This window comes from Hemitrygon akajei, chromosome 12, assembly GCF_048418815.1.
Source record: "Hemitrygon akajei chromosome 12, sHemAka1.3, whole genome shotgun sequence".
Taxonomy (NCBI): domain Eukaryota; kingdom Metazoa; phylum Chordata; class Chondrichthyes; order Myliobatiformes; family Dasyatidae; genus Hemitrygon; species Hemitrygon akajei.
The window spans coordinates 2839054-3082846 of record NC_133135.1 but is presented as its reverse complement, the minus strand read 5'-3'; the positions used below and the strand labels follow the sequence as shown (position 1 = coordinate 3082846).

General features: G+C 48.2%; 4 protein-coding genes across 7 annotated transcripts; all 4 read right to left on the bottom strand.

Moving 5' to 3' along the window:
- Nucleotides 1-467: 467 nt before the first annotated feature.
- LOC140737421 (uncharacterized) lies at nucleotides 468-47747 on the bottom strand. The gene is made up of 4 exons (XM_073063908.1): nucleotides 47615-47747; nucleotides 37768-37917; nucleotides 26381-35138; nucleotides 468-976 (listed from the first exon to the last, which is right to left on the bottom strand). The coding sequence occupies exons 1-4, from the start codon at nucleotides 47745-47747 to the stop codon at nucleotides 955-957; spliced, it is 9063 nt and encodes a 3020-aa protein (XP_072920009.1). The 3' UTR covers nucleotides 468-954.
- Nucleotides 47748-52356: 4609 nt separating this feature from the next.
- erich3 (glutamate-rich 3) lies at nucleotides 52357-121162 on the bottom strand. Of its 3 annotated transcripts, none has more exons than XM_073062475.1 (12): nucleotides 121090-121162; nucleotides 100845-100938; nucleotides 100229-100354; nucleotides 81832-81903; nucleotides 78545-78673; nucleotides 75514-75696; nucleotides 72795-72995; nucleotides 70315-70498; nucleotides 69610-69796; nucleotides 65853-66079; nucleotides 62612-62803; nucleotides 52357-54399 (listed from the first exon to the last, which is right to left on the bottom strand). In XM_073062475.1, the coding sequence occupies exons 1-12, from the start codon at nucleotides 121107-121109 to the stop codon at nucleotides 53984-53986; spliced, it is 2031 nt and encodes a 676-aa protein (XP_072918576.1). In that variant the 5' UTR covers nucleotides 121110-121162; the 3' UTR covers nucleotides 52357-53983. The 3 variants fall into 3 exon arrangements, with proteins under 3 accessions (XP_072918576.1, XP_072918577.1, XP_072918578.1); XM_073062476.1 differs by having other exon boundaries at nucleotides 72795-72992; XM_073062477.1 differs by lacking the exon at nucleotides 81832-81903.
- Nucleotides 121163-123966: 2804 nt separating this feature from the next.
- LOC140736663 (pancreatic alpha-amylase-like) lies at nucleotides 123967-148492 on the bottom strand. Its single transcript, XM_073062474.1, is given in 11 exon segments — nucleotides 123967-124189; nucleotides 125977-126102; nucleotides 128758-128879; nucleotides 129396-129419; nucleotides 129421-129496; nucleotides 131050-131172; nucleotides 132562-132695; nucleotides 135142-135372; nucleotides 140110-140307; nucleotides 142206-142352; nucleotides 148300-148492. Coding segments are annotated over 11 exon segments (1539 nt in total). The 5' UTR covers nucleotides 148468-148492; the 3' UTR covers nucleotides 123967-123999.
- A 10322-nt stretch (nucleotides 148493-158814) lies between these two features.
- Nucleotides 158815-232210, bottom strand: rnpc3 (RNA-binding region (RNP1, RRM) containing 3). 2 transcript variants are annotated; one of them, XM_073062473.1, is made up of 15 exons: nucleotides 232114-232210; nucleotides 231512-231688; nucleotides 225195-225242; nucleotides 223445-223563; nucleotides 207152-207241; nucleotides 200480-200591; nucleotides 199508-199576; nucleotides 193839-193975; nucleotides 181070-181195; nucleotides 179574-179701; nucleotides 171390-171548; nucleotides 169206-169300; nucleotides 168832-168890; nucleotides 161017-161149; nucleotides 158815-159925 (listed from the first exon to the last, which is right to left on the bottom strand). In XM_073062473.1, the coding sequence occupies exons 2-15, from the start codon at nucleotides 231674-231676 to the stop codon at nucleotides 159860-159862; spliced, it is 1506 nt and encodes a 501-aa protein (XP_072918574.1). In that variant the 5' UTR covers nucleotides 231677-231688; nucleotides 232114-232210; the 3' UTR covers nucleotides 158815-159859. The 2 variants fall into 2 exon arrangements, with proteins under 2 accessions (XP_072918574.1, XP_072918573.1); XM_073062472.1 differs by having other exon boundaries at nucleotides 232058-232121.
- Between the last annotated feature and the right edge of the window lie 11583 nt (nucleotides 232211-243793).

Genomic DNA, 243793 nt, shown 5'->3' with positions numbered 1-243793 from the left:
ATATCCTTCCTCCAGTATGGACACCAGAACTGTCCACAGTACTCCAGGTGTGGCCTCACCAGTACCCTGTATAGTTGCAGCATGACCTCCCTGCTCTTGAATTGAATCCCTCTAGCAATGAATCCCACAGATTCACCACTCTCTGGCTAAAGAAATTCCTCATCTCCTTTTCTAAATGGACGTCCCAGGCTGTGTTCTCTGGTCTTAGACTGCACCACCACAGGAAACATCCTCTCCACGTTCACTCTATCAAGGTCTTTCACCATTCGATGGGTTTCAGGGAGATCACCGTTTATTCTTCTGAATTCCAGCGAGTATGGCCCAGAGCCATCAGACGCTCTCCATACGACAAGCCTTTCAATCGGGAATAACTTCCGTGACCTGGAAATCGATTCCGAGATTGATTGTTTTTTGTGACTGTGGCCCTCTTAGCAAGTCATGTAGTCAAGTTCTGGCGGACAAACTCACCACATAAATAAATTTTATTTACATACTATGAAAATAACAGAGAATAAAAACAGTTTCAAAGTCCAGCGTGGTAGACCATAAGCAGCAGAGAGACACCTGGGCACAGAGGTTAGCGCAACGCTATTACAGCTCGGGACTCGATTCCCGTGTCCACTGTAAAAAATTGTACGTTCCTTCCAATGCGTGCGTGGATTTCCTCCGGGTGCTCTGGTTTACTCCCACAGTCCAAAGACGTACCGGTCAGTAGGCTATTTGGTTATTGTAAATTGTCCCGTGATTAGGCTAGGATTAAATCAGTGGGTCGAAGGGCCGGAAGCACCTGTTCCACGCCGTATCTCTAAATAAATAAACAAATAAATGAAATCACCAACAGGTCAATGGTTCAGCTGCTTGCGGGGAGAACTCGGTGGGAATTTCAGCGAAGAGGCTCTACAGCAAACGGGCGGGGACCACGGTCTGCCGGTGATCGGTTGGACAATTCTGGCATCACTCCATCGGTTCCACCGTGCTGGAAGACAAAGAAGAGTGCCGTTCAGAAGCGGGGAGAAGCCGGTGGAGAGAGCGGATCTGCTGCGGCTGCGACGGTCTTACGGAGAGAACAGGTTGTCTCGGCGCAAGCGGGGGGAGAGCAAGAGGGGGCGGAGAGATCGGAAGGACCGGAGTGTGTAGAGAGGAGATCGTTCCCGCGGCTAATTGGGATGAACGGGACGTGTGAAAGTATTCAACACGAACCGGGGAGAGAGAATTGGGTAGAACAGCCACAGAGACCCGGATTCGATCCCGACGTCCGGAGTTTGCACATGGGCTTCCCCTGGGTACTCCGGTTAGAACACAGAACAGCGCAGCCCACGGACAGGCTCTTCGGCCCCTCAATGTTGTACCGAACCGACTAAATCAGTAATCAAATGGCCGTAAACTAATCTCATCTGCCTACATAATGTCCATATCCTTCCGTGTTCCTCACATTCATGTGCCTAGCTGAACATCTCGTACAAACTTTAAATGTTTCTGCCTCCACCGCGCTCCCGGGCGACGCATACCAGGCACACATCCCAACTCCTTCCCAACCTCGTGCGGGTCTGTGGGTTAACCGGCCGCTGTAAATTGTCCCCAGACTGTGAGTGAGGGGTGGAATCTGGGGGGGGGGGGGAGTTGATGGGAATGTGGGGTGAATGAAATGGGATCCGCGTACGATTGGTGTCAGTGGGCGGGAGAGTTACACATTGCGGGAGGGGTGGTAGGATGTAGGTGGGCTTGGCCGAGGTGACCATTCACTGGTCTAGGCGGCGGACAGTCGAGGGCTGTGCTTGGAGAGGGAGAATGCGGTCACAATGGGGGACTTCCGGGAGCGGTACCCCTCCACCGCGGAATTGACTGTTCTATAGACAGTAGTAATTTATTCACTCTCTTGTAAATACTATGTGTTTGTACTTTGTGCATTTTCTGAGTAAATAGACTTCTATAGTTTTGTAAAAAGAAAGGTCGGTTCTGAGGGCGGATCCCACTCTGGGACGCACGGTGGCGTGTGAGTTTCCGAAAAAAGCTGATTAATTTCGGGAATAAACGCTGAAGAAGGGTGAGAAGGGCGGAGGAAGGTGTAGGACGGAGGTGGCAATGGACTGCGGCAGCTTTCTTCCCGGAGGAATGCTGCTTCGCCGAGTTTTGTTGAGTCTGTGCTGGCTGGCGGCTCTGCAACTTTCACCGGGAGCTGGGACGGATGTCTCCGACAGGGGTAAACCCGGTGCTCCCGCCCGGGACGACCGCGTGAAGAATGTTACAGAGAATCCTTGACTTCCGCTCGGACGGAGGGTCGTTGTCATTGGAGCCGCCCCGGCGCGCCAGGAGGGTCAGCCTGGAGTTTCATCGCTCAAACTTCCCCGCCTGTCTGGAGAAGACTCCGATCCTTTCTCTCTTCAGGGAAATATTCTTCAAAAGGCTGATAAGTGTTGTGACTGAGTTAATTCAGCGGCGTTTTGACTTCTGACTGTGAAGGGCTTTAAATGGCGGGGAGATGGCGAGGCCGAGTTCCTACGCTGGAGCTGTAGAACTGAACAGACCGATAACGCTGAGAGACACGGGCAATGCGACACGGTATCCCTATTGCGTGCGAGGGAGAAATTAGCTCCCATGGCTATGGCTGTGGTTGGGATGAGGGCAGGGGATCGGTAAGATGCATCAATTTACTATCTCCGGTCCGCTAGAGAGGTGTCTCTGGCCCTGAGCAGGGGGTAAAAGTGAAAGGGGTCTTCGTGCCGGTGTATAGAACGTTCTATAACGTGCACCTTCACCTCCAGGAAGTGGACCTCCTCTCTCATCCGCGTTCCTAGGGTGAGGTCCCCGTCACCCGTCACCCGGCTATCGCTCAAGCCAGCCGGAGGTTGTTCTCGGCACATGTTCGTGGAGCGGGAATGGCCGGGGGATATTGAGTGATGCTTTCCAGTGTAGCACGGATCAGGGCTGCGGGACGCCCGCGGTGCCACGCCTCCAAGGGGTTTGGGCAGATTCGTAAACACCAGGCCGCTAACTCCCCGGTGGCGGCAAAACAGAGATCGCAGGGCTCCCCGCCTTTGCCCTTTCGTCCGCTCTCCCCCTGACCCTGTAGAGGGTGGCAATGCGAGCGGAGGGGTGGGATGAGGGCTGCAGGAGAAGCCAGATGTTCCCGTTGGGTACGGATATCTCCTTGTCTCAGCGCGACCCCGGGAAGCTGTCAGCGAGGATGTGATGCTGAGGTCCTCCGAAATCAGAAAAAAGACAGGAGCAGGCGCGCATCCCCTGAAAGGAAACCTGCCGAGTGGAAAGATTTATCCCCGCGAAAGGCTGCATACTCGGGAAACGCCTCCCCGAAGCAGGAGGAAGGTCCCATCACTCACGGAAAGACACCACTCTCTGCGGGGATTCGTCCTCTGATGTGGTGGGTACCCAGTGGATGATTTGTCCTCGGGCGGAGTGGTGCGTGTTCACCGGGGTGGGGTGGGGGGAATTGACGCTGGTGAACGGGGATTACTTCTGACGGGAGGGACGGTGGCTGTGGGAGTGGTCTCTCGGATTGCAGTCTGCGTAGAAGGGCAGGGGTGCGAAACGGAGCGATTCTGTTTCAGGGAGTTGCTGAAAGCCCTGTTAGGGGTAAGGAGGTCTGCTCCCGCTAGCCAGGCGTTGGCAAGAAGATGTAGCACAATCATGGAAGCCGCAGTATATCAATGGTGACAGGCTCCATCATCTCGGTCCTCAGCGATCAGAGATGTGTGCTGAGCCTCCAGTAGGCGAACCCATCTGGCTCCGGTTCGAGCAGCTTGGTGATATTGTTGGCCCCAAACTGCCAGCCGGAGATATTGAATGTAAACGAGTTCGAGCCGGGCCTCCTTCTGCGTCTCACCGTGCGCTGGAATGGTGAACTGTTACGCTTGGTTACCGTGTGCGCCTCTGAGCGCGCTTGTTCCGTGAGATAACTGTGTTGACAGGTGAGTGTGTTGTCCTCGGGGGTGATTTCAACTATACCCTCGAGGAGGGAGATCGCTCTGGTCCTGAGAGCAGACGAGCGTCGATATAGCTGTGGATCTAGTGATTTGGTCGACGCGGGCGGAATCTCCATCCTTCTCCAGGATGGTGGGAAGAGGAGAAGGTTCGCGACTCAACCGGCTGAGTTTTTCCCAGGACCCAGATCGAGCGGATTGAGACGGAGCCGCTTGACGCCGAGTTTCAGCTGCCTCCGAGCGCTGAGGGACCCGCGGTGAAGCATTGAACAAGATCTGGACCAATTCTCATCCTCAGGAGAAACGGAGAACTTTTGGTAAAGGATGGCTGCTGCGGGAAGACCTGCGAAAGGTCAGCTCTGAAGCTGGCCAGAGCTGGACTCTCCCATATCGCCGGAGGAGCTGGTCAGCAACGGGGAGACAAGGCCCTGAGGCTGGATTGGTTGACTGTGGAATTCCTCAGGCCCTTCTGAGACATACCGAGTGCTCTCCGAATCATGACTGAAAGAAGATTATAGTTGGGAGCTTAACGTCCAAGGACACACATTGTATCAAAAGGACAAGCGGGGAGTCGGGGGGGGGGGTCTTGCTTCTTTTGATAGAAATGAAATCAAATCATTAGGAAAGAGATGACATAGATGAATGTGTTGAATCATTGTGGATAGAACTAAGGGACGGCAAGGGTAAAAAGATCCTGATGGAGTTGTATACAGACCCCAAACGGTAGTAAAGATGTGGTCTACAAGTTACAATGAGAGATAGAGATGCCAAAAGAGCAATGTTACCATAGTCATGGAGGATTTCAATAGGCAGGCTTGCACGCTGGTGCCGGATTCCAGGATGGGGAATTTGCCTACAAGATGGCCTTTTAGAGCAGAGGGGTTAAGGTAGGGGTTAACGGGGATAACGGTCGTCACTGTGGAAGACATTAGCAGCATGGTGCAAGTTCTGGATGTCGGGTCATGATGTGTGTGGCATTGCCCGAACTAGAGAGAAGGTTGTTGGGAAACTGAAAGGTCTGAAGGTAGAGAAGTCACCTGGACCAGATGGTGTTTAACCCCGGGGTTATGAAGGAGGTGTCTGAAGAAATTGGGGAGGCAGTAGTAATGACCTTTCAAGAATCAATTGAATCTGGCACGGTCCTGGAGGACTGGAAAATTGCAAAAGTCACTCCACTTTCCAAAAAGGAGAGGCAGAAGAAAAGAAGCTATAGGCCAGTTAGTCTGACCTCAGTGGTTGAGGAGATGTTGGAGTCGGTAGTTAAGGATGCGGTTTGGGGGTATTTGGAGCACATGGCAAAATAAGCCGTGGTCAGCATGAAAATCCTGCCTGACAAATCTGTTGGAGTTCTTTTGAGGAAATAACAAGTAGGATAGACAATGGAGAATTGGTGGATGTTGTGAACTTAGATTTTCAGAACATCTTTAACAGGTCATCGCACACGAGGCTTCTTAGCATGATAAAAGCCAATGGTATGACCGGGAAGATTCTAGCATGGATAAAGCTGTGGCTGATTGGCAGGAGGCAAAGAGTGGGAATAAAGGGGGCCTTTTCTGGTTGGTTGCCGGTAACTAGTGGTGGTCCAGAGTGGTCGGTGTCGGGACCGATTCTTTTCACGTTGCGTGTTGATGTTTGGATGAAGGAATCGATGGTTTTGTGACCAAGTCTGGGGACGATCCGATGATCGGTGGAGGGGCTGGTAGTGCTGAGGAAGCAAGGATCAAATGACGGAGCAAACTGGATGGGCTGAATGGCCGGACTCTTCTCCTATGATTTCTGGTCTCACATAGACATGGTACCTGACTCCTCCCGTCCACGGGAAGGACAGGTGGACGGAGTATCAGAGAACCTGCACAGAGATCTATCCCACGGTACTGCCCTGGTCCACCCCAGGTCTCAATGCACAGGGGAAATACCCCCGCATAGAGAAACCTACTGGGGGCCTCTCACACCGCTGAGGGTAAGACAGACCACACGACGGGGAGGGCAATAGGGTGGAACGTGTACAGTACAGGAACCGTCTCCGCGCATCGCAGAACGGTACGGTAGGGATCGCCCGGGGAGGCAGGTGCTGTTTGGAACCAGCTCCCGAAGAACATCTGGGGGTTTGGCACCCCCGGGCAAGCAGGGGACGGTGCAGTCGGAGCCCACAGTGACGGGATGGGAAAGGGTATCTCCAGCGGCTGAAACGCCGCTCCCTGAGCACTCCGACCGGAGGAGACCCTACGCCAGATCCGCAACTGTTCGGTGTAAAGCTAGAGCCAGTGTCTCTCTCATGCGCCGACTGTAAGGTCTTTGCTCGGGCGACTGGGTTCCATGCTGTCCGAATGATCCGCTCAGACCAGTCCTACGTGGTCCAGGACATCGTCCACCTTGTCCGGGATCTGACCGGCGAGTCCGGCCCGTCAGTCGTCATTCTCTCTCTCTCTCTCGATCAGGAGAAGACGTTGAACACGGTGGATCATGACTTCCTCTTCTCGGCACTCTGACCGCATGTTGTTGCCTGTGTCTGTGGAGTGCCTGATAAAGGTCAATGGATCCTTGACGACGCCCTTTCGTTTGGGGGTGGTGCGTTGGGGCATCTGTACTCTGTGTAGAGCCTTTTCTCTGCCTTCTTCAGAAGTGGTGACATATCTGGTTCTGCGCAAGCTGGAGAAGACGGTAATCCTTTAGGGTTCTGCCGATGATCACCGACCCTGTTGGAAAACCTACAGAGAGCAACTAAAAGAATCATTAGGAAGGAAAAAATGAAATATGAAAGCAAGCTAGCAAATAATATCAAAGTGAATAGTAAAAGTTCTTTCAAATATACAAAAATAAAAGAGAGATGAGAGTGGATATAGGATCACTGGAAAATGAGGCTGGAGAAATAATAACGGGGGACAAGGAGATGGCTGATGAACTAAATGAGTATTTAGCATCAATCTTCACTGTGGAAGGCACTGGCAGTGTGCCTGATGTTGTGGTGTGTGAGGGAAGTGAAGTGGGCGCAGTTACTGTCAGAACATAGAAAACCTAAGGACAATACAGGCCCCTCGGCCCACATTGTTGTGCCGAACATTTCTTTACTTTGGAAATTACCTAGGGTCGCCCATAGCCTTCTATTGTTTTAAGCTCCATGTACCCATCCAGGAGGCTCTTAAAAGACCAGATTATATCCGCCACCGGCAGCCCAATCCACGCACTCACCACTCTCTGTGTAAAAAACGTACCCCTGACATCTCCTCTGTACCTACACCCCAGCACCTTAAACCTGTGCCTTCTCGTGTTAGCCATGTCAGCCCTGGGGAAAAGCCTCTGACTACATATCCACACTTGTCACTGATACACCTGTCACTGGCTGTGTCCCTGTTCCGATACACCTGTCACTGGCTGTGTCCCTGTTCTGATACACCTGTCACTGGCTGTGTCCCTGTTCCGATACACCTGTCACTGGCCATATCCCTGTTCCGATACACCTGTCACTGGCCATATCCCTGTTCCGATACACCTGTCACTGGCCATATCCCTGTTCCGATACACCTGTCACTGGCTGTGTCCCTGTTCCGATACACCTGTCACTGGCCAGATAGGTACCTTATGGATAGGGGAATCAAGGGATATGGGGACAAGGCAGGAACCGGGTATTGATAGTAGTTGATCAGCCATGATCTCAAAATGGTGGTGCAGGCTAGAAGGGCCAAATGGTCTACTTCTGCACCTATTGTCTATTGTCACTGGCCGTGTCCCTGTTCCGATACACCTGTCACTGGCCGTGACCCTGTACCGATACACCTGTCACTGGCCGTGACCCTGTTCCGATACACCTGTCACTGCCTGTGACCCTGTACCGATACACCTGTCACTGGCCGTGACTCTGTACCGATACACCTGTCACTGGCCGTGACTCTGTACCGATACACCTGTCACTGGCCGTGACCCTGTACCGATACACCTGTCACTGGCTGTGACCCTGTTCTGATACACCTGTCACTGGCCGTGACACTGTTCCGATACACCTGTCACTGGCCGTGACTCTGTACCGACACACCTGTCACTGGCCGTGACTCTGTACCGACACACCCGTCACTGGTCGTGACCCTGTACCGATACACCCGTCACTGGCCGTGACCCTGTACCGATACACCTGTCACTGGTCGTGACCCTGTACCGATACACCTGTCACTGGCCGTGTCTCTGTACCGACACACCTGTCACTGGCCGTGACTCTGTACCGATACACCTGTCACTGGCCGTGACTCTGTACCGACACACCTGTCACTGGCCGTGACTCTGTACCGATACACCTGTCACTGGCCGTGTCTCTGTACCGACACACCTGTCACTGGCCGTGACTCTGTACAGATACACCTGTCACTGGCCGTGACTCTGTACCGATACACCTGTCACTGGCCGTGACTCTGTACCGATACACCTGTCACTGGTCGTGACCCTGTACCGATACACCTGTCACTGGCCGTGACTCTGTACCGATACACCTGTCACTGGTCGTGACCCTGTACCGATACACCTGTCACTGGCCGTGTCTCTGTACCGACACACCCGTCACTGGTCGTGACCCTGTACCGATACACCCGTCACTGGTCGTGACCCTGTACCGATACACCCGTCACTGGCCGTGACCCTGTACCGATACACCCGTCACTGGCCGTGACCCTGTACCGATACACCCGTCACTGGCCGTGACACTGTTCCGATACACCCGTCACTGGCCGTGACACTGTTCCGATACACCTGTCACTGGCCGTGACACTGTACCGATACACCTGTCACTGGCCGTGACACTGTACCGACACACCTGTCGCTGGCCGTGACACTGTTCCAATACTCCTGTCGCTGGCCGTGACACTGTTCCAATACTCCTGTCGCTGGCCGTGACTCTGTACCGATACACCTGTCACTGGCCGTGACTCTGTACAGATACACCTGTCACTGGCCGTGACTCTGTACCGATACACCTGTCACTGGCTGTGACTCTGTACCGACACACCTGTCACTGGCCGTGACTCTGTACCGATACACCTGTCACTGGCCGTGACCCTGTACCGATACACCCGTCACTGGCCGTGACCCTGTACCGATACACCCGTCACTGGCCGTGACACTGTTCCGATACACCCGTCACTGGCTGTGACACTGTTCCGATACACCTGTCACTGGCCGTGACACTGTACCGATACACCTGTCACTGGCCGTGACACTGTACCGACACACCTGTCGCTGGCCGTGACACTGTTCCAATACTCCTGTCGCTGGCCGTGACACTGTTCCAATACTCCTGTCGCTGGCCGTGACTCTGTACCGATACACCTGTCACTGGCCGTGACTCTGTACAGATACACCTGTCACTGGCCGTGACTCTGTACCGATACACCTGTCACTGGCCGTGACTCTGTACCGACACACCTGTCACTGGCCGTGACTCTGTACCGATACACCGGTCACTGGCCGTGACCCTGTACCGATACACCTGTCACTGGCTGTGACACTGTACCGATACACCTGTCACTGGCCGTGACTCTGTACCGATACACCTGTCACTGGCCGTGACCCTGTACCGATACACTTGTCACTGGCCGTGACCCTGTACCGATACACCCGTCACTGGCCGTGACACTGTACCGATACACCTGTCATTGGTCGTGACCCTGTACCGATACACCCGTCACTGGTCGTGACCCTGTACCGATACACCCGTCACTGGCCGTGACCCTGTACCGATACACCCGTCACTGGCCGTGACCCTGTACCGATACACCCGTCACTGGCCGTGACACTGTTCCGATACACCCGTCACTGGCCGTGACACTGTTCCGATACACCCGTCACTGGCCGTGACACTGTACCGATACACCTGTCACTGGCCGTGACACTGTACCGATACACCTGTCACTGGCCGTGACACTGTACCGACACACCTGTCGCTGGCCGTGACACTGTTCCAATACTCCTGTCGCTGGCCGTGACACTGTTCCAATACTCCTGTCGCTGGCCGTGACTCTGTACCGATACACCTGTCACTGGCCGTGACTCTGTACAGATACACCTGTCACTGGCCGTGACTCTGTACAGATACACCTGTCACTGGCCGTGACTCTGTACCGACACACCTGTCACTGGCCGTGACTCTGTACCGATACACCCGTCACTGGCCGTGACCCTGTACCGACACACCCGTCACTGGCCGTGACCCTGTACCGATACACCCGTCACTGGCCGTGACCCTGTACCGATACACCCGTCACTGGCCGTGACACTGTTCCGATACACCCGTCACTGGCCGTGACACTGTTCCGATACACCTGTCACTGGCCGTGACACTGTACCGATACACCTGTCACTGGCCGTGACACTGTACCGACACACCTGTCGCTGGCCGTGACACTGTTCCAATACTCCTGTCGCTGGCAGTGACACTGTTACAATACTCCTGTCGCTGGCCGTGACTCTGTACCGATACACCTGTCACTGGCCGTGACTCTGTACAGATACACCTGTCACTGGCCGTGACTCTGTACCGATACACCTGTCACTGGCCGTGACTCTGTACCGACACACCTGTCACTGGCCGTGACTCTGTACCGATACACCTGTCACTGGCCGTGACCCTGTACCGATACACCTGTCACTGGCTGTGACACTGTACCGATACACCTGTCACTGGCCGTGACTCTGTACCGATACACCTGTCACTGGCCGTGACCCTGTACCGATACACTTGTCACTGGCCGTGACACTGTACCGATACACCCGTCACTGGCCGTGACACTGTTCCGATACACCTGTCACTGGCTGTGACTCTGTACCGATACACCCGTCACTGGCCGTGACTCTGTACCGACACACCTGTCACTGGCCGTGACACTGTTCCGATACACCCGTCACTGGCCGTGACACTGTACCGATACACCTGTCACTGGCCGTGACACTGTTCCCATACACCCGTCACTGGCCGTGACACTGTTCCGACACACCTGTCACTGGCCGTGACTCTGTACCGATACACCCGTCACTGGTCGTGACCCTGTTCCGACACACCTGTCACTGGCCGTGACCCTGTACCGATACACCCGTCACTGGTCGTGACCCTGTTCCGATACACCCGTCACTGGCCGTGACCCTGTACCGACACACCTGTCACTGGTCGTGACCCTGTACCGATACACCTGTCACTGGCCGTGACCCTGTACCGATACACCTGTCACTGGCCGTGACCCTGTTCCGATACACCTGTCACTGGCCGTGACTCTGTACCGATACACCTGTCACTGCCTGTGACTCTGTACCGATACACCTGTCACTGGCCGTGACACTGTTCCGATACACCTGTCACTGGTCGTGACTCTGTACCGATACACCTGTCACTGGCCGTGACTCTGTACCGATACACCCGTCACTGGTCGTGTCCCTGTACCGATACACCTGTCACTGGCCGTGACCCTGTACCGATACACCCGTCACTGGCCGTGACCCTGTACCGATACACCTGTCACTGGCCGTGACTCTGTACCGATACACCCGTCACTGGCCGTGACCCTGTACCGATACACCCGTCACTGGCCGTGACTCTGTACCGATACACCCGTCACTGGCCGTGACCCTGTACCGATACACCCGTCACTGGCCGTGACCCTGTACCGATACACCCGTCACTGGCCGTGACCCTGTACCGATACACCCGTCACTGGCCGTGACTCTGTACCGATACACCCGTCACTGGCCGTGACCCTGTACCGATACACCCGTCACTGGCCGTGACTCTGTACCGATACACCCGTCACTGGCCGTGACCCTGTACCGATACACCCGTCACTGGCCGTGACCCTGTACCGATACACCTGTCACTGGCCGTGACTCTGTACCGATACACCTGTCACTGGCCGTGACCCTGTACCGATACACCTGTCACTGGCCGTGACCCTGTACCGATACACCTGTCACTGGCCGTGACTCTGTACCGATACACCTGTCACTGGCCGTGACTCTGTACCGATACACCTGTCACTGGCCGTGACCCTGTACCGATACACCTGTCACTGGCCGTGACTCTGTTCCGATACACCCAAGGAGGCCTGGGAAGGAGGGAAGATATAAAAAGGAGAGAAGGAGTGAGGCAGTTCTCTTTTGGAAGAGGACAGCGAGGCTTTGAGAAGAAGTGCGGCGGCGGCCATTTTCAAATTGCTTCTCAGATCGGAGTTCTGAGAGGCGGGACTGCGCAGGCGCGTGAAGGAGGCCTGGGAAGGAGGGAAGATATAAAAAGAACGCAGCCTTAAGCAGCGGGCAGCTTCGTTTGCGGGCAGCGGAGTGAGCCGGGAGCAGAGTGTAGGGCTTAGGCGGAAGAGGGCACAGTAGGCTTATCTTTTAGTTCTCCTTGTTATTTTCAGTTATTCGGGAAGTATGAGTGTGAGGGCAGCTTGTTGTTCTCGGTGTCGGATGTGGGAGATTCTGGAGTCTCCGAGCCTCCCGGACGTCCACATCTGCGCCAGGTGCATTGAGCTGCAGCTCCTGAGGGACCCAGTTAGGGAACTGGAGCTGCAGCTCGATGACCTTCGCCTGGTCAGGGAGAGTGAGGAGGTGATAGAGAGGAGTTACAGGCAGGTGGTCACTCCGGGGCCACGGGAGGCAGATAGGTGGGTCACGGTCAGGAAGGGGAAGGGGCAGGTACTAGAGAGTATCCCAGTGGCTGTACCCCTTGACAATAGGTACTCATGTTTGAGTACTGTTGGGGGGGACAGCCTACCTGGAGGAAGTGACAGTGGCCGGGCCTCCGGCACAGAGGACGGCCCTGTAGCTCAGAAGGGTAGGGATAGAAGAAAGAGGACCATAGTAATAGGGGACTCGATAGTCAGGGGTTCAGACAGGCGGTTCTGCGGAGGTGATCGGGAGTCCCGGATGGTAGTTTGCCTCCCTGGTGCCAGGGTCCGGGACGTTTCTGATCGCGTCCAAGATATCCTGAAGTGGGAGGGTGAGGAGCCAGAGGTCGTGGTACATGTAGGTACCAATGACATAGGTAGGAAAGGGGAAGAGGTCCTGAAACGAGAGTATAGGGAGTTAGGAAGGCAGTTAAGAAGAAGGACCGCAAAGGTAGTAATCTCGGGATTACTGCCTGTGCCACGCGACAGTGAGAGTAGGAATGGAATTAGGTGGAGGATGAATGCGTGGTTGAGGGATTGGAGCAGGGGGCAGGGATTCAAGTTTCTGGATCATTGGGACCTCTTCTGGGGCAGGCGTGACCTGTTCAAGAAGGACGGGTTACACTTGAATCCTGGGGGGACCAATATCCTAGCGGGGAGGTTTGCTAGGGCTACGGGGCAGACTTTAAACTAGTAAGATGGGGGGGGGGGCGGAAATCAATTTGAGGAAACTATGGGAGAGGAGGTTAGTTCACCAGTAGAGCAAGTAAGTAGACCGTGTGTGAGGGAGGACAGGCAGATGATGGAGGAGGGATGCGCTCAGCCCGAAGTTGTAGGGGAGAAGAAAGAAAAGGATAATAAATTTGAATGCATTGCTAGGGATGAAAAGAGAGGAGGAGGTGGAGAGTATCTTAAATGTATCTATTTTAATGCTAGGAGCATTGTAAGAAAGGTGGATGAGCTTAAAGTGTGGATTGATACCTGGAATTATGATGTTGTAGCTATTAGTGAAACATGGTTGCAGGAAGGGTGTGATTGGCAACTAAATATTCCTGGATTTAGTTGCTTCAGGTGTGATTGAGTAAGAGGGGTCAGAGGAGGAGGTGTTGCATTGCTTGTCCGAGAAAATCTTATGGCGGTGCTTTGGAAGGATAGATTACAGAGCTCCTCTAGGGAGGCTATTTGGATGGAAGTGAGGAATGGGAAAGGTGTAGTAACACTGATAGGAGTGTATTATAGGCCACCTAATGGGGAGCGTGAGTTGGAAGAGCAAATGTGTAAGGAGATAGCAGATATTTGTAGTAAACACAAGGTGGTGATTGTGGGAGATTTTAATTTTCCACACAGATTGGGAAGCTCATTCTGTAAAAGGGCTGGATGGTTTAGAGTTTGTGAAATGTGTGCAGGATAGCTTTTTGCAACAATACATAGAAGTACCGACTAGAGATGGGGCAGTGTTGGATCTCCTGTTAGGGAATGCGATAGGTCAGCTGACAGATGTATGTGTTGAGGAGCACTTCGGGTCCAGTGATCACAATAGCATTAGCTTCAATATAATTATGGAGAAGGACAGGACTGGACCTAGAGTTGAGATTTTTGATTGGAGAAAGGCTAACTTTGAGGAGATGCGCAGGGATTTAGAGAGAGTGGAATGGGTCAAGTTGTTTTATGGGAAGGATGTAATAGAGAAATGGAGGTCATTTAAGGGTGAAATTATGAGGGTACAGAATCTTTATGTTCCTGTTCGGTTGAAAGGAAAGGTTAAAGGTTTGAAAGCGCCATGGTTTTCAAGGGATATTAGAAACTTGGTTCGAAAAAAGAGGGATGTCTACAATAGATATAGGCAGCATGGAGTAAAGGAATTGCTCGAGGAATATAAAGAATGTAAAAGGAAACTTAAGAAAGAGATTAGAAAAGCTAAAAGAAGTTACGAGTTTGGTTTGGCAAATAAGGTGGAAGTAAATCCGAAAGGCTTCTACAGTTATATTAAAAGCAAGAGGATAGTGAGGGATAAAATTGGTCCCTTAGAGAATCAGGGTGGTCAGCTATGTGTGGAGCCGAGGGAGATGGGAGAGATTTTGAACGATTTCTTCTCTTCGGTATTCACTAAGGAGAAGGATATTGAATGGTGTAAGGTGTGGGAAACAAGTAAGGAAGTTATGGAACCTATGACAATTAAAGAGGTGGAAGTACTGGCGCTTTTAAGAAATTTAAAAGTGGATAAATCTCCGGGTCCTGACCGGATATTCCCCAGGACCTTGAGGGAAGTTTGTGTAGAGATAGCAGGAGCTCTGACGGAGATCTTTCAGATGTCATTAGAAACAGGGATTGTGCCGGAGGATTGGCGTATTGCTCATGTGGTTCCATTGTTTAAAAAGGGTTCTAGAAGTAAGCCTGGCAATTATAGACCTGTCAGTTTGACATCAGTGGTGGGTAAATTAATGGAAAGTATTCTTAGAGATAGCATTTATAATTATCTGGATAGACAGGATCTGATTAGGAGTAGCCAGCATGGATTTGTGCGTGGAAGGTCATGTTTGACAAACCTTATTGAATTTTTTGAAGTAGTTACGAGGAATGTTGACGAGGGTAAGGCAGTGGATGTAGTCTATATGGACTTCAGCAAGGCCTTTGACAAAGTTCCACATGGAAGGTTAGTTAAGAAGGTTCAGTCGTTAGGTATTAATGCTGGAGTAATAAAATGGATTCAACAGTGGCTAGATGGGAGATGCTAGAGAGTAGTGGTGGATAATTGTTTATCGGGATGGAGGCCGGTGACTAGCGGGGTGCCTCAGGGATCTGTTTTGGGCCCAATGTTGTTTGTAATATACATAAATGATCTGGATGATGGGGTGGTAAATTGGATTAGTAAGTATGCTGATGATACTAAGGTAGGAGGTGTTGTGGATAATGAGGTGGGTTTTCAAAGCTTGCAGGGAGATTTATGCCGGTTAGAAGAATGGGCTGAACGTTGGCAGATGGAGTTTAATGCTGAGAAGTGTGAGGTTCTACATTTTGGCAGGAATAATCCAAATAGAACATACAGGGTAAATGGTAGGGCATTGAGGAATGCAGTGGAACAGAGAGATCTAGGAATAACAGTGCATAGTTCCCTGAAGGTGGAGTCTCATGTAGATAGGGTGGTGAAGAAGGCTTTTGGAACGCTGGCCTTTATAAATCAGAGCATTGAGTACAGAAGTTGGGATGTAATGTTAAAATTGTACAAGGCATTGGTAAGGCCAAATTTGGAATATTGTGTACAGTTCTGGTCACCGAATTATAGGAAAGGTATCAATAAATTAGAGAGAGTGCAGAGACGATTTACTAGGATGTTACCTGGGTTTCAGCACTTAAGTTACAGAGAAAGGTTGAACAAGTTAGGTCTCTATTCATTGGAGCGTAGAAGGTTGAGGGGGGATTTGATCGAGGTATTTAAAATGTTGAGAGGGATAGATAGAGTTGACGTGAATAGGCTGTTTCCATTGAGAGTAGGGGAGATTCAAACGAGAGGACATGATTTGAGAGTTAGGGGGCAAAAGTTTAAGGGAAACACGAGGGGGTATTTCTTTACTCAGAGAGTGATAGCTGTGTGGAATGAGCTTCCTGTAGAAGTAGTAGAGGCCAGTTCAGTTGTGTCATTTAAGGTAAAATTGGATAGGTATATGGATAGGAAAGGAGTGGAGGGTTATGGGCTGAGTGCGGGTAGGTGGGACTAGGTGAGATTAAGAGTTCGGCACGGACTAGGAGGGCCGGAATGGCCTGTTTCCATGCTGTGATTGTTATATGGTTATATGGTTATATGGTCACTGGCCGTGACTCTGTACCGATACACCTGTCACTGGCCGTGACACTGTACTGACACACCTGTCACTGGCCGTGACTCTGTACCGACACACCTGTCACTGGCCGTGACCCTGTACTGATACACCTGTCACTGGCCGTGACACTGTACCGACACACCTGTCACTGGCCGTGACTCTGTACCGATACACCCGTCACTGGCCGTGACCCTGTACCGATACACCCGTCACTGGCCGTGACGCTGTACCGACACACCTGTCACTGGCCGTGACTCTGTACCGACACACCTGTCACTGGCCGTGACTCTGTTCCGATACACCTGTCACTGGCCGTGACCCTGTACCGATACACCTGTCACTGGCCGTGACCCTGTACCGATACACCTGTCACTGGCCGTGACTCTGTTCCGATACACTTGTCACTGGCCGTGACTCTGTACCGATACACCTGTCACTGGCCGTGACTCTGTACCGATACACCTGTCACTGGCCGTGACTCTGTTCCGATACACTTGTCACTGGCCGTGACTCTGTACCGACACACCTGTCACTGGCCGTGACTCTGTACCGACACACCTGTCACTGGCCGTGACTCTGTACCGATACACCTGTCACTGGCCGTGACTCTGTTCCGATACACCTGTCACTGGCTGTGACTCTGTACCGACACACCTGTCACTGGCCGTGACTCTGTACCGATACACCTGTCACTGGCCGTGACTCTGTACCGATACACCTGTCACTGGCCGTGACCCTGTTCCGATACACCTGTCACTACCTGTGACTCTGTACCGATACACCTGTCACTGGCCGTGACTCTGTACCGATACACCCGTCACTGGCCGTGACTCTGTTCCGATACACCTGTCACTGGCCGTGACCCTGTACCGATACACCTGTCACTGGCCGTGACTCTGTACCGACACACCTGTCACTGGCCGTGACACTGTTCCGATACACCTGTCACTGGCCGTGACCCTGTACCGATACACCTGTCACTGGCCGTGACTCTGTACCGATACACCTGTCACTGGCCGTGACTCTGTACCGATACACCCGTCACTGGCCGTGACCCTGTACCGATACACCCGTCACTGGCCGTGACCCTGTACCGATACACCTGTCACTGGCCGTGACCCTGTTCCGATACACCTGTCACTGGCCGTGACCCTGTACCGATACACCTGTCACTGCCTGTGACTCTGTACCGATACACCTGTCACTGCCTGTGACTCTGTACCGATACACCTGTCACTGGCCGTGACTCTGTACTGATACACCTGTCACTGGCCGTGACTTTGTACAGATACACCTGTCACTGGCCGTGACTCTGTACAGATACATCCGTCACTGGCTGTGACCCTGTTCTGATACATCCGTCACTGGCCGTGACCCTGTACCGATACACCTGTCACTGGCTGTGACTCTGTACAGATACACCTGTCACTGGCCGTGACTCTGTACCGATACACCTGTCACTGCCTGTGACTCTGTACCGATACACCTGTCACTGCCTGTGACTCTGTACCGACACACCTGTCACTGGCTGTGACCCTGTTCTGATACATCCGTCACTGGCCGTGACCCTGTACCAATACATCCGTCACTGGCCGTGACCCTGTACCGATACACCCGTCACTGGCCGTGACTCTGTATCGATACACCTGTCACTGGCCGTGTCCCTGTACCGATACACCTGTCACTGGCCGTGACCCTGTACCGATACACCTGTCACTGGCCGTGACTCTGTTCCGATACACCCGTCACTGGCCGTGACACTGTTCCCATACACCTGTCACTGGCCGTGACACTGTTCCGATACACCTGTCACTGGCTATCACTGCCATCAGAATGTGCATAAGTGAGCATGGGTCTCTCTAAAAAGCTTTAGCCTTTGATATTATTTGAGTTGGGGGTGGATTTGGTGGGTATAATTCCTGTCTCTGCTTCACACCCCACTTCAGCTGGTGGTGGTAATTCACCTTATGTTAGTCTGCCAACCACCATTAAACTTTACAAGAAGAAGATAATGATGATGAACCCAGGACTGAGACACATAACATTAGGTGAGGCCTCATCATGTGAAATAGCCTCTGCAGTTCTAGTCACCACACTACAGGAGAGGTGACTGCACTGGAAAGGGTGCAGAGGTATAACCATATAACAATTACAGCACGGAAACAGGCCATCTCGGCCCTACTAGTCCATGCCAAATGCTTATTCTCACCTAGTCCTACCGACCCGCACTCAGCCCATAACCCTCCATTCCTTTCCTGTCCATATACCTATCCAATTTTACTTTAAATGACAATACCGAACCTGCCTCTACCACTTCTACTGGAAGCTCATTCCACAGAGCTACCACTCTCTGAGTAAAGAAATTCCCCTTCGTGTTACCCTTAAACTTTTGCCCCCTAACTCTCAACTCATGTCCTCTTGTTTGAATTTCCCCTACTCTCAATGGAAAAAGCCTATCCACGTCAACTCTATCTATCCCCCTCGTAATTTTAAATACCTCTATCAAGTCCCCCCTCAACCTTCTACGCTCCAAAGAATAAAGACCTAATTTGTTCAATCTTTCCCTGTAACTTAGGTGCTGAAACCCAGGTAACATTCTAGTAAATCTTCTCTGTACTCTCGCTATTTTGTTGACATCTTTCGTATAATTCCGTGACCAGAACTGTACACAATACTCCAAATTCGGCCTCACCAATACCTTGTACAATTTTAACATTACATCCCAACTCCTATACTCAATGCTCTGATTTATAAAGGCCAGCATACCAAAAGCTTTCTTCACCACCCTATCCACATGAGATTCCACCTTCAGGGAACTATGCACTATTATTCCTAGATCACTCTGATCTACTGCATTCTTCAATGCCCTACCATTTACCATATATGTCCTATTTGGATTATTCCTACCACAATGTAGTACCTCACACCTATCAGCATTAAACTCCATCTGCCATCGTTCAGCCCACTCTTCTAACTGGCCTAAATCTCTCTGCAGACTTTGAAAACCTACTTCATTATCTACAACGCCACCTACCTTAGTATCATCTGCATATTTACTAATACAATTTACCACCCCATCATCCAGATCATTAATGTATATGACAAACAACACTGGACCCAGTACAGATCCCTGAGGCACACCACTAGTCACCGGCCTCCAACCTGACAAACAGTTATCCACCACTACACTCTGGCATCTCACATCCAGCCACGGTTGAATCCATTTTACTACTTCAATATTGATACCTGACGATTGAACATTCACCAGGGTTCACCAGGTAGTTCATTAGGGTATTACCTGGGTGGCTCTTCATTTACGGGGAAACTGGAGAGGCTAGGCCCGTTTTCCTCAGAGTCAAAGAGGCTGAGGTATTGCCGTATAGAGATGTAAAAGTTATGAGAGACCTAGATTGATAATAAGAATCTTTTCCCCATGCTGGTGTGTGGGGAGTCTAAGACCAGAGGACATAGGAATAAGGTGAGGTGGAGATGTTTAGACAGCAACTATGGAAGAATCTGTTTGGACATTGTTAGTGTAGAATACTGCAAGTCTGGTTCTCTGGTTCATTGGCGAGGCTGAGGGTGGGGGTGCTGTGTGGCCTTGGTTGTAGAGTGACTGGACCCTCATGTCGCAGGGTAAGCTTTTGCGGCCACGCAGGGTAGGAGATGCTGGAAGCAGTGTGACGCAGTAGTGCTAGATGGGGGACTGGCCCCTCATGTCGCAGGGTAGGAGATGCTGGAAGCAGTGTGATGCAGTAGTGCTAGATGGGGGACTGGACCCTCATGTCGCAGGGTAGGAGATGCTGGAAGCAGTGTGATGCAGTAGTGTTAGATGGGGGACTGGACCCTCATGTCGCAGGGTAGGAGATGCTGGAAGCAGTGTGATGCAGTAGTGCTAGATGGGGGACTGGACCCTCATGTCGCAGGGTAGGAGATGCTGGAAGCAGTGTGATGCAGTAGTGTTAGATGGGGGACTGGACCCTCATGTCGCAGGGTAGGAGATGCTGGAAGCAGTGTGAAGCAGTAGTGCTAGATGGGGGACTGGACCCTCATGTCGCAGGGTAGGAGATGCTGGAAGCAGTGTGACGCAGTAGTGCTAGATGGGGGACTGGCCCCTCATGTCGCAGGGTAGGAGATGCTGGAAGCAGTGTGAAGCAGTAGTGCTAGATGGGGGACTGGCCCCTCATGTCGCAGGGTAGGAGATGCTGGAAGCAGTGTGACGCAGTAGTGCTAGATGGGGGACTGGACCCTCATGTCGCAGGGTAGGAGATGCTGGAAGCAGTGTGACGCAGTAGTGCTAGATGGGGGACTGGCCCCTCATGTCGCAGGGTAGGAGATGCTGGAAGCAGTGTGACGCAGTAGTGCTAGATGGGGGACTGGCCCCTCATGTCGCAGGGTAGGAGATGCTGGAAGCAGTGTGACGCAGTAGTGCTAGATGGGGGACTGGACCCTCATGTCGCAGGGTAGGAGATGCTGGAAGCAGTGTGACGCAGTAGTGCTAGATGGGGGACTGGCCCCTCATGTCGCAGGGTAGGAGATGCTGGAAGCAGTGTGACGCAGTAGTGCTAGATGGGGGACTGGACCCTCATGTCGCAGGGTAGGAGATGCTGGAAGCAGTGTGACGCAGTAGTGCTAGATGGGGGACTGGCCCCTCATGTCGCAGGGTAGGAGATGCTGGAAGCAGTGTGACGCAGTAGTGCTAGATGGGGGACTGGACCCTCATGTCGCAGGGTAAGCTTTTGCGGCCACGCAGGGTAGGAGATGCTGGAAGCAGTGTGACGCAGTAGTGCTAGATGGGGGACTGGACCCTCATGTCGCAGGGTAGGAGATGCTGGAAGCAGTGTGACGCAGTAGTGCTAGATGGGGGACTGGACCCTCATGTCGCAGGGTAAGCTTTTGCGGCCACGCAGGGTAGGAGATGCTGGAAGCAGTGTGACGCAGTAGTGCTAGATGGGGGACTGGCCCCTCATGTCGCAGGGTAGGAGATGCTGGAAGCAGTGTGACGCAGTAGTGCTAGATGGGGGACTGGCCCCTCATGTCGCAGGGTAGGAGATGCTGGAAGCAGTGTGACGCAGTAGTGCTAGATGGGGGACTGGCCCCTCATGTCGCAGGGTAGGAGATGCTGGAAGCAGTGTGACGCAGTAGTGCTAGATGGGGGACTGGACCCTCATGTCGCAGGGTAGGAGATGCTGGGAGCAGTGTGACGCAGTAGTGCTAGATGGGGGACTGGACCCTCAAGTTGGCACTGCCCTCCAGTGTTCCCTCAGCCAGATTGTGCTTGTCTGCGGCTGCTCTGGCTCGAGGTGGTCAGACTGCTGGGGGCTTGTCCTGCTGACAACATCCATGCACCATCAATCCACAGGACTTGGGCTAGATTATATTTTTTGTGTGACTGTAGGCTTATTGCTGTCATAATTATATGTGCTATTTGTGTTTTGCACTGCGTGTGACTGACGGTACTGCGTTTTGCTCCATGATCCTAAAGGAAGGATTTTTCATTTAGCTGTCCACATGTGTATATTTGAATGACAATTAAACCTAGCCTTGAACAGAGAGGGATTGGAATCTGATCAGTGAGAGGCCGGGGGGGTCGCCTTTCCTACTCCATCACTGCTGTGGGACGCAGCCCTTTTCATCATTGACGTGACAGGCTGAAGAGCATATTTCTGTGATCCTAGCAACAAGTTAGGAAGAAGTCATCTTGCTGGGGTGAACTTCATCACAGAGTACAGAAACAGGCCCTATCTGACAATGCTGTCAATTTGGTCTGCACCCATACGAATGGGCTGACAGTCCATGGAGACTCTGCCACTGGTAGAAACGTCTCCACATCTCCCCTGTCATGTCCCCTCTGGGTCTGAGAAGTTTCAGGAGAGTTGCCCCTTGTTCTTTTAAACTCCAAGGCATGCAGACCCAAGGAGCAGGCAGGAACTAGGTGTGATTTTATGGAATGACAGAGGATCCTGAGTAGTTATGAAATAATCTATCTATTCCTGTTTCCAAGTTCTGCTCAGGATGGGGAGTCTCTGGGAAACTTCACGGCCTGTAGACTTTATAGAGGTGGAGATCAGAGCACCGCTCCATGCTGGATCTGCGTTACTGTCCACAGATGTACCGTGGAGATCATTCTGACAGGCTGTATCGATATCTGGTATGGAGGGCGGGTGGGGGGTGGGGGGGGGAGCTTCTGTACAGGACCGAAAGAAGCTACAGAAAGTTGTAAAATTAATCAGCTCCATCTTGGATACTAGCCTCCATAGCATCCAGGACATCTTCAAGGAGCGGTGCCTCAGAAAGACAGCGTCCATTATTAAGGACCCCATCACCCAGGACATGCCCTCTTCTCACTGTTACCGTCAGGCAGGAGGTACTGAAGCCTGAAGGCACACACTCAGCCATCCAGGAACAGCTTCTTCCCCTCTGCCATCCGATTCCTAAATGGACATTGGACCCATGAATATTGCCTCACTTTTTTAATATTATTTCTGTTTTTGCACTATTTTTAATTCAACTATTTAATATACATATATTCTTTCTGTAATTGGCTTACTTGTTTTCTATATTCTCATTGCGGCTACGTAAACAATTTTCACGACGTGCCGGTGATATTAACCCCGGTTGTGATTGTGATTCTGAGCGCCGGCGTTATTTCGTGTTCCCCCGCACTGCCACTAGGGGGCGGCGGTGAGTGGGAGTCAAGGAGAAAAGGTGAAGCTTTATAGACGCAGAGTGCGGGGGTGGGGGGGCGTTGCCTGGAATCAGCTGCTTGGCGGTGGTGGGGACAGAAAAGTCGTCATACAGAATGGAAAAGGCCCTTTGGCCCAACAGATCCCTGCTGACCCAGAAATCCCATTTAACAGAGAAAATAGAACAGTGCAGCACAGTACAGCCCTTTCAGCCCGTAATGTTGTGCCAATATTTTACCCTCCTCAAGATCAACCTAACCCTTCCCTCCTACATCTTCCTCCATCTGAATCTGAATCCATGTGCCTATCTAAGAGTTCCTTAAAAGCCCCTAATGTATCTGCCTCTACCACCGCCCCTGGCAGTGTGTTCCACACACTCACTGGTATCTGTAAAAGTTCTGCCCCTGACATAAACCCTATGCTTTACTCCAATTACCTTAAAAGTATGCTCCCCAGTATCAGCCAGTCTCTGGCCATCCACTCGATCTATGCCTCTTATCATCTTGTAGACCTCTATCAAGTCACCTCTCATCCTCCTTCACTCCAAGGAGAAAATCCCCAGCTCATCCAACCTATGTCCGTGGGACATGCTCTCTAAGCCAGGCAGTATCCTGGTAAATTTCCTCTGTACCTTCTCTAAAGCATTCACATCCTCCCTATAACGAGGCGACCGGAACTGAACAAGTGTGGTCTGACCAGGGTTTTATAGAGTTACAACATTACTTCATGGCTCTTGAACTCAATCCCCTGACTAATGATATGACAGAGGTGTTTCAGAGCCAATTAGCGAGGCACACAAACAGACAGGGAATGGAGAGAGCAACATCCTGCTGAAGGAATTGAGAACTGATGCAGGATTTCCACCCGAAGCATCAACAATCCTTCCCCGATCCACCCTCCCTCCCTCCCTCCCCCATCGACGCTTCTCAATCCACTGAGTTCCTCCGGCAGATTTCCTGTTGCTCTGGATTCCAGTTGTGCACTCTGCCTTGTTTCCAGGGAATGGCCAGATAGAAAACCGATTAGTTTTATGGTTATCATTGCATGAGGGGCCGAAGGGCCTGTGGCTGGGCCTCTAATGTTCACTGTCCCTCAGGCAGGGCCGACTTACTGTGTGTCTCCATCTGCCCTCAGGGTATAGGGACCCCCGAGGCGATGAGTACAGAACAACACTCACAAAACGCTGGAGGAACTCAGCAGGTCAGGCAGCATCTATGGAAATGAATAAACAGCCGACGCTTCAGACTGAGACCTTCATCAGGACCGGAAAGGAAGGGGACAGAAGCCGGAATGAGAATGTGGGCGGGAAGAATACAAGCTGGGAGGTGACAGGTGAGACCAGGTGAGGGGGAAGGTGGGTTGGTGGGGGAAGTGGGGAGTATTGTGAGAAGCTGGGAGGTGACAGGTGAGACCAGGTGAGGGGGAAGGTGGGTTGGTGGGGGAAGTGGGGAGTATTGTGAGAAGCTGGGAGGTGACAGGTGAGACCAGATGTGGGGGAAGGTGGATTGGTGGGGGAAGTGGGGAGTATTGTGAGAAGCTGGGAGGTGACAGGTGAGGGGGAAGGTGGGTTGGTGGGGGAAGTGGGGAGTATTGTGAGAAGCTGGGAGGTGACAGGTGAGGGGGAAGGTGGGTTGGTGGGGGAAGTGGGGAGTATTGTGAGAAGCTGGGAGGTGACAGGTGAGACCAGGTGAGGGGGAAGGTGGGTTGGTGGGGAGAGGGATTGAACTGAGGTGACAGGTGGAAGAGGTAAAAGGCTGAAGAAGGATTCTGATAGGAGAGGAGGGGAAGAAGGAGGGTGTAGATAGGGTAGGTAGCTGCTATAGATTTTCCATGATTGGTTTGTCTGAAACTAGAGGGCAGAAGTTCAAGGTGAGAGGGAGGAGGTTTACCAGTGAACTAAGGGATAAATCTTTCACACACGGGGTAGGTGGTATTTGGGTTGTGGTGGTGGAGGCAGGGTCAGGAACAACATTGAGGAGACACCTGGATAGGTACCTGAATGAGCTGGGCACAGAGGGCTGTGGAATTAACAGGGGCATGACTAGTATAGCTTGGTCGGTGTAGATGTGATCAATGTTGGCTCTGGCGGACTGGGCAGGTGAGATCCAACAGCCAGGAAGGTGGTTCTGAGACACTGCACAGAGAGCAAAGGGCACGACAAGATCTGGAAAAAGCCTCAGTCACCCACTGCAGCGAAGGAATATCCTAGTGAAGCCTACTCGTACTCCCAGGTTGAAAGGATGGAACTGGCCCAGTGCAATGTTTAGAAACTGTTCCCACACGGGATACCTGTCATCATAGAAACTACAGGCAATGAACATAGACGTGAAGGTCTGTTTCTGTTCCTTATGACCTGGGTACAGATGTCTGTGTTGCTTATTGACTGGGGCTGTGTGCACAGTTACACCATTCTATTATTTACTGTCTCCAAAAGAATGCTCCCTCCTTCCCCCTCTCCTCCTTGTGCTCCCTCCAGCAGGAATTACCTTCTTCCTCAGCTCCGATCCTCTGTTCATTCAGCAGGGAATCAGGCCCTTTGACCCACCGTCTGTACTGACCAGCAACCACCCACTGACATCAGTCCTACGTGGATCCCATTTTACCCCCCCCCCCCCCCACATTCCCATCAACTCCCACCAGATTCTTCCCACACCCTCACACTGGGGATAACTTACATTGGACAACTAACCCACCAACCTGAATGTCATTAGGATGAGGGAGAGAACCGGAACACCAGGGGAAACCCACACTGCCACGGTGAGAACGTGCAAACTCCACACAGACAGAACCGGAGATCAGGATCAAACCCTGGTCTCTGGGGCTATGAGGCTGCGGTGATGAAGTTTTTGGGTGGGGCCATGTGGTGAGATGGTTGAAGATCAGGGTCATGGGGGAACGAGGTTGTGGGGCCATGTGGTGAGATGGTTGAAGATCAGGGTCATGGGGGAACGAGGTTGTGGGGCCATGTGGTGAGATGGTTGAAGATCAGGGTCATGGGGGAACGAGGTTGTGGGGCCATGTGGTGAGATGGTTGAAGATCAGGGTCATGGGGGAACGAGGTTGTGGGGCCATGTGGTGAGATGGTTGAAGATCAGGGTCATGGGGGAACGAGGTTGTGGGGCCATGTGGTGAGATGGTTGAAGATCAGGGTCATGGGGGAACGAGGTTGTGGGGCCATGTGGTGAGATGGTTGAAGATCAGGGTCATGGGGGAACAAGGTTGTGGGGCCATGTGGTGAGATGGTTGAAGATCAGGGTCATGGGGGAACAAGGTTGTGGGGCTCATGGTGACTTCTCAGTACGTACCCCGTCTCTGGATGGGCTTCCCTCCTCCTGGGAACTTCTGCTCCACCCGGAGTCTCCCCGGGTAGCTCCATCGGCCGGACTCCTGGTGTCTCCGGCTGCGCCGCGCAGTCACTGCATCCCCGCTCCGCACTGTGGACAGGGGGAAGTGCGGAGTCTCCAAGAACAACAGGTTGGATCAGCTTCCCAGGATCAGCCCAGTCTGGATCTGGCACGTGCCAGAGTCCCTCTACAGGGGTGAGGGAGCCAGAATATCCCACTTCCCGGAATTTCACTGCCTGGTGATCTGTCGCTCTTTCCTGTCTCCTGGAACCTTGCTCTATTTGAGCACTGTGTTCACCCTGTGATCCTCCATCACTGCTCTGTACTTCTGAACTGTGCAGCTGTGCCTGTGGTTCCAGCACTGGCCGGCTGTCCTGTGTACCCGTACTAGTCCCCACCTCTCTCTCTGCATCATCTGTTTCTGTTACAGCCTGACTGTCCTGTGTTCCTGTTACAGCCTGACCATCCTGTGTTTCTGTTACAGCCTGACCGTCCTGTGTTTCTGTTACAGCCTGACTGTCCTGTGTTTCTGTTACAGCCTGATCTTTCTGTGTTCCTGTTACAGCCTGAGCGTCCTGTGTTTCTGTTACAGCCTGATCTTTCTGTGTTCCTGTTACAGCCTGACCGTCCTGTGTTTCTGTTACAGCCTGATCTTTCTGTGTTTCTATTACAGCCTGACCATCCTGTGTTTCTGTTACAGCCTGATCTTTCTGTTTTCCTGTTACAGCCTGACCATCCTGTGTTTCTGTTACAGCCTGAGCGTCCTGTGTTTCTGTTACAGCCTGATCTTTCTGTGTTCCTGTTACAGCCTGACCGTCCTGTGTTTCTGTTACAGCCTGATCTTTCTGTGTTCCTATTACAGCCTGACCGTCCTGTGTTTCTGTTACAGCCTGATCTTTCTGTGTTCCTGTTACAGCCTGGCCGTCCTGTGTTTCTGTTATAGTCTGACTGTCCTGTGTTTCTGTTACAGCCTGATCTTTCTGTGTTCCTGTTACAGCCTGACCGTCCTGTGTTTCTGTTACAGCCTGACTTTCCTGTGTTTCTGTTACAGCCTGATCTTTCTGTGTTCCTGTTACAGCCTGACCGTTTTGTGTTTCTGTTACAGCCTGATCTTTCTGTGTTCCTGTTACAGCCTGACCGTCCTGTGTTCCTGTTACAGCCTGGCCGTCCTGTGTTCCTGTTACAGCCTGACCGTCCTGTGTTTCTGTTACAGCCTGAGCATCCTGTGTTTCTGTTACAGCCTGATCTTTCTGTGTTCCTGGTACAGCCTGACCGTCCTGTGTTTCTGTTACAGCCTCACCATTCTGAGTTTCTGTTGCATCCTGACCATCCTGTGTTTCTGTTACATCCTGACCATCCTGTGTTTCTATTACAGCCTGACCATCTTGTGTTTCTGTTACAGCTTCACTGTTCTGCATTCCTGTTACAGCCTGACTGTTCTGTGTTCCTGTTACAGCCTGACACTTCTGTGTTTCTGTTACATTCTGACTGTCCTGCGTTTCTATTACAGCCTGAATGTCCTGTATTTCTGTTACATCCTGACCGTCCTGTGTATCTGTTACATCCTGATCATCCTGAGTTTCTATTACAGCCTGACTGTCCTGTGTTTCTGTTACAGCCTCACTGTTCTGCGTTCCTGTTACAGCCTGACTCTTCTGTGTTTCATTTATAGCATGGCCATCCTGCGTTTCTGTTACAGCTTCACTGTTCTGCATTCCTGTTACAGCCTGACCATCCTGCATTCCTGTTACAGCCTGACACTTCTGTGTTTCTGTTACATTCTGACTGTCCTGCGTTTCTATTACAGCCTGAATGTCCTGTATTTCTGTTACATCCTGGCCGTCCTGTGTATCTGTTACATCCTGATCATCCTGAGTTTCTATTACAGCCTGACTGTCCTGTGTTTCTGTTACAGCCTCACTGTTCTGCGTTCCTGTTACAGCCTGACTGTCCTGTGTTTCTGTTACAGTCCAACCATTCTGTGTTTCTTTTACAGCCTCACTATCCTGTATATCTGTTATAGCCTCACAGTTCTGCATTCCTGTTACATCCTGAGCATCTTGTGTTTTTGTTACAGCCTGAACATCCTGCAATTCTGTTACAGCCTGACTGTCCTGTGCCCTTGTTACAGCCTGTACATCCTGCATTCCTGTTACAGTTTCAACGTCCCGTGTTTCTGTTACAGCCTGACTGTCCTGTGTTTCTGTTACAATCTCACTGTTCAGTGTTCCTGTTGCAGCCTGACTGTCCTGTGTTTCTTTTATAGACTGGCCATCCTGTGTTTCTGTTACAGCCTCATTATTCTGCATTCCTGTTACAGTCTGACTGTCCTGTGTTCTTGTTACAGCCTCAACGTCCTGCGTTCCTGTTACAGCTTCAACGTCCCGTGTTCCTGTTACAGCCTGATTGTCCTGTGTTTCTGTTACAATCTCACTGTTCTGCGTTCGTGTTACAGCCTGACTGTCCTGTGTTTCTTTTATAGACTGGCCATCCAGTGTTTCTGTTACAGCCTCATTGTTCTGCATTCCTGTTACAGTCTGACTGTCCTGTGTTCTTGTTACAGCCTCAACGTCCTGCGTTCCTGTTACAGCTTCAACGTCCTGTGTTTTTGTTACAGCCTGAGTGTCCTGTGTTTCCGTTACAGACTTACTGTTCTGTGTTCCTGTTGCAGCCTGACTGTCCTGTGTTTCCATTACAGACTTACTGTTCTGTGTTCCTGTTGCAGCCTGACCATCCTGCTTTTTTGTTACAGCCTCAACGTCCTGTGTTTCTGTTACAGCCTGACTGTCTTGTGTTCTTGTTACAGCCTCAACGTCCTGCGTTCCTGTTACAGCTTCAACGTCCTGCATTTCTGTTACAGCCTCAACGTCCTGTGTTTCTGTTACAGCCTCTCTGTTCTGCGTTCCTATTACAGCCTGGCTGTCCTGTGTTTCTGTTACAGCCTCACCGTTCTGTGTTGCTGTTACAGCCTCTCTGTTCTGCGTTCCTATTACAGCCTGACCGTCCTCTGTTTCTGTTACAACCACATTGTTCTGTGTTCCTGTTACAGCCTGACCATCTTGTGTTCCTGTAACAGCCCGAACATTCTGTGTTTCTGTTACAACCTGACTGTCCTGCATTTTGGTTATAGCCTCACCATCCATCATTTCAGTTACAGCCTCGCTGTCCTGCATTTCTGTTACAGCCTCAACGTCCCGTGTTTCTGTTACAGCCTCACTGTTCTGCGTTCCTGTTACAGCCTGACCATCCAGCGTTTCTGTTACAACCCCACCACCTTGTTTTTCTGTTACAATCCCACCATCCTGTTTTTCTGTAACAGCCTGACCATCATGTGTTACTGTTACATCCTGACCGTCCTGCATTTCAGTTACAGGCTTGCTGTCCTGCATTTTGGTTATAGCCTCACTGTCCTGTGTTTCTGTTACAACCTCACTGTTCTGTGATCCTGGTACAGCCTGACCGTCCTGTGTTTCTGTTACAGCTTCACTATTTTGTGTTTCTGTTACAGCCCGACCGTCCCATGTTTCTATTACAGTCCCACTGTTCTGCATTCCTGCTACATCCTGACCATCCTGTGTTTCTGTTACAGGCTCACTGTTATGAGTTCCTGTAACAGCCTGACCGTTCCGTGTTTCTGTTACAACCTTACTGTCCTGCATTTCTTCTGCAACCTCGCCACCCTGCAGTTCTGTTACAGCCTTTCTGACCTGCATTTCTTTAACAGCCTTATCATCCTGCATTTCTTTTATAATCTTACTGCCCTGCGTTTCTATTACAACTTCACCATCCTGTGTATCTTCTTCAAACACACCGCCCTGCATTTCTGCTACTGCATCAGCATCTTGCGTTACAGTTAATACCACACCATCCTGCATTTTGGTTACAGCTTCAGTGACCTCCATTTCTGTTACTGCCTCACCATCCTGTGTTTCTATTGCAGCCCTGCTGTCCTGTGTTTTGGTTGCAAACTTACCATCTTGCATTTCTTCTACACCTTCACCATCCTGTGTTTCTATTGCAGCCCTGCTGTCCTGTGTTTTGGTTGCAAACCTACCATATTGTGTTTCTTCTACACCTTCACCATCCTGTGTTTCTATTGCAGCCCTGCTGTCCTGTGTTTTGGTTGCAAACCTACCATATTGTGTTTCTTCTACACCTTCACCATCCTGTGTTTCTATTGCAGCCCTGCTGTCCTGTGTTTTGGTTGCAAACCTACCATCTCGCATTTCTTCTACACCTTCACCATCCTGTGTTTCTATTGCAGCCCTGCTGTCCTGTGTTTTGGTTGCAAACCTACCATATTGTGTTTCTTCTACACCTTCACCATCCTGTGTTTCTATTGCAGCCTTGCTGTCCTGTGTTTTGGTTGCAAACCTACCATCTCGCATTTCTTCTACACCTTCACCATCCTGTGTTTCTATTGCAGCCCTGCTGTCCTGTGTTTTGGTTGCAAACCTACCATCTCGCATTTCTTCTACACCTTCACCATCCTGTGTTTCTATTGCAGCCCTGCTGTCCTGTGTTTTGGTTGCAAACCTACCATCTCGCATTTCTTCTACACCTTCACCATCCTGTGTTTCTATTGCAGCCCTGCTGTCCTGTGTTTTGGTTGCAAACCTACCATCTCGCGTTTCTTCTACACCTTCACCATCCTGTGTTTCTATTGCAGCCCTGCTGTCCTGTGTTTTGGTTGCAAACCTACCATATTGTGTTTCTTCTACACCTTCACCATCCTGTGTTTCTATTGCAGCCTTGCTGTCCTGTGTTTTGGTTGCAAACCTACCATCTCGCATTTCTTCTACACCTTCACCATCCTGTGTTTCTATTGCAGCCCTGCTGTCCTGTGTTTTGGTTGCAAACCTACCATCTCGCATTTCTTCTACACCTTCACCATCCTGTGTTTCTATTGCAGCCCTGCTGTCCTGTGTTTTGGTTGCAAACCTACCATCTCGCATTTCTTCTACACCTTCACCATCCTGTGTTTCTATTGCAGCCCTGCTGTCCTGTGTTTTGGTTGCAAACCTACCATCTCGCATTTCTTCTACACCTTCACCATCCTGTGTTTCTATTGCAGCCCTGCTGTCCTGTGTTTTGGTTGCAAACCTACCATCTCGCATTTCTTCTACACCTTCACCATCCTGTGTTTCTATTGCAGCCTTGCTGTCCTGTGTTTTGGTTGCAAACCTACCATCTCGCATTTCTTCTACACCTTCACCATCCTGTGTTTCTATTGCAGCCTTGCTGTCCTGTGTTTTGGTTGCAAACCTACCATCTCGCATTTCTTCTACACCTTCACCATCCTGTGTTTCTATTGCAGCCTTGCTGTCCTGTGTTTTGGTTGCAAACCTACCATCTCGCATTTCTTCTACACCTTCACCATCCTGTGTTTCTATTGCAGCCTTGCTGTCCTGTGTTTTGGTTGCAAACCTACCATCTCGCATTTCTTCTACACCTTCACCATCCTGTGTTTCTATTTCAGCCTTGCTGTCCTGTGTTTTGGTTGCAATCCTACCATCTCGCATTTCTTCTACACCTTCACCATCCTGTGTTTCTATTGCAGCCCTGCTGTCCTGTGTTTTGGTTGCAAACCTACCATCTCGCATTTCTTCTACACCTTCACCATCCTGTGTTTCTATTGCAGCCCTGCTGTCCTGTGGTTTGGTTGCAAACCTACCATATTGTGTTTCTTCTACACCTTCACCATCCTGTGTTTCTATTGCAGCCCTGCTGTCCTGTGTTTTGGTTGCAAACCTACCATCTCGTGTCTCTTCTACAACCTCATCATCCTGTGTTTTTGTTGCATTCGTGCCATACTGCATTTCTGTTATAGCCTCAGCATCTTGTGTTTCTTCTACATTCTCACCATCCTGTGTTCCTGCTATAGCCTCACTATCCTGTGTTTCTGTCACAGTCTCACTGTCCTGCATTTCTTCTACTATCTCACCGTAATCTGTTTCATCTACAAACTCAGTGCCTTGTGTTTCTTTCAAAAATTCACCGTCCTGCGTTTCACTCCCCGGTGATACTAAAGAAACGTCTGTGCTCTGTGTCCCCACCACGGCCTTGATTTCCGGCACATCAGCCACTGACACGTTGTCCAGAGTTTCTGACAAGGGGTTTCTGTCCCGAAAATTGCTGTCTTCTATTTCTACCACAGCCACACCACCCTGTGTATCTATCACAAAGCTGCCACCCTGTGTTTCTAATACAACTTCAATGTCCTGCGTTTCTGCTGAGACCTCACTATCCTTTATTTCAACCTCGGCCTTGCTGGCCTGCGTATCTACCACAACGTCAAGGTCCTGCATTTCCAGCACAGCCACACAGACCTGCGGTTCTACCAATGCCTCCCGGGTTGTCTTACATACAAGGTGGTTGTCCTGCATTTTTACCTCAGCCTCAATGTTTTGTGTTTCTGGTTTTGTGTCCTTGCTGTGTTTTCTCTCCGTTTCCTTATTGTCCTGTGTATCTTGTGCATTCCCCTTGTCCTGAATTGCTAGCTCGCTGGCCTGTATTTCTGACGCAGTCTCTCTCCCTCCTCCCTCTCCCTCTTCCCGTTCTCCCCCCGGTGTTGCCGGTCTCTGCTCCCCGTACTGAGTACCAGACGCAGGTTCTATCCGCGGCTCTGGCCACACGTATGAAACTACATAACTGTCCTGCGTTTCTGGCCATATCCTCCCATTCCTCGCCTGCACAGCGCACTCAGTGGCCTGTGTTTCTCTCAGCTTGGGCTCTGGGTCCTGCGTTCCCCACACACATGGCTCTAACTCCTGGCGCGGTATGGCTCTCCGTTGCTCGGGGTGCTGTGCCTCTCCATGCCGCAGGTCCTGGATCTCCCCTCTATCGCTGAACGGTGTAATCTCCGCCGCCCGTTCCCCTATCCTATCGCCCGTTTCGGAGCCGTCAGGGCTCCGGGGTGAGGCGGTGACCTTGAGGCTGCCCACCGAGGTATCCGCTCCCTGTTCCGGGATGACCTCTTCGCCTCTTCCTGTCTCCATCCAGTGAAAGTCTGGCTCATTAGCCGAATCTTCAGCAGCCGCGCCAGGACCCCGGATCAGGATCTGCTCCGGGTCCGGCTCCCGGTCTGGGATCTGCACCTGGTCTCTCCGCTCCCGCTGGCTGGGCTTGCTTACTCCCTCCCCGGCATCACACCTATGCCCCGGGCTCACCGGTCGTTCTTCCACATCGGGAAAGGATCTTCGAGAGTTTGCTGACTCCCGCCGCTCTCTGGCTCCGGAACTTCCCCCTGAAGTCTCCTTCTGCTCCCGCCCGCGGCCCGTCGCCGCCAGTCCCGGGCCAAATCCCTCTTCAAAGCCATCCTCTGTCTCAAAGTCTCCCCACTCTCCCGGGTCTTCCTCAGCTCCAGCACTTTGCTCCCTCGTATTTGCCACTTTTCCCACCCTCATCTCCGCAAAACCCCCCTCTCTCCGAACCCCCTCCTCTCCAATGTTCCCTATGTCACTAATGACCCCCTCCTCAACGTCCTCCGTATCACCAATATCCCTCTCCTCTCCATGGTCCTCATTCTCCCCAACTCTGCTCTCCCCCTCGACGCCCCATTTCTCACAAGTGATCCCTTCCTCCCTAATGTCCCTCTCTTCCTCATTGTCTCCCTCTTCACTGTCCCTCAACTCATCTATAATTCCCTTCTCCCTAATGTCCCTCTCTTCCCCATTGTCTCCCTCTTCACTGTCCCTCAACTCATCTATAATTCCCTTCTCCCTAATGTCCTTCTCTTCCCCATTGTCTTCCTCTTCACTGTCCCTCAACTCATCTATAATTCCCTTCTCCCTAATGTCCTTCTCTTCCCCATTGTCTTCCTCTTCACTGTCCCTCAACTCATCTATAATTCCCTTCTCCCTAATGTCCTTCTCTTCCCCATTGTCTCCCTCTTCACTGTCCCTCAACTCATCTATAATTCCCTTCTCCCTAATGTCCTTCTCTTCCTCATTGTCTCCCTCTTCACTGTCCCTCAATTCATCTATAATTCCCTTCTCCCTAATGTCCTTCTCTTCCCCATTGTCTTCCTCTTCACTGTCCCTCAACTCATCTATAACGCCCTTCTCCCGAATGTCCCTCTCTTCCCCATTGTCTCCCTCTTCACTGTCCCTCAACTCATCTATAACGCCCTTCTCCCGAATGTCCCTCTCTTCCCCATTGTCTCCCACTTCACTGTCCCCCAACTCATCCATAATTTTCTCCTTCCTAATCTCTCCCGCTTCCTCAGTGACCCCCACCTTACCAATGATTCCCTTTCCAACAGCTTCGTCGCTCCCAGAGTTTTCCTCAGTCCCGAATTCATTCTTCACATCGTTTTCTTCTGTCCCACATCCTTGCTCATCCAGGCTAATTCCTTTCATCCTAAAGTCCCCCCACTTTCCCAACTCCCCTCTGGGACCCTCTGGCCGTCCCTCCTCTCCGGGACCCTCGAGCCCTTCCTGCTTCCTGGGATCCGCCAACCGTTCCTCCTCTCCGGCGCCCCCAGCGGGACCCCTGGACAGTCCATCCTCTCCGGGACCCTCTTCCCCGGCACCCGCGAGCAGTTGTGCCGAGGCCCTGCTCTCTCTTCGCTCCTCCTGCCTAGTGCAGCCGCCGCTGATCACGGGTCGGGACAAACCCGGGCTGAAGGAAGGGAACTCTTTCTTCCTTCGGGCCGCTAATGGAGTGTCTATTGGCGGCGTCCCGATGTCCGTGTCCCGGGACGGTGAACGGGTCTCACCTGTAACAAGGAACAGTACACCATGAGTCGTACACTCACCGTCCTGGTAACCTATAACAGCGCCGTGTTTGGTCAGCGCTGGTCATTCCCGCATCAAATGGGACATCAACCACCCCCCAGAGGAGTGACTAGGAACGCGGGGCGATACTCACAGAGGTGAGTCTACCCCGAGCAGCTGCAGACAGACACCTGCCCTTTGACACATGGTCAAAGCCGCCTCCACCTCACCCCACGAAGGCTAATGGGCCAAGAGAGGGGATTAGGAGCCGGGCCAGGGAGTGGTAGAGTAACTAAAATGCAGAGATGCGAGGCGCTTAGGGGCCGGGGGAGGTTACAGAGAGAGCGTAGGGTGTAGAGGCCAAAGGGGGTTACAGAGACTGGTAAGGATTTAGGAGCCGGAGGAAGTTACAGAGACGGGGAGGGGTATAGTGGCCGAAGGAGGGTTTTGGGGGTTGGAGGAGATTACATTGACAGGGAGAGGTGTAGGGGCCAGAGGGGTTACAGAGATGGGGAGGGGTATAGTGGCCAAAGGGGGTGGATACAGGGAGGGTTTTGGGGGTTGGAGGAGATTACATTGACAGGGAGAGGTGTAGGGGCCGGAGGGGTTACAGAGATGGGGAGGGGTATAGTGGCCGAAGGGGGTGGATACAGGGAGGGTTTTGGGGGTTGGAGGAGATTACATTGACAGGGAGAGGTGTAGGGGCCGGAGGGGTTACAGAGATGAGCAGAGGTGTAGAGCTGGAGGGGCTTACAGAGACAGGAGGGATGAGAAGGAAATTGCATTTATGTAGCGCCTCTCCCCGAGTCTGTGATTATAATCCCGCACTCGGCCGCTTCCTGTCAATCTGAGCCGGAGTTGATCGATGCTGTTAAGGAGCGGAAGGTCAGGAGGGCGATAGATTCACCATGCGCTGGGGGTTTGGTGAGGAGGACCACGGCGTAGACGACCTTTTGCCCAAAGCCGTGTCCGGGAGAGTTGTGTCCACGTGTGCCGGCAGCTTATCACCAAGTCACCCCCTGGGGTTGGAGAGCCCCCATCTCCCGGACACTGCCCGCCCCAGCACAGCGGTCTCAACCAGCGGAGCGTGGAGGGCTCATCCGCCAGCTACCCTCCGTGGTTCCGTTTGCCCACTTTACCCCGGCCCAGGTCGTTCTTTTTGCCTTGAGTAGTTTCTTTTTAATAGAACACACAACAGTTTCCTCAAAGGGTAACTTGTGGGCTGAATCGGCGGTAAGGAAAACAGATGCAACGTCAGCATTCATTTCCAGCGGGCTGGACTATCAGAGCAAGGAGGCTTTGAGGCACTAGTGAGGGATCGCATAGAATGGTGAGCAGTTTGGGGCCCCTTGTCTAAAGAAACGTGCTGCCTTTGGAGACGGTCCAGAGGAGATTCACGAGAATGATAGGGTTAAAAGTATGATGGCTCTGGGCCTGTAGTCTCTGTAGTTCAGAAGAATGTGGGGCGACCTCATTGAAACATACCGAACATTGAAAGGCCTACAGAGTGACTGTGGCGAGGAAATTTCCTATGGTGAGTGGGTCTAGGAGCAGGAGGCGCAGCCTCAGAATGGAGGGATGTCCACAGAAGAGAGAAGGAATTTCTTTAGCCAGCCTCAGAATGGAGGGATGTCCACAGAAGAGAGAAGGAATTTCTTTAGCCAGTGAATCTGGAATTCGCTGACCAGACGACTGTGGAGGCCAAGTTATTGGGTACATTTAAGGCAGAGGGCGAAAGGTTCTTGGTTACTCAGGGTGTCAGGGATTGAGAGGGATAATAAACCAGCCATGATGGAATGGTGGAGCAGGCTCGATAGGCTGAATGGACTAATTCTGTTTCTATATCTTAAGGTCTCATGTTGTGCTGACCTTTATAAACCTACTCCAACATAACCCATCATTTTTCGATCATCAATGTGCCTATTTAAGAGTATCTTAAATGTCCCTAGTGTATCTGCTCTGCCATCACCCCTGGAAGTGTGTTGCATGCACCCACCACTCTTTGGGGGAAAAACTCTTTGGCTCATAGGCTTCTAGTCTAAGCCCACCTTGTTGATGGACCTGTCCATCTGTATTTTATGCCTCAATTACGTCTTCTGACATTCCCTATAGCCACCACTCTCTGTGTGAAAAACATACCCCCCAGGTCCCTATTAAGTCCCCTTTCATCGTAAGCACCTTTATCACTTCCTCTGACAGCTTATCCCCAAAACTCACCACCCTGTGTGAAAAACACCCCCAGGTCCCTGTTAAATCTTTGTGCTCTCACTGTAACCATCTCTACCACTTCCTCTGACAGCTCATTCCATATACCCACCACTTGCCCCTCAGCTCCCATTTAAATCTTTCCCCCTCATCTTGGACGTGCACACTTCAGTTTGTCATTCCCTTGCCCTGGGTCCATGTTGAGCATCAAACAGCACCTGCACTAGTCTCAGCCAGAGCAGAGAGGTGAATGCACTCAGCATTGGTTCATCACTCGGAGAATTGTGTTCCATTCTGGTCGACTCACTATAGGAAAGATGTGGAAGCTTTAGAGAGGGTGCAGATGAGATTTACTGGGATGCTGCCTGGATTAGAGAACATGTCTTGTGAGGATAGGTTGGGTACTTATGAAAGCACCGCACTTACTCTTCACGGTGCACGGAGATCCTCTTCCCGAGCAAGCTATGCTTGCCCACTCTTCCTCCGCCTCACCGTCCGCGCGAGAGGCATCCGGCTCCGGCTCCCCTCCTCGCTCGTCCTCATCCTGATCCTGCTCCTGAGTGGACTTGCATCTCCCTGAGGTTCCATGCAGCGAGGTGGGAGAGGGTTAACAAGTCAGCAGGTCGTATGATAAAAGTGTGGGATGGACGAGGGGGAACAAGGCTGGACTTCACACACTGAGGCCAAGGTGTGGATCACAAGCTGAGCTTGGTTTCAGTCCATTCGTTCTCCATGAGTATCAATGAGCCGTAACCAAGCAGACCTAACTCCAGCACCCCAGGTTCGATCTCGACTTCGGAATTCGTGGAGTTTGAACATTCTCCCAGGGTGTTCCGGTTCCCTCCCACATCCGAAAGACCTGCAAGTCAGTGGGTTAATTGGCTGCTGTAAAGTGTCCCCAGTTTGAAAGGGTTCATGTAGGAGAAACGTTTGATGCACGCGCTGGAGTTGAGAAGAATGAGGGGATCTCACATCAATATTGAAAGGATGGACGTGGAGAGAACGTTTCCTATAGTGGGGTGGGGGAGATAGGGGAGCCTGGGTCCAAAGGAAACAGCCTCTAAGTAGAAGGACGTCCCTTTAGAACAGGGATGAATACATATCTTAAGGCAGAGGGGAGGGAATCTGTGGAATTCATTACCACAGGTGGCTGAGGAAGCCAAGTCATTGGATATATTTACAGTGAAGGTTGATAAGTTCTGGATTAATCTGGGCATCAAAGATTATGGGGAGAAGGCAGGAGAATGGGTTTGAGAGGGATAATAAATCGGCCATGGTGGATGCTGGAACAGACTTGATGGGTTGAATGGCCTAACCCTGCTCTAATGTGGGGAAACAAAACCGGTCACTACATTACTGCAGAGGTGTGGTATTCGACAGAGGTGGAGGGTCTTTGTAAGGACTGGAAAACCAAAGCCATGAGGGGAGATTGGTGAGCAAAATACACAAAATGCTGGGGGATCTTGGCCCAAAACGTTGACGGTACATTTTTTTTCCATAGTTGCTGCCTGGCCTGCTGTGTTCCTCCAGGACTTTGTGTGTGTTGCTTGGATTTCCAGCATCTGCAGATTTTCTCTTGAGGTTGTTTTCTTTGGAAAAGAGGCTGATTGAGGTGTGCAAATCGAGAGGGGCAGTCCTCAGCAGAGGGTCAAGGATTAGTGGGGGGCAGAGGTTTGAGGCAATTGGTGCAAGAATGAGAGCTGTCTTCCCTTGAGGGAAAATCTTGCATGACAAGTCTGTTGGAGTTTTTTGACCAGAGAAAGGACAGACAATGGAGAATTGGTTGACGTTATGTACTTGGATTTTCAGAAGGCCTTGGACAAGGTACCAGACTCGAAGCTGTTTAACAAGCTACGAGCTCATGGTGTTACAGGAAAGAGTCTATCATGGATAAAGCAGTGGCTGATTGGCAGGAGGCAAAGAGTGGAAATAAAGGGAGCCTTTTCTGATTGGTTGCTGGTGACTAGTGGTGTTCCACGGGGGTCTGTGTTGGGTCCACTTCTTTTTATGTTATATGTCAATGACCTGGATGATGGAATTGATGGCTTTGTGGTCAAGTTTATGGATGGTACAAAGATAGTTGGAGGGGCACGAAGCGTTGAGGAAGTAGAGAGGCCCAGAAGGACTTCACAAGAGAAAAACTACAGATGCTAGAAATCCAAACAGCACACACAAAATGCTGGAGGAACTCAGCAGGCCAGGCAGCATCTATGGAAATGAGTACAGTTGATGTTTCCAGCTGAGACCTTTTGGTCCAAGACCAGTCCTGCCAAACCTGGAGGTTCAGCTCAGGGCTAACAACTCTGAATGGTAAAACAAAACGGTTACAGAAACAGCAATGAAGAATCCTTCTACATGTGAATGTGACGGTATTCCCGAGTCCCCACCCAGGACTTGTATGACTGACAGTAGTAAAAACCAAACTACTGACATGATGAAGGAAGCCCTGGACACGGTCAGAGATGAGGGCAGCCCTGAATGCCAGTGGTCTAATGGGTAGTAAATCAGTCATTCCAGCAGCCCAATCGTGCGCAGCGAGGAGGTTTCTCACAGGCCAATGGCGCATGTTTAGAAGGGGAGCTTCGTGGGTGTCCGGTGTCATTCTGACAGTGCGGTCAGCGGCGGGAGCAGAGCAGCGAGGAGGTTTCTCACAGGCCAATGGCGCATGTTTAGAAGGGGAGCTTCGTGGGTGTCCGGTGTCATTCTGACAGTGCGATCAGCGGCGGGAGCAGAGCAGCGAGGATCGGGTCATTGATGCTCATTTAACAGCAAAGCTTCGCGGGCGATCAGTGTCATTCTGGTGGCTCAGTCAGTGGCGGGAGCAGAGCAGGGAGGAGTAAATATATGTCCAGGAGCGGCCATTGTTGGCAGTGGGCCAGTGGTGAGAGAGCGAGTGTCAAACTCAAAGGCAGCTTCAGTTCAGAAGTAGCATTGACTCTGGGTAAGTTTCTGTTGTTCCCTTTTTTCTTCCTGTCAGGGGTACTTAGTACTAAATGGCTGTGGTGTGCCCTTCGTGCCAGATGTTGGAGTCCTGGGAGACCCAGAGTCTCCCGGGGAACTACATCTGTGTGAAGTGCATCCGGCTGCAGCTCCATGACAACCGTGTTAGGGATCTGGAGCAGCAGCTGGATGACCTTTGGCTAGTGTTGTTGAGTGAGGAGATGATTGATCAGAGTTACAGGGAAGTAGTCACCCCTAAGTTGCAGGAGGCAAGTAGCTGGGTGACTGTCAGGAGAAATGGAAACGTGAACAGGCAGTTAGCACAGAGATCCCCTGTGGCCATTCCCCTCAATAATAAGTATCTGTTTTGGATACTGTTGTGGGGATGACCTCCCGGGGAATACTATGGAGACCAGGCTCCAAGCATAGCTCTTTAGTACAAAGGGGAAAGAGGGACAAGAGGCTAGTGGCAGTGATGGGGGACTCAGTAGTCAGAGGAACAGGCAACAATTCTGTTCTGGGTGTCAGAAGTGGGATGTTCAGGAGACTCCCAGTCTCCCGGACGGCCACATCTGCACCAGGTGCATCGAGATGCAGCTCCTTAGGGACCGGGTTAGGGAACTGGAGCTGTAGCTCGATGACCTTCCGCTTGTTAGGGAAAGTGAGGCAGTGATAGACAGGAGCGACAGGGAGGTAGTTACCACAAGGTGACAAGAGACAGATAAATGGGTGACGGTCAGGAGAGGGAAGGGAGAACATCAGATAGTGGAGAGTATCCCTGTAGATATCCCTCTCAACAATAAGTACTCCATTTTCAGTACTTTTGTGGGGGGGGTGGTAGACAACCGACCTGGAGAGGCAACAACAGCTGTAACTCTGGCTCAGAAGGGTAGGGAACTGAAGAGGATGGCAGATAGGCAGTTCTGTGGACACAAAAAGGAAACACGGATGGTAGTTTGCCTCCTGGGTGCCAGGGTCCACGATGTTTCTGGACGCATCCACAATATCCTGAAGGGGGAGATGAGCAGCCAGAAATCATGATACATATGCTACCAACAACAGGAGTAGGAAAGGGGAAGAGGTCCTGAAAACAGACTACAGGGAGTTAGGAAGGAAGCTGAGAAGCAGGACCTCAAGGATAGTAATCTCAGGATTGCTGTCTGTGCCACGCAACATTGAGAATAGGAACAGAACGAGGTGCCAGATAAATGTGTGGCTGAAGAATTGGAGCAGGGGGCAGGGATTCTGATTTCTGGATAATCTGGACTTCTTCTGGGGCAGGCGTGACCTGTACAAAAGGGATGGGTTGCACTTGAATCCGAGGCGGACCAATACCCTTGTGGGCAGGTACTAGAACTGTTGGGAGTGGTTTAAACTGATATGGCGGGGGGGGAGTGGGAACCAGTCTGACAGAGCTGAGGATGAGCCAGCAGGTTTACATGCCGATGATGGGTGTAACATGAATGTATGGAAGAACAAGCCAATGACTGGGTACAAATGCAGACGACGCAAAGAGTTAAGTTGTACCACAGAGGCAAAATTCAAAAGGGCAAAGAATGGAAGGCTGAAGTTGCCGTACTTAAATGTGCGTAGCGTTCAGAATAAGGTGGACAAACTCGTGGAGATTGGTCAGTATGACATCACTGAGTTGTGGCTGAAAGAAGGTCATTGCAGGTAGTTTGCCATCAAAGGATATACTTTGTCTCAAAAGGACAGATTGTTGGGTATGATGTTGTGGCCATCACGGAATCATGGCTGAAGGATGGTTGTATTGGGAGCTGGATGTCCAAGGTTGCACATTGTACCAGAGTGATAGGAAGGTCTGCAGAGGGGGTGGTGTGGCTCTACTGGTAAACAATGACATCAAATCAGTAGAAAGATGTGACATAGGATCAGAAGATGTTGAATCCTTGTGGGTTGAGTTAAGAAACTGCAAGGGTAAAAGGTCGTTGATGGCAGTTATATACAGGCCTCCCAACAGTGGCTGGGAGGTGGACCACAGGTTACAACAGGAAATAGAAAAGGCGAGTCAAAAGGGCAATGTTATGGTAGTCATGGGAGACTTTAACATGCAGGTCAATTGGGAAAATCAGGTTGGTAATGAATCTCAAGAGAGTGAGTTTGTTAAACAGCTATGAGATGGCTTTTTAGAGCAATTTGTCATTGAGCCTACTAGGGGATCAGCTATACTGGATTGGGTGTTATGTAATGTTCCGGAGGTGATTAGGGAGCTTATGGTAAAAGAACCCTTAGAAACCAGTGATCACAATATGATTGTGTTCAACTTGAAATTTGATAGGGAGAAAGTAAAGTCTGACATAGCAGTATTTCAGCGGAGTAAAGGAAATCACAGTCGTATGAGAGAGGAGTTGGCCAAAGTAAATTGGAAGGAGCTGCTTGCAGAGCTGTCAGGAGAGCAGCAATGGTGTGCGTTTCTGGGAAAAATGAGGAAGGTTCAGGACATGTGTATTCCAAAATTGAAGAAACACTCAGATGGTAAAATAGTATAACCGTGGCTGACAAGGGAAGTCAAAGCTAATGTAAGAGCAAAAGAAAGGGCATACAACAAAGCAAAAAATAGTGGGAAGATAGAGGATTGGGAGGCTTTTAAAAACCTACAGAGAGCAACTAAAAAAATCATTAGAAGGAAAAGATGAAATATGAAAGCAAGCAATTAATATCAAAGTGGATTCTAAAAGTTTTTAAAAGTTACGTTAAAAATAAAAGAGAAATGAGGGTGGATATAGGACCACTAGAAAATGAGGCAGGAGAAATAATAATGAGGGACAAGGAGTTGGCAGATGAACTAAATGAATAATTTGCATCAGTCTTCACTGTAGAAGACACTAGCAGTGTGCCAGATATTGCATTGTGTGAAGGAAGAGAAGTGGGTGCAGTTACTATTACAAGGGAGAAGGTGCTCAAAAAGCTGAAAGCCCTAAGGATACATAAGTCACCTGGACCTGATGAACTGCACCCTAGGGTTCTGAAAGAGGTAGCGGTAGAGATTGTGGAGGCATTAAAAATAATCTTTCAAAAATCACTGGACTCTGACATGGTGCCAGAGGACTGGAAAATTGCAAATGTCACTCCACTCTTTAAGAAAGGAGGGAGACAGCAGAAAGGAAATGATAGACCGGTTAGCCTGACCTCAGTGGTTGGGAAGATGCTAGAGTCAATTGTTAAGGATGACGTGATGGAGTACTTGGTGACACAGGTCAAGATAAGACAAAGTCAGCACGGTTTCCTTCAGGGAAAATCCTGCCTGACGAACCTGTTGGAATTCTTTGGGGAGATTACAAGTAGGATGGATAAAGGGGATGAAGTGGATGCTGTATATTTGGGCTTTCAGGAGGCCTTTGACAAGGTGCCACATTGCTTACCGAGTTACAAGCCCATCATATTACAGGAAAGTTATGAACATGGTTAGAGCATTGGCTGACTGGGAAGGCAGCGAGTGGGAACAAAAGGATCCTTTTCTGGTTGGTTGTCAGTGACTAATGGTGTTCCACAGGGGTCAGTATTGGAACCATGTCTTTTTAGGCTGTATATCAATGATTTAGAATTTTAGATGATGGAACAGATGGCTTTGTTGCCAAATTTGCAGATGATATGAAGATTGGTGGAGAGGCAGGTAGTGTTGAGAAAATGGGTAGTTGCAGAAGGACTTAGTTTAGGAGAAAGTGGCAAATGAAATACAATGTGGGAAAATGCATGGTCACGCACTTTGGTAGAAGAAATAACTGTGCAGACTAGTTTCTAAATGAGGAAAAAATCCAGGAATCTGAGATGCAGAAGGACTTGGGAGTCTTTGTGCAGAACACCCTGAAGGTTAACTTGCAGATTGAGTCGGTGGTGAGGAAGGCAAATGTCATGTTGGCATTCATTTCAAGAGGTCTATAATACAAGAGCAAGAACATGTTGCTGAGGCTTTATAAGGCACTGGCAAGGCCTTATAAAGGTGATATACTTTGGAAGGACAAACTCCAAGGCAGAGTACAAAGTAAATGGCAGGATACTTGGTAGTGTGGAGGAGCAGAGGGATCTGGGGGTACATGTCCATAGATCCCTGAAAGTTGCCTCATAGGTAGATAGGGTAGTTAAGAAAGCTTATGGAGTGTTAGCTTTCATAAGTTGAGGGATAGAGTTTAAGAGATGCGATGTAATGATGCAGCTCTATAAAACTCTGGTTAGGCCACACTTGCAGTATGGTGTCCATTTCTGGTTGCCTCAGTATAGGAAGGATGTGGAAGCATTGGAAAGGGTACAGAGGAGATTTACCAGGATGCTGCCTGGTTTAGAAAGTATGCATTATGATCAGAGATTAAGGGAGCTAGGACTTTACTCTTTGGAGAGAAGTATGAGAGGAGACATGATAGAGGTATCCAAGATATTAAGAGGAATAGACAGAGTGGACAGCCAGCGCCTCTTCCCCGGGGCACCACTGCTCAATACAAGAGGACATGGCTTTAAGGTAAGGGGAGGGAAGTTCAAGGGGGTTATTAGAGGAAGGTTTTTCACTCAGAGAGTGGTTGGTGTGTGGAATACACTGTCTGAGTCAGTGGTGGAGGCAGATACACTAGTGAAATTTAAGAGACTACTAGACAGGTATATGGAGGAATGTAAGGCGTGGGGATATATGGGAGGCTGGGTTTAAGGGTTGGCACAACATTGTGGGCCTGTACTGTGCTGTATTATTCTATGTTCTATGAAAGGGTTTGACATCTTTGGGCCTGTACTCACTGGAATTTAGAAGAATATGTAGGGATCACATTGAAGTGTTGAAAGGACTAGATAAGGTCAATATGGAAAGGATGTTTCCTATAGGGGGGTATTCAGAACTAGAGGGTACAACCTCAAAATTGAGGGGTGACCTTTTGCAACAGAACTAAGGAGGAGTTCTTTTAGCCAAAGAGTGATGAATCTGTGGAATGCCCTGCCACAGACTGCAGCGGAGGCCATGGGTATATTGAAGGCAGAAATTGATAAATTCCTGATTGGTCAGGGCATCAAAGGATATGGTGCGAAGGCAGGTGTATGGGTTTGAATGGGATCCGGGATCAGCCATGATGAAATGGCGGAGTGGACTGAATGGGCTAATTCTGCTCTAAGAGGAAGCATTTTACCAGCCAGAGAGTGGTGGGGGTGGGGGGCTCACTGTCTGGAAGTGGGGGGGGGGGAAGGAAGCAGAAGCACTCTCCACATCATTGTATTTAAGATATGCGACCTGAGAGGGGTATATAAGTCTATGAGCAGTGTATGGATAGAGTAGATAGACAAAGGCTTTTTTCCCCAATTTTGGATTGTCTAATACATCCAGTACAAGGCAGCCACTTGATTGGTGCCCCTTCCAATGCCTCCCCCATTGATGAAGTTGTACAGTGTGTAATCCCTACAAGTCGCACTGCAGCAACACACCAAAGATCCTGAGGCAGCACCTTCCAGACCCACAACCACTACCATCTGGAAGGACGAGAACAGCAGGTACCTGGGAACACCACCACTTGGAAATCCCCCTCCAGGTCACTCACCATCCTGACTTGGAAACATATCTTCATTGTCACTAGGTCACAATCATGGAATTTCCTCCCTAACAGCACGGTGGATGTACCTACACCTCAGGGACTGCAGCTCATCACCACCTTCTCAAGGACAACTATAGATGGGCAATAAATGCTGGCTTGGCTGGTGACACCCACATCCCGTGAATGAATGAATAAAGAAACGGAGGGCTTTCATTTAAGCTGAGGGGGTGATGTGAGGGGTAAGTTATTATTTTTTTTTTACAGAGTGGTGGGTGTCTGGAATGTGCTGCCTGGGGTAGTGGCAGAGGGAGACAGATTAGAAACTTTTCAGAGATGTTAGGCGGACACATGACACATGAATGTGAGGAAAATGGAATGATACAGATATTGTGTAGGCAGAAGATTAGTTTGCTATTTAATTACTAATTTGATGCAACATTGTGGGCGGAACGGCTGGGCCTGTGCTGTACTCTACTGTTCTGTGTTCTTTGCTGGGCTTCAGACACAGTGCTGGGGTGGGGGAAGGGAGTGCCACGGGGATTGGACGTGTTCTACTGAACAGCCACCTTTGTGCCTCACACACCTGTTATTACACTAGCGTGGGTCATAGGCAGTGGGCTTTGGAAGATCTAGAGGTGGCTGCCAAAGTAGTGTAGCAGTTAGCATGACGCCATTACACCTCACGGTGTCAGAGTTCAGAGTTCAGAGTTCAATTCCAGCATTGCCTGTAAAGAGCTTGTACACTCCTCTGGCTCCAAAGGCATATGGGTTAGTAGGTTAATTGGTCATGGTGAACTTCCTGTGATTAGGCTGGGGTTAAATTGGGGGAGTGCTGAGTGATGCAGATGGTTGGTCAGAAGGACCTGTTCTGCAGTGTATCTCTAAAATAAACAAACAGACAGTAAATATCTAATAGATAGATATGTAAATAAATAAATAAATGTATCTCAAGATAAATAGGGTTTCTCCAAGCATTTTCCAGGAAACTGTAAGCACATGGTTGAGGAGAGAGAACTAGGGAATCTTTTCCCTGGAGGCCACAAACACACGTCTGAGGAACCGCCGGTCTGGGTGATTTTGACCAGATTTAGGCAGTTACGTGATCTGGAGTAGCAGAGGTGGCTGGAATGAAGACACAGATCCAACTGGTTCAAGGAATGCAATGGTCTTATGGTAACCCTTGTGTAACCACAGTTACACGACAGAAGCGATTCAAGGCGAGTTTGAAGAGAGACTTGGCATTGAAGGTGTCGAGCCTTGCACTTTGGTCCTGGTATCTGTGATATTCAGTTTTAACGCAGTACTCTCCATTCCTGCCATCATTCTAAGGAGCTGATGCATGTAACCATTCTAACCACTTTCTGCATTTATTTCTTCACGCAAACACCGTTAAGTGGAACAAACTGTGAATCGGCACATTTAACTGGGAAATGGGGAGCTGTGAATCGGCACATTTAACTGGGAAGTGGGGAGCTGTGAATCGGCACATTTAACTGGGAAATGGGGAGCTGTGAATCGGCACATTTAACTGGGAAGTGGGGAGCTGTGAATCAGCTCATTTAACTGGGAAATGGGGAGCTGTGAATCGGCACATTTAACTGGGAAGTGGGGAGCTGTGAATCGGCACATTTAACTGGGAAATGGGGAGCTGTGAATCGGCACATTTAACTGGGAAATGGGGAGCTGTGAATCGGCACATTTAACTGGGAAGTGGGGAGCTGTGAATCGGCACATTTAACTGGGAAGTGGGGAGCTGTGAATCGGCACAGTCGTGGCTAGCACAGAGCAGATGGACAGAATGGTTTTACCACACCCTCTGTGCTGAAACCATCCCATGACACATTCATTGTCCAGATCTAATTGCCCAGGACAACGGCCGGAACCTTGGGCTGTCTGTGAGGCGTTTGCATGCTCTCTCCGTGGCCCACATTCCAAAGACATGTGGGTCGGGCTAGTGAGTTCTGAACATGCTATGTTGTTGCCGAAATTGTGGTGACACTTGTGGGCTGCCTCCAACACTGATTTCATTTGACAGAGACGATGCATTTCACTGTACGTTACAATGTCTGATGTACGTATGACAAATAAAACCAGTCTTTATTTTATCTCATGATTTGCTTCCCCTCAGCTGAACAGGTCTGTTCTCAAGTTGAGAAGCTGCTGGATCCACCCATGATCCAGGCGAACCCCTCTTTGTTAGTTTTCAGAAGGTGGGGGTCATGATAGTGGATGAGTTTAGGACCAGAGGACACAGCCTCAGACGAGACTAGAGGGACGTTCATTTTGAACAGAGATGAGGAATTTCTTTAGCCAGAGGGTGGTGAATCTGTGGAATTCGTTGCCACAGGTGGCTGTGGAGGCCACGTTATTGGGTCTATTTGAAGTGGAGGCTGGTGGGTGCTTGATTTTCAGGGTGTCAAAGGTTATGGGGAAACAGCACGAGAATGGGGTTGAGAGGGATGATAAATCAGCCATGATGGAATGGTGGAACAGACTCGATGGGCCAAATGGCCCAGTTCTGCTCCTGTGTCTTCCAGTCTCATGGTCTCACCTTAGGCTGGGGTTTAACTCAGGAAGAGGATGGTGAGTGGGTGCTTGGATCCAGACCAGCTCACTTTGCCGCAAGGTATTGCTCTTTCTGCCCGGAATTCAGAGTGGGCTCTGGGATTTGGACACTGCAGCCACCACCCAGCAGATGGGATGCCCCTCTGACCCAGGGGTGTAGGGCACTGGGTGAGCTGACACACACTGTTCCCTCAGATATAACACTCAGACACACAGGAACACCAACACATCACTCTGGATAAATGCACAACACAGGTACGTGGCAGGTACAGTTCACCAGCGGGTTGGACACAGCACAAGTTAATACTGGAGTGCATTGCAGTTGGTGGTAAACCTGCAGAGCAGAGCAGACGTGGGAGGGTTATACCACTCCAACAGGTCAATTATCATCATCACACCTCATAACCAACCAAACCTCCAGAGCAGACGTGGGAGGGTTATACCACTCCAACAGGTCAATTATCATCATCACACCTCATAACCAACCAAACCTCCAGAGCAGACGTGGGAGGGTTATACCACTCCAACAGGTCAATTATCATCATCACACCTCATAACCAACCAAACCTCCAGAGCAGACGTGGGAGGGTTATACCACTCCAACAGGTCAATTATCATCATCACACCTCATAACCAACCAAACCTCCAGAGCAGACGTGGGAGGGTTATACCACTCCAACAGGTCAATTATCATCATCACACCTCATAACCAACCAAACCTCCAGAGCAGACGTGGGAGGGTTATACCACTCCAACAGGTCATCATCACACCTCATAACCAACCAAACCTCCAGAGCAGATGTGGGAGGGTTATACCACTCCAACAGGTCATCATCACACCTCATAACCAACCAAACCTCCAGAGCAGACGTGGGAGGGTTATACCACTCCAACAGGTCAATTATCATCATCACACCTCATAACCAACCAAACCTCCAGAGCAGACGTGGGAGGGTTATACCACTCCAACAGGTCAATTATCATCATCACACCTCATAACCAACCAAACCTCCAGAGCAGACGTGGGAGGGTTATACCACTCCAACAGGTCAATTATCATCATCACACCTCATAACCAACCAAACCTCCAGAGCAGATGTGGGAGGGTTATACCACTCCAACAGGTCAATTATCATCATCACACCTCATAACCAACCAAACCTCCAGAGCAGACGTGGGAGGGTTATACCACTCCAACAGGTCAATTATCATCATCACACCTCATAACCAACCAAACCTCCAGAGCAGACGTGGGAGGGTTATACCACTCCAACAGGTCAATTATCATCATCACACCTCATAACCAACCAAACCTCCAGAGCAGACGTGGGAGGGTTATACCACTCCAACAGGTCAATTATCATCATCACACCTCATAACCAACCAAACCTCCAGAGCAGACGTGGGAGGGTTATACCACTCCAACAGGTCAATTATCATCATCACACCTCATAACCAACCAAACCTCCAGAGCAGACGTGGGAGGGTTATACCACTCCAACAGGTCATCATCACACCTCATAACCAACCAAACCTCCAGAGCAGATGTGGGAGGGTTATACCACTCCAACAGGTCATCATCACACCTCATAACCAACCAAACCTCCAGAGCAGACGTGGGAGGGTTATACCACTCCAACAGGTCAATTATCATCATCACACCTCATAACCAACCAAACCTCCAGAGCAGACGTGGGAGGGTTATACCACTCCAACAGGTCAATTATCATCATCACACCTCATAACCAACCAAACCTCCAGAGCAGACGTGGGAGGGTTATACCACTCCAACAGGTCAATTATCATCATCACACCTCATAACCAACCAAACCTCCAGAGCAGATGTGGGAGGGTTATACCACTCCAACAGGTCAATTATCATCATCACACCTCATAACCAACCAAACCTCCAGAGCAGACGTGGGAGGGTTATACCACTCCAACAGGTCAATTATCATCATCACACCTCATAACCAACCAAACCTCCAGAGCAGACGTGGGAGGGTTATACCACTCCAACAGGTCAATTATCATCATCACACCTCATAACCAACCAAACCTCCAGAGCAGACGTGGGAGGGTTATACCACTCCAACAGGTCAATTATCATCATCACACCTCATAACCAACCAAACCTCCAGAGCAGATGTGGGAGGGTTATACCACTCCAACAGGTCAATTATCATCATCACACCTCATAACCAACCAAACCTCCAGAGCAGATGTGGGAGGGTTATACCACTCCAACAGGTCAATTATCATCATCACACCTCATAACCAACCAAACCTCCAGAGCAGATGTGGGAGGGTTATACCACTCCAACAGGTCAATTATCATCATCACACCTCATAACCAACCAAACCTCCAGAGCAGATGTGGGAGGGTTATAACACTCCGACAGGTCAATTATCATCACACATGATGAGAGGCGTTCATCATGTGGATAGTCAGAGGCTTTTTCCCAGGGCTGAAATGGGTGCCACAAGAGGACACAGGTTTAAGGTGCTGGGGAGTAGGTACAGAGGAGATATCAGGGGTAAGATTTTTACGCAGAGAGTGGTGAGTGCGTGGAATGAGCTGCTGGCAAAGGTGGTGGAGGCGGATACGATAGGGTCTTTTGAGAAGCTTTTAGATAGGTACATACTTAGAAAAATAGAGGGTAATAGGTACGCCTAGTAATTTCTAAGGTAAGGACGTGTTCAGCGCAACTTCGTGGGCCGAAGGGCCTGTATTGTGCTGTAGGTTTTCTATGCTTCTACGTTTACCTCATAACCAACCAAACCTCCCATCCAGGCCTCATTCCCAAGCCTGGGTTTCCCTCCACATCCCGAAGACGTAAGGGTTGGTGGGTTAGTCGGCCACACCTCTCTCCCTTCAGGATGCAGTGCCAGACACTCTGGTTCCAGGTCAATCTTGACCTCTGGCGCTGTTCTTGTGGAGTTTGCATGCTCTCCCTGTGACAATGTGGGTTCCTCCAGAGTGCTCCCATTCCCTCCCACATCCCAAAGACGTGCTGGTCAGTTGAGGTAATTGTCCCCAGTGTGTAGCTGAGGGGTGGAATTTCGGGGGAGTTACTGGGAGTGTAGGAGGAATGAAATCTGATTCATGTAGGTTAAATAAGTGTTTTAATGGTTGGCATGACCTCGATGGGCCAAAAGGTCTACTTCCATGCAGTCTGCAAGATGTCTCTGTACTTAGTTTTATTACAGTGGATCACAGGAAACAGGATTCAGTGAGGGCTATTAAATACATATTTCATGCAGGTTAATAATAGTAACTTATAGGCTAACAACAACAAATTGTGCAGTTTGATGGCTCTGGGCCTGTTTAGAACAATGCAAGGGGGATCTGATTGAAACCTGTCAAACTGATGTGGAGAGGAAATTTCCTGTAGTGGAGGAACCACAGCCTCAGAATAGAGGGATATCCATTTACAACAAAGATGAGGAAGAATTTCCTCAGGCAGAGGGCGGTGAATCTGTAGAATTCATTGCCACAGATGGTTGTGGGGACCATGTCATTGGGTATACGTAAAGCGGGGGTTTATTCATTCTTGATTAGTCCGGGGGTTAACGATTACAGGGAAAAGGCAGGAGAATAGGATTGAGAGGGATAATAAATCAGCGATGCTGGAATGGCTAAGCAGACTCGATGAGCCTAATTCAGCTCCTATGTCTTATGGCTGGACTTTAGCTGAAGCCTCCAATTCCAGTAGAAACCATTGCCATGATAACGGTGACATTTCCACCTGCGTCGAAGGTTGGGTGCAGAGGGAGGTATGGTGGATGGGTTGGGAGGGGCAGTGTGAGCCCCTGGGTTGAACAGTCTGACACTAGTATCAGTTGAGTCGCGCCTGGGTGACTATTTCTTCTCCTAGTGGCCCAAACAAAGTCAAAATGGATCAGATCACATGGTAACCTCTCCTTTCTAGCTAAAGTTGGGAAAGTGAGCCAAAGGTGAGTTCAACATCTACAAAGTAATGAATTAACGTGTGAAGAAACATGTTTATTAGTTGAATCCGTAACTCATTTCATTTGTAGCTTCCATTTATTTATTAAGAGATCAGCACAGAACAGGCTCTTCCACCTCATCAAGCCCAGTTACCCACCCATTAACCCTACTGTAAAAACAGGACCGTTTGCAAAGACCAATTAACCTACACAACTCAAATGGCTTTGGAAGGAAACCAGATGGAAGAACATAGAAACTCCTTATGGGGATGCAAGAATTGAACTCTGACTCCAATGGCCTGAGCTGCAACAGCATCGTGCTAACTATTACACTGCTGTGGCACCCCAACTTACGTTGTCGACAACACTGCCTATCCTTCTACACAAACACAAGGGATTCTGCTGATGCTGGAAATCCAAAGCAACACAAACAAAATGCTGGAGGAACTCGGCAGGTCAGGCAGCATCTACAGAAGAGGAATAAACAGTCAACACTTTGGGCAAAGACCCTTCATCAGGACTGCAGCTGGAATATGAAGGTGAGGAAGGTGGAGGAGGACAAGCTGGAAGGCGAGAGGTGAAACTAAGTGGGCGGAGGGGTGGGATAAAGTATGAAGCTGGGAGATGATAGATGGATGTGATAACAGAGGAATTCGATCAGAGTGGAGATGGACCATGAGAGAGAGGTCCTGATGAAGGGTCTCGTTCTGAAACATTGACTGTTTATTCTCCTCCATAGACGCTGCCTGACCTGCTGAGTTCCTCCATTGGTTTGTGAGTGCCACTCCTCGTACCGTCCAGCCAACACATTCCCAGAGCCACTGATTGGATCCAGCAAGGGGATCACAGCATCGGCAGGGGGAAAGGCTTCAAGGAAGGGAAGAAGGAAGAGGGGATTCCTAACTGGAGCTGACATGTGACCTGGAAAATTACAGTCAGGAACTCGGGAGAAATGTCCCTCTCCGGAGGGCGATGGGGGTGGGACGGCCACTCTCACAGGAGGAGGGAAGTGGGTTTAGGGAGCAGCATTGCAGTGGTGAGTGTCATGGGATTGGAGTGTGGGTGGAGGGGTGGATGGGTGTGGTGGAGCAAGTTGGGGGGAGTGAGAGTGTTGGATTTTAAAGCAGGTTTGAGAGGAAAGGAGTAGGCTGAGTGGGTAAGGGGGTAGGGATTGGAGCGGTTCGAAGGGCATAGCGGAGTGAGGGTGCTGCGGTGGGTTTTAGGGACAGTGCATGGGAATGGGAATGGGATTCACATGGGAACTCCATGCGAATGTTGTGGGGTAGTTCCAGGAGGAAGGGGAGAGTGAGTGGGAGTGCAGGGGAGGGATTGTAAGGCAGGGCACAGCCATGCAGCCAGGGATTGATAGACCAGTTCTTGGACTCTCTTGATACGCTCTTCCCTCTCGAACCTGTTTTACGAGGTTCACCGCAGCCCTTGACAAGCACACAGACACACACGTGTACACGCACAGCACAGGTCATGATCAGCTCTGGTCTGCGGTTTACTACACAAAGGATGAACTCTCCATGAAGCACATTTGGCATTGGCATGTTGGCACAGCATGGCTCCATGGTGCCGTGTTGGTAGGATGTAGCCACAGTCAACACAGCAACACGAGGGGCCGAGGGACAGGCATGCAGAGGGAGCAGGGAACACGTTTACTTACCAGCTGCTGATCTCCCTGAGACAGAGAGCTCGGCAGCACACACATCCACCATACTCCCTCTCCACGCGTCACCCATGGCTCCCAGCTGCTGCTCACCACCCGTTGTGGAAGTATCCTTGATGGACCTCCCGTTGTCCACACTGGTTCTGGGATCATCTTCCATCAGCCTGCTGAGCTCACTGTCTCCATCACTCACACCTGGGGCCAGCATTTCCATACCATCTGCTTCTCCTTCGACCGCGGCCTTGGGCTCCTCACCAGCACGCTCCACTGTTGCTGCAATCTCCTCGCTGGCTGCACGACCACCTTCATCTTCAGTGTCACGGACCCCAGCTTCCGATGAGCCTCCATCGGACTCCTCGCTGGACCTCGGGAAGCCAGATGAGGATGAGTGGGAGTGGACGCTCCCTGTGGCAGAGTGGATACGAAAACAACAGGTGTCAGGTGGAGGGACAAGGGAGATTGGGGGGTGCTGGGGCTGGAGTGGGTGGGACACAGGGGTGGTGCTGGGGCTGGAGGGGGTGGGACACAGGGGGTTGCTGGGGCTGGAGGGGGTGGGACACGGGGGGTGCTGGGGCTGGAGGGGGTGGGAGACGGGGGTTGCTGGGGCTGGAGGGGTGGGAAACGGGGGCTGCTGGGGCTGGAGGGGGTGGGACACAGGGGGTTGCTGGGGCTGGAGGGGGTGGGACACAGGGGGTTGCTGGGGCTGGAGGGGTGGGAGACGGGGGTTGCTGGGGCTGGAGGGGTGGGAAACGGGGGCTGCTGGGGCTGGAGGGGGTGGGACACAGGGGGTTGCTGGGGCTGGAGGGGGTGGGACACAGGGGGTTGCTGGGGCTGGAGGGGTGGGAGACGGGGTGGATGTTCAGTCTGGAGGGATTTACAGAAAAAGGGAGGGGTTAAAAAAGTTGAAGATTTTAAAAAACTAGTGTTTGCAGCAATTTTCAGAGATTGAATTGCACCCAATCAGTGAAAGGGATTCAGAGCAACAAAAAATAAGGCAGGGGGAAGCTGAGTGGGAATTGCAGCAGTGGGCCAGTGTTGGAGTGGGGAGGGTTTGGGTGACGGTAAGCCTCTTTATTCTTCATCCATCATCTGTTAGGGCACAGTCAGTACAGTCAGAATGGGTCCAGGGTCTGTGTTGTACATGGTTACTGAGAATGGGTCCGGGGTCTGTGTTGTACACAGTTACTGAGCATGGGTCCAGGGTCTGTGTTGTACACGGTTACTGAGAATGGGTCCGGGGTCTGTGTTGTACACGGTTACTGAGAATGGGTCCAGGGTCTGTGTTGTACACGGTTACTGAGAATGGGTCCAGGGTCTGTGTTGTACACAGTTACTGAGAATGGGTCCAGGGTCTGTGTTGTACACGGTTACTGAGAATGGGTCCAGGGTGTGTGTTGTACACAGTTACTGAGCATGGGTCCAGGGTCTGTGTTGTACACAGTTACTGAGAATGGGTCCAGGGTGTGTGTTGTACACAGTTACTGAGAATGGGTCCAGGGTGTGTGTTGTACACGGTTACTGAGAATGGGTCCAGGGTGTGTGTTGTACACGGTTACTGAGAATGGGTCCGGGGTCTGTGTTGTACACAGTTACTGAGAATGGGTCCAGGGTCTGTGTTGTACACGGTTACTGAGAATGGCTCCAGGGTCTGTGTTGTACACGGTTACTGATAATGGGTCCAGGGTCTGTGTTGTACACGGTTACTGAGAATGGGTCCAGGGTCTGTGTTGTACATGGTTACTAATAATGGGTCCAGGGTCTGTGTTGTACACGGTTACTGAGAATGGGTCCGGGGTCTGTGTTCTACACAGTTACTGAGAATGGGTCCAGGGTGTGTGTTGTACACGGTTACTGAGAATGGGTCCGGGGTCTGTGTTGTACGCAGTTACTGAGAATGGGTCCAGGGTCTGTGTTCTACAGTCATTGTGATGGCTCCAGGGACTGTGTTGTACTGTTTGTGTGAGGCGTGGGAACTTTGGGAGACTGCCATCCTCCTAGATAATCAGATTTGTGCCATGTGTATCAGGAGGTTGCATGTCCTCAGAGAATGCGTTAAGACCATAAGATATAGGAGCAGAATTAGGCCATTTGGCCCATCGAGTCTTCTCTGCCAGTTCATCATGGCTGATCCATTTTTTATCTCAGCCCCAATCTCCTACCTTCTCCGCATATCCCATCATGCCCTGACCAATCAAGAATCTTTCAACTTCTTACTTAAGTATACATAAGGACTTTGCCTGCACAGTTGCCAGTGGCAATATTCCACAGATTCACCTCTGTCTGGCTGAAGAAATTCCTCATCTCCATTGTAAAGGGAAGCCTCTCTATTCTGAGTCTCTGTCCTCTGGTTTTAGACTCTCCCACCACAGGAAGCATCCTCTCCACATCCACTCTATCAAGTTCTTTCACCATTCAATAGGTTTCAATTAGGTCACCCCTCATGCTTCTGAACTCCAGCGAATACAGTCCCAGAGCTGTCAAATGCACTTCATAAGACAAATCGTTAAATCCTGGAATCATTTTCATGAACCACTTTTGAACCCTCTCCAGTTTCAGCTCATCCTTTCTGAGATTAGGGGCCCAAAACTGCTCACAATACTCCAAGTGAGGCCTCACCGGTGATTTATAATGTTTCAACATTACATCCTTGCTTTTATATGCTAGACCTCTTGCATATAAACATTGCATTTGCCTTCCTCACCACAGACTCAACCTGCAAGTTAACCTTTAGGGAATCTTGTACAGGGACTGCTGGTCCCTTTGCACCTCAGATTTTTGACTTTTCTCTCCATTTAGAAAATAATCAACCCTTTGATTTCTTTTACCAAAGTGCATCTGCCACTTCTTTGCTCATTCTCTTAACCTGCTGAAGTCCTTCTGTAGTCTCTCTACATCCTCAAAACTACCTGCCTCTCCACCTACCTTTGTATCATCTGCAAACTTTGCAACAAAACCATCAATTCCTTTATCCAAATCATTGACATATAATGGAAAAAGAATCGGTCCCAACACAGACCCCTGTGGAACACCGCAAGTCACTGGTGGACAAACAAAAGGCTCCCTTTATTCCCACTCTTTGGCTCCTGCAAATCAGCCACTGCTTTATCCATACTAGAATCTTCCCTGTAACACCTGGGCTCATAGATGGTCTTCTGAAAATCCCAGTACACAACATCAACCAATTCTCCTTTGTCTATCCTGAGTGTTATTTCCTCAAAGAACTTCAACAGGCAAGATGTTCCCTTGAGGAAACTATGCTGACTGCAGCCTATTTCATCATGGGCCTCCATGAGACCTGAGACCTCATCCTTAACAACTGACTCCAACAACTTCCCAACCACTGAGGGCAGACTAAGTGGCCTATAGTTTCCTTTCTTCTGCCTCTCTCCCTTCTTGAAGAGTGGAGTGACATTTGCAATTTTCCAATCTGCCGGAACCATTCCAGAATCTAGTGATTCTAGAAAGATCATTACTAATGCCTGACAATCTCTTCAGTCACCACTTTCAGAACCCTGGGGTGTAAACCACTTGGTCCAGGTGACTAACCTACCTTCAGCCCTTTCAGTTTCCCCAAGAGCCTTCTCTCTAGTTCTGGTAACTTCACCCACTTCATGCCCAACACCTGGAACTTCCACCATACTGCCAGTGTCTTCCACAGTGATGACTAACACAAAATACTCATTCGGTTCATCCACCATTTCCTTGTCCCCCATCACTACCTCTCCAGCATCATTTTCCAGTGGTTCGATATCCACTCTCACCTCTATCGAGAGAAACTTCTGGTAACCTCTAATATTACTGGCTGGCTTACTTTTGTATTCCATCTTTACCTTAATGACTTCTTTTCCTGGTATTTAAAAGCTTCTCAATCTTCTAACTTCCCATTATTTTTTGCTTGATTTTTCCCCTCTCTTCATGTTGGCTCTGACTTCTCTTGCGAGCCACAGTAATGTCATATTTCCTTCAGAATACTTTTTCCTCTAACAGATACATGTATCCTGTGTCTTCCAAATATTTTTCCAGAAATTCCAGCTATTACTGCTCTGCCGACATCCCTGCCCATATTCTTTTCCATTCAATTCTTGCTTCTGTAATTCCCTTTAGTCCACTGTAATACTGATAGAACTGAATTTAAGCAACACACACAAAATGCTGGTGGAACGCAGCAGGCCAGGCATCATCTATAGGAAGAAGTACAGTCAGAACTTAACTTCTCTTCATTTATAAGAGAAAATGAGGCCAGAAAAATAATAACGAAGGACAAGGAAATGTCAGATGAACTAAATGAGTACCGGTATTTTGCACCAGTCTTCACTGTGGAAGACACTAGCAGTAATGCCTGATGTTGTAGTGTGTGAGGGAAGAGAAGTGAATGCAGACACTACAAGGGAGAAGGTGCTTAAAAAGCTGAAAGACCTAAGGATACATAAGTCACCTGGACCAGTGAAACTGCACCCTGGGGTTCTGAAAGAGGTAGTATTAGAGATTGTAGTGGCATTAGAAATGACCTTTCAAAAATTATTGGACTCTGACATGGTGCCAGAGGACTGGGAAATTGCAAATGTCACTCCACTCTTTAAGAAAGGAGGAAGGCAGCAGAAAGGAAATTATAGACCAGTTAGCCTGACCTCAGTGGTTGGGAAGATGTTGGAATTAACTGTTAAGGATGAGGTTACGGAGTACTTGGTGACACAGGAAACAATAGTACAAAGTCAGCATGGTTTCCTTCAAGTAAAATCTTTCCTGATGAACCTGATGGAATTCTTAGAGGAGATTACAGGTATGATAGATAAAGGGGATTCAGTGGATGTTGTATATTTGGGCTTTCAGAAGGCCTTTGACAAGGTGCCAAATATGAGGTTGCTTACCAAGTTAAGAGCCCATGGTATTACAGAAAAGTTACTAACATGCTTAGAGCATTGGCTGATTGGTAGGAGGCAGCGAGTGGGAATAAACGGATCCTTTCCTGGTTGGCTGTCAGTGATTAGTGGTGTTCTGCAGGGGTCAGTGTAGGGACCACTTCTTTTTATGCTGTATATCAATGATTTAGATGATGGAATAGATGGCTTTGCTCCCAAGTTTACAGATGATACGAAGATTGGTTGGAGGGGCAGGTAGTGTTGAGGAAACACGTAAGATGCAGGATTCAGAAAATTAGGAGAATGGGCAAGGAAGTGGCAATACAATGTTGAAAATTGCATGGTCATGCACTTTGGTAGTAGAAATAAATGTTTTCTAAAAGGGGGGAAAACCCAAAAATCTGAGATTCAAAGCAGATTCAAAGGTATACAAGCAAAGGCAGCATGTAGGGAGACTGTTGGGAAGAACAGGCAGATGATAGGGCAAAATTGCAGTCAGTGGAATGAGTTGCAGTGCAACGGGGACAAAAACTGAAAAGGGTGACAAATAAGGGACTGAAAGTGTAATATTTTAATGCACACAGTATATGGAATAAGGTAGATGATCTTGTTGCGTAGTTAGAAATTGGCAGATATTTCATTGTGGGCATCACCGAGTCATGTCTGAAAGAAGATTATAGCTGGAAGCTTAAAGTCCAAGGATAAAGGTTGTATCGAAAGGACAGGCAAGTAGGCAGAGGAGGTGGGATGGCTCTGTTGGTAAAAACGGAAATCAAATCATTAGAGAGAGGTATGGAATCATTGTGGGTCGAGCTAAGGAACTGCAGGAGCAGAAAGGCTTTGATGGAGATACATACAGACCTCTGAACAGCAACAAAGTTGTGGTCTACAAATTACAATGGGAGATAGAAAATGCACGCCAAAAGGGTGGGGGATTTCAACATGCAGGTAGATTTGGAAAAATCAGGTTGGTACTGAAGTCCAAGAGGGAAAATTTGAAGAATGCCTACAAGTTGGCTTTTTGAAGCAGCTCATGGTTGAACCCACCAGGGGATCTGCTGTTTTAGATTGAGTATTGTATAATGAACTGGAATTGATTAGACTGCTTAAGGTAAAGGATCCCTTCAGAGTCAGTCATCATAATAGGATAGAATTCACCCTGCAATCGGAGAGGGTCATGCTAAAGTAAGGTGCATCAGTACTACAGTGGAGTAAAGGGAATTACAGAGGCATGAGAGAGGAGCTGGCTAAAGTTGATTGGAAGGGGATGATGGCAGTGCAGCAATGGTTGGAGTTTCTGGGAGCAATTCAGAAGCACAGGATAGATACATCCTAAAGAAGTAGAATTCTAAAGGCAGGATGACATAACCGGCTGACAAGGGCTGTCGAAGCCAACATAAAAGCCACAGAGGGGGAACAAAACAGTAAAAGTTAGTGGAAAGTTAGAGGATTGGGAAGCTTTTAAAACTAACAAAAAATCATAAAGAAGGAAAGGATGGGATACAAAAGTAAGCTAGCCACTAATATTGAAGGGGATACCAGAAGTTTCTTCAGATATATAAAGAGTAAAAGTGAGACTAGGGTAGATATTGGACAGCTGGAAAATTATGCTGGAGAGGTAGGTTTGGGGGACAATAAAATGGCAGCCAAACTTAGTAAGTACTTTGCATCAGTCATCACTGTGGAAGACACTAGCAATATGCCGGAAGTTCAAGAGTGCCAGGGGGCAGTAGTGAGAAAAGTTGCCATTACTAGGGAGAAGGTGCTTGGGAAACTAAAATGTCTGAAGGTAGATAAATCACCTGGATTAGATTATCTGCATCTCAGGGTTCTGAAAGAGGTGGCTGAAGGAATTATGGAGCCATTAGTAATAGTCTTTTAAGAATCAATAGACTGTGGCATGGTTTTGGAGGACTGGAAAATTAAAAATGTCACTCCACTCTTCAAAAGGGGAGAGGCAGAAGAAATTATGGGCCAAACTCTGCATGGTTTCCTTTAGAGAAAATCTTGCCAGACGAATTTGTTGCAATTATTTGAAGAAAGGAAATTTGGTGATTGTTATGTATTTAGATTTTCAGAAGGCCCTTAACAAGTTTTTGGTGGCATCCGTCGGTCTCGAGAGACCATGGATCTGCGCCTGGAGTTTCCAGGGCACAGGCCTGGGCAGGGTTGTATGGGAGACCAGCAGTTGCCCAAGCTGCAGGCCTTCCCCTCTCCACGCCACCGATGTTGTCCAAGGGAAGGGCACTAGGACCCATGCAGCTTGGCACCGGTGACATCGCAGAGCAATGTGTTGTTAAGTGCCTTGCTCAAGGACACAAACACGCTGCCTCAGCTGAGGCTCAAGGTTAATATCCCACAGTATTACAAAAAAGATTCTAACATCTATAGACCATTGGTTGATTGGCAGGAGGCAAACATGGAAATAAAGGGAGCCTTTTCTGTTTCCACAGGGGTCGGTGTTGGGATCGACTCTTTTTCACGGTATTCGTCAGTGATTTGGATGATGTAATTGATGGCTTTGTGGTCAAGTTTGCAGACAATGCGAAGATAGGTGAAGGGGCAGGTATTGTTGAGGAAGCAGAGACACCACTGAACAACTTAGATTAGGCGAATGGGCAAAGAAGTGGCAGATGGAATACAGTGTCAGGAAGTGCTGGTCATGTACTTTGGTAGAAGGAATAAAAGGGTTGACTATTTTCTAAAATGGACAGAAAATCTAAAAACAATCTGAGACACAAAGGAGCTTGAGAGTCCTCTTGCAGGATTCCCTAAAGGTTAATTTGCAGGTTGAGTCTGTGGTGAGGGTGGCAATGTGATGTTAGCATTCATTTTGAGAGGACAAGAATATAAAAAGAAAGATGTATTGATGAGGCTTTATGAAGCACTGGTGAAGCCTCACTTGGAGTATTGTGAGCAGTTTTTGGCCTCTTATCTAAGAAAGGATGTATTGACATTGGAGATGGCTCAAAGGCGGTTCACAAAAATGATTCCAGGATTGAAAGGCTTATCCTATGAGAAGCGTTTGATGACTCTGGGCCTGTGTTCACTGGAATTCAGAAGAATGAGGGGTGACCTCATTGACACCTGTCGAATGGTGAACAGCCTCAATAGAGTGATGTGGAGAGGATGTTTCCTATGATGGGAGAGTCTAGGACCAGAGGACACAGCCTCGGAATAGAGGGACTTCCATTTCCAATGGAGATCAGGAGGAAGCTCTTCAGCCAGAGAGTGGTAAATCTGTGTAACTCATTGCCACAGGCGGCCATGGAGGCAAAGTCATCAGGTATTTTTGAGGCAGAGGTTGAGAGATTAGGTTGATTAGTCAGGACATGAAGGGTTATGAGGAGAAGTCAGGAGATTGGGGCTGAGAGAGAAAAATGGATCAGCCATGATAAAATGGTGAAGTGGACAATGGGCCAAATGGCCTAATCCTGCTCATAAGGCTTATAGTTTAATGGGGGAAGGTGCTGGCAGAGGTTATGGAGACAGGGAAGGGAGTAGGAGCTGAAGGGTGTTATGGAGACAGGGAGGGGTGTAGGGGCCGGAGGGAGTTACAGAGTCAGGGAGGGGAGTAGGGACCAGAGAGGGTTACAGAGTCAGGGAGGGGAGTAGGGGCCGGGAGTTTACAGACGGGTAGGGTTAAATATACACAATATTTTGACGTGTACAATACCTTAAATCCTCACCACTTCAGCCCTCTTCAGACAATTTGGTGACTTTTCCACAACTCTGTTGGGAATCACAGGCAGACTCACCTGAACTTTCCTCACTCTCTGCATCAGAAAGGCTGTTGCTGAATTCGTGCTCCTGTGCCAATCCCTGGTCATGACCCTCCTCGCCAGAGCCACTCTCATCCTCTGCACCCACTGCCTCTTCTCTGCCCTGTCCACAGGGTTCTGCCTCCTTGCCTGGCCCCTCGGCATCCTCTTCAAAATCGTCGGCATATTCTATTGGACATAAAAGAGTTAGATGAGTGCCAGTCCCGGGGGCTGTGGCAGATGTAGTACAGCCAGAGTCGTTAAGCAGAGAGAGAGGCCGTTTGACGTACTGAGTCTGTGCTGAACATCTGCCACCCATTGACAGCAATAAATTAATTACCACCAGGACATGGTTGTGGACTTCAGGGAGGGGAAATCGTTAGAACACACACCAGTCCTCAAAGGTATCGGCAGTGGAAGGGGTGAGCAGTTCAAGTTGCTGGATGTCAACATCTCGGAGGATCTATCCTGGGCCTGACTTATTGATGCAATTACAAAAAGGACATGACAGGGACTATATGGCATAATGGAGTTTGAGGAGACTTGGTATGCCTACAGGTGTACTGTGGCGAGCATTCTGACATCACCACCTGGTGTGGAGGGGCAACTGCACCGGATCGGAAAAAGCTGCAGAGGGTTGTACTCTCAGCCAGCTCCATCGTGGGCACTGGCCTCCCCAGCATGTTGGACACCTTCAAAAGGTGGTGCTTCAAAAAGACGGCATTAATCATTAAGGTTCTCCATCATCCAGAACATGCCCTCTTCTCATTGCTACCAACAGGGAGGAGGTACAGAAGCCTAAAGACACACACTTAGGAAAAGCTTTGTTGCCTGCATCATCAGATTTCTGAATGGACAGTGAACCCATGAACACTACCTCAATATTTTTTGCTTTCTTTTTGCACTGCTTCCTTAATTTAATTTTTAATATATATTTATTGTAATCTGTAGCTTAAAAACATTATGTATTGCTATGTACTGCTTCTGCAAAATAACAAATTTCATGGCTTATAGTATGCCAGTGATATTCACCCTGATTCTGATTCAGTCCTATACTGATCCCATTTCATCCCCCATATTTCCATCAACTCCCCCCCAGATTTCACCCCTTAGCCAGACAGAGTCAGAGTCATTGAGAAGTACGGCACAGAAATCAACCCTTTGGCCCATCTGGTCCATTCCAAACCATTTAAATTGCCCATTTCCATCGACCTGCACCAGGACCAGAGCCCTCCATACCTCTACCATCCTTGTACCTATCCATACCTCCCTTAAACGTTGATATCGAGCTTGCGTGCACCATTTGTGCTGGAACCCATTCCACACTCTCACAACCCTCCGAGTGAAGAAGTTTCCCCTCATGTTCTCCTTAAACTTTTCACCTTTCACTTTTAACCCATGACCTCTGGCTGTAGTCCCACCTAACCTCAGTGGAAAAAGCCTGATTGCATTTTTCCCTATCTATACCCCTCATAATTTTGCATACCTCTATCAAATATCTCAGTCTATGCTCTAAGGAACACAGTCCTCACCCGTTCAATCTTTCCTTGTAACTCAGGTTCTCCAGACCCAGCAACATTCTTGTAAATTTCCTCTGTAGTCTTTCAACCTTACACCTTTCCTACAGGTAGCTGACCAAAACTGCACACAATACTCCAAATTAGGCCTCAAATATCTTATACAACTTCAAAATAACATTCATCTCCTGTACTCAATACCTTGATTTATGAAGGCCAACGTGGCAAAAACTTTGACTCTATTTACAAGTGACATCACTTTCAATTAATTATGTTCCTGCATTCCCCGATCCCTTTGTTTTTCCACACTCCTCAGAATCCTACTGCTCACCATGTAAGACCTATCCTGGCTGGTCCTCCGAAAGTGCAAAACCTCACTCTTGTCTGCATTAAACCCCATCAGCCATATGGAAAAAGATTGGTCTGGTCTGCGGGTTGAGATTCTGAATAGGAGAAAGGCCAATTTTGAAGGTAGCAGAAATTATCCGGCAAGTGTAGATCTGAGACAGGCCGTTTTCTGGCAATGGTGTACTTTGTAAGTGGGAAGGCACTGTCACCCAGTTTCCTGGGTCCTGCACCTACCTCTCTACATGTCTTGTACATCACCCCTTCATAAACACAAAGAGAGGATCTGGTCCACACTCAACAATTCAGGAACAACTTCCCTTTCAGCATCGGAATCTCGCTTATTGTCACTGATATTTGAGGTGAAATTTGTTGTTTTCTAGGAGCAATCCAGTGTAATACCTAAATATTACTAAGCCTCCTTAAATAAATAGAGTATTTATATAGAATTAAATAGAAAATAGTGCAAAAGAGAAATAGAGTTCTTGGCTTCATTGTCCATTCAGAAATCAGATGGCGGAGGGGAAGAAGCTGTTTCTGAAATGTTGAATGTGCATCTGCGGGCTCCTGTTCCTCCTCACTGATGGTAGCAATGAGACGAGGGCTTGTCCTGGATGATAGATGCTACATTCTTGAGGCATCACGTTTAGAAGACATTAGTGATGTTAGGAAGGCTACTGTCCGTGATGGAGCTGGCTGAGTTTACAACTTTCTACAGCTTTTTCCTGATCCTGTGCAGTGGCCCCTCCGTACCAGACAGTGATACAACTAATTAGAACGCTCTCCACAGTACATCCATCCAAAATACGATAGAGAGCTTGGTAACATACCAAGTCTCCTCAAACTCCAAATCAAGCGGAGCTGCTCTCCGGTTGGCTTTCTTTATCAATATGCTGGGCTCTGGGATGTTCCCATGCAAGAACTTGAAGCCACTTACCATTTCCAACACTTACAACTCAATGCCTCAATGCACAGCCCACGAGTACCAGCTCATCCTTTCTTTGGCAAGTTATTTGTTTTTTAATTGATGGGAATTTTATATTTTGCACTGTAGCTCTGCCACAAGACAACAGACTGAAGGACAGTGATAATGATCCAGGTTCTGACTGGGTCTCGAGAGTCAAGGCTGGGTGAGCAGTATCAGCAGACTGAGAAAGAGTGCAGGAGGGCAGACTCCGGTGGAGGCCGGGAAGAGGAAATAGGAGACACAGGAAGAGGTGGGAGAGCACAGTTCAGACCGGGATAGAGATGTGGGAGATGAGGGAGAGAGGAAACGGGGGAAGAGGGAGAGAAACAGACCCGGGAGAGGGGGAGGGGGAGGGGGTGAGTGCTGACCCAGAGAGAGACAGGGATAGGGACACAGTTCCTGGACCAACCTTGCCCCAGGGCTCCATGGCAATCTGACATTTCCTGGTCCTCGTCCATTCCATCCTGTTCCGGCGCAGTTGCGCTGGGAGAGGCTCCACTCTGCAGGTTCTCTGCCGTCCTTACCATGCGGACCCCTCTGCCGTGCTTTGCCGAGCCCGGCTTCCTGCTCTCCCTGCCCTGTGCTTGCTTTGGGGGTGGCGATGGCTTCTTGTCCAGACCAGTGGCAATGATGCACCTGCAGAGAGACCAGGGTGGTCACCCACCGGTTACTGAGTCACGGGGCTGGGGGCCAGTATTTCATTATTTTCCATTAAGACAGAGCATACCTCCCTCACCAACCAGAACAGTCATGAGCTCTCAGGCCACCCTGGGGGTCGACCATAATGACCGACTGACAGCCCAACTCACAACTCCTGAGGGACCAGGGCCTAAAGACATCCCATGGGCCCCGTTTCATCTCACCCATCCATCCCATAGTGTCCACACACTGTTCCCCCACACCCGCAGACCCAGTGCTGTCTCAATTCACAGACACCACCCTCCCTCTGCACCCAGATCTGGCACATGATGCGAGAGGGGTTTGCTAACAGTGCAGGCTCTGTGCCAGGGTCCATCTCACTACAGCCTCCCACCCACCTGTAGCTGGGTGACCATCCCCTTCCCCTGTCCCGTAAGGTCATAAAACACAGGAGCAGATTAGATAATCTAGCCCATGGAGTCTGCTCTGCCATTCCATCATGCCTGATTTATTATCTGTCTCAATCCCGTTCTCCTGCCTTTTCCCCATAACCAATCACCCTCCACTTTAAATATACTCAATGTCTTGATCTCCGCAGCCACCTTTGGCAATGAATTTCACAGACTCACCACCCTCTGGATAAATAAATTTCTCCTCATTTCTCTCTAAATGGACATCCCTCTTTTCTGAGGCTGTGCCCTCTGGTTTAATACTTGCTCACTACAGAAAACATCCTCTCCACACCCACTCTGTCCAGCCCTTTCAACATTCGGTAGATTTCAAGAAGAGCTCCCTCACATTCTTTAAACTCCAGCAAGTACAGACCAGATTTCATATGGTACCTTTTCATTCCTGGAATCATCCATGTGAACCCTCTTTGGACTCTCTCCAATGCCAGCATATCTTTTCTAAGATAAGGGGCCCAAAACTACTCACAAAATTCCTGAGTTCTGATGAAGGGTCTCGGCCCGAAACGTCGACAGTGCTTCTTCCTATAGATGCTGCCTGGCCTGCTATGTTCCACCAGCATTTTGTGTGTGTTGCACAAAATTCTAAGTGTGGTCAGACCAATACCTTTTAATGCTTCAGTCCCCGCTCCCCCTATAGCAGGGTTTGACCCCACCCTGTCCATCACCCCACAGTGTGTGACCTCCCCACACCATCCACACACAAATGTAGCATATTATGACCCACTCTCCTCCCACCTAGCCCAGTACCAGGTTGTGCCTCTACCACACCCACCCACCTGTAGCCGGTGACCCTCTCCCTCGCCTATAGCAGTTTGACTTGTTTCCTTACCCCACAACCATGAGCCCACACCCCCCTCTGCCCTTCCCCGCTCACCTGTAATACTTTGCAAACCTGTCCCCAGCCCTGTGCCCACTCACCTGTAGCACTGTGTGAATTCATCCCTGTGCCCACTCACCTGTAGTATTGTGTGAACCCACCCCTGGCTCTGTGCCCACTCACCTGTAGCACTGTGTGAATTCGTCCCTGTGCCCACTCACCTGTAGTATTGTGTGAACCCATCCCTGGCCCTGTGCCCACTCACCTGTAGCATTGTGTGAATTCATCCCTGTGCCCACTCACTTGTAGCACTGTGTGAATTCGTCCCTGTGCCCACTCACCTGTAGTATTGTGTGAACCCATCCCTGGCCCTGTGCCCACTCACCTGTAGTACTTTGCAAACCTGGCCCCAGCCCTGTGCCCGCTCACCTGTAGTACTGTGTGAACCCATCCCTGGCCCTGTGCCCACTCACCTGTAGCACTGTGTGAATTCGTCCCTGTGCCCACTCACCTGTAGCACTGTGTGAATTCATCCCTGTGCCCACTCACCTGTAGTATTGTGTGAATTCGTCCCTGTGCCCACTCACCTGTAGTATTGTGTGAACCCGTCCCTGTGCCCACTCACCTGTAGCACTGTGTGAATTCGTCCCTGTGCCCACTCACCTGTAGCATTGTGTGAACCCATCCCTGGCCCTGTGCCCACTCACCTGTAGCATTGTGTGAACCCATCCCTGGCCCTGTGCCCACTCACCTGTAGCATTGTGTGAATTCGTCCCTGTGCCCACTCACCTGTAGCATTGTGTGAACCCATCCCTGCCCTGTGCCCACTCACCTGTAGCATTGTGTGAACCCATCCCTGGCCCTGTGCCCACTCACCTGTAGTATTGTGTGAATTCGTCCCTGTGCCCACTCACCTGTAGCATTGTGTGAACCCATCCCTGGCCCTGTGCCCACTCACCTGTAGCATTGTGTGAACCCATCCCTGGCCCTGTGCCCACTCACCTGTAGCATTGTGTGAACCCATCCCTGGCCCTGTGCCCACTCACCTGTAGCATTGTGTGAACCCATCCCTGGCCCTGTGCCCACTCACCTGTAGCATTGTGTGAATTCGTCCCTGTGCCCACTCACCTGTAGCATTGTGTGAACCCATCCCTGGCCCTGTGCCCACTCACCTGTAGTATTGTGTGAATTCGTCCCTGTGTCCACTCACCTGTAGTATTGTGTGAATTCATCCCTGTGCCCACTCACCTGTAGCATTGTGTGAATTCATCCCTGTGCCCACTCACCTGTAGTATTGTGTGAACCCACCCCTGGCCCTGTGCCCACTCACCTATAGTATTGTGTGAACCCACCCCTGGCTCTGTGCCCATTCACCTGTAGCATTGTGTGAATTCGTCCCTGTGCCCACTCACCTGTAGTATTGTGTGAATTCGTCCCTGTGCCCATTCACCTGTAGCACTGTGTGAATTCGTCCCTGTGCCCACTCACCTGTAGTATTGTGTGAATTCGTCCCTGTGCCCACTCACCTGTAGCACTGTGTGAATTCATCCCTGTGCCCACTCACCTGTAGCACTGTGTGAATTCGTCCCTGTGCCCACTCACCTGTAGCATTGTGTGAACCCATCCCTGGCCCTGTGCCCACTCACCTGTAGCATTGTGTGAATTCGTCCCTGTGCCCACTCACCTGTAGCATTGTGTGAACCCATCCCTGGCCCTGTGCCCACTCACCTGTAGTATTGTGTGAATTCGTCCCTGTGTCCACTCACCTGTAGTATTGTGTGAATTCATCCCTGTGCCCACTCACCTGTAGCATTGTGTGAATTCATCCCTGTGCCCACTCACCTGTAGTATTGTGTGAACCCACCCCTGGCCCTGTGCCCACTCACCTATAGTATTGTGTGAACCCACCCCTGGCTCTGTGCCCATTCACCTGTAGCATTGTGTGAATTCGTCCCTGTGCCCACTCACCTGTAGTATTGTGTGAATTCGTCCCTGTGCCCATTCACCTGTAGCACTGTGTGAATTCGTCCCTGTGCCCACTCACCTGTAGTATTGTGTGAATTCGTCCCTGTGCCCACTCACCTGTAGTATTGTGTGAATTCGTCCCTGTGCCCACTCACCTGTAGTATTGTGTGAATTCGTCCCTGTGCCCACTCACCTGTAGCACTGTGTGAATTCGTCCCTGTGCCCACTCACCTGTAGTATTGTGTGAACCCACCCCTGGCTCTGTGCCCACTCACCTGTAGCAGGGGGTAGCACCCTGCACTGACATGATGGTGAAGTGGGGATGCCTCCCCCCGAGCCGGGAGCCCCTGCGGTGCCGGAACTCACAGCAGGAGCTGAGCCGGTCCACCTGAAGGCCGTTCAGGAAGAAGGTGAGGCTGAACGGGAAGCCAGCATGTCTCCGTGACACAAACTCGAACCGCTCTGTGAATGGAGGGAGAAATCCTAACCAGCTGTGAAATTGGAACCACATGTGCTATTTATGCTCTGTGCCGTGTGCATTGGGTCATGTGCTTTGCACCTTGGCCCCAGAAGAACACCATTTCTGTACAATTGAATGATAATAAGCTTGAAATTTAAATTGAGCTCCTAACGTTTTCAGCACGGTGCTCCCCAGAGTTCCTAACACCAGACCCACAGCCCCTCCCTACCACCCTGACTGGTCATAGGACACAGGAGCAGAATTAGGCCATTTGGTTCATCAAATCTGTTGTTCCTTCCATCATGGCTGATTTATTATTGTCTGGGTGAAGGGCATGAATAAGTCTGAATGGTAGGAGAGTCTAAAGGGGCCGAAAGGCCTATTCCTGCTCCCAAGCTGGATGTTTGAGGGGGACAGACAGGCTGAGGTGGAGAGTGTTGATGCTGGGCTCAGGGCTACCTGTCCCTGGGATAATATCGCCACGAGTCAGTCTGACAGTAGATCCCCACCTTGCACCCACCTGCTTCCATCAGCTTCCCCTTGAAGACGCAGAGGTTCTCTCCACCGCAATGCTGCTGATGAACCTTGACCTCGTCCCTAGCATCAGCCTGGTCGTAGGAGAGGTGCAGCCTCTTGCCGCGGTACACCATCGTCACCACCACGTTGCTGTGCACTCCCGCAGAACGACGCCATCTTGGGACTTCCTGCAACACCCACAGTGACCAATCAGCTGGAGCCAAACTACAGCAGCATCTACCAGTTGCAGCAGGCTCAGAAATATGAACTCGCTGCCCACACCCTTCAGGGAATGAACCAGCCATTTCAGTCTATAGGTGCCTCAAGCCAAACACCAGGGGGAGTCAGCAAGTAGAGCCACTGCCTCATAGCCCCAGACCTGACTCTGATGCTGCCAGTCGGGAGTTTACATGTTCTCCTGTGACCATGTGGGTTTCCCTCCCACATCCCAGAGACATGTAGTTCAGTAGGTTAAATGGCCGCTGTAATTTTTCCACAATGTGTGGCAGAGGTAGAGCGGTAAAGGGGGAAGTTCAAAGTTCAAAAATTCAATGTAAATTTTATTATAGAAGTTCATAATTGTCACAAAATACAACCCTGAAATTCCTTTTCCTGTGGGCATCCTCAGCAAACCTATAAAACAGTAACTATAACAGGATCAATGAAAGATTAACCAGAATGAAGACAACAAACTGTGCAAATGTAAATATAAATAAATAGCACTAAATATCGGGAACATGAGAGAAAGAGACAGAGTCATTGAAAGTGAGATAATTGGCTGTGGGATGATGGGACAAGTGAAGTTGGGTGTAATTATCCTGTTTTGTTCAGGAGCCTGATGGTTGAGGGGTAGTAACTGTTCCTGAACCTGGTGGTGAGAGTCCAAAGACTCCATGGTGGCAGCAGCGAGAAAGGGGCGTGGCGTGGCCTGGGTGGTGGGGCTCTCTGATGGTGGACGTGCTCAATGGCTATGAGGGCAATGATAGGGGCAGAGGGGGTTTATGAGGACTAGAAATTTGTAACCATGAGGAAAGTTTGGAGAGGCTGGGGTGAGGTGTAATTGAGATGTGCAAACATTGCGCAAAGGTTCTGAGCAGTGGGGCCAACAACTGGAGGAACTGGGCTGTTGTCTGGGTTGTTGATGGTCGGCACAAATTCAATGGGCCAAAGAGCCTGTTTCGATACGGAGCCTGTGACTCCATATTCCCATATTCAACACTTTATGTTCAAAGATCATGGGAGCTCATCCCTCTGATCAATGGGAGGGGCAGTGAACACAGCCCGGAGCGAGGAGTGACAGTGGCCACTTGGACCTGGAAAGCACTTAGACAAGGTACTTACAAGGAGGCCCTTCAGCCCATCAGTTGTGTACAGGCCACAGTTGTACAGGGAGAGTTGATCTTCAGTCAGTGAACTTGCTTCAATTCACAGCCCAGCCCGTCCTTCTCCAACTAGCCACATACAATCATCTCCACCCCACTGGACCTTCCCATTGCCAGCACCCACCATTCTTCCACCAGACTCTCCCATAGGGACTTCAAGCTCCCACCAACTGCTGAACGAAGGCCACAAGACCATAAGACATTGGAGTAGACCGGCCATTCGGTCCATCAAGTCTAAACTGCCATTCGATCATGACTGATATATTATCCCTCTCAGCCCAATTCTCCTGCCTTCCTCTGTAACCTTTAACACCCTGACTAATTAAGAACCTATCAACCTCCATCTTTAAATATACCCAATGACTTGGCCTCCACAGCCATCTGTAAATTCCACAGATCCACCATCCTCTGGCTAAAGAAATTCCTCATCTCTGTTCCAAATGGTTGTCCCTCAGTTCTGAGGCTGTGCCCTTTGCCCCTAGGTTCTCTCACATCCGCTCTTTCTAGGCTCTTCAATATTCAATAAGCTGAGAATATTTAAACTGAATTCCCTCTCCCACACCAAGATCCAGGGTCTCTGATCACACTCCTTATTAGGCCGAAAGTGGGGTGGGGGGGAGAGAGAGAGAGAAAGCAGCTGTTCCCTCTACATCTTGTCTGGAACACCAATCCCTCACAGTATTAACCCCCCCCCCCCCACAGTCCGTACCCTCCGCCATTGCAATTCTGAATTCACAATGAATCCATGAACTCTGCCTCACTAACTTTCCCTCTCTTTTTGCATCACTTTTTTTTTATACATTTCTTATTGTGATTTATAGCTTTTATTCTATATTGCACTGCACTGCCCCAAGATAACAAATTTTACAACGTAAGCCAGTGATATTAAACCGATTCCAATAGCCAGTCTCCCCTCTGACACCGCCACATCAGCTGAGCTGTGCTTCTCACTACTTGCCCCGGCAGTGGAAACACCTCAGCAGGCTGTGCCTGCCCAGGAGTGTGAAGCCTGCCACCCTATCTATGGCTCCTGCTGATATCCCAGCGTGTCCCACAGCAAGTGGTGATATCCTAAGTGACCCGACTCCCTGCCGTTCTCTACCTTTTGAGCGGGGCTGCCTGGGGCGTGCGGCGCGGTGGGTGGACGCAGGCGGCGTCCTCTGCTAAAGGTGCTCTTCTCCCATTGACGGAGGGGCGGGGGGACAGGAGTCACGTAGTTGTTGATGACGGGAAGACGGTAGGGAGAGAGTCCGCTGGGGGTGTCCACCGTTTGCCAGTGCCTCATCACTTCCCGTTCCGGCTGCTGGGAGGAAAACAAGCAGCAGGGTGAGAAACCCCTTATGATTTCCTCAACACCAACCATCTATAACACCCCTCCCACAGTGACACCCCCCCTTAGTACCACCCCTCCCACAGTGACACCCCCCCCTCGGTACCGCCCCTCCCACAGTGACCCCCCCCCCTTAGTACCACCTCTCCCACAGTGACACCCCCTCCCTTAGTACCGCCTCTCCCACAGTGACACCCCCCCTCGGTACCCGCCCCTCCCACAGTGTGACTCTCCCTCAGTACCACACCTCCCACAGTGTGACCCTCCCTCAGTACCTCCCTCCCACAGTGTGACTCTCCCTCAGTACCACCCCTCCCACAGTGTGACCCTCCCTCAGTACCACACCTCCCACAGTGTGACCCTCCCTCAGTACCAACCCTCCCACAGTGTGACCCTCCCTCAGTACCTCCCTCCCACAGTGTGACTCTCCCTCGGTACCATCCCTCCCACAGTGTGACCCTCCCTCGGTACCACCCTCCCACAGTGTGACCCTCCCTCGGTACATCCCCTCCCACAGTGTGACCCTCCCTCGGTACCACCCCTCCCACAGTGTGACCCTCCCTCAGTACCCGCCCCTCCCACAGTGTGACCCTTCCTCAGTACCCCTCCCACAGTGTGACCCTCCCTCGGTACCATCCCTCCCACAGTGTGACCCTCCCTCGGTACCCGCCCCTCCCTCAGTACCGCCCCTCCCACAGTGTGACACTCCCTCAGTACCGCTCCTCCCAGTGTAAGACCCTCCCACAGTGTGACCCTCCCTCGGTACTGCCCCTCCCACAGTGTGACCCTCCCTCGGTACCCGCCCCTCCCACAGTGTGACCCTCCCTCGGTACTGCCCCTCCCACAGCGTGACCCTCCCTCAGTACATCCCCTCCCACAGTGTGACCCTCCCTCAGTACCACACCTCCCACAGTGTGACCCTCCCTCAGTACCACCCCTCCCACAGTGTGACCCTCCCACAGTACCACCCCTCTCACAGTGTGACTCTCCCTCAGTACCATCCCTCCCACAGTGTGACCCTCCCTCAGTACATCCCCTCCCACAGTATGACCCTCCCTCAGTACCACCCCTCCCACAGTGTGACACTCCCTCAGTACCGCTCCTCCCAGTGTAAGACCCTCCCACAGCGTGACCCTCCCTCAGTACATCCCCTCCCACAGTGTGACCCTCCCTCAGTACCATCCCTCCCACAGTGTGACCCTCCCTCAGTACATCCCCTCCCACAGTGTGACCCTCCCTCAGTACCGCCCCTCCCACAGTGTGACCCTCCCTCGGTACCACCCCTCCCACAGTGTGACCCTCCCTCAGTACCATCCCTCCCACAGTGTGACCCTCCCTCAGTACATCCCCTCCCACAGTGTGACCCTCCCTCAGTACCACCCCTCCCACAGTGTGACCCTCCCTCAGTACATCCCCTCCCACAGTGTGACCCTCCCTCAGTACCACCCCTCCCACAGTGTGACCCTCCCTCAGTACCACCCTCCCACAGACCTGCCCCAGTCCCACCCTGAGGAAAGAGCTGTTGACTTTGGGGAAAGCACAGCGGATATATCGGAGAACTGGGTTTCCTTCCCCGGGAATTAGGTGATCTCCCCGAAGCTTTTGAGATGACAACAGGAATCGATGAGGTGTTCGGTCCCATCATGAAAAGGAAGGATATGTCTTTACAATGGAGGCAGCTCAGAGTAGGCGCGCTATGTTAATTCCTGGAAACAGAGTGATGTCTGCTCAAAACAGGGCGTGTGGGTTTGATCTGCAGTCCTTCGAGGACACAAAAACAAGGGTGACCTTACTGAAGAACTTCAGACCCTGAAGGGACATAACAGGGGTGATGTGGAGATATTTCCATCAAGGAAGAGTCTTGTGTGAGGAGATTCACAATTAATAGATGGACGTTAAAACTGAGGGTCATCTCACAGAGGGAGGAGAAATCTCTGGAATTATCCACCCCAGAGGGGGTAAGAGGAGACATTAGATGTATTTAAGGTAGGGAAAGATGAGATGATTGAGGACAATGGAGATGAGCCCAATATTAGTTCAAGCACGATGTGATAGAATTGTGGGGCAGGATTCAGAGCAAATGGTGGAAGAGGTTGCAGATGTTTCAGTGAGGCCACCCTTCCTTTCTGATCTCCAAAGAATGTGGATGCAATCCGAGTACCCTCACATGGATCGGACAACCTTCTGATCCCAGGAATTAGCCCAGTCAATCTCACTAACATCTCCAGGCAGATCACCAAACCCGAGATATTTGGGTACAGGAGGCTCTGAGGGTCCAGCGCTCTCCCCCACAATCAGGACATTGATGTTAGAGAGGTTGACAGACTTCACGTTTGGAAAGGTCTGGAGTTGGTGAAATGAGGTCATGGGTCAACCTCGACGGGACACAGAAAGGTGCAGAGAGACGAGCTGCACTCCATCCTCCTGTACACAGACGACTGATTTTTCAAATCCAATTTTTTCAGTAAATAGTTAATGAAAGAAACATTACCCCATGAAGGAAGTTTGGGTTGATGTCCCTGACCAGTTCTGGCTGCGTATCCCTCTGCCTGGTGTGCGGTGAGCAGTGCGTAGCGATTGCTGCTGTGCTCGATGCTCCGTTGCTGTGCAGGGGGATGAGCCGAGCTGGACGCTGCATCTTCCCGGGGGCAGTGCTGGGACGAGGGGAGGCTGTCTGGACGGAACAGAAGAGGCAGAGAATGACAAACGTGACAGAGCCCGCAGATACTGGAAATCCAAAAGCAATGTTTTGGGTCAAGACCCTTAACCTGGACTGTTTCCTCATAGATGCTGCCTGTCACGCCGAGTTCCTCCAGTATTTTGTGCGTTGCTGAAGCAGAGATTGAGGAGTGTGGCCCCGCACGGCACCAACCTCCCTCCAATCACTGCTCCTCCCTCTCTCCCATGTATCCCTACCACCTCACTACCTCTCACCCACACATCCCTCAGTATTAGCCAGAGCCCCAGGAGCACATTCAGCCCTCAAGTCCATTCTAATATCCAACAATTACTGCATCCCTACTACTTTCAACAGACCACCTACCTGGGGCTGTCAGTGACCAGCTGAGCCACTGCCTGGGTTACAGGAGAGCTGGAAAGGATGCGGAGAGGTGTGGGCGTGGTTCACCCCCAACCTGCACTTTAGGTGGGACAGGGAGTCAGGGGAGAGTGTGAAACACACACGTGATCATGTTTGACAGATATTGGGAAGCTGGCTGAGCACCAGAGCCTGGTGGAAAGTGTCAGAGTGTCTGTACACCAGCCCGTGTTGTGGTGGCAAGGAGAAAACAATTCTGTGTATCAGACTATATTTAGACATCTGGGGAGGAGATTGCCCTGTGTATCAGAGTACATTTAGGGAGCTGGGAAGGAGATTGTCTTGTGTATCAGAGTGTGTTTCGGGAGCTGGGAAGGAGATTGTCCTGTGTATCAGACTACATTTAGGGAGCTGGAAGAGGAGATCGTCTTGCATATCAGACCATGTTTTAGGTGCTGGGAAGGAGATTGGCCTGCGTAATAGACTGTGTTTCAGGTAAGGATGCCAAGATTAACCAACATAGCGGACTGTGTGAGGATCCTTTCCCACCTACTTGGTCTGATTGATGTCGTCCATCGTCCCTGTGCAGAACACAAGGGCAGTGCCCACAGTAATATCTCACTGATCCCTGACACAGACCTGAAACTCAATACTTCCAAGCCTGGCTTGTCTTTCAGCAACACGAGCCAAGTTTCCGTTGCTGAAATGTAATCTGCTGTCACTCAGCAGAAAGCCCACCCCCCCACGATGTAGTCAGCCTCTCCCTCTCCCTGCTGGCCACCCTCAGACAGTGCCCCACTCCTCATGAATGGGAGGCTGCTTTGGCGAGGGAGGGGTGAAGAAGAAAGGCAGACTCCCCACAGTGATACCAGAGCTAAACAGATCAAAGACACAACCTTGAGTTCCTATCCAGTCCTGATCACTTGACAGAGACTCTCACATTAGAAGAACAGGCCTTTCAGCCCATCACTTCTGTACTGACCACTCCCCAGCACAGTCTCCACTTTGGTGATTCAAGTGCTTGTCCAGCTACTTGCAAGAATGTTGTGGGGGTCTCTACCTCCACCAGCCCATCAGGTGGTGAGATTCAGATTCCAAAACGCCCTCTGGGGTTTTAGATCACCCTTAGTATTTGAAAAACTGATCAATCTGGAGAAAATTGAGCAGGTATTTTTCCATCACAACTTCTGATCGTGTTGAAAGGAGTTTGGGTTTCCTGGTGCTGTCTGTGAGGCTCCCAAATATGTCAGCGACTTTACATGGAATTCAGTGAGCAACACCACGAGCTGGCCGGATAGCACTGTCAGTGACACCCAGGGTGTGGAATGGACACCCAGGAGTGATGGTAGAAGCAGAATGATAGTGGGATTTAGACAGACACATGAACAGGAATAATGATCACATCCAGGCAAATTAAGTTGACTCCTGATCAGCACAGACTTGGGGGACAGCCAAAGGACCTGTTCCCGTGCCATTTCGAGAGGACCCGACCATAAAAGCAGGGAGGTAATGATGGGGATTTATAAGGCATTGGTCAGACCACCTTTGGAGTCTTGTGAGCATTTCTGGGCCCATCTCAGAGAAGGTATGCTGGCAGTGAGGAGGGTCCAGAGGAGGTTCATGAGAATGACTCGAGAATGAAAGGGTTAACATTTGGGTGACAGAGTGGAGGTATGTCTCTACTGACGGTGATGTAAGGTCCTGCTAGCCTGCAGGTCACACCTGGGCAAGGTGTGGCAGCTGCTTAGCCCCCCAATCAGGGTCATGTGAAGCCACGGGAGCTGGTGGTGGATGGTTGTGTGAGCTGCCGGTGTACATCACGTCCTGGTTATGCAACCACTGACACCAGGCAGACAATCTCTGAACAGCACTGATAACAGCTGGCGTCACCCGTCTTGTAAAGACACTGCCCAGAAAAAGGCAATGGCAAACCACTTGTGTAGAAAAGACCATGAAAGACCATGATTGGCCATGAACGAATGATGAACTTATCAGACGTGTTTGATGGCTCTAGGCCTGTACTTGCTGGATTTTGGCAGAATGGGGTGGGAGGGGGGTGAAATCTCATTGAAACCAATCGCATATTGAAAGGCCGAGATAGAGTGGATGTAGAGAGGATGTTTCCTATAGTAGGGAAGTCTAGAACCAGAGGGCACAGCCTCAGAAATAAGGGACATTATTTAGAACAGAGATGAGGAGGAATTCCTTCCGCCAGAGGATAGTGACCTGTGGAATTCATTGCCACGGACAGCTGTGGCGGCCAAGACATTAGGTAATGTTTAAAGCAGATGTTGATAGATTTGTGGTTACAGAAAGAAGGCAGGAAGATGGGGTTGAGAGGAAAAATAAAGCAGGCTCAAAGTGCTGACTCCTAATTTTGCTCCGATGTCTTATAGTCACTGTCTTACTTGATACACAGTGATCATCCACCCCCCCCCCACCCGCCTCCACCCCCACTGATGGCTTTCCATGAATCCGTACATACGGAGGTGGAGGGACTGGGCTGCACCATGTTTGGCCCTGACAGGCTCCTTTGGCAGTTCCGAGAAGCAGCAGGCGGTCGGGGCGATAGGAACGGAATGAGGTCTTCGTCAGGTCTCCTCTTGCGGTCAACCTGCAGCAACAATGAGACGCATTAACAACCAGGACAGAAGAAACACCCCACCTGGCCTTCACACCAACCTGTCAGTCGACTGAGAAACAGGGCAAAGGTTGAGTAGTGGTAGGGGTGGAGGAGAGAGTGAGGAGAGGAATTCAGGAATGGACAGAGGGCCCAGTTACAGGGAACACAGTTCCATTTAAAGGGCTCACAGCAGAGGAATGTTGACTGACTTCTAACTCCAAAGTTCAAAGTAAATTTATTATCGAAGTATGAACACATCAACACATACCACCCTGAGATTCAATCTCTTGTGGGCATTGACAGTAAAAACACAAAGAAATGCAGCAGATCATTGGAAAACAGCATACAAGATGGATAAATATCCAACATGCGAAAGACAACAAACTACAAATACAGAAAGAAGAAAAATAATAATAATAATAAAAAAGCAATGTCAAGAACATGAGATGTTGTCCTTGAAACTTTGTTTCCAGCTGAGATGAAGTTGGTTCAAACCCTCTCCCCCCGATTCCAGCACAGATACTAGCGTCACAGAATCAAGATGGATAAGAATGTCAAAGGACTGCCCTGAAAGAGGATTAATGAAACAAACGGGTTTAATGGATAAAGTGATTCAAAATCACTCTTCATCAGAGGAAAGATATGGAAGCTTTAGAAAGGGTGCAGAAGAGATTTACCAGGATGCTGCCTGGATTGGAGAGTATTTCTCAAGAGGATAGGCTGAGCGAGCTTGACCTTTTCTTTCTGGAGTGAAGGAGGATGAGAGGTGACTGGAGAAAAGTGTACAAGATTATAAGAGGCAGAGATCGAGTGGTCAGCAGAGACATTTTTCCAGAGCAGAAATGGCCCTTCAGCCCACAATGCTGTGCTAAACATGTAGTTACTTTAGAAATTACCTAGGGTTACCGATAGCCCTCTATTTTTCTAAGCTCCATGTACGTACCTATCCAGGAGTCTCTTAAAAGACCCAATCATATCGACCTCCACTACCATCACCGGCAGCCCATTCCATGTACTCACCACTCTCTGCATGAAAAAACTTACCCCTGACATCTCCCCTGTACCTACTTCCAAGCAGCTTAAAACTATGCCCTCTTGTGCTAGCCATTTTGGCCTTGGGGAAAAGCCTCTGACTATCCACATGATCAATGCCTCTCACCATCTTGTACACCTCTGTCAGGTCACCTCTCATCCTCTGTCGTTCCAAGGAGAAAAGGCCGAGTTCACTCAACCTATTCTCATAAGGCATGCTCCCCAATCCAGGCAACATCCTTGTAAATCTCCTCTGCACCCTTTCTATGGCTTCCACATCCTTCCCGTAGTGAGGCGACCAGAACTGAGCACAGTACTCCAAGTGGGGTCTGACCAGGGTTCCTATATAGCTGCAACATTACCTCTTGGCTCTTAAACTCAGTCTCACGATTGATGAAGGCCAATCCTCCATACATCTTCTTAACCACAGAGTCAACCTGTGCAGCAGATTTGAGTGTCCTAAGGACTCGGACCCCAAGATCCCTCTGATCCCCCACACTGCCAAGAGTCTTACCATTAATATTATATTCTGCCATTATATTTGACCTACCAAAATGAACCACCTCACACTTACCTGGGTTGAACTCCATCTGCCACTTCTCAGCCTAGTTTTGTATCCTATCAATGCCCTGCTGTAACCTCTGACAGCCCTCCACACTATCCACAACACCCCCAACCCTTGTGTCATCATCAAATTTACAAACCCATCCCTCCACTTCCTCATCCAGGTCATTTATAAAAATCACGAAGAGTACAGATCCCTGAGGCACACCACTGGTCACTGACCTCCATACAACTACATCTACAACCACTCTTTGCCTTCTATGGGCAAGCCAATTCTGTATTCACAAAGTAAGGTCCCCTTGGATCCCATGCCTCCTTACTTTCTCAATAGGCCTTGCATGGGGTACCTTATCAAATGCCTTGCTGAAATCCATATACACTACATCTACGGCTCTACCTTCATCAATGTGCTTAGTCACATCCTCAAAAAATTCAATCAGGCTCGTAAAGCTGGACCTTATCCTGAGATTCATTTTCATGCAGCATTTACAGTAGATACAAAGAAACATAAGAAGCAATAAACCACACATGAAGACTGACAAGCTTGTGCCAAATACAAAACTGTACAGATACAAAAAAATAAATTAAAACAAAAAAATTAATACTGAGAAACATAAATTGTAGAGACTTGGAAAGAGAGTCTGTAGGTTGTGGGAATAGTTCAATAGTGGGATGAGTGAAGTTACCCCTCTGGTTCAAGAGCCTGATGGTTGAAGGGTAATAACTGTTCCTGAACACGGTGCTGAGAGTCCTGAAGCTCCTGTACCTCCTTCCTGGGGACAGCAGTGAGAACAGAGCTTGGACAGTCTCAGTAAATGATAGGGTAGTTGTAGGTCAGTGTAGTTCTTGTATTGTCCATGTAGCAGCATGGTCCAGAAAAAAGCTGTCTCGTTTTTACTGTGTGCTGTACCAGCAGTTATGGTCAAAACAACAATAAAAAGCAACTTGACTTGAAAATAGTCTCTGCTTCACTCACCTATGTTCTTCATGTGAGAAAATCTGGTGTGTCTAGTAAAGCTGAGTACTAGAGGGCATGGATTTAAGGAGAAGGGGAACAGTTTACAGGAGATGTATTGTGATAGGAGTCTGGAATGTGCTGCCAGAGGTGGTGACAGATGCAATAGAGGTGTTTAAAAGACTGTTAGATAGAGAGTAACATACAGGAAGAGGAAGCAGATGGACCATTCCCCCACCCCACCATTTTAAAGGGGCTTCTTCCCAGTCCTGATGAAGGGTCTCAGCCCAGCACGTCAACTGCTTATTCCCATCCATGGATGCTGCCTGACCTGCTGAGCTCCTCCAGCATCTTGTACGTGCTGCTCTAGGGATATAGACCATATACAGGCAGCTGGCATTTAGTTTTGTTCAGCACAGTCATTGCTCTGAAGGGCCTGCTCTATGGTCTGTGAGATGGTCTCCACTACCTGCTGTGTGCGGCACTACCATGGGCAAACACCCAGTCAATGAAACTGTAATGCTGAGTTCCAACCTCCTACAACCCCAGTAAACACAACCACACGAACCAACGCACAGAACAGAGGCATAAACACAACCTTGATGCACTGGATACGGTCTCTACGAGACAAATCCTCCAGCCTCCTCTGGATCTCCTGCTGATGCAAACGCTGGTGGGGGAGAACAAGTTTAAGTTCAGTTTATTGTAATTCAGCCGTACACATGAACAGTACACCCCCAAACGAAACAACATTCCTCCAAACCAAGGTGCACAACACAGTACATATCTCACAACCGTACACATGTACACCCCCAAACAAAACAACATTCCTCCAGACTGTCGTGCACACAGTACATACAACTCACACACAACCGTACACATGTACACCCCCAAACAAAACAACATTCCTCCAGACTGTCGTGCACACAGTACATACAACTCACACACAACTGTACACATGTACAGTATACCCCTGAATGAAACAACGTTCCTCCGGACCAAGGTGCACAACACAGTCACACAATATAACTCACATACAACACAAGCTATGTGAATTGTTATCACAAGCTATAGACTCACTTTCAATAACTCTTCATCTCATGTTCTCAGATTTATGTTTAATTATTATTTTTGAATTTGCACATTGGTTGTTTGCCCATCCAGTCGAGTGCGCTCTTTCATTGATTCTATTGTGTTTCTTTGCACCTATTGTGAATGCCCACAAGAAAATGAATCTTGGATTGGACATGGTAACAGTTGTACTTTGATAATAAATTTATTTTGAACTTTGAGATTGATAAATTAATATTACTACAAATAAATTAACAAACAATAAAATATATTGCAGAAGATTGACATTGGGCATAAGATGTATTTATGATACAAGTAATAAACGTGGAGGGGTTACCACACAAAGTACGTCACAGAGCTCTTCTTCCCTCACATCCAGAAGACATAGGAGCAGAATTAGGCCATTCAGCCCATCAAGTCTGCTCCGCCATTCCAACATGGCTGATGTTTTACTCCTCTCGACCCCATTCTCCCGCTTTCTCCCCATAACCCTTGATGACCTAACCCATCAATCTCTGCTTTAAACATTAGCAGCAGTTCACTGACAACCAAAGGCTTGCACTGCTCCAGAGCACGGACCAAAACGGCCAATCTGCGCACAGAAAGATTCCACTCCACAGGAGCACCGCCCCTCCCACAGTGTGAACCTCCTCAGTGGGGTCTCCCGTTCTTCTGACGTCAGTTAGTAGAGATGGCGGAGGGAGCGTTGCACTGAGGGAACATGGTGCTTTTGTGGGACTATATTGATAGGGCTTATCACCTGAAATAAATTTATTTAAAGTTGTGTGCCAAGAGCTGTAATGTCTCTCGCAATGGGATGAGCTGGTGTTAGACCGTTGGAACAATGCAAGAAGCTGGAGACAGAGGTTAGAGTGGAAGTGAGATGACACGGAGTTTGGGTGAGTTATGAACAGTGCAGAAGGTTATCGTACATTACAATGCGGCATTGACAGGACGCAGAGCCGGACTAACAATTGGCAAATGGAGTTCGAGCAGGAAAGGTGTGAAATTATTAACTTTGAAAGTGTGGATTTAAAGGCTGAATACAGGGTTAAAGGCAGGATTCTTAGCAGTGTGGAGGAACAGACATCTTGGAGTTCATGCCCATAGATCCTTCAAAGGGGCATCACAAGTTGACAGGGTGGTACGATGTGTTAAGACCATAAGAGATAAGAGCAGAGTGAGAACATTTGGCCCATTGAGTCTGCTCGGCCATTCCATCATGGTTGATCCATTATTCCTCTCAGCCCCAATCTCCTGCCTTCTCCCCTTTTCCCTTTATACCTTGACCAATTGAGTATCTATCAACCTCTGCCTTAAACATTCATAAAGGCTTGGCCTCCACAGATTCATCACTCTCTGGCTTAAGAAATTCCTCTTCATTTCTGTTCTAAAAAGATGCCATTTTATTCTGAGGTGGTGTCCTCTGGTCTTAGACTCTCCCACCACAGAGATACCCTCCCCACATCCACTCTATCAAGACCTTTCACCGTTCAATAGGGTACAATTAGGTCACCCCTCATGCTTCTGAACTCTAGTGAGTACAGGCCCAGAGCCATCAAATGCTCTTCATGTGACAAGCTGTTCAATCTTGGAATCATTTTCGTGAACTTCCTTTGAACTCTCTCCAGTGTCAGCACAGCCTTTCTAAGATAAAGGGCCCAAAACTGCTCACAAGGGACTCCCAAGTCCCTTTGCACCTCAGATTTTTGAATTTTCTTTCCATTTAGAAAATAGTCTACCCTTTTATTTCTTCTTCCAAGGTGCAGGACCAGACACTTTCCAACACTGCATTCCATCTGCCATTCTCCTAATCTGCTGAAGCCCTTCTGTAGGCCTCTCACCCAAAATTACCTGTTCCTCCACCCATCTTAATGTCATCACAAACTTTGCAGTGAAGTCATCAATTCCATTATCCAAATCATTCACAGATAATGCAAAGAGTTGCAGTCCTAACACAGACCCCAGTGGAACACCACTAGGCATCAGCAACCAATCACAAAAGGCTCCCTTTATTTGCTTCTTTGCCTCCTGACAATCAGTCACTGCTTTATCCACGTTAGAATCTTTCCTGTAATGCCATGGGTTCTTAACTTGTCAACCGATTCTCTTTTGTCTATCCCGCAGGTTATTTCTTCAAAGAATTCAAAAAGATTTGTCAGGCAAGGTTTTCCTTCAAAGAAAGCATGCTGACTACAGCTTATTTTATTATGAGCCTCCAAGCTCCCCAAAACCACATCCCTAACAATCAATTCCAACATCTTCCAAACCATGGAGGTCAGACTAACTGGTCTATAGTTTCCTTTCTTCTGTCTCTCGCCCTTCTTGAGGAGTGAAGTGACATTCCCAATTTTCCAGTCTTCTGGAACCATTCCAGAATTTAGTGATTCTTGAAAGATCATTACTAATGCCTCCACGATCTCTTCAGCCACCTCCTTCAGAACTCTGGGGTGAACATCATCTGGTCCAGGTGACTCATCGACCTTCAGACCTTTTCAGTTTCCCCAAGAATCTTTTCCTGTAATGGCAACTTCACACACTTCTGACCCTGACACTCTGGAACTTCCACCAAACTGTGAGTGTCCTCTACAGTGAAGATTGATATAAAATGCTTGTTCAGTTTATCCACCGTTTATTTTCCCCCCATTACTACCTCTGCAGCATCGTTTCCCAGCGGTCTGATATCTGCTCTCACCTCTTTTACAATTCAGGTATCCAAAGAAACTCTTGAATATTTCTGGCTAGCTTACTTTTGTGTTCTATTTTTTCCCCTTCTTAATAACTTTTTTTAGTTGTCTTCTGTTGGTTTTAAAAGCTTCTCAATCCTTTAACTTCCCACTAATTTTTGCTCCATTATATGCCCTCTCCTTGGCTTTATGTTGGCTTTGAATTCTTCTGTTGGCAATGGTCGTGTCACCTTGCCTTTTGAACACTTCTTTTGGGATGTATACATCCTGTGCCTTCTGACTTGCTTCCAGAAATTCTAGCCATTGCTGCTCTGCCGTCATCCCTGCCAGTGTTCTTTTCCAGTCAGTTTTGGCCAACTCCTCTCATGCCTCTGTAATTCCCTTTACTCCACTGTAATACTGATACATCTGACTTCATCTTCTCCTTCTCAAATTTCAGGGTGAATTCTATCATATTATGATCACTCTTTCCCCTAAGGGTTCCTTTATCTTAAGCTCGCTGATCAATTCAAGTGCATTGCACAACACCCAATCCAAAACAGCTGGTCCCCTTATGGGTTTAACCACCAGCTGATCTAAAAACCCATCTCAAGGGCATTCCAGAAATTTTCCCTCTTGGGATCCAGCACCAACTTGATTTTCCCTAATCCACCTGCACATTGAAATCCTTCAAGACTATTGCAACATTGTCCTTTTGGCAATCCCCCATTGTAATTTGTAGATGAAATCCTTACTGTTTAGGGGCCTGTATGTAACCCCCTTCAGGTTTTACTCTTCTTACCCTTGCAATTCCTTAGCTCTACCCACAATGATTCAAAACCTTCCAACCCCCAGGATCTCAGAGCCCTGAGAGAGGTTGTTGAAGGATGCAATGGTCATGATCTTTCAAGAATCACTTGCTTCTGGCATGGTCCCAGAGGACTGGAAGATTGCAAATGCCACTCCACTCTTTAAGAAGGAAGAAAGGAAATTAAAGGCCATTTAGTCTAAACTCAGTCTGACCTCAGTGGTTGGAAGTGTTGGAGTCTGTTATTCAGGATGAGGTTTCAGCATACATGGAGACTAATGATAAAATAAGTCAAAGTCAGCATGGTTTCTGTAAAGAAAAATCTTGCCTGACAAATCTGTTGGAGTTCTTCATGGAAGTAACAAACAGGGTGAACAAAGGAGAGGCAGTGGATATCATGTACTTGGATTTTCAGAAGATATTTGATAAGGTGCCACACATGAGGCTGCTTAACAAGATAAAATCCTGCGGTGTTACAGGAAAGATTCTGGCATGGATACTGTAAAGTTTTACAGGCAGGAGGCAGTGAATGGGAATAAAAGGGGCCTTTTCTGGTTGGCTGCCGGTGACTAGTGGTGTTCCTCAGGGGTCAGTATTGGGACCGCTACTTTTCACATAGATTGTCAATGATTTAGATAATGGAATAAGTGGCTTTGTGGCAAAGTTTGCGATGATACGAAGACAGGTGGAGGGGTAGGTAGCGCTGAGGAAGCAATATGATTGCAGCAGGACTGAGACAAATTGGAAGAATGGGCAAAAAAGTGGCAGATGGAATACAGTTGGGAAATGTATGATAATGCATTTTGGCAAAAGGTACAATAGGGCAGACCTATTATCTAAATGGGGGGAAGGTTCAAACATCAGAGGTGCAGAGGGACTTGGGAGTCCTCGTGCAAGACTCCCAGAAGGTTAATTTACAGGTCGAGTCTGTGGTAAAGAAGGCAAATGCAATGTTGGCATTTATTTCAAGGGGAATAGAATATGAAAGCAAGGAGATAATGCTGAGCCTTTAGAAGACACTAGTCAGGCTGCACTTGGAGTATTGTGAGCAGTTTTGGGCCCCATAATCTCAAAAAGGATGTGTTGTCATTGGAGAGAGTCCAGAGGATAATTCCAGGAATGAAGGGGTTAACATGTGAGAAGAACTTGGCAGCTTTGGGCCTTTCTCTTTCCCTTTCCCTTCACCATCTACACTTTGGACTTCAACTACAACACAGAGTCTTGCCACCTTCAGAAATTTTCTGATGACTCTGCCATAGTTGGATGCATCAGCAAGGGAGATGAGGCTGAGTACAGGGCTATGGTGGGAAACTTTGTCACATGGTGCGAGCAGAATCATCTGCAGCTTAATGTGAAAAAGGAGCTGGTGGTGGACCTGAGGAGGGCTAGGACACCGATGACCCCTGTTTCCATCCAAGGGGTCAGTGTGGACATAGTGGAGGATTACAAATACCTGGGGATACGAATGGACAATAAACTGGACTGGTCAAAGAACACTGAGGCTGTCTACAAGAAGGGTCAGAGAGGTCTCTATTTCCTGAGGAGACTGAGGTCCTTTAACATCTGCCGGATGATGCTGAGGATGTTCTATGAGGCTGTGGTGGCCAGTGCTATCATGTTTGCTGTTGTGTGCTGGGGCAGCAGGCTGAGGGTAGCAGACACCAACAGAATCAACAAACTCATTCGTAAGGCCAGTGATGTTGTGGGGGTGGAACTGGACTCTGATGGTGGTGTCTGAAAAGAGGATGCTGTCAAAGTTGCATGCCATCTTGGACAATGTCACCCATCCACTCCATAATGTACTGGTTAGGCACAGGAGTACATTCAGCCAGAGACTCATTCCACTGAGATGTAACACTGAGCATCATAGGAAGTCATTCCTGCCTGTGGCCATCAAACTTTACAATTCCTCCCTCGGAGTGTCAGACACTCTGAGCCAATAGGCTGGTCCTGGACTTATTTCCACTTGGCATGATTAACTTATTATTTAATTATTTATGGCTTTATATTGCTATATTCTTTCACTATTCTTGGTTGGTGCGGCTGTAATGAAACCCAATTTCCCCTTGGGATCAATAAAGTATGTCTGTCTGTACTCACTGGAATTTAGAAGAATTTGAGGGGATCTCATTGAAACCTACTGAATATTGAAAGGCCTAGATAGGATGGATGTGGAGAGGATGTTTCCTCTGCTGGGGGTATCCAGAACTAGAGGGAACAGCCTCAAAATTGAGGGGCAACCTTTTAGAACAGAGGTCAGGAGGAATTTATTTAGCCAGATAGTGGCAAATCTGTGGAGTGCCCCGCCACAGACTGTGGCGGATGCCAAGTCCGTGGGAATACTTAAGGCAGAAGTTGATTGTTTCCTGATTGGTCAAGGCATCAAAGGATATGGCGAGAAGGTAGGTGTATGGGGTTGAGTGGAATCCGAGATCAGCCATGATGGAATGGCAGAGCAGACTGATGGGCTGAATGACCTAACTTTACTCCTATGTCTTATGGTGACCTCTTTCTCATGATTTGATTTCATTTTTTACCAACAGAGCCAAGTCACCTCCTCTGCCCACCTGCCTGTCCTTTTGATACAGCACCAATCTATAACTGTGCTACAAGTTCATCAACCTTATTCCGTACACTGCACACATTCAAATACAACACCTTCTGTCCTGCATTCCCCCTTTATGATTTTGTCCATCTTTTACATTGCAACTGTTGACTACAATTTTGCCCTGCCATCAGCCCCTCCTTGCTAGGAGTCTCACTACACATTGCCTCTGTTTGTAAACCAACTACCTCACCTTCAACACTCAGGTTCCCATCCCCCTGCTGAATTAGTCTAAAACTTCCCGAACAACTCTGTCAAATCTACCGCAAGGATATCGGACCCTTTGGGTTCAGGTGTAACCCATCCCTTTTGTATATTCCCCAGAAGAGACCCCTGCCCTGTGCACTAGTTCTTCAGCCACACATCCTCCTGCCAAATTATCCCATTCTTACCCTCACTAGCACAAGGCAGATGCAGCAATCCAGAGATTACTACCCCAGAAGTCTTGTTTTCAGCTTTCTACCGAGCTCCCTAAAATCTCTCTTCAGGACCTCCTCACTTGTATACCTACGTCATTGGTGGCAATATGTACCCAGACTTCTGGCTGCTCAACCTCCTCATTTAGAATGCCAATCTAAGATATCCTTGATCCTAGCATCTTGAGGCAAAATGCCATCTGTGTACCTCTATCACACTAAGAGAATCGTGCCTCTGATCCTCTAACAATGGAATCTCCTATCAACACTGCGACCTCTCTGCTCTTCTGAGCCATGGCACCGGACGGTGCCGGAGACCTGGTCACTGCAGCTTTCCCTGGTACATCATCTCCCTCAACAGTATCGAAAGTGGCATACATATTATTGAGAGGAAGGGCCACAGGTGTACTCTGCTCCGGCTGTGCAATTCCCTTCCTTTTCCTGACAGTTACCCAGTTATCCATCTCCTGCAACCTGGGGGGTAACTACCTCCCTGTAGCACCTGTCTATCACCTCCTCATTCTCCCATATGAGTCAAAGGTCATCAAGATGCAGCTCCAGTTCCCTAAATATATTCTCTCGGAGCTGCAACTCAATGCACCTGGTGCTGATATGTTCATCCAGGAGACGGGAGGTCTCCTTGCCTTCCCACATCCCATACACAGTACAAAACATCGCCCCTGGAGCCATTCTTACTAATCTACTCTGCCCTAACAGATGAGGAATGAACAAATAAGAAGAAAAAGACAAGGTTGTCAGATACTCCACCTCGCCCAAGCCTGATGAGCCGAAGCCACTCCAAATATTGGCAGCTGAAAGAATTTGCTCTGCTTGCATCTGTGTTAACTTCACTCGCCCTTTCTAACTGAAACCCCTTTTTACCAGGCAAGGAGTATCATGAATAAAGCGGATGAGCATAGAGCATGGATCAGCTATGATGCTGTGGCCATTACAGAGACTAGGATGGTGCAGGGGCAAGAAGGGCTGCTTCAAGTGCCAGGTTTTAGATGTTCAGAAAGGGTAGGGAGGGAGGCAAGAGGTGGGGTGTGGAACTGTTGATCAGAGATAGTGTCATGGCTGCAGAAAAGGAGGAAGTCATGCAGGGGTTGTCTACGGAGTCTCTGTGGGTGGAAGTTAGGAACAGGAAGGGATCAATAACTCTACTGGGTGTTTTTTTTATAGACCACCCAATAGTAACAGGGATATCGAGGAGCAGACAGGGAGACAGATTCTGGAAAGGAGTAATAATAACAGGGTTGTTGTGGTGGGAGATTCTAATTTCCCAAATATTGATTGGCATCTCCCTAGAACGAGAGGTTTAGATGGATGGAGTTTGTTAGGTGTGTTCAGGAAGGTTTCTTGACACAATATGTAGATAAGCTTACAAGAGGAGAGGCTATACTTGATCTGGTATTCAGCAATGAATTTGGTCAGGTGTCAGGTCTCTCAATGGGAGAGCATTTTGGAGATAGTGATCACAATTCTATCTCCTTTACTATAGCATTGGAGAGGGATAGGAACAGACAGGTTAGGGAAATGTTTAATTGGAGTAAGGGGAAACACGAGGCTATCAGGCAGGAACTTGGAAGCATAAATTGGAAACAGACGTTCTCAGGGAAACGTATGGAAGAAATGTGTCAAATGTTCAGGGGATATTTGTGTGGGGTTCTGAGTAGGTACATTCCAATGAGACATGGAAAGGATGGTATGGTACAAGATCTGTGGTGTACAAAGGCTGTTGTAAATCTCATCAAGAAAAGAAAAGCTTACGAAAGGTTCAAAAAATAAGGTAATGATAGAGATCGAGAAGATTATAAGGCGAGCAGGAAGGAGCTCAAGAATGAAATTAGGAGAGCCAGAAGGGGCCATGAGAAGGCCTTGGCAGGCAGAATTAAGGAAAACCCCAAGACATTCTACAAGTATGTGAAGAGCAAGAGGATAAGACGTGAGAGAATAGGACCAGTCAAGTGTGACCGTGGGAAAGTGTGTATGGAATCAGAGGAGATAGCATAGGTACTTAATGAATACTTTGCTTCAGTATGCACTACAGAAAAGGATCTTGGTGATTGTGGTGATGACTTTCAGCAGACTGAAAAGCTTGAGCATGTAGATATTAAGAAGGAGGATGTGCTGGAGCTTCTGGAAAGCATCAAGTTGGATAAGTCGCCGGGCCCGGATGAGATGTACCCCAGGCTACTGTGGGAGGCGAGGGAGGAGATTGCTGAGCATCTGGTGATGATCTTTGCATCATCAATGGGGACAGGAGAGGTTCCGGAAGATTGGGGGGGGGGGGGTTGTGGATGTTGTTCCCTTATTCAAGGAAGGAAGTAGGGATGGCGCAGGAAATTATACGCCAGTGAGTTTTACTTCAGTGGTTGGTAAGGTGATGGAGAAGATCCTGAGAGGCAGGATTTATGAACATTCGGAGAGGCATAATATGATTAGGAATAGTCAGCATGGCTTTGTCAAAGGCAGATCGTGCCTTATGAGGATGTAACTTCATCACATTGATGAAGGTAGAGCAGTAGATGTATTGTATATGGATTTCAGCAAGGCATTTGATAAGGTACCCCATGCAAGGCTTACTGAGAAAGTAAGGAGGCATGGGATCCAAGGGGACATTGCTTTGTGGATCCAGAACTAGCTTGCCCACAGAAGGCAAAGACTGGTTGTAGACAGGTCATATTCTGCATGGAGGTCGGTGACCAGTGGTGTGCCTCAGGGATGGGTTAATAAATTTGCTGATGACACAAAGGTTGGGGGTGTTGTGGATAGTGTAGAGGGCTGTCAGAGGTTACAGCGGGACATTGATAGGATGCAAAACTGGGCTGAAAAATGGAAGATGGAGTTCAACCCAGATATGTGTGAAGTGGTTCATTTTGGTAGGTCGAATATAATGGCAGAATATAGTATTAATGGCAAGACTCTTGGCAGTGTGGAGGATCAGAGGAATCTTGGGATCTGAACCCACTGGAGACTTAAAGTTGCTACGTAGGTTGACTCTGTGGTTAAGAAGGCATACGGTGCATTGGCCTTCATCAATCGTGGGATTGAGTTTAAGAGCTGAGAGGTAATGTTGTAGCTCTATAGGACCCTGGTTAGACCCCACTTGGAGTACTGTGCTCAATTCTGGTCACCTCACTATAGGAAGGAAACCATAGAAAGGGTGCAGAGGAGATTTACAAGGATGTTGCCTGGATTGGGGAGCATGTCTTATGAGAATAGGTTGAGTGAACTTGGTCTTTTTTCCTTGGAGCGACAGAGGATGAGAGGTGACCTGATAGAGGTGTATAAGATGATGAGAGACATTGATCGTGTGGATAGGTACACGGACAGGAAAGGAATGGAGGGTTATGGGCTGAGTGCGGGCCAGTGGGACTAGGTGAGTGTAAGCGTCGGCACGGACTAGAAGGGCCGAGATGGCCTGTTTCCGTGCTGTAATTGTTATATGGTTATATGGATAGTCAGAGTCTTTCCCCAGGGCTGAAATGGCTAGCACGAGAGGGCACAGTTTTAAGGTTCTTGGAAGTAGGTACAGAGGAGATGCCAGGGGTAAGTTTTTTTTTTACAGTGCGGTGAGTGCGTGGAATGGGCTGCCGGCAGCAGTAGTGGAAGCGAATACGAGAGGGTCTCTTAGGAGACTCATGGATAGCTACATGGAGCTTAGAAAAATATAGGGCTATGGGTAAAGCCTAGGTAGTTCTAAGGTAGGGACATATCCGGCACAGCTTTGTGGGTTGAAGGGCCTATATTGTGCTGTATGTTTTCTGTGTTTCTATGTCTCTAGAGACGTGGCTTATGAGCCACTCAGCGTTGAGAAAACCACCTTTCTCAGACTCCATATATCTTGGATAGATATGACTAAACCCATGAGATTGAAATCCTGGTTTGAGTGAATACTGTGTGATTTATTGCCCCATGCAATCACCTGTCGGCAAGAAAGAACAGATCATGCTCTGCACACAATGATAAAGTATATTTATGAATATTAACTTAACAGAAGAGTTATTAAGGAAAAGAAAGAAAAACAACAAGGGCCCACTATAATTAAACAGTCAAACATGCACAGATTGGAGCTCAAATCTTCCAAAACCGATCTGTGATAGAATTCCCCCTCCTGGGCACCATCGTGCTTTCCTGTCGGATTGAATCCTACTTGAGCTTCATTTCTCTCCATTCCCACCGAAAAGGACCATGTCCTGTGTCCATCAGGAAACCTCTCCCCCAGCATTCTCTAGAACCTTCTCTCAGTTCCACCCTCCCGACTGGACGACACAACATCCCCAAGCATCTTTCATTTTTAACGGCAATCCAAACTCTGCTTTTGCCTTGCCTCTGTCTTCTCCATGGCAGAACTCTGGTGAAATCCATACAGACCAAATCAAGTGGCTCCACACTTTGCAAATGGGAGAAAGGAGCAGCCGTCATGGGCAGCATCTTCCTCCAAATACATCTAATGCACGACCTACAGGACTCTTCAACCTCAGGCTTCATTAAAGGCCAGTAGAACTCATCTCTGACCAATCCATAGGTCTTGTCAAATTCTAAATGACCTGAATCATCATGAAGTGACTTCAACACAATCCTCTGATATTCTTAGGCAGAGCCAACTGGGAACGCTGAGGCTGTCTGGAGGACACATGACCCGGTATAGAAACTGGTAGCAGAACTCCAGTTTGTAGAGGCATGGCAGGGTGTTTCCTCTTTTCAGCTTGGGCCATATCCCCTTCCATAACAGCTGACCAAACAGTACCTATACAAGGATCATCTCGCTGAGTGGCGGCCACTTCCCCAGGACTCAACTCAGGTAACTGCTTTGTACTCAGAGCAATCAGGTTGCAGTAAGCTTGTGGAATGGCACAACTAGAAGCTCCCAATGGTTCACCGCTCTATCCTGCCCGTGCCTCGCCTCTGTCTTCTCCGTGACAGAACTCTGGCACATTGCTTTAAGTCCAGGTGCAGGAATGCTCTCCCACTCTCCGTCCATTTCCAGCCTTTCATGTGCACATTGGGACAACACATCCGCACCAATATTCCGGCTTCCCAGTCAGTACTTCAGGCTGAAATCATAGGCAGACAACACCATCAACCAATGATGGCCTGTGGCATCCAATTACTCCAAGGTCAGGATATAAGTCAATGGATTGTTGTCCGTCCTCAAACTTGGCACCATATAGATAGTCACTTAACTTATCCACTACAGCCCATTTCAATGCCAGAAACTCCAATTTGTGTGCGGGGTAATTTCACTCGGAGGGTGACAGTCTCAACTGTGTGCCGATCGTGATATAGCCCTCTCGGCTGGCATCTGTATGTAATTCATATGGCAAATGGGGGTTTGCAAAAGCCAACACAAGCACTTTCATCAGCAGCTCCTTCAACACCTGAAAGGCCTCTTCACATCTCGCATCCCATCTTGCTCCAAAGGGCTAAGATAAACTTTACCATTTTTTCCTTTCATCATCCTCCCATTCTTCCTCAAGAGAGGGTAGCTGCACAGAAGCTGATTCAAAGGGTGACTCACTTTCGAGTAGTCCTTCACGAACCTTCGATAGTACCCATGGAATCCAAGGAATATGAGCGGAAGGTGCTCACGTTCTTGGGCCTTGGCCATGTGGTCACCGCCACTATCTTCAGCAGATCTGTAGCTAATCCATCCCACGAGACTATGTGCCCAAGCCCAATGTAGTTGACAGATGTCTCGCAGAACTGGCAATTTGTCCAGTGACAGTTTTAACCCTTCATCTTTAAGGTGACCTAACACCTTCAGTAACCTCGCCTCATGCTCTTCCAGGGTGGATCCAAACAAAATGAGATCATCCGGTACATTAGCACCTGAAGCAAGTTCATATCCCCAACAATTTTCTTCATGACATGCTGGAAAGTAGCCAGTTCTCCTGATATGCCCTGGGGTATCCTTTCAGACTGAAAGAATCCAAGTGGACATATGAATGCTGTCTTCTCCTTGTCAGCCTCACTCATGGGAATGTGATAATACCCACTCCTTAGGTTCAGCACACTGAACCACTTCACTCCACTCAGGCAGGCCAGTGCATCCTTGATCCTCAGAACAGTATACTGGTCGGGGACTGTGCGTCGGTTCAGAGTCTGATAGTCAACATACATTCCTACCTTCCCATTCTTCTTCCTCATCACAATGGGGGACACAAAGGGACTCCTGGACTCAGTGATAATACCAGCTTCCTTCAGCTTCTGCAGAACATCCTCCACCTTGGTGGGTGCCAGTTGCCAAGACCTTTCTCTGAAGGGGGTGTCCTCTGTCTCTCGAACGGTGTGGTGAGTACTCTTGGAACAACCCACATCAAACTCATCAGTAGAAAAGACATCTTCAAACTTCAACACCTTCTCTGTCAATCTCCTCTTCCAAACTCCAATTACCTGGGAATCACCAAAGGTGAATGACTTGGCTGTCAACTTCCCCTTTCCAGGAGATGGCTTCTTTCCTGCTTGTCTCACGGGAAAACTAGACTTGACAGTCACGGAGAAAAGGTGTGCCACTGGCATTCCCCTCCCTCTTCAAGGTGTTACTGACAATCATGGTCATCCTGTTTACTTGTACAGCCGATGGCTTTTGCAGTTTGGGCCACATCAGTACCCAGCAGGTAAGCGTGACTCCTCTTCTTGGTCTTCTGGAGCATCCACCAGGAGGTTTCCCATCACTCTAGTTACTTCCCCAGGCTATAACATGACAGTTTGGACTGGGTGTACCACACAGTTCCTTGTTTGTGCTCATCATCCAGCCTAGGATGGGCCTGCACCTCCTCAAAAGCAGCTCTGAGCACAGCCCTCTTCAACTTTCTCCCTGTAGGCTCCCACTTGTCTCCTTACAATAGGAGTATTGATCCCCACAAGAACTGAAGCTTCACCCTTCTGGACCAGGTCTAGACAAACCAACACTAACGTATCAAGGATCTCAGCTACTCCCACATCTGCCTCCGAAAACTCCAGCTTCACCAAGTAACCACCATATAGGTAGTCACCAGTACTAAAGCTCTGAGTGGCATCAATGACAAATGCATCAAATACCAGTTGTAGAGGGATCTGTACAGCAGAGTAACCTGAGAATCTGTGTCAAGTATGGATCTAGCAAAAACACCCTCAATCCATGTGGATACACTGGAGCTTGGCCCCACTAAGCCTTCAGCAATAGGGCTTTTCACTTTAGTGTTTTCCTCGATATATTGACTGGAATGTGTTCCCCCCCGAGATGACAGGCCATTCCCTCACTGGGTTTCTCTGAAGTTTCCTGATTTCCCTTCTGTTTAAGCACCCGTGGGCTCCCTTTCCCAAAGTTTTCCCATCCTTCACACCACAGTTGTAACAGACAATACCGGTCACTCCCTTTTTCAAAGGACCCCATTCAATAGCAGCCCTCTGCTTAGTATGTCCCATCAGTGGGCCAGGCTCCTTATCGACTTTGTCATGCTTGGTGACAGCACCCACCGATACCAACCGAGATACCTCAATTCTCTAATCATTCACGAAATTCTGCAAAACCCCCACCTGTGTGGCTTTAGGGTCGCTTCAGCAACAGAGGCTACCACCAAGGGCTGTACCCTGCTGACAGAGGTCTCCTGCTCCTCCATCGCATTTTCCTCTTCTCTAATCAGTTCAACAAACAAGGGAAGGGGGCACTTCTTACAGGATATTCGGAGACTTCAAGTGATCATGTCCTGTGATTGTGCGCCCTTTGGCACTTGGTCCATCCTTAATTGACTCACCTCAGCCAGCTGAATGACCCCTTTACACCACAAGTCTCTCTAGCCGGAAAATGTAAGCAGGAAGTTTCTCCCCCTTCTCCTAAACCCAGTCAGAAGCTCCATCAGGCTTCCTGTCGTGCCAAAAACACTTTCTAACATGTGAACGTAGTCTGCTTTCAAGGACCTCACCCCCTCGGAGGCCGGACCCTTCAGGCTCTCTACCAGTCACTGTCTTTTTACAACATCAGAACACTGACGCTCATCCAGCATCTGCCCAAGGCTCATATTCCTCCTCCCCCTTGGGGGTGAGCTTCTGTCCCGAGAACATTATCAGCCTCCTATAACTTTGACTTGCTGCCGGAGCACTTTGCCATTTATCCACCAGGGACATAATTGCTGATACCAACTAGGAATGGATAGTCAGAGGCTTTTCCCCAGGGCTGAAATGGCTAACAAGAGAGGGCACAGTTTTAAGGTGCTGGGGAGTAGGTACAGAGAAGATGTCAGGGGTAAGTTTGTTTTGTTTTGTTTTTTTACACAGGGAGTGGTGAGTGTGTGGAATGGGCTGCCGGCGACAGTGGTGGAGGCGGATACAATAGGGTCTTTTAAGAGACTCCTGGATAGGTACATAGAGCTTAGTAAAATAGAGGGCTATGGGTAATCCTAGGTAATTTCTAAAGTACGTACATGTTCGGCACAGCATAGTGGGCCGAAGGGCCTGTATTGTGCTGTAGCTTTTCTGTTTCTATGAATTTTCACCCCTTGCTGGATGACTCATTAGACCTTCCACATCAGACAACCCCTTTTCCTCACTCTGCAGAAATGAGATGAACTTGTCTTTAAAGTCTCCGCCCTCAGCTACAGGAACCAGTTTCTAATTAGGCACTCTCACACCTACACTCACCTCTTGTATGGACAGCCCATGGCCCCACCTCTCTGGGTACTCCAAAGGTACCAGGCAGATCCACTCCTGTTACGTCAGTGTTGGCTAAACCAACATCACATCTTTCTCCTCTGCTTGGTCCAACTGCTGTTCCATGATTGTAACCTTCTTTAATACCTTAGCCTAATCAACAACTCATCTGGGCAGCTGATATCCACCCTGCTCAGAACACAAGCACTAGCTACAGGTAATCTGTTTGAATCACACCAACTCTTAACCCTGCGACATCCATAACCATGTACCCGGATCACCTTCCCACGATAGTTTAAACAGACTTAATCTCAAAACCTTTAATCAATTCTTAGAGCAATCACACCGTATACAACAAATTCAATCCTGGATGAGCCCCCACAATGAAACCCCTTTTACTGGCTGTCTCTAGAGATGGGGCTCATTAGCCCCTCACTAACAGCGGCCAGACTCCGCGACGAGGAACCACCTTTCTCAGACTCCATGTGACTTGGGTCCTGCCAAACCCATGAGCTTGGGATGTCTCACCCACCCAAACCCTGGTTTGTGTGATCACTGTGTGATTTACTGCCCCATGCATTCACCCGTACACTACATACAATTACAAAGTATATTTATGAATATTAATGTAACCAAAGAGTTATGAAAGAAGAGGAGGGAAAAAACAAAAGCTCCACAATAATTAAACAGTCAAATGTGCACAGGTTGGAGCTCAAATCTTGCAAAGGCCAATGTGTCCGATGTACTCATGGCACCAATTCCTACTCACCAATGTCCGATAAAAATCCCCCTCTTAGGCACGCTTTCCCACCAGATTGGTTGGTTCTCTCGAGCTACTCTCTCCATCTCCCACCAAAAAGACCTTAACCCACCTGAGTGTTTATCAGAAAACCTCTACTCCAGCGTACTCTAGAACCTTCTCTACGTTCCACTCTCCTGATTAGATAACACAACATTCCCAAGGATCCCTCATCTTTAATGGTAACCTAAGCACTGCCACAGAACACACTGCTTCTACAGAAAATTTGTTACATGAAATACCCTTCAGTAAAATCACCCTCTCTGTTCATTGGCTGCTGTTCAGCTCAGAAACACCTTGGGGGATCGAGTTCAAGAGCCATGAGGTAATGTTGCAGCTCTAGAGTGGTTAGACCACTCTTGGGAGTGTTGTGTCCAGTTCTGGTTGCTTTGTTATAGCAGGGATGTGGAAGCTTTAGGGATGGTGCAGAGGAAATTTACCAGGATGTTGCCTGGATTAGAAAGTGTATGAGGATAGGGTGTGAGAGCTCGGGCTTTTCTCTTTTGAGTGAAGGAGTATGAGGTGACTTGATAGAGGTGTACAAGATGATAAGAGGAATAGATCGAGTGGACAGCCAGAGAATTTTTCCCAGATCAGTAATAAGACCATAAAACCTAGGAACAGAATTGGATCATTTGGCTCATCAAGTCTACTCTGCCATTCCATCATGGCTGAGTTATTATCCCTCTGAACCCCATTCTCCTGCCTTCTCCCCATAACCTTTGATGCCCTGACTAATCAAGAACCTATCAGCCTCAGCTTTAAATACGTTCAATAACTTGACCCCTACAGCTGTCTTGGGCAATGAATTCTACAGATCCACCACCATCTGGCTAAAGAAATTCATCATCTCTGTTCTAAATGGATGTTCATATATTCTGAAGCTATGTCCTCTGATCTTGGACTCTCCCACTGTAGAAAATATCCTCTCCACACCTGCTCTATCTCAGCCTTTCAATATTCGAGCATTCTAATTGGTCACATCACCATCTGGTAGAGGGACCACTACACAGGATCGGAAAAAGCTGCAGAGAGTTGTGAACTCAGTCGGCTCCATCATGGGCATTAATCTCCCCAGCATTGAGGACATCTTCAGAAGGTGATGTCGCAAGGCAGCGTCCATCATTAAGGAACCCCATCACCAAGGGCATATTCTCTTCTCATTGCTACCATCAGGGAGGAGGCACAGGAGCCTGAAGACACAATGTTCTTCCCCTCTGCCAGATTTGTGAAGGGTCCATGGCCATGAGCACAAACAATCTATGATGTAAAAAGAATTGGTCCCAACACGGACCCCTGTGGAACACTACAATCACTGGCAACCAGCCAGAAAAGGCTCCCTTTATTCCCAGTCTGCCTCCTGCCAATCAGCCACTGTTTTATCCATGCTAGAAACTTTCCTAGTTTCTAGCATAGAAACTCGGAGTTTGTTGACAAAGTGTGTCTTCTTGTCAAAGGCCTTCTGAAAATCCAAGAACACAACATCAATTGATTCTCCTTTGTCTATCCTGCTTGCTATTTCTTCAAAGAATTCCAACAGATTTGTCAGGCAAGATTTTCCCTTGAGGAAACCCTGCTGACTACAGCCTATTTTATCATGTGCCTCCAAGTAGCCTGAAACCACATTATTAATAATCAGCTCCCCAATCACTGAGGTCAGACTAACTGGCCTAAAGTTTCCTTGCTTTTGCTTCTCTCCCTTCTTGAAAGGTAGAATGACATTTGCAATTTGTAATTTATAGTATATTTTAGTATTGCAATGTACCGCTGCTTCAAAATAACAAATTTCACAGCATACACTATGATATTATACCGAATTCTGATTCTGGGTTTCTAGCATTTTCCATTTACATTCCAACACATAAAATGATGAATAATTTCCTCTAAAACAGCCCAGGAATCTCATGAGCATAAGGGTGATTGGGGAATAATGAGCCGGATGCTGTGAATGAATGAGGAAGCTGGAGAGTTGTTGAGGGGCAGGAGCCCAACATACCTCCATGCTGAGGACCTTGTGGAATATGGCCTGGGCCAGGCTCTCACGCACATATCTTTGATGATCTTTGCGGACTATACTGAGGCGATATTCCTTCTCGGACACAATCCGTCCACTCCTTGTGACCTGTACAGGGAAGCATCAAAGATCTAAGAACTTCAGGGATTTAATCTTTAGCAATGGTCTTAGAGATAGATCAGTAAGAAATAGCTTGGAAACAGACCCTTCAGCCCATCGAGTCTCTGCTGTCTGTCAACTACCTGTGGATACCAACCTTACATTGACCCCATTTCATTCTCCGTTCGTTCCCAACAACTTCCCCCCCCCCCCCCCCCGAATCCACAATAGACAGCAGCCAATTGACTCACTAGCCCATGCCTCTTTGGGATGTGGGAGGGAATCTGAGCGTACGGGAGAAAGGAGAACATGCAAACTCCCCACAGACAGGTCTCTGGGGCTGTGACGCAGTGGCTCTATCACTGAACCATGGCTCCTTTGCTTGGGCCATACGACCGTAAGACCTAGGAGTAGAATTAGGCCATTTGTCTCATCTAGCCTATCCCCAGAGCTGACGAGATTGGGAGATCACAGAGCTGACCATGACAGTCCTACCTACCAAACCCACACGTTGTAGATGCCTACGGATCCTGGTGTTGTTGAAGTATCCGGTCAGATGTTTGTCTGTCAGGCTGTTATATGCCTCCAGGGGTCTGAAAGATAAAAATAATGAAGGTCAGTCCCCACTTGGGGTCAACAAGTCAGTGCAGGGATGTGATGCAGAGTCAGAACAGAACAGGCTCAATGGGCTGAATGGTCATCTGCTGTTATTCCCACCCCATCACCAGCACCATAGGTTTGTACAGCACAGAAACAACCCCTCTGCCTTATTGACTTGCTTGCCGTTAGCTTTATAAGGCATTGGTCAAATCTGTGAGAAGCTTTGGGTCCATTATCCAAGATGGAATTTAATGTAGACAAGTGAGAGATGTTACAGTTCCGTTGCACCAACCAGGATAGGTCTACACAGTGAGTGTTAGGACACTGAGGAACATGGGAAAACAAAGGGATCTGGGAATACAGGTCCACAGTTCACTGAAAATGACATCACAGGTAGATAGGGTCATAAAGAAAGCTTTCAACACACTGGCCTTCATAAATCAATGTATTGAGCACAGGATTTGGGATGTTACGGTGAAGTTGTACAAGACATTGGTGAGGCCCAATTTGGAATATTGTGTGCAGTTTTGGTCACCTACCTAAACTTAAGGACCTGAGTTATTGGAAACATTGAATAGGTTAGGACTTTATTCCTTGGAATGTCAAAGATTGAGAGGAGGTTTGATACAGGTATACAAAATCATGAGGGGTATAGATAGGGTAAATGCAAGCAGGCTTTTTCCACTGAGGTTGGGTGGGACTACAACCAGGAGTAGGCCATCTGGCCCGTTGAGCCTGCTCCACCATTAAATAAGATCTTGGCTGATCTGGCCATGGACTCATCTCCATCTACCCGCCTTTTCCCCATAACCATCAATTCCCCTACTATGCAAAAATTTATCCAACCTTGTCTTAAATATATTTACTGAGGTAGTCTCCTATCATGTTATCATGCTATCATGTTTGCTGTTGTGTGTTGGGGCAGCAGGCTGAGGGTAGCAGACACCAACAGAATCAACAAACTCATTCGTAAGGCCAGTGATGTTGTGGGGATGGAACTGGACTCTCTGACGGTGGTGTCTGAAAAGAGGATGCTGTCCAAGTTGCATGCCATCTTGGACAATGTCTCCCATCCACTCCATAATGTACTGGTTAGGCACAGGAGTACATTCAGCCAGAGACTCATTCCACCAAGATGCAACACTGAGCGTCATAGGAAGTCATTCCTGCCTGTGGCCATCAAACTTTACAACTCCTCCCTCGGAGTGTCAGACACCCTGAGCCAATAGGCTGGTCCTGGACTTATTTCCACTTGGCATAATTTACCTATTATTATTTAATTATTTATGGTTTTATATTGCAATATTTCTACACAATTCTTGGTTGGTGCGACTGTAACAAAACCCAATTTCCCTCAGGATCAATAAAGTATGTCTGTCTGTCCACTGCTTCATTGGGCAGAGAATTCCACTGATTCACCACTCTCTGGGAAAAGCAGTTCCTCCTCATCTCCGTCTTAAATCGACTCCCCCAAATCTTGAGGCTATGTCCCCTAGCTCCAGTCTCAACTACCAGTGGAAACAATTTTCCTTTTTCTATCTTATCTGTCCCTTTCATAATTTTATATGTTTCTATACAATCTCCTCTCATCCTTCTGAATTCCAGTGAGTACAGTCCCTGGAGACTCAAACTCTCCTCATAGTCTAACCCCATCTCTGGAGTCAACCTGGGGAACCTCCCCTGTACCACCTCCAAAGGCAGAATATCCTTCCTCAAGTGAGGAGACCAGAACTGCACACAGTACTCCAGGTACAGCCTCAACAATACCCTGTACAGTTGCAGCATAACCTCCCTGCTTTTAAATTCAACTCCTCTAGTAATGAAGGCCAACATACCATTTGCCTTATTAATGGCCTGCTGCACCTGCAAACCAATCTTTTGTGATTCACGCACAAACACTCCCAAGACCCTCTGCATGCTGCAATTTTTTTATCATTTAAAAATCTGATCTTTCATATTTCCTTCCAAAGTGATGATCTCGCATTTACCAACATTGTACTCCATCTGACAGACCCTTGCCCACTCACTTAACCTATCTATATCTCTCTGCAGACTCTCCATATATTCTACACAATTTGCTTTTCCACTCAATTTAGTATCATCACCTAACTTAGATACACTACAAGCCCTCTTCCAGATCGATAATGTATATTGTGAAAGTTGCAAGCCCAGCACCAACCCCTGCGGAACACTTCTCACCACTGATTGCCAACCAGAGTAACATTCATGTATCCCAACTCTCTGCTTTCTATGAGTTAGCTAATCCTCTATCAATGGTAATACATCACCCCCAACTCTATACATCCTTATCTTATGGATAAGTCTTTTATGTGGCACCTTATCGAACGCCTTCTGGAAATCCAAGTAAGTAATGTCTACCTGTTCCCCTCTATCCACTGTGCTCGTTACATCCTCAAAGAACTCCAGTTTCATGGTTTCAACATTTAAGAGTCACGTGTACATGGAGTAAAATGTATCATTTGTGTCAACAACTGACACAGTCTGAGGATGTGCTGAGGGCAGCCTGCAAGTGTCACCATGTTTCCAGTGCCAACATAGCACGCCACAATTTACAAACCCATTCACCTTTTCAGTGTGGAGGAATCCCACAAAGCCTCGGACAGAATGTATTAACAGCTCATGCATTGATTTACACCTATGACTGTGGGGCTAAGTACAGCTCCAACACCATAATAAATTTGCTGATGACACCACTGTTGTGGGCCGTATCAAAGGGGGTGATGAATCAGCATACAGGAGGGAGATTGAAAATTTGGCTGAGTGGTGTAATAGCAACAACCTCTCATTCAATGTCAATAAGAACAAGGAACTGATTGTAGACTTCAGGAGAGGAAAACCAGAGGTCCATGAGCCAGTAAGATCAGGACCTTGATAGAACCTCAACCACCTTGAAAAGGAAATAGACATTAAAGTGAGGAATTTAAGCTGTTTCCTCAGGTGAGCTCGAAGAGGCATCCAATTGAAGCCATCTTAGCTTTGTGAAGATGTGATACAGCCAGTCAGCACACTTTTCACACTCATCTATCGAAGTTTGCAAAGGTTTTTGACGACATGCCGAATCTCTGCAGACTCCTGAGGAATTTTGTCCTGCTTTCTTCGCAATAATATTTATATGATGGGTCCAGGACAGGTCCTCTGAGATAGTGACACTCTGGAATTTAAAGTTACTGACCCTTTCCACCTCTGATACTCTGATTAGATAGATAGATAGATAGATAGATAGATACTTTATTCATCCCCATGGGGAAATTCAACTTTTTTTCCATTGTCCCATACACTTGTTGTAGCAAAACTAATTACATACAATACTTAACTCAGTAAAAAATATGATATGCATCTAAATCACTATCTCAAAAAGCATTAATAATAGCTTTTAAAAAGTTCTTAAGTCCTGGCGGTTGAATTGTAAAGCCTAATGGCATTGGGGAGTATTGACCTCTTCATCCTGTCTGAGGAGCATTGCATCGATAGTAACCTGTCGCTGAAACTGCTTCTCTGTCTCTGGATGGTGCTATGTAGAGAATGTTCAGAGTTTTCCATAATTAACCGTAGCCTACTCAGCGCCCTTCGCTCAGCTCAAATTGTAGTTTTTTTAATACAGTGGATGAGTTCCCTTTCCTGGAGCTCACCGGCCAACCATTGTCCGACGTTCTCCAGGCAAGACTGTGGCCGACTGACTCCAGGCTGGTATTGCCAACTGAGGCATCAAGGGAGAAGAAACATCAAGATTTTGCTGCAAATGTATGTTCAGAAATGTCTGTAGTTGAGCAGTCACACTCTCTTTTGCTCGATGCTGGGAGAGTTTGCTGCCGATTCTCGGGTCTCACAATAAAAAAGCGACACAGCAGACTGTAATCTCGTAACAGCAACTGTCAGACTCCCTTTTGCTGTGAAAGTGGGTGACATCTCTCTGAACCTTGTTAATGAGAGAATGCTTTCACATGTCGACTGCAGATCACGCTCTCTCTGAGGGCTTTGCTATTGCTTGGTGGGAGCTGGGCGCTGAGGCTTTCTGCTGAAATGGACGGGAACATTTTTGAATCTATGTAATTCATTGCCACAGAAAGCTATGCAGGCCAGTTCATTGGGTATACTTAATACTCTTGATAGATTGGGGTGTAAAAGGTTAGGGGGAGAAGGCAGGAATACGGGGTTGAGAGGGATAATAAATCAGGCATGATAGAATGGCCGGGTTTAAACTGTTCCAGCATTGAAACAACCCTCCCCACCAACAACTATATCTTCATATTCGTTCAGAGATGAGGAGGGGTGCAGAGTCCGGGGGGAGGGGGGAGTGGAGAGGGAGGCTCACAGAGATGGGGAGGGTTTCACAGAGACGGAGAGGGGTGCAGGAGCCGGGGAGGGTGGTTTCACAGAGACGGGGAGGGGTGCAGGGGCCAGGGGAGGGTGGTTTTACAGAGACGGGGAGGGGTGCAGGGGCCAGGGAGGGTGGTTTCACAAAGACAGGGAGGGGTGCAGGGAACGGGGGAGGGTGGTTTCACAGAGACAGAGATGGGGAGGGGTGCAGGAACCGGGGAGGGTGGTTTCACAGAGTCGGGGAGGGGTTATGGGGAGAATGTTTAAACAGCACACAGACAGTGCCATTCTGTTGGGATTGAACCCAAACCTGTGGAGCAAGGAGACACTGTGATGCCCTCGATCACTAACTATGTGAAAGGTCTTGAACCTCTGTTTTTAATCACACAGGGAGCAGTAGGTTCTCCCTATTTTGGTAAACCCTCCCCCATCTCTGTAACTCTTCCTCCGGCCCCTAAGCCCCTCCCTGTCTCTGTGGTTGTATGTACGTGGGAGGAAACCCACACATTCACAGGGAGAACATGCGAACTCCACACAGACTGCGGTAGAGATCGAGTCCGGGTTTCTGGAGCTGTGAGACAGCGGTTCTACCCGCTGCATTAGTAGTGCGGAGGATTGCAGTTGGTGTCAGAGAGGAAACGGTATGCTCAAGCAAGCAGTTTCGGGCCCCTCATCTAAAGAAAAGATGTACTGGCATTGGAGAGGAGACTCATAGGAATGATTCTGGGAATGAAAGGGTTAACATGAGGAGCAGTTGATGGCTCTGGGCCTGTACTCACTGGAGTTTAAAAGAATTGGGGGCAGGGAAGAGAAAGAATCTCATTGCCACATTTTGAATATTGAAAAGCTTAGATGAGAGTACATGTGGAGAGGATGTTTTCTTTGGTGGGGGAATCTAGGACCAGAGGGTATGGCCTCAGAATTTGAGGATGTCCCTTAGAACGGAGATGAGGAAGAATTTCTTTAGCCAGGGAGTGTTGAATCTGTGCAATTCACTGTCACAGACAACTGAGGAGGGTTTTTTTATTGGTATTTTCATTGGGTATATTTAAAGACGAGGTTGATAGGCTCTTGATGGGTATGGGCAAAGATTCTGGGAGAAAGCAATAAAATAGGGTTAACAGGAACAATAAATCAGCCATGATGGAATGGGGAGCAAACTTGATGGGCTGAATGGCCTAATTCTGCTCCTATGTCTGATGGTTTATTCACCCACTGAGCAGATGGAAGTCAAAGTGCAGAGTGCAGGAAACTGTCAGCACGTCAGGCAGCATCTGAGGAGAGGGAAACAGTGTTTCGGATCAGAGTGGGTGCTGAGCGATCAGAGAGAATATCTTCTAGTCCTCCACAAAGCCGCACTGTTAGATCGCTGTGGCAGAGAAGAAGAACTTTGGTTTTCAATTAAACATCATCTCCTTAGAGATGCAGCTGCAATGACAATGGTTTAAAAGTCACTGCTTCATCATTTGCCCTCTCTGGAGGATTGGAGGGCAAGCTGAGAGAGCAGCAGACCTGCCAGGGCACATCTGAACACTCCCCCAAACACCTGAGGTCCTCAGGCATATGCCAGGGACATGCTCAGTTCCCATCCCGAGAGGCTGACACCGAACCACAAACCTGGCCATCAGTGGAAGTAACACTGATATTGAATCACAGAACCATCACGGGACTTCACAACAGCCAAGGTGCTTATTAAAACCTGTGGTGAAAGGATCAGGCAACATCCAAGTTATCTGACATGGCCTCCTCTACTGCCATACCGAAGCCACGCTCAGGATGGAGTAACACTTCAATCTGTCTGGCAGCCTCCAGCCCGATGACAATTTCTCCAACTTCTCGTAATTTCTTCCCCTCATGTCTTTCCATTCCCCATTCTGGCTCCCCTCCCACCTCTGACCTTTTCTTCCCTTTCTCCCATCCTATCAGATTCCTTCGCTGGTTCCAGCTTCTTACTTCATCCCCCCTTCCCTCTCCCCGGTCTGATTTATTTACTTAGCGATACAGCAAGAGTAGGCCCTTCTGTCCCTTCAAAACATGCCACCCCGTTTTAACCCCAATCTAATCACAGGACAACTTAATGACTAATTAACCTGTCCCGTACATTGTTGAACTACGGGAGGATATACAGAGACTCCATACGAAACAGTGCCTGGATTGAACTCTGAATTCCAGGCCACCCCGAGTTAACCGCTAAGTTACCACGCTGTCCCATCTTACTCTTCAGTCCATACTCCTCTCCTCTCCCCACCTTCCTAATCTGGCATCTTCCCCTTCCTTTCAAGTCCTGATGAAGGGACACAGCCCGAAACCTCAACTGTTTATTCCTTTCCATAGATGCTGCCTGACCTGCAGAGTTCCTCCAGCAATCTGCGTGGACTGTTAATGTTTCAGGTTGAGACTGTCAGGTGGAGGGTAGGTGAGCTGTATAGAATGGATGAGGGTGAATCCCGGTGAGGAAGGGAGAGTGGGAATAGTGACAGAGGATGGGAGGGGATAACAGTCAGGCAGCACAGAAACAGGTCCTTTAGCCCAACTCATCCTTGCTAACGATGCCCACCAAGCAAGACCCATTTCCCTATGTTTTGCTCATATGCCTCTAAACTAGGGGCTGTCAACCTGGAGTCTGCAAAGCCCTCAGTTAACAGTAGGGGTCCATGGCATAAAATAGGTTGGGAATCCCTGGTTTAAACCTTCCCTATCCATATACCTGTCCAATGTAGAGACAAGGACTTGTGTTTTTCATGTAGTCATTGTCAAAATATAGCAGATGCTGAAAATGTGAAACAAAATTAGGAAATGACAGCACAAACAAGAAAAGAAAATTGCCAGATGCTGGAAATCTGAGCAACACACACAAAATGCTGGAGGAACTCAGCAGGCCAGGCAGCATCTATGGAGAAAATTACAGCGCACGTTTTGGGGCCGAAATCCTTTGTCAGGACTCGAGGAAAAAAAGCTGAGGAGTAGATTTGAAAGGTGCGGGGAGGGGAGAGAGAAACACCAGATGAGAGGTGAAACTTGGAGGGAAGGGATGAAGCAAAGAGCTGGGAAGTTGATTGGTGAAACATCCCTTGTCCCTCTCTCATGTTATCTCCTTGGCTGCCCATTGCCTCCCTCTGGTGCTCCTCTCCCCCCCACCCCCCTTCTTCTACGGCCTTCTGTCTTTTTCACCAATCACCTTCCTTGCTCTTTGCTTCCTCCCTCCCCCTCCAAATTTCACCTATCATCTGGTGGTTCTCTTTCCCCTCCCCCCACTTTTCAAATCTATTCCTCAGCTTTTTCTCTCCAATCCTGACAAAGGGTCTCAGCCCGAAACGCCGACAGTACTTCTTTCCATAGATGCTGCCTGGCCTGCTGAGTTCCTCCAGCACTTTTTGTGTGTGTGTGTGCTGCTAGGAAATGCTGGAGTCACCCAGGTCAGCCAGCACCTCTTGAGAGGAACAGGGTCAACGTTTCAAGGGGGTGCTGGCTGACTTTGTTCCACAAAAGTGCAGCCTAACTTGTTGAGCATTTCCAACTTCTCTCCATGTTCAGCCTAACCTGGTGGTCTCACTTTCTGAGCTCTGAGCTGAATTTTCTTTCCTTTTCCACAGCTGTCTGACTCTTCGGTGACTGTAGTACTCACCATTTCTATTTCAGATGTATACCACCTGCAGAGCATTGTGCTGGGATTGATATAATGTGTAAACACATCGATCGCAGAAGTAGCTCCTCGGAGAGAAACCACCCAGCTCATTAATGGGGTATTGATGCGTTTACATATTCACATTATGTTTTGGCTCAATTCCTCTTACATTTTACAATCGGAGTCAAACAAAATGGAAAAAGGCTTTTTGGCCCAAATTGCCCATGCCATCAAGATGTCCACAAGATAGTCCTGATTGACCCTAAACCAGAGGTTTGCAACCTTTATTATGCCATGGACCAATACCATTAAGCAAGAGGTCTGTAGCCCCAGGTCGTGAACCCTGCTCTGAGCCATTCCTATCCATGTACCTATCCAAGTGTCCTTTAGATGTTTTATTGTACCTGCCTTGTATTCCAAGATGGTGGCGCGACGCAGCTTGCAGCAGCCACTCCGGAGCTGATTATCTGTTATTTGTTAAGTGGGGTGCCGTGCACAATCCTAATCTGATGAAAAACGGACGTGGGAGCACAGAGGAACATCTGGAAATCTCCAGGAAGGTCTTCTTCATTGCTGCTGCTGCTGTGAGGTCTGGATCTCTGCTGAGAAGAACAGGCCCCCAGTCCTCGGAATCGCGTTGGCGTTGGCCATCGGCGGGGGTGTCGTAGCGCACTCAGCAGAGGATGGTGCTCGGAGAGGCTGTGCCAGAGGGGATGGTCGGAGGCTCGGAGGTTCGACGGACTCGGAGTCCTCTGCGGTCAGGTCGCTTTCGGTGTGTGCTGCGTCTGCGAGGCTGGGTTCGACGGAGCTTTCATTGTGTGCTGTGTCTGCAAGGCTGGGTTCGACGGAGCTTTCACTGTGTGCTGGGTCTGCGAGGCTGGGTTCGACGGAGCTTTCACTGTGTGCTGGGTCTGCGAGGCTGGGTTCGACGGAGCTTTCACTGTGTGCTGCGTCTGCGAGGCTGGGTTCGACGGAGCTTTCACTGTGTGCTGCGTCTGCGAGGCTGGGTTCGACGGAGCTTTCACTGTGTGCTGCGTCTGCAAGGCTGAGTCCAGCAGCTTGGAAGTCCATAGCGGGGGTACCCCCTTCTGCCGCCGGCATGGGATGACGAGTCCATCGGGACCCTGGGGACTTGTGGAAACTGTGTGGTGGTTTCTTTTGGACTTATAGTCTTTTAACATCTTTGGACTATTTTTTTTTACTGTGCCCATGGTCTTTTTTTTATCAACTATGTTATAACTATGTTAACTATGTTATAACTATGTTAACTATAATTATATGTAACTATGTGGTTTTTGTACGTCTTGTAACTTTAGTTTTTGGTTTGTTGGGTGGTAGAGTTGGTCTCCTGACTTGGTGTGTCTGGGTAGTCTTGTTTTGTCTGGTGGATTTGGAGTTCCTTTCCAGGGAATGCGCTAAGATGGTAGCGCGATATTAATACGCAGAAGCCTCTCCGGACTCTGGATTGGGGATTGCCAAACGTTATGTAGATTTTCTGGTCTAGTCTGTTTCGTCATGTGCTTTTGTGATATCATTCTGGAGGAACATTGTCTCATTTTTTAACTGCATTGTATTTGTGGTTTCTAAATGACAATAAACTGAAATTCAATTCAACCATTTCCCCTGACAGCTCATCTCCTATACCCATGACCAGCTGGATGAAAAAGTTGCCCCTCAGGTCCCCTTTAAATCTTTCCCCTCTTACCTTAAAGCTGTGCCCTGTAGTTTTAGATTCCCCTACCCTGGAGAAAGACAGTGCCCATCCACCCTACCTATGACCTGACGAAGGGTCTTGTGCCTGAAACATCGAAAGTCAATTCACCTCCAGAGATGCTGCCCGAGCTGTTGAGCTCCTGCAGATTTTGTGTGTGGTGCACTGTTTGAAGAAGTTGCCCCTCAGGACCATTTTAAATCTTTCGCCCATCAGCTTAACCTGTTCTTTCTGACTTTTAGCTCCCATTTTCTGAGAGAGAGCTATGAACCCTATTTATAGAGGGGTGTCCTTTTAGAATGGAGATGAGGAGGAATTTATGTAGCCAAAGAGTGGTGAATCTGTGGAATTCATTGTCACAGGCAGCTGTGGAGGCCAAGGCTGTATGTATATTTAAGGCAGAGGTTGATAAGATTCTTGATTGGTCAGGGTGTGAACGGATGTAGGGAGAAAGTGGGAGATTGGGCCTGAGAGGAAAATTGAATCAGCCACAATGAAATGGCAGAGCAGACTCGATGGGCCAAATGGACTAATTCTGCTCCTATATTTTATGGTCGTATACCTCTGAAGATCTTATACATTTCCATGAAGCCTAGTCTCCCCTCAATCCAAGAAATAACAGCCCAGCCTGGTCAACCTCTCCCTATAATTCAGGTCATCCAGTCCTGGCAACGTCCTTATGCATCTTCTTGCCACTCTTGGCATGTTAATAATGTCTTTCCTATAACAGGGAGACCAAAACTAAACACATTACTCCTACTACAGCCTCAGCAACGTGAGACCTCTCAACTCCTCGACTTAATGCTATGACTGATGAAGGCCAGCATGCCAAGCATCATATTCACTGCGTCATCTACTCATGTCACCATCTAGGGCGAATTACATGATAGGTGGTGGTGACAGAGGGCTAGAGGTGCTAGAATCTGATTGGAGAAGACAGCTGAACATTGAACTGACCAAGGGAGTTGGTGAGGGCAGACAGGAACGGCGGGGGGGACTCAGTGAAGAATGGGTGTGAGCAGGGTATGAATGGAGCAGGTGAGACAGTTACTGGTTAGGAAGGAGCTGGTGTATTGATCAGAGAGAAACAGATGGGCAGGGTGGCACTCTCACTGCTGGTTCAGAAGCTGCTAAAACCAGTGTAACCCTCTCAGCTGGGCTTGTACACAAATATAGGAGTGGACTTTTCACCCATTCAACAAGATATTTGTCAATGTATATTTCATTAGGAGTTTGAGGAGATGTGGTATGTCACCAAAGACTCCAGCATATTTCTACAAATGTATGGTGGAGAGCATTCTGAATGGTTACGGGTATGGAGGCTCCAAGGCAAAGATGGAAAAAACTGCGGAAAGTTGCAAACTCAACCACCTCTATTACGGCAGCAGTCTGCTTCCCGAGGAGATGCAACAGTAAGGCCCCCCACCCCCGGCACCCAGGACACGCCCTCTTCTCAGTGGTATATCAATGAGCCCATAAACACCACCGCACTGTTTGCTCTCATTTTGCACTACTTATTTCATTTTTATATGCATTTATTGTAATTTAAAGTTTTTATTACATTTTGCAATGTCCCGCTGCCGCAAAACAAAAAATATACAAAATATGCCTTTGATATTCAACCTGTTTCTGATTCACGGTTGACTTTTAGAACAGTACAGGCCCTTCCACACAATGTTGTACTGACATTTTAACCTTCTCCAAGGTCAACCAAACCCTTCCCTCCGACACAGCACTCCACTTTTCTGTCACCCGTAGGCCAATCTACGAGTCATTTGTAACAAACTCATTTTTTTCCCAGTGCTCAGTATACAAGATTTGACAGATATTTGGATATTTCAGCAATTCCCTGGTTTCCTCCCACATTTGAAAGATGTGCCAGTTAGGCTGAGTGAATTGTGGGCATGGGGAGTGCAGCAACGTTTGTGGGATGACCCTGGCACAATTCTCAGACTGTGCCAGCCACTGTACGTTTCCATGCTTCAGGATTAAATTCTGACTTATTTCGGGTACTTTGCCAGGAGGAGGGAAAAATGACAAAATCCCTACGGGACCGGATTGGGGAGCTGTGCCAGCCAAAGGGTGACCCACCAGAGATCTTCACCTCGACCCACGACTTTGCCAGAATTCTGAAAAATGATCAAGTCCCACTGTGGAAATCCCTGCGAGACAGATTTCGACTGCTCTGCCAGCCTTGGGGGCAGTACGTTGGGGCAGACTTCCACCGTTTGTGTTAACAATGGATACGCTGGGGCCACACATTCCGGCAACAACACAGCATTCTTACCATGTTCAGCAGAATATCACACAGGCAACAAAACATCACCATTACCAGAAAGTATTGATTTCCCCTGAGCAACACTGTGCCCAGGACACAGGTGAGGCTGCTTTTCACGTCATTATCACAGCTACTGTTCTGGGAATATGGATCTGCATGAACATCGATTTCTCCAACTTCTGGTATTTTTGTCCCTGTCGCCCTTCCATCATCTTCATTTCTCCACTCTGGCCTACTACCCCTTCTCCAGACCTGCCTATTACCTCCCCCAGTGTCTCTCCTCCTACCCCTTCTCCAGACCTGCCTATTACCTCCCCCAGTGTCTCTCCTCCTACCCCTTCTCCACACCTGCCTATTACCTCCCCCAGTGTCTCTCCTCCTACCCCTTCTCCAGACCTGCCTATTACCTCCCCCAGTGTCCCTCCTTCCCTTTCTCCCATAATCCATTCTGCTCTCCTATCAGATTCCTCCTTCTTCAGCCCTTTGCCTTTTCCACCTATCACCTCCCAGCTTCTTATTTTATGCCCCCTACTCCAAACACCTGGCTTCTCCTATTACCTTGTGATATAACCATATAACAATCACAGCACGGAAACAGGCCATCTCGGCCCTCCTAGTCCATGCCGAACTCTTAACCTCACCTAGTCCCACCTACCCGCACTCAGCCCATAACCCTCCACTCCTTTCCTGTCCATATACCTATCCAATTTTACCTTAAATGACACAACTGAACTGGCCTCTACTACTTCTACAGGAAGCTCATTCCACACAGCTATCACTCTCTGAGTAAAGAAATACCCCCTTGTGTTTCCCTTAAACTTTTGCCCCCAACTCTCAAATCATGTCCTCTCGTTTGAATCTCCCCTACTCTCAATGGAAACAGCCTATTCACGTCAACTCTATCTATCCCTCTCAACATTTTAAATACCTCGATCAAATCCCCCCTCAACCTTCTATGCTCCAATGAATAGAGTCCTAACTTGTTCAACCTTTCTCTGTAACTTAAGTGCTGAAACCCAGGTAACATCCTAGTAAATCGTCTTTGCACTCTCTCTAATTTATTGATATCTTTCCTATAATTCGGTGACCAGAACTGTGATGAAAGGTCTCAACCAGAAACATCGACTCCTTATTCTCCTCCATAGATGCTGCCTGACCTGCTGATTTCCTCCAACATTTTGTGTGTGTTACCCTGATGTGACTCTCCCCAATTTGTAAGGCGGGCACACTTGTAAGGTCACAGCAGCAAGATGATATTAACCAGGATTTGGGACTGTTTAGAGATTTTGATGCCTTACCATCCTGCTCACCAGAGTCTGCTGAACACCTTTACAGTTCCCAGATGCCAAGTGTTTGATGGTTCTGGGTCTGTGCTCCCTGGAGTTTAGAAGAATGAGGGGAATCTCACTGAAACCCATCGAATACTGAAAGGCCTAGATAGAGTGGATATGGAGATGATGTTTCCGACAGTGGGAGAAGGCAGAAGAATGGGTTGAGATCCATAAATCAGCCACGATGGAATGGTGGAGCAGACTTGATGGGCCGAATGGCCTAATTCTGCTCTTATGGCTGAAGGTCAGGAAAATGTGTGAGGCTACTCTGAACAATAAAAAAGTGTAAAGTGACTTTGGATGGTAATCCAGTAGTCTGGGAAATTAGCGAGTTTCTGGGTCGTGGGAGAGAATCACGACACCCGGAGGAATGGACAACGCTGGAGGTCAGGATTGAACCTGGATCTCTGGGGCTGTGAGGCAGTGGCTTCACACACTAATTGTTCTGTTCTGTTCGAGTGGGGATGTGCCCAGACAACAGTAACTGGTACAGTCAAACAAATATTTGCCAAGCAAATACTGTAACCAAGACTCCTGACTCCCAAATCCCAGCACCAGCTCCACCCTTTGGACTCCTGCTCTCTGCCGGCCAGCCTCACCCTGGGTCTCACCTGGTGGGAACATGACCTCAACACTCCACTCATGTTGCAATACACATCTATTTTTTATGCACTGTATATTTTTATTGTAAGATATATTATATGTCTTGCACTGTACTGCTGCCACATGACACACAGGACAGTAACAATGAGACTGACCTCGCACTCTAATCCCTGCTGAGCCCAGCTCAGACACCACCTCCGCTCCCGTGTCTCAGGGAACCTCGCCCAGTTCGATAGCTGGGAGCAGGGCCCCAAGGAGTAAACACCCACCCCCTAACGGGACTAGACGGGAGAGGGAGGAGTTTTACATTGTTTTATTTAGGGATACAGCGTGAAACAGCCCCACCCTGTCCCCCAGCCTTCAAACTGTGCCACCCAACAACCTATCTACTTAACCTTAGCATTATCACAGGACAATTTACAATGACCAATTAACCTACAACCCGTATGTCTCCCGGGCTGTGGGAGGGAACCAGAGGAGCTGGAGAAAACCCATACGGTCACGGGAAGAACATACGAACTCCTCACAGACAGCAACACAATTCGACTCCAAACTCCAACACCCCCAGCTGTAATAGCATCGTGCTGACCATCGCAGTTACCCCCTCTGGAGGCATGGGGTGAAGTGAGGGGGATGAGGAGGTGAAAGGGGTGGGGAGTGGAAGCAGGGAAGGGGGTGTGGGGGTAAGATAAGGGGAGGAGGTAGAGTACTGGGGAGGTCACTCCATTCTTTAAGAAGTGAGGGAGGCAAAAAAGAAATTATGTCAGTTAGCCTGACTTGAGTGGTTGGAAAGATGGAGTCCATTAAGGATGAGGTCTCAAGGTATTTGGAGGCACATGATAAAACAAAGCAAAGGCATCATGGTTTTCTTAAGGGGCAGTCTTAATGGATAAATCCATTGGAATCCTGAGGAGATAACAGGCAGGACAGACAAAGGAGAATTGGTGTATGTTGTGCACAGTACTTGGATTTTCTGAAGGCCTTTGACAAGTGGCCACACATGACGCTGCTAAACAAGTTAAGACTGATGGTATTACAGGAAAGATTCTAACATGAATAAAGCAGTAGCTGATTGGCAGGAGGCAAAGAAGGGAAATAAAGAGAGCCTTTTCTGGTTGGCTGTCAGTGACTAGTGTTCCACAGGGGTTGGTGTTAAGACCGCTTCCTTTTATGCTACGTTATAAGGGTGACGGAATTAAAGCAGGATCTCCCAGTGGCCACACATTTTAATTCCACATCCCATTCCCATTCTGATATGTCTATCCATGGCCGCCTCTACTGTCAAGATGAAGCCACACTCAGGTTGGAGGAACAACACCTTATATACCGGCTGGGTAGCCTCCAACCTGATGGCATGAACGTTGACTTCTCTAACTTCCGTTAGTGCCCCTCCTCCCCTTCTTACCCCATCCTTGACATATTTAATTGTTTTTTTTCTCTCTCTCTCTGCCTGTTCTCCATCTCCCTCTGGTGCTTCCCCCACCCCCCCCCCCCCCCACCTTTCTTTCTCCCGAGGCCTCCCATCCCATTATCCTTTCCCTTCTCCAGCTCGGTATCACTTTCGCCAATCACCTTTCCAGCTCTTAGCTTCATCCCACCCCCTCCGGTCTTCGCCTATCATTTCGCATTTCCCCCTCCCCCCCACTACTTTCAAATCTCTTAGTACCTTTTCTTTCAGTTAGTCCTGACGAAGGGTCTCAGCCCGAAATGTCGACAGTGCTTCTCCTTATAGATGCTGCCTGGTCTGCTGTGTTTCACCAGCATTTAGTGTGTGTTGATGGCTTTGTTGCAAAGTTTGCAGATGATACAAAGACTGGTGGAGGGGCAGGTAGTGTTGAGGAAGCAGGGAGTCAGCCAGAAGGGCTTAGATTAGGAGACTGGACAAAGAAGTGACAAATGTGAGGAAGTGCATGGTCATGCACTTGGTAGAAGGAATTTAGTTGTTGACTATCACAAAGAAGAAAAATCTGCAAACGCTGGAAATCAATGTAACACACACAAAATGTTGGAGGAACTCATCAGGCCAGGCAGCATCAATGGAGAAGAGTAACCAGTCGACGATTCAGGCCGAGACGCTCATCACAAAAAAGTAGCAGATGGATAAAGTGTTGGTAAGTGTATGATAATGTATTTTGATAAAGGCAACAATAGTGCCCGTTATTATCTAACTAGGGAGGAGGTTCAAACATCAGAGGTGGAGAGGGATGTAGGAGTCCTCGTGCAAGACTCCCAGAAGGTAAAGAGGGCAAATGCAATGTTGGCATTTATTTCAAAGGGAATGGAATATAAAAATAAGGAGATAATGCTGAGGCTTTTTAAGAAAATAGTCAGGCTGCACTTGGAATATTGTCAACAGTTTTGGGAAAACCCCATATCTCAGAAAGGATGTGTTGTCATTGGAGAGAGTCCAGGGGAGGTTCATGAGGATGACTCTGGGAATGAAGGGGCTAACATATGAGGAGCGTTTGGTAGCCTTGGGCCTGTACTTACTGGAATTTAGAAGAATGCGTGGGGATCTCATTGAAACCTACCGAATGTTGAAAGAACTAGATAGTATGGATGTGGAGAGGATGTTTCCTGTGGTGGGGGTATCCAGAACTAGAGGGCACAGCCGTAAGGAAGAATTTTTTTTAGCCAAAGAGTGGTGAATCTGTGGAATGCTCTGCCACAGACTGTGGCGGAGGCCAAGTCCATGTGTATACCTAAAGCAGAAGCTGATAGATTTCTGAATAGTCAGGACACCAAAGGATATGGTGAGAGGGCAGGTGTAAGGGGTTGAATGGGATCTGGGATCAGCCATCATGGAATTACTGTTTACTCTTTTCCACAGATGCTGCCTGGCTTGCTAAGTTCCTCCAGCATTTTGTGTGCATTAGGTGTTGACTATTTTCTAAACGGGGAGAATACTCAGAAATCAGAGATGCAAAGGGACTTGGGACTCCTCCTGCAGGATTCTCTGAAGGTTAACTTGCAGGTTGAGTCGGTGGTGAGGAAGGCAAATGCAATGTTGGCATTCATTTAAGTGGACGAGAATATAAAAGCAAGAATGTAATATTGAAGCTTTATGAAGCATTGATCAGACTGCACTTTTAAGTACCGTGAGCAGTTTTAGGCCCCTTATCTGAGAAAGGGTGTGCTGGCATTGAGGAGGGTTTAGAGGAGTTATCTCAGGAATGAAAGGGTTAACCTATGAGGAGTGTTTGGTGGCTCTGGGTCTGTACTCGCTGGAGTTTGAACCTCATTGAAACCTATCAATAGACCTAGATAGATGGAAGTGGAGAGGATTCTTGTAGTTGTTTTCAGGATCAGAGGGCACAACCTCAGAATAGAGGGACGTCCATTTAGAACAGAGATGGAGGAATTTGTTTAGCCAGAGGGTGGTGAATCTGTGGAATTCATTGGCACAGCTGGCCATGGAAGACAAGTCATTGGGTATATTTAAAGTTGGGCTTCACAGGTTATTAATTAGTCAGGGCATCAAAGGTTATATGTGGAAGGAAAGAGAATGGGGTTGAAAGGGTTAATAAATCAGCCATGATGGGACAGCAGAGCAAATTTAAAGGGATGAATGGCCTAATTCTGTTCCTATGTCTAGTTGGAGGGTGAGGGAAGGTAGAAGGGGAGGGAGGAGGTGGGGGTTGCTAGAGGGGGAAGGGATCAGAATGGGACAAGTTGTGCAAGGAGGCAGATGGTGGGGGGGCAAATGGAGGGGACCACGGCTGTAGACGAAGGGGGAGTGGTGATGAGCATTTATTGGTGACACACTGGGGTTACCAGGGGAGCATTAATAATTTTACGGGGTGGAGGAGAGGATGGTCACAGCCAAACCCAGTGGAGAGGCATAGGTACAGCCAAGCCCAGACCATTGGTAAAGGGAGTGGAATGCAGCCAGTATGAAAGTGATGGGCTGAATAGCCTGGTTCTGTACTGCCAACTCTACAACTGGTCCCTACCTGCCTCCATCATCCGGTACTAACCAAGGCCATTAGCAACCATGGCCCCACACAGGTTCACATCTGGGGAGGCTTGGGCAAGACCAGTGGTGCAGCTGAAAAGCACCGACGCACGCAGCCTGCCCACGGACACCTGAGGCAGCCGGAACTAATCACCTGCAGCGCTGCCGTGACAATATCTCGTCGCTAGGAGACCAGGCCAGAGATGACAGGGTGTAGCATTACCATGTCTCCGTGTCGTCTGACCCTCCATAAATCACTCCATTCAGAATCAGTCCAAACTCTCCCTCCTTACTCTGGAGGAATCCTTGGCACACAGCCTTCTCCAACACCAGCTAAACCTGACAAACCAAAATAGACCGGGCACAGAGAGGATGTTTCTGATAGTGGGTGAGCGAGGACGAGACGGAACACCCTCAGAATACAAGGAATCCCTTCAGAACAGAAATGAGGAGGAATTTCTTTAGCCAGAGAGTGGTGAATCTACAGAATGGGGTTGAGAGCGATAATAAATCAGCCAACATGTAATGGAAGAACAGACTCAATGGGCCGAATGGCCTAATTTGCCCTCCACTTTATGGCCCAGAGAAGCGGTCAGTGCACTGCTTTGCCACTCCAGCAATCACCAGCTGGCATTCAGTGTCTGTGAGGAGTTTGTACGCTCCGCTCGACTGCGTGCTCCGGTTTAGTCCCACACCCCGGAGATGGCCAGGTGAGTTGTGGGCATGCCAGAAGCTTGGTAACACGTGTGGGCTGCCCCCAGCACATCCTCAGACAGTGTTCGTCGCTGACACAAACAACACATTTCACTATTTGTTTTGATGTACATGTGACAAATAAAACAAATCTTTTGTCTTTAATACCTTCTGCCAGCACCTCCAGGAACACAGTCACAGCGGAGGGTCAGGGTGGGAGAGTGTAACTTCAGCCAGAGGGGTGACTAATTCTTTCCCTCCCCTCTACCACACTACTGGCTCAGACTCTGAGCGTGTTCAGGAGGGCGACTGGTGTCCAGTAATCGTGGCAAAGACGGGGTGAGGGGTTTGTGCAGGCCAGTGGCACCTCGGTCAAACATTGACTGTGACTTCACTGTGTGTCAGAACAAGAGGGATGGGCCGAGTGGTCACTGAGGCTTCAACTCTGCAACAGTGTACAGAGGCTTTAAAAGGCATTGGTCAGACCTCACTTGGGCCTCTTGTGTAAGAAAAGATGTGCTGGCATTAGGGAGGGTCCAGAGGAGATTCACAAGAATAATCCTGGCAATGAAATGGTTAATATATGAGGAGCATTTGGGCCTGAAATCTCCGGCGTTTAGGAAAACGACAGGGTTTCTCAATGAACCTATCAAGTATTGAAAGGCCTAGATACAGTGGATGTGTTTCCTATCTGGGGTGGTGGGAATCCAGGACCAGTGGGCACAGCCTCAGAATAGAGGCATGTCCATTTAGAACAGAGATGAGAAATTTCTTTCGTCAGAGGGTGGTAAATCTGTGGAACTCATTGCCACCGACAGCTGTGGAGGACAAGTTATTGAGCATATTTGAAATGGTGGTTGATAAGTTCTTGATTGGTCAGGGTGTCAGAGGTTAAGAGGAGAAGGCAGTGGAATGAGGTTGAGAGGGATAATGGATAGAGCAGACTCGATGGGCTGAATAACTCAACTCTGTTCTTTTGTCTCATGTATTTCTGAACGTACATCTCGTCATAATATTCCCTCGCCCTTCCTTGTCTCAGTCCCTCCCCATCACTCTTCCACACTTCCACCTCCTCAACACCCTACCCCAATGAGGGGTGACCCACCTGAAGGGGACATGACAGGGAGAAGTGAAGATGTTTCCACCAGTGGAAGATCGAAGGAGGGGACAGAGTTACAGGGTTAGAGGGTGGAAATTTAAAACTGAGGTGTGTAGGGACTTGTCACAGACGGAGGTGGATGGCTGGAATTCTCCACCCCAGAGAGGATATGGAGATAAATGTTTGATGGCGATGGGGCACTGGCACAGAAAGGGAGAGAAGGCCTGGGACAGATTAGTCATGATCAGATTGAATGGCGACGACTGAGGAGCCTCCTGGCCCTGACAACAGGACTGACTCCCGAAGTCTGGTGTTACGTTCACAGAGAGAATGGACTCTGAACCTAACGCAACCTCCTTCCTCAGCTCATCCACCACTCAAACCCTCGTACCTCATCCTGTCATCCCTCCCTCCCTCCATTTTCCCCATGACCTCCTTCCGTTTCTTTTTCCAGGACATTTTCTCCACCGCACTCCTCCTTCTCCCTCCCCGCCTCTCAGAGTCTCCTTACCCGGACTGCCTGCGGCTCATGGTGCTGCAGACAGCGGTCGCTCCTCCGCCCCGTCCTGGCAGCTTCTCCGGTTGCCAAGGGGAGGAAAGGGGCGGGGTCGGGCTACAAATAAGAACACGTCACGTGGTGGGTCGCGACTCCAACCAATCACCAGTGCTGCAGGCCAGACATCCCGCCTCCCTTGCTCGCCATTGGTTGCGATCCCGATGTATCTCTGCGATGTATCTTTATCAGGTAGGTGGTGACTGAGGGGGATTTGAGAGGTTGAAGAGCCAGAGGAGGTTTTGGACGATGTTTTCGGAGCAGGGAACTCGATTGTACGACTAAAAAGGTGGTGCAAAAGAGGTTGAAGTCCTATGTTTGAGGGTTTTGGTGTTGTATTTGCAGAATAAACGGCTACTAACCCTACTGGAACAAGAAGTCACCGAAGTTTAAAAGAAGAAATGTTATAAATCTCGACAGATGTGGGAAGCATTCTGAATGGTTGCATCAGTCTGGTACAGAGGCCCCAATGCACAAAATCGAAAGATGCTGCCCGGGTGGGGGGGGGGGCGGGGGGGGGCAACATCATAAAGGACTCCTCCCATCCTGCGCACGGACTGTTTGATCTGCTTCCGTCTGGTAGATAGATAGATAGATAGATAGATACTTTATTCATCCCCATGGGGAAATTCAACTTTTTTTCCAATGTCCCATACACTTGTTGTAGCAAAACTAGTTACATACAATACTTAACTCAGTAAAAAATATGATATGCATCTAAATCACCGTCTCAAAAAGCATTAATAATAGCTTTTAAAAAGTTCTTAAGTCCTGGCGGTTGAATTGTAAAGCCTAATGGCATTGGGGAGTATTGACCTCTTCATCCTGTCTGAGGAGCATTGCATCGATAGTAACCTGTCGCTGAAACTGCTTCTCTGTCTCTGGATGGTGCTATGTAGAGGATGTTCAGAGTTATCCATAATTGACCGTAGCCTACTCAGCGCCCTTCGCTCAGCTACCGATGTTAAACTCTCCAGTACTTTGCCCACGACAGAGCCCGCCTTCCTTACCAGCTTATTAAGACGTGAGGCGTCCCTCTTCTTAATGCTTCCTCCCCAACACGCCACCACAAAGAAGAGGGCGCTCTCCACAACTGACCTATAGAACATCTTCAGCATCTCACTACAGACATTGAATGACGCCAACCTTCTTAGGAAGTACAGTCGACTCTGTGCCTTCCTGCACAAGGCATCTGTGTTGGCAGTCCAGTCTAGCTTCTCGTCTAACTGTACTCCCAGATACTTGTAGGTCTTAACCTGCTCCACACATTCTCCATTAATGATCACTGGCTCCATATGAGGCCTAGATCTCCTAAAGTCCACCACCATCTCCTTGGTCTTGGTGATATTGAGACGCAGGTAGTTTGAGTTGCACCATATCACAAAGTCCTGTATCAGTTTCCTATACTCCTCCTCCTGTCCATTCCTGACACACCCCACTATGGCCGTGTCATCAGCGAACTTCTGCACATGGCAGGACTCCGAGTTATATTGGAAGTCTGATGTGTACAGGGTGAACAGGACCGGAGAGAGTACGGTTCCCTGCGGCGCCCCTGTGCTGCTGACCACCGTGTCAGACCTACAGTCTCCCAACCGCACATACTGAGGTCTATCTGTCAAGTAGTCCACTATCCAATCCACCATGTGAGAGTCTACTCCCATCTCCGTTAGTTTGTGCCTTAAGATCTTGGGCTGGATGGTGTTAAAGGCACTAGAGAAGTCAAGGAATGTAATCCTCACAGCACAACTGACCCCCTCTAGGTGAGAGAGGCGCTTCAGATCCCTCCAGACTAAGACTAATAGGCACTGGAGAAGTTTTTTCCCTACTGCGGTCACTTTGCTGAACAGTTAACTGCCGGTTAACTGTCAGCTAACTATTACTTGGATTGCACTACCTGTATGTACAATTTATATTTTCATTTATATTTATCATTATTATTGTTATGAGCAGAGAGACAACATCTGCCGGAAGTAAATTCCTTGTATGTGCATAGGTACTTGGCGATTAAAGTCTGATTCTGATTCTGAGATGTGAGGTTCCGTCTCCGATTCATAATCAGGTTTATTATGACTGATGCACATGTCATGAAAGCTGTTGTGTAGCGGTGCAGTGCAAGGAATTGCGAAATAAATAAATAGTGCAAAACAAATTAATGCGATAGCTTTGGTGACCGTTCAGAAATCTGCTGGCGGGGTGGGGGTGGGGGTGGCTGGCGCATGGGGAGCATTGGATGGCTCCGGCCTGTATTCGGTGGAGTTTAGAAGAATGAAGGAGATCTCACTAAAACCAATCAAATATTAAAAGCCCCAGATAGAGGAAGCACGTTTTCAATAATGGGAGAGTTGAAGGCCAGAGGACACATAGAAGAGAAAGATGTCCCGATGGAATAGAGGAGGCAAATGAGGAGGGATTTAGGGTGGTGAATCCGTGGAACTCTTTGCCACAGACGGCTGTGGAGGCTGGATAATTGGGTATATTTAAGGCGAAATTTGACAGGTTGTTGATTAGTCAGGGGATCAAAGGTTACGGCGAAGACAGGAGAATGGGGTTGAGGGATAATAAATCGGCCATGATTGATACTCGATGGGCTGAATGGCCTAATTCTGCTCCTATGCCTTATGGTCAAACCTCCCTCGGCGGCTCCTTCAGTACCACCCGTCCCACAGGGCGACGGTCTTTCAGTACCGTCCCCCAGTACCGCCCTGCTGTCGTGCTTCCCTTCCTGGTACACGCACTGCTCGTGGGAGAGCTCTGCAGGTCAGGGGGCTGAGCTGTAGGGACAGAACCGAGTTCAGGGGTAAACGCTCACAAATGAGAGAAACTGACGCGCTGAACTGCTCACACTGTCCTTTTATTGATCACGGACTGTTACAGTTTCTCCTGGACATGGATTGCTATCATCGGGTCTTCGGCCGTGTTACTGATGTCGAAGACAGCGCTGCCGCAGTCACTGACGGTGACCTGCAGTCCCGTGCAGCGATCTCCCTCCTTCTGCCCCGAAATCACGTCGCAGTAGATGCCCGGAGGCAGTCCGGTCTGTAGCTTCATGTTCATATTCCTGCAGAACAAGCAAACCCGGTTCAGCATATGAGGTGCGACCGACAGGGGTTTAGAAGAATGAGGGGGGAATCTCATCGAAACCTATCGACTATAGAAAGGCCTAGATCGTGTGGTGGAGGAGTCTAGGAGCGGAGAACACGGCCTCAGACTAGAAGGACGTCCATTTAGTCCAGAGATAAGGAGGAATTTCTTTAGCCAGAGGATGGTGAATCTGTAGAATTAATTGCCAAAGATGGCGGTGGAGCCCAAATCATTGGGTATATTTAAAGCGGAGGCTGATAGGTTCTTGATTAGTCAGGGTGTTAAAGGTTACGGGGAGAAGCAGGAGAATGGGACTGAGAGGGATATTAAATCAGCCATGATGGAATGGCGGACAAGAGAAAATCTGCCATCAACGCTGCCTTCAACCGCAACTCTTCCATTTCACACACATCTGCTCTTACCTCATCCTCCCGCCACCCTACAAGGGATGGGGTTCCTTTCGTCCTCATCCACTACCCCACCAACCTCCGCCGCCTCCAACTGGATCCCTCCACCAAACACATTTTTCTCTCTCCCCGCTTTCTGCATTCGTCCTTCCCCGCCGATCTCCCTCCTGGCGCTTACCCTTGCAAGCGGAACAAGTGCTGCTCCTGCCCCTACACCTCCTCCCTCACCACCATTCAGGGCCCCAGACAGTCCTTCCAGGTGAGGCAACACCTCACCTGTGAGTCTGTTGGGACCATTTACTGTGTCCAGTGCTCCCGGTGTGGCCTCCTGTACCTCGGTGAGACCCGATGTAGATTGAGAGACCGCTTCGCCGAGCCAGAGCAAGCGTGATCTCCCAGTGGCCGCTCATTTTAACTCCACTCCCACTCGGGGCCTCCTCTACTGCCGAGATTAGCCACGCTATGGCTGGAGGAACAACACCTTATACTGTATTCCGTTTGGGTAGCCTCCAGCCCGATGGCATGAACAACGATTTCTCAAACTTCCGGCAATGCCCCCACGTCCCCCCTTCACCATTTTCCATCCTCTTTTCCCTCTCCTTGCCCGCCCATCCATCGCCTCCCTCTCTCGCACCCCGCCGCCTTTCGGCCTCCTGTCTCTTTCACCAATCAATTTCCCAGCTCCCCCTGTAGGTTTCACCCGTCCCTGGTGTCTCTCTCTCTCTCTCTCTTCCCCCACCTTTTAAATCTACTTCTGAGATTTTTTTTCTCCAGTCCTGCCGAGGAGTCTCGGCTGAAGCGTTGACTGTCCCTTTTTCCCGTAGATGCTGCCTGGCCTGCCGAGTTCCTCCGGCATTTTATGTTATGATTGAATGGCGGAGCAGATTCGATGGGCTGAATAGTCTAATTCTGCTCCTTGTCTTATGATCATTGAGAAGCCGCACTCCCTGAGGAATAGCATGGACATCAGAGCCTGTCGCCAAGTTCACACAGCAGGGAGACGGGCGTTTCGGACCCTGACAGGCCGTGACACTGCGCCCGTGTCCTGTACCGGCGCTGCGGGGAACGGACGGGTTCCACGTTTCCCTTGCGTTTCCTCGCACGTATGGGTTGGGGTTAGTGACTTGTGGGTCCTGTCCCAGCTCATGTACGGAACGGCGGTTAACCCCTGGCCTGGTCGCGGGACGGTTTACAATGCAGCACCCGAAGGAGACCCACATGGTCACGGCGAGAAGGTATGAACTCCTTACAGACGGCGCGGGTATCGAACTCCGATACCCCGAGCTGCAAGTGTCACATTACCCGCGAATCGCTGAGCTCCGTGCTGCCGGCTCCCCCGTAGCCCTGTGGAACTCACCAGTCGTCGTTGTTGATGGCGATGAAGCCCAGTGCTCCGCGGCCGAACGCGATCTGGTTGCTTCCGTTGTCCCACCAGTTCGTTAGCGGATTCTGGCCCACCACGTTCCGGAAGATGGCCATGTTCCTGTAGTGAGACCACAACTTACAGCATGGAAATAGGCCATTCGGCCCAGCTCATCCATACTGACCGTGTGCACTAGTCCCACCTACCTGTACTAGGCCCATATCACTCTGAACCTTTCCTATCGAGTGCAAGTTTATTTTCCTCTGACTATACCGATATATAAGGTTCCTCCCTACCACAGTGTACCAGCACGGAAAACAAGATATTATAATTTGCCTGCATTTCACCCATTCCTTCTGAACCTTTGAAATCTGTGTCCCTGTCCAAAATGTTCCTTAACCACTGTACTTGCCTTTACCTGTGGCAGCTCGTTCCCCACACCCACCCCCTCTGTCAACTCCTTCCCACACCCACCACCGCCCCCTCTGGCAGCTCGTTCCCCACAACCACCCCCTCTGTCAACTCCTTCCCACACCCACCCCCTCTGGCAGCTCGTTCCCCACACCCACCCCCTCTGTCAACTCCTTCCCACACCCACACCCACCACCCCCTCTGGCAGCTCGTTCCCCACACCCACCCCCTCTGTCAACTCCTTCCCACACCCACCACCACTGTCAACTCCTTCCCACACCCACCACCTCCCCCTCTGGCAGCTCGTTCCCCACACCCACCCCCTCTGTCAACTCCTTCCCACACCCACCACCACCCCCTCTGGCAGCTCGTTCCCCACACCCACCCCCTCTGTCAACTCCTTCCCACACCCACACCCACCACCCCCTCTGGCAGCTCGTTCCCCACACCCACCCCCTCTGTCAACTCCTTCCCACACCCACCACCACTGTCAACTCCTTCCCACACCCACCACCTCCTCCTCTGGCAGCTCGTTCCCCACACCCACCTCCTCTGTCAACTCCTTCCCACACCCACCAACACCCCCTCTGGCAGCTCGTTCCCCACACCCACCCCCTCTGTCAACTCCTTCCCACACCCACCACCACCCCCTCTGGCAGCTCATTCCCCACACCCACCCCCTCTGTCAACTCCTTCCCACACCCACACCCACCCCCTCTGGCAGCTCGTTCCCCACACCCACCCCCTCTGTCAACTCCTTCCCACACCCACCACCGCCCCCTCTGGCAGCTCGTTCCCCACAACCACCCCCTCTGTCAACTCCTTCCCACACCCACACCCACCCCCTCTGGCAGCTCGTTCCCCACACCCACCCCCTCTGTCAACTCCTTCCCACACCCACCAACACCCCCTCTGGCAGCTCGTTCCCCACACCCACCCCCTCTGTCAACTCCTTCCCACACCCACCACCACCCCCTCTGGCAGCTCGTTCCCCACACCCACCCCCTCTGTCAACTCCTTCCCACACCCACACCCACCCCCTCTGGCAGCTCGTTCCCCACACCCACCCCCTCTGTCAACTCCTTCCCACACCCACCACCACCCCCTCTGGCAGCTCGTTCCCCACACCCACCCCCTCTGTCAACTCCTTCCCACACCCACCACCACCCCCTCTGGCAGCTCGTTCCCCACACCCACCCCCTCTGTCAACTCCTTCCCACACCCACCCCCTCTGGCAGCTCGTTCCCCACACCCACCCCCTCTGTCAACTCCTTCCCACACCCACCACCTCTGTCAACTCCTTCCCACACCCACCACCGCCCCCTCTGGCAGCTCGTTCCCCACAACCACCCCCTCTGTCAACTCCTTCCCACACCCACCACCACCCCCTCTGGCAGCTCGTTCCCCACACCCACCCCCTCTGTCAACTCCTTCCCACACCCACCCCCTCTGGCAGCTCGTTCCCCACACCCACCCCCTCTGTCAACTCCTTCCCACACCCACCCCCTCTGGCAGCTCGTTCCCCACACCCACCCCCTCTGTCAACTCCTTCCCACACCCACCCCCTCTGGCAGCTCGTTCCCCACACCCACCCCCTCTGTCAACTCCTTCCCACACCCACACCACCCCCTCCTCAGCTCGTTCCCCACACCCACCCCCTCTGTCAACTCCTTCCCACACCCACCCCCTCTGGCAGCTCGTTCCCCATACGCATCCCCTCTGACAGCTCGTTCCCGTCACCGCCTCTGGCAGTAGGGTCCCCAGGCCCACCACCCTCAGTGCAGGATCACTCATCCATCTGGTCTCACTCAAGATTTTCACCTTAAACCGAGGAGGCAATGTGTTTTCCATCTTTGCCCCAGAGGACCAGTGTTTAGCTTAGCTGCACACAGGCTGAATGACTATAAACTCTCGTCCGAACCAGAAACTCTACCATACCCTCTGCCCGCAGACCCTGCTCAGGCCTCTCATTTCCTCCAGCAGATCGTGTGTTGCTCTCAATTCCAGCGTCTGCAGTCTCCTTTCCCTTTGGATTCTCCTTCCCGGACAGACTCTCCAACCCTGTCTCTGCCTGTCATGACATCCTACGTCTCTGTAAAGTAACCACTCAGGCCCCTCCAGTGAGAGAAACACAGCGCATCAAGTCATTGCTTATAACCACAGGACTCCATTGCAGGCCGCGCCCCTCTCTACCGCTGCGTGGTGCGCTCTCCTCCATCTGACACCCTGACTCCCCACTCACTCACACACTCAACCTGAATCAACCCCCCATTCACCACATACTTTGCCCCATTTACACCCCCTATTTCCCATTGTGTTTGTCCCCTCAGATGCCACCCCCCCAGTCGCGATCCCTATTCGCACCTGATCTGCCTCCAGCGGTGCTCACACACCCAGCCATTGCCACAAGTCGTGTCGGGATTCAGGGTGACGGGTTTGGTGGTCCCGTCCGGGTAACTGGGTGGGCCAATCCAATCGTTCACATCCTTGGGACAGAGCAAGGGGGGAAGGCGTCAAAAGAAAAGCCACAACTGTCCCTTCCCCACCCCTCACCCCCGCCCCGGCACAGGGCAGAGGTGGTCAGAACACTCACATCCATCCCTACCCAACAGGTAGCACAGCACAGTGAGGCAGTGTGTGTGGGGTGTGGGGGGTGCGGGCCCTGTGAGGAAGTCTCCAGTTAACCTCCCACCCCCTTCTCGCACTCCCTCCTCAACCTTGCACACCCACTCCCCAGTACAGGAAATCTCCCTCAGTACCACCCCTCCCACTGTATGACTCTCCCTCCATACCTCTCCACAGTGTAACCCACCCTCAGTACCTCCTCTCCCACAGTGTGACCCTCCCTCAGTACCATGCCTCCCACAGTGTGACCCTGCCTCAGTACCACCCCTCCCTCAGTACCACCCCTCCTTTTCTGTGCTCTGACGGGATAGTACTGAAGTTGTTCTCAGCTTCGAAGTGTTAGACCCTCACATTCCCGCCGCTGTTACAGGACGCACCTTCCCATTAACGAACTTGCGGGTCCCACCGAAAACTGGACATGATCCTGGTCTGTCCGTAGGGATGAGCGAGCATGAAGGCCACGGCTACCTTGTACAACCTGTGGGAGCGAGGGAGAGGAAGAGTGGGGAAGGGAGGAGGGGAAGGGGGGGAGCAAGAGACAATGGGAGAGGGAGGGAATGGGGAGAGAGGGAATAGGAGGGGAGAGGGTGAGGGAGAATCGGGTAGAGGAGTGGGACAATGGGGGAGAGAGGGATGGGACAGTGGGTGAGGGAGGGGGAGAGGGAGAGGGGAGGGAGAATGAGGGGTCAGACAGGGTAAGGAAGGAAAGGAGAGGGTGGAAAAGAAACAAATGGGGGTTCTAAAGAACAACCTGCACCACAGCCATCAGCCCCATCAAGTCAGTGCTGACCATCACCTGCCCACTGAGCCAAGACATCACCCCCCCACCTTGGGCCTCCACAGAGTCATCAGTTCAATCAGGCCAACAGTGACCGGTAACCATGGATTGTCACCAATCCGACACTGATCCCATTTCATTCTCATCAACTCCCCCCTCCCGAACACTCCTCTCACCCGCACACAGCGGACCATTACAGTGGCCATTCAAGTCCTTGGGAGTGTAGGGCTGATGCTGAGATGGAGCACTCTGTGTGGGTGCTGGAGCTGAGGGTGACATAAAAATCTCCCATGAATGTGAAGAGGAATGATTGAGAAACAGGCTAACCAGCCCCATTCTCACACTTGCCATTGTTGCTCCACCCTCCCCATCCCTGACCCCCTCCCCATCACATCCCCTATTTACCCAGTTGCAGCCAACACCCTCCCCATCGCTGTCCTCACCCTGACCATCCCAGCCCCATTCTTCCCCATCACTGACCCCACCCTCCCCATCGCTGTCCTCACCCTGACCATCCCAGCCCCATTCTTCCCCATCACTGACCCCCTCCCCATCGCTAACCCTACCCTCCTGATTTCTGGAGTGTGGTGAGAAGGGGGGAGTCTCATTCACACAGGGGATGCTAGTGGGGGAACTGGCTTTGGTGGGGTTATCAGGAGCGCACGGGGCAGATGGGGCTCGTCTGCCATGGAGACCTGTGATCTCAAACCTGCGCTGCCTTGCGGCTACACCCACTCCTCTGGATCCTGAGGCAGTCCTACATTGAGTTCAACACTGACCGGCAGCCCCTGCGACGTCGCTGGTGCCAAACGGTATTTCCTTTGGATTCATCGGCTGTGTGGAGAGGGGGAGCCTGCTCTCAGTATCGTACTAACCTGACTTGTGTATCATATAAACAGCTACGAAACAACATCCACGTTCGACCCTTAGTGGCAGAGGCAGCAGTTCAGGAGGTGATTCTGGATGGTTACCAGCAGGGCCCAGGCTGTTACTGAACATTCCCTGAATTAGTCTCAGATGTCCAGTGGCTGCAGGAGTTTGCTTGTCCCAGACAGGAGGAGGAGGGCATGGGCATAGCAATGAGGAAGGTCAGGGAAGCGATGTGGGGATGGGGGCAGGCAGCAATGGCTAGCACAGAACATGCGGCTGAATGGCCTGTTTATCAGTAATTCTTCATCACTTTTAAGAGAAATTCTGATGGTGGAATGGCCAGTCTGGACCCCCGCAGGAGGAGAGGGGAGAGCGCACAGTACCTTGGGTCCCAGAAGGTCAGGATCGATGCTCCTCCAGCTCCCTGGCCACGTTGGTTATCGTGATTGTCCACAAATACCAGTGCTCGGTCCGAGGGCATGAAAGCCCAGCCCTCCCCCCAGTTCCTGCAGAGAGAGAGAGAGACAGGGGGCTAACCATCAAGGGGTTGGGTCACAGACATTATTGGGGAACAGGGCTGGTATCCTCACAAGGAGACTTCTCCCAATATTCATTCATATCCACTGTGGGAGGGGTGGTACTGAGGGAGGGTCACACTGTGGGAGGGGTGGTACTGAGGGAGGGTCACACTGTGTGAGGGATGGTAGTGAGGGGGGGTCACACTGTGGGAGGGGTGGTACTGAGGGAGGGTCACACTGTGGGAGTGTGATAATGAGCGAGGGTCACAATGTGGGAGGGGTGGTACTGAGGGATGGTCACTGAGGGAGGGGTGGTACTGATGGAGGGTTACACTGTGGATGGGTGGTACTGAGGGAGGGTCACACTGTGGGGGGGCGGTATTGAGGGAGAGTCACACGGTGGGAGGGGTGGTACTGAGGGAGAGTCACATGATGAGAGGAGTGGTACTGAGGGAGGGTCACACGGTGGGAGGGGTGGTACTGAGGGAGAGTCACACGGTGGGAGGGGTGGTACCGAGGGAGAGTCACACTGTGGGAGGGGTGATACTGAGGGAGGGTCACACTGTGGGAGGGGTGGTACTGAGGGAGAGTCACACTGTGGGAGGGGATGTACTGAGGGAGAGTCACACGGTGGGAGGGGTGGTACTGAGGGAGGGTCACACGGTGGGAGGGGTGGTACCGAGGGAGGGTCACGCTGTGGGAGGGGTGATACCAAGGGAGAGTCACACTGTGGGAGGGGTGATACTGAGGGAGGGTTACACTGATGGAGGGGTGGTAGTGAGGGAGGGTCACACGGTGGGAGGGGTGGTACTGAGGGAGAGTCACACTGTGGAAGGGGTGATACTGAGGGAGGTTCACACTGTGGGAGGGGTGGTACTGAGGGAGGGTCACACTGTGGGAGGGGTGATACTGAGGGAGGGTTACACTGATGGAGGGGTGGTAGTGAGGGAGGGTCACACGGTGGGAGGGGTGGTACTGAGGGAGAGTCACACTGGAAGGGGTGATACTGAGGGAGGGTTACACTGATGGAGGGGTGGTAGTGAGGGAGGGTCACACTGTGTGAGGGGTGGTACTGAGGGAGAGTCACAATGTGGGAGGGGTGATACTGAGGGAGTGTCACACTGTGGGAGGGGTGGTACTGAGGGAGGGTCACAATGTGGGAGGGGTGGTACTGAGGGAGGGTCACATTGTGGGAGGGGTGATACTGAGGGAGTGTCACACTGTGGGAGGGGTGGTACTGTGGGAGAGTCACACTGTGGGAGGGGTGATACTGTGGGAGAGTCACACTGTGTGAGGGGTGGTACTGAGGGAGAGTCACACTGTGGGAGGGGTGATACTAAGGGAGGGTCACACTGTGGGGGGGTGAACCACCCTTACCTGAGGTAAGCCATTTTCTCACCATTCCACCGACGGACCACTGTGCCCAGCTTGGCTCCGTACTTGAATTCGGTGACCCGCCCTAGTTTGAAGTACTGCGATGACGTGATGGGCTCTCCCCCCAGGTCGATCACCTACAAGAGAGGAGGGTGCTGGTGATGGACCGAGGACAGGGGGATGGGACAGTCCCACTACTGCAGCCCCGCCCTGGAGACGCCCATGACTGGGACGGAACAGGTTGTTGTGATGGAATGAATCTTCTATCTCCCATCGGGCAGAAGATATAAAGACCTTTATCCCACTGGACAAGACTATTGCATGACCCCTCAATACAGACTATAGTCTTTTGACCTCACAATCGGCCTGTTATGGCCTTGCATCATATTGAGTCCTGGCACTGAACTTTCTCTGCAGCTGCTACACTTTATTCTGTGACTGTTTACCTGCTTCTACAGTGTGTAATGACTTGATTTGTATGGACCATTTGCAGGATGGAGTTGGTAATGGGAACAAGCTCCCACGACCTATCAAATGCTCTCAATGGCGTGTGTCTCAAATAGACTCTGACAACCAATTCCAGTTCCTGGCCTTCATGAATTTAACTTAATGAATACTTTACTTCAGTATTCACTATGGAAAAGGATCTTGGCGATTGTAGGGATGACTTGCAGCAGACTGAAAAGCTTGAACATGTAGATATTAAGAAAGAGGATGTGCTGGAGCTTTTGGAAAGCATCAAGTTGGATAAGTTGCTGGGACCAGATGAGATGTACCCCAGGCTACTGTGGGAGGCGAGGGAGGAGATTGCTGAGCCTCTGGCGATGATCTTTGTATCATCAATGAGGACGGGAGAGGTTCTGGAGGATTGGAGGGTTGCAAATGTTGTTCCTTTATTCAAGAAAGGGAGTAGAGATAGCCCAGGTAATTATAGACCAGTGGTTGGTAAGTTGATGGAGAAGATCCTGAGAGGCAGGATTTCTGAACATTTGGAGAGTATAATATGATTAGGAGTAGTCAGCAAGACAAGAAGGGAGAGATTTAATATGAACCTGAGGGATAAGCAACATGACTTTGTGCGTATTGAGTCATATCTAACCAGTCCCATAGAGGTTTTCGAGGAAGTTACCAGGGAAGTTGATGAAGGAAAGGCAGTGGATGTTGTCTACGTGGATTTTCACATGACCTTTGACAAGTTCCCGTGCCTGTGGTTCATTCAAGATGAGCTAGTACATTGGATTAGATACTGCCCTTGGGAGGGAAGCTGGAGAGTGATAGTAGAGGGTTGCCTCTCTGACTGGAGGCCTGTGACTCGTGGTGTGCTGCAGGGATTGATGCAGGGTCCATTGTCTCTCATTCTTATCAATGATCTGGATGATAATGTGGTTAACTGGATCAGCAAATTTGCAGATGACACCAAGATTAGGGCATAATGGACAGTGAGGAAGACTATCAAAGTTTGCAGCCCGATTTGGACCAGCTGGAAAATGAGCTGAAGATGGCAGATGGAATTTCATGTAGACAAGTTTGAGGTATTGAATTTTGGGAGGACAAACCAGGGAAGAACTTAGTGAATGGTAGGGTGCTGAGGAGAGTGGTAAAAGAAAGGGATCTGGGAGTACAATCCATAGTTAATTGAAAATGGCATCACAGGAAGATAGGGTCATATGGAGAGGCTTAGGCACATTGGTCTTCATAAATGAATGTAGTGAATACAGAAGATGGCATGTTATGTTGGAATTGTATAAGATGTTGGTAAGGGCTAACATGGAGTATTGTGTACAAGTCTGGTCACCTACCTACAGGAAAGATATCAATAAGATTGAAAGAGTACAGAGAAAATTTACAAGGATGTTGCCAGGTTTGAGGACACAAGTTTTTGGGAAAGGTGGAATAGATTAGGACTTTATTCCCTACAATCAAAAGATTTGATACAAAATGATGAGGGGTAAATGCAAACAAGCTTTTTCCACTGACGTGAACTATGGAAGGTGAAATACTTAAAAGGAACGTGAAGGGGAACTTCCTCACTCAGAATGGGAACGAGTTGGCAGTGGAATTCATGGATGTGGATTTGATTTCAACACTTAAGAGAAATTTGGATAGGTACATGGATAGGAGGCCTGTTGCTGGTCGACGGGACGAGGTGGATTGATAGTTTGGCTTGGACCAGGTGAACTGGAGAGTCTGTTTCTGTGCTGGAGAGTTCTATGACCATGACTCTATAACTTCATCGCCCAAAGGATGGTCAGTGTGTGGAGCGAGCTGTCAGAGGAAGAGTTTGAGGCAGGTGCATTAACATTTAAAAGGCATTTGGACAGGTACATGGATAGGAAAGGGTTAAGGGCAGAACACAGACAAATAGGAATAGCTTAGATGGATTCTTTGGCTGACATAAATCGGTCGGGCTGAAGGGCCTGTTTCTGACACAGGTGTCTGGACAAGCACTTGAACCACTAAAGAAGAGAAATGTATGGAATGAGTGGTGGGCAGTGGGGATGTGAGGCTGGGTACTGGAGGGTCAGCAGGCACGCAAATGGACTGAAGGGCCTGTGCACTGTGATGTACCTCTGCAACACTCACCTCCTGGTAGATGAAGGGTTTGCTGCCCGGGCTGAACCAGCGGGTGTTGAGGGTATTCAGCCGGCTGAAGATGGCCTCCAAGTCCCCGGGCCACATGTGTTTGCAGGCATCCACCCGGAATCCAGCCACACCCAGTTCCAGCAGGTGGTTCAGGTAGGCTGCGATCTGATTCCGCACATAATCCTTCTGCAGTGCCAGGTCCAGCAGGCTAACCAGGCGACAGTCCCTCACCTGCAGCGGGAAAAGGGCTCAGTTCCTTCCCCTGAGAGAGGCACACCCACTGACACTTCAGTACTGAGAATCTCAGAGGAGGTGGAGGTAGCAAGGGTCAGAACTTGGTGTTTCAGGTAAAAGGAGGTTGCAGAGACGGGGAGGGGTGTAGGCGTTGGAAGGGGCAGTGAGTGTGTCAGAGCCAGAGGGGCTTACAGAGATGGGGAGGGGTCTGTGGGGGATAAAGTAAGATGGAAGGTTAGGATGTGTGAGGGTATTGAGCAGAGTGGCTATATTGTGGGGTGTAGTCGAGGAGCGTGTGAGGTGATATGGAGTGGTGTGGGGTAGTGTGTGTGTGCGCGCACCCTTAGCTCCTGGTGGAGTCGTCGGGCCGCTGTCATGACAAGCTTTTTGCACCGATCTTTTTGGCGATTGCTCATCGTACGGCGTGTCTTGGGCGTCTGAAACCCGGCAGAGCCCATCCCTCTCCAGGGTTTTTTTTACGAGGTCAAGTTGGTAGCTCGACACTCAACCCAGGAATGTTTGGGTAATGAGGTACATAGGGGTGGGCTCTGCAGAGATATTGAGGGGTGTAGGTGAGTGAGGATATGGGGATATATAGGGTCAGATGTGTGGGGGTTATGGAAGGGTGTAGGGGTGGTATGTGGGGGTAGGGGTGTTGGTGAGGGCACTGTGTGGATATGGAGAAGTGTAGAGGAGGGGAAATGAAAGTGCAGAGAGTTAGGAGGGATCTCTGCAGGATATGGAGGGGTATGGTGAGGGATCTGGGCAGGATATGGAGGGGTGTAGGGGAGGGATCTGTGCAGGATATGGATGGGTGTAGGTGAGGGATCTGGGCAGGATATGGAGGAGTGTAGGGGAAGGAACTGTGCAGGATATGGAGGGGTATGGTGAGGGATCAGGGCAGGATATGGAGGGGTGTAGGGGAAGGATCTGTGCAGGATATGGAGGGGTGTAGGTGAGGGATCTGTGCAGGATATGGAGAGGTGTAGGTGAGGGATCTGTGCATGATATGGAGGGGTGTAGGGGAGGGATCTGTGCAGGATATGGAGGGGTGTAGGTGAGGGATCTGTGCAGGATATGGAGGGGTGTAGGTGAGGGATCTGTGAAGGATATGTAGGGGAGGGATCTGTGCAGGATATGGAGGTGTATGTTGAGGGATCTGGGCAGGATATGGAGGGGTGTAAGGGAGGGATCTGTGCAGGATATCGAGGGGTGTGGGTGAGGGATCTGTGCAGGATATGGAGGAGTGTAGGGGAAGGAACTGTGCAGGATATGGAGGGGTATGGTGAGGGATCAGGGCAGGATATGGAGGGGTGTAGGGGAAGGATCTGTGCAGGATATGGAGGGGTGTAGGTGAGGGATCTGTGCAGGATATGGAGAGGTGTAGGTGAGGGATCTGTGCATGATATGGAGGGGTGTAGGGGAGGGATCTGTGCAGGATATGGAGGGGTGTAGGTGAGGGATCTGTGCAGGATATGGAGGGGTGTAGGTGAGGGATCTGTGAAGGATATGTAGGGGAGGGATCTGTGCAGGATATGGAGGTGTATGTTGAGGGATCTGGGCAGGATATGGAGGGGTGTAAGGGAGGGATCTGTGCAGGATATCGAGGGGTGTGGGTGAGGGATCTGTGCAGGATATGGAGGGTGTAGGTGAGGGATCTGGGCAGGATATGGAGGGGTGTGGGGGAGGGATCTGTGCAGGATATGGAGGGGTATGGTGAGGGATCTGGGCAGGATATGGAGGGGTGTAGGTGAGGGATCTGTGCAGGATATGGAGAGGTGTAGGTGAGGGATCTGTGCAGGATATGGATGGGTGTAGGTGAGGGATCTGGGCAGGATATGGAGGAGTGTAGGGGAAGGAACTGTGCAGGATATGGAGGGGTATGGTGAGGGATCAGGGCAGGATATGGAGGGGTGTAGGGGAAGGATCTGTGCAGGATATGGAGGGGTGTAGGTGAGGGATCTGTGCAGGATATGGAGAGGTGTAGGTGAGGGATCTGTGCATGATATGGAGGGGTGTAGGTGAGGGATCTGTGCAGGATATGGAGGGGTGTAGGTGAGGGATCTGTGCAGGATATGGAGGGGTGTAGGTGAGGGATCTGTGAAGGATATGGAGGGGTATGGTGAAGGATCAGGGCAGGATATGGAGGGGTGTAGGGGAGGGATCTGTGCAGGATATGGAGGGGTGTAGGGGAGGGATCTGGGCCGGATATGGAGGAGTGTAGGGGAGGGATCTGGGCAGGATATGGAGGGGTGTAGGGGAGGGATCTGTGCAGGATATGGAGGGGTATGGTGAGGGATCTGGGCAGGATATGGAGGGGTGTAGGGGAGGGATCTGTGCAGGATATGGAGGGGTGTAGGTGAGGGATCTGTGCAGGATATGGAGGGGTGTGGGTGAGGGATCTGCGCAGGATATGGAGGGGTGTGGGTGAGGGATCTGCGCAGGAGATGGAGGGATGTGGGTGAGGGATCTGTGCAGGATATGGAGAGGTGTGGGTGAGGGATCTGTGCAGGATATGGAGGGGTGTGGGTGAGGGATCTGTGCAGGAGATGGAGGGGTGTGGGTGAGGGATCTGTGCAGGAGATGGAGGGGTGTGGGTGAGGGATCTGTGCAGGATATGGAGGGATGTAGGGGAGGGATCTGTGCAGGATATGGAGGGGTGTAGGTGAGGGATCTGTGCAGGGTATGGAGGGGTATAGGTGAGGGATCTGTGCAGGATATGGAGGGGTGTAGGTGAGGGATCTATGCAGGATATGGAGGGGTGTAGGTGAGAGATCTGCGGAGGATACGGAGGGGTACAGTTGAGGGATCTGCAGAGGATACGGAGGGGTACAGGTGAGGGATCTGTGGAGGATATGAAGGAGTATGGGGAGGGTGTGCAGGCGATACGGAGGTATGTGTTAGGTGTGGTGTGTCTGGAGACATGGAGGCGTGTGTTAAGTGTGATGTGTTTGAGAATACGGAGAAGTGTTTGGGGGATATGGAAAAGTGTCGGGTGGGATGTGTGTGTGGGAGACCTGGAGGGCTCTAGGGGAGGGGTGTGTGGAGATGTGGTGTGCTTGGGGATTTGGCCGTGTATATGAGTTGGGTGTATGGTGTGTGAGGTACAGTGCCTATAAAAAGAATCCTCCTCCCCCTTGGAAGTTTTCATGATGAAGGGTCACAGCCCAAAACATTGGCTGTTTATTCTTTTCCATAGATGCTGCCTGGCCTGCTGAGTTCCTCCAGCATTTTGTGTGCGTTGCTTGGATTTCCAACATCTGCAAATTTTCTCGTTTTCGTGTCTTATTGTTCTACAACATTGAATCACAGTGGATTTAATTTGGCTTTTTTTGACACTGATCACCAGAAAAAGACTCTTTTGTGTCAAAGTGGAAACCAATCTCTACAAAAGTGATCTAAATTAATTACAAATATAAAACTCAAAATACCTGTAATTGATTGAAAAATATGATATTAAATCATCACTGGTGCAATCAATTTGTTTTAGAAGTCACATAATTAGTTAAATGGAGATCTGTTTTTGGAGACCTATGTGCAGTCAAGCTGTTTCAATTGCTTGTAGTAAAAATACACCTGTATTGGAAAGGTCCATCTGCTGGTGAGTCAGTATTCTGGCAAAAACTGAGTGACCATGCAAGAAGGGGACTAGTGAGGGAGGCCAACAGGAGACCTATGACAACTCTGGGGGAGTTACAAGCTTCAGTGGCTGAGATGGGAGAGACTGCACGTACAACAACTGTTGCCCGGGTGCTTCACCGGTTGCAGCTTTATGGAGAGCAGCAAAGAGAAAGCCACCGTTGAAAAAAACTGTAATGAAATCTCGTCTAGAGTTTCCCAGAAGGTGTGCGGGAGACTCTGAAGTCAGCTGGAAGAAGGTGATATGGTCTGGTGAAACCAAAATTGAGCTTTCTGGCCATCAGACTAAACGCTGTGCTTGGCACAAGGCAAACACTGCACATCATCAAAAACCCACCATCCCTACTGTGAAGCACGGTGGTGGCTGCATCATGCTGTGGGGATGCTTCACTGCCGCAGGCCCTGGAAGGCTTGTGAGGGTAAACTGAATACAGTAAAATACAGGGAAATCCTGTGACTTGGGAGAAGATTTGTTTTCCAGCAAGACCGTGACCCCAAGCATAAAGCCAAAGATACACAGGAATGTCTTAAAAACTAAGTTAATGTCCTGGAGTGGCCAAGTCAGAGTCCAGACTCAATCCATTTGAGAAATTGTGGCTGGATTTGAAAAGGGCTGTTCATTCACGATCTCCATACAATCTGACAGAGCTTGAGCAGGTTTGTAAAGAAGAATGGGGAAAAATTGCAGTGTGCAGATGTACAAAGCTAATAGAGACATATCCACACAGACTCAAGGCTGTGATTGCTGCCAAAGGTGTGTCTACAAAATACTGACTTGAAGGGGGTGAATACTTATGCAATCAATTATTTTGTGATTTATATTTGTAACTAATTTAGATCAATTTAGAGATATGTTTTCAATTTGACATGAAAGAGCCTTTTTCTGTTGATTTGTGTCAAAAAGACAAATTAAATCCACTGTGATTCAATGTTGTAAAAGGTGAAAACTTCTGGGGGGTTGGGGGGTGAATACTCTTTATGGGCAGTGTACATGGTGATGTATAAGGGTGGGCTGTGTGGGGGCACATCAGTGTGATGGCGGAGGTAACGAGGTGCGAAGATGTGTGAGGAGCATGTACCACTGGGTCCCCTCACCTGGCTGACATCATGGTAGTTCTCGATGTTGCCACTGGCTGTGTGACACTTGGCATCGTTGAAATCCCAGGAGGAGTAGGGCACTGCCGGGAAATCCTCAGCCGCAGCATTGAAGTACGTTCCGCAGGCTGAGTGTTTGCCAGTTCCTCCTGATGCCCCGCACATGTGGTTGATCACCACATCGGCATAGATCCGCACCTGAGCACAAGCAGATTGATAGCTGTATTAGTGTAGTGCCTCTCCACCACAACAGGTTATTCCACTCTCTGCAAGTCCAATAACTGTCTGTGTCTGTCTGGTGGCTAATGAGTGCACACCATTACAGGAAGGGTGTGGGGCTTTGGAGAGGGTACAGGAAAGGTTCACCATGGATCAGAGGGCAAGTGTCTAACGACAAACTCAGCAGGCCAGGCAGCATCGAGGAAAAGAACAGAGTCGATGTAGATGCTACCTGGCCTGTTGAGTTCCTCTAGCATTTTGTGTGTGTTGCTCGGATTTCCAGCATCTGCAGATTTTCTCTTGTTTATGCTATAACGAGAGGTTGGATAAACTCAAGTTGTTTTCTCTGGAGTAGGGAAGATTGAGGGGAGATATGATGGAGGTTTATAAGATTAAGAGAGCCATAGACAGATAAACGAGGAGAATCTTGGTTCTATGGTGGAAATGTACAATACCATGTCAGTCTGCACTGTGGCTGCTGTGCCAATCCCCACAGGGTGTGCGACATCAGTCTGCAGTAAGAACACCACTGGGAGCTCTGTGTCGGTCTACACTGGGTGCACTGTAATGACCCACGCCGGGAGCACTGTGTCGGCCTACACTGGGTGCACTGTAATGACCCACGCCGGGAGCACTGTGTCGGCCTACACTGGGTGCACTGTAATGACCCACACTGGGAGCTCGGTGTCGGTCTACACTGGGTGCACTGTAATGACCCACGCCGGGAGCACTGTGTCGGTCTCCACTGGGTGCACTGTAATGACCCACGCTGGGAGCTCGGTGTCGGTCTACACTGGGAGCACTGCAATGACCCACGCCGGGAGCACTGTGTCGGTCTACACTGGGTGCACTGTAATGACCCACGCCGGGAGCACTGTGTCGGTCTACACTGGGTGTACTGTAATGACCCACGCCGGGAGCACTGTGTTGGTCTACACTGGGTGCACTGTAATGACCCACGCCGGGGAGCACTGTGTCGGCCTACACTGGGTGCACTGTAATGACCCACGCCGGGAGCACTGTGTCGGTCTACACTGGGTGCACTGTAATGACCCACGCTGGGAGCTCGGTGTCGGTCTACACTGGGAGCACTGTAATGACCCACGCCGGGAGCACTGTGTCGGTCTACACTGGGTGCACTGTAATGACCCACGCCGGGAGCACTGTGTCGGTCTACACTGGGTGTACTGTAATGACCCACGCCGGGAGCACTGTGTCGGTCTACACTGGGTGCACTGTAATGACCCACGCCGGGAGCACTGTGTCGGTCTACACTGGGTGTACTGTAATGACCCACGCCGGGAGCACTGTGTCGGTCTACACTGGGTGCACTGTAATGACCCACGCCGGGAGCACTGTGTCGGTCTACACTGGGTGCACTGTAATGACCCACGCCGGGAGCACTGTGTCAGCCTACACTGGGTGCACTGTAATGACCCACGCCGGGAGCACTGTGTCGGTCTACACTGGGTGCACTGTAATGACCCACGCCAGGAGCTCTGTGTCAGTCTACACTGGGTGCACTGTAATGACCCACGCCGGGAGCTCTGTGTCAGTCTACACTGGGTGCACTGTAATGACCCACGCCGGGAGCACTGTGTCGGTCTACACTGGGAGAACTGTGTCAATCTGCATTAGGAGCTGTAGATGATTGAAACCTGGAAACGCTGGAAACAGAGCAGGTCAGGCAGCATCTGTGGAGAGAAACGGTTCACAGCTCAGGTCTGTGACCTTCATTGGATCATTCCAGCATTTTCTGATTCTGCACAGATCTACTTGAGATTGGGATATTTCCCTCTCTTCCCAGTGCCCATGAATCCTATCCTGTGGAGCGAGACTTCCAGGGATTTCTTTGGCAGAGCCGGTAGTTAACTCACCCCGACATTGTTACACCTGGTGACCATATCCCTTAATTCTTCTTCTGTTCCCGACCTGGAGCAGAGCTTGTAGCTGATTGGCTGGTACCGCTCCCACCAGGGTCTCCAGGGCTGCTCCAACACGATGTTCTCACTGGGCGGGGAAATCTGTCCAAGAAATAACACAGGGTAGTCAAACCATCTCGGTAACCTTCCCGTCACTATAATCCCTCCGACAACCATAACCTTCCTGTATTTGTAAACCCCTCCCGATCTCTGTAACCCCTTTAGTCCTCTACATCCCTCCCTTTGCGTTGTGATCGGGGTGACTTGGGTTCCCAATGATCCTTCGGGTCCTTTTTACACACCTGTCTTTGTAAACGTCCTGAATCATGGGAAGTTCACAACTACAGATGCGCTTGGCTGTCCGCACCACTCTCTGCAGAGTCCTGTGATTAAGGGAGATACAGTTCCCATACCAGGCAGTGATGCAGCCAGTCAGGTTGCTCTCAATTGTGCTCCTATAGAAAGTTCTTAGGATTTGGGGCCCATACCAAACTTCCTCAACTGTCTGAGGAAGGTTTCATGCAACCTTCTGCATGGAGGCCAGTGACCAGTGGAGTGCCTCAGGGATCTGTTCTGGGGCCCCTACTCTTTGTGACTTGTAAAAATGACCTGGATGAGGAAGCTGAGGGAAGGGTTAGTAAGTTTGCTGATGACACAAAGGTTGGGAGGTTGGGGGTATTGTGGATAGTGTGGAAAGCTATCAGAGGCTACAATGAGATATTGATAGGATGCAAAACTGGGCTGAGAAGTGGCAGATGGAGTTCAACCCAGATAAGTGTCAGGTGGTTCATTTTGGTGGGTCAAATATGATAGCACAATATAGCATTAATGGTAAGACTCTTGGCAGTGTGGAGGATCAGAGGGATCTCAGGGTCCGAGTACATAGGACACTCAAAGCTGCTACGCAGGTTGACTCTGTGGTTAAGAAGGCGTACGGTGTATTGGTCTTCATCAATCATGGGATTGAGTTTAAGAGCCGAGAGGTAATGTTGCAGCTATATAGGACCCTGGTCAGACCCCACTTGGAGTACTGTGCTCAGTTCTGGTCACCTCACTACAGGAAGGATGTGGAAACCATAGAAAGGGTGCAGAGGAGATTTACAAGGATGTTGCCTGGATTGGGGAGCATGCCTTATGAGAATAGGTTGAGTGAACTCGGCCTTTTCTCCTTGGAGTGACGGAGAATGAGAGGTGACCTGATAGAGGTGTACAAGATAATGAGAGGCATTGATCATGTGGATAGTCATTTTCCCAGGGCTGAAATGGCAAGCATGAGAGGGCATAGTGTTACAAATGAGGAGCAACTCTGATGGGCAGAAGGGTACAGAATCGCCAATGCCCGCCCCCCCCCTCCTTTTTTTGAGAATCGCAAAATCGCTATTATTTCGGGTCTGATACCCAGGAAATGAGAGTGATACACAGCATGTCAGTAATGAGAGAGAGACAATGCCGGGATACACAAAGGTGGAATGTCTCCTATTGACAAAGAGAGAGATTATTGCTATTGTCTCTTGAAGGAGGAATTGTGTATTGAGTACTGTTCTATTCATTGAAACCCCTCAGGGGGCAACCAGAGTGGTCTGGTTGAGGGATTGCATCATCCCAACCTGATTAACACCTGAGACCCCATGAGTGGGGATAAAAGTAGGGTCTGGGGAACACCCCTCAGACGCACCAGGAGAAACGCTACGAGACCGGTGGGGGCTTGTGTGTGTGTCCACCCTTGCCTGGGTGATGAGTCCACCACGGAACGGTCTAGCTAAAGGACGGAGGGGTCATACGTGAATGGCCACAACAACAATGCATCGACGGATCAAGATCGTAAGAGGAAAGTCGGCAAGTTAATAGCTGTTACTGCTTTCTCTCTCTCTCTCTCTCTCCAACAATTGCAACACAGTGATCAACAACGACTGCAGCCTGTATGAACTGAACTGAACTTTATATTTCCATCAGACAATTCATTATCCCCTAGACAATGATAGAGCTTATTTCTTATTGATTATTATTATACCCGCACTTTTAGGTTTAGTATTGATGACGTATATTATCTGTATATTTGCATTGATATTATTCTTGTGTATTTTTACTAATAAATACTGTTAAAAATAGTATCATCAGACTTCAACGGATATTCCTATCTTTGCTGGTAAGACACCCAGTTACAGGGTTCGTAACAATAGCTTTAAGGTGCTTGGAAGCAGGTGCAAAGGAGATGTCAGGGGTAAGTTTTTTATTTACACATAGAGTGGTGAGTGCGTGGAATGGGCTTCCGGCGACTGTGGTGGAGGCGGATACGATAGGGTCTTTTAAGAGACTCCTGGATGGCTACATGGAGCTTAGTAAAATCAAGGCTATGAGTAAAGCCTAGGTAGTTCAAAGGAAGGGACATTTTCCGCACAGCTTTGTGGGCCGAAGGGCCTGTATTGTGCTGTAGGTTTTCTATGTTTGTAAAGAGGTGCTGTTGTGCCCTTTTCACCACACAGCTGCTGGGTGCAGACCACATGATGTCCTGGGTGATGTGGATGCTGAGGAACTTAAAGCTGTTTACTCTCTCAACCCCAGATCCATTGATGTCAATAGGGGTTAGCCTGTCTCCATTCCTCCTGTAATCCACAACCGGCTCCTTTGTTTATGCGACATTGAGGGAGAGGTTGTTTTCTTGACACCACTGTGTCAGGGTGATGACTTCTTCTCTGTAGGCCTCCTCATTATTGTTTGAGTTAAGGCCACTCAATGTGGTGTTGTCAGCAAATTTAATTAGCAGATTGGAGCCGTGGGTGTCTACAGTCATGGGTATACAGGGAGTAAAGGAGGGGACTCAGTACACAGCCCTGAGGGGCTCCTGTATTGAGAGTCAGAGGGTTGGAGGTGAGGGAGCCCACTCTTACAACCGGCTGGCAATCTGACAGGAAGTCCAGGATCCAGCTACACAAGGCAGGGTGAAGGCCGAGGTCTCTGAGCCTCTTGTTGAGACTGGATGGAACTATGGTGTTGAATGCTGAACTGTAGTCCAAGAACAGCATTCTCACATAAGTGTCCTTCTTCTCCAAGTGTGCAAGGAGTGTGTGTAGAATACTCCGAATATTTGAAAAAAATCATTTAAAGAGCTGTCCAGTTTTCAGGCCACGTAAACATTTCCTGCTCAGAGCAATGGTTGGACCGCGCAGCAGTAAAACCCTGAGAGGGGGCGCTGCTGGCCACACCTTAGATCCTGGTCGGACCAGCCGGCAGGGGTACTTGCAGCCATTCTTAACCTTTCCTTGCTTCAGGCTGAGGTTCCCACTTGATTCAGGAAGACCACTTTCACCCAAGTGAAAGAGGGTAATGTGCCTTAAGGACCACTGTCTGGTGGCTCTAACACCTAACATCAGCAAGTGTTTCGAGAGGCTGGTCAAAGCACACATCAAGTCCAGACTCCCAGACTACGGCTTCACCCACTGCCAGACGCCATCTCCCTGGCTCTACACTCATCTCCAGAACACCTGGACAGTAAAGTCACCAACTTTAGACCATTGTTTATTGACTACAACCCCACATTCAATGCTATAATTCCAAGCAAACTCCCAGATCTGGGATTCTGCAAATGGATCCTTGACTTCTTGACCAACAAACTGTGCTCAGCAAGGATAGGCAGAAACACCCCTACCACGATTATTTTAAACTCAGAGTTGTGTCCTCAGCCCCCCCACTCTACTCCCTGTACACTCACCACTGTGTCCTCAACCCCCCCACTCTACTCCCTGTACACTCACCACTGTGTCCTCAACCCCCCCACTCTACTCCCTGTACACTCACCACTGAGTCCTCAACTCCCCCCCACTCTACTCCCTGTACACTCACCACTGTGTCCTCAACCCCCCCACTCTACTCCCTGTACACTCACCACTGTGTCCTCAACCCCCCCACTCTACTCCCTGTACACTCACCACTGAGTCCTCAACTCCCCCCCACTCTACTCCCTGTACACTCACCACTGTGTCCTCAACCCCCCCACTCTACTCCCTGTACACTCACCACTGTGTCCTCACTCCCCCCACTCTACTCCCTGTACACTCACCACTGTGTCCTCAACCCCCCCCACTCTACTCCCTGTACACTCACCACTGTGTCCTCAGCCACCCCCACTCTACTCCCTGTACACTCACTACTGTGTCCTCAACCCCCCCCACTCTACTCCCTGTACACTCACCACTGTGTCCTCAACCCCCCCACTCTACTCCCTGTACACTCACCACTGTGTCCTCACTCCCCCCACTCTACTCCCTGTACACTCACCACTGTGTCCTCAACCCCCCCACTCTACTCCCTGTATACTCACCGCTGTGTCCTCAGCCCCCCCACTCTACTCCCTGTACACTCACCACTGTGTCCTCAGCCCCCCACTCTACTCCCTGTACACTCACCACTGTGTCCTCAGCCCCCCCACTCTACTCCCTGTACACTCACCACTGTGTCCTCAGCCCCCCCACTCTACTCCCTGTACACTCACCACTGTGTCCTCAGCCCCCCCACTCTACTCCCTGTACACGCACCACTGTGTCCTCAGCCCCCCCACTCTACTCCCTGTACACTCACCACTGTGTCCTCAACCCCCCCACTCTACTCCCTGTACACTCACCACTGTGTCCTCAACCCCCCCACTCTACTCCCTGTACACTCACCACTGTGTCCTCAACCCCCCCACTCTACTCCCTGTACACTCACCACTGTGTCCTCAGCCCCCCACTCTACTCCCTGTACACTCACCACTGTGTCCTCAGCCCCCCCCCACTCTACTCCCTGTACACTCACCACTGTGTCCTCACTCCCCCCACTTCACTCCCTGCACATTCACCACTGTGTCCTCAACCCCCCCACTCTACTCCCTGTACACTCATGGCAGATTCCTGTCTGACTCCATCTACAAGTTTGCAAATGACAACACCATAGTGGGCTGTATCTCAAATGACGATGAGTCGGTGTGCAGGAAATTAATGGAGAGCCCAGTGATATGGTGTGATGTCAATAATATTCCCCTCAGATTGAAGCAGGGAGAGTTTAAAAACATTTGGAAATACCCCAGCCTGCTGATCCGAGGATTCGAATAAGATGCACTGAGGGTACTGAAGAGGGCGAACACCCCTCGAGATCAGTGTGCATAGATTACGCCAGCAAAGGCGCACCCTGTAATGCAGAGAATGTACTCACTGGGCACAGCACCTTCAAAGGCAAGACTCGATTGTTTCTTGTCACTCTTCAGCACACAAGCGTAAAGAAGAACAAAACGCTTGTTACTCTGCACGAGCTCCGAGCTTCGACGGTTTGTTCATTTCCATCGATGCTGCCTGAGTTGCTGGTTCTTCCAGCATTTTGTGTGAGTCACTGTGGAATTCTAACATCTGCAGAATCTCGTGTTTACAATAAATATAAAACCGATCCTATAAAGCACAGAATGGACAGCTAAGAGTCATGATAAGACCAGACGACAAAGGAACAGAATTAGGCCATTCAGCCCATCAAGTCTTCGCCATTCCCTCTCAGTCTCCTTCTCCTATATTCTCCCTTTGAGTAACCTAGAACCCATTCATCTTTGCTTTCCGAGATTTGTTCCCCACGGCTGCCTGTGGCAATGAATTCCACAGATTCACTACTCTCCGGCTGAAGAAATTCCTCCTCATCCTGTTCTAAACGAAATTCCTGTATTCTGAGGCAGTATCCTCCTGTCCATTATAGGAAAGATCCTTTCCACATCCGCTCAATCTACAAGACCTATCTATGCTCATACTACCATCTAACCTGCTCTCATGGCTTCATGTGACCTTGATCAGCGACTAAGCAGGTGCTACACCTTGCACCTCCTTTGGCAGGGATGTATCTCCTCCCTGCCACCCAGAATATATATATATATATTCTGGCTGTATATACAAAAGATTAGCTTATGTACTGTGCATAGACTGATTGTATGCACGTAAATGGAGGCTTTAGGACTGTGACTGTATCAGTGTAGTTATGAGGTGTGGAATGCATGTGGCAGCGCATGGGGATTTGTGTAGGGGAGAGTTGCACCCACCTGAACTCCTCCAAACCCGTGGGGAGCCAAATACCGTTCGCACTCAGCAGCGATGTCAGCCCAGCGCCACTCGAATAAATGCACGATGGAAGTCCGGTTCGGCTCAGTGTGAGGGTCGTACTGGGCGAAACATCCAGCCAGGAAGGTCAGCAGAAACAGAGCCCACATCTTGTACTCGGTTCCTGCCCAGTGACCTGCTTCTCTATTTAAACCCAGCTGATGTTTGCACAGGCAGTAAATGTGGACGGAATTCAGCAGCTGAGCAAACGTCTACGATAAGTTGCGATGGGCACGGTGCCAGTCAGTGCTGACATTGAGAGAAGGCTACTGCTTAATCAGTAATGCTGGAGACAACCTCAGCGCTCACTCACTCCGTGTTCGAGAGAATCACATCTCCCTCACAATCAGGAGTCTTTTGCCAACCTCCATAACCGACTGGGGCGTAAGCGGTAGCACCTCTGGTGAAGGGGCTGGCCGTGTCTGTTCCCGGGCATCTCACTCACCTGTGGCTCCAAGCAGCTGTCTGCATGTGACAGCGGCCACACGCTGGTACACCGCTTCGACAGCCGGGCTAAACCAGAAGAGGGTAGATAGATAGATAACTAGACACATAGATACTTTATTGATCGCAAAGGAAATTACAGGGTCACAGTAGCAATGCAAGTGTACAGATATAAACACAGGTGTGGAGGAATTTTCAAGCATCAAAGGGTTAAAATGGAGTAAATGCCTGAAGCCTGTAAAAGGCAGGAGTGGTGTGGAACAGAACGCACCAGTCTGTCTCTGTTTTTGAGCAAACACGAGGAAATCTGCAGATGCTGGAAATACAAACAACACACACAAAATGCTGGTGGAACACAGCAGGCCAGGCAGCATCTATATCTGTTTGAGGTAACTTATTTTTTATTTTTACTTACTTTTCAATACAAGGTGTCCCCCTCTACGAAGGTAGAGAGTTCATATGAAACCTTTCTTAAGCCGAAATGGCGTAAAGCAAAGAACCATATGGGAAAACTTTCGTAAAAGGGAAAATCCTCTTTGTAATGTGAAAGCAGTTTACTTATGTACCTGACGAAGGGTCTCGGCCCGAAACGTCGACAGCGCTTCTCCCTATAGATGCTGCCTGGCCTGCTGTATTCTACCAGCATTTTGTGTGTGTTGTTACTTATGTAGGTCTTTTGTAAAAGCGGAGTGGCGTAAAGCAAATATTCGTAAAGCGGGGACACATGTTGTCGGAGAAATATTAAGGAACTGCACTCAGACACGGAGGAGATCGCTTCAACCGGTCTTTATTCGTGATACCAAGGGGAACCCTTCCCTAAGAGTGGGGTACCAGTGTTCCGAAAAAAGTTTCAAGTACAGCTTTATTTATACAGTTGAGTACATATCAATAACAGGAGGTATCTGTCAACTTGTCACACACTCATAATCACAGCACATTCCATTGATGAGACGATGGGACGCAGGCCTTGAGATTCAAATAAAAAAACAGGGAGGACGGCACTCACAGTCAGTTCTGATACACGACCTCTTGTGCAGTTACACAATACATCCTATTGCACTTTAACCACGATAAGGAAGCCGCTCAAGGCAGGAGTATGCTGATGCTGATGCGTGATAAAGAAATACAAAAACAGAGACAACACACACAAAACGCTGGCCAGGCAGCATCTACTGCACAAGACCGAAAGAAGCTACAGAAAGTTGTAAGAACAACAGTCAACTCTGTCTTGGTAGATTATCTATAGTACTACTCTATCTGTGAAAGGTGGCATCCGTCGATCTCCGCCACCGATGTTGTCCAAGGGAAGGGCACTAGGGCACCGTCGCAGAGCAATGTGTTGTTAAGTGCTTTGCTCAAGGACACAAACACACTGCCTCAGCTGAGGCTCGAACCAGTGACCTTCAGGTTACTAGTCTGATACCTTGCCCTCTAGGGCACGCGCTAACACACTATCTGTAGATACTCAAGTTATCTTCAAGGTGCGGTGCCTCAGAAAGGCAGTGTCCATTAAGGACCCCATCTCCCAGGACATGGCCCCTTCTCATTGTTACTGTCAGGAAGGAGGTACAGGAGCCTTTAGGCACACACTCAGCGATCAAGGACCAGCTTGTTCCCCTCTGACATCTGATTCCTAAATTGACTTTGAACCCATGAACTTGACCTCACTGTTAAAAAATTATTTCTGTTCTTGCACTGTTTATAATTTAGCCATTTAATACATATATATTCTTACTGTAATTGATTTATTTATTTTCTATATTATCGTGTTGCATTGCACTGCTGCTGTTAGACTAACATGTTTCAGTGATATTAAAACCTGATTCTGATTCTGAATCTGTGAAATTCATTACCACAGAGGCTGTGCAGGCCAAATCTTTGTAGAGGTTGATAGGTTCTTGAATAATCAGGCTTCAAAGTTTACAGAGAGGCAGCAGGAGAATGGAGATGAGAATGACAATAAATCAGCCATGACGGAACAAAACTCAATGGGACGAATGACCTAATTCTGCTCCTGTCTTATGGGGGGGTGGGGGTGGGGGGACTGAATTGTGCACAGCAGTCTCAAGGTGACAGGACTATGCCACACACAGCACAGAAATAGGCCCTTCTGCCAATTGCGTCTATGCTGACCATTGTTGTAACCTGCCCTCATTAATTCTATCTCCCTCTGTGCCCTGCTTATTCAGGTACCTGTTCAAATGCCTCTTCAATAAGCATATTTAAAACATTGAGCACATTTACAAGGAGTTCTTTTGAGGAAGGCAGCATTCTTTATCAAGGACACCCACAATCCAGACCATGCTCTTTTCTCATTGCTGACTGTCCACACAGGAATGCCTCTCACCATCTTGTACACCTCTAACCAGGTCACCTTGCTCTCCTCCGTACATCTGTAGAGTGATATCCTCTTGGTCACCTCTTCAAAAAATTCAAATTTGTGAGATGCACTGACTATCCCCAATCAATCTTTGTATCTTCAAATGCAGGTAGATGCTGTCCCTCAGAATCCCCACTAACTTCCCACCACTTGCCAGCCTGGGGTTACCCAGCTTGTACTTTCAGCCCTTCTCAGATCAAGGCACCACACTGGCCACTGAAGGCTGCTTGTGGGGTTATTCTTATTATTAATAGCTGTCTCTATTTCAGGAACAGTTATTAGCCCTCAGCCAGTTAGTACAGGCTCCTGTACCAGCATGGATAACTTCACTCACCACAACTCTGAGCTGATTCCACAACAACCTACAGACTTATTTTCAAGTACTTTACAATTCATGTTCTCAGTATTAATTTTTTTCCCTCAATTTGTCTTCTTTTGCCCAGTGGTTGCTTGTCTGTCTTAGTTTATCGTGTTGGCTTGCAAGTAGATAGATAGATAGATACTTTATTCATCCCCATGGGGAAATTCAACATTTTTTTCCAATGTCCCATACACTTGTTGTAGCAAAACTAATTACATACAATACTTAACTCAGTAAAAAATATGATATGCATCTAAATCACTCTCTCAAAAAGCAATAATAATAGCTTTTAAAAAGTTCTTAAGTAGTTTACTTAAATACATTAAATACAATCAACCCCGGCACTTTAACATATCTTACTCCTGGCGGTTGAATTGTAAAGCCTAATGGCATTGGGGAGTATTGACCTCTTCATCCTGTCTGAGGAGCATTGCATCGATAGCAACAGTACAACAGGTACAACAGGTTGTTAAGAAGACAAACAGAATGTTGGCCTTCATTGCTAGAGGGATTGAATTCAAGAGCAGGGAGGTCATGCTGCAACTGTACAGGGTACTGGTGAGGCTACACCTGGAGTACTGCGTGCAGTTCTAGTCTCCATACTTGAGGAAGGATATACTGGCTTTGGAGGAAGTGCAGAGGTGGTTCACCAGGTTGATTCCAGAGATGAAGGGGTTAACCTATGAGGAGAGATTGAGTTACCTGGGACTACACTCTCTGGAATTCAGAACAATGAGAGGGGATCTTATAGGAACATACAAAATTTTGAAAGGGATAGATAAAAGTTGTTTCCACAGGTAGGTGAGACTAGAACTAGGGGACATTGCCTCAAGATTCAGGGGAGAAGATTTAGGACGGAGATGAGGAGAAACTGTTCTTCCCAGAGAGTGGTGAATCTGTGGAATTCTCTGCCCAGGGAAGCCATTGAAGCTTCTTCACTAAACATATTTAAGATACAGTTAGATAGATTTTTACATAGTAAGGGAATTGAGGGTTACGGGGAAAGGCAGGTAGATGGAGTTGAGTTTACAGACAGAGCAGCCACGATCTTATTGAATGGCGGGGCAGGTTTATGTTATTTTTCGTTTGTATATTTTTACTTTCATGTAAATGTTTGCAGGATAATCATCTTGTACACCTCTGTCAGGTCACCTCTTATTCTCCTTCGCTCCAAGGAGAAAAGGCTGAGTTCATTCAACCTATTCTCATAAGACATGCTCCTTGTAAATCTCCTCTGCACCCTTCCGTCTGGTAGGCGCTTCAGATCCCTCCAGACTAAGACTAATAGGCACTGGAGAAGTTTTTTCCCTACTGCGGTCACTTTGCTGAACAGTTAACTGCCGGTTAACTGTCAGCTAACTATTACTTGGATTGCACTACCTGTATGTATAATCTATATTTTCATTTATATTTATCATTATTATTGTTATGAGCAGAGAGACAACATCTGCCGGAAGTAAATTCCTTGTATGTGCATAGGTACTTGGTGATTAAAGTCTGATTCTGATTCTATGGCTTCCACATCCTTCCTGTAGTGAGGCGACCAGAACTGAGCACAGTACTCCAAGTGGGGTCTGACCAGGGTCTTATATAGCTGCAAAATTACCTCTCGGCTCCTAAATTCAATTCCATGATTGATGAAGGCCAATACACCTATTCCTTCTTAACCACAGAGTCAACCTGCACAGCTGATTTGAGCGTCCTATGGACTCGGACCCCAAGATCCCTCTGATCCTCCACACTGCCAAGAGTCTTACCATTAATACTATATTCTGCCATCATATTTGACCTACCAAAACGAACCGCTTCACACTTACCTGGGTTGAACTCCATCTGCCACTTCTCAGCGCAGTTTTGCATCCTATCAATGTCCTGTTGTAACCTCTGACAGCCCTCCACACTACCCACAACACCCCCAACCTTTGTGTCATCAGCAAACTTACTAACCCATCCCTGAGGCACTCCACTGGTCACTGACCTCCATGTAGAATATGACCTGTCTACAACCACTCTTTGCCTTCTGTGGGCAAGCCAGTTCTGGATCCACAAAGCAATGTCCCCTTGGATCCCATGCCTCCTTTCTTTCTCAGTAAGCCTTGCATGGGGTACCTTATCAAATGTCTTGCTGAAATCCATATACACTACATCTATTGCTCTTCCTTCATCAATGTGTTTAGTCACATCCTCAAAAAATTCAATCAGTCTCGTAAGCCTGTTCCGGCTCCCCGGCCAGTACTTCAGGCTGAAATCATAGGCGGACAAAGCTGCCAACCACTGATGGCCTGTGGCATCCAGTTTCACCAAAGTCAGAATGTAGGTAAGCGGGTTGTTGTCTGTCCTCACCTCAAACTTGGCTCTGTAGAGATAGTTACTCAGCTTATCCATCACAGCCCATTTCAACACTAGGAATTCCAACTTGTTCATGAGATAGTTTCTCTCGGAGGGCGACAAACTCTGGCTGACAAACGCCACAGGCCTCAACCCAGTGCCCTGATCCTGATACAGGACACCCCCTAAACCCTCTCGGCTGGCATCCGTGTGCAGTACATACGGCAATCGGAGGTCCGCAAAAGCCAGCACCGGCACCTGGTTCAGTAGCTCCTTCAGCGACTGAAAAGCCTCCTCACATTTTACATCCCACCTCTGTCCAAAGGGCTCCAACGAGTTTAGATATTCTCCACCCTCCTGTCCTTTTCTCCCCCTCCCTTTCTTCCCCAAGGGAGGGTAACCACACAGAAGCTGATTCAAGGGGTGACTCACTTTGGCGTAGCCCTTCATGAATCTCCAATAGTAACCACAGAACCCAAGGAATGAGCGCAGATCGCTCACAGTCTGGGGCCTTGGCTAAGTGGTCACCGTTTCTATCTTAGCCAGGTCTGTAGCTACTCCATTCTGTGAGATAATATGTCCGACATAGCTAACAGGCATTTTGCAGAACTGGCACTTGTCCAGAGGAAGTTTTAACCCTTCAGCTTTCAGGCAGCTGAGCACCTTTAGTAGCCTTGCTTCATGTTCTTCCAAGGTGGATCCAAAAACTATGAGGTCATCCAAATACACCAACACCTCAAGCAAATTCATATCCCCCACCGTCTTCTCCACGACCCGCTGGAAGGTTGCAGGGGCTCCTAATATGCCCTGGGGCATCCTTTCGAACTGGAAGAATCCCAGAGGACATATAAATGCCGTTTTCTCTTTGTCGACCTCACTCATCAGGATCTGGTAATATTCACTCCTCAAATCCAGCACACTAAACCACTTCACACCACTCAGACAGGCCAGTGTGTCTTCGATCCTTGGGACAGTATACTGGTCAGGAACAGCACGCCTCTTCAGAGTCCTATAGTCCACACACATGCTTACCTTCCCGTTCTTCTTCTGGGCCACTACTATTGGAGATGCTCAGGGGCTTCAGGACTCAGTGATGATCCCAGCTTCCTTCAACTTACACAAGTGCTGCCACACATCTTCCACGTCTGCAGGGGCCAGTCGCCACGATCTCTCTCTAAACGGGGTGTCCTCGGTCACACTGATAGTGTGACGAGTGCTCTTGGAACAACCCACATCAAACTCGCCAAGAGAAAAGACACCTTCCAACTTCAACATCTTCTCTACCAGCCTCCTTTTCCAACCCAGCGGCACCGGGGAGTCCCCGAAGTTGAATGACTCAGCGGTCAACTTTTCCCCCTTTTCCAATAGTTTCTCCCCGGCATGTCTCATGGGGGCACTAAACATTACCGTCACCAGGAACAAATGTGCCAGGGGCATCACTCTCTTGAAGGTGACCTCCCTCTTCGTAGTGCTCCTGACAATCACTGCCATCCTGCTCACCTGTATAACCGAGGGCTTCTACAATTCGGGCCTCACTGGAACCCCAGCAGGAAATCACGACTCCCCCTCGTGGTCTGCCAGAGCGTCCACTAAGAGGGCCTCGGGGGTGGGCGTTATTCCAGAGAAAATTCTTGGCTTCTGGCAGGGACTCACTGCTTTATTTGCCAGGGAGGTGAGGGCTGATGCCAACTCAGAACTCTCACCCTTCACTGGGGGACAGGAACTAATTAAACTTTCCAAACCCAACCACTTTTTATCCTCATCCCTCAGAAACGATAGAACCCTGTCTCTGAAATCTCCGCCCCCAACTGCAGGCAACTCAGCTTGTGCCCCAGCCTGCTGGGCTCCCTTCTCCTCCTCCCTGACAGTATGGACAGGCCATGGCCCCGCCTCACCTGGGTCACCGATAGATGCTGGCAGTCCCACCGCCGTTATGTCAGCGCTAGTCTTAACTAAAACAAGGTCTGAGCCCGCCATTTTAACAAACTTTCGCGCTACGATTTCAACTTTGCCAACAGCTTTAACCATACTCAAACATTGCATTGACAATTCATCTGGGGTACGAATATCCACCCTACTCAACACGCAATCCCACAGAGGCACACCACTGCTGTAACCCAGCGGCATCCATACCTGTAGAGATTTACAGATTTAAACAGGGCAATCACACAGCATCCAATGGAATCAATCCAGGACGTAGCCCCCCACAATTGTAACCCTCAGGCTCGCCAGCTCGCGTTCGTCTAGGGGAAATAAGCCTTTGGCCCCGCCGAACGGGGTAATCATGTTTGTGTGGATGCTGTGTAACGTACCCCCAGTTACAAACCCACAACGCAAAATATGAGACAGTTCACCATATGCAATTAAATGATAGACTTTGTGAATCTTAATCTGAAAATAGGGTGAGTAATGAAAACAAACAAAACAAAAAAGGGCCCAAGTCCAAGTCAAAGTTCCAGTTCGAGCTCACTCAGTAGTCATCCTTCCACCATCGATCAACTCTGAACGTCGACCTTCGGACCCTCCGATCCCAGCGTCCTACCAGCTTTCTCCACTCATGTCTTCTCTCTTCATTTCTCCTCGACAAAAGACCGCGAAAACATCTTTCCAGATACACAAGCCAAAACAATTCCCGATTGGCTAACAGTCCTGTTATCTCTAGCAATACAGTAAACCAAACATGGCTGCTAAAGAAACCGTTACCTCAGCAGTGAACATTACAAAGAAGCCATTACACTTGCATTTGTAGGACCTTAGAGTCATCGAACACCAGTCAGAAACAGGCCCTTCAACCCATCGAGTCTGTGCCAAAATATTAGATCTGCCTCGACCCTTCAACCTGCAACATAGCCCTCCAAACTTCTCTTAAATGCTGAATTTGAACCTGCATCCTCCACTTCTACTGGCTGCTCATTCCACAGTCACCACCCTCTGAGTGAAGAAGTTCCCACTCATTTCCCTTTAAATATTTCACCTTTCACCCTTAACCCATGACCTTTAGTTCCAGTCTCACCCAACCTCAGTGGAAAAAGCCTATTTTTACCCCTCATAATTTTGCATACCTCTAACAAATCTCCCCTCATTCTCCTACGTTCTAAGGAAGGTGTACCCACCAACAACAGTATTAAACTGCACTTGGAGAGATTTGGGACATTGTGTGGATGTGAAGGGTAGTTGTTAATCATAACCTATCTGAGGGCAGAACAGGTTTCACTAGCTGCTTCCTGCTCACATTCCTTCACCTCTAACATCAGGCTGAGGAAAACATGACAATGTGGAGCCGCTCTGAGAACTGGCATTCCATCAATGGACAGAATAGCCTCCTGTGCAGTAAGGAGGACTGGAGTTGCATTGACAATGCTTGGGTGTTTGATGGATAGGCCAGGGTGGGGTTCTTTGGCTGGCCAGCATGGACAAGTTGGGGGTCACTCTGATGAATTTGGGAGAGGGGTACAGATGGGGTCTGAGAGCATCTGTGAGTGGGTGAATGTTGGAGAGGAGGGGGAGGAAGTATTATATTGTGAGCAGGTTTGAGTTCCTTAACCAAGGAAAAATGTGCTTGCACTGGAGGGGTCCAGAGAAGGTTCACGACAATGATCCCAGGAATAAAAGGGATAACATATAAGGAGCATTTGATGGCTCTGGGTCTGGACTCCCTGGAGTTTAAAAGGATGAGGGGGATGTAATTGTAACCTATTGAATATTGAAAGGTCTGGATAAAGTGGGTGTGCAGTTAATACCTATACTGGGTAAGTTTCTGACCAGAGGACACAACCTCAGAATAGAGTTACATCTATTTAGAACAGAGATGAGGTGGAATTTCTTTAGCCAGAGGATGCTGAATCTGTGGAATTCATTGCCACTGCTGTCTATGCAAACCACATTATTGGGTGTATTTAAAGCAGTGATTAATAAGTTCTTTATTTATCACAGTCCCAAATGTACAGGGTGAAGGCAGAATGGGGTTGAGAGGGATAATAGATCATCCATGATGGAATGCAGAGCAGACTCGATGGGCCAAATGGCCTAATTCAGCTCCCATGTCTTATGATATAAAGCTGCAGCAGAGGTGAAGGTTGAAGTCATAGGGGTGAACAGTACCCAACACCAGTAATAAGAAGAAAGGTGGTGTCCATTCAGCCCTTCCAGACTAGTCCACCATTCAATGTGCTCATGGCTGCTCCTCTCCTCAGCACCGCATCCTCTGCTTGTTCACAGATACATCTCCTGAAACATGTCCAGCAACCGACCTGTGCCAGAGAATACCGCCATCTCCTCATCTCAGTCTGGAATCATTTACCCCAACCGCAAGGCCATGACACCTAATGTAGACCCCAAAGCAGCAGAAAAGCCTTTTCCTGTGCCCAGAATGACAATGAAGGCTTGTCGCAGTTTTCCACACTGGAATAGTCTCCAAACCTCGACACATCCAACAGTCCCCGCTCTCCAGGAATCAATCCTCTGAACGTCAGCTGCACCAATTCAATAGCAGGCTTCACCCTTCTCAGGGCAAGAGACTAACCTGCACACAGGACTGGAGAGGGATGAAGAATGAAGTTGGAGGACTGTCTGTGGGTGGGCTGTTTCGTTGCTCGTGTTGCTCTGAACGTTATGTTGCTGCTGGAATGTGTGGAGACACTTGTGGCAGCCCCCAACACATCCTCAGGTTGTGCTGGTCGTTAATGTAAACTGTGCATTTCCATGTACTTGTGACAAATGAAAGAATCTGAAGCAATGAAGGGCAAGATGGAGGCAGCCAATGGCATCACGAATGGGTGTGTGCACGTGCACGGCCACATGTGAGTGTTGCACATGCAGTAACTAGGACAGAGATCATGAGTGAGGGGGACGTGGTTCGGGATCAGCACTCAGTGGATCAGAATCCTTACGCCACAGATCATCAGGCATTCCATCCAATAACTCAGCATCATCAGGAAACATGAGCACGTTGAAAAAAAGTTACTTTTATTTTAATCAAACTCATCCATTTAACAGGGTTTTCCACAATTGACAACAGTGGCAATGCATTCACAGAGGGTACAGGACATCAGGGTCTCACACAAATACGCTGCAGCGAGCTCAGCGGGTAGAGCTGCTACCTCACAGCCCCAGACACCCAGCTTCCAGTGCTATCTGTGTGGAGACTGTATGTTCTCACTGCATGGGTTTCCTCCAGGTACACCGGTTCTCTCCCACATCCCAAATACATGCAGGACGGTGGGTTAATTGGCCACTGTAAATTGTCCTTAGTGTCTGGGTGAGGGGTGGGATCTGGGGAGGGAGTTGATGGGAATGCAGGGGGAATTAAATGGATATAACATTGGTGTCAATGAATGGATGATAGTCGGCAGATTTGATGGGCCAAAGGGCCTGTTTCTGTGCTTCCTCCTGAGCTGTGTCAAAGACAAAGGGAAGCCCATGGTGCCATATAACGTCACAGAGTACTTGATCAGCAGCCTCAGGTCCAGACACTCACTGCGTGACGTTCCCCACTCCCTCGTATTGCTAACTGGTCACGGGAGGCAGCAGCAGGCCTCCAAACGTATGCCAATAGCACAGAGGCTCTTCGGTCCAGTGAGTCCGTCTTGGTTTTGAGCATCTGGTGCTGTTTGTGCTGCGACAGACTGCAGGGAGAGGACAGGGCGTTGGTATGGATGCTCATCTGTGACAAGTGCTTGTTCACCTCTGTGGCAACCACTTCACTGCAGCAGATTCACTCGACCACTGAGAGAGTTCACAATGACCAGGTTCCAAACCACTGCCAACCCCCTGCCCAGGGTTGGTGAGGGTCCTTGCAACACCACGGCTCATCTCTACTTTTTGGATCCTCCATAAAGGATACACGGGTTAACGTTCCTCTTCGGTTGGTGGCCTGGACAGAGAGAACTGTGTCCGAGGCACAGCATGAGTGAGACACCAGCCAGCCCAAGTGTAGGGTTAATACTGCCGACTGCACAGTAACACACCCACTGTCCGCAGGTTCCTTCCTTCACTTCCCCCGCCCTTTCCGGTTCTCCGCCACATCCGGCCTGGGACGTGCTGAGCGGGCAAATTGCTGTCAACACATTAAGGAGAATCAGCAGCAAAGAGCAAGAAAAAACACCGCAGGGCCATTCGGCCCTTCTGTACTATTCCATTAAGTGTGGCCATGGCTGATCTGTCTAAATTGTCCCGATTTTATTCTAACATAAGCCCTGTTTGTGACAAGTGCAAAACTGGTGAAGCTTCTCTTGTTCATATGTACTGGCCCTACCCTAGTCTAGAGAAATTTTGGAGAGATGTTTTCCTAACCTTATCCCATATTCTGAATTGCCACTTAGAACCTAACACCTCTGATTGCTCTTTTTGGTTCCTTGGCTGAGACAGATATACATTTGAGTCCAACTAAATGTCGAACATTACCGTTTGCTTCTCTTATGGCTAGATGTTTAATTCTTCTTAGGTGGAGAGATATTGCCCCACCCATGCATGCTCAATGGCTTAATGATATTGTCCTGTTTAGACCTTGAAAAAATTCACTACTTACTTCTTAATTCGGACATAAAGTTTCACAAGGTGTGGGGACCTTTTCTTGAATATTTTCATAACTCTTCCTTAGACTAAGTTTTTTTTTCAGTCCCTTACTTTCAGCTTTTTTTTCTAGTAGGGATCATTATCTTTTGTTCTTATTTTCATGTACAGTTTTGGGGGTTTGAATGTTCTGATTTATATTTCCTACATTTTGCTGTGGTTGGTCTGGAGTTTTTTTTTCTTGCGGGGGGGGGTTGGGTACTAACTTTACATGACTTTAGTTTGGGTGTTTTTTTAATCATTATTTTGAACCATATTATCATTGTGTGGTTATCTTGCACTGTATTAATCTCTAATTTTGGTCTTGGGGTTTTTTTTGTTGTAGTGTTGTAGAAATACATTAAAAAATCAATAAAAAAAAGTCTCATTAAGGTAAGTAATGTTAATCTTGTTTTTATATTAAATCAATGTATCATGTAAAATGCTAAATATGTTTATATTAACATATTTTTACAAGAATTGAATGGGGGTGCAGGAGCTGTATGGTGCATCTGAACCCGTGTGTGAAAAAATTGACGCATGGAATGTAAAAGGTTGGCCACCCCTGCCCTATACCATCATTCTATCAAAGGATACAACCACCATAGGCTTCTCGCTGAGGACAAAGCCATTGACTTCCTTCAAAGCCTTGGCTGCTGCTTGCTCATTGGGAAGCCCGACGAAAGCCTGGCCCTTCATTCGTCCTTCCTTCATCAGGCGGATGTCAAACCTTCGGGGAAAAGTGAGAGTTTTCAACAACATTGGGGACGGCACAGTAGCATAGTGGTTAGCCTAACAGTATTACAGCAGCGGTCACCCAGGGTCAATCCCGCCGGTCTCGAAGGAGTTTGTATGGTTTCCCTGTGACCTGTGGGTTTCCTCTGGGTGCTCCAGTTTTCTCCCACTTTCCAAAGACATATGGGTTAATTGGTCAAGTGGGTAAAATTGAAGCTAACGGCTTGCTGGGCTGGAAGAGCCTGTTACAGTGTGGCATCACTAAACCCACTCCTCCTGAACAGAATGGACAGCCAATGTCAACGTGGTCAACGTGGTTTTAATACTTTTCAGAGTCCAGGTGGATGGGTCCAGGTGAGTGGGAACAGTGACAGAGACTGGGAGGTGATGGGTGGGTCCAGGTAAATGGGAACAGTGACAGAGACTGGGAGGTGATGGGTGGATCCAGGTGAGTGGGAACAGTGACAGAGACTGGGAGGTGATGGGTGGATCCAGGTGAGTGGGAACAGTGACAGAGACTGGGAGGTGATGGGTGGATCCAGGTGAGTGGGAACAGTGACAGAGACTGGGAGGTGATGGGTGGGTCCAGGTGAGTGGGAACAGTGACAGAGACTGGGAGGTGATGGGTGGATCCAGGTGAGTGGGAACAGTGACAGAGACTGGGAGGTGATGGGTGGATCCAGGTGAGTGGGAACAGTGACAGAGACTGGGAGGTGATGGATGGATCCAGGTGGGGGGGGGGGGGGGGTAAATGGGAATGGTGACAGAGACTGGGAGGTGATGGATGGATCCAGGTGAGTGGGAACAGTGACAGAGACTGGGAGGTGATGGGTGGATCCAGGTGAGTGGGAACAGTGACAGAGACTGGGAGGTGATGGGTGGATCCAGGTGAGTGGGAACAATGACAGAGACTGGGAGGTGATGGGTGGGTCCAGGTGAGTGGGAACAGTGACAGAGACTGGGAGGTGATAGGTGGGTCCAGGTGAGTGGGAACAGTGACAGAGACTGGGAGGTGATAGGTGGGTCCAGGTGAGTGGGAACAGTGACAGAGACTGGGAGGTGATGGGTGGGTCCAGGTGAGTGGGAACAGTGACAGAGACTGGGAGGTGATGGGTGGATCCAGGTGAGTGGGAACAGTGACAGAGACTGGGAGGTGATGGATGGATCCAGGTGGGGGGGGGGGGGTAAATGGGAATGGTGACAGAGACTGGGAGGTGATGGATGGATCCAGGTGAGTGGGAACAGTGACAGAGACTGGGAGGTGATGGGTGGATCCAGGTGAGTGGGAACAGTGACAGAGACTGGGAGGTGATGGGTGGATCCAGGTGAGTGGGAACAATGACAGAGACTGGGAGGTGATGGGTGGGTCCAGGTGAGTGGGAACAGTGACAGAGACTGGGAGGTGATGGGTGGATCCAGGTGAGTGGGAACAGTGACAGAGACTGGGAGGTGATGGGTGGATCCAGGTGAGTGGGAACAGTGACAGAGACTGGGAGGTGATGGGTGGATCCAGGTGAGTGGGAACAGTGACAGAGACTGGGAGGTGATGGGTGGATCCAGGTGAGTGGGAACAGTGACAGAGACTGGGAGGTGATGGGTGGATCCAGGTGAGTGGGAACAGTGACAGAGACTGGGAGGTGATGGATGGATCCAGGTGGGGGGGGGGGGGGTAAATGGGAATGGTGACAGAGACTGGGAGGTGATGGATGGATCCAGGTGAGTGGGAACAGTGACAGAGACTGGGAGGTGATGGGTGGATCCAGGTGAGTGGGAACAGTGACAGAGACTGGGAGGTGATGGGTGGATCCAGGTGAGTGGGAACAATGACAGAGACTGGGAGGTGATGGGTGGGTCCAGGTGAGTGGGAACAGTGACAGAGACTGGGAGGTGATAGGTGGGTCCAGGTGAGTGGGAACAGTGACAGAGACTGGGAGGTGATAGGTGGGTCCAGGTGAGTGGGAACAGTGACAGAGACTGGGAGGTGATGGGTGGGTCCAGGTAAATGGGAACAGTGACAGAGACTGGGAGGTGATGGGTGGATCCAGGTGAGTGGGAACAGTGACAGAGACTGGGAGGTGATGGGTGGATCCAGGTGAGTGGGAACAGTGACAGAGACTGGGAGGTGATGGGTGGATCCAGGTGAGTGGGAACAGTGACAGAGACTGGGAGGTGATGGGTGGGTCCAGGTGAGTGGGAACAGTGACAGAGACTGGGAGGTGATGGGTGGATCCAGGTGAGTGGGAACAGTGACAGAGACTGGGAGGTGATGGGTGGATCCAGGTGAGTGGGAACAGTGACAGAGACTGGGAGGTGATGGATGGATCCAGGTGGGGGGGGGGGGGGGTAAATGGGAATGGTGACAGAGACTGGGAGGTGATGGATGGATCCAGGTGAGTGGGAACAGTGACAGAGACTGGGAGGTGATGGGTGGATCCAGGTGAGTGGGAACAGTGACAGAGACTGGGAGGTGATGGGTGGATCCAGGTGAGTGGGAACAATGACAGAGACTGGGAGGTGATGGGTGGGTCCAGGTGAGTGGGAACAGTGACAGAGACTGGGAGGTGATGGATGGATCCAGGTGGGAGGGGGGGGGGGTAAATGGGAATGGTGACAGAGACTGGGAGGTGATGGATGGATCCAGGTGAGTGGGAACAGTGACAGAGACTGGGAGGTGATGGGTGGATCCAGGTGAGTGGGAACAGTGACAGAGACTGGGAGGTGATAGGTGGGTCCAGGTGAGTGGGAACAGTGACAGAGACTGGGAGGTGATGGGTGGATCCAGGTGAGTGGGAACAGTGACAGAGACTGGGAGGTGATGGGTGGATCCAGGTGAGTGGGAACAGTGACAGAGACTGGGAGGTGATGGGTGGATCCAGGTGAGTGGGAACAGTGACAGAGACTGGGAGGTGATGGGTGGATCCAGGTGAGTGGGAACAGTGACAGAGACTGGGAGGTGATGGGTGGATCCAGGTGAGGGGGGGGGGGTAAATGGGAATGGTGACAGACACTGGGAGGTGATGGGTGGATCCAGGTGAGTGGGAACAGTGACAGAGACTGGGAGGTGATGGATGGATCCAGGTGGGGGGGGGGGGGTAAATGGGAATGGTGACAGAGACTGGGAGGTGATGGATGGATCCAGGTGAGTGGGAACAGTGACAGAGACTGGGAGGTGATGGATGGATCCAGGTGAGTGGGAACAGTGACAGATACTGGGAGGTGATGGATGGGTCTAGGTGAGGGGGGGGGGGTAAATGGGAATGGTGACAGAGACTGGGAGGTGATGGGTGGATCCAGGTGAGTGGGAACAGTGACAGAGACTGGGAGGTGATGGGTGGATCCAGGTGAGTGGGAACAGTGACAGAGACTGGGAGGTGATAGGTGGGTCCAGGTGAGTGGGAACAGTGACAGAGACTGGGAGGTGATAGGTGGGTCCAGGTGAGTGGGAACAGTGACAGAGACTGGGAGGTGATGGGTGGATCCAGGTGAGTGGGAACAGTGACAGAGACTGGGAGGTGATGGGTGGATCCAGGTGAGTGGGAACAGTGACAGAGACTGGGAGGTGATGGGTGGATCCAGGTGAGTGGGAACAGTGACAGAGACTGGGAGGTGATGGATGGATCCAGGTGAATGGGAACAGTGACAGAGACTGGGAGGTGATGGGTGGAAGTGACAAGGGGCCACAGATGGGGGAATCTAACTGGAGAGGAAGAGTAAAAGGGGAGGGGTGGGAAGGGTGGAGGGAGGACCCAGTGGGAGGAGTGTGTGGGTGATGGGTCAATGCAGTAGGTTGGGGAGGGGGAGGAAACAGGGTACTAGGGGCTGGGAAGGATGTAGGGGGAACTGGGGAAATCTGGAGAGAGCTGGGTTAGAGAGGGAGGTGTAAACTACACTGGGGGGGCTGGGGGGGGGGCTGTGGAAATACAAATTACTGTTTGCATTCAGCCTTTCCCTGTCAATGGAGGCCGGCGAGTACAGACAGGGTCAGTCTGATGAGGAGCGGAATTAAAATCTTGTATAACCCGGAGGTCCAGAAGGCCACGGCAGACAGTGTAGGTGCTGGAGGTGCATTTCTGCCTGGTCACTGAGGGGATGTCTCGGATTGTGTCCATAACATTGAGGAGGGGGAGGGGGAGGGAGAGTAGCCAGATGTCTTGGTACATATTGGTACCAATGAAATAGGCAGGGAAAGCAAAGAGGTCCTGAAGAGAGAATTTAGAGCACTAGGCCGAAAGACCTTCAGGGTAGTAATTTCTGGATTGCTGCCTGTGCCGCACGTTGGTGAGGGTAGAAACAGGATGATTTGGCAGATATTTGCATGGCTGAGAAGCCAGTATAGGGGCAGGGCTTCAGGTTCTTGGATCATTGGGGTCTCTTCTGGGGGATTTATGACCAGTACAAAAGTGACAGGTTGCACCTGTACCCAAGGGGGACCAATATTCTCACAGGCAGGTTTGTTAGAGCTGTTGGGGAGGGATAAAAATAATTTGGCAGGGAGCTGGGAGCTGGAGTGAAGGGACTTAGGATAGGACAGGTGGTATAAGAGCAAAGATAGCGTGCAGTCAGACTGTCAGGAACGGCAGGCAGATAATAGGACAAAATTGAAGCCAGCAGGGTGAGTATCAGTGCATTAGGGATGCAGAATCAAAAAGGGTAGCAAATAGAGTACTCGAAGTGTTATAGCTCAATGCACAGAGTATAAGAAATAAGGTGGATGATCTTGTTGCACTATTACAGATTGTCAGGTACGAAGTTGTGGCCATCACTGAATCATGACTGAAGGATGGTTGTAGTTGGGAGCTGAATGTCCAAGGTTACACATTGTATTGGAGGGATAGGAAGGTAGGCAGAGGGGTGGTGTGGCTCTGCTGGTAAAGAATGGCATCAAATCAGTAGAAAGATATGACATAGGATCAGAATCCTTGTGAATTACGAAAATGCAAGGGTAAATGGACATTGCTGGCAGTTATATACAGAACCCCCAACAGTGGCTGGGAGATGGACCAGATGACACCAGGAAATAGAAAAAGTGGGTCAAAAGGGCAATGTTATGATAGTCACGGGAGATTTCAACATGTAGGTCGATTGGGAAAATTAGGTTGACAATGGATCACAAGAGAGTGAATTTGTTGAATGCCTATGATGGCTTTGTAGAGCAGCTTGTCGTTGAGGCAACTATGGGATGATGTAATGTAATGAATTGGAGGTGATTAAGGAGCTAAAGGTAAAGGAACCCTTAGGAGACAGTGATCACAATATGATTGAGTTCAACTTGAAATTTGATAGGGAAGAAAGTAAGTCTGATTTTGCAGTATTTCAGTGGAATAAAGGAAATTACAGTGGTATGAGAAAGGAGATGGTCAAAGTAAATTGGAAGGAGATGCTGGCAGGGATGACAGCAGAACAGCAATGACTTGAGTTTCTGTTAAAAATGAGGAAGGTACAGGATAGATGTATTCCAAAAACAAAGAAATACTCAAGTGGCAAAATAATACAATTGTGGCTGACAAGGGAAGTCAAAGCTAATGTAAAAGTAAAAGAGAAGGCATACAACAAAGCAAAAATTAGCCGGAAGATAGAAGATTGGGAAGCTTTTAAAAATCTACAGAAAGCAACTATAAGAATCATTAGGAGGGAAAAGATGAAATATGAAAGCAAGCTAGCAAGTAATATGAAAGTGGACAGAAAAAGCCTTTTCAAGTATACAAAAATAAAAGAGATGAGAGTGGATGTAGGACCACGAGAAAATGAGTCTGGAGAAATAATAACGGGACAAGAATGAACTAAATAACTATTTTGCATCAGTCTTCAATGTGGAAGACGCTGGCAGTGTGCCAGGTGTTGAAGGTACAATATGCCTGCTATTTTAGTGTGTGAAGGAAGAGAAGTGAGTGCAGTTATTGTTATAAGAGAGAAGATGCTCAAAAAGCTGAAAGACCTAAAGGTACATAAGACACTCGGACTGGATGAACTGCATGCTAGGGTTCTGAAGCATGTAGCGGTGGAGATTGTGGAGGGTTTAGTAATCTTTCAAAAATCATTGGACTCTGGCATGGCTCCAGAGTACTAGAAAATCATGTATGTCACTCCGCCTTTTAAGAAAGGAGAAGGCAGGAGAAAGGAAATTATAGATCAGTTAGCCTGACCTCAGTGGTTGGGAAGATGTTCAGGATGAGGTTACGGTGTACTTGGTGACACAGGACACAGCCAGCATAGTTGCCTGACGAACCTGATGGAATTCTTTCAGATTACAAGTCAGACAGATAAAGGAAATGCAGTGGATGTTGTCTATTTGAATTTTCAGAAGGCCTTTGACAAGGTGCCACACATGAGGCCGATTACCAAGTTAAGAGCCAATGATATTACAGGAAAGTTACTAGCATTGGCTGATTGGTAGGAGGCAGCAAGTGGGAATAAAAGGATCCTTTTCTGGTTGGCTGCCAGTGACTAGTGGTGTTCTGCAGTGGTCAGTGTTGGGACCACTTCTATTAATGCTGCATATCAATGATATAGATGATGACACATGGCTTTGTTGCAGATGACACAAAGATTGGTAGAGGGGCAGGTAGTGTTGAGGAAACAGGAAGGCTGTAGAACGACTTAGACAAATTAGGAGAACGTGCAAGAGAGTGGCAAATGAAATATAATGTTGGAAAATGCATGGTCATGCAGTTTTGTAGTAGAAATAAATGTGTGGACTATTTTCTAAACAGGCAGAAAATCCAGAAATCTGAGATGCAAAGGGACTTCAGAGTCCTTGTGTAGAACCCCCTAAAGGTTAACTTGCAGGTTGAATCAGTGGTGAGGAAGGCAAATGCCATGTTAGCAGTCATTTCAAGTGGTCTAGAATACAAGAGCAGGGATATGATGCTGAGGCTGGTGAGGCCTCACCTCGAATATTGTTAACAGTTTGGTGCTCCTTATTGAAGAAAAGATGTGCAGGTATTGGAGAAGGTTCAGAGAGGTTCGCAAGTATGGTTCTGGGTAGTAAGGGTTATCATATGAGGACATTTTGATGGCTCTGGGCCTGTACTCGCTGGAATTTAGAAAGGGGGGGGGGGATCACACTGAAACCTTTTGAATATTGAAAGGCCTAGACAAAGTAGATGTAGAAAGGATGTTTCCCATGGTGGGAGAGTCTAAGAGAAGAGGGCACAGCCTCAGGATAGAGGTACATCCATTTAAAATAGAGATGTGAAGAAATTTCTGTAGCCAGATGGTGGTGAATTAGTGGAGCTTGTTACCACAGGCAGTTGTGGAGGCCAGGTCATTGGATATATTTAAGGTACAGATTCTCGAATGATCATGGCATCAAAGGTTATGGGGAGAACATCAGGGAGTGAGGTCGAGGGGGGGAACAAAAGAATCAGATATTATTGAATGGTGGAGAAGACTCAATGGGTCAAATGGCTTAATTCTGCTCCTATGTCTTATGATGGATTGTCAGTATGCACTCAGGGAACAAGGGCCTGATCCTGTGCTTTACCATTCTATGTATTGGATTGTCAGCATTAACTTGATGGGCTGAAGGGCCTGTTCCTGAGCTGCATGACTGAGAGAGTTTGAACTAAATCAGTTAACATGGACATACAAAGAAATGACCCCTTATCCACTGACAGTAACTCATTCTTGCCATCGCAAAGACTCTGACAGTGATAGAGAGAGTGAATGGTCACTCACATGTTCCTCTCAGTCTGGGATGTAAAGTCGACGTATCGGCCAAAGATGAACTTCAAGTCCTGTAATAAAATGAGAAGTGAAGTCATTGGGTATATTTAAAGCAGAGATGGATAGGTTCTTGATTAGTCAGGGCATCAAAGGTTAAAGGGAGAAAGCAGGGAAAAGGGGTTGAAAAGGATAAAAAAAAATCAGCCATAATGGAATGGCTGAGCAGTCTCAATGGGCCAAATGGCCTAAATCTCCTCCCATGTCTTGTGTTCTTGCCACACCTGTGACCAGAGGATGTGGTCAATGTGGTGTGTGTGGCTAGCGGGTTGGCGGGGTGTGGGCAGTGGTGGGGGGGGGGGGGGGGGAGGTGGTGGGCAGTGGGTTACCTTCTCTTCCACTTGCTTGGCCAGATTTTTAACATACAGCCGGCACGTTGGCTCACCGGGATTATAATTCTTAAAGATCGTTGTGTTCTCCATCTCTGTAAGAAAACAATAAGAGGTCAGCTTTATTCCTCACATGTATATTGAAAGGGCACGTCCATTTCCAACAGAGATGAGAAGGTATTTTTTTAGCCAGAGGGTGGTGAATCTGTGGAATTCATTGCCATAGACAGCTGTGGAGACCAAGTCATTTGGAATTTTTAAAGCGGAGGGTGATAAGTTCTCGAGTAGTCTGGACATCAAAGGCTACCCTCTGGTGCTCCACCCTCCCTTTCTTTCTTCCACTGGGGTTGAGACAGATAATAAATCAGCCATGATGGAATGGCAGAGCAGTCTCAATGGGTCGAATAGCCTAATTACATCCCGATGTCTTATGTGCACAACTTACTTGCCAGTACATCTTTGGGATATGGGAAGAAACCAGAGAATCTGGAAGAAACTCGGGTGGTTACAGGGAGAACATACAAATTACTTACAGACAGTGGCAGGAACTGAATCCCAATCGGTGCACTGTTAAGCATGATGCTAACCGCTTTGCTACCACGCAATAGGCTACTCAACCTCGAGCCTGCTTCCCTTTCATATCACCCGCGACCGCTCCACCAGTATTACTCAACCCAAAGTCCACATAGCTCAGTACTTGCGAGTTTGCATGACAAGTGAGTATGTGCAGAGTGAGGGCGGTTTGGCATGAAGATTAATTTCACACACTTCTGGTAATGCCCCCCACCCCACCTCCGACACCATTTCCCACCCCCTTTTCCCCTCTCACCTGATCTCTTCGTCCGCCCATTGCTTCCCTCTCGTGCTTTTTTCTTTTATAGCCTTCTGTCTCTTTCACTAATCAACTTTCCAGCTCTTTACCACACCCCTTCCCCTTCAGGTTTCACCTGTCACCTGGTGTCACTCTCTCCCCTCCCCCCACCTTTTAAATTTACTCCTCAGCCTTTTTTCCCTCTAGTCCTGCTGAAGGGTTTCAGCCCGAAATGTCGACTGCATTCTTTTCCATAAATGCTGCCTGGCCTATTGAGTTCCTCCAGCATTTTGTGCATTGCTCAGATTCCAGCATATGCAGATTTTCTCGTTTGTATATTCTGCCCATGAGCGCATGTGTTCCACTAGTGCTCCAGCAAATGTAAACTGTCCCCAGTGTGTGGGTGAGGGCTGGAATCTGGGGGCAAGCTGATGGAATGTGGGGAGAATAAAATGGGATCAGTACAGGACTGGTGTCAATGGGTGGTTGATGGTCAGCACATATTCAATGGGCCAAAGAGCCTTTTTCCATGCTACAAAGCTCTGTGATCTCCATCAGTAAAATAATTCCCTTTCAGGACAAGAGTGGGTATACAGCCACAGTGAAGAGCACAAGGCATCGCTTGTCAAACTCCTCTGGAGTAAGCTTTCATGAAATGGCAGAGGAACTCAGCAGGTCAATCAGCAGCTATAGAGGGGAATAAATGATACGATTCTTAATTGTCCTGCATAGCTGTTGCCTGACCTGCTGAGTTCCTTCAGTATTTTGTGAGTGTTGTTCAAGATTTCCAGCTTCTGAAGAATCTTGTGTTTATTAAAATGCCTCTACACTTGTGTACTGGAAGTGTACACTATCTCAAATCTTAAAAAGGTGTAATGAGCCATTTTGGTGTGTCCTTTCTTTTTGAAGCAAAAGAAGATGAGAGGTGATTTGATAGAGGTACAAGATAATAAGAGGCATGGATACAGTGCACAGAGACTTTCCCAAGGTGGAAATGGCTAATACAAAGGGCATAACTATATGGTGACTGGAGGCAAGTACAGGGGGAATGTCAGAGGTAGTTATTTTTTTATCACAGAGAGTGATTGGTGTGTGAAATACAGTTCCAGGAGTGGTGGTAGAGGCAGATACATTAGAAACATTTTAGAGACTCTTAGATAGGCAAAAAGATGGAAAGAAATGGAAGGCTATGTGGGTAGATTGATCTTGAAGTATGTTAAAGGGTTGGCACAATATTATGGGCCAAATGGCCTGTATTGTACCGTTCTATGTTTTATGTCCGAATCCAGTCACTGGACATGGCACCACTCACAGTACACCAATCCCTTCCCATGGCCTGTCCCCACAGCCACAGAATGAGCCCCTGCACCTACCATCCCTGGTGATTCTGCCCTTGGACAGCTGCTTCCTGGAGATGAACTCCGATGGAATCTCTTCCTCCTCCTCCTCTTCGTTCTTGCTCTTCACACAGACTGGAGCTGGTTGGATCTTCCCAAATCCTGAACTTTGAGGCTTGGAATTCTCCTGAGGCTCTGCGAAGGCGGCAAGCGTGAACACCTGGTTAACGGCTCAGTAGATCAGAGAAATTTGTGACACACACCACGGTCCTTGCTCGACTGAAGCTCATAGAGTAAACATTGTACACTATAATTCAATTTCCCCCATATTCTGTTCACCAAAATGAGTATTATTATAATCAGATTTTCATCAATTTAGCTGAGAATTTTTATTTATAAATCACATGCTCTTTTTTCACAGTAGAGCAGAAAAACCAGGACAATTGTAAAGCATGAAAATCTAAAAATTCAAAAACCCAAATGTCAGCAGTTAGAAAGTATTCACCCCCCTTTGCTCAGTACTTAGTACTTTTTGCAGCTACTACAGCCAGTAGTCCTTTTGGATAAGTCTCTAATATCTTTGCACAACATAAAGCAAGATTTGTCCATTCCTCCTTGTAAAATTGCTCAGGCTGTGCCAGGTTAGTTGGGGAGTGGCAGTCTTGAGGGTTTGCCAGAGATGTTTGATCGGGTTAAGGTCAGGACTCTGACAAGGCCATTCAAGGACATCAATTTTCATAACCTAAGAACAGGCTGATCTGGCCATGGACTCATCTCCACCTACCTCCCTTTTCCCCATAACCTAATTCCCCTTTTATCATCTGAAGGTACTCCATGGTTGCTCGGGTATTGTGCGTTGACCTGCAGAAAGACAAACTTCCAACCCAGTTTAAGCTGCCTGGTAGAGCCTAGCAGGCTTTTATCCAGGATCTCTCAGTTTTTAGTAGCATTCATCCTCCCATCAATCCTGACCAGATTTCTAGACCCTGCTGCTGAAAAGCATCCCCATAGCAGGATGCTATCTCCACCATACTTTACATTAGGGATAATGTTACCTGACTGATATGCAGTATTAGAATCATGCTACATGTACCACTTAGTGTTGAGGCCAAAAAAAGGCCCACTTTAGTCTCATCTGGCCACATCCACATCTTTACAATATCTTCTAAGTGATGATTTGTACAGTCTTTAGGGGCAAAGGTACGTTTTATTAAAAAGCGTGCTCCTTTTCCTTGCCACTTTTCCATCATACCCTTTTTGTGCAAATTCTTCGAGATTGTGGAGCCATGAATTTCATCTTCAGTTGCAGCCAGTGACGTTTGCAGCTCACTCAAGAGTGAGTGTTGGCATCACAGAAGGCTCTCTTACAAGTGTCATTCTTCTCTGGCAACTAAGTTTAGAGGAGTAGCCTAACCTAGGCAGTGTTTTCAGATGGTCTTGTATCCTTCCCCAGATTTGCACTATTTTATTATCATTTCCCTGACTTGTCTTGAATGCCCTTTTGTCTTCATTTTGGTTTGGTCTGTTGAAAATCTACCATACTGTTGGGGATATTTAGTCTTATGAATTCATTGAAAACAGGTGATCCTCCAATTTTCTACATCAACAAACTGGGTGTTGTTAAGATACTAGTCCTGAGGAAAGTTAGCGTAGCAATCACAATTTTGTTTTTCAATTGCTAGTAAATTGTTGACATGATTTTTGGAATTTTTCTTTTGATTTGACATGATGCACAAAGTTTTGAAGATTAGTTCAAAAATCCTACCTAAATATATCTTAAATTTAGAAAATGAGACAGTAAAATGTGAAAATAATTGTGGGGGCTGAATACCTTTGCAAAGCATTGTCCCTCTCCAGCATTCTGATATCCACTCTCACCCTCTTTTACTCTTTATATATCTGAAATAGGTTTTTGTATCTTCTTTTATATGTCTGGCTAGCTTACCTTCATATTTATAGGAAGAAGCACTGTCGACGTTTCGGGCCGAGACCCTCTGTCCTGACAAACGTCTACAGTGCTTCTTCCTACTGATGCTGTCTGGCCTGCTGCGTTCCACCAGCATTTTGTGTGTGTTGCTTGTATTTCCAGCATCTGCAGATTTCCTCGTGTTTACCTTCATATTTTCTCTCCTTATGGCTTTTTTAGTTGCCTTCTGTTTTGATTTACTTCTCTCGTCAGCCACGGTTATGTCATCCTTCCTTCAGGATACTTCCCCTTTGGAATGCTTCTACCCTCTGCCTTCCGAATTGTTCCCAGAAACTCCAGCCACTGTTGCTCTGTTGTCATCCCTGCTAGCATCCCCTTCCAATCATCTTTGGCCAACTCCTCTCTCATGCCTCTGGAATTTCCTTTAGAGTACTCCACTATAACACTGATATATCTGACTTTATCTTCTCTCTCTCTCAAAATATTGAGTGAATTTTATCATATTATGATCACTGCTTCCTAAAGGTAAGCACTGCTTACCTTAACTTCCTAATCAAACTAGTTCAACACACAACATTCAACCCAGAACTGTCGTTCCTGTAGTGGGCTCAACCACGAGCTGCTCTAAAAAGCCACCTTGTAGACATTCTATAAATTCTCTTGCTTGCACTCCAAACCAACCGGATTTTCCCAATCTATCTTCATATTGCAATCTACCATGACAGTCATAATATTGCATTTTAACATGGATTTTCTATTTCCTGTTGTAATTTGTAGCCCATATCCTGGCAACTATTGAGGCCTGTATATAACTCCCATTTGGGTATTTTTACCTTGCTCTTTCTTAATTCTACCTACAATGATTCTACGTCTTCCCATCCTATGTCACCTCTTTCTAATGAATTTGAATTCATTTTTTTAAACCAACAGATCCAGCCCACCCCGTCTGCCCACCTGCCTGCTCTGTTGATACAAGGTGTATCCTTGGATGTTAAGCTCAGTTATCTTCTTTCAGCTTTGACTCAAAGATGCCCACATCATACCTGCCAATCTCTAATTGTGCCACAAGTTCATCAACCTTATTCCATTAACTGCGTGCATTCAAATACAACAGCTTCAGTCCTATATTCATCACTCTATACTATATCTTACTTGCCATTTCTTTGCTTATTCTCCCAAACTCCCACTGCAATTTGCCTATCGCCACAATAGGTCTACAGAAGCCGTGATCTCAATGATTCTCCACGCAGCCTTGGATGACCCGGACAATGCAAATACCCACGTCAGGATGCTGTTTATTGACTATAGCTCTGCATTTAATACTATCATTTCTACAGCCCTGATTGAAAAGCTACAGAATCTAGGTCTCTGTATCTCCCTCTTCAATCAAATCTTTGACTTTCTGATCAGAAGACTACAATGTTTGCAGAATTGAAATAAAATCTCCACCTCACTGAGAATTAACAATGGGGCTCAACAGAGGTGTGCGCTTAGCCCACTGCTCTACAAATTTGCTGATGATACAACCAATGTTGGCAGTATTTCAGATGGCGATGAGGGGGTGTACAGGAGTGAGACATACCAGTAAGTTGAGTGGTGTCGCAGCAACTACATTGCACTTGACGTCAGCAAGAGCAGAGTTGACTGTGGGCTTCAGAAAGGGTAAGATGAGGGAACACAAACCAATCCCCATAGAGATCAGAAATGGAGAGAGTGAGCAATTTCACATTCCTGGGTGTCAATATCTCTGGGGACTAACCTGGACACAACATATTGATACAGCTATAAAGAAGGCAAGACAGTGGCTCTATTTCCTTTGGAGATTGGGTTTGTCAACTAAAATATTCAAACTTCTACAATATGCCGTGGAGAGCGTTTTCACTGGCTGCATCTCTCTGTGCTATGGGGAGGGCTACTGCAGAAACTTGTAAAATTAATTAGCTCTAGCCCCCATAGTATCCAAGACACCTTCAAGCAGAGCTGCTTTATGAAGATGGTGTCCATCATTAAGGATCCTCCCCATCCAGGACATGCCCTCTTCACACTGTTACCATCCGGAAGGAAGTACAGAAGCCCGAATGCACACACCCAGTGATTCAGAAACAGCTTCTTCCCCTCTGCCATCTGATTTCTAAATGGACATTGAACCCATGAACACTACCTCACTTTTTTTATTTCTGTTATTTTGCACTACTATTTTAACTTAACCATTTAATGGACATAATGTAACCCAGTTTCTTCTCTATATTTATTTATCATGTACTTCATTGTACTGCTGCTATAAAGTTAACAAAATTTCACGACATATGCTGGTGATATTAAATCTGATTCTGATCTGTCCAAGTCCTTTAACAGACTTCCTGCTTCCTCAATACTACTTGGCCTTCTATCTATCTTTTTATTGCCCGCAAGCTTGGCCAAAGTTATCAATGTCATCATTCAAATTACTGACATATAATGCAAAAAGAAGTGGTCCTAACACTGACCCTTGAGACACATAAGTCATCTGCAGCCAACCAGAAAAGGCACCCTTATTCCCATTCTTTGCCTCCTGCCAGTCCACTAATCCTCTATCCAGACTAGCATCTTATTGGTGGATGTAATATCATGGGCTCTTCTCTTGTTTAGCAGCCTTATGTGCAGCATCTCGTCAACGGCCTTCTGAAAATCCAAGTAAATAACATTCACCAATTCTCCTTTGTCTATCCTGGCTGTTATTTCCCCAAAGAATTCCAACAGATTTTTCTGGCAAGATTTCCTCTGAAGAAAATCATTCAAACTTTGGCCTGTTTTATAGCGTGCCTCCAAGTGCCCTTAAACCTCATCCTAAATAATGGACTCCAACATCTTCCCACCACTGAAATCAAGTGAATTTCTTCTGCCTCCCACCCCCACCCTTCTTAAAGTGTGGAGCGACAATTGCAATTTTCCAGTCCTCCGGAACTATTCCAGAATCTAGTAATTCTTGAAATATCATTTCTAATAAATACAGGAAAGTCTGCAGATGCTGGAAATCCAAAGCAACGCATACAAAATGCTGGAGGAACTTGGCAGGTCTGACAACATCTACGGAAGTGAATAAACAGTCACATTTCAGGCCGAGACCCTTTTTCATGACTGGAAAGGAAGGTGGAAGACACTAGAATAAAAAGATGGCAGAAGGGAGAACAGGATAGCTAGAAGGCAATAGGTGAAGTCAGATGGGTAGGACAGATAATGGGCTGGAGAGGAAGGAATCAGATAGGAGAGCAGAGGGGTTAGAAGAAAGGAAAGGAGGAGACACACGAGGCAGTGACAGGCAGGTGAGAAGAAGAGTCCTCCACAATCTGTTCAGAGGAAAAACCTTTCACTTCAAAGTTCACAGTAAATTTATTATTACATATATGTCACCATGTATAACCTTGAGATTCATTTTAAGACCTTAAGACATAGGAGCAGAATTAGGCCATTCAGCCCATCAAGTTTGCTCTGCCATTTCATCATGTCACAATCCAAGTCTAACCACGTAGAAAGTGCCAGTAGTGTTTACTTTTTAAATGTGTCATAAATGCACGTTATGCATTACGTAAACAGTAATTCATTTACTTATTTATTTATTGGAAATATAGAAAACCTACAGCAGAAAACAGGCCCTTCGGCCCACAATGCTGTGCTGAACATGTACTTACTTTAGAAATTACCTAGGGTTACCCTTTCTAGAGTTTCCACATCCTTCCTATAGTGAGGTGACCAGAACTAAGCACAGTACTCCAAGTGGGGTCTGACCAGGGTCCTATATAGCTGTAACATTACCTCTCGGCTCTTGAACTCAAACCTACGGTTGATAAATGCCAACACATCGTATGTCTTCTTAACCACAGAGTCAACCTGTGCAGCAGCTTTGAGTGCCGTATGGACTCGGACTCCCAAGATCCTTCTGAACCTCCACACTGCCAAGAGCCTTAACATTAATACTATATTCTGCCATCATATTTGACCTACCAAAATGAACCACCTCACACTTATCTGGGTTGAACTCCATCTGTCACTTCTCAGCCCAGTTTTGCATCCTATCAATGTCCCGCTGTAACCTCTGACAACCCTCCACACCATCCACAACACCCCAACCTTTGTGTCATCAGCAAATTTACAAACCCATTCCTCCACTTCCTCATCCAGATCATTTATAAAAAATCACGAAGTAAGGGATCCCAGAACAGATCCCTGAGGCACACCACTGGTCACATTCCATGCAGAATATGACCTGTCTACAACCACTCTTTGCCTTCTTGTGGGCAAGCCAGTTCTGGATCCACAAAGCAAGGTCCCCTTGGATCCCATGCCACCTTACTTTCTCAATAAGCCTTGTGTGGACCAGCTTCTCAAATGCCTTCCTGAAATCCATATACACTATGTCTACTGCTCTACCTTCATCAATGTGTTTAGTCACATCCTCAAAAAATTCAATCAGGCTTGTAAGGCACGACCTGCCTTTGACAAATCCATGCTGACTATTCCTAATTGTATTACACCTCTCTAAATGTTCATATATTCTGCCTCTCAGGATCTCACAAACCACTGAAGTAAAGCTCACTGGTCTATAATTTCCTGGGCTATCTCTACTTCCTTTCTTGAATAAGGGAACAACATCTGCAGCCCTCCAATCCTCCGGAACCTCTCCTGCCCCCATTAATGATACAAAGATCAACGTCAGAGGTTCAGCAATCTCCTCCCTCGCCTCTCACAGTAGCCTGGGGTATACCTCATCCTGTTTTATTTTTTTTTCCTATATAATGTATTGTATTGAACTGTAGCTGTTAAGTTAACAAATTTCATGACACATGTTGGTGATAATAAACCTGATTCTGATTTTGTCAATTTTCTGGAATGTACAGTAGATTCTGGGTAACTAGGGCTGCTGCTTGTTTGGGACAACCCTTCAAGGACACTAAGTAAATTGAGAAAATGGCCAGGATTCCCACTTGTTTATTTGTGACACCATGCTGCTTAACTGGGACAGGAGACCGTTGCTGAAAAGTTTCAAACTGGTATCGGTCACATTACTTGTGAAGACGCTAGTCATATACTGTGCTTAGAGTGAACAGTTGCGTGTGTTTGTGTTCATTAAGCAGGGATTTTTCTCACTGATAGTCGGTGAGAAATAAGCAGTGAGACAATTTGGAACTGTTTTGCTCACTGCAGTTTCAAGCATTCAGGCTTGGAGATGCCAGAAACAGCTGGGAGTAAAAACGAAACAATTTCACTACTTCAACAAGTTAGGAAACACAAAGAGTTTAAAGGTTTTGAACATCATCATGAATGTTACAATGAAAATGAAGAATTGAAGCATACAATTGTCCAAAGCATTGTATGAAGGCAGTCCATTATCTGCACTAGGTAACTGCACTGATTTTGTTCATTTCATCAAAAGAACACAGCAGCATACACTGGATGAATTCCTCCACTGATAATTATTAAGAACCAATACACAGTTTTATAGTACTAGTATTGGTAGTGTTCTAACTTGTGTATTTCATTTAAGTACATAATTTGTTAGAGTTAAATGGTGGTCTGTGTTTTTAAAAAAACCCATTCAACTATTTTCATGAAACTTCAGCTAAATAAGACAGCCGTTTAATTGGGCCAAAATGATGGCTCCGATGTGTCACAATTAACTGGAATCAACTTTTTTTTATTTGTTAATTTATTTATGATAAAATTACTTCTTGTGTTGTGTGTGAGTTATATGTGGTCTGGAGGAATGTTGTTTCGTCTGGCTTCATGCATGAATATGGTTGAAATGACAATGAACTTGAACTTGTAAGGAGTTTACACATTCACTCATTCCCGTTTCCTCCCACATTCCAGGACATTTGGGTTAGGGTTAGTAAGCTGTGGATGCCATACACTGGCAATGGAAGCATGGAGACACTTGTGGGCTGCCCCCAGCACATCCTCAGATTGTGTGTCATTAACGTAAAATAAGACATTTTACAGTTAAGTTTTGATTTATGTTCTGACTAGATCTCTCTCTCTCTACGGATGCCGCCTGGACTCGAGCAGCACTCACTGCTGTCAGTTTACATTACCAGTGTTTGGTTGAGGACGGAGATGGGAGGAGGAATGGAGATGTATGTAAATGGCAGCTGCCACACTTCTCTCAGTGACCATGAAGATCTATCATTAACATCACCACCCCCACCGAAAGCACAACACGGATTCACAGGTCATCAGGAACCAGCTGACTAAGGGCCCAAAGAACCCAGCTGTTGCTAGCAGCCACGGCCACTCGCAACCACCCCACCACTCCCTACCTGCTTGCCGCTCCCCTCCACCTTCCAGCAAGCTGCCAATGTCAGTCGGGAGGTGGAACTCGATCTTCCTTTGGCCTGGAGGCTGCAGCTGGTCAAACACTTCTGAAGGCGGAACAGCAGGATGAGAGCTGGGTGGGCAGGAACAGATAGTCAGTAGGAATTTTGGCTTGGGTGGCCATAAGTTCTGTGGGTGGAGCAGGAAAACAGCACATTGACACCTGCTGCACCCATATGAAGCTTTGTAAGGCATTACTCAGACTGTACTTTGAATATTTTGAGCAGTTTTGGGCCCCTTATCTAAGAAAGGATGTACTGGCGTTGGAGAGGGTCCAGAGGAGGGTGCTCAAGAGAATGATCCCAGGAAAGAAAGGTTAACATATGAGGAGCATTTGTTGGTTCTGGGGTTGTACTTGCTGGAGTATAGAAGAATGAGGGAGGGCATCTCATTGAAAGCTATTGAATATTGAAAGGCCTATACAGAGTAGATGTGGAAAGGACATTTTCTATAGTGGGGACTATAGGGCTTTTCTAGGACTAGAGGGCACAGCCTCAGAAGAGACACATCCATTTAGAACAGAGATGAGGAGAATTTCTTTAGGCAGAGGGTGGTGAATCTGTGGAATTCATTGTCACAGATTGCTGTGGAGGCCAATCATTGGGTATATTGAAGGCAGAGTGCAAAGGTTATGGGAGAGGGCAGGAGAATGGGGAGAAGGCAGGAGAATGGGGCTGAGGGGGATAATAAACCAGCCATGATGGAATGGCCTTATTCTGCTCCTATGTCATTATTATTCTATTATGGATTTACTGAGTATGACCTAGCAAATCAATCTCAGGGTTGTATATGGTGACATATATGCACTTTGATAATAAACTTATTCTGAACTTTGATCATTTCTAGTTAAATTTATGAATAGGAAAGGTTAGGAAGCCAAATATGGGTACATGGGATGGACCAGTACATGGGAACTTAACCAGTATGGATGAGTTAGGCCGAAGGGCCTGTTTCTAAGCCATAGGACTCTATGAACTAGATTGAGGGGTTACTGGCAGAGAAAGCAAGTGGGCAAATGGGGAATGCAGACTGAATCATGGGCTGGACAGGAAAAAGAGTGGGTGAGCAGAGATTCCCTAAGGACGTGAGGGGTGCAGATTCAATCGTGGCCTTCATTAGATGTTGGATCAGTATTGACACTGCAAGGCAATGGAGGAGGGATGGAGCAGAGAGGTTAGCTGTATTTCTGCAAGGAATGCTCACCACGAGGGGCTGGGATAAACGGGGAACTCTGCTATTAGATAGTATGACGTGCTGGGACTCCGGTGATGAACTGGTATCTGCTCGAGATTAGAAGTCTGGAGAAATTGAGCTCAGATGTCAGGGAAGAGGTTGGAGCAAGCGTTAGTGAATAATAACACCACTGAACCAGGAGAAGTGGTGAGCCAGCGGGTAGATCGATTCTTTAACGCAGCCCATGGGCTGTTTATCTTGCTCTCACCTCTGGGAAGTCACTTTCGTCACGTTGATCAGATCCTTTAGCCTGGGCCGTTTCCGGAGTGATGCCCGTTTCCTCTTCTGTGGCTGCTTGGGAGGCTGTGTTGCTAACCCCATCAGTCGGACCATCCTGCAGAACATGGAGAACCCAAGTCTTAGACAACGGGCTGAGAGTAGGAATGTCAGGGAGACCAGACAGCCTGAGCTGGGGAAGGCATTAGGTGGGGTAGAGGGTGAGAATGCAAATAGGTGCCTGTATCCAGAGATACCGGCCACGTGACAGACGGACTGCTACCTGGCTGGTCAGAGGACACACCACATGCCAATCAACATTTGGTCCCTCCCAACTAGTCAATGCACACCTAAATTATTGGTCACCTTAATTGGATTATCTCGCCCAGCCCCATGCTATAAAAGGTGAGACATGTGCCTGGCTCGCTCTCTTTTACAGACCACCTCATTGAAGTTAAGTGCATTGATTTATGTTTGGGAAGGTTTATTGTTTGTCCTGGTAAGGGAGCCGCAGCTATCCAAGGTCAAGGGGGATAGCTGTCGCAGTGCTTTTCCCTTGTTCTTTGTATGTGTAACTGTACCCTGTTCCCACACCGCTTTCTGTGTATCATACAGCCGACCCGACCTTCCCCACACGTGTTAACCCTAAGCGTTTTTTGTTAGAATATTGTAGTTGCTTGTGTTGACCCGACTTCCGCTTGTAAATAAATTCCTTATTATTAAAACTGTGTGTGTCCAGGCCTCTACTGTTGAGACTCAAAGAACCAGTTATTTTCCATTACAACGGTGCCCTGAACTAGAAGACCAAAGTCAAAGGAACAGAATTAGGTCATTCAAAACATCAAATCCACTTCACCATTCCATCATGGTTGATTTATTATCCCTCTCAACCCTATTTTCCTGCTTTCTCCCTGTAACATTTGATATCCTTACTAATCAAAAACATATCAACTTCTGATTTAAATGTACTCTATACTTGACCTGCACAGACATCTGTGGTAATGGATTCCATAGCTCCACCACCCTCCAGCTAAAGAAATTCCTCATCTCTGATCTATAGGGACTTTCCTCTACTTGGAAGCTGAGCCCTCTGGTCCTAGACAACCCCACCATAAGAAACATTCTCTCCACATCCACTCTATAGAGGCCTTTCAATATCCAATACATTTAAATGAGATGCCCCCTTGTTCTTCCTGAACTCCAGCAAGTTTATAGAGTCACACGACACTTCAGCGCAGACACAGGCCCTTCAGCCCACCAAGTCCATACTGAACCATTAATCTACCTAGTCCCATTGACCTGCACCCAGACTGTAGCCCTCCATACCCCTCCCATCCAGGTAGCTACCCAAATTCTTTTAAATGTTCTGACCTTCTAACCTACTCCAAGATCAATCTATTCCTTCCCCCCTACAAAACGCTCCATTTTTCAAACATCAATGTGTCCATCTAGGAGTCTCTTAAATGTCCTTAATGTACCTGCCTCTATCATCACATCTGGTAGCCTGTTCCACTCACTCAGCACTCCGTAGAAAAACTTACCTCTGATAACCCCCCTATACTTTCCTCCAATCACCTTAAAATTATGCCCCCTTGTATTAGTCATTTTCATCTTGGCTGTCCACTCGATATATCCCTCCTATCATACTGCACACCTCTATCAAGTCACTTCTCATTCTCCTTCGCTGTAAAGGGAAAAGCCCTAGCTTATTCAACCTTTCTTCATAAAACATGCTCTCTAATCCTGGTGAATCTCCTCTGCACCCTCTCTGAAGCTTCCTATAGTGAGAAGATTGCAAGTAAGATAGGCAAAGGTGATGCAGTGGATTTTGGACTTTCAGAAAACCTTTGACAAGTGCCACACATGAGGCTGCTTACCAAGTTAAAAGGAAAGTTACTAACATGGTTAGAGCTTGGGCTGAATGGTAGGAGGCAGCGAGTGAGAATAAAAGGATCCTTTTCTGCTTGGCTGTCAGGGACTAGTGGTGTTCTGCAGGGGTCAGTATTGGGACCGCTTCTTTTTATGTTGTATATCAATGATTTAGATGATGCAGATTGGTGTAGAGGCAGGTAGTGTTGAGGAAACTGGTAGGATGCAGAAGGACTTAGACAGATTAGGAGAATGGGAAAGAAAATGGCAAGTGAAATACAATGTTGGAAAATGCATGGTCATGCACTTTAGAAGTAGAAATAAATGTGCAGACTATTTTCTAAATGGGGAGAAAATCCAGGAATCTGAGGTGCAGAGGGACGGGAGTCCTTGTGAAGAACACCCTGAAGATTAACTTGCAGGTTGAGTTGAAATACAACAGCAAGGATGAGATGCTGAGGCTTTATAAGGCACTGGTGTGGCTTCATCATCAGCATTGTGAACAATTTTGGGTCCCTCATCTTAGAAAAGACGTGCTGGCATTGGAGAGGGTCCACAGTAGGTTCACAAGAATGACTCCAGGAATTAAAGGGTTATGATATGAGGAACGCTGTTGAGCAAGACATACCATGGGAAATAACTTTGCCATGTCTCATCTGTTCAGGCCTTTTAACATTCGGAATGTTTCTATGAGATCCCCACTCATTCTCCTGAACTCCAGTAAATACAGCCCAAGAGCTGCCAGATATTCCTCATACAGTAACCCTTTCATTCCTGGAATCATTCTTGTGAATCTTCTCTGAACCCTCTCTAATGTCAGTATATCCTTTCTAAAATAAGGAACCCAACACTGCACACAATACTCCAACTGAGGTCTCACGAGTGCCTTACGGAGCCTCAACATCACATTCCTGTTCTTATATTCTATACCTCTAGAAAAGAATGTCAACATTGCAGTCGCCTTCTTCACCACCAACTCAACCTGGAGGTTAACCTTCAGGGTATCCTGCACAAGGACTCCCAAGTCCCTTTGCATCTCTGCATTTTGAATTCTCTCCCCATCTAAATAATAGTCTGCCCATTTATTTCTTCCACCAGAGTGCATGACCATACACTTTTCAACATTGTATTTCATTTGCCACTTCTTTGCCTATTCCCCTAAACTATTTGAAGTCTCTCTGCAGGCTCTCTGTGTCCTAACACTATCCGCTCCTCCACCTATATTTGTATCATCCGCAAATCATTGACATACATTGTAAAAAGCAGTGGTCCCAACACCGAGCCCTGTGGAACTCCACTGGTAACCGGCAGCCAACCAGAATAGGCTCCTTTTATTCCCACTCTCTGTTTTCTACTGATCAGCCAATGCTCCACCCATGCTAGTAGCTTCCCTGTAATTCCACTGGCTCTTATCTTGCTAAGCAGCCTCATGTGTAGCACCTTGTCAAAGGCCTTCTGAAAATTCCAGTACTTCGTCTACCCTGCTTGTAACTTACTCAAAAAAATTGCAGTAGGTTAGTCCTATGGTCTTATGGTCTAATGAGGTGACCAGAACTGAACTCAGTACTCCAGGTGTGTTCTAACCAGTTTTATAGAGCTGCAACTTCATCTTGTAGCTTTTCAACTCAATCCCCCAACTAATGACAGCCTACACACCATATGCCTTAACTACTCTATCAACCTGCACAGCCTGTGTAATAGTTTGGCTGCATTCTGCTGGTTGTGAGGAGTGTATCCTGTGTCTGGAGTGGTACTTTACAAACAGTTTCACACATGTGCATTAAACATTAATCAAAGGGCCCTTGAACCACAGGGGAACTGAGATCTACTCAACTGATTGCAATGAGAAAAACAACAGCCTGGTGTAACAACATAATGGTGTGTGTATGAACACTGTGGTCTCACTGGTTGAGATTGACATGTTTGTTGGACAAGAGAGTGGAGTTATGTGTGGGAAAACACTGTGTCTGAGGTCTCACTGATTGAAATCAATACGTTTGTTAGACAAGAGAGTAAAGTCATGTGTAGGGTAAACACTGTCTTGAGATCTCAGTGACTGAGATCAATATACAAAAAAGAGAAAAGAGAGTAGAGTCATGTGTGGGGTAAACACTGTGTCTGTGGTCTCAGTGAATGAGAATGATGTGTGTTGGACAGGGGAGTGGAGATGTGTGTGGCTAAACACTGTTTGTGGTGTGACTGAATGAGAATGCTGTGTGTTGGACAGGGGAGTGGAGTCCTGTGTAACTAAACACTGTTTGTGGTGTCACTGAATGTGAATGCTGTGTGTTGGACAGGGGAGTGGAGTCCTGTGTGGGTAAACACTGTTTGTGGTGTCACTGAATGAGAATGATCTGTGTTGGACAGGGGAGTGGAGATGTGTGTGGGTAAACACTGCGTGAGGTGTCACTGATTGGGATCCATGTGTCTGCTGGACAGGAGAGCGGAGTTGCAGCAATGAGATCGTGGTGACCCACTTTCCAGCGCACTTGAACCGGCTCACAAAATGGCGCGTGCCGGCAGAGAGGCCGGCCCCAAAAAGGGTGCCAGGCCTTCTTCACCAGCAAGGGGAAAAGCCCACGCGCGGGAAGGAACTGTGAATATGCACCCCCTACAGCATTCCCGCCCGGGGAGGGCGGAAATGGGAAGGCTTAAAAGTGAGGCCGCAAGGTTTGAATAAATCTTTTAAGTAACTGCAACTCACCGTCTGCATGTCGTTATTCCAGCGTTGTGTTAGCACACCGCTAAAATTGGTGACCCTGACGGCCCAAACGATATTTGGACCGAAGATGAACGACGCCGCATCTGTTCATGCAGTTTCGTTAAAACTGCCAAGCTTCTGGATGCTGCAACCTCACCTATGGTTCCAGCAGGCAGAAGCCCAATTCCACATTCGGCAGATAACCTCGGATTCCACACATTACTACTATGTGGTGAGCTCCCTTGACCACGAGACAGCCGCCCAGGATGAGGAGTTCATACAGTCGCCCCCAGCGGACAGCAAATACACAGCATTCAAAGCCCTGATCATAAGGACTTTGGGACTCTCACGGCGCGAGCGAGCTGCCTGCTTACTGCACCTGGATGGTTTGGGAGACAGGCTGCCGTCGGCATTAATGAACGAGATGCTGGCTCTAGCTGAAGGACACAAGCCCTGCCTCATGTTTGAGCAAGCGTTCCTAGAGCAGCTGCCCGAGGACATACGCCTGCTGCTGTCCAACATGGATTTCAGCAACCCCTGGAAGGTGGCGGCCCAGGCAGATGTGCTGTGGAAAGCCAAGTAGAGTGGGGCTTCCGTCGCACAGATCACCAAGCCACGCACCCAAAAGCAGACCAGACCAGGCTCGGCAGCAGAGCCCACAAAACCCAGAGGCAGAAGTGCAGAGGCCAACGAACAATGGTGCGGTGGGGCACAGAAGCCTGCCCTGCAACTTTCCGGGAAACGCCAGGCCAGCCGCCACTGATGGCTACGGCGGCTGGCCATCAGGATAGCCTCCTGTATGTCTGGGACAAACAGTCGGGACGCCGCTTTTTGGTTGACACCGGAGCCGAGATCAGCGTCTTACCTCTGACGAGTTACAACACCCACAACAGAGAACCGGGATCCACCCTCATTGTGCAAATGGCAGCACAATACGGACCTACGGCACCCGTACGGTGCGGCTACAGTTCGGCTCCAGCCGGTTCACGTGGGACTTCATCCTGGCTGCCGAGGCCCAACCACTCCTGGGGGCGGATTTTTTGCGAGCTCACAACCTGCAAGGGCAGAGACGAGTCCACGCCAAGACTTTTCAAACGTTCTCCCTGGGTGAAGCCAAGTTGCCAGCCCCACACCTGGACTCCATCACACTGTCCAACAACAAATTCAACAGAGTCCTGGCGGACTTCCCATCAGTTCTGGCACTGCAGTTCATGGCAGCCATGCCCAGACACGGAGTACAGCACCACGTCCCGACCCAGGGACCACCCCTCCACGACCGTGTTCGAAGGCTTCCCCCGGACAAGCTCCGACTGGTGAAGGAGGAGTTCAAGAGGATGGAGGAATTGGGGATCATCCGGCAGTCTGACAGCCCATGGGCCTCCCCCCTGCACATGATGCCCAAAGCAACAGGGGGTTGGAGACCATGTGGCAACTACTGCAGACTGAACGAGGATACAACACCGGACCGCTACCCTGTGCCGCACATTCAGGACTTTGTAGCAAACCTGCATGGCGCAAGGATCTTTTCCAAGGTAGATCTCGTCCGGGGATACCATCAAATCCCGATGCATCTGGACGACATCCCCAAAACAGCACTCATCACTCCGTTCGGCCTTTTCAAATTCCTCCGAGTGCCGTTCGGCCTAAAGAATGCCGCACAGACGTTCCAGTGGCTCATGGACGCGACCTGGACTTTGCATTCATCTATTTGGACGACATTCTCATAGCCAGCAGTAGTCGTCAGGAGCATCTGTCCCACCTCCGTCAACTCTATGCCCGACTGAGTGAATACGGCCTAACAATCAACCCGGCCAAATGCCAGTTCGGGCTCGACACCATCGACTTCCTGGGCCACAGGATTACTAAAGATGGGGCAACCCCTCTGCCTGCCAAGGTAGACGCGGTCTGCCACTTCCCCTGACCCAACACACTCAAAGGCCTGCAGGAATTCGTGGGTATGGTGAATTTCTACTACCGCTTCCTCCCCTCAGCAGCCCGAATCATGCGCCCCCTGTTCACCCTGATGTCGGGTAAGGGCAAGGACATTACCTGGGACGAAGAGGCCGCAGCCGCTTTTGTTAAAACCAAAGAAGCCTTGGCAAACGCCGCGATGCTAGTGCACCCCAGAACAGACGTCCCTACCGCCCTCACAGTGGAAGCATCCAACACAGCAGTCGGTGGAGTGCTGGAACAACTCATCGAGGGTCGCTGGCAACCCCTGGCATTCTTCAGCAAACACCTACGACCACCTGAACTCAAATACAGTGCTTTCGACGGGGAGCTGTTGGCACTATACCTGGCAATCCGGCATTTCAGGTACTTCTTAGAAGGTAGGCCCTTCACCGCGTTCACGGACCACAAACCACTTACCTTTGCATTCAAGGTGTCCGATCCCTGGTTGTTCCGCCAGCAGCGACATCAGTCCTACATCTCCGAATACATGACGGACATCCGGCATGTCTCGGGAAAGGACAACGTCATGGCGGACACTATCCAGACCTACCATCCAGGCCCTGTCCCTGGCGGAGGCGCAGCAGGCAGACGACGAGATCCCTAGTTACAGAACTGCGGTCTCCGCTTTGCAGCTCCAAAACTTCCCCGCAGGCCCAGATGAGAGGACCCTACTGTGTGACGTAGCTACCGGCCAACTTCACCCCATCGTCCCGGCAGCCTGGCGGCGGCGAGTTTTCAACACCATTCACAACTTAGTGCACCCCTCCATCAGGACAACCGTCCGGATGGTCTCCAACAGGTTTGTTTGGCACGGACTCCGCAAGCAGGTCAGTGAATGGGCCAAAACGTGCATGCACTGCCAAACAGCCAAGGTGCAGCGGCACACCAAAGCCCTGCCGCAGCAGTTCCACCCCACCCACCGGCATTTCGACCACATTCATGTGGATATTGTGGGCCCCCTGCCAGTGTCACGAGGAGCGCGGCACCTCCTGACTATCGTAGACCGGTTCACAAGATGGCCAGAGGCAGTCCCACTCACCAACACCACCTTCGAATCCCGCGCCCAAGCACTGATTGCAACCTGGGTATCTCTCTTTGGTGTACCGGCCCACATTACCTCCAACAGAGGCGCCCAGTTCACCTCCAGCCTGTGGTCAGCTATGGCCAGCCTTTTGGGAACGCAACTACACCACACAACTGCCTACCACCCACAATCGAACGGACTAGTGGAGCGTTTCCACCGTCACCTGAAGTCAGCTCTCATGGCTTGCCTGAAAAGGCCTAACTGGGCGGACGAACTTCCCTGGGTCCTGCTTGGAATCCACATGGCGCCCAAAGAGGATCTACACACCTCGTCAGCCAAGATGGTGCACAGCGCACCCCTGGTCGTCCCAGGAGAGTTCATACCGGCCCCAAGGGGGCAAGAGGAAGAACCCGCAGCATTCCTGGACAGACTATGTGAGAGGCTCGGTAACCTGGCCCCCATACCCACTTCACAGCGTGGACAGGGCCTGACCTGCGTACCCAAAGACCTGCAGCACTGTAAGTTTGCTTTTGTATGATGGGGCGGACATCCGGCACCGCTACAGCGGCCCTACGAGGGGCTGTTTAAGCTGATCAGGAACAAGGGGTCCATGTTCGTGCTGGACATTGGGGGGAAAGAGGAGGTTTTCACAGTGGACTGACTCAAACCGGCCCACGTGGACCTGGCGGAGCCGGTTGGAGCTCAGGCACCGCGGCACAGAGGCAGACCTCCCAAACAGAGGCTGACTCAGACTGTAGACATTGGGGGGTGTATCGCTGGTTCTGGGGTGGGGGGGGTTATGTGGTGACCCACTTTCCAGCGCACTTGAACCAGCTCGCAAAATGGCGCGTGCCGGCAGAGAGGCCGGCCCCAAAAAAGGCGCCAGGCCTTCCTCAGCAGCAAGGGGAAAAGCCCGTGCGCGGGAAGGGACTGTGAATATGCGCCCCTTACAGCATTCTTGCCCAGGGAGGGCGGAAATGGGAAGGCTTAAAAGCGAGGCCGCGAAATTTGAATAGGTCTTTTACGCAACTGCAACTCACCGCCTGCGTGTCGCTATTCCAGCGCTGTGTGTAGCACACCGCTACAAGATGATTTCCCTAGCACCCTATCCAACCCTATCAATGAGACGACTTCCCTACTACCTATCCTATCCAACACTATCAAGACGACATCCCTACCACCTACCCTATGCAAGCCAACTAACGAGACAACTTCCTACCAGCTACCCCATCCAACCTTATCAAGTAGACTTCCCAACTACCTTCCTTAACCAAGCCTATCAACTAGATGACTTCGCTACCTACCCTATCCATCATCATCAATGAGATGAGACGACTGCCCTACCACCAACCAATCCAAGGTGACTTCCCCAATAGAGAATCAGAATTAGATTGATTATCACTGCCACGTGTCGTGAAATTTGTTAACTTAGTAGCAGCAGTTCAATGCAATACATAATATAGAAGAAAAAATCAATTACAGGATATGTATATTGAAAACAGAAATACTATAGAAACAGAAATATATATTAAAAAAAGTGAAGGGTTCAAAGTCCATTTAGGAATCAGATTGTAGATGGAAGAAGCCGTTTCTGAATGGATAAGTGTGTGTCTTCAGGCTTCTGTACCTCCTACTGGATGGTAACACTGAGGAAAGGGCATGCCTTGGATGCTGGAGGTCCTTAATAATTGACACTGCCTTTCTGAAACACTGCTCCCTGAAGACGTCCTGGGTATTTTGTAGGCTGGTACCCAAGATGGAGCCGACTAAATTTACAACCCTCTGCAGCTTCTTTATGTCCTGTGCAGTAGTGCCCCCTAATGCTATACCAGGCAATGATGCAGCCTGTCAGAATGCTCTCCATGGTACATCTATATTTTCTTCCCCCAAGCTATCAGACTCCTCAAAACCCGAAGCCTGGACTGGCACCTTGCCTTATTGTCCTGTTTATTATTTATTTTAATGCCTGCACTGTTTTTGTGCACTTTATGCAGTCCTGTGTAGGTCTGTAGTCTAGTGTAGCTTTCTCGGTGTTGTTTTTTTAAACGTAGTTCAGTCTAGTTTTTGTACTGTGTCATGTAACACCATGGTCCTGAAAAACGTTCTCATTTTTACTATGTACTGTACCAGCAGTTATGGTCGAAATGACAATAAAAGTGACTTGACTTGAAAAGTTCTTGAGTACATTTGTTGACATATCAAATCTCTTCAGAATCCTAATGAAGTATAGCCGCTGTCTTTATAACTGCATCAGTATGTTGGGACCAGGTTAGATCCTCAGAGATCTTGACACCCAGGAACTTGAAACTGCTCACTCTCTCCACTTCTGATCCCTCTATAAGGATTGGTATGTGTTCCTTCATCTTGCCCTTCCTGAAGTCCACAATCAGCTCTTTCGTTTTTCTGACGTTGTGTGCCAGGTTGTTGCTGTGACACCATTCCACTAGTTAGCATATCTTGCTCCTGTACGCCCTCTCATCACCATCTGAGATTCTACCAACAATGGTTGCATCGTCAGCAAATTTATAGATGGTATTTGAGCTATGCCTAGCCACACAGTCATGTGTATATAGAGAGTAGAGCAGTGAGCTAAGCACACGCCTCTGAGATGCACCAGTATTGATCATCAGCGAGGAGATGTCATCACCAACCCGCTCAGATTGTGGTCTTCCAGTTAGGAAGTCGAGGATACAATTGCAGAGGGAGGTTCTGCAATTTCTCAATCAGGATTGTGGGAATGATGGTATTAAATGCTGAGCTATAGTTGATGAACAGCATCCTGACGTAGGTGTTTGTGTTGTCCAGGTGGTCTAAAGCCATGTGAAGAGCCATTGAGATTGCATCTGCTGTTGACCTATTGCGGCGATACCTACTCTATCCAATCCGATCAAGGCAATAACTGCCCTACCACCTACTCTATCTAACCCTATCATTGAAACATCACTTCAACCTACCTTATCCAACTTTAACACAACTACTTCCCTACCCCCTACCCTGTCCAACTCTATCAACAACTTCCCTACCACCTGGGGTGTCAAACTCATTTTAGGTCACGGGCCGGATTGAGCAAAATGGAGCTTCATGCGGGCCGGATCAGTCGGACGCGTGCGAACGCAGCTTTCGTTGTCTCCGTTTTTTCAGCCTGCTCTCATGTGTCTCAGTCTCTGCGATAACTACAAAGTGTTTCACTTTACAAATTCCGTTTCTTATGAAGAAGACTGCCGAGCAAGACTGCCGAATAAACACTAAAAACCCTGAAAACCTGGTACCTGAATAAACTCAGCATTAGCCATATCATACGCCATAGGCACTTCGATTACTGGGGCCAGCTTTAATAGTAATTAGATATTATCTCGCGGGCCAAAGATAATTCCACCGCGGGCCGGATTTGGCCCGCGGGCCTTGAGTTTGACATATATGACCTACACTATCCAACCCTATCAATGAAATGACTACCCTACCACCAATTCTATTCAATGCTATTGAGATAACTTCCCTACAACCTACCCTAACCAACCCTATCTACGAGATGACTTCCCTATGACCACCTTATGCAACCCTATCAACAAGATGCTTCCCAATGACTGACTGTATCCAACACTATCAAGATAACAACTTCCCTACTACCTACCTATCCAACCCTACCTAGGTGACCACTTGCTCTATCCGACACTATCAACGAGGCAACCTACTACCTATCCTATCCAACCGTATCGAGCCTACGACTTTATGATCACCTACCCTATCCAACTCTATCGAGACGATTTCCCTATGACCTAACCTGTCCGATACTGTTGTGACATCTTCCTTAACATCTACCCTATCCAATACTGTTGTGACAACAAATTCCCTACCACCTACCCTATCCAAACCTATTTACAGGATAACTTCCTTACTCTGTCCAACCCTGTCTACGAAGTGACTTCCCTATGACCTACCTAGTCCAATTCTATCAAGAGAGCAACTTTCCTACAATCCAACCTAATCAGCGAGACGACTTCCCTACCACTACTCTATCCAGTCCTATAAACAAGATGACTTTACTACCTATGCTATCCAACCTCATCAACGAGACCATTTCCCTACCGAACTCTCTTGAGATGACTTCACTACCATCAACCCTACTGAGATAACAACCTCCCTGCTACCGACCTTATCAAGAATGACTTCCCAACCACCCACCCTGGTCAACCCCATCTACGAGATGACTTCCCTACAACTTACCCTATTCAGTACTATCAAAGAGCCGACTTCTCTACTACACACCCTATCCAATTGCATCAAAACAACTTCCCTACTACATACCCTATCCAACCCTATCTAGACAACTTCCCTATCACCCAGCCAGACCAACCCTATCAAGATGACTTCCCTACCCTATCCAACACTATCAATGAGACAACTTCCCTACAACCAATCGTAATGAGACGACTTCCTTTCATACCTTATCCAACTCATACAACGAGATAACTTCCCATCAATTGACCTAATCCAACCCCATCTACCATCCCCATCGACCTTCCAACCACCTACCCTATCCAATGCTATAGGGACAGTGAAATCCCTACCACCTACACAATCTAACCCTATCAAGATGGCTTCTTTACCATCTAGCCTAGACAATGCTATCAAGGGAATGACTTTCTTACAATCAAACCCCATCAATGAGATAACTTCCCTACTACACACCCTATCAACCCTATTGAGACAATGACTTCTCTACCACGTACCCTATCCAAAGCTTTTGAGATAACTTCCCTATGACTTACTCTATCCAACACTATTATGACAATGACTTCCCTACAACCTACTCTATCCAACACTATCATGACAACGGTTTCCCTATCATCTGCTCTATCTAACCCCATCTATGAAGAGTTCCCTAATACCTACCTTATCAACGAAACGACTTACCTACTACCTACCCTATCCAACCCTATTAACGAAACAACTTACCTACTACCTACCTATCCAACCCTATCAACGAAGCGACTTCCTTACCACCTACCCTATCATCGAGATGACTTACGGGCTACATACCCTGTGCAACCCCATGATTTCGTTCAGTTCTATCAAGTTTCCCTTTAGTCTCCCCCAGCACAAAGACAACTAACCCAGCTTATCCACCCTTTGACACACTCCTCACAGGGAATGTTCCAGTGTAACAGGCCCTTGGCCACCGAACATGCAGTCCACATAGCATCATTTACGCACCTTTCCTTGTCTTCTTCACTCCCACTCTCATACTCTGACTCCTCCTCACTGGAAACATCCATCTCCTCCTCGGAAATTGGGGGTTCGTCCGGAGGTAGGGGAGGCATGGGTGGAGGCGTGGGGAAGTATTCCTCATACTGGGAAAGATAATTACACAACACTTAGCCGTTAATCAGCAAGTTCAAACAGTGTGAGAACCAGTGCTTGAGCGCTGATGAACTTTTGCAGCCTGACACACTCAGGAAAGTGGCAGTTCATCCAGACTTCCACACTCTTCTCACAGCAACAATCAGTCATTCTTGGGTTTGAACACACGGTACAATTCAGGTCCTTTGGCGCAGGATGTTGGCTCGTGCAAGTTGATCAGATGATTCAGAAGGCATTTGGTGTGTTGGCCTTCATTTGTTGGGAGATTGAGAACGTCTTATGAGGATTGGTTGTGGTAGCTTGGGCTTTTCCCTTTGGAGTGAAGGAGGATTAGAGGAGAGTTGTACGAGATAAGAGGCATTGATAGATTGGACTGCCAGAGACATTTTCCTAGGGCTGAAATGGCTAATACAAGGGGGCATAATTTTAAAGTGATTGATGGATAGGGAGGATGTCAAAGGTAGTTTCTTTTGCACTGACTGTTGGGTGTATGGAACACACTGCCAGGATGGAGGTAGAGGCTGATAGGTTAGGGACATTTAAAAGGCTCTTAGAAAGTCACAGGGATGATGGAAAAATGAAGGGCTATGTGGGTGGGAAGGGTAGATTGATCATGGAGTTGATTAAAGGGTCAGTACAACACTGTTGGCCAAAGGGTCAACAAAAGGTTAACAGGTAGTCCAGCATGTGGTATATTAGCCTTTAGTGAGATCGGTTTGGTGTTAAAGAATATGGAGGTATTATTCCCAGATGTCCATGGATACCGCCATGCTTGCTGAGTTCCTCCAGGATTGTGTGTGTGTTGCCCATATCCCTCTGCTCATTAACACTGTTAAGGGTAAGGGTCTTGTCATTAACAGTGTACCGTCTCTCTACATTTGACTTACCAAGGTGCAACTCCATCTGCCATTTCTCCATCCATATCTGCAACTGATCTATATGACGCTGTACTCATTGCCAGTCTTCTATGCTATCCACAACACCATCAACCTTCATATTGTCCGCCAACTTACTTCCATGAAGTTTAGAAAACTATTGAGTAAAATGATCCTGAGAGGAATTGACAGGGATGCTAAGGTATGTCTAGTGTGAGTCTGAAACCAGGGGACATAAGTATATGACTGGGGGTGGGTGTCATTTAAACTCAAGATAGATAAAAATCCTTTCTAACATGGCGGTAAATGTCTGGAATTATCAGAGCTATGGGTGCTGAATTAGAAGGACAAGGTGAAAGGAGAGAAATGTTTGACAGAACAGGATACTGAAGGCGATAGGCAACTGGCACAGAAGGGGAGATGAGGCCTGAGGCAGATCAGCCACATTGAACGGTGGGAATTGACAGCTGTGTGGCCAAGTTTGCAGATGATTCAAAGAAAGATGGAGGGACAGGTAGTGTTGAATAAGCAGAAGGGCTACAGAAGGATTTAGACAGATTAGGAGAATGGGCGAAGAATCGGGAGTGTTGGGAAATGTATGGTCATGCACTTCAGTTGAAGTGTAGACTAGTTTCTAAATTGAGAGAAAATTCAAAATCGTAGGTACAAAGGGACTTGGGAGTTCTCGAGCAGGACTCCATGCAAGTTAATTTGCAGGTTGAAAAAGCGATATTAGCATTCATTCAAGAGGACTTGAATATAAAAGCAAGGATGTAATGTTGAGGCTTTATAAATCACTGATGAGGCTTGTGGCAAGAGTATTGTGAGCAGTTTTTGGATCCTTATTTAAGAAAAGATGTGCTGACATGAGAGAAGGTTCAAAGGAGGTTCATGAAAATAATCCTGGGTTTGAAAGGCTTGTCATATGAGGAGCGTTTGACGGCTTTAAGCCTGCGCTCACTAGAATTCATAAGAATGAGGGGGGATCTCATTGAAACCTATTGAATATTGAAAGACCTTGATAGAGTGGATGTGGAGAGATGTTGAGATAAGCTGAGATACTCAGAGGGCAACTCCCCCACAACGTAATTTACCTTCGGATGGCCAAACCTGGGGTCTACAATGCACTCCCTTGCCCACGGCATGGGAGTGCAACGGACCACCTCAGAAAGGTGTACATGCCTAAAGGGGCAATCAGCTCAGCCACCTGACTGTGGAACTGTACCCTCAAACACAGACTGCAGTAGACCCTGATGAACCAGGTGTTCAATAACAAGCTGGCTGCGTGCCGTGCTGGGCTGGAACCTGGCTCCTCCTGTCGGTGCTGTTGTTCAGTGTTTGCTCGGTGGAAGACAAGCTGAATTATGCACATCTGTGGCTGTACTAGTGAGTGATAAGGAACTACTTGCAGAACGTGACTCCAAGACAACATCCCACGCACCATCAACCTTCAGGCCATGACACTCAGGGACTTGGACCAGATTTTTTGTACATTAGTTTGGTCAAGTATGTTTTCCTGCTGTATGCTCTGTATGAACTGTGTGTGGCTGTTAGCTCTGTGCTTTGGCTCTTGGCCCCAGAGAAACGTTATCTAGTTTGACTGTGTTCACACATATGCTTGAATGATAATTAAATCTGAACTTGAACTTCAATCTCATAATATCATAACTTGGAAACAGAATACAGAAGAAATGTGGCAAACGTTCAGGGGATATTTGCGTGGGGTTCTGCATAGATATGTTCCAATGAGACAGGGAAAGGGTGGTAGGGTACAGGAACCATGGTGTACAAAGTTTGTTGTAAATCTAGTCAAGAAGAAGAGCTTACGAAAGGTTCAAAAAATTAGGTAATGATAGAGATCTATAAGATTATAAGGCTAGCAAGGAGCTTAAGAATCAAATTAGGAGAGCCAGAAGGGGCTATGAGAAGGCCTTGGCAGGCAGGATTAAGGAAAACTCCAAGGCATTCTACAAGTATGTGAAGAGCAAGAGGATAAGACATGAGAGAATAGGACCAATCTAGTGTGACAATGGAAAAGTGTGTATGGAACCGGAGCAGATGGCAGATGTACTTAATAAATACTTAGCTTCAGTATTCACTACAGTAAAGGATCTTGGCGATTGTAGGGATGACTTGTAGTGGACTGAAAAGCTTGAGCATGTAGATATTAAGGAAGAAGATGTGCTGGAACTTTTGGAAAGCATCAAGTTTGAGTAAGTCACCAGGACTGAAGTGGATGTACCCCAGGCTATTGTGGGAAGCGAGGGAGAGATTGCTGAGCCTCTGATGATAATCTTTGCCTCATCAATGAGGACAGGAGAGGTTCCGGAGGATTGGAGGGTTGTGGATGCTGTTCCCTTGTTCAAGAAAGGGAGTAAGGATAGCCCAGGAAATTATAGACCAGTGAGTCTTACTTCAGTGGTTGGTAAGTTGATGGAGATCCTGAGAGGCAGGATTTATGAACATTTGGAGAGGCATAATATGATTAGGAATAGTCAGTATGGCTTTGTCAAAGGCAGGTCGTGCCTTATGAGCCTGATTGAATTTTTTGAGAATGGGACTAAACATATTGATGAAGGTAGAGCTGTAGATCTAGTGTATACGGATTTTAGCAAAGCATTTGATAGGGTACCTCATGCAAGACTTATCGAGAAAGTCAGGACGCATGGGATCCAAGGGGACATTGCTTTGTGGATCCAGAACTGACTTGCCCACAGAAGGCAAAGAGTGGTTGTGGTGGTGGCATCCGTCGGTCTCGAGAGACCATGGATCTGCGCCTGGAGTTTCCAGGGCGTAGGCCTGGGCAGGGTTGTATGGGAGACCAGCAGTTGCCCAAGTTGCAGGCCTTCCCCTCTCCACGCCACCGATGTTGTCCAAGGGAAGGGCACTAGGACCCATGCAGCTTGGCACCGGTGACATCACAGAGCAATGTGTTGTTAAGTGCCTTGCTCAAGGACACAAACACGCTGCCTCAGCTGAGGCTCGAACCAGTGACCTTCAAGTTACTAGTCTGATGCCTTGCCCACTAGGCCATGCGCCAACAGAGTGGTTGTAGGCGGGTCATATTCTGTATGGAGGCCAGTATCAGTGGTGTGCCTCGGGGATCTGTTCTGGGACCCTTACTCTTTGTGATTTTTATAAATGACCTGGATGAGGAAGTGGAGGATGGGTTAGTAAATTTGCAGATGACACAAAGGTTGGAAGTGTTGTGGATAGTGTGGAGGGCCGTCAGAGGTTACAGGGGGACACTGATAGGATGCAAAACTGGGCTGAGAAGTGAGTTCAACCCAGTTAAGTGTGAGGTGGTTCATTTTGGTAGGTCAAATATGATGGCAGAATATAGTATTAATGGTAAGACTCTTGGCAGTGTGGAGGATCAGAGGAATCTTGGGGTCCGAGTCCACAGGACACTCAAAGCTGCTACGCAGGTTGACTCTGTTGTTAAGAAGGCATACGGTGCATTGGCCTTCATCAATCATGGGACTGAGTTTAAGAGCCGAGTGGTAATGTTTTAGCTATATAGGACCCTGGTCAGACCCCACTTGGTTACTGTGCTCAATTCTAGTCGCCTCACTACAGGAAGGATGTGGCAACTGTAGAAAGGGTACAGGAGATTTACAAGGATGTTGCCTGGATTGGGGAGCATGCCTTATGAGAATAGGTTGAGTGAACTCGGCCTTTTCTCCTTGGAGCGACGATGGATGAGAGGTGACCTGATAGAGGTGTACAAGATGATGAGAGGCATTGATGGTGTGGATAATCAAAGGCTTTTTCCCGGGCTGAAATGGTTGCCACAAGAGGACACAGGTTTAAGGTGCTGGGGAGTAGGTACAGAGGAGATGTCAGGGGTAAGTTTTTTACTCAGAGAGTGGTGAGTGTGTGGAATGGGCTGCCGGCAGCGGTGATGGAGGAAGAAACGATAGGGTCTTTTAAGAGACTCCTGAATGGATACATGAGCTTAGAAAAACAGAGGGCAAAAGGTAAGCCTAGGTAGCTCTAAGGTAAAGACAAGTTTGGCACAGCTTTGTGGGCCAAAGGGCCTGTATTATGCTGTAGGTTTTCTATGTTTCTATGATGGTCGCCATGGAGCAGGCTGTATGTTCACAGTTAACTAAATTAACTGGATTTGAACTGCTGGTTCAGCGGAATCACAGAGTCAGACAGCACAGAGACAGACCTTTTGATCCATTGAGAGCGTGCTGACCATTGACACCAATCCTACACTGATCTGATTTAATTCCTCCAGATTCCACCCCTCACCCACACACTGGTGACCAAGTAACCACTGACCCATACATCTTTGGGATGAGCGAGGGAACAGGAACAGCCGGCAGAGATTTCACTGTCCCACATCCTGTTAGACTTTGATATGAGTAGTGCAGGTTGACAGCTAACTCCTGCTCCTGTTTCTTATCTCTCTTCTGTGGATGCCTGAAGAGCATGCTGCTCCCCCAGAGACCATCCGAAAGCCCAATATAGCAGCTCTCACCCCACATTTCCTTGGCCAACAATCCTCAGCACAGCCCATTCCTTGCTCTGAGGGAGTGTCATCATGTAAACACAACTCTGAGTTCCTCCCTCTCTGCAGAGTGTACATGAGGTGTGAGGGCAAATGGGAAACTCCTGAATGTTGTAAGGTCTCATTACCATTGGAGGACGAGCAGTGATGGGACCAAACGGAGACGGTAAATTCATCTTGTTCATTAGGTGCAGAACCTGTAAATACACAGGGAACATATTAGTCATTTAGCACTTTGATCACCTTGTGACTTCCTGAAGCATTTTACAACCAACTCATCAGGCAGCGTAACGTTAAATATACTGTATATATAAAAAATAAATTAATGAGGTAGTGTTCACTGGTTCATTGACCATTCAGAAACTGATGGCAGAGGGAAGAAGCTGTTAAGCATGTGTCTTTAGGTATCTCCTCGCTGAGGTGCCAATGAGAGGAGGGCACATCCTAAGTGATTTGGGGGGGGGGGGGGGTCCTGGATGATGGATGTCACCTTTTTTGAGGCATCACCATTTGAAGGTGTCTTCGATGCTGGGGAGGCTAGTGCCCGCGATGGAACTGCCTGAGCTTAGGGCCACTCTCAGGTGGGAAGAGAGTGATAAAAAAAGGTAAATGCAATGTTGCCATTCATTTCAGAGGACTAGAATATAACAGCAAGGATGTAATGCTGAGGCTTCATAAGGCATTGGTCAGACCATATTTGGAATACTGTGAGCAGCTTTGGGCCCCTTATCTAAGAAAAGACGTGCTGGCATTGGAAAGGGTACGAGGAAATTTACAAGACTGATCCTGGAAATTAAAGGGTTAATGTACAAGGCCTGTGCTCACTGGAGCTTAGAAGAATGAGGGGAAATCACGTTGAAACTACCAAATAATAAAAGGTCAAGTCATTGACAGGTTCTCGATTAGTCAGAGCATCAAAGGTTACGGGGATAAGGCAGGAGAACGGGGTTGAGAGGGTTAATAAACCAGGCATGATGGATTGGAGCAGATTTGACAGGCCGAATGGTCTAATTCTGTTCCTACATTTCTATATCTTATATTGATCAAACTGCTGAGACACTGTGCAGTTAAGGGCTGGAGAGAGTTTGAAAATAAGTTACCTGAACGTAGAACTTGGGCACGCTTGCCATGGCATTGGCGATGTTAGCAAGGATGACGCTGGTTGGTGGTGGGTACAGGTACTTCAGACATGGGTTCAGAGGGTAGGTCAGTCTGCAACATGGAATGGGACAAAGCCTGTCAGGCTGAGAATATCGGTATCACACACTCCCGACAGACACTTGTATTTGTACAGGACAATTGGCAAAAGAGCAGTGAATGGGACTCACTGTAAATTCATCTTGTCTCATCTGTTATCAATCCAACTTTAACCTGTGCTAACAGTTAAACGTTACCTTTATTCGTCACTTATTTGGTGAAATGTGCCTTTTGCATTAACAACCAACACCCAAGGATGTTCTGGAGGCAGCTTGCAAGCACCACCATGCATTCCGGTGCCAACACGGCATGGCTACACTGTTCAGCAGAACAACAGTGAGGCCACCTGTTGATCAGGATCGACAATGGATGCTGCGCCTAGTTATTTACGTGATACGCAAGCCAGGGCAGTATGATATGGGGAGCAAGTTGTTGACAATACAGCAGGCTTCCCTTCTCCAGGCAGCTGATGAATCCAAAGGAACGGCAGAGACTGATACAGTTTGGCACCAGTGGCGTTGCAGGAGTTTCCAGTCAGCGTTGAACTCAACTCAAACTCCAGATCTTTCCTTGGGGTTTAATCCCAAAGCCTCCCCGTGAGTGAGCAGAGGCAAGGCAGTGGAGGTTTGAGATCAGAGTTTTCTTTCCCCTAGATGAGCTGCCAGAACAGTACACAACAAGCAACAAAAAGAATCCCCATTTCTCCTTCTCACCCACACACGTAGACAGTACTGTGCAAAAGTCTTAGGCCTGAGATGTTTTTATATAAACTTTGTTTTAGATGTTTATTTTGTGTCTTCTGGAATATGGTGTCAATAGAAAAAAACAAATTTTAGATTTCATTTTTCCAAAAAAATTTTATGTTAAAAATAAATTTTTGCATACACAAAAATAACACAGGTGCTATTAATCAATGACAGAGTTGAGTGAACTAAACTGATTAACTGAAGCAGAAACAGGTGGAGAAAGAATTAAACTGGGTGAAAGACAACCAAAGGGTGTGGCAGAAGTGACAATCCAACCTTCAATTCATCAATTCTTACACCATGGTGTTATGACCTCGGCCCCCTCCTTTGTGAGAATCGCAAGAGCCCTAGTCAAGGGGGGGTCAACTGACCCCAGACAGAGAGACGTGCGGAAGACCACGTTCTCCCGAGAAGCAGAATAAAGGCGACATTGACTATTGTCTCATGGAGACCACGTGAAAAGCCCTCGGGCAAAGTGGGCTGGTTGAGAGAGAGATCGCATCACCTGCAACCTGATTGACACCTGCGATCCCGTGAAGAAGTATAAAGGAGGGTCTGAGGGGGGGACAACCCTCAGACGCACCAAGGAAGCACGATACCGATTCCCATGGGAGCGGGAAGCCATTTTGAAGGAAGCCACGTGCGTTAGATTCCAAATTTTGAATCTGTGGCTAGAACCAACGGAAGACCGCTTTTAAATAACAACGGGGAATCCTGCTCCCCTGATTCCAAGGATTTGCTCTGTAAAGACAACGGGCAAGTGTTTATCCTTTCTAAACCATCTCTCTCTCTCTACCACATGAAAACCCCAGCGGTTCCCAAAAGGGAAAAGCCTGCAAACTTCTGAGTGACTCTTTATATTTCAATTGGACTCAGTATTACCCCTAGACAACTGTAGAGCTTATTTCTGATTGATTATTATTACACAGGTGTTTTAGATTGAGTTTTGACGATGTATATGATCTGAATGTTTTGTATTCACCATACGTTTGTGCCCCTTTTTTGAATAAAACGTTTGAAAATAGTAGCATCCGACTCAGCTGATCCCGCTATCTTTGCTGGTAAGTTACCTGGTTACGAGGTTACGTAACAAGGGCAAGAGTGAGCAGAGTAACAAGACACATCCTGCATCAGCAAGGTCTCTCTCAAGGAGAAATTTTGCAGCAGACAGAAGTTTTAAGATGTGTTGTCCATGCTCTCCTGAAAAAGCACAAAGGACGAGGACCAGAAATGCAGTGGCTGGCCACAGAAACTGAGTGCAGCACACAAGAGATAATCAAACTGACGTCCCTTTTAAATCAGAAGTCATCCAGCACTGCTATCAGCTCAGAACTCACAGAAACAAATACACCCTTCTACAGTCTGGACAAGTCTTGTCAGAAGTGGTCTTCATGGAAGAGTTGCTGCCAAGTCATTCCTCTAAAGTGAAAACAAAACCAAGAGACTCATGAACGCACAAAAATACAAGGACTAGGGTGCTGAACAATGGCAGCAAGTGCTCTGGACTGATGAGTCAAAATGTGAAATTTTTAGCTCAAACAGCAAGCAATATGTCTTTAGAAGAGCTAGACAGCACTGCAGATGAGTGTCTGCAGCCAACACTGAAGGTCAGAGGAGGTTCCCAGCAGGCTTGAGGCTGCATTTCTGCAAATAGAGTGTGTGACCTGGTCAGAATTAATAGAATCCTCAATGCTGAAAAGTACAAGCGGATTTCCATCCATCACACAATACCATCAGGGAGGTGTCTGACCAGTCTTGACTTCATTCTGCAGCAGGACAATAGCCGAGGTCATAAAGAACTACCATCAGCAAACAGGAGAACAAGCAGTTCTGCTTATGCTCTCTAGAGCTCTGACCTCAACATCACAGAGGCTGCCTGGGATTACCTGGAGAGACAGAGCAAGCAGACAGCCAAAGTCTGCAGAGGAACGTGGCAAGTTCTCCAAGATGCAACCTACCAGCCGATTTCCTTATAAAACAACATGATGGTGTACCTCAGAGAACTGATGCAGCTTTTAAGGCAAAGGGCAGTCACACTAAATATTGATTTGATTTTGTTTTTTTTTTTAACTGTTTACTGCTCTTGAAAGCAACTTTTTTGATATTTAGAAACTTTATATTTCATCATTTTGGCATTTTCACTTTAGTTTTTTTTTAAAAAATATGTGCCTAAGACTTAGACACAATACTGCACAGTCCTTTAATGCCAGTATGGGCTTCCAGTCTCCAGCAGACAGACTCAGGCCTCCAGACACACAGCTTCTCCTCCCCAGCACACTCAGAGATTCACAAACTCTGTTCCGGCCTACAGACTTTCAGACATTCGATTTAACCTTGAACCATAATCCTTGGCATTAAAACCAGGACACACTGATCACTGAACATCAGGCCTCAAAATCCAGAACCTCTGATGACTAGGCCTCAAGCTCCAGTCTCACTGATTCATGAATATGGGGTTACAAGAACTCACTCTTCCTGCTCACGTGGAACTCCGGCTCTGAAATCTGCAGGCCATGGCTGAACTTAGGGAAAGCGGGCATTACTCACTCTGCTGGTCTGACTTCCAACCAGTTGCCCCAGGTCCACGTCACTAGTCTTTGAACGCAGAGCAGACATTCTGGCCTGACCCCTAATTCCCCCACATCCTTGTTCCTAAAACCCTAACCTCATCCTCAACTCCCATCTCTGTTGCAAAACCATCCCTATGATACTAAAATACAAATAAAATTTTAAACAGTTTAAAAGCAACTAAATTTGAGCGTTGCAGCTCAGTGCCATCTTGCATCACAATTCCTACTTTAACATCTGTACCCAGTTAAAAATAAAGATCAGCTTTATTTGTCTCATATACAGATAGTCTCCAAGTTACAAACGTCCAACTTACGAACAACTCGCACTTACGAACGGCCTGCCATAAAGCCTATTACATTAAAAATTCGTCGACTCGAGGAAGGAAAATGCCATCCGCCATTTTAAGTTGGATCACATTGCCTTTAACACTGTGTTGAGTGTGTAACTTTGTACTTGGCTTAAATTTTTCTTAGCAAGATTCACCCTGACCCCTCTGTACCAGTCAGCACCACCCCCACTTGTCCCATTTAAACTATCTCAGTGCAGGTGGACGTTAGGACCCAGGGGAGCTCAAGACCTGCTGCCCGCGGCTGCTGCTGAATCTGCAGTGCTTCTGTTCCGTTGACGGAAAATGATCAGAATTGAAAATAAAGTGGAAATAATAAAGCGATCGGAAAGAGGTGAAACACCATTGTCATTGGAAAAGCGTTAGGCTACAGTCGGTCAACGATCGGAACAATTTTAAAGGATAAAGTGAGAATAATGGAGCATGTGAAAGGTCTTCCCCAACGAAAGCTACAATTATTACTAAGCAGTGCAGTGGTTTAATTACTGAAATACATATGTTTCTGAAGTGTTTTATATGCATAGAAAGGTAAAATATATACTATATACCAAGACAAACATTTGACTAACTGATGCTAAATAATACCGGATGTACCTGTTCCGACTTGTGTACAAATCCGACTTAAAGACGAACTCAGGAACTGAACTTGTTTGTAATTCAGGGACTGCCTGTATATGGTAACGTATGTCATTTGTGTCAACGATGTGATGAGGGCAGTTCGAAAGTGTTGCCATCCTTCCAGTGCCAAAATAACAAGTTATCAATTTGCTTATCCTAACCAATCAGGCTTTGGACTGTGGGAGGAAACTGAAGTACTCAGAGAAACCCACACAGTCACAGAGAGAACGTAGAAACTCCTTACAGAGACTGGCCAGAAATGAACACCATATGCAAATCACTTGTGAGGTAAAAGACTTACGCTAGCTGCTATGTTACTGTGAATTATAATGGAGATTATGCTGTACCACCATTAATGACGTGCTGTGCAGAGACATTCACTGAATCTAACATCCCAAGGCTTTAAAGAGTTATCACACTAGACTTAACAACGAACACACAAGGATATGCTGACAGTTCGGCTGAGGAGGTGGGGTGGTTTAGAGGGCTGAGGGGGTGGGGTGGTTTAGAGGGCTGAGGGAGTGGGGTGGTTTAGAGGGCTGAGTGAGTGGGGTGGTTTAGAGGGCTGAGTGAGTGGGGTGGTTTAGAGTTCGGCTGAGGGAGTGGGGTGGTTTAGAGGGCTGAGTGAGTGGGGTGGTTTAGAGCTCGGCTGAGGGAGTGGGGTGGTTTAGAGGGCTGAGGGAGTGGGGTGGTTTAGAGCTCGGCTGAGGGAGTGGGGTGGTTTAGAGCTCGGCTGAGGGAGTGGGGTGGTTTAGAGGGCTGAGGGAGTGGGGTGGTTTAGAGGGCTGAGGGAATGGGGTGGTTTAGAGGGCTGAGGGAGTGGGGTGGTTCAGAGCTCGGCTGAGGGGGTGAGGTGGTTCAGAGCTCGGCTGAGGGGGTGGGGTGGTTTAGAGCTCGGCTGAGGGGGTGGGGTGGTGTAGAGCTCGGCTGAGGGGGTGGGGTGGTGTAGAGCTCGGCTGAGGGGGTGGGGTGGTTTAGAGCTCAGCTGAGAGGGTGGGGTGGTTTAGAGGGCTGAGGGAGTGGGGTTGTTCAGAGCTCGGCTGAGGGGGTGGGGTGGTTTAGAACTCGGCTGAGGGGGTGGGGTGGTTCAGAGCTCGGCTGAGGGAATGGGGTGGTTTAGAGGGCTGAGGGAATGGGGTGGTTTAGAGGGCTGAGGGAATGGGGTGGTTTAGAGGGCTGAGGGATTGGGGTGGTTTAGAACTCGGCTGAGGGGGTGGGGTGGTTTAGAACTCGGCTGAGGGGGTGGGGTGGTTCAGAGCTCGGCTGAGGGAATGGGTTGGTTTAGAGGGCTGAGGGAATGGGGTGGTTTAGAGGGCTGAGGGAATGGGGTGGTTTAGAGGGCTGAGGGAATGGGGTGGTTTAGAGGGCTGAGGGAATGGGGTGGTTTAGAGGGCTGAGGGAATGGGGTGGTTTAGAGGGCTGAGGGAATGGGGTGGTTTAGAGCGGCTGAGGGAATGGGGTGGTTTAGAGCGGCTGAGGGAATGGGGTGGTTCAGAGCTCGGCTGAGGGAATGGAGTGGTTTAGAGTTTGGCTGAGGGAATGGGGTAGTTCAGAGCTCGGCTGAGGGAGTGGAGTGGTTTAGAGTTTGGCTGAGGGAGTGGGGTGGTTTAGAGTTTGGCTGAGGGAATGGGGTGGTTTAGAGGGCTGAGGGGGTGGGGTGGTTCAGAGCTCGGCTGAGGGAGTGGGGTGGTTCAGAGCTCGGCTGAGGGAGTGGGGTGGTACAGAGCTCGGCTGAGGGAATGGGGTGGTTTAGAGCTCGGCTGAGGGAATGGGGTGGTTCAGAGCTCGGCTGAGGGAGTGGAGTGGTTCAGAGTTTGGCTGAGGGAGTGGGGTGGTTTAGAGTTTGGCTGAGGGAATGGGGTGGTTTAGAGGGCTGAGGGGGTGGGGTGGTTTAGAGCTCGGCTGAGGGAGTGGGGTGGTTCAGAGCTCGGCTGAGGGAATGGGGTGGTTCAGAGCTCGGCTGAGGGAGTGGGGTGGTTCAGAGCTCGGCTGAGGGAGTGGGGTGGTTCAGAGCTCGGCTGAGGGAATGGAGTGGTTTAGAGCTCGGCTGAGGGAATGGGGTGGTTTAGAGGGCTGAGGGAATGGGGTGGTTTAGAGGGCTGAGGGAATGGGGTGGTTTAGAGGGCTAAGGGAGTGGGGTGGTTCAGAGCTTGGCTGAGGGAATGGGGTGGTTTAGAGCTCGGCTGAGGGTGTGAGCACCAACCTCATTTAAACCCAGCTGACAGGCTGAGCAACACTCAGCAGGGAGCCCAGCATCCCGGTGCTCTGGCATTTTCACGAGATCAGTGACTCACCCTAGGCTTGGGGCAATCCCACATTCTATAACTGCTGCCTTTGGCTTCGGAACCTCTGTTTCATTTTTGTCGCATGAAGTTTTATCTATCCTGCAAATAAAAACAGAAGGTGAGAAAAAAATACCTGTAAATCTCTTCAAACCAATGTAACAATGGCCAATTGCCTGACAGCCTCAGCGACTCCAGTTTGATCCCGATTTCCGTCACAGTCTGAGTCAGAATCAGATTTATCATCACTGACGTATACTGTGAAATTTGTTGTTTTGTGACAGCAGTACAGGACAATACATAAAATATAGTGAAAATATTTTAAAAAGTTGTGCAAAAAGAGAGCAAAGTCGTGAGGTAGTGTTCATGGACTTCACATATCTGATAGCGTACAGGAGGAAACCGTTCCTAAAGTATTGTGTGCGTGTCTTCAGGCGCCTATCCCTCCACCATGAAGGTAGTCATAGTCAGAGGATCATAGAAAAGTACAGCACAGAAATAGGCCCTTCAGCCCATCTAGTCTGTGCCAAGCTATTTAAATTGCCTATTCTCATCTATCTGTACTAGGACCATGGCCCTTCATACCTCTATCATCTATGCACCTATCCAAACTTCTCTTAAATATTGAAATTGAGCTTTCATACACCACTAGTGCTCACAGCTCGTTCCACACTCTCACGACCCTCTGAGTGAAGTTCCCCTTAAACTTTTCACCCTTAACCCATGACCTCTGGTAGTAGCCCCATCCAAACTCAGTGGACAAAGCCTGTTCGCATTTACACTCTTTATACCCCTCATAATTTTGTATACCTCTATCAAATCTCCTCTCAATCTTCTACGTTCCAAGGAATAACACAAGGGTTGGGGGTGTTGTGGATAGTGTGGAGGGCTGTCAGAGGTTACAACGGGGCATTGATAGGATGCAAAACTGGGCTGAGAAGTGGCAGATAGAGTTCAACCCAGTTAAGTGTGAGGTGGCTCATTTTGGTAGGTCAAATATGGCAGAATATAGCATTAATGGTAAGACTCTTGGCAGTGTGGAGGATCAGAGGGATCTTGGGGTCCGAATCCATAAGACACTCAAAGCTGCTATGCAGGTTGACTCATACATTGGCCTTCATCAATCGAAGGATTGAGTTTAAGAGCCAAGAGGTAATGTTGCAGCTAAATAGGACCCCATTCAGACCCCACTTGGGGTACTGTGCTCAGTTCTGGTCACCTCACTACAGGAAGGATGTGGAAACCATAGAAAGGGTGCAGAGGAGATTTACAAGGATGTTGTCTGGATTAGGGAGCATGCCTTATGAGAATAGGTTGAGTGATTCGGCCTTTTCTCTTTGGAGCGACGGAGGATGAGAGGTGACCTGATAGAGGTGTACAAGATGATGAGAGGCATTGATCTTGTGGATAGCTAGAGGCTTTTTCCTCAGGGGTGAAATGGCTAGCACGAGAGGGCACAGGTTTAAGGTGCTTGGAAGCAGGTACAGAGGAGATGTCAGGGGCAAGTTTTTTTTTTAAACACAGAGTGATGAGTGCGTGAGATGGGCTGCTGACGGCGGTGGTGGAGTTGGCAACAATAGAATCTTTTAAGAGACTCCTGGATGGCTACATGGAGCTTAGAAAAATAGAGGGCTATGGGTGAAGCCTAGGTTGGGACATTTCGGCACAGCTTTGTGGGCCGAAGGGCCTGTATTGTGCTGTAGGTTTTCCATGTTTCTATATCCTAACCTATTCAATCTTTCCTTATTACTCAGGTCATCCGGTCTGAACAACATCCTTGTAAATTTTCTCTGTACTCTTTCAACCTTGTTCACAGTTTTTCAGTAGGTAGGTGATCAGAACTGCAGACAATACACCAAATTAGGCCTCACCGTCTTATGCAACTTCAACATAACATCCCATCTCCTGTACTCAATACACAGATTTATAAAGGCCACTGTCCCATAAGCTTTCTTTACAACCCTATCAACCTGTGACTATTATACTATTCCTAATCATATTATACCTCTCCAAATGTTCATAAGTCCTCCCTCTCAGGATCTTCTCCAAAAACTTACCAACCACTGAAGTAAGACTCACTGGTCTATAATTTCCTGGGCTTTCTCTACTCCCTTTCTTGAATAAGGGAACAACATCCACAACCCGCCAATCCTCCGGAACCTCTCCAGTCCCCATTGATGATGCAAAGATCATCGCCAGAGACTCAGCAATCTCATACCCCAGGCTACTGTGGGAGGCGAGGAACATCTGCCATTCACATTAGGCAGAAAATGACGTTGGGTAGACTGATGGGACTGAAGGCTGATAAATCCCCAGGGCCTGATGGTCTGCATCCCAGGGTACTTAAGGAGGTGGCTCTAGAAATCATGGACGCATTGGTAATCATTTTCCAACCTTCTATAGACTCAGGATCAGTTCCTGAGGATTGCAGAGTAGCTAATGTTATCCCACTTTTTAGGAACGGAGGGAGAAAGAAAACAGAGAATTATAGACCAGTTAGCCTGACATCAGTGGTGGGGAAGATGCTGGAGTCAATTATAAAAGATGAGATAGCGGCACATTTGGATAGCAGTAACAGGATCGGTCCGAGTCAGCATGGATTTACGAAGGGAAAATCATGCTTGACTAATCTTCTGGAATTTTTTGAGGATGTAACTATGAAAATGGACAAGGGAGAGCCAGTGGATGTAGTGTATCTGGACTTTCAGAAAGCTTTTGATAATATCCCACATAGGAGATTAGTGGGCAAAATTAGAGCACATGGTATTGGGGGGTAGGGTACTAACACGGATAGAAAATTGGTTTGCAGACAGGAAACAAAGAGTAGGCATTAACGGGTCCTTTTTAGAAATGGCAGGCAGTGACTAGTGGGGTGCCGCAAGGCTCGGTGCTGGGACCACAGCTGTTTACAATATACATTAATGATATAGATGAAAGGATTAAAAGTAACATTAGCAAATTTGCAGATAGCACAAAGCTGGGTGGCAGTGTGAAATATGAGGAGGATGTTAGGAGAATGCAGGGTGACTTGGACAGGTTGGGTGAGTGGGTAGATGCATGGCAGATGCAGTTTAATGTAGATAAATGTGAGGTTATCCACTTTGGTGGCAAGAACAGGAAGGCAGATTACTATCTGAATGGTGTCAAGTTAGGAAAAGGGGAAGTACAATGAGATCTAGGTGTTCTTGTACATCAGCCACTGAAAGTAAGCATGCAGGTACAGCAGGCAGTGAAGAAAGCTAATGGCATGTTGGCCTTCATAACAACGGGAGTTGAGTATAGGAGCAAAGAGGTCCTTCCGCAGTTGTACAGGGCCCTGGTGAGACCAGGAGATATTGTGTTCAGTTCTGGTCTCCAAATTTGAGGAAGGACATTCTTGCTATTGAGGGAGAGCAGCGTAGGTTCACGAGGTTAATTGCTGGGATGGCGGGATTGTCATATGTTGAAAGGTTGGAGCGACTGGGCTTGTATACATTGGAATTTAGAAGGATGAGAGGGGATCTGATTGAAACATATAAGATTATTAAGGGATTGAAGACGCTAGAGGCAGGAAACATGCTCCCGATGTTGGGGAAATCCAGAACCAGAGGCCACAGTTTAAGAATAAGGGGTAGGCCATTTAGAACGGAGTTCAGTAAAAACTTTTTCACCCTGAGAGTTGTGGATCTGTGGAATGCTCTGCCTCAGAAGGCAGTGGAGGCCAATTCTCTGGATGCTTTCAAGAAAGTTAGATACTTTCTACCAAGGTTGAGGCAAGTCCATCTCCCACCCCCCATCCTCATCACATTCTACAAGGGTTGTATTGAGAGCATTTTGAGCAGCTGCATCACTGCCTGGTTTGGAAATTGCACCATCTTGGATCGCAAGATCCTACAGCGGATAGTGAGGTCAGCTGAGAAGATCATCAGGGTCTCTCTTCCTGCCATCACTGATATTTATACTACACGCTGCATCCGCAAAGGAAACAGCATTATGAAGGACCCCATGTACCCCTCATACAATCTCTTCTCTCTCCTGCTGTCTGGGAAAAAGCTCTGAAGCATTCGGGCTCTCACAACCAGACTATGTAACAGTTTCTTCCCCCAAGCTATCAGACTCCTCAATACCCAGAGCCTGGACTGACACCTTACTGCCCTATTGTCCTGTTTATTATTTATTGTAATGCCTGCACTGTTTTTGCGCACTTTACGCAGTCCTGTGTAGGTCTGTAGCCTAGTGTAACTTTCTCTGTGTTTTTTTTGTGTAGTTCAGTCTAGTTTTTGTACTATGTCATGTAACACCATGGTCCTGAAAACCTTTGGCTCATTTTTACTATGCACCGTACCAGCAGTTATGGTCGAAATGACAATAAAAGTGACTTGACTTGAGATAGAGTTCTTAAAGATAGCGGAGTCAAGGGATATGGGGAGAAGGCAGGAACGGGATACTGACTGTGGATGATCAGCCATGATCACATTGAATGGCCTACTCCTGCACCTATTGTCTATTATCTCATCCAGTCCTGGCGACTTATCCAACTTGATGCCTTCCAAAAGCTCCAGCATATCCTCTTTCTTAATAGCTACATGCTCAAGCTTTTCAAGTCATCACCAAGATCCTTTTCCGTAGTGAATACTGAAGTAAAGTATTCATTAAGTACCTCTGCTATTTTCTCCGGTTCCATACACACTTTCCCACTGTCACACTTGATAGGTCCTATTCTTTCATGTCTTATCCTCTTGCTCTTCACATACATGTAGAATGCCTTGGGGTTTTCCTTAATCCTGTCCACCAAGGCCTTCTCATGGCCTTTGGGCTCTCCTAATTTCCTTCTTAAGCTCCTTCCTGTTAGCCTTATAATCTTCTAGATCTCTAACATTACCTAGCTCTCTGAACCTTTTGTAAGCTTTTCTTTTCTTCTTGACTAGATTTACTACAGGCTTTGTACACCACGGTTCCTGTACCCTACCATAACCTCCCTGCCTCATTGGAATGTACCTATGCAGAACTCCACACAAATATCCCCTGAACATTTGCCACATTTCTTCCATACCTTTCCCTGAGAACATCTGTTCCCAATTTAAACTTCCAACTTCCTGCCTGATAGCCTCATAACTCCCCTTACTCCAATTAAGCACATTTCTGTTCTTATCTGACTCCAATGCTATTATAAAGGAGATAGAATTATGATCTCTCTCTCCAAAATGCTCTCCTACTGAGAGATCTGACACCTGACCAGGTTCATTTCCCAATACCAGATCAAGTACAGTCTCTCCTCTTGTAGGCTTATCTACAAATTGTGTCAAGAAACCTTCCTGAACACACCTAACAAATTCCACCCCATCTAAACCCTTGCTCTAGGGAGATGCCAATCGATATTTGGGAAGTTAAAATCTCCCACCACGACAACTCTGTTATTATTATACTTTTCCAGAATCTGTCTCCCTATCTGCTCCTCGATATCCCTGTTACTAATGGGCGGCCTGTAAAAAACGCCCAGTAGAGTTAATGACCCCTTTCCTGTTCCTAACCTCCACCCACAGAGACTCCGTAGACAATCCCTCCATGATGTCCACCTTTTCTACAGCCGTGACACTATCTCTGATCAAAAGTGCCATGCCCCCACCTCTTTTGCCTCCCTCCCTGTCCTTTCTGAAACATCTAAAACCCGGCACTTGGAAGTACCTATTCCTGCCCCTGAGCCATCCAAGTCTCTGTAATGGCCACCACATCATAGTTCTAAGTACTGATCTACACTCTAAGCTCATCCGCTTTGTTCACAATACTTCTTGCATTAAAATAGACACATCTCAAACCATCGGTCTGAGCGTATCCCTTCTTTATCACCTGGCTATCCTCCCTCACACATTGTCTCCAAGCTTTCTCTATTTGTGAACCAAATAGTTCACCAGTCTTTTCAGTTCAGTTCTCACCCCCCCCCCCAACGATTCTAATTTAAACTCTCCCCAGTAGCCTTAGCAAACCTCCTCGCCAGGATATTGGTCCCCTTGGGATTCAAGTGCAACTCGTCCTTTTTGTACAGGTCACTCCTGCCCCAAGAGGTCTCAATGATCCAGAAATCTGAATCCCTGCCCCCTGCTCCAATCCCTCAGCCACACATTTATCCTCCACCTCATTCTATTCCTATACTCGACATCCACATCACTGAGGACCTCACATGGTCCGTACACACCAGCTGTGTAGTGGAAGAGGCACAACAGCGCCTCTTTCACCTCAAGATGGTTGATGAAGTTTGGTATGGGCCCCCAAATTCTAAAAGCTTTCTACAGGGGCACAATTGAGAGCAACCTGACTGGCTGCATCACTGCCTGGTATGGGAACTGTACCTCACTTAATCACAGGACTCTGCAGAGAGTGGTGCGGACAGCCAAGCGCATCTGTAGTTGTGAACTTCCCATGATTCAGGACATTTACAAGGACAGGTGTTTAAAAAGGGTCTGTAGGATCATTGGGGACCCAAGTCATCCCAACCACAATCTATTCCAGCTGCTACCATCCGGGAAGCGGTACCACAGCATAAAAGCCAGGACCAACAGGCTCTGGGACAGCTTCTTGTGCCAGACCATCAGACTGAAGAACTCACGCTGATTTGAGTGTACTCTATACTACATTGACTGTTCTATTTAGTATAGATTATTATAAAGTACTATGATTGCACATTTGGATGGAGACATAACGTAAAGATTTTTAACTTCACTTGAATGTGAATAAAGTCAATTTAATTCAATTCATCTACTTCCACTCTCTGGCCTCTCCCACACAGCCAATGCCTAATCCAATTTACTACATCTTGAATGCTGAGCGACTGACCCTTCTTGACCAACCTCCCACGTGGGACCTTGTGAAATGCCTACACTCAGAAGGTCATGAGAGTGTGGAATGAGCTGCCAGCAATTGTGGTGCATGCAAGCTCAATTTCAATGTTTAAGTGAAGCTTGGATAGGTACATTAGGTACATAGATGATAAGGGTATGGAGTTGATGGGCCAAAGGGCCTGTTCCTGTGTCTTGTTCCTGCTCCCTCTTGACTGCTGGAATGGAGTTGTTGGGCCAAAGGGCCTGTTCCTGGGTCTTGTTCCTGCTCCCTCTTGACTGTCGGAATGGAGTTGATGGGCCAAAGGGCCTGTTCCTGTGCTGTACTGCTCAGTGCTCCATGAAAATGAGCAAGTAACATTTGAAGTGAAGCACTGGCAGCTGTGTGTGGGCAGAGGTGGCAAATCAATGTGGCAGCTTTTCCGAGGCTGGTGATCAGTCACTGAACTTGGCAGTGATGCCTTGGAAAGGACAATGAACAACTGTGGCTAAAAGAGGAATGTTGCTGGGATCGACAGGATTGATGGGGTGGCATGGTATTGTAGCCGTTAGCATGATATTCTTTCAGAACCAAGTAGCTGTTTGCATGTGACAGCGACCACACTCCAGTATATCGCTTCGAAAGGTGGGCTAAACCAGGTAAAGGTAGCCAACAGACATGCCAGTCCCAGCGTGTGAAGTCAGCTTTGGCGTACCGGGTGGACGAGATCCACAGTGAGATCCAACAGCCAGGGTGACGGTTCTGCAACACTTTGAGGAGAGCAAAGGGCATGACGAGGCACAGAAGTATTCTCTGTTACTAAAGATGATTCTAGTTGTGACGACTACTTGTATCACTGGACCTGGACTTCTGAGGTCAAGACAGTGGAACTGCACTGCGCAATGGCTTTTCCACTTTAAAAACTCTCTTGCATTTGCCTCCAGTCATTGTTCGATATGACAGACAACCTCCATTACAGCACCAGTGACCTGGGTTCAATCCCATCCCTGCCTGCAGGAAGTTTGTTGTCCGTTTCCTCCCACATGGGTTAGTAGGTGAATTGGTCACATTGTGTAATTGGGCTCACTGGGCCAGAAGGGCCTGTTACTATGCTAAATAAAATTAAATGATGAGGGGATGAGTCTCCTCGCAGGGAGTCGAGGACTGGGGAAGGGGGCACAGTTTCAGAATCAGGGGCTTCCATTTAAGGCTAACTTTGGAAAGAATTAATTGTCTTCAACTACTGTCAGCCTCCAGGATACTAACCCCCAGAGAGCTATTGAGGCTGAATCCTTGCATCTATTTGCAGCTGGGAGAGGGAAGTTCATTCAGTCAGGAAACAAAAATGGGCAGGAAAGTGGACTTGAGGAAATTTGGAGCAGCCAGGATTGCAGTGAACATTGGAGCAGACTTGAGAGTCCCAGTGATACCCTCCTGTTTCCATTTCTCATGGCTTTATCGGCTGCAGAGAGCAGTGGACTCTGCCCAAAATATGGCAGAAGGCTAATCAATCCTTAAAGAGCCCCACCATCCAGGCCAGGCCATCTTTTGACAGCAACCATCAGGAAGGCCCACACCAGCAGGTTCATGAACAGCTACTTCCCTTCAACCATTTGGTTCCTGAACCATACTGTATAAACCTAATCACTACAGTTCAGCAAAACCATCAACTAAAATGGACTGTTATTTTGTTATAATTGTAAAAATTGTATATAATTCATGTTTCTACCAGTATATTTGATGCTCAATGCCATTGCAAGAAATATTTTCATTGCACCTGGTCACACATGGACTTGTGCAGATGCCGATAAACTCTACTGATTCCCTTTGCCAGGTGTATAGGTTTTGTTGGGTATTTGGGAACATGAGTTATAGGGAAAGGTTGACAAGGTTAGGACTTTATTTCGTAGAGTATAGGAGAATGGGGGGGGGGGGGGGGGTTTGTTACAGATATACACAATTATGAGGGATATAGATAGGGTGTGGCTCAAACAGCCTCTGACAACCAAGTCCAGCTCCTGGCCTTCACATGTGGCATAGTTCTTATGTCTGGCGGAGCTGTTCTCACTGACAGAAGGGGCAAAGGTGGGTCCCTGGCACCTTAAAACCAGTTGCTCTGGGCAAATGGGGCTCATTAACCACGGATGGTAGCTCATCTAGGAGAGGGAAACTCCAATTACAAACCTCCGCTACCTTGCTGCTATACCCGCTCACGGGAAAGGCTTTGGGAGTAAACCCCGAAGAAAAATCCAGAGTCAGAGTCCCGAAGGTGGCTGACTGCTGTACCCAGCACCGGCACGGCAACTCCTGCGATGCTGCTGGCACCAAACTGTATCGACTTCCGTCGTTCCTTTGGACCTGTCATCAGCATGGAGAGGAGGTTCCACTGCATGGGCAACAGACAGATCTCCATATCAACTCTGCCCTGGCTCGCACCCTGGAGAGGCCACTCCAGCTTCGCTTTATAGTGCCGGACAAACATGGGAAACAGCAGTTACTGGTTATAAGTCATAATGCTTGATTGGCGTAGAGCATGGCGCCAGGGGTTGCTTCCGATGGTGGGAAAGACCATTGCGTTTCACTGGACAGCTACCACCTGCCTCAAGCTGGGCAGCCCCCAGCCAATAAGGTGCTGTCCTGCCACAGTCAGGCTTCCTCACTGGGTGCATGGGGACAATGGATTATTCCATGAAGAGCTGACTAACTACTGCACCAGACAAGAAAGAAAACAACTCCCCTCAAGTTGGGATGCTGGAATGTCTGCACAATGATGACTGGACTTGACCAAAACCTCAAGGATATTGAAGATGCACGAAAAACAGCGGTCATTAACAATGAGCTACTAAGGCTCAAGATATAGATGCCCTACAAGAAACACCTTTGGCTGATTCAGGTACACTGAAGGAAAGGAACTACACATTTTTCTTGCAGGGAAAGAATCAAGATGAGCCCCGTGAGCATGGAGTGGGTTTTGCTGTTAGGAACTCCTTGTTGCAAATGGTGGAGCCACCAGAAAATGGATCAGAACGACTTATGACTCTCTGCCTACACACCAGTCATGGCCCATATCTCTCGTCAGTGTGTATGCCCCTACCTTGAACTCCACCTCTGAGGCAAGACATGTTGTACGACAAATTAGAAGCTGTTGTCAGGAATACTCCCAGTGATGAGCACCTCGTTCTCCTTGGTGACTTCAACGCCAGAGTGGGAGCCGATAATGATTCCTGGCTGTCTTGTCTTGGCCACTTTGGAATTGGCAAAATAAATGACAATGGACAACGTCTCTTGGAGTTCTGCTCCTATCACGGCCTGTGTATAACTAACTCCTACTTTCAGATGAAGTCGCAGTACAAGGTCTCATGGTGATATCCACAGTCTAAACACTGGCACCAACTAGACATGATCATCACCAGGTGCTCTTTCATTAACTCTGTACTAATCACCCACTCATACCACAGTGCAGACTGCGATACGGATCATCACCAGGCGCTCTTTCATCAACTCTGTACTAATCACCCACTCCTACCACAGTGCAGACTGTGATACGGATCATCACCAGGCGCTCTTTCATCAACTCTGTACTAATTACCCGCTCATACCACAGTGCAGACTGCGATACGGATCATCACCAGGCGCTCCTTCATCAACTCTGTACTAATCACACGCTCATACCACAGTGCAGACTGTGATACGGATCATCACCAGGTGCTCTTTCATCAACTCTGTACTAATCACCCTCTCACACCACAGTGCAGACTGCGATACGGATCATCACCAGGTGCTCTTTCATCAACTCTGTACTAATCACCCGCTCATACCACAGTGCAGACTGCGATACGGATCATCACCAGGCGCTCTTTCATCAACTCTGTACTAATCACCCACTCATACCACAGTGCAGACTGCGATACGGATCATCACCAGGCGCTCTTTCATCAACTCTGTACTAATCACCCACTCATACCACAGTGCAGACTGTGATACGGATCATCACCAGGCGTTCTTTCATCAACTCTGTACTAATCACCCGTTCATACCACAGTGCAGACTGTGATACGGATCATCACCAGGCGCTCTTTCATCAACTCTGTACTAATCACACACTCATACCACAGTGCAGACTGCGATACGGATCATCACCAGGCGCTCTTTCATCAACTCTGTACTAATCACCCGCTCATACCACAGTGCAGACTGCAATACGGATCATCGCCAGGCGCTCTTTCATCAACTCTGTACTAATCACACGCTCATACCACAGTGCAGACTGCGATACGGATCATCACCAGGCGCTCTTTCATCAACTCTGTACTAATCACCCGCTCATACCACAGTGCAGACTGCAATACGGATCATCGCCAGGCGCTCCTTCATCAACTCTGTACTAATCACACGCTCATACCACAGTGCAGACTGCGATACGGATCATCACCAGGCGCTCTTTCATCAACTCTGTACTAATCACCCGCTCATACCACAGTGCAGACTGTGATACGGATCATCACCAGGCGCTCTGTCATCAACTCTGTACTAATCACCGCTCATACCACAGTGCAGACTGCGATACGGATCATCACCAGGCACTCTTTCATCAACTCTGTACTAATCACCCGCTCATACCACAGTGCAGACTGTGATACGGATCATCACCAGGTGCTCCTTCATCAACTCTGTACTAATCACCCGCTCATACCACAGTGCAGACTGCGATACGGATCATCACCAGGCACTCTTTCATCAACTCTGTACTAATCACCCGCTCATACCACAGTGCAGACTGCGATACGGATCATCACCAGGCACTCTTTCATCAACTCTGTACTAATCACCCGCTCATACCACAGTGCAGACTGTGATACGGATCATCACCAGGTGCTCCTTCATCAACTCTGTACTAATCACCCACTCACACCACAGTGCAGACTGTGATACGGATCATCACCAGGTGCTCCTTCATCAACTCTGTACTAATCACCCGCTCATACCACAGTGCAGACTGCAATACGGATCATCACCAGGCGCTCTTTCATCAACTCTGTACTAATCACCCACTCATACCACAGTGCAGACTGCGATACGGATCATGCTTTAGTATGCTGCAAGATCAAACTGTGTCCAAAGAAAATCCACCACTTCAAACAAACTGGAAAACCTCGCATCAACACAACAGAGATGAAACAGTCAGAAAAGGTTGCCCAGTTTGCCAAGTCAGTACAGGGTGCCATGACTACCTCCTCATAAGGAGATACTGCAACAGAACAATGGTCATATCTTCGCGACATCATCCACAAATCAACACTCTCTATCTGTGGAAGAAAGACCACAAAGAGCAGTGACTGGTTTGAGGCAAAGTCCAACCTCATGACTCCTGTCATCGAAGCCAAGCGTGCAGCTCTCACAGAGTACAAGCGTTCACCATCTGACCAAACACTCCAGGCACTTCGAGCTGCTAGAAGCAAAATGCAACAGACTGCAAGGAAGCGCACAAATGAGTACTGGCTCCAGCTCAGTGAGGACATTCAGACAGCAGCTGTGACAGGCAACATCAGATCGATGTATGATGGTATCAAGAAGGCCCTTAGCCCATCACAGAGCAAGACAGCACCCCTGAAGTCATCCAGTGGTGAAATAATCACTGATAAAAGCAAGCAGATGGAACGCTGGGTAAAACACTGCTCTGAGCTCTACTCGAGGGAAAACATTATTAGCTCAGCCATTGATGTCATCGATTGTCTACCAGTCATGGATGAACTTGACTCCGTACCAACCATTGAGGACCTCATCAAGGCAATTGACAGTCTGGCCCCAGGGAAAGCTCCTGGCAATGATGGGATTCCTCCAAACCTGATCAAACACTGCAAGAGCTCACTCCTCCAACCTTTACACGGGGTCCTTCGTCAGTGCTGGAAGGAATAGGCAGTACCACAGGATATGCGTGACTCCAAAATTGTCACTTTATACAAGAACAAGGATGATAGGACTGACTGCAACAACTACAGGGGTATCTCCCTCTTGAGTACTGTCGGCAAAATCTTTGCTCATGTAGCTCTGGCACGTCTATAAACTCTGGCAGAACGGGTCTACCCGGAGCCCCAAGGTGGTTTTTGTGCAAGGAGGTCAACTGTCAACATGATTTTCTCACTGTCAACTCCAGGAGAAGTGCAGGGAACAACAGAAACCGTTCTATGTCGCTTTCATCAACTTGACCAAGGCATTCGACCTTGTCAGCAAGGATGGGCTCTTTCAGATTCTCCTCAAGATCGACTGTCCCCTGAAACTCCGAATTCCATGACGACATGAGGGCTACTGCTCAGTACGATGACAGCTCACCAGAACCCTTCGCTATTCTTAGTGGAGTCAAACAAGAATGCATGTTGGCCCCAACATTATTCAGCATCATCTTCTCTCTGCTATTGAAGCACGTGTTCGGGACGTTGACAGAAGGCATCTACGTGCACACCAGGTCTGATGGGTGGCTGTTCAACCCTGTGCGCCTGAGAGCAAGAACAAAGGTATGAAAGATCTTAATACATGACATGCTAATTGCCGATGACACTGCTATAACCTCGCACACCAAACAGCAACTATAAACTCTCATGGACCGCTTCTCTAAGGCATGCAAGGACTTCGGGCTTACCATCAGCCTAAAGAAAACAAATGTCCTTGCCCAGAACGTGGTGGAGACACCAGTCATTACCATCGACAATTACGATCTAGAAGTGGTCCACGAGTTCACATACTTGGGGTCGACCATTAGCGACACTCTCTCCCTCAATGCTGAAATCAATAGGCGTATCAGTAAAGCAACATTGATCCTTGCTCGACTCTCCTCGTGGGTCTGGGAGAATCCAAAACTCCCTACAAAGACCAAGACTGCCTTGTACAATGCATGTGTTACCAGCACCCTCCTGTATGGTAGTGAGACGTGGACCATCTACTCTAAACAGGAGAGGAAACTCAATAGTTTTCACCTGCGCAGCCTTCGCCGCATCCTCGGCATCACCTGGAGAGACAAAGTCCCAAACTCTGAGGTCCTCTCCCGCGCTGGACTTCCCACAACGTTCACACTTTTAAGACAACGCAGACTGCGCTGGCTGGGCCACGTCCATCATATGAAGGATGGTAGACTGCCAAAGAACATCCTCTACGGAGAACTGGCAACAGGCAAGAGGAACGTTGGTAGACCCCAGCTTCGCTTCAAGTACCTCTGCATGCGTGACATGAAAGCCTTAAAAATCAACACAGAGTGCTGGGAGGATACAGCAGATGACCACAACAAATGGCAAGGTACTCTTCAACAACACCTAGAGCAAGGTGAAAGAGTGATCCTGAGTCAGTTTGAGGAGTGGAGAGCTAAACGGAGAGCACAGCGGACAACAATTCCACAACGCCCTACACGCGCAGCAACTGTGGCAGAGCCTACCGTTCCAAGATCGGCCTCAATAGCCACAGTCGACGCTGCTCGACAAACCAGTGACTACCAGAGGCGCAGGACCCATGGTCGACCACGACCGACAGAGGCCACATACACAGATAGGGTAAATTCAAGCAGGCATTTTCTACTGAGATTGGGTGAGACTAGAACTAGAGGTGAGAGATTAAGAGTGAAAGGAGAAATGTTTAAGGGAACATGAGTGGGAACTTCTTCACCCAGGATGGTGAGAGTGTGGAATGAGCTGCCTGTGGAAGCGGTGAATGTTGGTTCAATTTCAACATTGAAAAGAAATTTGGACAGGTACATTAGCGGGAGGGCTATGGACTGGGTGCAGATTGATTGAACTAAGCACAGTAATAGCTTGGTACAGACTAGATGGACCAAAGGCCTGTTTCCCTGCTGTAGAACAATAACTTTATAACGCTAGAAAAGCTCTTTTAAAAATGACACTTTACTGCCCCCCTGTGGATATTCTGCAACACTGTCAATTCAGATCTGAGGCCAATGAATATATAAAAGAACTGAATTGACTTATTTCTTACATCCTTCACGTACATGGAGTAAAAATCTTTATGTTATGTCTCCATCTAAATGTGCAATCATAGTACTTTATAATAATCTATAATAAATAGAACAGTCAATGTAATAGTCAGGATGCTCTCAATTATGCCCCTGTAAAAAGTTCTTAGGATTTGGGGGCCCATACCAAACTTTCTCAACCGTCTGAGGTGAAAGAGGTGCTGTTGTGCCTTTTTCCACCACACACAGCTGGTGTGTACAGACCACATGAGGTTCTTGGTGATATAGATGCTGAGGAACTTAAACCCTCTCAACCCAAGATCCATTAATGTCAATAGGGGTTAGCCTGTTTCCATTCTTCCTATAATTCACAACCAGTTCCTTTGTTTTTGCAACATTGAGGAAGAGGTTGTTTTCTTGACACCACTGTGTCAGGGTGATAACTTCTTCCCTGTACGCCACCTCATTATTGTTTGAGATAAGGCCTTAGTCTATAACGTTTAGATACATTTGTCATATTGAAACATACAGTGAAGTACATTGTTTGTGGCAATGACCAACACAGCCTGAGGATGTGCTGGGGAATGTCTCAAATGTTACCACACTTCAGGCATCAACATAGTATGACCACACCTCATTAATTCTAACCCGTACGTCTTTGGAATGTGGGAGGAAAGCTGAAAGGGAGGAGAGAATTGGCACCGCTCTCCAATCAGGATCTCAACCCCGCCGAGAGTACAGCACTTGCTCAGTAATACCCCTCCGGGCACCACCCACCCACAGCTCGCCATTCCCCTTTGTGGAGTGTCAGGAATCAGCCGTGGGTATGGAAACACGAGGAGCTTAGACACAACCCATTCGAGAGGGCCGTTGAGCCAACACCCCCACAGTCGGCTTTGTTACCTGGACAGGATAGTCCAAATCTGAGGGCCAGCCACAAAATCCCAGTCTTCCCACCCACAGATCGAAAGAGAGCTTTTATCACGTTGGCCTTTGTAAATCAGGGTATTGAGTACAGGAGGTGGAGTGGTATGTTGATGTTGTATAAGACTTTGGTGAGGCCAAATTTGAAGAACTGCATGCAGTTCTGGTCACCTAGCTAAAGGAAAGATATCAATAAGATTGAGAGGGTACAGAGAAAATTTATATGTCATAGGGAATGGTTGAATAGGTTGGGACTTTATTCCCTCGAATGTAAAAGATTGAGGAGAGATTCGATTCAGGTATACCTGAAGTTATGAGGGATATATGCAGGCATTTTCCACTGAGATTGGGTGGAACTTCAACTAGAGATCATGGGTTAAGGGTGAAAGGTGAAAAGTTTAAGTGGAACATGAGGGGGAACTTCTTTTCTCAGAGGGTCGTGTGAGCATGGAATGAGCTGCTGCTGGAAGTGATGGATGCAGGCTAAGTTTGAGAAATTTAGATAGGTACATGGATGGGTGAGGTCTGGAAGGCTATTGTTTGGATGTAGTTCAATGGGACTCAGCACGGACGAGATGGGCCAATGGATCTATTTCCATGCTGTACCACTCACGGTAGAGAAGGAGGTGACGTACGGTTTGCCTCTGTCAGAGAACGTCTCCTGCTCCGGAGCCTCAGTGTGCTCTTGCCCCTTGGCGAACTCTACCACCAGAGAGTGGCCCAAGCAGTTCAGCTGGTGCAGCCTGGACAGGGCCTGCAAAAGACGTCACATGTTAGAACAGTAGGTCTGCTGTTGGTGTGCTATTGTCACATGAGCCAACACAAAGTGAAAAACTTGCCTTGCATACTTCTCGTACAGATCTCAGTTCACTGAAGTAGAAGAAAGTAAAACAAAGGGAGCATATAAAAGAAAGGCACATGGATGAAACAAAAATGGAGGGTGATGCAGGAGGAAAGGGTTAGATTCATCATAAGAGCAGGTTAAAAGGTTAGCAGCACATTGTAGGCCAAAGGGCCTGTATTGTGCTGTAACGTTCTATATTAATAACAGGGCAGAATAAAGGGAAAAAGCTACAGAGAAAGTGCAAGATCTTAACCAGATAGATTGTGAGGCCAACAATCCATTGCATTGTACAAGACCACAAGATACTGAAGCAGAGGGAGAATGAATGAGTGCGGATGAAGTAAGGAAATTAAGCCACTAATCCCATCAAGTCTGCTCTGCCACTCCAACTTTGCTGATTCATTATCCCTCTCAACCCCATTCTCCTGTCTATAACACCCTGACTGATCAAGAGCCTATCAAGCTCCGCTTTAAATATATTCAATGCCTTGGCCTCCACAGCCATCTATTGCAATGAATTTCACAGATTCACCAACCTTTGCTGAAAGAAATTCCTCCTCATCTCTGTTCTAAAGGGACATCTTTATATTCTGAGGCTGTGCCCTCTGATCTTAGACTCCCCCACATCCTCTCCATGTCCACTTTACCTAAGCCTGCCAATATTCAATAGATATCAAAGAGAAACCCCCCCTCAGTTCCTCTGAACCCCAGAGCCATCAAATGTTAACCCTTTCATTCCTGGGATCATTCACATGAACTTCCTCTGGTCCCTCTCACATTTTTCTTTAGATAAAGGGCCCAAAACTGCTAGTAATACTTCAAATGACCAATGTTTTACAAAGCCTCAGCATTATATCCTTGCTTATATACATATAGAACATAGAAATTTACAGCACATTACAGGCCCTTCAGCCCACAATGTTGTGCCGACCATGTAACCTACTCTAGAAACTGCCTAGAATTTCCTTACTGCATAGTCCTGTTTTTCTAAGCTCTATGTACCTATCTAAGATGCTCTTAAAAGACCCTATTGTATCCGCTTCTACCACCAGCGCCAGCAGTGCATTCCACGCACCCACCACTCTCTGTGTCAAAAACTTACCCCTGACATCCCCTCAGTACATAATTCTAATCACCTTTAAAACTATGCCCCTCGTGTTAGCCATTTCAGCCCTGAGAAAAAGCCTCTGGCTATCCACACGATCAATGCCCCTCAGATATTCTAGTCCTCTCAACATTTACTAACGTTTACAGGAAAGAACATATATAATAGAATGGGTACATTTATGGTGGAGATTGATAGGCTGTTGAATAGTCAAAGTGTCAGAGGCTACGGAGAGAAGGCAGGAAAACGGGGATAATAAATCAGCCATGATGGAACGGTGGAGCAGACTTGGTAGACCAAATGGTCTAATTGTGCTCCCATATCCGATGGTCAAAAATGAATTTCAAGCTAGATTTTCCTACTTCAATAATTAACTTTGCACTTTGACTGTATAAATCTATTCAGTTTGATCTGGGTGCCTACACAGAGCACCTACCTTGGCTGCTGCGTGGGCAGATGAGAATGTTGCATAAGCTGTATGTTTCTGCAAAAGATAAAAATTATACAAGAAATTGATTTAAACAAGAATATTGTTCATTCCTTCAGAACAGCACTCGTCAGGACTGGGAGCAGCATGGACAGTGGCTGCCAAACAGCACCAGAGACCTGGGCTCTGATCAACTACCCACAGATTCCACACCTCACCCACACACCGTGGGACAATTTACAATAGCCTGTTAATCCATCCACCCGCATGTCTGACATGTGGTGAGAGCCAGAGTACTGGGGGGAAAAAATCACACGGTCACAGTGAGAACGTGCAAACTCCACACAGACAGTGCGGGGATTGAACCAGAGTGTCTGAACAGTGAGGCAGTGGCTCGACTCGCTGGGTCACCCTACGTCGTGTGGTTACCTCACTGAATACTGATGAATACATTACTTTATTTCAAGATACAGCACAGAACAGGCACTTCCAGCCCAACCATCCTGTACCACCTGATCACAGCCATGTGATCAATTAACCTATTTTATTTGTTTAGAGATCAGGCCCTTCCTGCCCAAGCCACACCACCCAGCAAGCCATCTGTTAAAAACTAGCCTGATCCCAGGACAATTTACAAACTGTCGTGCCTTTGGAATGTGGGAGGAAGCAAGAGCACCCAGAGGAAACCCACGTGCACACAGGAAAACGTACAAACTCCTTACAGATGAAGCCGCAATTAAACTCCAAACTCTGATGCCCCAAGCATCATGCCAACCGCTCGCTGCTATGACGCCCATGTAACGTGTATGTCTTTGGAATGTGGGTGGAAACTGGAGCACCTGCAGGAAATCCATGTGGACAGAGCTAGAATGCACAAACTCCTTACAGCAGCAGTTATCAAAGCAACACACACAAAGTGCTGGAGGAACTTGGCAGGCCAGGATATGAATAAAAGTTGACATTTCAGGCCAAGGCACTTTATCAAATCCATAGATGCTGCCTGACCTGCTGAGTTCCTCCAGCATTTTGTGCTAGATTTCCAGTATTTGCACAATCTCGTGTTTGTGGTGGGGTTTGAATGCTGGTCATTTGGACTGTAAAGCATTATACTAAGCACTATGACACCATGCTGCCACAGTTACCAGAGTAGTTATTCATGTAAACAGGCGAAGACTGTGTAGCTTTGTAAAAGGGAAACCATGTTTGCCCAATTTAATGGAGCTCTTTGAAAGAGGAACATATGCTGTGTGTGTACCAGATGCATACTTCCAGGAGGCAACCGATATAAAGCAGCTCAAAGGTCAATGCAAAAAATAAAAGCTTGTAGTGTAGGAGGTAGAATGTTGAATTGAATAATGATTGGATGGCTAACACGTAAAAGAGAGCACAAGATGTAATGACTGGTGTGGCACAGAGATCGACGTAGGGACCTGACTTCTACCGTTTCTATAAATGATTTGAAACAAAGACCAAAACATAAAGAATCATGGAGTGTTATAGCACTGAACCAGGCACTTTGGCCCATCTAGTCCATGCTGAACGGTACGTCTCTGGACTGTGGCAGGAAACCAGAGCAGCCGGAGAAAACTCACATGGTCACAGGGAGAATGTACAAACAGCAGTGGGATTGAACTTGCATGACTGAGACTATAAACTGCTACAACTATTATGCTGCTTATCTGCGCTAGTGTGTGTATACTAGTGGGAGTTGTGTATAATTTATGTTAAATTAAGTTTATTTTAACTTATATTTGTCATGCTGCTGCAAAAAGCTGATTTTCTTGGCATCGATACACTGTGTGTGCTTGTAGCAATAAACATGAACTTCACCAAAGTTTTATACAGTTAAAAAAAACTTCCCAACTTTGAATTGATGAAGGACTGTAAAAGTGCCATATGCTTTCTTTACCATCCCACCCAACTGTGTTTCCATTTTCTGGGAGTTATGGGCTTGTACCCCAACACCTCTCTGTTGATCAACACTCCACAGGGTCCTGCCATATATTCCCCTTGTATCTTTCCAAAGTACGACACCACACACTCTGGATTAAACTGCATTTGCCATTTCTTTGCCCAGATCTCCAACTGATCTCTATTCTTTGTCACTGTTCACAACTCCAGTAATGTCAAGATTCAAGATTGTTTGATGTTATTTCCAGTACACAAGTGCAAAAGAAAGCAAGATAATTGTTACTCTGGAATTGAGGTAGCACAAAAAAATTATAAAGAACACAATAATAAAAAATCAGTGAATGTAAATACATTAAGATAGCTGAGATATCTTAATCTATTGTACGTCCATAGAGCTGCTTGGCACAAGAGTGCCTATACATAAGGTGCCTCTGACAGGAAATGATAAAAGTAGTGCTGGTTGGGCATGTGGAGAGGTGTGGGAATATTGATCAGCCTTCCTGCTTAGGGAAAGTAACTGTTTTTGAGTCTGGTGGCCCTGGTGTGCATGCTACATTGCCTCCTCCCTGATGGGAATGGGACAAGCAGTCCATGAGCATATGCATATACATATATACTGGTGCCAAGCTGTATCGGCCCTTGCCTTTCCCTTGGACAACATCGGTGTTGTGGAGAGCGGAGACTTGCTGCATGGGCAACTGCCGGTTTCCCATACAACCGATGTTTATCCATTAGTCTCGCGAGACCATGGATCTGCTCCTGGAATGGTTTCCAGGGTGCAGGCCTGGGCAAGGTTGTATGGAAGACCAGCAGTTGCCCATGCAGCAAGTCTCCCCTCTCCACAACACCAATGTTGTTTTTTTAAATTTATATAAAAAATGCACACACACATATATGTATATATATTCAGTATTAGCTTCAAACATACTAACCAGATCACTTACACTTTCTTGAACAGCATTGTTACTGAATCTATAAGATCTGGTCTGTACTATGAGACAAGTAAAATTAGTGATCTTGTAGCTAGGAAAGAGTAATCCCAGTATGATTGTGTTTTTCATACAATTGAAGGGTGCAATAGTTCAATCTAAAACCAGTGTATTCTGCCTAAACAATGGGATGAGGGAGGATTTGGCAAGTGTAGACTGGGAACACAGGCTAAATGGTGGGACAGTTGAGGAACAACTTTCTTTTTTCAATCTTTTTATTATTATTATTATTATTAATATCAACATAATAAGTTTAATACATAGATAATGGGATTAGAAACATACAAATTTAAACTGAACATGCAAGGATACATAAGCAATAGCTACAATATAAATGAGTCTTCCCAAATCATGGACGATACAAGTAACATATAAACAAAGCAAACCTAGGTATATCATAATATATATAAAAAAAAACAGAAAAGAGAAAAAGAAAAAAAAAATATGCTAGAAAAACTAATCTAACAACCTAATAACTAATAAGGAAAAGAAACGAAAAAAGAAAAAAATGGAAAAAAAAATAATGAAAAAAAGGGCTGTTTATAATATCTAACAAAAATACAAAATCATCAGTGTCGTCAACTCCGATCCTCTCAACATATGTAAAATCAAAACTGGAAAAACAAATAGGCTTGGAACAGGGTCACATTACATCACATGAAAATATTGAATAAATGGTCTCCATATCTTTTCAAATTTAATCGAAGTATCAAATACAACACTTCTAATTTTCTCCAAATTTAGACATAACATAGTTTGAGAGAACCAATGAAATATGGTAGGAGGATTAATTTCTTTCCAATTCAACAAAATAGATCTTCTAGCCATTAATGTAAGAAATGCAATCATTCGACAAGCAGAAGAGGATAAATGGACTGAGTCCATCATTGGTAAACCAATTGCAGTAATAGGATGAGGTTGTAAATCAATGTTCAATACCGTGGAAATAATATCAAAAATGTCTTTCCAATATTTTTTCAAAAGCGGACAAGACCAAAACATTTGAGTTAAAGACGCTATCTCAGAATGACATCTGTCACAAATAGGACTCATATAGGAATAAAAATGAGCCAATTTATCCTTGGGAGGAACAACTTTCAAAGAGATTTTTCACGGTGCTCAACAAAAGCATCTTCCAGTTAAAAGCGAGGACAGTAAGTGGGGGAGAGCCAGCCTTGGATAACTAAGGAAATAAAAGAAGGCATCAAACTAAAAAAGCTCATGTGTACAAAGTTGCCAAAAGTAGTGGGAAACTGGAAGATTGGAAAAACTTTAAAAAGCAACAAAGGACCACAAAGTGAGCAATAAAGAAAGAGAAGATAGATTATGAAAATAAACTAGCACAAAATATAAAAACAGAAAGTAAAGATTTTATAATTATATAAAGCAGAAAAGGGTGGCTACAGTGAACGCAGGTCCCTTGGAGGCCAAGAAGGTGGAATTGATATTTGGTAACGAGGAAATGGCTGAGGCTTTGAATGACTATTTTGTGTTGGTCTGCATGGTGGAAGACACATTTAACACACCAAAGGGAAAGGTTATGGATGTGATGGGAGGTGTGGACCTCAATAGCTATCACTAAAGAGATAGTACTGAGCAAAATTGTGGGTCTGAAGATAGAAAAGTCCCCTGGTCCAGATGGAATGCATCCCAGGGTACTGAAAGAAATGGTAGAGGTTATAGTTGAGGCTTTGGCGATAAATTATCAAAATTCTCTGGGCAGGTCCACACGGATTGGAATAAGATGAATATCACGCCACTTTCAAAAAAAAATGTAGGTAAAAGGTAGGTAACTATAGGCCAGTTAGATAAACATCTGTCGAAAATACTTGAAGCTATCATTAAAGAAGAAATAGTGAGGCGTCTGGAAAGAAATGGATTCAGCAAAGGCAGGTCTTGTTTGACAAACTTACTGGAGTTCTTTGAGGACATAACGAGCACAGCGGATAGAGGGGAACAGATGGACGTTATTTACTTGGATTTCCAGAAGGCATTTGATAAGGTGCTGCATAAAGGACTTATCCATAAGATAAGGATGCATAAAGTTGGAGGTGATGTATTAGCATGGATAGAGGATTGGTTAACTAATAGAAAGCAGAGAGTTGGGATACATGGGTGTTACTCTGGTTGGCAATCAGTGGTGAGCGGTGTGCCACAGAGATCGGTGCTGGGCTCACAATTGTTCACAATATATATTAATGATCTGGAAGGGGGGGACTAAGTTTGCTGATGACCCTAAATTGAGTGGAAAAGCAAATTGTGCAGAGCATATGGAGAGTTTGCAGAGAGATATAGATAGGTTAATTGAGTGGGCAAGGATCTGACAGATGGAGTACAAAGTTGGTAAATGCAAGGTCATCCATTTTGGAAGGAAAAATGGAAGAGCAGGTTATTACGAAATGATAAAAGGTTGCAGCATGCTGCTGAGCAGAGGGACTTGGGAGTGCTTTTGCAGGAATCGCAAAAGATTGTTTTGCAGGTGCAGCAGACTATCAAGAAGGCAAATGGAATGTTGGTCTTCATTGCTAGAGTGATTGAATTTAAGAGCAGGGAGATTATACTGGAACTCCATAGGTTACTGGTGAGGCCACATCTGGAGTACTACATGCAGTTCTGATGTAAACAATGACCAGTTCTGGTCTCTTTACTTGAGGAAGGACAGACTGGCTTTGGAGGCAGTACAGAGGAGGTTGATTCTAGAGATGATGGGGTTAGACTATGAGGACAGATTGAGTTGCCTGGGACTGTACTTGCTGGAATTCAGAAGAATGAGAGATCTTATAGAAACATATAAAATTATGAAAGGGATAGATAAGATAGAGGTAGGAAAGTTGTTTCCACTGGTGGGTGACACTGGAGCTAGGGAACATAGCCTCAAGATTCGGGGGAGTAGATTTAGGATGGAGATGAGGAGAAACTGCTTTTCCAAGAGTGGTGAATCTGTGGAATTTTCTGCCCAATGAGGCAGTAGAGGCTACCTCAGTAAATATATTTAAGACAAGGTTGGATAGACTTTTACATAGTAGGACAATTAAGGGTTATGAAGAAAAGGCAGGTAGGTGGGATCAGTCATGATCTTATTGAATGGCAGAGTAGGCTTAACAGGCCAGACAGCCAACTCCTGTTTGTATTTCTTAAGTTCTTAAAACAGTTTCTAGCTGAGACCCTTCATCAGGAAGGGTCCCTTGTTTCTCCGACATTTGAAGTGTGTATGTGTTGCTTTGGATTTCCAGCATCTGCAGATTTTATGTTTATTTGTCTTTGTTAATGCATAGTTTTTCATAAATTCTATATTTCTCAATTTTTCCTGTAAATCCCTGTAAGAAAATTAATCTAAAGATAGCATATTGTGACAGTTATCTGCTTTGAACATTCTCCCTAAAATTCAACATGTAGAGTTTTAATGGTGTTTGTTAAGAACCTTACCAGACGGCCTTTGTCCGGCAAGACTCGAACCGATTCTGCTCCAAAATACTTCAGCAGATCCACCTTCTCACTGCTGGTCAACTCGGACGGGAGGTGTCTCACCAGAATGGTCTGGCTGCTTTTGATAGGAGGGGAAATGTTCTCGCCAGAGCCGGGAGCAGCCATGGTTCTGGGTGACTAACAAATAGTGCATGTTAGAGTCCAGGAAGAGGACTCAGAGAAAGTGGGAAGGGAGAGGTAGTGAGGAGATAGCTGGGATGGGGGAGGGGAGTGGTAGGAGTGGAAGGGGAGAGGTGGGGTGGGGAAAACAGGGCCAGAGGAGGGAAGCAGCAGAGGTAGGAGAAGTAGGGAACAAAGGTAAGAATGGTGGTAACAGGTAGTAGATGCTGGTACGATGGGGAGGGACAAGGAGGTAGATAAGGGAACAGCAGGGGGGATGATGGGGACGATGGGATAGGAGGGTTGATTGTGGAGAGGCTAGAGTGCGGATTAGGGGGATATAAAGCACCTCCCCAGCCCAAAACCCATTCAATCGTTCCCCATTACCTCCGCTCTCTTCTCCCCTCCCCACTCTCATGAACTCCTTCACCCCTCACACTCACCGGAAGCCGCTCCGCGAAGCTCTACAACCACACTCACAAACCTCGTGCCTTCCCGTAACGTGTCTGAGCCGCCAACCAATCAGCGCACGGGAACCCTCCGACCCCACCCCCTGTCCGGCGCTGAATGACAGTGGCAGCCCAGGTGAAGCAGCTGGCCCGCCTTCCTGTGCGGCAATGAGTGACAACTGCAGAGCCGCGCCTTTCCAGGGGGCGATGAGTGACGGTAGATGACCACGTGACGTAGAGCGGGCTCTCGCCTCGCCTCCCCCCGGCGGCTGTGAGTGACAGCAGCTCGCCCCACCTCCCCGGGTGCTGAGAGTGACAGCAGCTCGCCCCGCCTCCCCCGGCGGCTGTGAGTGATAGCAGCTCGCCCCACCTCCCCGGGTGCTGAGAGTGACAGCAGCTCGCCCCACCTCCCCGGGTGCTGAGAGTGACAGCAGTTCGTCCCGCCTCTCAGGGCGGCGGTGAGTGACAGCAGCTCGCCCCGCCTCCCCCGGCGGCTGTGAGTGATAGCAGCTCGCCCCACCTCCCCGGGTGCTGAGAGTGACAGCAGCTCGTCCCGCCTCTCGGAGCGGCGGTGAGTGACAGCAGCTCGTCCCGCCTCTCGGAGCGGCGGTGAGTGACAGCGCCAGCCCACGTGACGGAGCAGCGACTGCTGTCTGGCGTTAACTTTGCTGGTTCCGGCGGAGCCTCACTTCGCAGCGGCGGATGCAGTAGCTTGTCGTAGTGATAAAACAGACGGATGCCCCGTGGGGGTTTGCAAACATTCCACTAGTTACAGCAAAACGCTACAGATGCTGCAAAAATGACACCGAATATTCCGATGAAAAGTTAAGATCTCACTGAATTACAGGAAGGGTGTGGGGGCTTTGGAGAAGATGCAAATGAGGCTCACCAGGATGTTGCCTGGATTAGGGAGTATGAGCTATAAAAACTGGAACAAATGGGTTGTTTTAAGAGAGACTCTTAGATAGGTACTTGGAGCTTAGAAAAATAGAGGGTTCTGCAGTTGGGTCTGCACAACATTGTGGGCTGAAGGTGCTGAAGATTTCTATTTTCTATGTTTTATGTTTTCTCTGGAGCGGCTGAGGGTGTGGGACAACATGAGAGGTCTATAAATTGAGAAGCAGAGATGGGACTCTGCCTGATCTATGGTGGGCACTAGCCTCCCTACCATTAAGGAAATCTTCAAAAGGTGAAGCCTCAGGAAGGCATCATCCATAATTAGGCATGTCCTGGATAGTGAGGTAGCCCCCACCCTCCAGGTAGCCCCTATAGTGAGGTAAAGATCGTCCCCACCCAGGACATGCCCTCTTCTCATTACTATCATCAAGGAGGAGGACCAGGAGCCTGAAGGTCCACACTCAATGATTTAGGAACAGCTTCTTCCTCTCCACCATCAGAATTCTGAACATTCTCATGTATTGCATTCTATTTCTGCTAAGTTAACAAATTTCACAACACATAATAAACCTGATTCAGATTTTTATTTATTATATATTCTTGCTGTAATTTATGTATTTTGATGTATTGCACAGTATTGTTGCCAAAAACAAATTTCAAAGTTTAAAAGTTCAAAGTACATTTATTATCAAAGTATCTATACCATATACAGCCTTGAGATTTATCTGCTTATAGGCATCCACAAAACAGAGACCCAAAAGAGCCCACTAAAAAAAGAAAACCATTAAACTTTTACCCAATGTGTAGAAAAAAACAATTTGTGCAAACAATAAAAGTAAGCAAATGACATTGAGAGCTATAGCTTTGGAAGTGAGTCCACAGCATGAACTGTATCTAGGACCCCATTTGATGTAGGCCACAGCCTTGGATCAGTGCAGATACAAGCTAACCTTGAGGGGCAGCGAGCTGAACATCAGCCCATCCCTCTCCACTAGCCCTGACACCCTGACCTGGCACAAACCCGATTCAGAATTCCTGGAATTTTCCCACTCAGATAGATGCAAGGGAGGGGTCACCAAGGGGGAAAGAGCTGCTGATTTGTAAAATATTCCCCAGCACAGAGTGCAGAAACAGGCCCTCTGGCCCACACCGACCATGATTTGTATCTAAGCTGGTCCCATTTGCCTGAGTATGGCCCTTATCTCTTTAAAGTAGGGGCCCAACCTTTTTTATGCCATGGATCCCTATCATTAACAGAGGAGCTCATGGACCCCTGTCTGGGAAACCTCGCCTTGACCCGTCCAGATGTCTTTTAAATGTTGTTAATGTTTTTGATTTGGAACAAGAAGGCAGCAGGAGAGCACCTAAGGATTTCCAGCAGGAAGTCATTTTGAATTCTCGGGGGAAGAGAGAGGCCAGACTGCGCAGGCGCGTGACGTCAGCCAGTTGAGCGCGAACAGTTTAAAAAGAAGGCAGCCATATCCAGTGGGCAGTGGAGTGAAAGGGTTTTGGCTCCATGGGCTTCGGTGGTAACGGGACGAGGTGAGGCAGTTGTTGATTGCAAAAGGAGGTAGTTTGTGTGTGAGGCCAGTTTTCTGTGGTCGGTGTCAGATGTGGGAGGTCCTGGAGTCTCCCGGCGTCGTGGACGTCCACATCTGCACCAGGTGCATTGAGCTGCAGCTCCTTAGGGACTGTGTTAGGGAATTGGAGCTGCAGCTCAATGACCTTCGTCTGGTCAGGGAGAGTGAGGAGGTGATAGAGAGGAGTTACCAACAGGTGGTCACTCCGGGGCCACGGGGGACAGAGAAATGGGTCACAGTCAGGAGAGGGAAGGGGAAGAGGCAGGTACTAGAGAGTACCCCAGTGGCTGTACCCCTTGACAATAAGAACTACTGTTTGAGTACTGTTGGGTGGTGGGGACAACCTACCTGGGGGAAGAGACAGTGGCCGTGCCTCTGGCACAGAGTCTGGCCCTGTGGCTCAGAAGGGTAGGGAAAGGAAGAGGAAGGCAGTAGTGATAGGGGACTCTATAGTCAAGGGTTCAGACAGGTGATTCTGTGGATGCAGGAAAGAAACTCGGATGGTAGTTTGCCTCCTAGGTGCCAGGGTCCGGGACATTTCTGACCGTGTCCAAGATATCCTGCGGTGGGAGGGAGAACAGCCAGAGGTCATGGTACATATTAATACCAATGACATAGGTAGGAAAAGGGAAAAGGTCCTGAAAGAAGACTACAGGGAGTTAGGAAGGAAGTTGAAAAGCAGGACCTCAAAGGTAGTAATCTCGGGATTACTGTCTGTGCCACGCGACAGTGAGAATAGGAATAGAATGAGGTGAAGGATAAATACATGGCTGAGGGATTGGAGCAGGGGGCAGGGATTCAGATTTCTGGACCATTGGGACCTCTTTTGGGGCGGGTGTGACCTGTAACAAAAGGACGGGTTGCACTTGAATCCCAGGGGGACCAATATCCTGGTGGGGAGGTTTGATAGAGCTGTTGGGGAGGGTTTAAACTAGTTTGGCAAGGGTTTGGGAATCAGAATGTGAGTGCAGGGATTAAGGTAGAAGGACAAGGGCATGATGCTAAGAGTTCTGAGTTGATGAGGAAGGGCAGGCAGGGGACGAAACATAATTGTAACTAGTTAAAGGGGTTGAAATGAGTCTATTTCAATGCTAGGAGTGTTAGGAACAAGGAGGATGAACTTAGAGCATGGATCCACTGAGGCGAGGGGAGAAAAAAAACCGGAGGTCATGGGTTAAGGGTGAAGGGGGATAAGTTTAAAGGGAACATGGGGGGGGGGGGCTTCTTCACGCAGAGAGTGGTGGGAGTGTGGAATGAGCTGCCAGATGAAGTGGTGAATGCGGGCTCACTTTTGACATTTAAGAAAAACCTGGACAGGTATATGGATGAGAGGGGTTTGGAGGGATATGGCCCAGGTGCAGGTCAGTGGGACTAGGCAGAAAAATGATTCGGCACAGCCAAGAAGGGCCAAAAGGCCTTTTTGTGTGCTGTAATGTTCTATGGTTCTATGATTAGTATGTGGAACTATGATGTTGTGGCCGTTACTGATACTTGGTTGGAGGAAGGGCAGGATTGGATGATGCAGGTCCCGGGGTTCAGGTGTTTTAAAAGGAATAGGATTGGAGGTAGAAAAGATGGGGAGTGGCATTGCTGGTCAGGGATAGTATCACCGCTATAGAAAGGGAGGACGCTGCAGAGGGAGTGTCCACTGAGTCGGTCTGAGTGGAAGTCAGAAATAGGAAGGGATCAATCGCTGTGCTGGGAGTAGTCTATAGGCCCCCAAATAAGTGTGAGGTGATGCAGTTTGGAAGGACAAACCAGAAGACTGAGTACAGGATTAATGGTCAGTTACTTAAGAGTGTGGATGAACAAAGGGACCTTGGGGTTCAAATCCATATATCCCTCAAGGTCGCTGCACAGGTTGATAGGGTAGTTAAGAAGGCCTATGGGATGCTAGGCTTCATTAACAGGGGGATTGAGTTCAAGAGTAGAGAGGTCATGTTGCAACTCTACAAATCTCTGGTGAGACCGCACAGAGTATTGTGTTCAATTCTGGTCACCTCATTATAGGAAGGATGTGGAAGCTATGGGGAGGGTGCAGAGGAGATTTACCAGGATGTTGCCTGGTTTGGAGAACAAGTCATATGAAGCAAGGTTAGCAGAGCTGGGACTTTTCTCTTTGAAGCGTAGAAGAATGAGAGGGGACTTGATAGAGGTCTACAAGATTATGAGAGGCATAGATAGGGTGGATAGTCAGTACCTGTTTCCCAGGGCACCAATAGCAAACACCAGAGGGCATATGTACAAAATTAAGGGAGGGAAGTTTAGGGGAGACATCAGGGGTAAGTGTTTTACACAGAGGGTTGTGAGTGCCTGGAATGACTTGCTAGGGATGGTGGTGGAGGCTAAAACATTAGGGGTATTTAACAGCCTCTTGGACAGGCACATGGGTGAAAGAAAAGTAGAGGGTTATGGGGTAGTGTGGGTTTAGTACTTTTTTTAAGGATTATATGGGTCGGCACAACATGAAGCGCTGAAGGGCCTGTACTGTGCTGTGGTGTTCAATGGTTCTATGGTACCTGCCTCAGCTGTGTCATGGGAGGTCTCAAGTCCAGCTGTGAGAGGAGGAGGGTTGGGCACGGGGCTAGCAACCTAACCGACAAAAACCCACAGCTCCAGAAATACCAAAGCAGATCCAAAGACTCATCAGTGGGAAAGGAAAGATCTGTGAAGATCGGCCTGGGGACAATGTGAAAGACTGGCCCAAGACAGAGGACTCTGGCAAGCTGCTGTCATGGCCTGTGCTCCCATGGGGGTGATGGGCTTAAGAAGAAGATAGCTGACTCAAACACTTCCTCAGGCAGCTTGTTTCACATCCTGGCCACCCTCTGAATAAAAACGTTGCACCTCAGGTTCCTATTAAATCTCTTCCCTCTCACCGTAAACGCATGTCCAGCGATGGGAAAGTAAAGCTGAAACCATATGTTACTGAGCGATAATAGAACTGATTCAGAGAGAGAGAGTAAATTCTGTTTCTGGGGGGAAATGTCAGGTGCTGACGGGCATAGGTTTATGGTGAGGAGGGAAGAGACTAAAAGCAAGACGTGATTTTTTTAAAGACAGACAGTAGTGGGTGACTGGAATGTGCCAGGAGATGGTGGAAGCAGATACAATAGTGGATTTTAAGAGGCATTTAGACAGGCACATGAATATCTGGGAATGGAGGCATGTGGATCACACACAGGCAGATGGGATTCATTTAAATTGGCGTCAAGTTTTACACACACGTCACTGGCCGTAGGGCCTGTTCCTGTGCTGAGAGTTCCATGTTTTGCTAAAGTACAGCTAAATGAGGCCCAATTTATTATTTCTAAACTTCGCCCATCACTGCAGTTTAACCAGTCTGGATTTACAGTGTTTACTTGTACACACTTTATCATTACAAATAACATTGAAGAGAAGTTTGAATAGGTACATGGATGGGAGGGGTATGGAAGGCTATGGTCCGTGTGCAGGTCGATTGGACAAGGCAGAATAATAGAGAGAACATTACAGCACAGTACAGTGAGAGAGAACATTACAGCACAGTACAGTGAGAGAACATTACAGCACAGTGCGGTGAGATAACATTACAGCACAGTACAGTGAGAGACAACATTACAGCACAGTGCAGTGAGAGAACATTACAGCACAGTACAGTGAGAGAACATTACAGCACAGTACAGTGAGAGACAACATTACAGCACAGTACAGAGAGAGAACATTACAGCACAGTACAGTGAGAGAACATTACAGCACAGTACAGTGAGACAACATTACAGCACAGTGCGGTGAGAGAACATTACAGCACAGTACAGTGAGAGAACATTACAGCACAGTACAGAGAGAGAACATTACAGCTCAGTACAGTGAGAGAACATTACAGCACAGTACGGTGAGAGAACATTACAGCACAGTACAGTGAGAGAACATTACAGCACAGTACGGTGAGAGAACATTACAGCACAGTACAGTGAGAGAGAACATTACAGCACAGTACAGTGAGAGACAACATTACAGCACAGTGCGGTGAGATAACATTACAGCACAGTACAGTGAGAGACAACATTACAGCACAGTGCAGTGAGAGAACATTACAGCACAGTACAGTGAGAGAACATTACAGCACAGTGTGGTGAGAGAGAACATTACAGCACAGTGCAGTGAGAGAACATTACAGCACAGTACAGAGAGAGAACATTACAGCACAGTACAGTGAGAGACAACATTATAGCACAGTGCGGTGAGAGAGAACATTACAGTACAGTGAGAGAGAACATTACAGCACAGTGCGGTGACAGACAACATTACAGCCCAGTACAGTGAGAAAACATTACAGCACAGTGCGGTGAGAGAGAACATTACAGCACAGTACAGTGAGAGACAACATTACAGCACAGTGCGGTGAGAGAACATTACAGTACAGTGAGAGAGAACATTACAGCACAGTGCAGTGAGAGAACATTACAGCACAGTACAGAGAGAGAACATTACAGCACAGTACGGTGAGAGAACATTACAGCACAGTACAGTGAGAGAACATTACAGCACAGTACAGAGAGAGAACATTACAGCACAGTACAGTGAGAGAACATTACAGCACAGTACAGTGAGAGAGAACATTACAGCACAGTACAGTGAGAGACAACATTACAGCACAGTGCGGTGAGATAACATTACAGCACAGTACAGTGAGAGACAACATTACAGCACAGTGCAGTGAGAGAACATTACAGCACAGTACAGTGAGAGAACATTACAGCACAGTGTGGTGAGAGAGAACATTACAGCACAGTGCAGTGAGAGAACATTACAGCACAGTACAGAGAGAGAACATTACAGCACAGTACAGTGAGAGACAACATTATAGCACAGTGCGGTGAGAGAGAACATTACAGTACAGTGAGAGAGAACATTACAGCACAGTGCGGTGACAGACAACATTACAGCCCAGTACAGTGAGAAAACATTACAGCACAGTGCGGTGAGAGAGAACATTACAGCACAGTACAGTGAGAGACAACATTACAGCACAGTGCGGTGAGAGAACATTACAGTACGGTGAGAGAGAACATTACAGCACAGTGCGGTGAGAGAGAACATTACAGCACAGTACAGTGAGAGACAACATTACAGCACAGTACGGTGAGAGAGAATATTACAGCACAGTACAGTGAGAGAACATTACAGCACAGTGCGGTGAGAGAGAACATTACAGCACAGTGCAGTGAGAGAACATTACAGCACAGTACAGAGAGAGAACATTACAGCACAGTACAGTGAGAGACAACATTACAGCACAGTGCAGTGAGAGAACATTACAGCACAGTACAGAGAGAGAACAATACAGCACAGTACAGAGAGAGAACATTACAGCACAGTACAGAGAGAGAACATTACAGCACAGTACGGTGAGAGAACATTACAGCACAGTACAGTGAGAGAACATTACAGCACAGTACAGAGAGAGAACATTACAGCACAGTACAGTGAGAGAACATTACAGCACAGTACAGTGAGAGACAACATTACAGCACAGTACAGTGAGAGACAACATTACAGCACAGTGCAGTGAAAGAACATTACAGCACAGTACAGTGAGAGACAACATTACAGCACAGTGCGGTGAGAGAGAACATTACTGCACAGTACAGTGAGAGAACATTACAGCACAGTACAGTGAGAGACAACATTACAGCACAGTGCAGTGAAAGAACATTACAGCACAGTACAGTGAGAGACAACATTACAGCACAGTGCGGTGAGAGAACATTACAGTACAGTGAGAGAGAACATTACAGCACAGTGCGGTGACAGACAACATTACAGCCCAGTATGGTGAGAAAACATTACAGCACAGTGCGGTGAGAGAGAACATTACAGCACAGTACAGTGAGAGACAACATTACAGCACAGTACAGTGAGAGACAACATTACAGCACAGTGCGGTGAGAGAACATTACAGTACGGTGAGAGAGAACATTACAGCACAGTGCGGTGAGAGAGAACATTACAGCACAGTACAGTGAGAGAACATTACAGCACAGTACAGTGAGAGACAACATTACAGCACAGTACGGTGAGAGAGAATATTACAGCACAGTACGGTGAGAGAGAACATTACAGCACAGTACAGTGAGAGAACATTACAGCACAGTGCGGTGAGAGAGAACATTACAGCACAGTGCGGTGAGAGAGAACATTACAGCACAGTGCAGTGAGAGAACATTACAGCACAGTACGGTGAGAGAACATTATAGCACAGTGCAGTGAGAGAGAATATTACAGCACAGTACGGTGAGGGAGAATATTACAGCACAGTACGGTGAGAGAACATTATAGCACAGTGCGGTGAGAGAGAACATTACAGCACAGTGCGGTGAGAGAGAACATTACAGCACAGTACGGTGAGAGAACATTATAGCACAGTGCGGTGAGAGAGAACATTACAGCACAGTGCGGTGAGAGAGAACATTACAGCACAGTACAGTATGATGCTGTGCTGATCTTTCCACCAACTGCACAATCATTCCAACCCTTCCCTCCCACATAGCCCTCCATTTTCCGATCATTCATGTACCAATCTAAAAGTTTTTTAATGTCTTTAATGTATCTGCCATCACCCCTGGCAGTGTGTTTCACACACCCACCACTCTGTGTATAAAGCCCATTGACACCACCCCACCCCAATTCTTTCCTCCAACCGCCTTAAAATTATGTCACCCATATTAGCCATTTCTGCCCTGAGCTGTCCACTCGAACTATGCCTCTTGTCATTTCACACACCTTTATCAAGTCACCTCCCATCCTTCAGACTCTCCAAAGAGAAAAGCCCTAGCTCTCTCAAACTATCCTCTGGGATAATTTGGGAAGTGACCCAGGAATGTTGACCAGTGACCAGTAATTTAACTGCTTTTGTACGGTTTCTGTGTCAGACTTTAACCCACTCAGAATCTGTGTCACATTCCTCACTGAGACTCTGACAGGTTGGAGTCCGGTGCCATTGGTAAGGAGTTTGTCCCTCTTCCCTGTGAGCAGGTGGGTTTCCTCCAGGCGCTCTGGCTTCCTCCCACAGTCCAAAGATGTACCAGTTAGTAGGTTAATTGGTCATTGTAAATTGTCCTATGATTAGGGTAGGATTAAATCGGTGTGTTGCTGGGCGGTGCAGTTTGTAGAGGTGGGAGGGTCTGTTCCACACTGTATCTCAAAATAAATAAAATAAAATCATCTCCATTACTGAAGTAAAGTTCTCCATCAGTATCCCAGCCACATGCTCCACCTCTGTGAGTCTTCTCTGATATTTCTTTTATCAAGGGAATCAAGAACTAGAGGAATGAGGTGTAGGTTGAGTGGAGAGATTTAAAAGGAAACTGAGGGGCAACTTCTTCTACACAGGAGGTGGCTTGTACACGGAGTGAGGTGTCAGAAGGGTTGAGGCAGGTACAAGAACAACATTGAACAGGCACTTGGTTTAGAGCAGGGGTTCCCAATCTGGGGTCTAAGGACACCTTGGTTAATGGTATTGGTCCTTGGCAGAAAAAAGGTTGTGCACCTCTGGGTTAGAGACAGGCAATTATGGGTAGCTTTGATCGGAAATCAAGAGATTCTGCAACTGCAGGAAATCCAGAGTAACCAGACTCTCACAAATTTCTACAAATGTACAGTGGAGAACATTCTAACTGGATGCATCACTGTCTGGGATGGAGGAGCCACCGCAGAGCTGCAGAAAGTTGCAAACTGATCCAGCTCCGTCATGTACACCAGCCCACCCCGCCCCCCACCCCCCCCCAGCATTAAGCACATCTTCAAAAGGTTTCTCAAGGATGTGGTGTCCATCACCCAGGAAATGCCCTCTTCTCATTGCTACCATCAGGAAGAACGCACAGGAGCCTGAAGACACACACTCAACATTTTAGGAACGGTTTCTAGCTTAGATGGGAATCTTTGTCAGCATGGACCAATTGAGGCAAAAGGCCTATTTTTGTGAGATTCGAGCCCTTTTCCTGTTCAGAATATGTTCACATTCCTTCTAATGCTTCCTTCCATACTCTGTCTTTGCCCCTCTTATCTCCATTTTCACCTCTCCCCTGCTGTTTTAGTAATTTCACAGATCAATGTAAGAGGGAAGGATTAGGTTGATCCTGGAGTAAGTTTCTGTCGTTCTATAGATGCGCAGCAGAGAGCATCCTAACAAGCTACATCTGTGCAGAGAACGGAAACTGCACTGTGGAAGACAGGAAGGCTTTGTAACAGGTAGTAAAAACTGCCCAATGCATCACGGGCACCAGCCCACCCGCCATCAAGGACATAGATACAGAACGGTGCCGGAAAGGTGCCAGTAACATCATGAAGGATCCCACCCTCTCTGCTCATGGGCTGTTTGTCTCACCCCCATCAGGGAGGAGTCTAAACAGTGTCCACACCAGGACCACCAGACTCAAACACAGTTACTTTCCCCAAGCAGTGAGGCAGATCTACACCTCCACCCACTAATCCACCCCTCCACACCCCAACCACCACTACATAATCATTTCCTGTCAGTCAATGAATCTTAAGGAGACATTTGCCTGACTTGCCTCTCTGCTGGTCGGCATCCCATTGATGTGGCAAGGGGAGAGTATGGATTAACTCAGAGAGTCCCCAATCTCCGTATCAGCCATATTGCAGGCAGTACCTAGTCAACTGGAATCAGAATGGATTTAATATTATCACATGTACTGAGATACAGCGAAGAGTCCACACACCAAGTGGAAGCTGCCATTGCACAAACATGGCGAGAGGTCCTTCAGCCAATTGTCCTGTTCACCCTGTACACATCGGACTTCCAATAACTCGGAGTCCTGCCATGTGCAGAAGTTCGCTGATGACACGGCCATAGTGGGGTGTGTCAGGAATGGACAGGAGGAGGAGTATAGGAAACTGATACAGGACTTTGTGATATGGTGCAACTCAAACTACCTGTGTCTCAATATCACCAAGACCAAGGAGATGGTGGTGGACTTTAGGAGATCTAGGCCTCATATGGAGCCAGTGATCATTAATGGAGAATGTGTGGAGCAGGTTAAGACTTACAAGTATCTGGGAGTACAGTTAGACGAGAAGCTAGACTGGACTACCAACACAGATGCCTTGTGCAGGAAGGCACAGAGTCGACTGTACTTCCTAAGAAGGTTGGCGTCATTCAATGTCTGTAGTGAGATGCTGAAGATGTTCTATAG

What these genes read in the sequence shown, in the direction of transcription:
- LOC140737421 (XM_073063908.1), bottom strand. Translation starts at nt 47,747, where the DNA reads ATGTCTTTGGAATGTGGGCCACGGAGAGAGCATGCAAACGCCTCACAG. An exon ending in GTTTCAGCACAGAGGGTGTG is followed by an intron (nt 37,918 to 47,614) that starts GTAAAACCATTC and finishes ATGGAACCTCAG; the next exon opens with GGAGATGCAAGTCCACTCAG. An exon ending in ATCTCCGTGCACCGTGAAGA is followed by an intron (nt 35,139 to 37,767) that starts GTAAGTGCGGTG and finishes TCCTTGTTACAG; the next exon opens with GTGAGACCCGTTCACCGTCC.
- erich3 (XM_073062475.1), bottom strand. Translation starts at nt 121,109, where the DNA reads ATGAGCCGCAGGCAGTCCGG. An exon ending in ATCTACAACGTGTGGGTTTG is followed by an intron (nt 100,355 to 100,844) that starts GTAGGTAGGACT and finishes TTCCCTGTACAG; the next exon opens with GTCACAAGGAGTGGACGGAT. An exon ending in GGGGAAGCTGATGGAAGCAG is followed by an intron (nt 69,797 to 70,314) that starts GTGGGTGCAAGG and finishes CTCCATTCACAG; the next exon opens with AGCGGTTCGAGTTTGTGTCA.
- rnpc3 (XM_073062473.1), bottom strand. Translation starts at nt 231,676, where the DNA reads ATGGCTGCTCCCGGCTCTGGCGAGAACATTTCCCCTCCTATCAAAAGC. An exon ending in TCACTGCTCGTCCTCCAATG is followed by an intron (nt 193,976 to 199,507) that starts GTAATGAGACCT and finishes TATCTTTCCCAG; the next exon opens with TATGAGGAATACTTCCCCAC. An exon ending in ACGAAAGTGACTTCCCAGAG is followed by an intron (nt 179,702 to 181,069) that starts GTGAGAGCAAGA and finishes CTGCCCACCCAG; the next exon opens with CTCTCATCCTGCTGTTCCGC.